Source organism: Pseudophryne corroboree, chromosome 4 (assembly GCF_028390025.1).
Source record: "Pseudophryne corroboree isolate aPseCor3 chromosome 4, aPseCor3.hap2, whole genome shotgun sequence".
Taxonomy (NCBI): Eukaryota; Metazoa; Chordata; class Amphibia; order Anura; family Myobatrachidae; genus Pseudophryne; species Pseudophryne corroboree.
This window is the reverse complement of record NC_086447.1, coordinates 316236898-316525255: the sequence shown is the minus strand read 5'-3', so window position 1 is coordinate 316525255 and position 288358 is coordinate 316236898. Positions and strand designations below refer to the sequence as shown.

Here is a 288358-nt window from a genome sequence, read left to right as displayed (position 1 = left end):
GGTCTCAGTATAATACCTGTGTGTGTATAAACAGACTTCAGGATAGCCTCCTGCTTTCTATCAGCAGGCTCCTTTAGGGCGGCCGTATCCGGAGACGGTAGTGCCACCTTCTTTGACAAGCGTGTGAGCGCTTTATCCACCCTAGGGGATGTTTCCCAACGTGACCTATCCTCTGGCGGGAAAGGGTACGTCATTAGTAACCTTTTAGAAATTACCAGTTTCTTATCGGGGGAAGCCCACGCTTCTTTACACACTTCATTTAATTCCTCAGATGGAGGAAAAACTACTGGTAGTTTTTTCTCTCCAAACATAATACCCTTTTTTGTGGTACCTGGGGTAACATCAGAAATGTGCAACACATTTTTCATAGCCTCAATCATGTAATGTGTGGCCCTATTGGAAGTTACATTAGTCTCATCGTCGTCGACACTGGAGTCAGTATCCGTGTCGACATCTGTGTCTGCCATCTGAGGTAGCGGGCGTTTTAGAGCCCCTGATGGCTTTTGAGACGCCTGGGCAGGCACAGGCTGAGAAGCCTGGGCAGGCACAGGCTGAGAAGCCGGCTGTCCCATATTTGGTATGTCGTCAAACCTTTTATGTAAGGAGTCGACACTGTCACGTAATTCCTTCCACATAACCATCCACTCAGGTGTCGGCCCCGCAGGGGGTGACATCACATTTATCGGCATCTGCTCCGCCTCCACATAAGCCTCCTCATCAAACATGTCGACACAGCCGTACCGACACACCGCACACACACAGGGAATGCTCTGACAGAGGACAGGACCCCACAAAGCCCTTTGGGGAGACAGAGAGAGAGTATGCCAGCACACACCAGAGCGCTATATAACACAGGGATGAACACTATAACTGAGTGATTTTCCCTTATAGCTGCTTATATATATATATACTGCTGCGCCTAAATTTAGTGCCCCCCCTCTCTTTTTACCCTTTGTAGCTTGAAACTGCAGGGGAGAGCCAGGGAGCGATCCTTCCAGCGGAGCTGTGAGGTTAAAATGGCGCCAGTGTGCTGAGGGAGATAGCCCCGCCCCTTTTTCGGCGGACTTTCTCCCATTTTTTTATGGATTCTGGCAGGGGTATTTTTCACATATATAGCCTCTGGGACTATATATTGTGATTTTTTGCCAGCCAAGGTATTAATATTGCTGCTCAGGGCGCCCCCCCCCAGCGCCCTGCACCCATCAGTGACCGGAGTGTGAGGTGTGCATGAGGAGCAATGGCGCACAGCTGCAGTGCTGTGCGCTACCTTGTTGAAGACCGAAGTCTTCTGCCGCCGATTTTCCGGACCATCTTCATGCTTCTGACTCTGTAAGGGAGGTGGCGGCGCGGCTCCGGGACCGGACGATCGAGGTCGGGCCCTGTGTTCGATCCCTCTGGAGCTAATGGTGTCCAGTAGCCTAAGAAGCCCAAGCTAGCTGCAAGCAGGTAGGTTCGCTTCTTCTCCCCTTAGTCCCTCGTAGCAGTGAGTCTGTTGCCAGCAGATCTCACTGAAAATAAAAAACCTAAAATATACTTTCTTTTCTAGGAGCTCAGGAGAGCCCCTAGTGTGCATCCAGCTCAGCCGGGCACAAGATTCTAACTGAGGTCTGGAGGAGGGTCATAGAGGGAGGAGCCAGTGCACACCAGTTAGACCAAAAGCTTTCTTTTAGTTGTGCCCAGTCTCCTGCGGAGCCGCTATTCCCCATGGTCCTTACGGAGTCCCAGCATCCACTTAGGACGTCAGAGAAAAAGGAACAGGATAAAAATATATAAACAAAAAAATAAAACACCAGCCGACAAGCAACCCTCACACCACAACTGTAACTCAGCTACGATGGTAGAGTTGGGTCTGCTTGCTTCCTTTTATTTTCAGCAGGATCTTTAGAATAGAAGTCCCTTGAAAATATAAACAATAAGGCAGAATTATTTTGTTCAGGAGATCCTCACATTTCTAACTATATAATTTTACCAGCAGAGGGAGCTATTTCCCTAAACATCCCTCTCTGTTTTATAGGAGGGGGAGGGTTTATCCCTTCCCCTTAGATGGCGCCAGTTAGGGATTAATAAAATGTCCGACATGGACACATTTTTACTATGTTTTCCCACTTATCCATTACAGATTCTACCGCCTTCTCTATAACAGCCAGCGTTTGTGCTATTCAATCTGCCCTCACTATGAATTAAAAACACTATGAGGGGGCGCGCTGATCTTACTCGCACGCGGCTGAAGGATTCCCTCAGCCGTGCGGAAACAACAGGTGTGGCTGGCTCGCGCGCTCCAGGACCGCTTCTCACTATGTCCCGCAGCGGCGCTATGAATGTCTCCCCGCACGCGGCTGAAGGATCTCCTCAGCCACGCGGAAACAGCAGTGTGGCTGGCTGGCGCGCTCCCGGACCGCTTCCCGCAGCGGTGCCATTATTTCCTCACGAGGTTTGATGTTGGCGGACTGCTCCCTTTTCCCCCCGGCGCGCTGTACACCCTGGTGACCGCTTTTCTAGCTGACAGGGGATATCTGACGGGATAAAGAATAAAAAGAAAAAACCTAGCATGGCCCCTATTGTAGAAATCAGTACTCACTGTGAGGCTGCTGAGTAGCGGATTTCCTGTGGAAAGATGCAGGTCCCTTCAAAAGGGATCTTTGTCTCTCCAATATAAGTATGCCTTGTCTCCCTTTTGTTAGGTAGACGCAGCACACACTCTCTTTTTACTTGTAAATTTAGTCAGGAGCTTAGTGCTCCACGTGCTGTACCTCCAGCACAATTTTTCAAACTGAGGGAGGAGGGATGTGAAGGGGGAGGAGCCGGTTGTGCAGACAATGCTAATTTTAGATTGTGCCACACCTCCGGTTGCAAGCTTCACACCCCTACTTTATAGGACTCCAGTGTCCCCTAGTGGATGAAAGAAAATCTGCTTCCCAGTTTAGGACTCCCGGAACAAACACTGCGGACAAGGCTGCTCGATGAAGTTCTGCCCACTTTAGTATGCTACTTACCTCCTTCATCTTTTCGGCTGCAAATTCCTCCCTGATGGTTGAGGTACGCTACTGCCGTCACTTTGTCCGAGCGGATCTGGACTGGTTTTCCCTGAAGAATGTCCTTTGCCTGAATCAGTGCCATGTATATGGCCCAAAGTTCCAATAAATTTATTGGCGGGCAACTTTCTTCCTTGGTCTATTGCCCCTGGAAACACAACCTTCCCGACACTACTCCCCAGCCCTGGAGACTGACATCTGTCTAGATGGGATGTCTATAGCCAGCAGGCTAATGAACTTCTTACTTCTATCGTAAAAACCATAGTCTGTTTTTATCATCTAATGCAACCCATTCCATTTGGCAAGAATCAGATGCTGCAGAGGCCTCGAGTGGAATTGTGTATACTCTACCATGTCGAATGTTGACACCATCAAACCCATCACACGCATCGCTGCGTGAATGGATACCTTTTGACTGTGTAGCAAGTCCTGAATCCTTGACTGAACCTTGGATATCTTGTTCAGAGGTAACATTACGCTCTGAAGACTTGAATCCAGTACAGCCCCCAAGTGAGTCATCATCTGTGATGGAAACAGACGATTTTGCCCAATTTATGAGCCACCCGTGCTTTTGCAGACACGTTATTGTCTGTTGCAGATGACATAGGAGCAACTCCTGCGACTGTGCCAGGATTAAAAGATCGTCGAGGTATGGAAAAATTCTTATCCCCTGCTGGCGGAGATAAGCTGCCACAACCACCATAATCTTGATAAATACTCTGGGTGCTGTGGCTAACCCAAAAGGAAGGGCCTGGAACTGAAAATGCTGTTGGAGGATAGCGAACCTGAGATAGCACTGAAGGGACAGTGCTATAGGAACATGTAGGTAAGCATCCTGAATATCCAGGGATACCATATAATTCCCTGGCTCCATGGCCAAAATGATGGAACGTAAAAAGTCTCAATGTATTTGTTCAGCACTTTCGAGATTGAGAATGGGCTGAAATGACCCATTTGGCTTCTGAACTAAAAACAGGCTGGAGGAACTGGAATGACTACTCCTGACTGAAGCAATTTCTGAACTGCCTCTTGCAAAGCCCTGGCCTTCATCTCTACCCGAGACGGGCTGGTACAAAAAAACCTTTGAGGAGGGTGCTTCTTGAAGGCAAAAGCATAACCTAGAGATACCGCTTCCTGCACTCAGGCATCTGTTGTAGACTGCTGCCAGATCTGTGCAAACTGAAGAAGTCGGCCCCCCACCCTGGGATCCCCCAAGTGGAGGCCCGCATCATCAGGCTGATGGCTTATCTGTTTTACCAAACGGTCCTCTGGTAGCCCAATGTTTTTTAGTCTTACCAGACTTGTTGTATTGGGACTGCCTTACCTTTAGCATTTTCTTGAGACTTTTGAAATTGTATGTTGAAGGAAACTTTACTTTTTTGGAGTCTGCTTCGGACTCCAAAATATTTGTAAATTCTTTACCAAAAAGAATACCTCCAGAAAAGGGCAAAGATTGCAAAACCTTCTTAGATTCTGAATCAGCTTTCCACGTACGTAGCCAAACTGCTCTACGAGCAGCTATTGTTGAAGCTGATGCCCTGGAGGCAATAGTACCCATATCCAATGCTGCTTCTTCCAAGAACATTGCAGCCTGTTTTATATGTGCTATATGGGATTTTTGCTCTCTAGATGCTATTAAAAAATCCCCCTCCAATGCATCAGCCCAGGCAGCAACTGCCTTTGCCATCCAAGCTGAAGCCATGGCTGCCCTTATGACTGCCCCAGACAGGGGGGAAAAAAAATGTTTTTTAGAAAACCATCCACTCTCTTATCCGTGACATCATTTAAAGAATGTTGAAGGCAAAGGTAATGTAGATTTTCGCACTAATCGAATCACATGCGTATCTACTTTAGGAGCCACCTCCCTTTTTAAACAATCCCCAAGCTGGAAGAGGATAATTGGAATTCCATTTCTTAGGAATTCTAAACTTATTAGGCGTAGTTCAACCTCTTCCATGATTTCCGTCAGCTGATCTGACCCGTGAAACTCAGTCTTAACTGTTTTGGGACGTTTAAATACGAGTGCCTTGGTTTTTAACACAGGCTCTGCTAAATCCTCTAAGAATAGAATGGCCTTCATTGCTTTAATTAACACAGCTATATCCACTAAGCTGATACATTCCTCCTCCTCCTCTTCGTATGCCGAAGTAGAATTAATTGAGCTTTTATCCTCCGATGAATCCTCATCTGAACCATGTGTAGCCTGTGAGGGTGAAAATTTACTTACCACCGGCTTATCAGCCTGTTTCTTTTGAGAGGCAGCTGCTGGAAGTGATACACCACAGGTGGAAAGCTGCATGTAAGGGTTAATCATGTAACCTATCCTCGGTACAGGAGTTGGAGGAATTATCCTTTCAGCTATACTGGATAAAGTCTGTGCAAACATAGCCCAAGGTGGATCAACCTTCCCCTGAATCTGCCTTGTATTTTTCAAGAACCCCTGGTGAAAGCTAAAACAATTTGCACACAAACCACCCTTAACCAGGATCCTGAGAAGATAACACAGCTTTGCAAGACAAACATGATATATGAGTGTTGGTGTTGCTGTGAGTGTATCGTCCTCACCTTTGCTGCTCTTAGACATGATAAATAATCAACACTTCCACAGTGTACTACACAATTTGTGACTGTAAATCACTTTAAGATTTTTAAAGTGACATACAATCCGACCCTACCCATGCACCAGCATTGAGGATCGGAATAGAACAAAACTGACAGAATATAGTAAAGTCAGCAATCACACTAGCAGTCAGTCACATGTAATACATTAGTATAATAAGCAATATGAGCACATCATCAACTACATTTCAAGTATGTAGGAGAGCATATGACCAAATCATGTTTAAACAGATCTACCGTATTCAGACGCATTGCGAAAGAAACAGTAAAATGTATACAGACTCATATGTAATAGGCACTTATCTAACTATTCATACTCAAAGAGGTAGAGACATAGTGCTGTATTACCCGTACTCAGTAGAGTGGGATACAGGGAGACTCACCTTGCTTCCAGGACCAATCAATAAGTTAGCGAATGCTGAGTGGATACAGATGCTACTAGTGTACACTGCCGCTCCATGAACCTATAGTGAACACAGATGCTCAGTGAACACAGACGGACCCATCACACATCTGCCTGTGCTCGACTGGGTCCCCTTCGTGTACATTGTCGGAAGCGGGAAACCGTTCATGGCAGCAGACTCTGAGGAAACCGGTCATGAACCGGGGGGAGGAGCGACCAGGAGAGCGTCTGACTCCCCACTGCCGACATCAACCCTAGGGATCGCAGCCTCATACTATTCCTGGAGCCTCTGATCCCTAAGGCCTAGCGCTAGTGCATCCGAGGTGGCAGCCATGTCAGCGACTGTTTGGTAGTCTCCTCCCAAAACAGTGCGGCTGTGTCCGTATTCCCCTTCTAAGTGGAACCAATGCCTTACCTTCTGCCTGTGCTCCAGCCACAGCCTGGTAAAGTCTGCTTGACCTGCTAGTATATCAGACACAGACGCCCGCCGAAACAGCACTGTACTCATGGGTAAGCGTTGTCACGACCCGACAGAGTTGTTGGATCGACTCTAAGACGCTGTTTAGAAAGATTGCTCAGAAAAATAGTAAGACTATAAAAATAAAATAAAGAAAGCTTAGGGCTGCTAAAATCCAGCAGCCCTCTGACCATGGTCCGGCTGCTGCCGCACCAAGCACAATACTGATTTGCCTGAGCCAGGGATATATGGACGGGCCCGCTGCATGCTGAGAGGCCGGAAAGCTTTGACTGATTGGTGCAAATCCGCTGTTGCTTCATCATATCCCATTGTTATCCTGTGGATAAGCAAGAAAAAAAGGCCATTTGTTTCCCCCAGCACCCTGAATCATAACCGTAACCAGATATAAATTCCACATGATAACAGAATTCAGAGATCTTCGTTACACATATTTGCGCAAATGTGTGAATAAGCCCCAAAGCCGCATCAAGGCATCTCTGTATATTTGGGGTCCCTAGCGCTATATCTAGGTGCATGGTGTGGCACCCCAAAACACCAGCATAAGCCAGAAAGCCCAGCGTGGCATACCAGTGAAAAAACTATAGTGTTAATAAATTAGTATTTAGGAAGCCGAAGCTATAGAGAAAGTGATACAAAATGAAATGCAATTAAAATAGAGAAATAGTGTTAAGAAATTAATAAGTGAAAAGTGTTAATAGAATGTAAAGGTATGCCACACTAAGGCCATCCAGCTCAGCCAGTCCAGAGGCACCACACCTCACACCTCCATTACCCCAATCTGGGTTTAAGATTAACCAGCAAGGAGCCACATGATAATGGCTCCTTACTACAATATGTCTAAGCTAAGAGCTACCTACCGTGGAGCAACCCCATAATGCTCCCTGTGGCATGTCAGGGCCTGCACCTCCTCCTAATGCAGGAACCTCTCTGCCTCTCACAACAAACACATATATTGGTAGATGCTCAATTAGCTTAGTGATATCATTCAGGTGCTCGAAAGGGAGGGGTATTTCTAAGCAAGAAAAAAAGCCATTTGTTTCCCCCAGCACCCTGAATCATAACCGTAACCAGATATAAATTCCACATGATAACAGAATTCAGAGATCTTCGTTACACATATTTGGTTAATCTTAAACCCAGATTGGAATAATGGAGGTGTGAGGTGTGGTGCCTCTGGACTGGCTGAGCTGGATGGCCTTAGTGTGGCATACCTTTACATTCTATTAACACTTTTCACTTATTAATTTCTTAACACTATTTCTCTATTTTAATTGCATTTCATTTTGTATCACTTTCTCTATAGCTTCGGCTTCCTAAATACTAATTTATTAACACTATAGTTTTTTCACTGGTATGCCACGCTGGGCTTTCTGGCTTATGCTGGTGTTTTGGGGTGCCACACCATGCACCTAGATATAGCGCTAGGGACCCCAAATATACAGAGATGCCTTGATGCGGCTTTGGGGCTTATTCACACATTTGCGCAAATATGTGTAACGAAGATCTCTGAATTCTGTTATCATGTGGAATTTATATCTGGTTACGGTTATGATTCAGGGTGCTGGGGGAAACAAATGGCTTTTTTTCTTGCTTAGAAATACCCCTCCCTTTCGAGCACCTGAATGATATCACTAAGCTAATTGAGCATCTACCAATATATGTGTTTGTTGTGAGAGGCAGAGAGGTTCCTGCATTAGGAGGAGGTGCAGGCCCTGACATGCCACAGGGAGCATTATGGGGTTGCTCCACGGTAGGTAGCTCTTAGCTTAGACATATTGTAGTAAGGAGCCATTATCATGTGGCTCCTTGCTGGTTAATCTTAAACCCAGATTGGGGTAATGGAGGTGTGAGGTGTGGTGCCTCTGGACTGGCTGAGCTGGATGGCCTTAGTGTGGCATACCTTTACATTCTATTAACACTTTTCACTTATTAATTTCTTAACACTATTTCTCTATTTTAATTGCATTTCATTTTGTATCACTTTCTCTATAGCTTCGGCTTCCTAAATACTAATTTATTAACACTATAGTTTTTTCACTGGTATGCCACGCTGGGCTTTCTGGCTTATGCTGGTGTTTTGGGGTGCCACACCATGCACCTAGATATAGCGCTAGGGACCCCAAATATACAGAGACGCCTTGATGCGACTTTGGGGCTTATTCACACATTTGCGCAAATATGTGTAACGAAGATCTCTGAATTCTGTTATCATGTGGAATTTATATCTGGTTACGGTTATGATTCAGGGTGCTGGGGGAAACAAATGGCTTTTTTTCTTGCTTAGAAATACCCCTCCCTTTCGAGCACCTGAATGATATCACTAAGCTAATTGAGCATCTACCAATATATGTGTTTGTTGTGAGAGGCAGAGAGGTTCCTGCATTAGGAGGAGGTGCAGGCCCTGACATGCCACAGGGAGCATTATGGGGTTGCTCCACGGTAGGTAGCTCTTAGCTTAGACATATTGTAGTAAGGAGCCATTATCATGTGGCTCCTTGCTGGTTAATCTTAAACCCAGATTGGGGTAATGGAGGTGTGGTGCCTCTGGACTGGCTGAGCTGGATGGCCTTAGTGTGGCATACCTTTACATTCTATTAACACTTTTCACTTATTAATTTCTTAACACTATTTCTCTATTTTAATTGCATTTCATTTTGTATCACTTTCTCCATAGCTTCGGCTTCCTAAATACTAATTTATTAACACTATAGTTTTTTCACTGGTATGCCACGCTGGGCTTTCTGGCTTATGCTGGTGTTTTGGGGTGCCACACCATGCACCTAGATATAGCGCTAGGGACCCCAAATATACAGAGATGCCTTGATGCGGCTTTGGGGCTTATTCACACATTTGCGCAAATATGTGTAACGAAGATCTCTGAATTCTGTTATCATGTGGAATTTATATCTGGTTACGGTTATGATTCAGGGTGCTGGGGGAAACAAATGGCTTTTTTTCTTGCTTAGAAATACCCCTCCCTTTCGAGCACCTGAATGATATCACTAAGCTAATTGAGCATCTACCAATATATGCGTTATCCTGTGGATAACCTGTGGACCCTTCCGGAGAAACTAAATGTTTGTCACATGTATTCCCCTTTTTTCACTTATTATAAATCCCGGGTAATTATCAAGAATACCCGGGTCAGTTTTTGGTATAAAAGGGCTCTTGTACATGCAGTGTAAACTGGTTCTGGCCCGGTCCAATTCAGGATTGACCAGTGTTCAGTGAACAAGGAGAAAACTCCTAGGGCTTGAGCCTTTTAGGTGCAAAAGGGGAGCAAGTTGCACTGCAGTGGCATCTGGGAGAGGTGCCCATGTGATCAAGGAAATACCATACTCACAATAGCACTTAGAAGCATCTGTTATTCAAATCAAACCACTGATCCCGTAACAGAAGCAGACTGTTCAGGATCCGGTTGTAGAGAGGTCAATACCCATCATGCTGACAAGTTAGGCTTTGTGGAAGATGGGCTAGTTGGCCATGCCGGTCTTTCTCTTGACCCCTTTTTCTCCATCTGTAACCTAAAATCTAAGACTCTTCGGTCATTAACTAGAAACAAAAAAAATAAGAATTTACTTACCGATAATTCTATTTCTCGTAGTCCGTAGTGGATGCTGGGGACTCCGTCAGGACCATGGGGAATAGCGGCTCCACAGGAGACAGGGCACAAAAAGTAAGCTTTTAGGATCACATGGTGTGTACTGGCTCCTCCCCCTATGACCCTCCTCCAAGCCTCAGTTAGGTACTGTGCCCGGACGAGCGTACACAATAAGGAAGGATATTGAACCCCGGGTAAGACTCATACCAGCCACACCAATCACACCGTATAACTTGTGATCTGAACCCAGTTAACAGTATGACAAACGTAGGAGCCTCTGAACAGACGGCTCACAACAAATAACAACCCGATTTTTTTGTAACAATAACTATGTACAAGTATTGCAGACAATCCGCACTTGGGATGGGCGCCCAGCATCCACTACGGACTACGAGAAATAGAATTATCGGTAAGTAAATTCTTATTTTCTCTAACGTCCTAAGTGGATGCTGGGGACTCCGTTAGGACCATGGGGATTATACCAAAGCTCCCAAACGGGCGGGAGAGTGCGGATGACTCTGCAGCACCGAATGAGAGAACTCAAGGTCCTCCTCAGCCAGGGTATCAAATTTGTAGAATTTTGCAAACGTGTTTGCCCCTGACCAAGTAGCAGCTCGGCAGAGTTGTAATGCCGAGACTCCCCGGGCAGCCGCCCAGGATGAGCCCACTTTCCTTGTGGAATGGGCCTTGACAGATTTAGGTTGTGGCAAGCCTGCCACAGAATGTGCAAGTTGAATTGTGCTACAAATCCAACGAGCAATCGTCTGCTTAGAAGCAGGAGCACCCATCTTGTTGGGTGCATACAATATAAGCAGTGAGTCAGACTTTCTGACTCCAGCCGTTCTTGAAATATATATTTTCAATGCCCGGACCACGTCCAACAACTTGGAATCCTCCAACTCGTTAGTAGCCGCAGGCACCACAATAGGCTGGTTCAGGTGAAACGCTGACACCACCTTAGGCAGAAAATGAGGACGCGTCCGCAGTTCTGCCCTGTCCGTATGGAAAATCAGATATGGGCTCTTATATGATAAAGCCGCCAATTCTGATACTCTCCTGGCTGAAGCCAGGGCCAGTAGCATGGTTACTTTCCATGTAAGATACCTCATCTCCACCGATTTGAGCGGCTCAAACCAATGGGATTTTAGAAAATCCAAGACTACATTAAGATCCCACGGTGCCACTGGGGGCACAACCGGGGGCTGTATATGTAGTACTCCTTTTACAAAAGTCTGGACTTCAGGAACTGAAGCCAATTCTTTCTGGAAGAAAATCGACAGGGCCGAAATTTGAACCTTAATGGACCCCAATTTGAGGCCCATAGACAATCCTGTTTGCAGGAAATGTAGGAATCGACCCAGTTGAAATTCCTCCGTGGGGGCCTTCCTGGCCTCACACCACGCAACATATTTCCTCCAAATGCGGTGATAATGTTGTGCAGTCACCTCCTTCCTGGCCTTTACCAGTGTAGGAATGACCTCTTCCGGAATGCCTTTTTCCTTTAGAATTCGGCGTTCAACCGCCATGCCGTCAAACGCATCCGCGGTAAGTCTTGGAATAGACACGGTCCCTGCTGAAGCAGGTCCCGTCTTAGAGGTAGAGGCCACGGATCCTCCGTGAGCATCTCTTGAAGTTCCGGGTACCAAGTTCTTCTTGGCCAATCCGGAGCCACTAGTATCGTTCTTACTCCCTTTTGCCGTATAATTCTCAGTACTTTTGGTATGAGAGGCAGAGGAGGGAACACATACACTGACTGGAACACCCACGGTGTTACCAGAGCGTCCACAGCTATTGCCTGAGGATCTCTTGACCTGGCGCAATACCTGTCCAGTTTTTTGTTGAGGCGGGACGCCATCATATCCACCATTGGTTTTTCCCAACGGTTCACAATCATGTGGAAGACTTCTGGATGAAGTCCCCACTCTCCCGGGTGTAGATCGTGTCTGCTGAGGAAGTCTGCTTCCCAGTTGTCCACTCCCGGAATGAATACTGCTGACAGTGCTATCACATGATCTTCGCCCAGCGAAGAATCCTTGCAGCTTCTGCCATTGCTGTCCTGCTTCTTGTGCCGCCCTGTCTGTTTACGTGGGCGACTGCCGTGATGTTGTCCGACTGGATCAACACCGGCTGACCCTGAAGCAGGGGTTTTGCCAGACTTAGAGCATTGTAAATCGCTCTTACCTCCAGTATATTTATGTGAAGAGACATCTCCAGGCTTGACCATACTCCCTGGAAGTTTCTTCCTTGTGTGACCGCTCCCCAGCCTCTCAGACTGGCATCCGTGGTCACCAGGACCCAGTCCTGTATGCCGAATCTGCGGCCCTCTAACAGATGAGCACTCTGCAACCACCACAGAAGAGACACCCTTGTCCGTGGCGATAAGGTTATCCGCTGATGCATCTGCAGATGCGATCCGGACCATTTGTCCAGCAGATCCCACTGAAAAGTTCGTGCGTGGAATCTGCCGAATGGAATCGCTTCGTAAGAAGCCACCATCTTTCCCAGGACTCTTGTGCATTGATGCACAGACACTGTCCCTGGTTTTAGGAGGTTCCTGACAAGTTCGGATAACTCCCTGGCTTTCTCCTCCGGAAGAAACACCTTTTTCTGAACCGTGTCCAGAATCATTCCCAGGAACAGCAGACGTGTCGTCGGGGTCAACTGTGATTTTGGAAAATTCAGAATCCACCCGTGTTGTTGCAGCACTAGTTGGGTTAGTGCTACTCCGTCTTCCAGCTGTTCTCTGGATCTTGCCCTTATCAGGAGATCGTCCAAGTAAGGGATAATTAATACGCCTCTTCTTCGTAGAAGGATCATCATTTCGGCCATTACCTTGGTAAAGACCCGAGGTGCCGTGGACAATCCAAACGGCAGCGTCTGAAACTGATAATGACAGTTTTGCACCACGAACCTGAGGTACCCTTGATGTGAAGGGCAAATTGGGACATGCAGGTAAGCGTCCTTTATGTCCAGGGACACCATAAAGTCCCCTTCTTCCAGATTCGCTATCACTGCTCTGAGTGACTCCATCTTGAACTTGAATTTTTGTATGTACAGGTTCAAAGATTTGAGATTTAGAATAGGTCTTACCGAGCCGTCCGGCTTCGGTATCACAAATAGCGTGGAGTAATACCCCTTTCCCTGTTGTAGGAGGGGTACCTTGACTATCACCTGCTGAGCAAACAGCTTGTGAATGGCTTCCAATACCGTCGCCCTGTCCGAGGGAGACGTTGGCAAAGCAGACTTTAGGAACCGGCGAGGGGGAGACTTCTCGAATTCCAACCTGTAACCCTGAGATACTACCTGTAGAATCCAGGGGTCCATTTGTGAGCAAGCCCACTGTGCGCTGAAATTCTTGAGTCGACCCCCCACCGTTCCTGAGTCCGCTTGTAAGGCCCCAGCGTCATGCTGAGGGCTTTGCAGAACCCTGGGAGGGCTTTTGTTCCTGGGCAGGGGCTGCTTGCTGCCCTCTCTTACCCCTTCCTCTGCCCCGAGGCAGATATGACTGTCCTTTTGTCCGCTTGTTCTTATAGGAACGAAAGGACTGCGGCTGAAAAGACGGTGTCTTTTTCTGTTGGGAGGGGGTCTGAGGTAAAAAAGTGGATTTTCCGGCAGTTGCCGTAGCCACCAGATCCGATAGACCGACGCCAAATAATTCCTCCCCTTTATACGGCAATACTTCCATATGTCGTTTGGAATCCGCATCACCTGACCACTGTCGCGTCCATAAACTCCTTCTGGCAGATATGGACATCGCATTTACTCTCGATGCCAGAGTGCAAATATCTCTCTGCGCATCTCGCATATAAAGGAAGCATCCTTTAATTGCTCTATAGTCAATAAAATACTGTCCCTATCCAGGGTATCAATATTTTCAGTCAGGGAATCCAACCAGACGACCCCAGCACTGCACATCCAGGCTGAGGCGATGGCTGGTCGCAGTATAACACCAGTATGAGTGTATATACTTTTCAGGGTAGTTTCCAGCCTCCTATCAGCTGGATCCTTGAGGGCGGCCGTATCAGGAGACTGTAACGCCACTTGTTTCGATAAGCGTGTGAGCGCCTTATCCACCCTAGGGGGTGTTTCCCAGCGCGCCCTAACCTCTGGCGGGAAAGGGTATAATGCTAATAACTTTTTTGAAATTAGCATTTTTCTATCTGGGTTAACCCACGCTTCATCACATACATCATTTAATTCCTCTGATTCAGGAAAAACTACAGGTAGTTTTTTCACCCCCCACATAATACCCCTTTTTGTGGTACTTGTAGTATCAGAGATATGCAAAGCCTCCTTCATTGCCGTGATCATATAACGTGTGGCCCTACTTGAAAATACGTTTGTTTCATCACCGTCGACACTAGATTCAGTGTCTGTGTCTGGGTCTGTGTCGACCGACTGAGGTAAAGGGCGCTTTACAGCCCCTGACGGTGTCTGAGACGCCTGGGCAGGTACTAACTGGTTTGCCGGCCGTCTCATGTCGTCAACTGATTTTTGTAATGTGCTGACATTATCACGTAATTCCATAAACAAAGCCATCCATTCCGGTGTCGACTCCCTGGGGGGTGACATCACCATTATCGGCAATTGCTCTGCCTCCACGCCAACATCGTCCTCATACATGTCGACACACACGTACCGACACACAGCAGACACACAGGGAATGCTCTTATCGAAGACAGGACCCCACTAGCCCTTTGGGGAGACAGAGGGAGAGTTTGCCAGCACACACCCAAGCGCTATAATATATATGGGAACAACCCTATATAAGTGTTGTTCCTTATAGCCGCTTAAATATATAAAAATATCGCCAAAATATGCCCCCCCTCTCTGTTTTACCCTGTTTCTGTAGTGCAGTGCAGGGGAGAGTCCTGGGAGCCTTCCTCACAGCGGAGCTGAGCAGGAAAATGGCGCTGTGTGCTGAGGAGAATAAGCCCCGCCCCCTATTCCGGCGGGCTTTTCTCCCGGAGTTTTAGACATTTGGCATGGGTTAAATACATACATATAGCCTTAATGGCTATATGTGATGTATTCTTTTGCCATAAAAGGTATTATATATTGCTGCCCAGGGCGCCCCCAGCAGCGCCCTGCACCCTCCGTGACCGTCTGGTGTGAAGTGTGTGACAACAATGGCGCACAGCTGCAGTGCTGTGCGCTACCTTCATGAAGACTGAAGAGCCTTCTGCCGCCTGTTTCCGGACCTTCAATCTTCAGCATCTGTAAGGGGGGTCGGCGGCGCGGCTCCGGGACGAACCCCAGGGTGAGACCTGTGTTCCGACTCCCTCTGGAGCTAATGGTGTCCAGTAGCCTAAGAATCCAATCCATCCTGCACGCAGGTGAGTTGAAATTCTCTCCCCTAAGTCCCTCGATGCAGTGAGCCTGTTGCCAGCAGGACTCACTGAAAATAAGAAACCTAAAAACTTTTTCTAAGCAGCTCCTTAAGAGAGCCACCTAGATTGCACCCTGCTCGGACGGGCACAAAAACCTAACTGAGGCTTGGAGGAGGGTCATAGGGGGAGGAGCCAGTACACACCATGTGATCCTAAAAGCTTACTTTTTGTGCCCTGTCTCCTGCGGAGCCGCTATTCCCCATGGTCCTGACGGAGTCCCCAGCATCCACTTAGGACGTTAGAGAAAATAAAAATAAGAAAGAACTCTTACACCTTACGGTCTGCACAATGATCTTACCTTGCTCGAGACTAACCCACACCTTAAGAAGCGATACTAGATTGTTATTCAACTCCACAACTGTGCCTCAGAATTATCCACAGGGTTTGGCATGTAGAAAAGTTCAACACTGAAATGTTCTCCAACACCTGACTAGCACCTAAACCAACATACCCTTGGTTCTCCAAGTCAAAATAAACTTTGCTCTACATTTATTGGACTGAAAGCACTCCAAGGGCTCAATCAAAAAGGTTCCCCTAATATATTTATAAAACTGTACCATACATTTATCCACACATGACCTTTTCAGAAGCCACATGAGGCACCAGTGGTGTCAAATCTACTTCATAAAAGGACCTTCATTTGTGATTCTGTACTATAAAAATAATAGAACTAAGACACTAGAATAAAGCTAATACAAAATAAAAAGAGGAGGTGATAAAAACAATCATTACAGAATGAATCAAACTGCTAGTCACAGTTGCAAGGCAAAAACTAGAAGAAAAAAAACACAAGACAGACCTGCATTAATTTAGCCAACTGAAAAACTTTATGCCGTAGAAGAGCTTAAAAATAGGATTTTAAATTACCTACCGGCAAATCCATAAGGGATATTGGGGGAATCTAGTACGATGGGGTATAGACAGGGTTCAAAAGAGCCCTTTAAATAAGTGCACTTTAAATTTCTTCAACTGGGTGTGCTGGCTCCTCCCCTCTATGCACCCTCCCACAGGCAGTTATAAGTAAAATAGTGCCCGAAGGAGAAAGGAAATACTTGAGAGAAGGAACATACAACAATAAGTGGTGAGATTTACACACCAGCACATCAATAACAAACTACCAGCAATGGCTGGTAACAAAACAGCAACAGCTGAACAGGGAACCATAGAAGACATAACCTGCACAAAAGTCAATGCACTGAGGCGGGCACCCAATATTCCTTATGGACTACAAGAAAAGGGATTTACCGGTAGGTAATTAAAATCCTATTTTCTCTAGCATCCATAAGGGATATTGGGGGAATCTAGTATGATGGGAATGTCCCAAAGCTTCCAGAATGAGCGGGAATGTGCAGAAACTTCTGCAGCACCGCCTGCCCAAACTGGGTATCCTCTTTGGCCAGTGTATTAAACCTGTAGAACTTCACAAAGGTGTTCTTCCCTGACCAGGTGGCAGCTTGGCACAGTTGCAAGGCTGCGACTCCACGGGCAGCCGCCCAGGAAGACCCAACCAATCTCAGAGTGGACTTTCAGAGACTGTGGAACAGGTAAGGCTGCCGACACATAGGCCTGCCTGATAGTAAGCCTAAGCCTTTTTGAAGCAGGGCAACCTTTTTTCTGCGCATCATATAGCACGAACAAGGAATCAGTCTTACTGATCCGAGCCGTTCTCTTGACATAGATGTTCAAGGCTCACACAGCATCCAATGCCTCTGGAGGAGCAGAAGTGCTGGAACTGGACGGAACCACAATAGGTTGATTCAAGTGGAATGCAGACACGACCTTCAGCAGGAACTGCTGCCTGGTCCTGAGCTCCGTTCTGTCCTCATAAAAGACCAAGTAGGGACTTTTACACGATAAGGCCCCCAATTCTGAGACATGCCTAGCAGAAGCCAGGGCCAATAACATCACCGTCTTCCACGTGAGGTACTTGTTTTTTACCATCAGCAGAGGTTCAAACCAGGAGGACTGTAGAAATTCCAACACTACATTCAAATCCCAGGGTGCCACGGGTGGCACAAAAGGAGGTTGAATGTGAAGTACCCCTTGCAAGAAGGTCTGAACTTCTGGCAATACTGCCAATTTCTACTGGAACAAAATTGAGAGAGCTGAAATCTGGACCTTATTGGATCCAAGACGTAAGCCCTTATCCACACCAGCCTGCAGGAAATGGAGGAAACGTCCCAAGTGGAACTCCGCAGGCAGATACGTGCGGTCCTCGCACCAAGAGACATATCTCCTCCAGATATGATAGTGTTTTGACGTCACAGGTTTCCTGGCCTGAACCATGGTAGCAATAACCTTTTTGGAAAAGCTATTGTGAGCTAGGATGTTCAGCTCAACCTCCATGACGTCAAACAAAGCCGCCGTAAGTCCAGATAGACGAGCGGTTCTTGTTGAAGATCTTTTCTAAGTGGCAGAGGCCAAGTGTCTTTGACGGACATATATAAAACACAAAGGTAAGTGATCCTCAAGCGCTGCTAAAACTTCACAGGAGAATCCTATTATCGATGTCCTGCTGGCTTCAAAATAAAGAACAGGAAGGAGATAATTATCCCATAGCTGCTGTCGAATTATATTACCGCTATCAAAGCAATCTTTGGACTCGCCCCTATAAAGTGAGATGCATTCACGTAAAGGTTTCGGTTTTTCCTGCTGCTCACAATTCTTACATGACCCAGTAGTAGTCTCTTAAAATTAGAACTCACCTAGGGTGCATTTCCCAATATGCATAAAAAGGTTTCTTTTGGTCCACAAGATCATCACCATGTGGTTAACATCATAGGTTCACTTCCATACTTTTCATCCAAACCAGGAAACTGGGAATACTTCATAAAAAGCTTATTTTCACATTTAAAAAAAAGGCCATAAAAAAGATCTTACATCCAATAAAAAGATTTTTTAGCGCTCTCTAAGGTTCATATGGTCTGTTCCACTCTATACCTTAAGGTTAAGTCAGGAAAGGAGGAGTATGAGACCACTCTTTCACCTTCCTGCTCCCGGGAATATAAACAGTCTGGGATAGTGGGTTCCTCCAGAAGTGGCATAAAAAACCTTAAGGGTCCTCAACATCAACACGTTTCGGAATGACTTCCTTCCTCAGGGTGCGCTGAATTTTGTTACATCTTTGACAGACATGTCCAGAAGATCCGCGTACCACGCCCTCAGAGGCCAATTCGGGGCAATCAGAATTGCCTGAACTCAGATTTCTGATTCGCTTGAGCACCCTTGGAAGCAATGGAATCGGAAGAAACAGGTAGATAGCCGGTAAGGCCAAGGCGACATCAGTGCACCTACTGCCCTCGTCTGAGGGTCCCTGGTTCGTGAGCAATAGCAACTAAGCTTCTTGTTGAGTCGAGAAGCCATCATGTCTATTTGTGGGCAGCCCCACCGGTCGATGATCTGCTGAAACACCTGATGGTGAAGCCCCCACTCTTCCATGTGGAGATCGTGACAACTCAGGAAGACCGCTTCCCAGTTGTCTACTCCCAGAATGAAGATTGCGGACAGTGCTCTTGCATTTCTTTCTGCCCAGAGGAATATCTTTGACACCTCTCACATGCAGGCCCTGCTTTTTGTCCCCCCTTGTCGATTTATGTACGCCACTGCCGTGGCGTTGTCCGACAGTGCTTGGATCGCGTGATCCCTGAGCAGAGGGGAAGCCCGAATTAGAGCATTGTAGATCGCCCAAAGTTCTAGAATGTTGATCGGACGTAGGGCTTTGTGGGCAGACCACCTGCCCTGGAACTGAGCCCATGCAGACCATCTCCTGAAGTGTTCTCACTTTGTCCTCTGGGAGGAACACTTTCTGGGCCACAGTATCCAGCAACATTCCCAGGAACAGGAGCTGCCGAGTTGGCTCCAGGTGGGACTTCTGTAAATTGAGTATCCACCTATGGTGTGCCAGAAGTTGGATAGTGCGGTCTATATGGAGTAATAACAGCTCCCTGGATCTTGCTTTTATCAGGAGATCATCCAGGTAAGGGACAATATTGACAACCCTAGACCCAGAGTTGGAACATTATCTCAGCCATCACCTTCGTGAACACCCTCTGAGCTGAGGACAGGCCGAAGGGGAGCGCCTGGAACTGGTAGTAATCGTTCCAACCTCAGGTAAGCCTGGTGAGGTGGCCAAATTGGGATATGGAGATAAGCGTCCTTTATATTCCATCTTGAACTAGAAAACCTTTAGGTAAGGGTTCAAAAATTTTCGATTCAAAATGGGTTTTAACGAACCGTCCGGTTTCGGAACCACAAACAGGTTGGAGTAGTAACCCTTTCCCTGTTGTTGCGTTGGCACTGGAACAAGGACTTGGGATTGGACCAATTGTAGGATGGCCTGTTGCAGTGTAACACGCGTTTCCTCCAAAGCTGGTAAGCTTGATTTAAAAAACGTTGGGGAGGAGCGCTGTCGAACTCCAGCTTGTAGCCCTGAGAAATGAGGTCCTTTATCCAGGGAGACCATGAATTCCTGTTCCTCCAGGCCTGCAATCACTGCTCGCAAGGATTCCATTTTGAACTTGAAAACCTTCAGGTAAGGATTCAAGGACTTTAGATTCAAAATGGGCCTTAGCAAACTGTCCGGTTGCTGTACCACAAACAGGTTGGAGTAATAACCCTTGCCTCGTTATGGTATTGGCACTGGAACAATACTTGGGACTGGTCCAATTTTAGGATGGCCTGTTGCAGTGTAACACGCGTATCCTCCAAAGCTAGTAAGCTTGATTTGAAAAATCGTTGGGGAGGAGCGCCGTCAAACTCCAGCTTGTAGCCCTGAGAGATGAGGTCCTTTACCCAGGTATCCTGGCAGAAGCTTTCCCAGATGCGGCTGAACTGATGTAGCCGAGCTCCCACCTAGAGAACCCCTCGGGGTGGGTGGGCAACGTCATGCTGTGGCCTTAGTGGAATCTGAACTGGTGCTCTCCTGAGAACCTGCAATTGCTGGTTTTCTTGTCTTACTTCTGGTACCTCTAGCCGCATTGGAGGCACCTCTGGCTCTAGAACTAAATCTGTTAGACCGAAAGGACTGGGTAGACGGTACCAGGTAGGAAAGTCTAGCCGGTGGGGCCCCAAAGGGGGGAAATGTGGATTTCCCCCGCAGTTACCCTAGAAATCCATGTATACAACTCCACCCCAAAGAGCCAATCCCCTGAAATAGGGAGACTCTACACTGCGCTTAGACTCTGCGTCTTAGCATTTATATTGCCTATCTCCTTGAGAGTCACACAGGACTCGTGCAGTGTCCTGAATGTGTTTTATGAGAGTCACAGTAGTAACAAGGGGCATATCCCCTGAGAGGCCCGCCTGAATTTGAGTAGCCCACGTATGAATGGCATGAGTCATCCAGCAACTTGCAATGAGCGGTCTTTGTGATATACCTGCTGCAGTGTAGATAGACTTTAGGGTAATGTCTATTTCTCTGACGTCCTAAGTGGATGCTGGGGACTCCGTCAGGACCATGGGGAATAGCGGCTCCGCAGGAGACAGGGCACAAAAGTAAAAGCTTTAGGATCAGGTGGTGTGCACTGGCTCCTCCCCCTATGACCCTCCTCCAAGCCTCAGTTAGATCTTTGTGCCCGGCCGAGAAGGGTGCAATCTAGGTGGCTCTCCTAAAGAGCTGCTTAGAGTAAAAGTTTTGTTAGGTTTTTTATTTTCAGTGAGTCCTGCTGGCAACAGGCTCACTGCATCGAGGGACTTAGGGGAGAAGAAGTGAACTCACCTGCGTGCAGGATGGATTGGCTTCTTAGGCTACTGGACACTAGCTCCAGAGGGACGATCACAGGTACAGCCTGGATGGGTCACCGGAGCCGCGCCGCCGACCCCCTTGCAGATGCTGAAGAGAGAAGAGGTCCAGAAATCGGCGGCTGAAGACTTCCCAGTCTTCTTAAGGTAGCGCACAGCACTGCAGCTGTGCGCCATTGCTCTCAGCACACTTCACACCAACGGTCACTGAGGGTGCAGGGCGCTGGGGGGGGCGCCCTGAGCAGCAATGAAAGTACCTATGCTGGCTAAAAATACATCACATATAGCCCCTGGGGCTATATGGATGTATTTAACCCCTGCCAGGTTGTCAGAAAAACGGGAGAAGAAGCCCGCCGAAAAGGGGGCGGGGCCTATTCTCCTCAGCACACAGCGCCATTTTCCCTCACAGAACTGCTGGTGGGAAGGCTCCCAGGCTCTCCCCTGCACTGCACTACAGAAACAGGGTTAAAACAGAGAGGGGGGGCATTTTTGTGGCGATATTATTACATATTAAGATGCTATAAGGGAAAACACTTACATAAGGTTGTCCCTGTAAAATTATAGCGTTTTGGTGTGTGCTGGCAAACTCTCCCTCTGTCTCCCCAAAGGGCTAGTGGGGTCCTGTCCTCTATCAGAGCATTCCCTGTGTGTGTGCTGTGTGTCGGTACGTGTGTGTCGACATGTATGAGGACGATGTTGGTGAGGAGGCGGAGAAATTGCCTGTAATGGTGATGTCACTCTCTAGGGAGTCGACACCGGAATGGATGGCTTATTTAGGGAATTACGTGATAATGTCAACAAGCTGCAAGGTCGGTTGACGACATGAGACGGCCGGCAAACCAATTAGTACCTGTCCAGGCGTCTCAAACACCGTCAGGGGCTTTAAAACGCCCATTACCTCAGTCGGTCGACACAGACACAGACACGGACACTGACTCCAGTGTCGACGGTGAAGAAACAAACGTATTTTCCATTAGGGCCACACGTTACATGTTAAGGGCAATGAAGGAGGTGTTACATATTTCTGATACTACAAGTACCACAAAAAAGGGTATTATGTGGGGTGTGAAAAAACTACCTGTAGTTTTTCCTGAATCAGATAAATTAAATGAAGTGTGTGATGATGCGTGGGTCTCCCCCGATAGAAAATTAAAGGCGCTCACACGCTTATCAAAACAAGTGGCGTTACCGTCTCCAGATACGGCCGCCCTCAAGGAGCCAGCTAATAGGAGGCTGGAAAATATCCTAAAAAGTATATACACACATACTGGTGTTATACTGCGACCAGCGATCGCCTCAGCCTGGATGTGCAGCGCTGGGGTGGCTTGGTCGGATTCCCTGACTGAAAATATTGATACCCTTGACAGGGACAGTATTTTATTGACTATAGAGCATTTAAAGGATGCATTTCTATATATGCGAGATGCACAGAGGGATATTTGCACTCTGGCATCAAGAGTAAGTGCGATGTCCATGTCTGCCAGAAGATGTTTATGGACACGACAGTGGTCAGGTGATGCAGATTCCAAACGGCAGTATTGCCGTATAAAGGGGAGGAGTTATTTGGGGTCGGTCCATCGGACCTGGTGGCCACGGCAACAGCTGGAAAATCCACCTTTTTTACCCCAAGTCACATCTCAGCAGAAAAAGACACCGTCTTTTCAGCCTCAGTCCTTTCGTCCCCATAAGTGCAAGCGGGCAAAAGGCCAGTCATATCTGCCCAGGGGTAGAGGAACAGAAGAAGACTGCAGCAGGCAGCCCCTTCCCAGGAACAGAAGCCCTCCACGGCTTCTGCCAAGTCCTCAGCATGACGCTGGGGCCGTACAAGCGGACTCAGGTGCGGTGGGGGGGGTCGTCTCAAGAGTTTCAGCGCGCAGTGGGCTCACTCGCAAGTGGACCCCTGGATCCTACAAGCAGTATCCCAGGGGTACAGATTGGAAATTCGAGACGTCTCCCCCTCGCAGGTTCCTGAAATCTGCTTTACCAACGTCTCCCTCCGACAGGGAGGCAGTATTGGAAACAATTCACAAGCTGTATTCCCAGCAGGTGATAATCAAAGTACCCCTCCTACAACAAGGAAAGGGGTATTATTCCACACTATTTGTGGTACTGAAGCCAGACGGCTCGGTGAGATTTATTCTAAATCTGAAATCTTTGAACACTTACATACAAAGGTTCAAATCAAGATGGAGTCACTCAGAGCAGTGATAGCGAACCAGGAAGAAGGGGACTATATGGTGTCCCTGGACATCAAGGATGCTTACCTCCATGTCCCAAATTGCCCTTCTCACCAAGGGTACCTCAGGTTCGTGGTACAGAACTGTCACTATCAGTTTCAGACGCTGCCGTTTGGATTGTCCACGGCACCCCGGGTCTTTACCAAGGTAATGGCCGAAATGATGATTCTTCTTCAAAGAAAAGGCGTCTTAATTATCCCTTACTTGGACGATCTCCTGATAAGGGCAAGGTCCAGAGAACAGTTGGAGGTCGGAGTAGCACTATCTCAAGTAGTTCTACGACAGCACGGGTGGATTCTAAATATTCCAAAATCGCAGCTGATTCCGACGACACGTCTGCTGTTACTAGGGATGATTCTGGACACAGTCCAGAAAAAGGTGTTTCTCCCGGAGGAGAAAGCCTGGGAGTTATCCGAGCTAGTTAGGAACCTCCTAGAACCAGGCAAGTGTCAGTGCATCAATGCACAAGAGTCCTGGGAAAAATGGTGGCTTCTTACAAAGCGATTCCATTCGGCAGATTTCACGAAAGAATTTTTCAGTGGGATCTGCTGGACGAATGGTCCGGATCGCATCTTCAGATGCATCAGCGGATAATCCTGTCTCCAAGGACAAGGGTGTCTCTTCTGTGGTGGCTGCAGAGTGCTCATCTACTAGAGGGCAGCAGATTCGGCATTCAGGACTGGGTCCTGGTGACCACGGATGCCAGCCTGAGAGGCTGGGGAGCAGTCACACAGGGAAGAAATTTCCAAGGAGTGTGGTCAAGTCTGGAGACTCCACATAAATATACTGGAGCTAAGGGCAATTTACAATGCTCTGAGCCTAGGAAGACCTCTGCTTCAAAGTCAACCGGTGCTGATCCAGTCGGACAACATCACGGCAGTCGCCCACGTAAACAGACAGGGCGACACAAGAAGCAGGAGGGCAATGGCAGAAGCTGCAAGGATTCTTCGCTGGGCGGAAAATCATGTGATAGCACTGTCAGCAGTGTTCATTCCGGGAGTGGACAACTGGGAAGCAGACTTCCTCAGCAGGCACGACCTCCACCCGGGAGAGTGGGGACTTCACACGGAAGTCTTCCACATTATTGTGAACCATTGGGAAAAACCAAAGGTGGACATGATGGCGTCCCGCCTGAACAAAAAACTGGACAGGTATTGCGCCAGGTCAAGAAACCCTCAGGCAATAGCTGTGGATGTTCTGGTAACACCGTGGGTGTACCAGTCGGTGTATGTGTTCCCTCCTCTGCTTCTCATACCTAAGGTACTGAGAATTATAAGACGTAGAGGAGTAAGAACTATACTCGTGGCTCCGGATTGGCCAAGAAGGACTTGGTACCCGGAACTTCAAGAGATGCTCACAGAGGACTCATGGCCTCTGCCGCTAAGAAGGGACTTGCTTCAGCAAGTACCATGTCTGTTCCAAGACTTACCGCGGCTGCGTTTGACGGCATGGCGGTTGAACGCCGGATCCTAAGGGAAAAAGGCATTCCGGAAGAGGTCATTCCTACCCTGGTCAAAGCCAGGAAGGAGGTGACCGCACAACATTATCACCACATGTGGCGAAAATATGTTGCGTGGTGTGGGGCCAGGAAGGCCCCACGAAGAAATTTCAACTCGGTCGATTCCTGCATTTCCTGCAAACAGGAGTGTCTATGGGCCTCAAATTGGGATCCATTAAGGTTCAAATTTCGGCCCTGTCGATTTTCTTCCAGAAAGAATTGGCTTCAGTTCCTGAAGTCCAGAAGTTTGTCAAGGGAGTACTGCATATACAACCCCCTTTTGTGCCTCCAGTGGCACTGTGGGATCTCAACGTAGTTCTGGGATTCCTCAAATCACATTGGTTTAAACCGCTCAAATCTGTGGATTTGAAATATCTCACATGGAAAGTGACCATGATGTTGGCCCTGGCCTCGGCCAGGCGAGTGTCAGAATTGGCGGCTTTGTCTCACAAAAGCCCATATCTGATTGTCCATTCGGACAGGGCAGAGCTGCGGACTCGTCCCCAGTTTCTCCCTAAGGTGGTGTCAGCGTTTCACCTGAACCAGCTTATTGTGGTACCTGCGGCTACTAGGGACTTGGAGGACTCCAAGTTGCTAGATGTTGTCAGGGCCCTGAAAATATAGGTTTCCAGGACGGCTGGAGTCAGGAAAACTGACTTGCTGTTATCCTGTATGCACCCAACAAACTGGGTGCTCTTGCTTCTAAGCAGACGATTGCTAGTTGGATGTGTAGTACAATTCAGCTTGCACATTCTGTGGCAGGCCTGCCACAGCCAAAATCTGTAAATGCCCATTCCACAAGGAAGGTGGGCTCATCTTGGGCGGCTGCCCGAGGGGTCTCGGCTTTACAACTTTGCCGAGCTGCTACTTGGTCAGGGGCACACCCTGGCTGAGGAGGACCTGGAGTTCTCTCACTCGGTGCTGCAGAGTCATCCGCACTCTCCCGCCCGTTTGGGAGCTTTGGTATAATCCCCATGGTCCTGACGGAGTCCCCAGCATCCACTTAGGACGTCAGCGAAAATAAGAATTTACTTACCGATAATTCTATTTCTCGTAGTCCGTAGTGGATGCTGGGCGCCCATCCCAAGTGCGGATTGTCTGCAATACTTGTACATAGTTATTGTTACAAAAATCGGGTTATTATTGTTGTGAGCCATCTTTTCAGAGGCTCCGCTGTTATCATGCTGTTAACTGGGTTCAGATCACAGGTTGTACAGTGTGATTGGTGTGGCTGGTATGAGTCTTACCCGGGATTCAAAATCCTTCCTTATTGTGTACGCTCGTCCGGGCACAGTATCCTAACTGAGGCTTGGAGGAGGGTCATAGGGGGAGGAGCCAGTGCACACCACCTGATCCTAAAGCTTTTACTTTTGTGCCCTGTCTCCTGCGGAGCCGCTATTCCCCATGGTCCTGACGGAGTCCCCAGCATCCACTATGGACTACGAGAAATAGAATTATCGGTAAGTAAATTCTTATTTTTTATCCCATTGGTTTTTTATGGTAAAGTAGCCTGGAGCTGGCAGTATGCCTTCTTAGATAGGCGAGAGATGGATAAGTCAACAGCCGGGGGTTCTTCCCAGACTTACGCAAATGGCAAAGTGTGCAAAAACCATCTTGACACTTGGTATTTTTTATCTGGATTTTTCCAGGCTAACTTAAATAGGTCATCTAACTCTGCAGAACCAGGGAAAGGGACACTGAGCTTACGGTGTGAAGAAAAACGACTGCTGTGACGCAGCATCCTCTAGAGGGAGTTTTAACACACCCCGTATAGCCAAAATGTGGGTTCAATACCCTGTGCAGAAGGGGAATCTCCAGTAACGGGTTCCAATTCCTCCCCCTCTTCCTGTATCTCATCAGAGTCTGAGAGTAAGGCAGGTAACCCACGTTTGAGTGTTCCTGAGTTAGAGAGGGGGCCTGTGGAACATCTGCTCTTGCAGCCAGGTCTGCAACAGCCTAATGCAGTTGTGTCTATTGAGTATTAGCAGTGAGCTGAGATGACATGTCTGACATCATGGTTTTTATGGCACCTAGCCAGGAAGGCTCTTGACCCTCCCACCCAGTCCCCTCACTTTGCTGTGAGGATTGACTACATTGTGCACCTGATATTGAACCAGATGTATAGAGAGAATCTGGTGTGACACACTGCACAATTGGGGTTTTTCCATGTTTACAGTAAACACTCATATACACATACATACAGACAAGTAATACAGTATCAAGCCTGCCCTTACTGTATGTGAGAGGGAGACAGAGAGAAGGGACCAGCACACCCAAGCTAAACAGCCCCAGTGAGGCTGCAAGCTGATATCACGGTGAAACACAGGTGTTTTTGTCCTTTTCAGGACATAGATTGTGTACAATAGCGGCTCTCCCCCTTTGCTACACCCTTGTATCTGTTTTCCAGCGTATCCTGAGTGTCTGGAGGAGCTGTGTGTACCTGCTGCAGCTATAAGCAGAGGAAGGTGCCAAAATGCTGCTGGTCCTGCTCTGAGGAAGCTCCGCCCCCTGTAATGGCGCCAGAGCTTCAGTAATCTTTATACTGGCAAAAGTCCCCTTATGAGTATAAATTACACAAGTGCTAGTTTTACCCACCGCTGCCAGTGTACACAGGGGGGGCTATAGCAGGTCCACCCAGGAGGGTCCTGTATGCCTCCCCCGCATTTTTGTCGCAGCACGGACCGGAGGACCCCCCTAGGGGTGTGCGGCGTGCTGCGTTTGTAACCGCCAAGGTGCAGTGCCCCGCTGTACAACAACCTTTCAGAACGGTGGTCCTGCAGCAGGTTAGTGGCTCGAACACCTTGCAAGCCGGTGACACTTTCCCTTTGGACTCAGTTCTAAGATGGCAGCCATCCCTAAAGATAACTTCACTATTCTAGTCTCTAAGGGGTCGACAATTATTGTGTTCCCCAGGGCAATAACATAGTTTAGAAAAAATCTAAAGTACAGGCTGCCAGAAGCATCCACAACTGGGGCACTTACAGCTGATTATCTCCCCACAGACATGTGGTAAAGTTTAGATTTAACTTTACAGCACTCCTCCAGTCCAACATGTTCCCATCAGTGATGTGCAGTGGGGTGAGGCAGAGCCTTCCTGTCATACTAACGTCTGTGCCAGAGTTTTGATTGTATAAAGCATATGAAAAATACAAATGTTAGAAAATAGGATTTTAATTACATACCGGTAAATCTTTTTCTTGTAGTCCGTAGAGGATACTGGGGTCCATTTAGTACCATGGGGTATAGACGGGTCCACTAGGAGCCATGGGCACTTTAAGAATTTGATAGTGTGGGCTGGCTCCTCCCTCCGTGCCCCTCCCACCAGAATCAGTCTAGGAAACTGTGGTGATCATTCCGAGTTGATCGCAGCCAGCAACTTTTTGCTGCTGCTGCGATCAACTTGTACACGCCTATGGGGGAATGTATTTTAGCGTAGTAGGGCTGCAATCACTTGTGCAGCCCTGCTAAGCTAAATAAAAATTCAAGCAAAAGTAGACTAGGCCTGGACATACTTACCCTGTGCGACGATCTCTGCTGGGGCCGGCTTTGACGTCAGACATCCGCTCTCCGTTCTGCTGGACACGCCTGCGTTTTCTTCTCCACTCCCTGAAAACGGTCTCCAACGGTCCGGATCTGCCTTCTTTCTGTCAATTCTCTTTGCGTTCGGCTCTGCGACCGCTTCCTTCGTAGGACGCGACGTAACCCGGCGACCCCTGTTGCCGGACGTCGCGGCCGCAGCGCATGCACATTCCGGACCCGTTTGCACCACAGCGACAAACCGCTGTGTGCGAACGGGTCGGAATGACCCCCTGTGCCCGAGGAGACGGACATACTTTGAGAGAAGGACAGATAAGGATAGTGGTGAGATTCTGAACCAGCACACACAAGAGGAAAGCCAAGCTAACCAAACTTGAAACAGGAACAGCAACGGCTGTACCAACATTACTTAACCAAGTAACAGTGCAGGAAGAACGAAACTCCAGGCGAGCGCCCAGTATCCTCTACGGACTACAAGAAAAGGATTTATCGGTAGGTAATTAAAATCCTATTTTCTCTTACGTCCTAGTGGATACTAGGGTCTATTTAGTACGTTGGGAATGTACCAAAGCTCCCAAACCGGGTGGGAGAGTGCTGAGGTAGCAAACCTGACAAAGTAGCCGCTCGGCAGAGCTGTAAAGCCGAGACACCCCGGGCAGCCGCCCAGGAAGAACCCACCGACCTAGTAGAGTAGGCCTGTACAGATTTTGGACACAGCAAACCTGCCATGGAATAAGCATGCTGAATAGTAAGCCTGATCCAGCGTGCAATGGCCTGCTTTGAAGCAGGACACCCAATTTTAAAAGGATCATAAAGAATAAACAGCGAGTCAGATTTTCTGTGACGAGCTGTTTGCTTTACATACACCTTCAAAGCCCTTACAACATCCAAAGACTTTGAAGTAGCAGAGGTGTCGATGACAACTGGAACCACAATAGGTTGGTTGATGTGAAATGCGGACACCACTTTAGGAAGATATTGCTGACGAGTTCTGAGTTCAGCCCTGTCCTCATGGAAAATTAAATAGGGACTTTTGTGAGACAAAGCCCCCAGCTCCGACACACGTCTTGCTGAAGCCAAGGTCAACAGTGTGATGGTCTTCCACGCAAGATATTTTATGTCCACCTCCTGTAACGGTTCAAACCAGTCCGATTGGAGGAACTACAGCACCACATTGAGATCCCAAGGTGCCGTGGGAGGCACAAAGGGAGGTTGGATGTGCAGAACACCTTTCAAGAATGTCTGGACCTCAGGGAGAGAAGGCAATTGTTTCTGAAAGGCCGAGATCTGGACTTTTATGGAGCCCAGACGCAGGCCCACATCCACGCCTGCCTGCAGAAAACGTCCCAGATGAAATTCCACCGCAGAATAATTTCTGCTCTCACACCAAGAGACATATTTCTTCCAAATACTATGGTAATGCTTAGACGTTACCCCCTTCCTGGCTTGGATCATAGTCGGGATAACCTTGTAAGGGATCCCTCTCCTGGCTAGAATGAGGCGTTCAACTTCCATGCTGTCAAACGTAGCCGTGGTAAGTCCTGAAAGACAAACGGGTCCTGTTGCAGAAGATCCTCGCGAAGAAGTAGAGGCCACAGATCTTTGAGGAGCATTTCCAGAAGGTCGCGTACCAGGCCCGAACAGGTCGCGTACCAGTCCGGAGCAATGAATATTGCTTGAATCCTTTCCCTTTTTATTCTCTTTAGAATTCTTGGGATCAGAGGAAGTGGAGGAAACACGTACACCATCTGATAGACCCATGGAGTCGTCAAGGCGTCCACCGCCACTGCCCGTGGGTCTCTCGACCTGGAACAATACCGCTTGAGCTTCTTGTTGAGACAAGAGGCCATCATGTCGATCTGTGGATATCACCATTGACTTGTCAAGCACCTGAACACTTCTGGGTGAAGGCCCCACTCCCCCGTGTGCAGGTCGTATTTGCTGAGGAAGTCTGCTTCCCAGTTGTCTACTCCTGGAATGAAGACCGCTGACAATGTCACAGCGTTTCTTTCTGCCCAGAGGAGAAGTCTTGACACCTCTTACATTGCTGCTTTGCTTTTCGTTCCGCCCTGTTGGTTTATGTACGTCACTGCTGTCACCATGTCCGACTGGACCTGAATTGCCCAATCTTGAAGATGTGAGGCCTGCAGAAGGGCGATATATATGGCCCTGAGTTCCAGAATGTTGATTGAAAGGACGACTTCCTGACTTGACTATCTTCCTTGAAACTGCACCCCCTGAGTGACTGCTCCCCAACCTCTGAGGCTTGCATCTGTGGTTAACAGATTCCAGTACTGAATTCCAAACCTCCGACCCTCGACGAGGTGGGAAGTCTGTAGCCACCACAGAAGGAAGATCCTGGCTTTTGGCTACAGACGGATCATCTGCTGCATATGAAGATTGCATCCGGACTATTTGTCCAACATATCGAGCTGGAAGGGTCGTGCGTGAAACCTTCCGTATTGAAGAGCCTCGTACGAGGCCACTATTTTCCCCAGAAGGCGAATGCATAGATGCACCGACATCCGGGTTGGCTTCATGACATCCCAAAACATCGACAGGATTACCAATGCCTTCTCCAACGGAAGGAACACTTTCTGCGACTCCGTGTCCAGTATCATTCCCAGGAATGTGAGCCTCCTTGTTGGCTCTAGGCGAGACTTTGGAAGGTTCAGAATCCACCTCTGATCCTGGAGGTTTGGTTAAGAGACCAATGCTGTCCAACAACCTTTCCCTGGACTGTGCTTTTATCAGTAGATTGTCCATTTACGGAATTATGTTCACTCCCTGTTTGCGGAGCAAAAACATCTCTGCCATCACCTTGGTGAACACCCTCGGTGCCGTTGAGAGACCAAATGGCAGGGCCTGGAACAGGTAGTGACAGTCCTGCAATGCAAACCGTAGATAAGCCTGATGAGGTGGCCAGATCGGAATGTGAAGGTACGCATTCTTGATATCCAGAGACACTAGGAATTCCCCCTCCTCCAGACCTGAGATTACCGCTCTCAGAGACTCCATCTTGAATTTGAACACTCGTAAGTACAGGTTCAAAGACTTGATTCAGAATCGGTCTTAACGAACCATCCGGTTTTGGTACTACAAACAAGTTGGCGTACCACCCCTTGTCGAGCAGATGAGGTGGAACTGGAACAATAACCTGAGTCTGTACCAGTTTTTGGATGGCATGCTGTAAAGTTATACTTGCCTCTTGTGAAACTGGCAAACCTGATTTGAAGAATCTGTGAGGTGGGAGCTTTTGGAACTCCAGTCTGTATCCCTGGGAAATAAGATCTATGACCCAGGGATTATGGCACGAATGTGACCAGATCTTACTGAAGAATTGTTGGCGGGCTTCCACCTGACAGCTTTCCAGGCATTGCGGTCCACCATCATGCTGAAGTCCTTGAGGAAGCAGAGCCTGAGCTCTGTTCCTGAGCATCTGCAGTTGCTGGTATGTGTGGTTTACCTCTTGCGCCGCTGGAGGATGTAGAAGCACCTCTGTATTTCCCCTTAAACTTGGCCGTCCGAAAGGACTGTAACTTAGAAGCTGAATAAGTCTTCTTGGTTGGGGGGCTGCGGAAGGAAGATACGTAGACGTACCCACAGTGGAGATCCATTTGTCTAGTTCATCTCCAAACAAGGCCTCTCCTGTGAATGGTAGGCCTTGCACGCCTTTCCTGGAGTCCGCAACAGCAGTCCACTAGCGTAGCTACAAGCTCCTGCATGCCGACATTGCCACAGCGGTGGTGCATGCGTTAAGCAAGCCTCTCTCTTTTTTGGCCTCCACCATAAAGTTTGCAGAGTACTGTATATGCTGCAGGAGTAAAACAACATCCCCCTTAGACATGGAATCTAACCAACCCCTCAATTAGGTTACCTGACCATTTTGCAATGGCTTTTGTGGTCCACGCACATACAATAGTGGGTCTTTGGGCCACCCCAGCAGCTGTGTACAATGATTTCAGTGTAGTCTCAATTTTACGATCAGCAGTGTCTTTTAGGAAGGCTGCACCAGGAACAGGCCAAACAGTTTTTTTGTGACAGCCTAGAGACTGATGCGTCCATTATCGGTGGATTTTCCCATTTTTTCCTATCCTCCAGAGGAAAGGGAAAAGATGAGAGTAACCTTTTAGGGATCTGAAATTTCTTATCAGGATTAACCCACGGTTCTTCAAACAGGGTATTCAATTCCTTTGACACAGGAAGTGTGACTGAGGACTTCTTTTTTACATTAAAATAAGATTCCTCACACTTCTGACACCTTATCAGGAATATGCAGAACATCTGATAGCTTCCACAAGAATTCCCTGTGACAGAGCCGCATCCCCCCTCCCTCCAAGTCTACCTCACCCTCCTCCAAGTCTGACCCGTCAGAGTCAGATTGCAGGATATGGGCCAGAGATAGCTTTTGCGGACAAATGGGAGGGAATTGAGACGCTGTTTTGGGGACTGAGTCTCTGTTCATAAACTCATCCACAGTCTGTTTCAAGTATTGCGTCTCTTTCTCATTGCGGGACAATTTTGTAGAAAGAGTGGAGATCATTCCTTTAAGAGAATTAACCCACTCCGGTTCAGCCCCGCTATTCTGTGAACCCCGAGTACCCAGTAGTGATCCCCCTGGTGAAGAGGAACACTACACTGTACAAGAAACACTCTTTGTCTGACAATGTAAATGTGACAGCACACACACACACACACATGGGAAAAGTTTAAGCACAAGTAACCCACAAAGCCCTTCAGGGAGACACATGGAGCCAGCCCCCACCGCCTCCTTCCCGCTAATGCCAAGCTTAGCCAGGACGCAGACTAAGTACCCTGATAGAGGGCTTAGTACTCCAATAGTTGCTCCGCCCCTGCTATTGTCAAAGTCGAAAAATATTGTTATACATATCCATTGTACTAACCCCTCATGCACATGCATGCTGCTCGTGCACCCGGTCCCCCGTGCGTAAACATACCCACAAGATGCGTAAGAGACGCTCCGGCGACTCGTGCGCATGATATGTGTATTTACGGCGGAGTTTGTGAGCGTGTAGCGTGCGACTCGAACGTAGCATATTTAACCCAAATAGTGCATTTTGTAGATATAGTTCCCTTAGATAATGTCAGAGAGTAATGTTAGTTTAAACAGTTCCTGGACAGAGGGATTCGTCTTTGCATGATAGGAAGGGTCAGACAAAGGTTGGTAGGTGATGTCTGGTATCCAGCTGTAGGGTATTTTTAGGGTAACATTTCGGTGTTAGTTAGGAAAAGATCGCTTGCTCCTGCGTATAGTTATGTGCAGAAGTAGAATATAGATATAAAATTGTATTTAAAATATATTACGAATGGGGAGGGGACGAGAATGGAACCCAGTCACACATAAATTTCCCATAGACTGAGATACAATGGCCTTGTTTACACTAAGCTTTGAGATTCTATGAAGAGGGCATACACCTTTGTTTATGAATAGGGCCAGGTTTCTCTCCAGAATAATGAGTGCTGAGTTGCCATTGTCTCAACTGAAAGAAAGGGACAAACAAGGGTGAACAATGCCCAGGAGCAGAGTGTGTTTGGAAGATCAGAAACAATAGCTAACCACAACAAAACCAGACAGACAGGAATTTAGAATACTAACATTCCTAGTCCAAAATCCATGGAGATAGAGGTATTCATTTTTATATATATAATAAAATTTTACTCACCGGTAAATCTATTTCTCGTAGTCCGTAGTGGATGCTGGGAACTCCCAAAGGACCATGGGGAATAGCGGCTCCGCAGGAGACTGGGCACAACTAAAGAAAGCTTTTAGGTCACCTGGTGTGCACTGGCTCCTCCTCCAAGCCTCAGTTAGGACACTGTGCCCGGACGAGCTGACATAATAAGGAAGGATTTTGAATCCCGGGTAAGACTCCTACCAGCCACACCAATCACACCGTATAACTCGTGATACTATACCCAGTTTAACAGTATGAAAACAACTGAGCCTCTCAACAGATGGCTCAACAATAACCCTTTAGTTAACAATAACTATGTACAAGTATTGCAGACAATCCGCACTTGGGATGGGCGCCCAGCATCCACTACGGACTACGAGAAATAGATTTACCGGTGAGTAAAATCTTATTTTCTCTGACGTCCTAGTGGATGCTGGGAACTCCGAAAGGACCATGGGGATTATACCAAAGCTCCCAAATGGGCGGGAGAGTGCGGATGACTCTGCAGCACCGAATGAGAGAACTCAAGGTCCTCCTCAGCCAGGGTATCAAATTTGTAGAATTTTGCAAACGTGTTTGCCCCTGACCAAGTAGCAGCTCGGCAAAGTTGTAAAGCCGAGACCCCTCGGGCAGCCGCCCAAGATGAGCCCACCTTCCTTGTGGAATGGGCTTTTACTGATTTAGGATGCGGCAGTCCAGCCGCAGAATGCGCCAGCTGAATTGTGCTACAAATCCAGCGAGCAATAGTCTGCTTAGAAGCAGGAGCACCCAGTTTGTTGGGTGCATACAGGATAAATAGCGAGTCAGTTTTCCTGACTCTAGCCGTCCTGGAAACATAAATTTTCAAGGCCCTGACTACGTCCAGTAACTTGGAATCCTCCAAGTCCCTAGTAGCCGCAGGCACCACAATAGGTTGGTTCAAGTGAAAAGCTGATACCACCTTAGGGAGAAACTGAGGACGAGTCCTCAATTCCGCCCTATCCATATGGAAAATCAGATAAGGGCTTTTACATGACAAAGCTGCCAATTCTGACACACGCCTGGCTGAAGCCAAGGCCAATAACATGACCACTTTCCACGTGAGATATTTTAGATCCACGGTTTTAAGTGGCTCAAACCAATGTGATTTTAAGAAACTCAACACCACGTTGAGATCCCAAGGTGCCACTGGAGGCACAAACGGGGGCTGAATATGCAGCACTCCTTTCACAAACGTCTGAACTTCAGGTAGTGAAGCTAGTTCTTTCTGGAAGAATATCGACAGAGCCGAGATCTGTACCTTAATGGAGCCTAATTTCAGGCCCATAGTCACTCCTGCTTATAGGAAATGCAGAAATCGACCTAGTTGAAATTCCTCTGTTGGGGCCTTTTTGGCCTCACACCAAGCAACATATTTCCGCCATATGCGGTGATAATGCTTTGCAGTTACATCTTTCCTGGCTTTAATCAGCGTAGGAATGACTTCCTCCGGAATGCCCTTTTCCTTCAGGATCCGGCGTTCAACCGCCATGCCGTCAAACGCAGCCGCGGTAAGTCTTGGAACAGACAGGGCCCCTGCTGCAGCAGGTCCTGTCTGAGCGGCAGAGGCCATGGGTCCTCTGAGATCATCTCTTGAAGTTCCGGGTACCACGCTCGTCTTGGCCAATCCGGAACCACGAGTATTGTTCTTACTCCTCGTTTTCTTATTATTCTCAGTACCCTTGGTATGAGAGGCAGAGGAGGGAACACAAACTGACTGGTACACCCACGGTGTCACTAGAGCGTCCACAGCTATCGCCTGAGGGTCCCTTGACCTGGCGCAATATCTCTCTAGTTTTTTGTTTAGGCGGGACGCCATCATGTCCACCTGTGGCCGTTCCCATCAATTTACAATCAGCGTGAAGACTTCTGGATGAAGTCCCCACTCTCCCGGGTGGAGGTCGTGCCTGCTGAGAAAGTCTGCTTCCCAGTTGTCCACTCCCGGAATGAACACTGCTGACAGTGCTAGTACGTGATTTTCCGCCCATCGGAGAATCCTTGTGGCTTCTGCCATTGCCATCCTGCTTCTTGTGTCGCCCTGTCTATTTACATGGGCGACTGCCGTGATGTTGTCTGACTGGATCAGTACCGGCTGGTGTAGAAGCAGGGATTTTGCCTGACTTAGGGCATTGTAAATGGCCCTTAGTTCCAGAATATTTATGTGTAGGGAAGTCTCCTGACTCGACCATAGTCCTTGGAAGTTTCTTCCCTGTGTGACTGCCCCCCAGCCTCGAAGGCTGGCATCCGTGGTCACCAGGACCCAGTCCTGTATGCCGAATCTGCGGCCCTCTAGAAGATGAGCACTCTGCAGCCACCACAGCAGAGACACCCTGGTTCTTGGAGACAGGGTTATTAGGCGATGCATCTGAAGATGCGATCCGGACCATTGGTCCAACAGGTCCCACTGAAAGATTCTGGCATGGAACCTGCCGAAAGGAATTGCTTCGTAAGAAGCCACCATCTTTCCCAGGACCCGCGTGCAGTGATGCACCGATACCTGTTTTGGTTTCAGGAGGTCTCTGACTAGAGATGACAGCTCCTTGGCTTTCTCCTCCGGGAGAACACTTTTTTCTGGACTGTATCCAGAATCATACCCAGGAACAGTAGACGTGTCGTCGGAACCAGCTGTGATTTTGGAATATTCAGAATCCAACCGTGCTGGTGTAGCACCTCCTGAGATAGTGCTACTCCCACCAACAACTGCTCCTTGGACCTCGCCTTTATTAGGAGATCGTCCAAGTACGGGTTAATTAAAACTCCCTTTCTTCGAAGGAGTATCATCATTTCCGCCATTAACTTGGTAAACACCCTCGGTGCCGTGGAGAGTCCAAACGGCAGCGTCTGGAATTGGTAATGGCAATCCTGTACCACAAATCTGAGTTACTCCTGGTGAGGATAGTAAATGGGGACATGCAGGTAAGCATCCTTGATGTCCAGGGATACCATGTAATCCCCCTCGTCCAGGCTTGCAATAACCGCCCTGAGCGATTCCATCTTGAACTTGAATTTTTTTATGTATGTGTTCAAGGATTTCAAATTTAAAATGGGTCTCACCGAACCGTCCGGTTTCGGTACCACAAACAGTGTGGAATAGTAACCCCGTCCTTGTTGAAGTAGGGGCACCTTGATTATCACCTGCTGGGAATACAGCTTGTGAATTGCCGCTAGCACAGCCTCCCTGTCTGAAGGAGTAATCGGCAAGGCAGATTTTAGGAACCGGTGGGGTGGAGACGCCTCGAATTCCAGTTTGTACCCTTGAGATACTATTTGCAGGATCCAGGGATCCACCTGTGAGCGAGCCCACTGATCGCTGACATTTTTGAGGCGGCCCCCCACCGTACCTGGCTCCGCCTGTGGAGCCCCACCGTCATGCGGCGGACTTGGAAGAAGCGGGGGAGGACTTTTGCTCCTGGGAACCTGCTGTTTGTTGCAGCCTTTTTCCCCTACCTCTGCCTCTGGACAGAAAGGACCCGCCTTTTCCACGCCTGTTTTTCTGAGTCCGAAAGGACTGTACCTGATAAAACGGCGCCTTTTTAGGCTGTGAGGGAACATGGGGTAAAAATGCTGACTTCCCAGCAGTTGCTGTGGAAACTAGGTCCGAGAGACCATCCCCAAATAACTCCTCACCCTTATAAGGCAAAACTTCCATGTGCCTTTTTGAATCTGCATCCCCTGGCGAGTCCATAAGCCTCTCCTAGCAGAAATGGACAATGCACTTATTTTAGATGCCAGCCGGCAGATCTCCCTCTGTGCATCTCTCATGTATAAGACTGAGTCTTTTATATGCTCTATGGTTAGCAGAATAGTGTCCCTGTCTAGGGTGTCAATATTTTCTGACAGGGAATCTGACCACGCAGCGGCAGCACTGCACATCCATGCTGACGCAATAGCTGGTCTAAGTAAAATGCCTGAGTGTGTATATACAGACTTCAGGATCGCCTCCTGCTTTCTATCAGCAGGTTCCTTGAGGGCGGCCGTATCCGGAGACGGTAGTGCCACCTTTTTAGACAAACGTGTGAGCGCTTTATCCACCCTAGGGGGTGTCTCCCAACGTGACCTATCCTCTGGCGGGAAAGGGAACGCCATTAGTAACTTCTTAGAGATTACCAATCTTTTATCAGGGAAAGCCCACGCTTCTTCACACACTTCATTTAATTCTTCTGATGGGGGAAAAACTACGGGTAGTTTTTTCTCCCCAAACATAATACCCTTTTTAGTGGTACCTGGGTTTATATCAGAAATTTGTAACACCTCTTTCATTGCTTCAATCATGCAACGAATGGCCTTAGTGGACATTAGACTAGACTCATCGTCGTCGACACTGGTGTCAGTATCCGTGTCGACATCCGCGTCTGCCATCTGAGGTAGCGGGCGTTTTAGAGCCCCCGATGGCCTTTGAGACGCCTGGACAGGCACGAGCTGAGAAGCCGGCTGTCCCGCATTTGGCATGTCGTCAAATTTTTTGTGTAAGGAGTCGACACGTGCACGCAATTCCTTCCATAAGTCCATCCACTCAGGTGTCTGCCACCCAGGGGGTGACATCCCTTCTATAGGCATCTGCTCCGCCTCCACATCATTATCCTCATCAAACATGTCGACACAGCCGTACCGACACACCACACACACACAGGGAAATGCTCTAACAGAGGACAGGACCCACAAAAGCCCTTTGGGGAGACAGAGTGAGAGTATGCCAGCACACACCAGAGCGCTATATAATGCAGGGACTAACTGAATTATGTCCCCTATAGCTGCTGTTATATATATACTGCGCCTAAATTTAGTGCCCCCCCCCTCTCTTTTTTACCCTTTTCTGTAGTGTAGACTGCAGGGGAGAGCCAGGGAGCTTCCTTCCAGGGGAGCTGTGAGGGAGAAATGGCGCCAGTGTGCTGAAGGAGATAGCCCCGCCCCTTTTTTGCTGAATATTCTCCCGCTTTTTTATGGATTCTGGCAGGGGTAATTATCACATATATAGCCTCTGGGGCTATATATTGTGGTATTTTTGCCAGCCAAGGTGTTTTTATTGCTGCTCAGGGCGCCCCCCCCTAGCGCCCTGCACCCTCAGTGACCGGAGTGTGAAGTGTGTATGAGGAGCAATGGCGCACAGCTGCAGTGCTGTGCGCTACCTTGGTGAAGACTGATGTCTTCTGCCGCCGATTTTCCGGACCTCTTCTTGCTTCTGGCTCTGTAAGGGGGACGGCGGCGCGGCTCCGGGACCGAACACCAAGGCCAGTTCCATGCGGTCGATCCCTCTGGAGCTAATGGTGTCCAGTAGCCTAAGAAGCCCAAGCTAGCTGCAAGCAGGTAGGTTCGCTTCTTCTCCCCTTAGTCCCTCGCTGCAGTGAGCCTGTTGCCAGCAGGTCTCACTGTAAAATAAAAAACCTAATTATATACTTTCTTTTTAGAAGCTCAGGAGAGCCCCTAGTGTGCATCCAACCTCGGCCGGGCACAAAATCTGAGGCTTGGAGGAGGGTCATAGTGGGAGGAGCCAGTGCACACCAGGTGACCTAAAAGCTTTCTTTAGTTGTGCCCAGTCTCCTGCGGAGCCGCTATTCCCCATGGTCCTTTCGGAGTTCCCAGCATCCACTAGGACGTCAGAGAAATCTCTCTCTATATATATATATATATATATATATATATATATATATATAATTCCTAACAAATTGTAATAGCAGTAGTGTGTGTGTATGTATATATATATATATATATATGTGAATATCTTGAAGATTGAGATAGATAGTAATATCATGTGTGGGTTCATATTGTTCAGAGTCACGTGAACATTAATCTGGTGGGAATAAGAACATTGTTAAAACTTACCTCATTAAGATATTAATAATACCGGATTTATGTTTAATGTGATGGGTTTAAACTGATTAGGGGGCGGGAACTACACATCCCAAGTCCTATCCATCGCCCACTTCTAACCAATGGTCCCCGGTGCATGACATGTCCCACCCCCTAACCAATGGAAGAGCACACAGTGTCTATTGTATTATGTCTTGAGCTACTGAATAAAGAGCGAGCAGCAGGCCAGGTCACTATAAAAGACTCTGAAGGCTTTCTACCTGATAGCTGAGGACTGGTCCAGGACGCGCTTGCGAACGATTCCCCACGTATGTATATTCTCTGTAGCCATTATTCTCTGTTATTCTGTTTAGATTTCCTTGTTAGCCTGTAGTGTATAACTTGTATCTGTTTACCCCTTTTCTCTGAATAATCCACTGCGGTGTTAGAGCCCAGTGGTTTACCACAAACCGGTGTTGTGTTTTCACTTTCCTGCAAAGGGCTTTCTTAGCGTCTCAATCGCTACAAGGTGTGTAAGCATTGTTAAGGTTTTAGGGTATTACATTGTTGCAGTACTAGGCTGCTAAGGTTTAAAGTATAAGCACATCCTTACACTGTTTCATTACTTAAGGTTTACTGTATATCACTCTGTGTGCGTCCGCGCCGCGTGTACGTTGTACCCACGGCATGGCGTCTGATACGCTAAGTGCGTATCCATACGGTATTCAGTACGCAAATAGCATACTTAGTCCGTAGCGTGTGTAATAAGTCTAGCGGCTCCACGGTAATAGTGTATAGCTTTATGTTTTAAGGTAATATTTGACATTATCACTATGAACCCCTGGTACCACTGAATTAATTTGGAGTCACACCGGAAGAGCTGCGCGTCCCTGTCAGTCAGCGTCTGTGTACACTGCAGAGGGAAAATGGCGCTGGTGAGCTGCTGGATCCACTCATAGTGAAGCCCCACCCCTTCAATGGCGCACAGTCTTCCCGCTTTTTTTTTTTTTTTTTTTTTTAATACTGGCTGAGGTAATTTGTGTGCTTAAAATGGAGCAGAATCATTTTAAGGCTGTGTTTGCCAGTTTGGGTACTGTGTACTGAGACACAGTTGTGTACTGTGTCTGGAGACTCATTCCGCACCATTTAGAAGCCAAGCGCCTCCATACCCTCGTGCCATAAAGGCCAGAGCCCCGCTAACCGGGATGCCGGCTCAGTACTCACCACTTCATTCTTCTGGCTCTGTTAGGGGTGGCGGCGTACTGCAGGAATGTACACTCGCCGTGGTGGGGCTTGCAAATAGTTCCCTCAGTAGCTCAGTGTCCAGTCAGCAGGGAACGGGGCCATTAACCCTTCAAGAGGTTGGGCCGTCCCCCCAAGTCCCACAAAGCAAGCAGGCTGGTGCCAACCAGCCCTGCCTGTAACCAACATAGAAAATTAATGCAGAAAACTCTTCAGGAGCTTCCTTCAGCGTAACCGGCTCCTCCGGGCACATTTTTTAAACTTATTCTGGTGGGAGGAGCATGGAGGGAGGAGCCAGCCCACTCTATCAAATGCTTAAAGTGCCCATGGCTCCTAGTGGACCCATCTATACCCCATGGTACTAAATGGACCCCAGTATCCTCTAGGACGCAAGAGAAACATCTTTTGTATTATTCTAATCATTTTTATAGCCAAAACTCTGGAATAAATAGTCTAAGAGAGGTGAGGCACTTAATCTTTTCCGCACATCTCTGATCAAAACTCACCAAATTTCCAGGAGTTTATACTGCTGCACCTGTGTATAAGGCCCAGATGTAGCCTTTGGTTCATATATTGCATGTAAATATGGCTCTGGTGCTAGCCAGTGACTCCTGAGCCATTTAACTCAACACACATCCCTGGTTCCCATGTACCTAAACTGGAAGACAAAAGCACACAAAAATATTATCGAAAAAGTTGCCTCCTTTATCATCTGACCTACTTTGGCAGGTCAACGTTTGGACTCCCATTGGTAATTCAGTAGAATCCTTTTTTCCTGCGGCAGTTCATCAACTAGCAGGGCTTTTCTGCTGTCTAACAACAAAAGCAGATCTTTTTTTCTTCTCCACTTATTTGTGAACCCTCAGACTCCAGTGACGCGATAATTGAACCTACTATACCACACTGTATGTGCCCAATCTTGTCCGATCTTGGAAGCTATAAAGTGTGGAATACCCGGTGTAGTACGTTTCGGTCAAACGGGATCTCTATAGTCTAACGTTGAAAGTAGAATCACACTATCTTCTCTAGCCATCTATTTCTCAGTATCTTGTGATTTATAGCTTTTGCAACAAAAGGGAAACTCAGACACATGTTGAGCCCTGTGGAAAGAACTTTGTGATGTGTTTTATCAGCACAATCACACCAGATGCTTAAACTTGATTGGAACTTTGGACTCTAAGCTGGTACATATTAAGAATTTTCTATCAGGGTACACTACTGTATAAATCCAATCTAGGATTAATAATTATTGGATTTTCTGCTGACTAGTACCCAGTGTGGAAGCAAAAAATGTGTGTGTGTTATGTTTTACATTGACGTGAGGCCGTAATACACTTTTTTAATTAATCAGTGACTTATTCTCAGGGGAATTTTATTTTAATGATATCAATAAACGTTAAGATTTAAACTAACCATATTCTATACATCCCTTCCCTAAAGAGTGCGCCAAAAAAAGTTTTTTTTCTCTTGTATATGCATACCCACTTTGGCAGGTGTAACATTCAAGTGTAACAATTTTAATAAAAATGACCACCTGGTCTAAAAGAAAAAAAACCTAAAAAGGTCCCACCTCTAAATAGCTCTCTTTTACTATCAAACACCCAGTTTTGCCGTCAAGATTAAGGTTCAAGAGCAGACACTCTTAGCAAATCTTCGACTCAGATTTACCTTAAACTGCAACAACCCAATTTAAGCCGTTTCATAAGCAATCACCTGTCAAAAATGTAGCTTTATAAAAAGCCAAGCCAATCTTTCACAAATTCTTTAAGAACACTGGGGACCAAACATTAGTTGAAAAATATAGCGACCTATGATGCCTTGTACTAACCCCATGCGCTTGCCCGCTGCACGTGCACATTCTCTCCCGTGTGTGCGCATATTCGCAGTTGCGTGACGGCGCCTCCACGGTCGTGCGCTCAGGCGCGTGGTATGCGCATTTACGGTAGAGTTTGTGTGCGTCTGGCGGGCGACTCGATCGTTACATAGTTAATCTAAATAGTGTATTTTATAGGTTATGGTCCCCTTAATAATATCAGTAAGTTTGTTTAGTGTAACTGGTTCATAGACAGAGAGATCCCTCTTTACATGATACGAAGGGTCAGACAGGTTTTGAGCAGTGGTGTTTAGTATGCAACGGAAGAGTATATTATTAGTAACATTCCGGTGTTGGTTTAAAAGAGATTAATCGCTCCTGCGTATAGTTATGTTCATAAGAAGTTTATGGACATTTACTGTATTTGCAGTTCATTATCCATGCGACGGGAAACCTGAGATTCCCTCCCACCTGAGCAGTTTGAAATAGTCACAGCCCACCTGTTCGAATCAACCTATGACCTTTTGTTATAATGTGAAGACAGATTCCTGTGTCCAATGAACAATGAGATTGTAGGGCCCTTTGTAGTGTACTGTATGTAGTGTATATAAGAACAGCCAGCCTGGCCCAGCTCAGTCTACTCTCCACAACGGTTTTCATCATTGACTAACTAGAGAGCTGGTTCCAGGACTGCGCTAGCGATCATTCCCCACGTGTGTAAGTTCTCTGTGACCAACTTATTCTCTGTTTGTATTTGCCATACTCTCTCTCTCACTGTTATTGTTTAGGATTAAGACGCTGTTGTATATTTTCAGTTATTCTGTTTAGGTGTTTTAAGTTAGTGCTGTAGTGTATAAGCTGTTAACTGTTTTCCCCTTTTTACATAGCTTAATCTCGTTAGTAAAGGTGTTGGAACCTCAGCAAGGTGTCTGTTTCACTAGCTAGTATAGAGGGTTTCTGAGCGTCTCAATCGCTCAAGCAGCTTTTATGTAATAGAGGTTAATCAGCGTTACATTGTGTTAACATTACAAGACCAAAGTTTACAGTATAAGCTTAGCCTTTCAGTGTGTTGCATACAAGGTTTACTGTGTGTCATCCTGTGAGCGTCTGCGCCGCTCGTGTTCCTCTCGTGGGCACAGCGTCCGCTACGCTAGTAGCGTAGCATTACGGTGCTCGGGCCGCCTATAGCGTGCTCGATACCCAGCGTAAGCCGTGAGCGAACGTGCCGCTCGTGCGTCTCTACCACAGCCTAGCGTCTGCTACGCTAAGTGCGTACCATTACGGTACCCCGTACGCCCATTGCATACTGAGTCTCTTACCTATAGTGAATGTTATAAGATAAATAATTAGCTTTATCAGTGCTTAATCAGGCAGCATTATCTGCAGCAGCATTGATAATTCAATGTTTCTCTAATAAAAATGGTAACAAAATGACATACAGAAAATCAAGTGCAAAATAGTTTAACATGAACAGTGATGGCAAACTTTACCTACTCTTTCCAGAATGTTGCTGCTTGCAGAAGGCTAGGTGGGAGGACAATTCATTCATGGAACACTGAGTCCAAGAACAATCACTTTCGAAAATCAGTTCCTTTCTTTAAAAACAACATTTTTACCCCAAAACCCTTCCTGGTGTGCTGAATTCTACTTTCATTAATACTATAATATTAAACACTTCTAGTAATATCTAAAAGTTTCTTAACTCTTTTCAAACATCTCAGTAATGAGTCCATTCAACAGTAATTTTCAATACATATGCATGGGAAACATGATTATGCTTTATGTATTCCTTACAGAGGCATATTGGGGCATATTGCTGGGTTAGAAGTAAAATGGGTGTAGAATACATAAAAAAGTGCAAAGAAAAAATAAGATTTTACTTACCGGTAAATCTATTTCTCGTAGTCCGTAGTGGATGCTGGGGACTCCGTAAGGACCATGGGGAATAGACTGGCTCCGCAGGAGACATGGGCACCTTAAGAAAGAATTTAGATTCTGGTGTGCTCTGGCTCCTCCCTCTACGTCCCTCCTCCAGACCTCAGTTAGAGAAACTGTGAAGAGCTGACAGTACAAGGAAAGGATTTTGGAAATCCAGGGCAAGACTCATACCAGCCACACTGTATAACTTGTGATAAACTTACCCAGTCAACAGTATGAACAACAACAGAGCATCAGTTCAACCCTGATGCAACAATAACATAGCCCTTATTGCAGCAATAACTATATATAAGTATTGCAGAAGAAGTCCGCACTTGGGACGGGCGCCCAGCATCCACTACGGACTACGAGAAATAAATTTACCGGTAAGTAAAATCTTATTTTCTCTAACGTCCTAGTGGATGCTGGGGACTCCGTAAGGACCATGGGGATTATACCAAAGCTCCCAAACGGGCGGGAGAGTGCGGATGACTCTGCAGCACCGATTGAGCAAACAATAGGTCCTCATCAGCCAGGGTATCATACTTGTAGAACTTTGCAAAAGTGTTTGAACCTGACCAAGTAGCAGCTCGGCATAGTTGTAATGCCGAGACCCCTCGGGCAGCCGCCCAAGAAGAGCCCACCTTCCTAGTGGAATGGGCTTTAACTGATTTTGGCAGCGGCAATCCAGCCACAGAATGAGCCTGCTGAATTGTGTTACAGATCCAGCGAGCAATAGTTTGCTTTGAAGCAGAAGCACCCAGCTTGTTGGATGCATACAGGATAAACAGCGACTCCGTTTTCCTGACTCTAGCCGTTCTGGCTACATAAACCTTCAAAGCCCTGACCACATCCAGTAACTCGGAATCCTCCAAGTCACGAGTAGCCACAGGCACCACAATAGGTTGGTTCATATGAAAAGATGACACCACTTTTGGCAAAAATTGTGGACGGGTCCACAATTATGCTCTATCCATATGGAAAACCAGATAGGGGCTTTTATGTGACAAAGCCGCTAATTCTGACACACGCCTAGCCGAAGCCAAGGTTAATAGCATGACCACCTTCCACGTGAGATATTTTAACTCCACCGTTTTAAGTGGTTCAAACCAGTGTGATTTCAGGAAACTTAACACCATGTTAAGATCCCAAGGTGCCACTGGAGGCACAAAAGGAGGCTGAATATGCAGCACTCCCTTTACAAACGTCTGAACTTCTGGTAGAGAAGCCAACTCTTTTTGCAAGAAAATGGATAGGGCCGAAATCTGGACCTTAATGGAGCCCAATTTTAGGCCCAAATTCACTCCTGACTGTAGGAAGTGAAGGAAACGGCCCAGCTGGAATTTCTCTGTAGGAGCATTCCTGGCCTCACACCAAGAAACATATTTTCGCCATCTACGGTGATAATGTTTAGCTGTCACGTCCTTCCTAGCCTTTATCAGCGTAGGAATGACCTCGTCCGGAATGCCCTTTTCTGCTAGGATCCGGCGTTCAACCGCCATGCCATCAAACGCAGCCGCGGTAAGACTTGGAACAGACAGGGCCCCTGTTGCAACAGGTCCTGTCTTAGAGGAAGAGGCCACGGGTCCTCTGTGAGCATTTCTTGCAGATCTGGATACCAGGTCCTTCGTGGCCAATCTGGAACAATGAGGATTGTTCTCACTCCTCCTTTTCTTATTATCCTCAGCACCTTGGGAATGAGAGGAAGAGGAGGAAATACATAGACAGACTGGAACACCCACGGTGTCACCAGGGTGTCTACCGCTATTGCTTGAGGGTCTCTTGACCTGGCGCAATACCGCTGTAGTTTTTTGTTGAGGCAGGATGCCATCATGTCCACCTGTGGCAGTTCCCACCGATATGTGATCTGTGTAAAGACTTCCTGATGAAGTCCCCACTCTCCCGGGTGGAGGTCGTGTCTGCTGAGGAAGTCTGCTTCCCAGTTGTCCACTCCCGGGATGAACACTGCTGACAGAGCGCTTACGTGATTCTCCGCCCAGCGAAGAATTCTGGTGGCTTCTGCCATCGCCACTCTGCTCCTTGTGCCGCCTTGGCGGTTCACCTGAGCCACTGCGGTGATGTTGTCTGACTGAATCAGAACCGGTTGGTCGCGAAGCAAGTGCTCCGCTTGACGTAGAGCGTTGTATACGGCCCTTAGTTCCAGGATGTTGATATGAAGGCAAGTCTCTTGGCTTGACCACAGACCTTGGAAATTTCTTCCCTGTGTGACTGCTCCCCACCCTCGGAGGCTAGCGTCCGTGGTCACCAGGACCCAGTCCTGAATTCCGAATCTGCGTCCCTCTAGAAGGTGAGAACTCTGCAGCCACCACAGGAGTGACACCCTGGCCCTGGGGGACAGGGTGATTAACCGATACATCTGAAGATGTGATCCGGACCACTTGTCCAGTAAGACCCATTGGAAGGTCCTCGCATGGAACCTGCCGAAGGGAATGGCCTCGTATGATGTCACCATCCTTCCCAGGACTCGAGTGCAGTGATGCACTGACACCTGTTTTGGTTTTAATAGATTCCTGACCAGTGTCATGAGCTCCTGAGCTCTCTCTATCGGGAGATAAACCCTTTTTTTCTGGTCTGTGTCTAGGATCATGCCTAGGGAAAAGCAGATGAGCCGTAGGAACCAACTGCGACTTTGGAATATCTAGAATCCAGCCGTGTTGCCGTTACACTTCCAGAGAAAGTGATACGCTGTTCAGCAACTGCTCTCTTGATCTCGCTTTTATGAGGAGATCGTCCAAGTATGAGATAATTGTGACACCTTGCTTCCGCAGGAGCACCAGCATTTCCGCCATTACCTTGGGGAATATTCTCGCGGCCGTGGAGAGACCAAACGGCAACGTCTGAAATTGGTAATGACAATCCTGTACTGCAAATCTGAGGTACGCCTGATGAGGTGGATAAATGGGGACATGAAGGTATGCATACTTTATGTCCAGAGACAACATAAAATCTCCCCTTTTCAGGCTTGCAATGACCACTCTTAGCGATTCCATCTTGAACTTGAACCTTTTCAGGTATATGTTCAGGGATTTTAAATTCAAAATGGGTCTGACCGAACCGTCCGGTTTCGGGACTACAACATGGTCGAATAATAACCCCCTCCTTGTTGAAGGAGGGGAACCTTGACCACCACCTGTTGAAGATACAATTTGTGAATTGCAGCTATCACTATTTCCCTCTCTAAGGGGGAAGCTGGCAGGGCCGATTTGAGGTATCGGTGAAGGGGCATCTCTTCGAATTCCAGCTTGTATCCCTGAGACACAATATCTATTGCCCAGGGATCCACCTGGGAGTGAACCCACTTGTGGCTGAAATTTCGGAGACGCGCCCCCACCGGGCCTAGCTCCGCCTGTGGAGCCCCAGCGTCATGCGGTGGATTTAGTGGAAGCCGTGGAGGACTTCTGTTCCTGGGAACTAGCTGTGTTGTGCAGCTTCCTTCCTCTGCCCCTGCCTCTGGCAAGAAAGGACGCACCTCGGACTTTCTTGCCTTTTTGTGATCGAAAGGACTGCATTTGGTAATACGGTGCTTTCTTAGGTTGTGAGGAAACATATGGCAAAAAATTTGACTTTCCAGCAGTAGCTGTGGAGACCAGGTCCGAGAGACCCTCCCCCCCAAACAATTCCTCACCCTTGTAAGGTAAAACCTCCATGTGCCTTTTTGAGTCGGCATCACCTGTCCATTGCCGAGTCCATAGGACCCTTCTGGCAGAAATCGACATTGCATTTATTCTAGAGCCCAGTAGGCTAATGTCTCTTTGAGCATCTCTTATATATAGGACAGCGTCTTTTATATGCCCCAGGGTCATTAAGATAGTATCCTTGTCTAAGGTATCAAGTTCCTCAGATAAGGAATCCGTCCATGCTGCTACAGCACTACACACCCAGGCCGACGTAATTGCCGGCCTTAGTAAGGTACCTGAATGTGTATAAATGGACTTTAGGGTACCCTCTTGCTTTCTATCCGCAGCATCTTTTAGGGTGGCCGTATCCTGTGACGGCAGGGCTACACTCTTGGATAAGCGTGTTAGAGCTTTGTCCACCCTAGGGGAGGATTCCCAGCGTAACCTGTCCATTGGCGGGAAAAGATACGCCATAAACATCCGTTTGGAAATCTGCAGTTTTTTATCTGGAGATTCCCAAGCCTTTTCACATAACTCATTTAGCTCGTGTGAAGGGGGAAAGGTCACCACCTGCCTTTTTTCCCCATACATATGAACCCTCTTGTCAGGGACTGGGGTTTCCTCTGTGATGTGCAACACATCCTTAATTAGAATACAATCGGATGTGTCTGTGCGCTTCAGTGACTCCAAATACAGCGATAAAAATGAGTGTTTGCCTTTACTAGAAAACCAAGAGACTTGTTATATTATATTCTTTTACTAGAAACAAATAGTGTTACACTTAAATAAATACACTTGTTAAAACACACAATAAACTATATCAGCTCAATTGCTATTATATTTCAACCAGAATGCATTCCTTATTTAGTGAAGTATTATGATAAAAAAACACTTTAACTTAATGGATTAAACCCGTATTTCTTACAAAGGTATCCAATTAGTAAGCAACATTAATCAATTATTTCATTTGCCGTTATTGCCACATAATTCTCATCACTATATGCCAGTTTATAAATATATAATTGATTAAATAAAAGTCTCCACTTATCCTGTCACTGGCGTCCCAGTGCAGGATTAATCCTTCGTTATGTGTTTTGCCCGATCAAACGGGGTTAATATTTACCCTTTCCTGGAAATGTCCTCCGCTACTGCACTATAGCACAAGTGCAAGGATTGATTTTTAGGTAAATACCTTAGGGAGTTCCAGGCTGATGGGCAGCGTTTGTAAGCACACAATCAGCGGTAGTGGAGGCTTTAACAAGCCGTCGGTGCTGCACCAAGCAGCGTCCAGGGAGCCACAGTAGCAGTGAGCCGTAGGTGTAAATGTCCTCGGTGTATAGCACACACCGCAAGCGGCAGCCGAATGGCACGGATGGATGCGGCAGAGGTGGGCAGCAAAAGACCAGCACAGCTGAGAACGGCAGGAGCGGCCAAAGACACAGTCACACATGCAGCGGTTGAAAACGGGTGATGACGTCAACGCGTTTCGTCCCGTTAATTCTCGGGACTTCCTCAAGACATCCTTAATTGCTATAATCCTATAACGGATGGATTTAGCCAATTTAGGCTGTAACTTTGCATCATCATAATCGACACTGGAGTCAGAATCCATGTCGGTATCTGTGTGAACAATTTGGGATAGTGGGCACTTCTGAGACCCTGACGGCCTCTGCGACATAGGATCAGGCACGGGCTGAGACCCTGACTGTCCTAAGGTTTCAGCTTTATCCAACCTTTTATGCAAGGAATTAACATTATCATTTAAAACCTTCCACATATCCATCCAATCAGGTGTCGGCGCAGTCGGCGGAGACACCACATTCATTTGCTCCCGCTCTGCTTCCACATAGCCTTCCTCGTCAAACATGTCGACACAAGCGTACCAACACACCACACACACAGGGGATGCTCTTTTTGAAGACAGTTCCCCCACCAGGCCCTTTGGAGAGACAGAGAGAGTATGCCAGCACACACCCCAGCGCTATATAACCCAGGAATCACACAGTAACTTAGTGTTAACCCAGTAGCCGCTGTAATAATGATTTTTGCGCCTAATTATGTGCCCCCCCTCTCTTTTTTACCCTCTTCTACCGTGTATCTGCAGGGGAGAGCCTGGGGAGCTTCCTCTCAGCGGAGCTGTGGAGAAAAAAATGGCGCTGGTGAGTGGAGGAAGAAGCCCCGCCCCCTCAGCGGCGGGCTTCTGTCCCGCATTTATGTACAATATTATGGCGGGCGCTCATACATATATACAGTGCCCAACTGTAAATATGTCCAACTTTTGCCAAGAGGTCCTAATTGCTGCCCAGGGCGCCCGCGTCCTGCACCGTTACAGTGACGGGAGTATGTGGGTGTAGTGTGGGAGCAATGGCGCACAGCTGCAGTGCTGTGCGCTACCTCAGTGAAGACTGGAGTCTTCTGCCACCGATTTCGAAGTCTTCTTGCTTCTTTCACCCGGCTTCTGTCTTCCGGCTCTGCGAGGGGGACGGCGGCGCGGCTCCGGGATCGGACGACAAAGGGTGAGATCCTGTGTACGATCCCTCTGGAGCTAATGGTGTCCAGTAGCCTAAGAAGCAGGACCTATCTGCAGAGAGTAGGGCTGCTTCTCTCCCCTCAGTCCCACGATGCAGGGAGCCTGTTGCCAACAGAGTTTCCTGAAAATAAAAAAACCTAACAAAATACTTTTATAGTAAGCTCAGGAGAGCTCACTAAATAGCACCCAGCTCGTCCGGGCACAGATTCAAACTGAGGTCTGGAGGAGGGACATAGAGGGAGGAGCCAGAGCACACCAGAATCTAAATTCTTTCTTAAAGTGCCCATGTCTCCTACGGAGCCCGTCTATTCCCCATGGTCCTTATGGAGTCCCCAGCATCCACTAGGACGTTAGAGAAATAGCAGATTCGAACATATCTAGCGCTGTAGACATGTCAAAATGTATATGCCTCTGCATTGGTAGCACGTGTATGGTTTGATAATTATCATTAGCACATACTTGCACGTGCCTTATACAGTACTACAGTAGGTACAAATGTTACATCTTCCAAGTGAGATATATGCTTGCATGCTGATCTGTAAGGGAAAACTCTGCCTACAAAGATACATCTCTTCACACTCCAATTCTCCCTGTGAAGTCAATATTAAAATGTCGTAAAATATTTAAGACTGCATATTGATAAAATAGGATTTTAATTACCAGACGGTAAATCCTTGTCTCGTAGTCCATAAGGGATATTGGGGAATTAGTACGATGGGGTATAGACGGGGTCCAATGTAGCCGGTGCACTTAAAATTTCTTCAACTGGGTGTGCTGGCTCCTCCCAGAGGCAGTTATAGGTAAAATAGTGCCCGAAGGAGAAAGGACATACTTGAGAGAAGAAACATAACGAGTGGCGAGATTCACACACCAGCACACCAGTAACAAAAACGACCAGCAACGGCTGGTAACAAAACAGCAACAGGTAACCATATAAGAGACAACCTGCAGAAAAGTCAATGCACCGAGGTGGGCGCCCAATATCCCTTATGGACTACGAGAAAAGGATTTACCGGAAGGTAATTAAAAACCTATTTTCTCTAGCATCCATAAGGAATATTGGGAAATTAGTACGATGGAGACGTACCAAAGCTTCCAGAATGGGCAGGAATGTGCGGAGGTGTCTGCAGCATCGCATGCCCAAACTGGGTATACACTTTGGCCAGGGTATCAAACCTGTAGAACTTCACAAAGGTGTTCTTCCCCGACCAGGTAGCAGCTCGGCACAGTTGCAAAGCAGAGACTCCACGAGCGGCCGCCCAGGAAGACCCCACCGATCTTGTAGAGTGGGCCTTCAGAGACTGTGGAACAGGTAAGGCTGCCAATACATAGGCCTGATGGATAGTAAGCCTAAGCCAATGAGCAATGGACTGCTTAGAAGCAGGGCAACCCTTTTTCTTTGCATCATAGAGCACAAACAAGGAATCCATTTTTCTGATCCAAGCAGTTATCTTGACATAGATCTTCAAGGCTTGCACAGCATCCAATGCCTCCAGAGGAGCAGAAGTGCCAGTACCTGACGGAACCACAATAGGTTGATTTAAGTGGAACGCAGAGACGACTTTCGGCAGGAACTGCTACCTAGTACTGAGCACCGCTCTGACCTCGCAAAAGACCAAGTAGGGACTTTTACACGATAAAGGCCCACCAATTCTGAGACACACCTAGCAGAAGCCAGTGCCAGTAACATCACAGTCTTCCACGTGAGGTACTTGTCTTCTGCCATCAGAGGTTCAAACCAGGAGGACTGTAGAAATTCCAACACTACATTCAAGTCCCAAGATCCCGTGGGTGGCACAAAAGGAGTTTGAATGCGAAGTACCCCTTGCAAGGAGGTCTGAACTTCTGCCAACACTGCCAATTTCTTCTGGAAGAAAATTGAGAGAGCTGAAATCTGGACCTTAATGGAACCCAGATGTAAGCCCTTATCCACCACAGGCTGCAGGAAACGGAGGAAATGTCCACCCGAGTGGAACTCCGCAGGCAGATTCGTGCGTTCCTCGCACCAAGAAACATCTTCTCCAGATACGATAGTGTTTTGACGTCACAGGTTTCCTGGCCTGAACCATGGTAGCAATAACCTTTTTGGAAAGGCCTTTGTGAGCAAGGATGTTCCGCTCAACCTCCATGCCGTGAAACGAAGTCGCCGTAAGTCCGGGTCGACGAGCGGTCCTTGTTGAAGATCATCTCTTCTCAGTGGCAGAGGCCAAGGGTCTTCGACGGACATGTCCAGAAGATCCGCATGCCACACCCTCCGGGGCAATCAGAATTGCCTGGACACCTTGATTCCCGATTCACTTTAGCACCCTTGGGAGCAATGGAATCGGAGGAAACAGGTAGACCAGCCGGTGCTGCCACGTCAGTGCATCTACTGCCCTCACTAGACACTACTTCTAACAAGATAATGAATACATATGTTGAAATAGCAGTAGTCGTGGTTACTAATGTAGACAAATGTGTTACAGTTCAAGTTCAATATAGGACTTTGTATCTCACCTGTTGAAATACGGTCTCAGACTCAGAATAGTCATGTGGTGATTGAAAAGTAACTATTGAAATCACTATATATTGAGGTATATACAGGCCACTGTTCTTCGAGAACAATACCTCTCTGAATTAGATTTAAAATTAGTACACGTTGTTCAAACAAACTGAGTCCCATTGCGGAGCTGCTTACTCACTATCCCTGCTATCCAGGATCCGTTTGCGGTATGAGATGATATACCCGAGCGTCCTTGGGTTTTGGATGATACGTGCGGCAGCTGGCTCTGTAGTTGTCAAGCAAGATATACAACAGAGGTTTCCACAGGCTGCTGTTAGCGGTAATCGTGTCCAGTGACGGCATCTCAATCCAGCCTACTGCCATGCCGCTCTGACTTCCCTTGTGGCCACGATCAGCCGGAATCAGTTGCTTTACATCACGTCTGAAGTAACCCGTGCCTGGGTAGTTCCAGATTGCTTGAAAACTACAGAGCCAGCTGCCACACATCATCCAAAACCATAGGACGCTCGGGTACATCATCTCCTCATACCACAAACGGATCCCGGACAGCAGGGATAGAGTGAGTAAGCGGCTCCGCAATGGGACTTGCCATTTGTTTGAACCACATGTGCACTAATTTTAAATCTAATTTGGAGAGGTATTGCACTCTATGAACAGTGGCCTGTATATACACCTCAATATATAGTGATTTAAAGTTACTTTTCAATCACCACATGACTATTCTGAGTCTGACCGTATTCTAACAGGTGTGATACAAAGTCCTATATTGAACTTGAATTGTAATACATTTGGCTACATTAGTAACCACGACTGCTGCTATTTCAACATATGTATTAATCATCTTGTTAGAAGTACTGTCTAGTGAGATTAATGTTATTTCATATGTATTTTTTAAGTGGAAAATAAATCTGTTTTATTAGAACTACCAGCAATTCTGATCCTTTTCATTTATTGTTTTTTTAGCGTGGCCCTTTCTCCATAAATCTATAGTTCCTATATTGAGACTGGTGCAGATAAGTCTCTGGTAGTCAGTCGCAATTTAACCAATAATATTTATTTTATATTTAATATATTTTATTAATCCAAAAGTAAAAACTGTTTACACGCGCTAAAAAGGGAGTTTGTATTGTTTTCATCTACTGCCCTCGCCTGAGGGTCCCTGGTTCATGAGCAATACCAACGAAGCTTCTTGTTGAGTTGAGAAGCCATCATGTCTTTTTGTGGGCAGCCCAACTGGTTGATCTGCGGAAACACCTGATGGTAAAGCCCCCACTCTCCCGGGTAGAGATTGTAATGATTTAGGAAGTCCGCTTCCCAGTTGTCTACTCCCGGAATGAAGATTGCGGACATTGCTCTTGCATTTCTTTCTGCCCAGAGGAGTATCTTTGACACCTCTTGCATGCAAGATCCTGCTTTTTGTCCCGCCTTGCCAATTGATGTACGCCACTGCCGTGGTGTTGTCTGACTGAACTTGGATCGCGTGATCCCCGAGTAGAGGAGAGGCCTGAATCAGAACTTTGTAGATCTCTCAAAGTTCCAGAATGTTCATCGGAAGTAGGGTTTCGTGGGTTGACTATATGCCCTGGAACTGAGCCCCCTGGGTGACCGCTCCCCATCCTCTCAGACTCGCATCCATCCTGAGGAGGATCCAATCCTGAATCCCACAACTTCGACCTTCCAGCAGGTTGGAGGACTGCACCATAGGAGGGAAATCCTGGCCTGAAGTGACCGCCGGTGTTATCCGGTGCATCTGAAGATGTAATCCGAACCACTAGCTCAGGAGATCCAGTTGAAATGTTCTGGCATGGAACCTTCCATACTGGATCGCCTCGCATGAGGCTACCATCTTCTCTAACAAAGTGGTCCTAAAGGTGTGTACACACGGTGAGATTTTTTTCTTGAGATTTTGACTAGTCAAAATCGCAAGAAAAGTTAGTGCAAATCGCAAGGTGAAAGTCACCTTGCGATCCCGATGCGCGGCCCCGCCAGGTCGGCATCGCAAGAAGAGATAGACTGTGCAGGCAAGTCAATCCTTGCTAGATCGGTGTACTATCTAGTTCATCTCACATAAGCCAAAATCTCACATAAGCCAAAATCGTAAGCACACATAGTCCATATCTCAAGAAAAGTTAGTCAAAATCTGTCCTATCTGGGCTCCGGGGAGTTCAAGGGAAATCGCAAGTAAAAATCGAACATAGCAAGGATCTCACCGTGTGTACACACCCTAACATTAATATTGCTTATCTCCTTGAGAGTCACACAGGATGTGTGCAGTGTCCTGAATGTGTTTTAGGAGAGTCACTATAGTGACCAGGGACATATCCCCCTGAGAGGCCCTCCTGAATTCGAGTAGCCCACGTATGAATAGCATGAGTCATCCAGCAACCTGCTCCTTTATGGTAAAGGAGCCTGGAGCTGACAGTACCGCCTTTTTAGATCGGCGAGAGACTGATACGTCAACAGCCGGGGGTTCTTCCCAGATTTTCCTGCCTTCAGGAGCAAATGGGAAAGTGTGCAAAAACTTGACACTTGGTATTTTTTATCTGGATTTTTCCAGGCTAACAAACAGGTCATCCAACTCTGCAGAATCAGGGAAAGTGACACGGAGTTTGTTCTGTGTTAAGAAAAACGACTGCTGTGATGCTGCGTCCTCCAGAGGTAGTCCTGTATAGCTAGAATGAGGGGTTCAATACCCTGTGTAGCAGGGGAATCCCCAATAACAGGATCCAATTCCTCCCCCTCCTCCTGTGTGTCCTCAGAGTCCGAGTGTAAAGCAGGTAACCCACGCTTTTGTGGTCCTGATCTAGAGAGAGGGGGACTGTGAAACAACTGCCCTTGCAGCTAGGTCTGCAACAGCCTGCTGCAGTTTTTGAGTTTTTTTGAGTATTTTATGGCATCTAGCCAGGAAGGCTGTTCTCTCCCCCCCCCCCCCCCCCACCCTCACTGTGTTGTGAGGACTGGCTGCATTGTTCACATGATATGGAACCAGATGTAGAGAATCTGGTGTGACATATACTGCATAATTGGTGTTTTACCATGTTTACAGTAAACAATACTTATATACACATACACACAGACAAGTAATACAATAGCAAGCCTGCCCTTACTGTATACGAGAGGGAGACAGAAAGGGAACAGCACACACAAGCTAAACAGCCCCAGTGAGGCTGCAAGCTGTTATATCACGGTGTAACACTGGAGTATTAGTCCTTTTCAGGACACAGATTGTGTACAATAGTGGCTTTCCCCCTTTGCTACACACCTGTACCAGTTTTCCAGCGTTATCCCGAGTGTCTGGAGGAGCCATGTGTGCCTGCTGCTGCAGCGGGAGGTGCCAAAACGCTGAAGGTCCTGCTCTGAGGAAGGTCCACCCCCTGTAGTGGCGCCAGAGCTTCAGTGATATTAATACTGGCAAAGTCTCCATATAAGTGTAAAGCACACAGCAAGTGTTAGTTTTCACTACCGCTGCCAGTGTACACAGTGGGGCTATAGCGGGTCCCCCCCAGGAGGGTCCCGTATGCTGCCCCTGCGCCTTTGCCGCACCAAGAACCAGGGGACTCACCTAGCGGGGACCCCGGTTTGTACACACCAGTCGTCACCTTCAGGCCATGTTAGGGGTGTGCGGGGTGCTGCGATTGTGACCATTCAGACAGTGCCCCGCTGTACAACAACCTCTCAGGAAGGTGGTCCTGCAGCGGGGAAGCGGCTCTGACACCTTACAGAGGCCAGTGACCTTCTCCCCCCTAACTCCCATGGTGCAGGTATTCGGTTGCCCAAAAAGCGTACCGAAAATAATAACGTTTAAAAAAAAACTGAAGAAAACTCCCTGGCGCTCCAGAGTGTGCATCCTCTCCTGAGGGCACTTTTTTCTAAACCATCTGTGGGAGGGGGCATAGAGGGGAGGAGCCAGCACACCCAGTTAAAGTGGACCTAGTCTATACCCCATCGTACTAATTCCCCAATATCCCTTATGGATGTTAGAGAAATATTTAGTAAAAATAAGATTTTAAACCTACCGGTAAATCTTTTTCTCGTAGTCCGTAGAGGATGCTGGGGACTCCGTAAGGACCATGAGGATAGACGGGCTCCGCAGGAGACATGGGCACTTTAAGAAAGAACTTTAGGTATGGGTGTGCACTGGCTCCTCCCTCTATGCCCCTCCTCCAGACCTCAGTTAGATAAACTGTGCCCAGAGGAGACGGACAGTACGAGGAAAGGATTTTTGTTAATCCAAGGGCAAGATTCATACCAGCCCACACCATTCACACCGTATAACTTGTGATATACTAACCTGTTAACAGTATGAAAACAACACAGCATCAGTCTGATACCGATGAAAACTATAACATAACCCTTATGTAAGCAAAACTATATACAAGTCTTGCAGAAGTAGTCCGCACTTGGGACGGGCGCCCAGCATCCTCTACGGCAGGGCTGGCCAAACCAGTCCTCAAGATCTACCAACAGTTCACATTTTCCAGACCACCTAGCTGGAGCACAGGTGTTGTCATTACTAATTAAGATGTGCTGCATTCATTCCTAACTGACAATTCTAAAGATCTCCAGGAGGCATGGAAAACATGAACTGTTGGTAGATCTCGAGGATTGGTTTGGCCAGCCCTGCTCTACGGACTACGAGAAAGAGATTTACCGGTAGGTTTAAAATCTTAATTTCTCTTACGTCCTAGAGGATGCTGGGGACTCCGTAAGGACCATGGGGATTATACCAAAGCTCCCAAACGGGCGTGAGAATGCAGATGACTCTGCAGCACCGATTGAGCAAACAGGAGGTCCTCCTCAGCCAGGGTATCTAACTTATAGAACTTTGTAAAGGTGTTTGACCCCGACCAAGTAGCAGCTTGACACAGTTGTAATGCCGAGACACCTCGGGCAGCTGCCCAGGAAGAGCCCACCTTCCTAGTGGAATGGGCCTCAACCGATTTTGGTAACGGCAATCCAGCCGTAAAATAAGCCTGCTGAATCGTGTTATAGATCCAGCGAGCAATAGTCTGTTTTGAAGCAGGAGCACCAACCTTGTTGGCTGCATACAGGACAAACAGTGCTTCTGTTTTATTGACCCTAGCCGTTCTGGCCACGTAAATTTTCAAAGCCCTGACCACATCAAGGGACTCGGAATCCTCCAAGGTCTCGCGTAGCCACAGGCACCACAATAGGTTGGTTCATATGAAAAGATGACACCACCTTAGGCAAAAATTGAGGACGGGTCCGCAATTCCGCTCTATCCATATGGAAAACCAGATAGGGGCTTTTATGAGACAAAGCCGCCAATTCAGACATTTGCCTAGCCAAAGCCAAGGCTAACATGACCACCTTCCAAGTGAGATATTTTAACTCCACTGTTTTAAGTGGTTCAAACCAGTGCGACTTAAGGAAACTCAACACCACGTTAAGGTCCCAAGGCGCCACCGGAGGTACAAAAGGAGGCTGAATATGCAGCACTCCCTTCACAAAAGTCTGTACTTCTGGGAGAGAAGCCGATTCCTTCTGAAAGAAAATGGATAAGGCCGAAATCTGAACCTTAATGGAGCCTAATTTTAGGCCCAAATTCACTCCAGTTTGTAGGAAGTGAAGGAAACGGCCCAGATGGAATTCTTCCGTAGGAGCATTCCTGGCCTCACACCAAGAAACATACTTTCGCCATATACGGTGATAATGTTTTGCTGTCACGTCCTTCCTAGCCTTTATCAGAGTAGGAATGACCTCATCCGGAATGCCCTTTTCCGCTAGTATCCGGCGTTCAACCGCCATGCCGTCAAACGCAGTCGCGGTAAGTCTTGGAACAGACAGGGTCACTGTTGCAAAAGGTCCTGTCTTAGAGGAAGAGGCCACGGATCTTCTGTGAGCATCTCCTGCAGATCCGGATACCAGGCCCTTCGCGGCCAATCCGGAACAATGAGAATTGTCTGCACTCCTCTTTCTTATTATTCTCAACACCTTTGGGACGAGAGGAAGAGGAGGAAACACATAGACCGACTGGAAAACCCACGGTGTCACTAGGGTGTCCACAGCCACTGCCTGAGGGTCTCTTGACCTGGCGCAATACCTCTGTAGCTTTTTGTTGAGGCGGGACGCCATCATGTCTATCTGTGGCAGTCCCCACTGACTTGCAATCTGTGCGAAGCTTCCTGATGAAGTCTCCACTCTCCTGGATGCAGGTCGTGTCTGCTGAGGAAGTCTGCTTCCCAGTTGTCCACTCCCGGAATGAACACTGCTGACAGTGCGCTTACATGATTTTCCGCCCAGCGAAGAATCCTGGTGGCTACCGCCATTGCCACTCTGCTCCTTGTGCCGCCTTGGCGGTTTACATGAGCCACTGCGGTGATGTTGTCTGACTGGATCAGAACCGGTAGGTCGCGAAGCAAGGTCTCCACTTGATGAAGGGTGTTGTATATGGCCCTCAGCCCCAGGACGTTGATGTGAAGACAAGTCTCTTGACTTGACCAAAGACCTTGGAAGTTTCTTCCCTGTGTGACTGCTCCCCAACCTCGGAGGCTCGCGTCCGTGGTTACCAGAATCCAGTCCTGAATGCCGAACCTGCGACCCTCTAGAAGGTGAGCACTCTGTAGCCACCACAGGAGAGATACCCTGGCCCTGGGGGACAGGGTGATCAACTGATGAATCTGTAGATGTGACCCGGACCACTTGTCCAGTATGTCCCATTGGAAAGTCCTCGCATGGAACCTGCCGAAGGAAATGGCCCCGTAAGATGCCACCATCTTCCCCAGGACCCGAGTGCAGTGATGCAATGACACTTGTTTTGGCTTCAATAGGTTCCTGACCAGAGTCATGAGTTCCTGGGCCTTTTCTATCAGAAGATAAACCCTTTTCTGGTCCGTATCCAGAATCATGCTTAAGAAGGTCAGACGAGTCGTAGGAACCAACTGCGACTTCAGGATATTGAGAATCCAGCCGTGTTGCTGTAACACCTTCAGTGAAAGGGACACGCTGTTCAGCAACTGCTCTCGTGATCTCGCTTTTATGAGGAGATCGTCCAAGTACGGGATAATAAGATTTTACTTACCGATAAATCTATTTCTCGTAGTCCGTAGTGGATGCTGGGACTCCGTAAGGACCATGGGGAATAGCGGCTCCGCAGGAGACAGGGCACAAGAATAAAAGCTTTAGGATCAGGTGGTGTGCACTGGCTCCTCCCCCTATGACCCTCCTCCAAGCCTCAGTTAGGAAACTGTGCCCGGACGAGCGTACATAATAAGGAAGGATATTGAATCCCGGGTAAGACTCATACCAGCCACACCAATCACACCGTACAACTCGTGATCTGAACCCAGTTAACAGTATGATAACAACGAAGGAGCCTCTGAAAAGATGGCTCACAACAACAATAACCCGATTTAGTTAACAATAACTATGTACAAGTATTGCAGACAATCCGCACTTGGGATGGGCGCCCAGCATCCACCACGGACTACGAGAAATAGATTTATCGGTAAGTAAAATCTTATTTTCTCTGACGTCCTAGTGGATGCTGGGACTCCGTAAGGACCATGGGGATTATACCAAAGCTCCCAAACGGGCGGGAGAGTGCGGATGACTCTGCAGCACCGAATGAGAGAACTCCAGGTCCTCCTCAGCCAGGGTATCAAATTTGTAGAATTTAGCAAACGTGTTTGCCCCTGACCAAGTAGCTGCTCGGCAAAGTTGTAAAGCCGAGACCCCTCGGGCAGCCGCCCAAGATGAGCCCACTTTCCTTGTGGAATGGGCTTTTACAGATTTTGGCTGTGGCAGGCCTGCCACAGAATGTGCAAGCTGAATTGTACTACAAATCCAGCGAGCAATAGTCTGCTTAGAAGCAGGAGCACCCAGCTTGTTGGGTGCATACAGGATAAACAGCGAGTCAGACTTTCTGACTCCAGCCGTCCTGGAAACATATATTTTCAGGGCCCTGACAACGTCAAGTAACTTGGAGTCCTCCAAGTCCCTAGTAGCCGCAGGCACCACAATAGGTTGGTTCATGTGAAAAGCAGAAACCACCTTAGGGAGAAATTGAGGACGAGTCCTCAATTCTGCCCTGTCAGAATGAAAAATTAAGTAAGGGCTTTTATATGATAAAGCCGCCAATTCTGACACACGCCTGGCTGAAGCCAGGGCTAACAGCATCGTCACCTTCCATGTGAGATATTTTAAGTCCACAGTGGTGAGTGGTTCAAACCAATGTGACTTAAGGAACCTCAAAACAACATTGAGATCCCAAGGTGCCACTGGAGGCACAAAAGGAGGTTGTATATGCAGTACCCCTTTTACAAATGTCTGAACTTCAGGTACTGAAGCCAGTTCTTTCTGGAAGAAAATAGACAGGGCCAAAATTTGAACCTTAATGGACCCTAATTTTAGGCCCATAGACAGTCCTGTTTGCAGGAAATGGAGGAAACGACCCAGTTGAAATTGGGTCTGTAGGGGCCTTCTTGGCCTCACACCACGCAACATATTTTCGCCAAATGCGGTGATAATGTTTTGCGGTTACATCCTTCCTGGCTTTGACCAGGGTAGGGATGACTTCATCTGGAATGCCTTTTTCCTTCAGGATCCGGCGTTCAACCGCCATGCCGTCAAACGCAGCCGCGGTAAGTCTTGGAACAGACAAGGCCCCTGCTGGAGCAGGTCCTTTCTTAGAGGTAGAGGCCACGGGTCTTCCGTGAGCATCTCCTGAAGTTCCGGGTACCAAGTCCTTCTTGGCCAATCCGGAACCACGAGTATCGTTCTTACTCCTCTCCTTCTTATGATTCTCAGTACTTTTGGTATGAGAGGCAGAGGAGGGAACACATACACTGACTGGTACACCCACGGTGTCACCAGAGCGTCCACCGCTATTGCCTGAGGGTCCCTTGACCTGGCGCAATATCTGTCTAATTTTTTGTTTAGACGTGACGCCATCATGTCCACCTTTGGTTTTTCCCAACGGTTTACAATCAGGTGGAAGACTTCTGGGTGAAGTCCCCACTCTCCCGGGTGAAGGTCGTGTCTGCTGAGGAAGTCTGCTTCCCAGTTGTCCACTCCCGGAATGAACACTGCTGACAGAGCTATCACATGATTTTCCGCCCAGCGAAGAATCCTTGCAGCCTCTGCCATTGCCCTCCTGCTTCTCGTGCCGCCCTGTCTGTTTACGTGGGCGACTGACGTGATGTTGTCCGATTGGATCAATACCGCCTGACCCTGAAGCAGGGGTTTCGCTTGACTTAGGGCATTGTAAATGGCCCGTAGTTCCAGAATGTTTATATGAAGAGATGTTTCCATGCTTGACCACAAGCCCTGGAAGTTTTTTCCCTGTGTGACTGCTCCCCAGCCTCTCAGGCTTGCATCCGTGGTCACCAGGATCCAATCCTGAATGCCGAATCTGCGGCCCTCTAGAAGATGAGCACTCTGCAACCACCACAGGAGAGACACCCTTGTCTTTGGTGACAGGGTTATCCGCTGCTGCATCTGAAGATGCGAACCAGACCATTTGTCCAGTAGATCCCACTGAAACGTTCTTGCATGGAATCTTCCGAATTGAATTGCTTCGTAAGAAGCCACCATTTTTCCCAGGACCCTCGTGCACTGATGCACTGACACCTGGGCTGGTTTTAGGAGGTTCCTGACTAGCTCGGATAACTCCTTGGCCTTCTCCTCCGGGAGAAAAACCTTCTTCTGGACTGTGTCCAGAATCATTCCTAGGAACAGAAGACGTGTTGTTGGAATCAGCTGCGATTTTGGAATATTTAGGATCCACCCGTGCTGACGTAACACTATCTGAGATAGTGCTACTCCGACTTCTAACTGTTCCCTGGACCTTGCCCTTATCAGGAGATCGTCCAAGTAAGGGATAATTAATACGCCTTTTCTTCGAAGAAGAATCATCATTTCGGCCATTACCTTGGTAAAGACCCGAGGTGCCGTGGACAACCCAAACGGCAGCGTCTGAAACGGATGATGACAGTCTTGTACTACAAACCTGAGATACCCTTGGTGAGAAGGGTAGATTGGGACGTGGAGATAAGCATCTTTGATGTCCAGAGACACCATATAGTCCCCTTCTTCCAGGTTCGCTATCACCGCTCTGAGTGATTCCATCTTGAATTTGAACCTTTTTATGTAAGTGTTCAAGGATTTCAGATTTAAAATTGGTCTCACCGAGCCGTCCGGCTTCGGTACCACAAACAGCGTGGAATAATACCCCTTTCCTTGTTGTAGGAGGGGTACCTTGATTATCACCTGCTGGGAATACAGCTTGTGAATGGCTTCCAGAACTGCCTCCCTGTCGGAGGGAGACTTTGGCAGAGCAGACTTCAGGAACCGGCGAGGGGGAAACGCCTCGAATTCCAGTTTGTACCCCTGCGATACTACCTGTAGAATCCAGGGATCCACTTGCGAGTGAGCCCACTGCGCGTTGAAATTCTTGAGACGGGCCCCCACCAAGTCTGAGTCTACTTGTAAAGCCCCAGCGTCATGCTGAAGACTTGGCAGAAGCAGGGGAAGGCTTCTGATCCTGGGAAGCGGCTGCATGGTGCAGTCTTTTTCCCCTTCCTCTGCCCCGGGGCAGAAAGGAATGGCCTTTTGCTCGCTTGTATTTATGGGAACGAAAGGACTGAGTTTGAAAAGACGGTGTCTTTTTCTGTTGATGTGAAGTGACCTGGGGTAAGAAGGTGGACTTTCCAGCCGTTGCCGTGGCCACCAGGTCCGAAAGACCAGCCCCAAATAACTCCTCCCCTTTATACGGCAATACTTCCATATGTCGTTTGGAATCCGCATCCCCTGACCACTGACGCGTCCATAACGTTCTTCTGGCAGAGATGGACATAGCACTTACTCTTGATGCCAGGGTGCAAATATCCCTCTGTGCATCACGCATATATAGTAATGCATCCTTCAAATGCTCTATAGTTAACAATATATTGTCCCTATCCAGGGTATCAATATTTTCAGTCAGGGAATCCGACCACGCGACTCCAGCACTGCACATCCAGGCTGAAGCGATTGCTGGTCGCAGTATAACACCAGTATGTGTGTATATACTTTTTAGGATATTTTCCAGCCTTCTATCAGCTGGTTCTTTGAGGGTGGCCGTATCAGGAGACGGTAACGCTACTTGTTTAGATAAACGTGTGAGCGCCTTATCTACCCTAGGGGGTGTTTCCCAACGTGTCCTAACCTCTGATGGGAAAGGATATAGTGCCAATAATTTATTAGAAATTAGCAGTTTTTTGTCGGGAGAAACCCACGCTTTATCACATACCTCATTCAATTCATCTGACTCAGGAAAAACTATTGGTAGTTTTTTCACCCCCCACATAATACCCTTCTTAGTGGTATTTGTAGTGTCAGAAATGTGCAATGCTTCCTTCATTGCCGTGATCATGTAACGTGTGGCCCTACTGGACATTACGTTCGACTCATCACCGTCGACACTAGACTCCGTATCTGTGTCTGTGTCGACCCACTGAGGTAACGGGCGTTTTAGGGCCCCTGACGGTGTCTGAGACGCCTGGACAGGCACTAATTGATTTGCCGGCTGTCTCATGTCGTCAACAGTTTTTTGCAAAGTGTTGACATTATCACTTAATTGTTTGAACACGATCATCCAGTCAGGTGTCGACTCCCTAGGGGGTGACATCACTAACGCAGGCAATTGCTCCGCCTCCACATCATTTTCCTCCTCATACATGTCGACACACACGTACCGACACACAGCACACACACCGGGAATGCTCTGATAGAGGACAGGACCCCACGAGCCCTTTGGACAGACAGAGGGAGAGTCTGCCAGCACACACCCTGCGCTATATATATATATACAGGGATAACCTTATATAAGTGTTATTCCCTTATAGCTGCTGTTTATATTGTCATTTGCTGCCAATAGTGCCCCCCCTTCTCTTTTTTACCCTGATTCTGAAGCAGGACTGCAGGGGAGAGTCAGGGAGCCGTCCTTCCAGCGGAACTGTGAGGGAAAATGGCGCTTGTGTGCTGAGGAGATAGGCTCCGCCCCTTCACGACGTCCTTATCTCCCGCTTTTTTGTGTAAAAATGGCAGGGGTTAAAATACATCCATATAGCCCAGGAGCTATATGTGATGTATTCTTTTGCCACCTAAGGTATTATCATTTATATTGCGTCTCAGGGCGCTCCCCCCCAAGCGCCCTGAACCCTCAGTGACCGGAGTGTGAAGTGTGCTGAGAGCAATGGCGCACAGCTGCGGTGCTGTGCGCTACCTTAGTCTGAAGACAGGATTGTCTTCTGCCGCAGATTTCACCGGACCTCTTCGTCTCTTCTGGCTCTGTAAGGGGGACGGCGGCGCGGCTCCGGTGACCCATCCAGGCTGTACCTGTGATCGTCCCTCTGGAGCTAATGTCCAGTAGCCTAAGAAGCCCAATCCACTCTGCACGCAGGTGAGTTCGCTTCTTCTCCCCTTAGTCCCACGATGCAGTGAGCCTGTTGCCAGCAGGACTCACTGAAAATAAAAAACCTAAATTAAACTTTTATTCTAAGCAGCTCAGGAGAGCCACCTAGCCTGCACCCTTCTCGTTCGGGCACAAAAATCTAACTGAGGCTTGGAGGAGGGTCATAGGGGGAGGAGCCAGTGCACACCACCTGATCCTAAAGCTTTTATTCTTGTGCCCTGTCTCCTGCGGAGCCGCTATTCCCCATGGTCCTTACGGAGTCCCAGCATCCACTAGGACGTCAGAGAAAATTGCGACACCTTGCTTGCGCAGGAGCACCATCAATTCCGCCACTAACTTGGTGAAAATCCTCGGGGCCGTGGAAAGCCCAAACTGCAACGTCTGAAATTGGTAATGACAATCCTGTTCCGCAAATCTCAGGTACGCCTGATGAGGTGGATATATGGGAACATGAAGGTATGCATCCTTTATGTCCAGGGATATCATAAAATCCCCCCCTTCCAGGCTGGTGATGACCGCTCTGAGCGATTCCATCTTGAACTTGAACCTTTTCAAGTATAGGTTCAGGGATTTTAAATTTAAAATGGGTCCGACCGAACCGTCCGGTTTCGGGACTACAAACAGGGTTGAGAAATATCCCCTCCCTTGTTGAAGTAGAGGAACTTTTACCACCACCTGTTGAAGATACAATTTGTGAATTGCATTTAACACTATCTCCCTTTCTGGGGGAGAAGCCGGTAAGGCCGATTTGAAAAACTGGCGAGGAGGCACCTCTTCGAATTCCAGCTTGTAACCCTGAGAAACAATTTCTATTGCCCAGGGATCCACCTGTGAGTGAACCCAGATGTGGCTGAAAAGTCGAAGACGTGCCCCCACTGGGGCGGACTCCCCCAGCGTCATGATGTGGATTTAGTAGAGGCCGGGGAGGACTTCTGTTCCTGGGAACTAGCTGTGTTTTGCAGCTTTTTCCCTCTGCCCTTACCTCTGGCAAGAAAGGACGCACCTCGTACTCTCTTGTTTCTCTGTGAACGAAAGGACTGCATTTGATAATGTGGCGCTTTCTTAGGCTGTGAGGGAATATAAGGCAAAAAATTTGATTTACCTGCCGTAGCTGTGGAGACCAGGTCCGAGAGACCGTCCCCAAACAGTTCCTCACCCCTGTAAGGTAAAACCTCCATATGCCTCTTTGAGTCGGCATCACCTGTCCATTGCCTGTCCATAGGACTCGTCTAGCAGAAATAGACATCGCATTGACTCTAGAACCCATTAGACCAATGTTTCTTTGAGCATCTCTCATGTATAAGACAGCATCTTTAATATGTCCTAGGGTCAATAAAATGGTATCCTTATCAAGGGTATCAATTTCCGTCGATAAGGTATCTGTCCACACTGCTACAGCGCTACAAACCCAAGCCGACGCTATCGCCGGTCTGAGTAAGGTACCAGAATGTGTGTAAATGGACTTCAAGGTACCCTCCTTGCTTGCGATCAGCAGGATCCCTAAGGGTAGCCGTATCTTGAGATGGCAGCGCTACCTTTTTGGATAAGCGTGTCAACGCTTTGTCCACCCTAGGGGAGGATTCCCACCGTATCCTGTCATTTGCCGGGAAAGGATACGCCATAAGAATCCTTTTGGGAATCTGCAGTTTCTTGTCTGGAGATTCCCACGCTTTTTCACACAACTCGTTTAGCTCATGAGAGGGGGGAAAGATTACCTCCGCTTTCTTTCCCTTAAACATGTGTACCCTTGAGTCAGGGACAGAGGGGTCATCAGTGATATGCAGTACATCCTTTATTGCAATAATCATATATCGAATACTTTTAGCCAATTTTGGCTGTAATTTTGCATCATCGTAGTCGACACTGGAGTCAGAATCCGTGTCGGTATCAGTGTCTACTATTTGGGATAGTGGGCGCTTTTGAGACCCCGAAGGTCCCTGCGACATAGGGACAGGCAGGGGTTGACTCCCTTCCTGTTTCCAGTCTTTTGTGCAATAAATTCACATTAGCACTTAAAACATTCCACATATCCATCCAGTCAGGTGTCGGCGGAGACACCACACTCATTTGCTCCACCTCCTCCCTAGGAGAGCCTTCTACCTCAGACATGCCGACACACGCGTACCGACACCACACACACAGGGAATCCTCTTATCTGAAGACAGTTCCCCCACAAGGCCCTTTGGAGAGACAGAGAGAGAGTATGCCAGCACACACCCAGCACCAATGACCCAGGAAAAACCACATAAATATGTTTACCCAGAAAGCGCTGTAATCTGTATTTTGCGCCAAATTATGTGCTCCCCCCCCCCCTTCTTTAAAACCCTCTTTCACCGTGGATAAGCAGGGGAGAGTCCGGGGAGCTTCCTCTCAGCGCTGTGCTGTGGAGAAAATGGCGCTGGTGAGTGCTGAGGAACAAGCTCCGCCCCCTCAGCGGCGGGCTTCGGTCCAGCTTAAAATATTGAAAAAACTGGTGGGGGCTCTTTTATATACAGTGCCTAGCTGTATATATGTACTTTTGCCAGAAAATGAGGTTTATATTGCTGCCCAGGGCGCCCCCCCCCTGCGCCCTGCACCCTTACAGTGACTGCCGTGTGTGAGCTGTGTGGGAGCAATGGCGCACAGCATTACCGCTGTGCGTTACCTCTATGAAGATCTGAAGTCTTCTGCCGCCTCTGAAGTCTTCTTCCTTCTCATACTCACCCGGCTTCTATCTTCCGGCTCTGCGAGGAGGACGGCGGCGCGGCTCTGGGACGGACGGTGAGGGTGAGACCTGCGTACCGATCCCTCTGGAGCTAATGGTGTCCAGTAGCCTAAGAAACAGAGCCTAACATTAAAGTAGGTCCGTTTCTCTCTCCTCAGTCCCTCGATGCAGGGAGTCTGTTGCCAGCAGGCTCCCTGAAAATAAAAAACCTAACAAATATACTTTATTTTCAGGAAACTCAGGAGAGCTCCCTGTAATGCACCCAGTCTCCTCTGGGCACAGTAATAAACTGAGGTCTGGAGGAGGGGCATAGAGGGAGGAGCCAGTGCACACCCATACCTAAAGTTCTTTCTTAAAGTGCCCATGTCTCCTGCGGAGCCCGTCTATCCCCATAGTCCTTACGGAGTCCCCAGCATCCTCTAGGACGTAAGAGAAACACTATTTTACCATTAATAAAAAATAAATAAACCAACAGCGGCAGTGTGGAAGCAAAGTTTGTGCTGCATTTATTTGATTACCAAAATGTGTTAACATACATCTTCATGCAAATCTGCCAATAATATTGTATAAAACTTAATGAAACTGAAAAGCCATAGCAAGTTAGCATACAATGTAATGCATCAATGTACATCTGTCTCCTACACACAATAGAAAGTACCTATTTTATGGAGTGAACCATTACTCATGATAATGCAGCCTGTGAATTCACTCTGAAATAGTGACTAAGCTGGTTCTTAGTTAAAATCTGTATTCTCATGAATCTTGGCAGAAAGCATAAAATGGCTGCCTCAACTATGTGTAGGTGACTGATGCACGTGGGAGGCATTATGGTATGCCAAAGACATCACTACAGTCACAGCACTTTGAATGTCTTTGTAGGAGAAATACATTTTAGGACTTCCAGAAAGAAAAGCAAATGTATGTAAAATAAGTAGTCAGCAGTAATTCAAGGACTTCAAATGTATTTTGTTGTAAACACAAAATATATTTTTATTTTAGCATAAAGGACCATTTTAAGACGCAAGAAAGTTATTTACATTTTTGCTTGACACCTTTTTCCTTCTCAAATTCAGCAATCTGGTTTAGAAGGCTTAGTAAATTCCCAGGCAAATCCTTGTTGGCTGTGGAATTACCATTCTGCGCTGTCTCTCTCTCTTTGCCATCTCTATGAGATTTACTTGCACTACCTTGGGAAGCCTGTTCATGTGTTCTACTACTACTACCACCCCCAGTAGACTTCCTCTCAGTAGTTCCACAATCAGAAATGCGATCCTTAGATGTATAAGAATCTGATCTTCTGCTCAATGCTTTCGGTTTGTCACGTTCAGCATAATTATCATTCCGTTTATCGTCTGCTTTTCTGTAGTAGGAGTCTGTAGAATCACTTTTACTAGACCTGTACTTGCTGGTCACAGCTGTACTGTGGGATAGACTACTATTGGTCTGAGTCTTTGCACTACAGTAGGAATCTCTTGAATCTTCCGACCTACCTCCAACATTATCGATAAATTCTATGGATGATGATGAGGACAGGGAACGATTCTTTATTTTATCCTCAATAGATCTCCTGTGATGACCCTGTCTGTCCTGGACTTCATATGCTTTGCGAGTGTCTACTTTCAAAAAGGAGGCAGAAGTGTCTGCAGGAGGGGTACACTGTTCGTCTTCATTATAAGAGTGCTTCCTAGAATGGCTTGAAGACATGGAATGCTTTCTACGCAACTTTTGTTTTTTGTGTTTTTTATGACTGGCAGAAGATGAAGAGGATGCAGAATCAGAGGAGTCTGAGGAAGAACTACTTGAAGAGGAAGATCTTCGTTTGCGTTTTTTCTTTCTAGCATAAACAAAATAATTAAATGCAATTTGGTAATCAACATTTGACATGTCAACATAAAGCAATCCTTTTATGCCAATTTTTATATATATGTGCTATGATTCCTTTTTTATTGTTTATGTGGCAGCTATGAGATCTTTACTATTCTGCACCATGCCGCAAAGCCCAACACATTTAATAAATCTGCATTAACTCTACACAACACCATACACCAGTAGCTATAAGCCAGCTGGCAATACGCAAAGGTAAAAATAAAAGCACTCCCCCTAACATGCAAATCATGTAGCAATTGGACAAAGCCTACTCCCTGGAACATCCATTGTTCTAGTAATGTAACAGTTCTCCAAATTACTGAAAAATTTGAGAAATAGGAAAACCTGTAACTGCACTGGATCTGTATTGGTAGGACATGATTGCACAGATGCACTGCCAAACAAATCTCCTTCAAAAGCTTGAATTCTTCTCTGTAGATTTTATCAGTTTCAATGAAAGTTAACCCACATGATGGACCATCATCAAACTGCTGCACAGGGAAGGTAGCCAGCAGTTAAAAACATTCCCTCAAGCATATAAAACTGCAATAACATACTATGATAACGTGCTCATCCAAACGGGGGATAAATGTATTAACAGGGGCTAGTATTTGTTTCACAGGGTTGGGGGATGGAATCCCAGAGGTCATTATACCGACACCGGGATCCGGCCGTCAGAATGCTGGCAGCGGGGCAAGCACTAGAAATCCCCTTGCGGGATCTGTGGCTCGCTGCACTCACCACAGGTTCTATTTCCACTCTATGGGTGTCATGGACACCCACTAGTGGGAATAGACCTGGAGCAGCTGTCTGCATTCTCTGCTTTCGGGATCCCGACCGCCGGGATAGTAACTACATCACGTTTCACAAGTATGGCAACAAATCAGACTGTCTACTCTGTAACCTGCTTTACGCCATTTTTCAGTTTCTGAAAAATTTCCAAGTCAGAACTGACTTCAAGGTGATGCAATTTCTGACCTTTTTAAAGAATTGTTTTCAAAGATATTTATTTACAATATAACATAGCGGTAATCATAATGGAAAAGTTTTTGAATGAGCCATCTTTACCACAAATCTCACCCAAACACATGGCTTCCTTATTGGGCGCTGTGACTACAGAAAATGTATAGAGGATGATTAAAAGAGGCGAATCCTCTCCAAAGCTCCAGGCCCTGAAGGCTCGACCAATGAATTCTAGAAGGTATAACTTCCTAAAACTTCTGCTCCACTTACACATGTCTATAACACCCTGGTTAATTCAGATGCTTTACCCTTTAACCACTTAACTGACAAATATTTTTTCCAAAAACCGCTCAGAAATTGTCAGGATTTTTTTTATGATTGAATTAGCTTAAGAATATATAAATAAAGGATCGTCCAAAACGATTTTCTTTAAAGAAAAAAAAAAAACCAAATGGTGCAAATATCGATGGTCGGAACATTGCGACTTCCAGTATCAGGCATCTGACCTTCTCAGCAGCCCCCAAAGCTCCTCGGGAAGGTGAGGGACTTTTTTTTAATTTACATTTTCCTAGCGGCCGCAGTCGCTGGGTGGGGGTGGGGGGTTGCTGCTGGGCTGACCGATTGGCACCACAGCAGCAGAGGGTCTGACTGATTACATCATAAGTGACCATCTATATATTGGTAGATGCTCAATTAGCTTAGTGATATTCAGGTGCTCGAAAAGGAGGGGTATTTCTAAGCAAGAAAAAAAGGCATTTGTTTCCCCCAGCACCCTGAATGATAACCGTAACCAGATATAAATTCCACATGATAATAGAATTCAGAGATCTTCGTTACACATATTTGCGCAAATGTGTGAATAAGCCCCAAAGCCGCATCAAGGCGTCTCTGTATATTTGGGGTCCCTAGCGCTATATCCAGGTGCAGGGTGTGGCACCCCAAAACACCAGCATAAGCCAGAAAGCCCAGCGTAGCATACCAGTGAAAAAACTATAGTGTTAATAAATTAGTATTTAGGTCATATGTGACCATGTCAGGGAAAGCCCAACCTGGTGTGGTCGCATCTGATCATGACCTTGTTTTGACTTCCTCATACAGACAAATATCCCTGCTTAACACTAATTTTTACTAAGAAATTGGCTGAGCACCTGAAATGTCTCCTCCTTAGTGCTGTGCACACAGACCAATAAGGCTTTAGATGATGAAGGCACTTAGACCCCAGAACCTTATGGATATTTAAGACCGTCTCTCATGCTGTGGAGTCTGGTGGGGGTGGTCCTAGTTTATAGCTATCACTTGCAGGGCCGTCTTTTCATATGGGCTCAATGGGCTCTTGCCCAAGGGCCCCAGGAGTCTAAGGGTGCTAGGCTGATAGCTGAGGGTCCCCTCTTTCTAGGGGTACCAGATTTTTGAAAATCGGCCCTGGGGAACCAGAGATATCTGACTTCGAAGCAGTGGTCCCCATCCAAGACCGTTAATTGCTCTTCCCATCCAGATATCTTGGGTTCAGTCTGACTTACAGCTTTTCTGAGGGGACTCTCCAAAATATGGGACCTCTTTCCCATCAGTGGACACTGGCAGCTTGACTCTACTGTGCCCAGAACCGGAGATATAAGCCTTCAAGCAGCTGGTCCCTGCTCCAGCTCCACACATCTGGTTTGCAGTTTTATATTTTCACCGATGAATTGCTCTGGATCCTGAACTCTGATCCCCAAGTCCTTTGTATCTCCTGAAAGGTGGGACTCTACTTTTTTTATCACATTCAATGCTAAAAAATCTTTTTCCAGGAACTGGAGATATCTGCAGTCAGGCAAGCTGCCCTCCCACCGGAAAATGATGAATATTAAGCCCACTCCACTATCCACCCCTCCCCTACGTATTACACCCTGGAAGTAATGTACCGGTGCCCATTCATTCAGCCCAATGCCTCTTCTACAGTTTAGTGTTCTCCCTCCCACCGCATCTTGGCTCTGTGGACTTGTCTGGCTCTGTGGACTTGTCTCTTCCAAATGCTGCTTGGACTTCTAAGTGTGAGTTTTAAACAGCAAAAAGGTGAACTCTGATTAATCTCTGTCTATCCATATAGGGATAGTAATATTGTGAGAGAAAGTAATCTGATTCTGATTGTTTGTATCTATACTGTTTCTTTTTGTTTTATTATATCTGTACTGGGGGGTTTTTTTTTGGAGGGGGAAAAAAAAAAAAGTGTGAGGTGAAAAGCCAGAGGGGTTAACTCAGGTGTGAGTAATCAGGAGGAGGAGGGGCTGATTAAAGCAGCTGGCTGAGCCTATATAAGCAGTGACTAGACTCTTGGAGCTTGCTCTGTGGACTTGTCTCTTCCAAGTGCGAGTTTTAAACAGCAAAAAGGTGAGCTAGAATACAGAAAAAGGTGAGTTTTATAATACACAATCAGGAACACACATTTGCAGTACCATTAAACTTCTGGTGGGGCTGACCTTGAGAGTGAGTGAGAGGGTCTCTTACTTGGAGTAGCAGAGGGGCTGTGATTGTGCGTGTGAGGGGCTTTTTTTTTTTTCTCCTTTCTTTTTTTCTCTTTTTTTATTAGCAGGAGCTGGAAGCCGAGTGAACAGGAGGTGCAGTGAGCTGGAACAACTGCAACTGCTAAGTGGAGTATAGGTGCCACAGGAGAGAGTACTACGGCTGCATAAAAGTGAAGGACCAAGAACCGCACAAAGATAGATAAGTATAAGCCAGCTTAATTTATTGTATAAGTGAGATTGCTCGTCTTCTACTTTTTATTTTTGCTGCTTTTTCTGTGAGAGTAACAGGGAGTTGGACCTTACAAACAATATGGGAGGGGCTGTGATTGAGGACCTCACTCAGTGCATGTCGTGCAAGATGTATGCACACCTGGAGCTACCGGCCCAGTGTGATTACATCTGCACGAGGTGTGTGCGAACTGTTGCCCTGGAAGCCCAGGTAACTGATCTAGAGCAAACCGTTACGCGACTGAGGGAGATTCACAATCTCGAGCGTAGTTTAGACAGAACGGTGGAGGAGTTGCGGGAGGGGTCACTGGTAGAAGAGGATGATGATCAGGTAGCCAGTTGGGTCACAGTTAGAAGGAAGAAAAAGAGGGGGAGGCACGACATCTACGAACTATCAAACTCGAACAAATTTGCCCGATTGGACGAGGAATCGGAGGATGATAGTGAAGAAATGACGGTGCCGGAGGAGACTGCTCCCTCTAGCATCCAGAGGTGCTGTCCCTCTGGCGCGGTTGGGATAAAAGATAGAGAGGTACCTAGTCAGATGGTGGTGGTAGGGGATTCTATCATCAGGAAGGCAGATAGGGCAATCTGCTACCGGGACCGTGATCGCCGTACAGTCTGTTGTCTCCCGGGTGCTCGGGTACGGCACATCGCGGACCGGGTAGATAGATTGTTGGGAGGGGCTGGCAAAGACCCGGCGGTCTTGGTGCACGTTGGCACCAATGACAAAGTTAGCGGAAGGTGGGATGTCCTTAAGAAAGACTATAGGGACTTAGGAAAGAAACTGAAGGCAAGGACATCTAAGGTAATATTCTCGGAATTATTACCCGTGCCACGCGCTAGTCCAGGGAGGCAGAGGGAGATTAGGGAGGTAAATGTGTGGTTTAGGGATTGGTGCAGGAAAGAGGGGTTTGTGTTCCTGGAACACTGGGCGGACTTCTCAGTCAGGCGCCATCTCTTTTGTCGTGACGGATTGCACCAAGGTTGGAGGAGATTTTAAACTAGGAGCCTGGGGGGAGGGTTTAGCTAGAAACTACGGGTCATGCAGTGAGAATAGTGGGGATGGCGGTAGTAAACGAAAATAAGAATTTACTCACCGGTAATTCTATTTCTCGTAGTCCGTAGTGGATGCTGGGTACTCCGTAAGGACCATGGGGAATAGACACGCTCCGCAGGAGACTGGGCACTCTAAAAGAAAGATTAGGTACTATCTGGTGTGCACTGGCTCCTCCCTCTATGCCCCTCCTCCAGACCTCAGTTAGGGAAACTGTGCCCGGAAGAGCTGACACTACAAGGAAAGGATTTGGAATCCCGGGTAAGACTCATACCAGCCACACCAATCACACCGTACAACTTGTGATAACTATACCCAGTTAACAGTATGAACAACAAATGAGCCTCATTAACAGATGGCTCATAACAAAACCATTTAGTTAAGCAATAACTATATACACGTATTGCAGAGAGTCCGCACTTGGGACGGGCTCCCAGCATCCACTACGGACTACGAGAAATAGAATTACCGGTGAGTAAATTCTTATTTTCTCTGACGTCCTAGTGGATGCCGAGTACTCCGTAAGGACCATGGGGATTATAGCAAAGCTCCCAAACGGGCGGGAGAGTGCGGATGACTCTGCAGCACCGCAAGAGCAAACTCAAGGTCCTCCTCAGCCAGGGTATCAAACTTGTAGAATTTTGCAAACGTGTTTGACCCCGACCAGGTAGCAGCTCGGCAAAGTGGTAATGCCGAGACCCCTTGGGCAGGCGCCCAAGAAGAGCCCCCTTCCTCGTGGAATGGGCTTTTACTGATTTAGGATGCGGAAGTCCAGCCGCAGAATGTGCAAGTTGAATCGCGCCACAGATCCAGCGAGCAATAGTCTGCTTAGAAGCAGGAGCACCCAGCTTGTTGGGTGCATGCAGGATAACAGCGAGTCAGTATTTTTGACTCTAGCCGTCCTGGAAACAAAAATTTTCAGGGCCCGGACTACATCCAGCAACTTGGAGGCCTCCAAGTCCCGAGTAGCCGCAGGCACCACAATAGGTTGGTTCAAATGAAACGCTGATACCACCTTAGGGAGAAATTGGGGACGAATCCTCAATTCTGCCCTGTCCCTATGGAAGATCAGATAAGGGCTTTCACATGACAAAGCCGCCAATTCTGACACACGCCTAGCCGAAGCAAAGGCCAAATATATATGACCACTTTCCACGTGAGATACTTCAACTCCACGTTCTGAAGTGGCTCAAAACAATGTGATTTTAGGAAAACCAACACTACGTTGAGATCCCAAGGTGCCACTGGAGGCACAAAAGGGGGCTGAATATTCAGCACTCCCTTAACAACGTCTGAACTTCAGGCAACGTCTTTCCTAGCCTTTAACAGCGTAGGAATCACTTCATCTGGAACGCCCTTTTCCGTTAGGATCCTGCGTTCAACCGCCAAGCCTTCAAACGCAGCCGCGGTAAGTTTTGGAACAGACAGGGCCCCTGCAGTAACAGGTCCGTCTGAGACACAGAGGCCATGGGTCCTCCGAGATCATTTCTTGTAGTTCTGAGTACCAAGTTCTTCTTGGCCAATCCGGAACTACGAGTATAGTTCTTACTCCTCTCTTACTTACTATCCTCAGTACCTTGGGTATGAGAGGAAGAGGAGGGAACACATAAACCTACTGGTACACCCACAGTGTCACTAGTGCGTCCACAGCTATCGCCTGTGGGTCTCTTGACCTGGCGCAATACTTTTTTAGCTTTTTGTTGAGGCGGGACGCCATCATGTCCAACTGTGGCCGTTCCCAACGGTTCAAAATCTGCTTGAAGACTTCTGGATGAAGTCCCCACTCTCCCGGGTGGAGGTCGTGCCTGCTGAGGAAGTCTGCTTCCTAGTTTTCCACACCCGGAATGAACACTGCTGACAGTGTTAGCACGTGATACTCCGCCCATCGGAGAATCCTTGTGGCTTCTGCCAACGCCATCCTGCTTCTTGTGCCGCCTTGTCGGTTTACATGGGCGACAGCCGTGGTGTTGTCTGACTGAATCAGCACCGGCTGGTTTTGAAGCAGGGGTTCTGCTTGCCTTAGAGCATTGTAAATGGCCCTTAGGTCCAGAATATTTATGTGTAGGGAAGTCTCCTGACTCGACCATTGTCCTTGGAAATTTCTTCCCTGAGTGACTGCTCCCCAACCTCGGAGGCTTGCATCCGCGGTCACCAGGACCCAGTCCTGAATGCCGAATCTGCGGCCCTCGAGAAGATGAGCACTCTGCAGCCACCACAGCAAAGACACCCTGGCCCCGGGGACAGGGTGATCAGCTGATGCTGAAAGTTCCTTGCATGGAACCTGCCGAAGGGAATTGCTTCGTAAGAAGCTACCACCTTTTCCAGGACTCGCGTGCAATGATGCACCGACACCTGTTTTGGTTTTAGGAGGTCTCTGACCCGAGATGACAACTCCTTGGCCTTCTCCTCCGGGAGAAACACCTTCTTCTGTTCTGTGTCCAGAAACATGCCCAATATCAGCAGACGCGTCGTAGGAACCAGCTGCGACTTTGGGATATTCAGAATCCAGCCGTGCTGTTGTAGCACTTCCTGAGATAGTGCTACTCCGATCAACGACTGGTCCTTGGACCTCACCTTTATAAGGAGATCGTCCAAGTACGGGTTAATAATAACTCCCTTCTTTCGAAGGAATATCATCATTTTGGCCATTACCTTGGAACACACCCTCGGTGCCGTGGACAGACCAAACGGCAACGTCTGGAATTGGTAATGGCAGTTCTGTACCACAACCTTGAGGTACTCCTGGTGAGGTGGGTAAATGGGGACATGTAGGTAAGCATCCATGATGTCCAGTGATACCATGTAATCCCCCTCTTCCAGGCTTGCAATAACCGCCCTGAGCGATTCCATTTTGAACTCGAACTTCCTTATATAAGTGTTCAAGGATTTCAAATTTAGAATGGGTCTCACCGAACAGTCTGGTTTCGGTACCACAAACATTGTGGAATAGTAACCCCGTCCCTGTTGAAGGAGGGGAACTTTTATTATCACCTGCTGGAGGTACAGCTTGTGCATTGCCGCCAGTACTACCTCCCTGTCCTGGGGAGTAGTTGGCAAGGCTGATTTGAGGTAACGGCGAGGGGGAGACGCCTCGAATTCCAGCTTGTATCCCTGCGATACCACTTGTAGAACCCAGAGATCCACCTGTGAGCGAACCCACTGGTCGCTGAAGTTCCGGAGACGCGCCCCCACCGCACCTGGCTCCGTCTGTGGAGCCCCAGCGTCATGCGGTGGACTCAGTGGAAGCAGGGGAGGATTTTTGTTCCTGGGAACTGGCTGTCTGGTGCAGCTTTTTCCCTCTCCCCCTGCCTCTGGGCACAAAGGAAACACCTTTGATCCGCTTGCCTTTCTGAGGCCGAAAGGACTGTACCTGATAGTACGGTGCTTTCTTAGGTAGTGAGGGAGCCTGAGGTAAAAATGTCGATTTCCCAGCTGTTGCTGTGGATACGAGGTCCGAGAGACCATCCCCAAACAATTCCTCACCCTTATAAGGCAAAACCTCCATGTGCCTTTTAGAATCAGCATCACCTGTCCACTGCCGGGTCCATAATACCCTCCTAGCAGAAATGGACATTGCATTAATTCTAGATGCCAGCCGGCAAATATCCCTCTGTGCATCCCTCATAAATAAGACAACGTCTTTAATATGCTCTATGGTTAGCAAAATAGTATCCCTGTCGAGGGTATCAATATTATCTGACACGGTATCAGACCACGCTGCAGCAGCACTACACATCCATGCTGAAGCAATTGCAGGTCTCAGTATAGTACCTGAGTGTGTATATACAGACTTCAGGATAGCCTCCTGCTTTCTATCAGCAGGCTCCTTCAAGGCGGCCGTATCCTGAGACGGCAGTGCCACCTTTTTTGACAAGCGTGTGAGCGCCTTATCCACCCTAGCAGATATCTCCCAACGTGACCTATCCTCTGGCGGGAAAGGGTACGCCATCAGTAATTTTTTTAGAAATTACCAGTTTCTTCACACACTTCATTCAACTCATCTGATGGGGGAAAAAACACTGGCTGCTTTTTCTCCCCAAACATAATACCCTTTTTAGTGGTACCTGGGTTAACGTCAGAAATGTGTAACACATTTTTCATTGCCGTTATCATGCAACGGATGCCCCTTGTGGATTGTGTATATGTCTCATCCTCGTCGACACTGGAGTCAGACTCCGTGTCAACATCTGTGTCTGCCATCTGAGGTAGCGGGCGTTTGTGAGCCCCTGATGGTCTTTGAGATGCCTGGGCAGGCACGGGCTGAGAAGCCGGTTGTCCCACGGCTGTTACGTCATCCAGCCTTTTATGTAAGGAGTTGACACTGTCGGTTAATACCTTCCACATATCCATCCACTCTGGTGTCGACCCCGCAGGGGGTGACATCACATTTAATCGGCACCTGCTCCGCCTCCACATAAGCCTCCTCATCAAACATGTCGACACAGCCGTACCGACACACCGCACACACACAGGGAATGCTCTGACTGAGGACAGGACCCCACAAAGTCCTTTGGGGAGACAGAGAGAGAGTATGCCAGCACACACCACAGCGCTATATAAACAGGGATTTACACTATTACAGAAAGTGATTTTCCCTATAGCAGCTATACAATACAGTTTTGCGCCTAAATTTAGTGCCCCCCCTCTCTTTTTTACCCTTTGAGCCTGGAAACTGCAGGGAAGAGCCTGGGGAGCTGTCTTCCAGCGGAGCTGTGAAGAGGAAATGGCGCCAGTGTGCTGAGGGAGATAGCCCCGCCCCCTTCTCGGCGGGCTTATCCCGCGCTTTTATTAATATTATGGCAGGGGATTTTTGCACATATATAGTTTATTAGACTATATTATGTGCTTTTTGCCAATTTAAGGTACTCTAATTGCAGACCAGGGCGCCCCCCCCAGCGCCCTGCACCCAGTGACCGGAGTATGTGGTGTGCATAGGGAGCAATGGCGCACAGCTGCAGTGCTGTGCGCTACCTTAATGAAGACCGGAGTCTTCAGCCGCCGATTTCCAGGACGTTCTTCTTGCTTCTGGCTCTGCAAGGGGGACGGCGGCGCGGCTCCGGGACCGGACGACCGAGGCTGGGCCTGTGTTCGATCCCTCTGGAGCTAATGGTGTCCAGTAGCCTAGAAGCTTAAGCTAGCTGCAAGCAGGTAGGTTCGCTTCTCTCCCCTAAGTCCCTCGTAGCAGTGAGTCTGTTGCCAGCAGATCTCACTGAAAATAAAAAACCTAACAAATACTTTCTTTACTAGAAGCTCAGGAGAGCCCCTAGTGTGCAACCAGCTCGAGCCGGGCACAGATTCTAACTGAGGTCTGGAGGAGGGGCATAGAGGGAGGAGCCAGTGCACACCAGATAGTACCTAATCTTTCTTTTAGAGTGCCCAGTCTCCTGCGGAGCCCGTCTATTCCCCATGGTCCTTACGGAGTACCCAGCATCCACTAGGACGTCAGAGAAATGGGGAAGAAGTTGGGGGGAGGGTAAGAGCAGGCGGTAAGGTTACTAACATGGGTACTAAAAGGGATTTTACCAAAGCACTAACCAATGACGATTACAGGTCATCCTTGCTACATAAGGTGAAAGATGTCCCTAACGCAAGGGAAAATACTTATCTTAGTTGTATGTATGTAAACGCCAGAAGCATTACTGGTAAAAAGGGTGAACTAGAAATACTTGCAGCAAGCAAACAGTATGATATTATAGGCATTACTGAAACTTTGTGGGATGAATCTCATGATTGGACAGTCAATCTAGAGGGCTATACACTGTTTAGGAGAGACCGACTAAATAAAAAGGGTGGAGGGGTGTGTCTTTACGTAAAGCCGTTTTTAAAACCTAATATACGGGAAGATATTCAGGAGGGGACTGTAGACACTGTCGAGACATTATGGGTAGAAATTGCATGCGGGGAAAAAAGAATAAAAAAGTTAGTATTGGGTGTATGCTATAGGCCGCCTGGTATCAACGCATCTGATGATGAATTGTTACTAAAGCAAATTGAAAGAGCAGCAGGAGTAGGAGACATAGTAGTGATGGGAGATTTTAACTATCCAGAGATAAACTGGAAAAACAATTCATGTGATACTGCTAGGGGCAATATGTTTTTAAACACACTTAATGATAACTACTTAGTCCAACTAATTGAGGAACCAACTAGGTACAATGCAATCTTAGACCTGGTATTAACAAACAATGGGGATTTGGTATCAGGTATTATAGTAGGGGAACCCATAGGAAACAGCAACCACAATATGGTCACATTCAATATCAGTTTCTATAAACAGCCCTATACTGGCTCAACTAGGACTTTAAACTTTAGCAAAGCAAATTTTGAAAAGATGAGGTTATTTTTCAGGGATACTGAATGGGAAGGTTTGTTTTTAGGAAAAAATACTACGGAGAAATGGGAGGTACTAAAATTCCTGCTAGCTAAAAATACACTCAAATGTATTCCTATGAGTAGCAAAAAAAGGAATAAAAATCATAAACCGATGTGGCTTAACAAAAAGATTAAGGAACTTATGGGCAAGAAAAGGTGAGCATTTAAAAAATACAAATCTGACGGGGAAGCAGAGTCATTTCAGCACTATAAGGAATGTAACAAAATTTGCAAAAAGGAAATAAGAGCGGCTAAAGTAGAAACTGAAAAACTAGTAGCGAAGGAAAGCAAAGCGAATCCCAAAAAATTATTTAAATACATTAATAGCAAGAGATTAAAGAAGGAGAGTATAGGCCCTTTAAAAGACAAGTTGGGAGTCTTAAGCAAAAATGATAATGACATAGCGGACACACTAAATGAGTTTTTTTCAACAGTATTCACTCGTGAGGACCCAATTCAGGGACGAACGCACAATCTCAATAATGAGAATATCACACTGATAGGTACTTATTTAAGCGAGGAAGTAGTCTGTGACCGATTAAAACATTTAAAGATTAATAAATCACCAGGGCCCGATGGTATTCATCCAAGGGTTCTAATGGAGCTTCACTCTGAACTGGCAAAACCGCTATCTTTGAGGATTCATTTATATCAGGTATGGTTCCCAAAGACTGGCGTATAGCGGAAGTAATGCCTATATTCAAAAAGGGAAGTAAAGCTGAATCAGGTAATTATAGACCAGTTAGTCTTACATCTATAGTGGGGAAAGTATTGGAAGGTATTCTAAGAGATAGTATTCAGAAGTTCCTTGAAACCAATAAGGTCATTAAAAGGAATCAACATGGGTTTATGAAGGACAGATCCAGTCAAACCAACTTACTTGGCTTTTATGAAACAGTAAGCGCAAACCTAGATCAGGGTAAAGACGTGGATGTAATCTTTTTAGACTTTGCCAAAGCGTTCGATACTGTACCACACATGAGACTTATCTACAAGCTACAAGAATCAGGGCTAGGAAGCACAATATGCACTTGGGTCAAAAACTGGTTAGATAATAGGAAGCAGCGCGTTGTGGTTAATGGATCTTTTTCAACTTGAACTGAAGTGCTAAGTGGCGTGCCGCAAGGCTCAGTATTAGGACCGCTATTGTTCAATATTTTCATTAACGACCTAACAGAAGGTCTAGAGAGCATGGTGTAAATTTTTGCAGATGATACCAAATTGTGTAAGGCTATAAATACAGAGGAGGATGCCGAGTCTCTTCAGAACGACTTAGTTAAATTAGAAGCATGGGCAGCAAAATGGAGAATGCGCTTCAACACAGACAAGTGTAAGGTAATGCACTGTGGTAACAAGAACATAAATTACACCTACCTACTAAATGGGGTAAAATTAGGGGATTCTGTACTGGAAAAGGACTTAGGTGTCCTCATAGATAGCAAGCTAAGCAGTAGTACCCAAAGTAGGACTGCAGCAAAGAAGGCTAATAAGATTTTACTCACCGGTAAATCTATTTCTCGTAGTCCGTAGTGGATGCTGGGAACTCCGTAAGGACCATGGGGAATAGACGGGCTCCGCAGGAGACTGGGCACTCTAAAAGAAAGATTAGGTACTATCTGGTGTGCACTGGCTCCTCCCACTATGACCCTCCTCCAGACCTCAGTTAGGATACTGTGCCCGGAAGAGCTGACACAATAAGGAAGGATTTTGAATCCCGGGTAAGACTCATACCAGCCACACCAATCACACCGTATAACTCGTGATACTATACCCAGTTAACAGTATGAAATATAACTGAGCCTCTCAACAGATGGCTCAACAATAACCCTTAGTTAGGCAATAACTACATACAAGTATTGCAGACAATCCGCACTTGGGATGGGCGCCCAGCATCCACTACGGACTACGAGAAATAGATTTACCGGTGAGTAAAATCTTATTTTCTCTGACGTCCTAGTGGATGCTGGGAACTCCGTAAGGACCATGGGGATTATACCAAAGCTCCCAAACGGGCGGGAGAGTGCGGATGACTCTGCAGCACCGAATGAGAGAACTCAAGGTCCTCCTCAGCCAGGGTATCAAATTTGTAGAATTTAGCAAACGTGTTTGCCCCTGACCAAGTTACAGCTCGGCAAAGTTGTAAAGCAGAGACCCCTCGGGCAGCCGCCCAAGATGAGCCCACTTTCCTCGTGGAATGGGCTTTTACTGATTTAGGATGCGGCAATCCAGCCGCAGAACGCTCCAGCTGAATTGTGCTACAAATTCAGCGAGCAATAGTCTGCTTAGAAGCAGGAACACCTATTTTGTTGGGTGCCTACAGGATAAAAAGCGAGTCAGTTTTCCTGACTCCAGCCGTTCTGGAAATATAAATTTTTAAGGCCCTGACTACGTCCAGTAACTTGGAATCTTCCAAGTCTCTAGTAGCCGCAGGCACTACAATAGGTTGGTTCAAGTGAAAAGCTGATACCACCTTAGGGAGAAACTGGGGACGAGTCCTCAATTCTGCCCTATCCATATGGAAAATCAGATAAGGGCTTTTACATGACAAAGCCGCCAATTCTGACACACGCCTGGCCGAAGCCAAGGCCAATAACATGACCACTTTCCACGTGAGATTTAAAATCCAGTTTTAAGTGGCTCAAACCAATGTGATTTTAAGAAACTCAACACCACGTTGAGATCCCAAGGTGCCACAGGAGGCACAAAAGGGGGCTGAATATGTAGCACTCCCTTTACAAATGTCTGAACTCCAGGCAGTGAAGCCAGTTCTTTCTGGAAGAAAATCGACAGAGCCGAAATCTGGACCTTAATGGAACCCAAGTTTAGGTACATAGTCACTCCTGACTGTAGTAAGTGCAGAAAACGACCCAGCTGAAATTCCTCTGTTGGGGCCTTCCTGGCCTCACACGACGCAACATATTTTCGCCAAATACGGTGATAATGGTTTGCGGTTACTTCTTTCCTGGCTTTTATCAGCGTAGGAATGACTTCCTCCGGAATGCCCTTTTCCTTTAGGATCCGGAATTCAACCGCCATGCCATCAAACGCAGCCGCGGTAAGTCTTGGAACAGACAGGGCCCCTGCTGTAGCAGATCCTGTCTGAGCGGTAGAGGCCATGGGTCCTCTGATATCATTTCTTGAAGTTCTGGGTACCAAGCTCTTCTTGGCCCATCCGGAACCACGAGTATCGTTCTTACTCCTCGTTTTCTTATTATTCTCAGTACCTTTGGTATGAGAGACAGAGGAGGGAATACATAAACCGACTGGTACACCCACGGTGTCACTAGAGCGTCCACAGCTATTGCCTGAGGGTCCCTTGACCTGGCGCAATATCTAGTTTTTTGTTTAGGCGGGACGCCATCATGTCCACCTGTGGCCTTTCCCAACGGTTTACCAACAGTTGGAAGACTTTTGGATGAAGTCCCCACTCTCCCGGGTGTAGGTCGTGTCTGCTGAGGAAGTCTGCTTCCCAGTTGTCCACTCCCGGAATTGACACTGCTGACCGTGCTAAGACGTGATTTTCCGCCCATCGGAGAATCCTTGTGGCTTCTGCCATCGCCATCCTGCTTCTTGTGCCGCCCTGTCGGTTTACATGGGCGACTGCCGTGATGTTGTCTGATTGGATCAGTACTGGCTGGTTTTGAAGCAGAGGCCTTGCCAGACTTAGGGCATTGTAAATGGCCCTCAGTTCCAGAATATTTATGTGTAGGGACGACTCCTGACTTGACCAAAGTCCTTGGAAATTTCTTCCCTGTGTGACTGCCCCCCAGCCTCGAAGGCTGGCATCCGTGGTTATCAGGACCCAGTCCTGTATGCCGAATCTGCGACCCTCTTGAAGATGAGCACTCTGCAGCCACCACAGTAGAGATACCCTGGTCCTTGGAGACAGGGTTATCAGCCGATGCATCTGAAGATGCGATCCCGACCACTCGTCCAAGAGGTCCCACTGAAAAGGTTCTTGCATGGAATTTTGCTTCGTAAGAAGCTACCATTTTTCCCAGGACTCGTGTGCAGTGATGCACCGATACCTGTTTTGGTTTCAGGAGGTCTCTGACTAGAGATGACAGCTCCTTGGCTTTCTCCTGCAGGAGAAACACTTTTTTCTGTTCTGTGTCCAGAACCATCCCCAGGAACAGTAGGCTTGTGGTAGGAACCAGCTGTGACTTTGGAATGTATAGAATCCATCCGTGCTGTTGTAGCACTTCCCGAGATAGTGCTACTCCAACCAACAACTGCTCCTTGGACCTCGCCTTTATAAGGAGATCGTCCAAGTACGGGATAATTAAAACTCCCTTTTTTCGAAGGAGTATCATCATTGCTGCCATTACCTTGGTAAAGACCCTCGGTGCCGTGGACAGTCCAAACGGCAGTGTTTGGAATTGGTAATGGCAATCCTGTACCACAAATCTGAGGTACTCCTGGTGAGGATGGTAAATGGGGACATGTAGGTAAGCATCCTTGTAATCCCCCTCCTCCAGGCTTGCAATAACCGCCCTGAGCGATTCCATCTTGAACTTGAATTTTTTTTATGTATGTGTTCAAGGATTTCAAATTTAAAATGGGTCTCACCGAACCGTCCGGTTTCGGTACCACAAACAGTGTGGAATAGTAACCCCGTCCTTGTTGAAGTAGGGGCACCTTGACTATCACCTGCTGGGAACACAGCTTGTGAATTGCCTCTAGCACAGCCTCCCTGCCTGAGGGAGTTGTCGGCAAGGCAGATTTGAGGAAACGGCAGGGGGGGAGACGCCTCGAATTCCAGCTTGTACCCCTGAGATACTACTTGAAGGATCCAGGGATCCACCTGTGAGCGAGCCCACTGATCGCTGAAATTTTTGAGGCGGCCCCCCACCGTACCTGGCTACGCCGGTGGAGCCCCCGCGTCATGCGGTGGACTCAGAGGAAGAATTTTGATTCTGGGAACTGGCTGACTGGTGCAGCTTTTTCCCTCTTCCCTCGTCTCTGTGCAGAAAGGAAGCGCCTTTGACCTGCTTGCTTTTCTGAAGCCGAAAGGACTGTACCTGATAATACAGTGCTTTCTTAGGCTGTGAGGAAACCTGAGGTAAAAATTTTTCTTCCCAGCTGTTGCTGTGGATACGAGGTCCCAGAGACCATCCCCAAACAATTCCTCACCCTTATAAGGCTCTATGTGCCTTTTAAAGTCAGAATCACCTGTCCAGTGTCGGGTCTCTAATACCCTCCTGACAGAATGGACATTGCATTAATTCTGGATGCCAGCCGGCAAAATATCCCTCTGTGCATCCCTCATATATAAGACGACGTCTTTAATATGCTCTTATGTTCGCAAAATAGTATCCCTGTTTGACAGGGTCACAGACCACGCTGCAGCAGCACTATCTGCAGGTCTCAGTCTAGTACCTGAGTGTGTAAATACAGACTTCAGGATAGCCTCCTGCTTTTTATCAGCAGGTACCTTCAAAGTGGCCGTATCCTAAGACGGCAGTGCCACCTTTTTTGACAAACGTGTGAGCGCCTTATCCACCCTAGGGGATATCTCCCAGCGTAACTTATCCTCTGGCGGGAAAGGGTACGCCATCAGTAACTTTTTAGAAATTACCAGTTTCTTATCGGGGGAACCCACGCTTTTTCACACTTCATTCACTCATTTGATGGGGGAACAAAACACTGCCTGCTTTTTCTCCCCAAACATAAAACCCTTTTTTAGTGGTACTTGGGTTAATGTCAGAAATGTGTAACACATTTTTTATTGGCGGGATCATGTAACGGATGTTCCTAGTGGATTGTGTATATGTCTCAACCTCGTCGACACTGGAGTCAGACTCCGTGTCGACATCTGTGTCTGCCATCTGAGGGAGCGGGCGTTTTTGAGCCCCTGATGGCCTTTGAGACGCCTGGGCAGGCGCGGGCTGAGAAGCCGGCTGTCCCACAGCTGTTACGTCATCCAGCCTTTTTGTAAGGAGTTGACACTGTCTGTTTATACCTTCCACCTATCCATCCACTCTGGTGTCGGCCCCACAGGGGGCGACATCACATTTATCGGCATCTGCTCTGCCACCACATAAGCCTCCTCATCAAACGTGTCGACACAGCCGTACCGACACACCGCACACACACAGGGAATGCTCTGACTGAGGACAGGACCCCACACAGCCCTTTGGGGAGACAGAGAGAGAGTATGCCAGCACACACCAGAGCGTAGGGATTAACACTATATTGAGTGAATTTTTCCCAATAGCTGCTTATACAATATTGCGCCTAAATTTAGTGCCCCCCCCTCTCTTTTTAACCCTTTGAGCCTGCAAACTACAGGGGAGAGCCTGGGGAGCTGTCTTCCAGCTGCACTGTGAAGAGAAAATGGAGCCAGTGTGCTGAGGGAGATAGCTCCGCCCCCTTTTCGCTGACTTTTCTCCCGCTTTTTTATGGATTCTGGCAGGGGTATTTATCACATAGCCTCTGGGGCTATATATTGTGATATATTTGCCAGCCAAGGTGTTTTTATTGCTGCTCAGGGCGCCCCTCCCTAGCGCCCTGCACCCTCAGTGACCGGAGTGTGAAGTGTGTATGAGGAGCAATGGCGCACAGCTGCAGTGCTGTGCGCTACCTTGGTGAAGACTGATGTCTTCTGCTGCCGATTTTCCGGACCTCTTCTTGCTTCTGGCTCTGTAAGGGGGACGGCGGCGCGGCTCCGGGAACGAACACCAAGGCCAGTTCCATGCGGTTGATCCCTCTGGAGCTAATGGTGTCCAGTAGCCTAAGAAGCCCAAGCTAGCTGCAAGCAGGTAGGTTCGCTTCTTCTCCCCTTAGTCCCTCGATGCAGTGAGCCTGTTGCCAGCAGGTCTCACTGTAAAATAAAATACCTAAAATAAACTTTCTTTCTAGGAGCTCAGGAGAGCCCCTAGTGTGCATCCAGCTCGGCCGGGCACAGAAATCTAACTGAGGTCTGGAGGAGGGTCATAGTGGGAGGAGCCAGTGCACACCAGATAGTACCTAATCTTTCTTTTAGAGTGCCCAGTCTCCTGCGGAACCCGTCTATTTCCCATGGTCCTTACGGAGTTCCCAGCATCCACTAGGACGTCAGAGAAAAGATATTAGCATGCATAAAACGGGGTATTGATGCTAGGGACGAGAGTATTATACTCCCGTTATATAAATCACTAGTGAGGCCACACCTTGAATACTGTGTACAATTCTGGGTACCGTACTACAAAAAGGATATCCTGGAGCTTGAAAAGGTACAGAGGAGGGCGACCAAACTAATTAAGGGCATGGAGACGATGGAATACAAGGAAAGGCTTGAAAGACTAGGCATGTTTACATTGGAAAAGCGGAGACTAAGAGGGGAAACGATCAACATCTACAAATATATAAGGGGACAGTACACAGAGCTTGCGCGGGACCTGTTTTTGGTTAGATCAACACAGAGGACTCGTGGACACTCGCTCAGGTTAGAGGAGAGGAGATTCCACACAATACGGCGTAAAGGCTTTTTCACGGTAAGGACAATACATGTTTGGAATTCCCTGCCTGAGGGAGTTGTAATGGCGGAATCTGTCAACACCTTTAAGAATGGGTTAGATAAATTCCTAATGGATAAGGATATCCAGGGGTATGGTGCATAGTCATGCATTATAGTTACTATAAATAGGGATAAAATTTAACGGCTGACAGCAGCATCAGTCAGAAATTTTAGTCAAATCATCATGCATAGGAGACCACAAATAGGTTGAACTCGATGGACAATTGTCTTTTTTCAACCTCAGATACTATGTTACTATGTTTTATCTTCCACCATCTGTGCATTAAAGGAGTAATTAGCAGAAATGAATGCTCCAGGTCCTACATGCCTACCGCCCGATGATCGCACCCCCCACACCTACCGCTGGAGGATGGGTGAGGGGCCAAGTGCATTGCTGTGCCCAGGGGCCTACACTGCTGTTAAGACGGCCCTGATCACTTGATGTAAAAACAAACATTTGACTTGGTGCCACCTCTATGAGACACTTCAGAGATTTGGGTTCCCTCCATATTATTTTCAACTAATACAAACTTTGTATACGTCCCCCTCTTTATGTTTTGGCAAATGGTTTCTTCCCCCTTCTTCATACAAGCAGGGAACAAACAAGGATGTCTCCTTTCCCCTCTTATTTGCCCTGGCATTGTAACCCTTGCCATAACCTTGCAGTCTTCCCTTGTATTCGAGGATGGGAGGTTAGACCTCTAGATCTAAAGGTAGCTCTATCTGCAGAAGAAATTATGTTACATTGTCTCCGACCCAGCTACATCTATACCTGCTATACTGGAAACAATTGCCATATCCAGTTCTTTCACAGGATCTCACATTACAGGTTGAGTATCCCATATCCTAATATTCCGAAATACGGAATTTTTTGAGTGAGCGTGAGATAGTGAAACCTATGTTTTCTGATGGCTCAATGTACACAAACTTTGTTTAATACACAAAGTTATTAAAAATATTGTATTAAATGACCTTCAGGCTGTGTGTATAAGGTGTATATGAAACATATATGAATTGTGTGAATGTACACACTTTGTTTAATGCACAAAGTTATTAAAAATATTGCCTAAAATTACCTTCAGACTGTGTGTATAAGGTGTATATGAAACATAAATGCCTTCTGTGCTTAGGTTTAGGTCCCATCGCCATGATCTCTCATTATGGTATGCAATTATTCCAAAATACAGAAAAATCCGATATCCAAAATACCTCCGGTCCCAAGCATTTTGGATAACGGATACTCAACCTGTAATATCCAAAAATCTGAGATCCATCCATTATACCTGCTTGTCATTGTTGCCTTTCACTACCCAATTGTCGCACTTTCATGTCACTCACCATAAAAAATACCTTTGCATTAATATTCCTGCTAATCAAAATTTGTCACCTATTTGCAAAATTCTGACCCGGTTAGAGAACTGGATGCACCTGCCCCTCTCTTTACTTGGAATAGCATTACGTTAGAGTCAAAACTGTCTAACTGTAGTCAAATGTTTCCACTAGCTATATGATTATCTGATGTCATAGCATGTTCCACTGCATTTACTAAACTTGCCAGTCAGAAAAACCAGATACATTGCTCCAGTCTAATGTAGACAAACATTTGGTGGCACAGTCCTCCCAGATATTCAAGCTTTTTCTCATGCAGACTTCATCTACATTGCGGATTAGTTTTAAACTACAATCACTTAACTAATATCCCTCTAGATGAGTATATCTTTGCCCCATATGCCCCAGCAGCACTGCTCCATCTCTGCATAGCACTTGTCCCCCCTCATATACAGAATCCTCTTTTCTTTAAGGATATACAGATGTGTCCTTATACATCCTTGCTGCAGTCACGTTGAACAGCCTTTCTAGTCACAACATGCAGTGACACAGTATCTCAGATTGTCTTTATATGCGACTTTTTACGTTTAAATGCGTTTGGAGTTGCATTACTATGCGAATAGAAAAGCATAAGCAGCTTCTGCTGATTAATAGAGGATTCTAATTACCTACCGGTAAATCCTTTTCTCTTAGTCCGTAGAGGATGCTGGGGTCCACATTAGTACCATGGGGTATAGACAGGTCCACTAGCACTTTAAGAGTTTGAGAGTGTGGTCTGGCTCCTCCCTCTATGCACCTCCTACCAGTCTCAGTCTAGAAACTGTGCCCGAGAAGACTGACGACTTCGAGAGAAGGATTATACACAGATAGTGGCAAGATTCACACCAGCTCACACATACAAGGCAAACCACTGCAGGATCACGAAGCGCTGGGCGGGCGCCAAGCATCCTCTACGGACTACGAGAAAAGGATTTACCGGTAGGTAGTTAAAATCCTATTTTCTCTTACGTCCTAGAAGATGCTGGGGTCCACATGGGGATGTACCAAAGCTTCCAGAAAGGGAGGGAGAGCGCGGAGGCTCATGCAGATCTGATTGACCAAACTTTAGGTCCTCAGAGGCCAAATTATTGAACTTGTAGAACTTAGCAAACGTTTTTGACCCAGACCAAGTAGCCGCTCAGCCAAGTTGTAAAGCAGAGACACCCCGGGCAGCCGCCCAGGTAGAACCCTCCTTACGAGTAGAGTGGGCTTTAACAGACGTAAGACACGGCAATCCTGCCGTAGAACACGCATCCTGGATAGTGAACCTGATCCAGCAGCGAGAGATCGTCTGCTTAGAAGCAGGACACCCAAGTTTCTTGGGATCATACAGGACAAACAGAGTTTGATTTTTTTGTGACGAGCAGTCCTTCACATAGATTTTCAGAGCCCTTACAACATCCAAGGACTTTGATAAAAATGAGGAGTCAGTAGCAACTGGCACCACAATAGGTTGGTTGATATGAAATGCCGACACAACCTTCGGAAGGAACTGCTGACGTGTCCGGAGCTCAGCTCTATCTTCATGGAAGATCAAGTAGGGGCTCTTACAAGACAAAGCCCCCAACACAGACACACGTCTAGCAGAAGCCAAGGCCAACAAAGTGACCGCCTTCCACTTGAGAAACTTGTAGAGGTTCGAACCAATCCGATTGGAGGAACTGTAACACCACGTTAAGAACCCAGGGTGCTGTAGGCGGCACAAAGGGAAGCTGGATGTGCAGAACCCCTTTCAGAAAAGTCTGAACCACAGGGAGGGAAGCCAACTGTTTCTGGAAAAAAATGGATAGGGACAAAATCTGGACCTTTACAGATCCCAACATCAGGCCCATATCCACACCTGCTTGCAGGAAGAGGAGAAACCGTCCCAGTTGAAACTCCACAGTAGGAAACTTCTTGGACTCACACCAAGATACATTTTTTCCAAATACGATGGTAATGTTTAGACGTTACTCCTTTCCTAGCCTGTATCAGGGTAGGAATAACCTTGTTCGGAATGCCCTTCAGAGCCAATATCTGGCGTTCAACCTCCATGCCGTCAAACGATGCCACGGTAAGTCTTGATAAGCGAACGGCCCTTGCTGCAGCAGGCCTCGGCTCTTCTAGTAGTAGATCCAGAAGATCCACGTACTAAGCCCTTCTTGGCCAGTCTGGAGCAATGAAGATTGCCTGAACTCTTGTTCTCTTTATGAGTTTTAGAACTCTTGGAATGAGTGGAAGTGGAGGAAACCCGTACACCGACTGGAACACCCACGGAGTCACTAGGGCGTCCACCGCCACAGCTTGCGGGTCCCTCGACCTGGAACAATACCTCCGAAGCTTCTTGTTGAGACAAGAGGCCATCATGTCTATTTGAGGTACACCCCAAAGATCTGTTACCTCCGTTAACACATCCGAACGGAGTCCCCACTCTCCTGGATGGAGATAGTGTCTGCTGAGGAAGTCCGCTTCCCAGTTGTCTACTTCCGGAACGAAGATTGCTGACAGCGCCAACGCGTGTTTTTCTGCCCAGAGGATGATTCTTGTTACCTCTGACATTGCAGCTCTGCCCTTCTTTCCGCCCTGTCGGTTTATGTAAGCCACCATCATTACATTGTCCGACTGCACTTGAATGGCTCGATCTCGCAGAAGATGGGCCGCTTGGAGAAGACCGTTGTAGACGGCTCTTAGTTCCAGAATGTTTATTGGAAGACTGGACTCCAGGCTTGACCACCGTCCTTGAAAGGTTTCCCCCCTGAGTGACTGCGCCCCAGTCCTGGAGACTTGCATCCATGGTTAGAATCCCGAACCTGCGGCCCTCCAGAAGGTGAGGTAGTTGCAGCCACCAGAGGAGTGAAATCCTTGCTTTCGCAAATACAGAAAAAAAAACAAGGACCTGTGGCGCTACTTGATATCTAAGAATTCAGTAATACATAAAAAAAAAATTCAAAAATCTGTTTATTGTGAACATAGTACTAAGACAAAACTAAAATCAGTGTTAAAATAAGAATTTACTCACCGGTAATTCTATTTCTCGTAGTCCGTAGTGGATGCTGGGAACTCCGTAAGGACCATGGGGAATAGCGGCTCCGCAGGAGTCTGGGCACAACTAAAAGAAAGCTTTTAGACTACCTGGTGTGCACTGGCTCCTCCCACTATGACCCTCCTCCAAGCCTCAGTTAGGATACTGTGCCCGGAAGAGCTGACACAATAAGGAAGGATTTTGAATCCCGGGTAAGACTCATACCAGCCACACCAATCACACCGTATAACTCGTGATACCATATCCAGTTAACAGTATGAAATTTAACTGAGCCTCTCAACAGATGGCTCATAACAATAACCCTTTTGTGAATAACAACTATGTACAAGTATTGCAGACAATCCGCACTTGGGACGGGCGCCCAGCATCCACTACGGACTACGAGAAATAGAATTACCGGTGAGTAAATTCTTATTTTCTCTGACGTCCTAGTGGATGCTGGGAACTCCGTAAGGACCATGGGGATTATACCAAAGCTCCCAAACGGGCGGGAGAGTGCGGATGACTCTGCAGCACCGAATGAGAGAACTCCAGGTCCTCCTCAGCCAGGGTATCAAATTTGTAGAATTTTGCAAACGTGTTTGCCCCTGACCAAGTAGCAGCTCGGCAAAGTTGTAAAGCCGGGACCCCTCGGGCAGCCGCCCAAGATGAGCCCACCTCCCTTGTAGAATGGGCTTTTACTGATTTAGGATGCGGCAGTCCAGCCGCAGAATGCGCCAGCTGAATTGTGCTACAAATCCAGCGAGCAATAGTCTGCTTAAAAGCAGGAGCACCCAGTTTGTTGGGTGCATACAGGATAAATAGCGAGTCAGTTTTCCTGACTCCAGCTGTCCTGGAAACATAAATTTTCAAGGCCCTGACTACGTCCAGTAACTTGGAATCCTCCAAGTCGCTAGTAGCCGCAGGCACTACAATAGGTTGGTTCAAGTGAAAAGCAGATAACACCTTAGGGAGAAACTGGGGACGAGTCCTCAATTCTGCCCTATCCATATGGAAAATCAGATAAGGACTTTTAAATGACAAAGCCGCCAATTCTGATACACGCCTGGCCGAAGCCAAGGCCAATAACATGACCACTTTCCACGTGAGATATTTAAGATCCACGGTCTTAAGTGGCTCAAACCAATGTGATTTTAGGAAATTCAACACCACGTTGAGATCCCAGGGTGCCACTGGAGGCACAAAGGGGGGCTGAATATGCAGCACTCCTTTTACAAATGTCTGAACTTCAGGTAGTGAAGCTAGTTCTTTTTGGAAGAAAATCGACAGAGCCGATATCTGTACCTTAATGGAGCCTAATTTTAGGCCCATAGTCACTCCTGCCTGTAGGAAGTGCAGAAATCGACCCAGCTGAAATTCCTCTGTTGGGGCCTTATTGGCCTCACACCAAGCAACATATTTCCGCCATATGCGCTGATAATGTTTTACCGTTACATCTTTCCTGGCTTTAATCAGCGTAGGAATGACATCCTCCGGAATGCCCTTTTCCTTTAGGATCCGGCGTTCAACCGCCATGCCGTCAAACGCAGCCGCGGTAAGTCTTGGAACAGACAGGGCCACTGCTGCAGCAGGTCCTGTCTGAGCGGCAGAGGCCATGGGTCCTCTGAGATCATCTCTTGAAGTTCCGGGTACCAAGCTCTTCTTGGCCAATCCGGAACCACGAGTATTGTCCTTACTCCTCGTTTTCTTATTATTCTCAATACATTTGGTATGAGAGGCAGAGGAGGGAACACATAAACTGACTAGTACACCCACGGTGTCACTAGAGCGTCCACCGCTATCGCCTGAGGGTCCCTTGACCTGGCGCAATATCTCTCCAGTTTTTTGTTTAGGCGGGACGCCATCATGTCCACCTGTGGCCGTTCCCAACGATTTACAATCAGTGTGAAGACTTCTGGATGAAGTCCCCACTCTCCCGGGTGGAGGTCGTGCCTGCTGAGGAAGTCTGCTTCCCAGTTGTCCACTCCCGGAATGAACACTGCTGACAGTGCTAGCACGTGATTTTCCGCCCATCGGAGAATCCTTGTGGCTTCTGCCATTGCCGTCCTGCTTCTTGTGCCGCCCTGTCGGTTTACATGGGCGACCGCCGTGATGTTGTCTGACTGGATCAGTACCGGCTGGTGTAGAAGCAGGGGTTTTGCCTGACTTAGGGCATTGTAAATGGCCCTTAGTTCTAGAATATTTATGTGTAAGGAAGTCTCCTGACTCGACCATAGACCTTGGAAGTTTCTTCCCTGTGTGACTGCCCCCCAGCCTCGAAGGCTGGCATCCGTGGTCACCAGGACCCAGTCCTGTATGCCGAATCTGCGGCCCTCTAGGAGATGAGCACTCTGCAGCCACCACAGCAGAGACACCCTGGTTCTTGGAGACAGTGTTATTAGCCGATGCATCTGAAGATGCGATCCGGACCATTGGTCCAACAGGTCCCACTGAAAGATTCTGGCATTGAACCTGCCGAAAGGAATTGCTTCGTAAGAAGCCACCATCTTTCCCAGGACTCGCGTGCAGTGATGCACAGACACCTGTTTTGGTTTCAGGAGGTCTCTGACTAGAGATGACAGCTCCTTGGCTTTCTCCTCCGGGAGAAACACTTTTCTGGACTGTGTCCAAAATCATTCCCAGGAACAGTAGACGTGTCGTCGGAACCAGCTGTGACTTTGGAATATTCAGAATCCAACCGTGCTGGTGTAGCACCTCCTGAGAGTGCTACTCCTACCAACAACTGCTCCCTGGATCTCGCCTTTATTAGGAGATCGTCCAAGTACGGGATAATTAAAACTCCCTTTTTTCGAAGGAGTATCATCATTTCCGCCATTACCTTGGTAAACACCCTGGGTGCCGTGGACAGTCCAAACGGCAGCGTCTGGAATTGGTAATGGCAATTTTGTACCGCAAATCTGAGGTACTCCTGGTGAGGATGATAAATGGGGACATGCAGGTAAGCATCCTTGATGTCCAGGGATACCATGTAATCCCCCTCGTCAAGGCTTGCAATAACCGCCCTGAGCGATTCCATCTTGAACTTGAACTTTTTTATGTACGTGTTCAAGGATTTCAAATTTAAAATGGGTCTCACCGAACCGTCCGGTTTCGGTACCACAAACAGTGTGGAATAGTAACCCCGTCCTTGTTGAAGTAGGGGCACCTTGACTATCACCTGCTGGGAATACAGCTTGTGAATTGCCTCTAGCACAGCCTCCCTGCCTGAGGGAGTTGTTGGCAAGGCAGATTTGAGGAAACGGCGGGGGGGACACGCCTCGAATTCCAGTCTGTACCCCTGAGATACTACTTGCAAGATCCAGGGATCCACCTGTGAGCGAGCCCACTGATCGCTGAAATTTTTGAGGCGGCCCCCCACCGTACCTGGCTCCGCCTGTGGAGCCCCACCGTCATGCGGCGGACTTGGAAGAAGCGGGGGAGGACTTTTGCTCCTGGGAACCTGCTGTTTGTTGCAGCCTTTTTCCCCTACCATTGCCTCTGGACAGAAAGGACCCGCCTTTTCCTCGCCTGTTTCTCTGGGTCCGAAAGGACTGTACTTGATAAAACGGCGCTTTTTTAGGCTGTGAGGGAACCTGGGGTAAAAATGCTGACTTCCCAGCTGTTGCTGTGGAAACTAGGTCCGAGAGACCATCCCCGAATAACTCCTCACCCTTATAAGGCAAAACTTCCATGTGCCTTTTGGAATCTGCATCCCCTGTCCACTGCCGAGTCCATAAGCCTCTCCTAGCAGAAATGGACAATGCACTTATTTTAGATGCCAGCCGGCAGATCTCCCTCTGTGCATCTCTCATGTATAAGACTGAGTCTTTTATATGCTCTATGGTTAGCAGAATAGTGTCCGTCTAGGGTGTCAATATTTTCTGACAGGGAATCTGACCATGCAGCGGCAGCACTGCACATCCATGCTGACGCAATAGCTGGTCTAAGTATAATGCCCGAGTGTGTATATACAGACTTCAGGATCGCCTCCTGCTTTCTATCCGCAGGCTCCTTTAGGGCGGCCGTATCCGGAGACGGAAGTGCCACCTTTTTAGACAAACGTGTGAGTGCTTTATCCACCCTAGGAGGTGTTTCCCAACGTGCCCTATCCTCTGGCGGGAAAGGGAACGCCATTAGTAATTTTTTAGGGATTACCAATCTTTTATCGGGGAAAGCCCACGCTTCCTCACACACTTCATTTAATTCTTCAGATGGGGGAAAAACTACGGGTAGTTTTTTCTCCCCAAACATAATACCCTTTTTAGTGGTACCTGGGTTTATATCCGAAATGTGTAATACCTCCTTCATTGCCTCAATCATGCAACGAATGGCCCTAGTGGACATTAGATTTGACTCATCGTCGTCGACACTGGTATCAGTATCCGTGTCGACATCAGCGTCTGCCATCTGAGGTAGCGGGCGTTTTAGAGCCCCTGATGGCCTTTGAGACACCTGGGCAGGCACGAGCTGAGAAGCCGGCTGTCCCGCATTTGGCATGTCGTCAAATTTTTTGTGTAAGGAGTCGACACTTGCACGTAATTCCTTCCATAAAACCATCCACTCAGGTGTCTGCCCCGCAGGGGGTGACATCACTTCTATAGGCATCTGCTCCGCCTCCACATAATTTTCCTCATCAAACATGTCGACAGCCCGTACCGACACACCGCACACACACCGGGAATGCTCTAACCGAGGACAGGACCCCACAGAAGCCCTTTGGGGAGACAGAGAGAGAGTATGCCAGCACACACCAGAGCGCTATATAATGCAGGGACTAACTGAATTATGTCCCCTATAGCTGCTATAATATTTACTGCGCCTAAATTTTGTGCCCCCACTCTCTTTTTTACCCTTTTCTGTAGTGTAGACTGCAGGGGAGAGCCAGGGAGCTTCCTTCCAGCGGAACTGTGAGGGAGAAATGGCGCCAAGTGTGTTGAGGGAGATAGCTCCGCCCCTTTTTTGCGGACTTTTCTCCCGCTTTTTTAAGGATTCTGGCAGGGGTAATTATCACATATATAGCCTCTGGGGCTATATATTGTGATTGTTTTGCCAGCCAAGGTGTTTTTATTGCTGCTCAGGACGCCCCACCCCCAGCGCCCTGCACCCTCAGTGACCGGAGTGTGAAGTGTGTATGAGGAGCAATGGCGCACAGCTGCAGTGCTGTGCGCTACCTTGGTGAAGACAGAAGTCTTCATGCCGCCGATTTTCCGGACTTCTTCTTGCTTCTGGCTCTGTAAGGGGGACGGCGGCGCGGCTCCGGGACCGAACACCAAGGCCAGTTCCATGCGGTCGATCCCTCTGGAGCTAATGGTGTCCAGTAGCCTAAGAAGCCCAAGCTAGCTGCAAGCAGGTAGGTTCGCTTCTTCTCCCCTTAGTCCCTCGTTGCAGTGAGCCTGTTGCCAGCAGGTCTCACTGTAAAATAAAAAACCTAAATTATACTTTCTTTCTAAGAGCTCAGGAGAGCCCCTAGTGTGCATCCAGCTCGGCCGGGCACAAAAATCTAACTGAGGCTTGGAGGAGGGTCATAGTGGGAGGAGCCAGTGCACACCAGGTAGTCTAAAAGCTTTCTTTTAGTTGTGCCCAGACTCCTGCGGAGCCGCTATTCCCCATGGTCCTTACGGAGTTCCCAGCATCCACTAGGACGTCAGAGAAATAAGCATTTAAAATGAGAGACAGCAATACTTTTATACTAGGGTTGTGGCTTAATAAGCACCCCACAGCACCGGTCTGTAATTATTAAAATTCACTGCTCACACATTTTCTTGTTCCACGTTAATTAATAAAGCATCCGAGTCTCAGTGAGTTCCAGATCCCCTGGCAAGCGCTGGCCGCAAGCACAGAGAGGACCAAGGAAGAAGCACTGCAGGCGCCTGCAGCAACATCGCGACCGCGGGGAGAGACTGACACACCGCCCAAGGTGAAAACATCAGGAGTCCCGAGCGGGACGAAGACACGTAAGTGAGAGACTTTTTTTTACAAACATCGGACCCAAAGAAACTCACTTTGACAATACCCGGACCCACATAAAGAAATCCTTCTCTTTTTTTTGCCGCAGAAAGGAGAGAGAGCGCGCTCTCTCATTTGGACTCAGCATACAGGGCCCTCTTCCTTAATGGGAAAATTTATTAAGTGTTTTTACTAAGTGTTTTTTAACTGCATTATATCAAGTTATTTATACACCCTATCATTTGTTTTATCAGAATACTGTCACATTTATTTACTATGGCTTTATGAACTTGAGACATACATTAATTATAATAACCACCACCCCTTTACACTAACAGCATCACTGAGATGCTTTATTAATTAACGTGGAACAAGAAAATGTGTGAGCAGTGAATTTTAATAATTACAGACAGGTGCTGTGGGGTGCTTATTAAACCACAACCCTAGTATAAAAGTATTGCTGTCTCTCATTTTAAATGCTTATTTAACACTGATTTTCGTTTTGTCTTAGTACTATGTTCACAATAAACAGATTTTTTAAATTTTTTTTTATGTATTACTGAATTCTTAGATATCAAGTAGCGCCACAGGTCCTTGTTTTTTTTCTGTATTTGCTATTGCTATAACGAGGAACCCTTGAAAAGAATTCCTCTTAGGCACCTGGGCTGCACTGGTATAACTTATCCCACAAAGACATATTCCAATTGGAGGGAGCGCAGACCACACCCCCATCTGTATAAATCCTTGCTTTCGGCGACCCCGTTTTCCCTGAGCAGATGAGTCGTGAGAACAATGGACTGCAACAACATCTGCATGGACGATGCCTTTATCAGCAGATCGTCCAGATATGGGATTATGTTCACCCCCTGCCTGCGGAGAACCATCATCTCTGCCATCACCTTGGTGAACACCCTCGGTGCTGTGGAGAGGCTGAATGGCAGTGCCTGAAATTGATAGCGACTGTCTAACAGTGCAAATCTGAGATAAGCCTGGTGCGGCAGCCAAATCAGAATGTGGACGTACGCATCGTTGAAATCCAGGGATACCAGAAACTCTCCCTCCTCCGGACCTGAAATCACTGCTCTAAGAGTCTCCATTTTGAATTTGTACACCCTCGGGTAAAGGTTCAACGATTTCAAGTTCAAAATTGGTCTGACCGAACCATCCGGTTTCAGTACCATGAAAAGGTTTGAATAACCACCCTTGTTTTGCATATGAGGTGGAACTGGGACAATGACCTGTGACTTTTCTAATTTTAGGATGGCTTCCTGTAGGATAGCCCTTTCTGTCAGCAAAGCTGGCAAGCCTGATTTGAAGAATCTGTGAGGCAGGAGTTCTTGAAACTCCAGTCTGTACCCCTGGGACACAATATCCTGTACCCAGGGATACAGGCCACAGGACACCCAGACGTGTCTAAAACGTCTGAGTCTCGCACCCACCAGCCCGTCCTCCAGGCTTTGTGGTTCACTGTCATGCTGAGGATTTAGAGGAACCAGAAGCAGGTCTCTGGTCCTGGGAGCCTGCCGGTGCAGGCTTTTTGGATTTTGCACGATCACCTCTAAAGAAAGTGGTAGGAGGCTTGGACTTTATTGCCTTAGCGGTCCGAAAGGACTGCAGCACAGCTGAAGAAAATGGTTTCTTCGTAGAAGGTGTAGCAGAGGGAAGGAAAGGTGACTTACCCGCGGTTGCAGTGGAAATCAACGCATCCCAAAATAGAGCCTGACCTGTGTAGGGTAGGTTCTCCACACTTCCGCGTCTGCAGACCATTGGCGTAGCCAGAATCCCCTGCTGGCTGAGACCGACATGGAAGATATCAGTGCAGTCAGCGTACCCAGGTCCTTCATGGATTCCCCCATGAACCCCGCAGAATCCTGTATGTGACGTAAAAACAATTCAATGTCACTTCTATCCAAATCCTCTAGTAATGAGCCTGACCACTTTACTATGGCTTTAGAAATCCATGCACAGGCAATAGTGGGCCTGAAGCAGTGTAAATGGATTTGAGCGTACTGTCAATCTTACGATCAACAGGTTCTTTTAACACGGTAGATCCAGGAACAGGTAAAACCACCTTTTTAGAGAGTCTGGAGACAGATGCGTCAACAATGGGTGGGTTTTCCCATTTTCTCCTATCTTCCTAAGGGAAGGGAAAAGCAAACAGAACCCTTTTTGGGATCTGGAATTTTTTCTCTGGGTTTTCCCAGGATTTCTCAAATATAGCGTTTAATTCTTTACATGTAGGGAAGGTTAGCGAGGCTTTCTTATTGTCAGTGAAGTAAATCTCCTCAACCTGCTCAGGTGTTGTGTTATTAACGTTTAACACATCTCTAATGGCCTCAATCATGAGCTGCACCCCCTTAGCAAGGGATGCCGCCCCCCTCAGCACATCTCCATCACCGTCTGCAGTATCAGAATCGGTATCTGTGTCATCTTGCATAATTTGGGCTAGTGCACGTTTCTGTGGGAACATGCTAGGGGATTTTGCAGGAATAGGGACAGAGCCTGACCAAACTGCCATAAACTTCAACACCTGAGTTTCAGTCTCAGTATTAACTACCCTACTAGAGATCTGAGAGATCATTCCTTTGATAGAAGTTAACCACTCAGACTCAACAATATGGATCTGAGACAAAGCATTACAATCCGGTGTACATGGCCCAAGTATGCCAAAGAGACAGAGATTTGTGCCAACCCACACAGCGCTTTTTGAGGTAGAACTAATGAAACTACCAGCGCTGTCTGTGTACCTCAATAGACTACACAGACTTTACACAGCCCCCCCCCCCTTTATACAAACCCCTGGCACCGCACAGGATAGCTGGAGTTGCTTGGATGCTTGGAGGGACAGCTCTCCCTGTCATCGACTGTGTACAGAAACTGCAGGCAGGAAAATGGCGCTGAACGCTGCTGGGTCCGCTCTGAAAAGCTCCGCCCCCCCGAACATGGCGCTGCTTCCTGCTCTTCATTATATTATACTGGCCTGAGGATTTCTGCTGGCAGCGATCCGGGGACCCTCACAGGCTTGCTGACCAGTGTAGGGTATAGGCGCTGGCTCAGGGCGCTCCTCACAGTGCCGCACTATGTACCGCTGAGCCCCGGAGTGCAGTTAGTACTGCGCTCCCTACCCTGTTGCTGCCATCTTCACACCAGCTCCCCGCTTGCCAGGGGGGCTGGTGACTCACTCGCCACCAAAGTCTTCTGGCTCTGTAAGGGGGTGGCGGCATGCTGCGGGAGTGAGCGGTCGCCTGGAGCGGCTAATGATCAGCACCCTCAGGAGCGCATTGTCCTGTCAGCGGAGATAGTGGCTCAGACCCCACAGGGCAGACACTACTCCGCCCCGCCTTAGTCCCACGAAGCAGGAAAAAAAAAACTAAAGCAGCTCTAGGAGTTCCCCTAGCTGTGGTCGGCTCCTCCTGGCACAATTTCTAAACTGAGTCTGGTAGGAGGGGCATAGAGGGAGGAGCCAGCCCACACTCAAACTCTTAAAGTGCCAGTGACTCCTAGTGGACCCGTCTATACCCCATGGTACTAATGTGGACCCCAGCATCGTCTAGGATGTAAGAGAAAATTATATGCGGCATGCCTATATACTGTAAGTGACTGCGGCTGTATCTGCATACGAAATGGTAATTACCGTGTTTTCCTGGAAATCATTTTGTATGCAGATACAGCCACAGTTGCACACAGAAATTAGGCATGCTGCACATAATTCTAATCAACATAAGCTGCTTGTGCATTTTAGGCATATAAGACATTTCAGTGCTATCTGTGAGCTGCTGGCTGACTCACGCCAGGCATCTCCTGCTGCATGACGGATTAAGGCAAGATGTAGGACACATCTGTATATGCAGCATGGCTAGCAGTCAATCGAAAGTTCCATGGGGACCACACTAGCTCCAGATGCATAACCATGTGCTGATTTTCTGCCATCCTTGAATAACGGCCTAGTTACTAGAGTGAAAAATTGCAAGGGAATCAGAGCTATCTTGAATGTCTTTGACCCAGATCATATGCTCTAGTACCCCAATTGATGGAAGGAGTTTAATATTCCCAATTCTCACTGTTATGTACCTGCAATTAAGGTATTTTGTGAGGTTCCACAGACCCATGACCATAATACACCTCCCACTGATACGCTTAACTCTTTATTGCATCTTCTAACCTCAAACCCATTTCATATTAGGTACCTTTACCCAGATTTGGCAACAAAAGACCCAGACGTGTGGTACAAAGATTTACCTAAGGTAACTTATTTTTATTATATTCTTCTTCTTGCTACTGATAAGATACACAGTACAAGAGGTACACTTAAAAACCCTACATAGTGTATATGATTTGCAAGAACAACGTCAAGATGTTTCCAAGAGAAACTGGTCTTTGCCCTAAATGCAATGCCACGTGCAGACTATATTCATGGCATGTGGTTGTGTCCAAAGATCGGACATTACTGGAACAAGGATCTGAACTTTACTGACCAATTGTTCCACCTCCCCTTACCCTTCCATCCTATACTATTTGCCTATTTGCTCATTTTATCATTTGGAAGGCAAACACCAATAATACCCTTCGTAATTCCACTCTCCTGCTCATTAAATAGAGCAAGAAAACAGCACATTTAATACATGAGATCCAAGATGTTCTTTCTAGACCAGGCCTGGCAAACCTGTGGCTCTCCAGCTGTTGTAAAACTACAAGTCCCATCATGCTTTGCTACAGTTTTGCTATTAGGGAAGGCTAAAACTGTGACAGGGCATGCTGGGATGTGTAGTTTCACAACATCTGGAGAGCCACAGGTTGGCCAGGCCTGTTCTAGACCTTATCTATTTTGACTGGAGATTTGATTTGGACCTTCTCAGATATAGAATGAGGTGTGCAGCGTTTCTGCAAGAAATGTGTACTATATACAGTATAACCACACTCCCAGCAAATGTCCAGTCTTTGATACAACCACATGGTACCTACTGTGCAAACATGCCTGATCTGATATGGTCAGTCCACTTCTTATATACATTAGTACCCTTGGCACAATATAGTTTTACTTTCAATTTAGAGCACTAGGAGTATTACTGTTCTGTTGCTTTGTAAATTCTAGATGCATATTTTGTTTGTGCCCCGCTCTGCCACACCTTCTGCTAACCCGTTTCATAATATTCCACTCCTTTGACCCATTCACACTGACATATCAGATTTTTTTTTTTTAAATAACCGTTTATAATTATGCCATATTTATATTTTTACATGTCATTTACTACGTTTTGTTCTTTCATCTCTATCATTTTCTACTATTATGGCTTTGTTGCTATTTAAAAATGACCGAATAAAAATGAATTTAAATAAAGCACCTAAAAAAATCATTCCCGTTTAGTTAGTTGCTCAGGTCCCATCAAACAGGGTAAATACCTTATCTCTTCCTTTAGTAGTTTACGCAATTTCTCTGCACTTGTTTCTATTTTCTTTTCTTTGGCTTTTTCTTCCTTTTCATCATGTTTCTCTCTTTTTTCCGAAGATTTCTTTTTTTAAACCCAGCCATCAAAAAAAATATTGTTATTACATGAAAATGTTGGGGGTAATATTAAGTAATTTCACCGCCCACACAATACATGTGCAACAAGTAAACAGTTTTAGAAGATTGAAGATATTTAAAAACAAGCAAAAGTTTATATTTATATAAAAAGTGGAGGAAGAAAACAAGAAAAACAAAAACACGACAACGATTTGCCAGTGAACATTTAGGATAGTGACCCATTAATGCACCATTACCATAACATGAAATATGCATGAATACACCAAGGATAAGAGAAAGATCAAGGCAAAGACATTGTAACCGTGAGATCCAAGGTGGCATGACGGTCAATAAACATGGGGAAATATTGAGAACATATTTCATACAAACCAGTTTACATTGACCCAGGTCCATTACAGATGGTAGTTTAGGAATCATGGTCCATTTTCAATAAGGGGAGATCAATAATGGATGTTCACAGCCAGAGCACCAACAGTCCAAAGCAGGAGGAAACACATACATAAAGAGACATCATCAGTATTACAGGAAAGAGTATATGAATGTATTTTTCAAACACACAATTGTAATACCAGCTATAAGATTTGATTTAGAGGACCTGGAGCTACAATGCTGCAACTTCTAATTGAAGCTGTAAGTTACCTAAGCCTGTGTGTCTTTCAGTAACTGCTTCTTAAGTCTGGACAGTAACCTAACCATGTAAAAATAATACAAGATACAAAATGTTCAAACTTTGCTGTAGATAATACCAGATTGAGAGAAAATAAAGGATCACCTGTATACACTGGCGCACTTTGTTTAATGCCTCCTCAGCTTCTGAAAATAATTTGTCTATAGCCAACGCTTTAGTGTAATAACTCTCGGCATTCAGTAGCTTATCCTCCTCTTCAAGCCTACAATTAGAACACACCCACATGTTTTATTTAAATAAAAATGGATTAAGCAGGCAAAATAGCATTGGTTATTGAATAACTGCATTCAGATATTACAACTAAGAGGAAGACAGCCAATTTAAAGTGTCACTCAACTCAAGTATATATTGTCCCCTTCTCTTTATAATATTCTAGGGTCTGGGGGGGGAGGGTGGAGATTATTAGGAATTATAATGTAAACCAGTAGTTCCCAAACTTTTTTGAATCATGCCACCCTAGAGTATTAGAATATTTTTTTCACAGTACACCTAGGCCAAAAGTTTTTGAGAAATTTAGAAAGAAAAATAAAGCAAATTGTGTTTATAAGTCATCCTTAGGTTCAATTGTGTGGCGAGGGACAAGATTTGCTTTTGCTTGTCCACATATTTTATGATTGACGGCCACCAGTGCTGGTTTTGCCTATTATATTGACCATAAATAATTTTAACTGGTCCTCGACCACTAACCCAGGGAACCCCTGCAAGTGTCCTGAGGCACACCAGGGTGCCACGGCACACGGTTTGAGAACCACTGCTTTAAGGGCTAAATGGTCTAAGGCTGGAACTCCATCTGATTTACCTGGTAATGGGCAGGTCTTTGGAAAGGTAGGGAAGAGTAAAAGTGGGGTTATTACATACTTAAAAGTCCTTTAAAGATTTATAATTTGGGAGTAGGAGTTGGGGGTCATATCGAATAGAAGCTAGGCTAAGAAAACTTTACTAAAGACATATGGCGGTGTATACTCACTGTCCTCCTCTCTCCACAAGTGTCTGACAAAGGTATTTCTTTGCATTCTTATGTGTCGGGCAATTTTCTAAGGCAACTTCAAAATCATTGATTGCTTTATTCAAGCTTCCTTTAGTAGCATATCTATAAAAGACAAAAATAGATAGCCTCACATTACCATTTTTGAGCGTCATATAATCATTATCAAATCCTAACGTAAATACGAAATCCATTAGTGTTTACAACAGGGAAGAGAGAATAGCCCATTAAGAGGATTTGCTGGTAAAAAAAAAAAAAAAAGAATATGTGAAACGCTATCTCCAGCTGTGCAAAGTTCTTACCGATAAGGCTTAAGCAGGCAAAAATAAGATTTTACTCACCGGTAAATCTATTTCTCGTAGTCCGTAGTGGATGCTGGGGACTCCGTAAGGACAATGGGGAATAGACGGCTCCTCAGGAGACTGGGCACATCTAAAGAAAGCTTTAGGACTATCTGGTGTGCACTGGCTCCTCCCCCTATGACCCTCCTCCAAGCCTCAGTTAGGACACTGTGCCCGGAAGAGCTGGCACAATAAGGAAGGATTTTGAATCCCGGGTAAGACTCATACCAGCCACACCAATCACACCGTACAACTCGTGATAGGAACCCCGGTTAACAGTATGATAACAATGGAACCTCTGAATAGATGGTTCGCAATAACAACCCGATTTGTGTAACAATAACTATTTACAAGTATTGCAGACAATCCGCACTAGGGATGGGCGCCCAGCATCCACTACGGACTACGAGAAATAGATTTACCGGTGAGTAAAATCTTATTTTCTCTGACGTCCTAGTGGATGCTGGGGACTCCGTAAGGACCATGAGTATTATACCAAAGCTCCCAAACGGGCGGGAGAGTGCGGATGACTCTGCAGCACCGAATGAGAGAACTCAAGGTCCTTCTCAGCCAGGGTATCAAATTTGTAGAATTTTGCAACGTGTTTGCCCCTGACCAAGTAGCAGCTCGGCCAAGTTGTAAAGCAGAGACCCCTCGGGCAGCCGCCCAAGATGAGCCCCCTTCCATCTGGAATGGGCTTTTACAGATTTAGGCTGCGGTAGTCCCACCGCAGAATGCGCAAGGTGAATAGTGCTACAAATCCAGCGCACTATAGTCTGCTTAGAAGCAGGAGCACCCAGCATGTTGGGTGCATCTAGGATAAACAGCGAGTCAGTTTTCCGGACTCCAGCCATCCTGGAAATATAATTTTTCAGGGCCCTGACTACGTCCAGTAACTTGGAATCCTCCAGGTCCCTAGTAGCCGCAGGCACCCCAATAGGTTGGTACAAGTGAAAACCTGATACCACCTTCGGGAGAAAGTCAGGACGAGTCCTCAACTCTGCCCTATCCATATGGAAAGTCAGGTAAGGGCTTTTTTTATGACAAAGCCGCCAATTCTGACACATGCCTGGCCGAAGCCAGAGCCAACACATGACCACTTTTCATGGGAGATATTTCAAATCCACGGTTTTAAGTGGCTCAAACCAATGTGATTCCAGGAACTTCAAAACCACATTGAGATCCCAAGGTGCCACTGGGGCACAAAAAAGGGGCTGAATATGCAGCACTCCCTTACAACGTCTGCACTTCAGGCTGACATCCTTCCTGGCTTTGATCAGGATAAGAATGACTTCCTCCGGAATGCCTTTTTCACTCAGGATCCGGTGTTCAACCGCCATGCCGTCAATGCAGCCGCTGTAAGTCTTTGAACAGACAGGGCCCCTGCTGCAGCAGATCCTGTCTGAGTGGCAGAGGCCATGGGTCCTCTGAGATCAACTCCTGAAGTTCCAGGTACCAAGCCCTTCTTGGCCAATCCGGAACCATGAGTATAGTTCTTACTCCTCTTTTCCTTATTATCCTCAGTACCTTGGGTATGAGAGGGAGAGGAGGGAACACATAAACCGACTGGTACACCCGCGGTGTCACTAGAGCGTCCACAGCGATCGCCTGAGGTTCCCTTGACCTGGTGCAATATCTTTTTTATTGAGGCGGGACGCCATCATGTCCACCTGTGGTCTTTCCCAACGGTTTACCAGCATTTGTAAGACTTCTGGATGAAGTCCCTATTCTCCCGGGTGGAGTCTGCTGCGGAAGTCTGCTTCCCAGTTGTCCACTCCCGGAATGAACACTGCTGCCAGTGCTACCACATGATTTTCCGCCCAACGGGGAATCCTTGTGACTTCTGCCATCGCCCTCCTGCTTCTTGTGCTGCCCTGCCTGTTTACATGGGCGAGCGCCGTGATGTTGTCTGATTGGATCAGTATGGCTGGTGAAGCAGGGGCCTTGTTTTGCTTAGGGCCTTGTAAATGGCTCTTTTCTCCAGAAAATCTATGTTAAGTGAAAACTCCTGTTTTGGACCATAGTCCTTGGGATTTTATTCCCTGTGTGACCGCACCCCAGCCCCGAAGGCTGGCATCCGTGGTCACCCGGACCCAGTCCTGTATTCCGAATCTGCGGCCCTCTAGTAGATGAACCCTCTGCAGCCACCACCGCAGCGACACCCTGGTTCTTGCCGACCGGGTTATCCGCTGCTGTATCTGGAGATGGGACCCGGACCATTTGTCCAACAGGTCCCACTGGAAAATCCTTGCGTGGAACTTTCCGAATGGAATTGCTTCGTACGAAGCTACCATTTTCCCCAGGACTCGTGTGCATTGATGTACCGACACCTGTCCCGGTCTTAGGAGGTTTCTGACTAGAGATGACAACTCCTCTGCTTTTTCCATTGGAAGAAACACTTTTTTCTGGTCTGTTTCCAGAATCATTCCCAGGAACAGAAGACGTGTCGTCGGGACCAGCTGTGACTTTGGAATTGAGAATCCAGTCCTGCTGCTGCAGCACTTCCCGAGAAAGTGCTACCCCCTTACCAACTGTTCCTTGGACCTCGCCTTTATCAGGAGATCGTCCAAGTACGGGATAATTAAAACTCCCTTCTTGCGAAGGAGTATCATCATTTCGGTCATTACCCATGGTAAAGACCCTCGGTGCCGTGGATAATCCAAACGGCAGCGTCTGGAACTGATAGTGACAGTCCGGTACCACAATCTTGAGGTACTCCTGGTGAGGAGGCTAAATGGGGACATGCAGGTAAGTATCCTTGATGTCCAGAGAGACCCTGTAATCCCCCTCGTCCAGGATCGCAATAATCGCCCTGAGCGATTCCATCTTGAACTTGAATCTTTTGTTATATGTGTTCAAGGATTTTAAATTTAAGATGGGTCTCACCGAACCGTCCGGTTTCGGTACCACAAACATTGTGGAAAAGTAACCCTTTTCCTGTTGAAGGAGGGGTACCTTGATAATCACTTGCTGTGAATACAGTTTTTTGGATAGCCACCAACACTGCCTCCCTGGCAGAGGGAGTTGCCGGTAAGGCAGATTTTAGGAAACGGCGGGGGGGGGGGGGGGGGGGGGGGGGGGAGACGTCTCGAATTCCAGCCTGTACCTCTGAGATACTGTTTGAAGAACCCAGGGATCCACCTGTGAGAGAGCCCACTGTGCGCTGAAATTTCTGAGACGGGCCCCCACCGTACCCGGGTCCGCCTGAGCAGCCCCAGCGTCATGCTGTGGACTTACCGGATGCAGGGGAGGACTTCTGCTCCCGGGAACTAGCTGTGTGCTGCAGCTTTTTCCCTCTACCTTTTCCTCTTGGCAGAAAAGATGAGCCTCTAGCCCTCTACTTTTCTGGGGCCGAAGGGACTGTACCTGACAATACAGTGCTTACTTTTGCTGTGGGGTATTTGTGGCAAAAGTTTTGATTTCCCAGCCGTAGCTGTGGAAACAAGGTCTGAAAGACCATCACCAAACAGTTCCACCCCCTTCTAGGGCAAACTTCCATGTGCCGTTTTGAATCGGCATCGCCCGACCATTGCAGAGTCCATAACCCCCGTCTGGCGGCAATGGTTTTACATAGCGCTTATTAGTGATGCCAGTCGGCAAATATCCCTCTGTGCATCACGCATGTATAAGACAGCGTCTTTTATATGCTCTATTTTCAGCAAAATATTGTCCCTATCTATAGTATAAATATTATCCGACAGGGAATCTGACCACGCAGCTGCCGCACTGCACATCCATGCCGAGGCAATAGCAGGTCTCAATATAATGCCCGTGTGTGTGTATATAGCTTTAAGGGTAGTTTTCTGCTTTCTATCAGCAGGTCCTTCAGGGCGGCCGTATCCGTGACGGTAGTGCCACCTTTTTTTAATAAGCGTGTAACCGCTTTATCTACCCTAGGGGTTATTTCCCAACGTGACCTATCCTCTGGCGGAAAAGGGTACGCTGCTTAGAAATTATCAATTTCTTATCGGGGGAAGTCCACGCTTCCTCACACACCTCATATCAATTCCTCAGATGCAGGAAAACTACTGGTAGTTTTCTGTCACCAAACATAATACCCTTTTTTGTGGTATCTGGGGTATTATCAGAAATGTGTAATACATTTTTAATTGCCTCAATCATGTAACGGGTGGCCCTATTGGAAGGTACACTAGTCTCATCGTCGTCGACACTGGAGTCGGTATCCGTGTCAACATCTGTGTCTGCCATCTGAGGTAGCGGGCGTTTTAGAACCCCTGATGACATGTGAGACGCTTGGACAGGCACAAGCTGAGCAGCCGGCTGTCCTATGTCGTCAAACCTTTTATGTAAGGAGTTGACACTGTCACGTAATTCCTTCCATAAGTCCATCCACCCCGGTGTCGACCCCGCAGGGGGTGACATCCCATTCACAGGAATTTGCTCCGCCTCCACATCATTATCTTCATCATACATGTCGACACAGCAGTACCGACACACAGCACACACACAGGGAATGCTCTGACAGAGGACAGGACCCCACAAAGCCCTTTGGGGAGACAGAGGGAGAGTATGCCAGCACACACCAGAGCGCTATATATCACAGGGATATCACCTATAGAGAGTGTTTTCCCTTATAGCTGCATAATATATATATATATATATATATATATATATATATATATACTGCGCCTAATTTGTGCCCCCCCTCTCTTTTTAACCCTTTTCTGTAGTGCAGGACTGCAGGGGAGAGCCAGGGAGCGATCCCTCCAGCAGAGCTGTGAGGGAAAATGGTGCCAGTGTGCTGAGGGAGATGGCTCCGCCCCTTTTTCGGCTGGCTTTCTCCCGCTATTGTAAAAGTTCTGGCAGGGGTTAATAAACACCTATATAGCCCCTGGGGCTATATATGGTGTCAGTTCGCCAGCCAAGGTGTTAATATTGCTGCTCAGGGCGCCCCCCCCCCAGCGCCCTGCACCCATCAGTGACCGCAGTGTGTGGTGTGCATGAGGAGCAATGGCGCACAGCTGCAGTGCTGTGTGCTACCTTGGAGAAGACAGAAGTCTTCAGCGGCCGATTTTCCGGACCACCTTCTTGCTTCTGGCTCTGTAAGGGGAACGGCGGCGCGGCTCCGGGAACGGACGACGAGGTCGGGTCCTGTGTTCGATCCCTCTGGAGCTAATGGTGTCCAGTAGCCTAAGAAGCCCAAGCTACCACCACTTAGGTAGGTCCGCTTCTTCTCCCCTTAGTCCCTCGGTGCAGTGAGCCTGTTGCCAGCAGGTCTCACTGAAAATAAAAAACCTAACATATACTTTCTTCCTAGGAGCTCAGGAGAGCCCCTAGTGTGCATCCAGCTCAGCCGGGCACAGAAATCTAACTGAGGCTTGGAGGAGGGTCATAGGGGGAGGAGCCAGTGCACACCAGATAGTCCTAAAGCTTTCTTTAGATGTGCCCAGTCTCCTGCGGAGCCGTCTATTCCCCATGGTCCTTACGGAGTCCCCAGCATCCACTAGGACGTCAGAGAAATAAGGAGGAGATTTATGGTAGACTTACCATAGTTAAATATTTCTGCGAGGTACACTGGGTTCCACAGGGAATACATCGGGGGTGTAGATTTGGATCTTGATCCAGAGGCACCAACAGGCTAAAGCTTTGTCTGTTCCCAAGATGCATTGCATGGCCTCCTCTATAACCCCGCCTCCAGACACTGGAGCTCAGTTTCGTTAACCAGTCCAACTCAGTAGCAGGTAAAGGGAAGGCAGATGTTAGTCACATAGAACCACATTCTCCTGACAGGAGGAGAAGGGACTAGCGGCTAATGCCATACAAACCCAAAGAGGCTAAGTGCGTCAGGGTGGGCGCCCTGTGGAATCCAGTGTACCTCGCAGAAAGATTTAACAATGGTAAATCTACCATAAATCTCCTTTTCTGCAGCGGGGTCCACTGGTATTCCACAAAGAACAACATAGGGGATGTCCTAAACCAGTTCCTCATGGGTGGGGATGCACTGTAGCAGGCACAAGAACCCGGCGTCCAAAGAAAGCATCCTGGGAGGCGGAAGTATCAAAGGTATAGAACCTGATGAACGTGTTCACTGAGGACCACGTAGCCGCCTTGCACAATTGTTCTGCGGACGCGCCACGGCGGGCCGCCCAAGAAGGTCCAACCGACTGAGTAGAATAGGCCTTGATAGCAGCAGGAGCTGGGAGCCCAGACTGCGCATAAGCTTGTGCAATCATTCTAATCCAGCTGGACAAGGTTTGCTTATTCACAGGCCAGCCACGTTTGTGAAAACCAAAAAGTACAAAAAGAGGATTTTGGTACTTACCGATAAATCCATTTCTCTGAATCCTCTAGGGGACACTGGAGTCCTATACAGTAGGGGGTGTGAAGCCTTGAACCGGAGGTGTGGCACAATCTTAAATTAGCATTGTCTGCTCCTCCCTCTTCACATCCCTCATCCCTCAGTTTGAAAAATTTGACTGAGAGAATAAGACATGACACTATAGTCCATGGCGAGGAACCGAACCGTACAACATATCAAACAGCGGCCAAGAACTCTTAACCGAATAACTAACGCCGTTTGCACGAACTGTTTACAACAAGAACTTTGAACACAGCAGGTCGACAGCACCGAGGCGGGCGTCCAGTGTCCCCTAGAGGATTCAGAGAAATGGATTTATCGGTAAGTACCAAAATCCTCTTTTCTCTTTCATCCACTAGGGGACACTGGAGTCCTATACAGTAGGGGACGTCCCAAAGTTTTCCCCCAGGGAGGGAGTGCTGTCGGTGGCCTGCAAAACTAAACGTCCGAACTTAGATTCTCCGGACGCAAAAGTATCAAACTTGTAAAATTTCGCGAACGTGTGGGCTGAAGACCACGCTGTCGCTCTGCAAAGTTGAGTAGTGGAAGCACCCCTGGCAGCCGCCCACGAGGCACCCACTGATCGGGTAGTATGAGCACCCGTCTGAACCGGCACCTCTTTGCCACAGGAAATATAAGCCTGCCGAATGGCAAGTCTAATCCATCTGGACAAAGTCTGCTTAGAGGCCGGCCAACCCTTCTTTGGCCCATCATAAAGAACAAACAAATGGTCCGACTTTCTGAAAGATGACGTAACCTGTACGTATACCCGTAAAGCTCGGACAACATCCAATGACATGTCCTCATCTGTGAGACCCTGGAAAGATGGAACCACTATTGGCTGGTTTACATGAAACCCCGACACCACCTTCGGAAGGAAGTCTGCTCTTGTACGGAGTTCCGCCCTATCCTCATGAAAAACTAAGAAAGGGCTCTTACAGGATAAGGCTCCCAATTCGGAAACCCGCCTAGCCGAAGCCAAGGCAAGTAATAACGTGACCTTCCAAGAAATATATTTCAGGTCTGTACTTGTCAATGGCTCAAAAGTCGGTGACTTCAAATATTCTAACACCAAACCCAAGTCCCATGGTGCCGTGGGAGGACGAAAAGGGTGTTGAATCCTCAGAACCCCTTGTAAAAAGGTTTGAATCTCTGGCAAGGATGCTAACCGCTGTTGGAAAAGGATGGAGAGCCGAAATCTGAACCTTCAAAGAGCCCAGTCTGAGTCCTCCCTCTAGACCGGCCTGAAGGAACAATAGAAGTCGCGATAAATGGAAATTTGATGAGTTCCATCCCCGTTCCTGACACCAAGCCATGTACCGTCTCCTAATCCTGTAGTAGTGCCTGGCTGTGACCGGCTTCCTAGCGGCAATCATTGTAGGAATGGCCGTTCGTGGGATCCCTCTGTCTCTTAAGATCCGGGTTTCAATAGCCACGCCGTCAAACGCAGCCTGTTTAGGTCGGGGTGCAGGAACGGTCCCTGAGATAGCAGGTCCTCTCTCTGAGGTAACCTCCAAGGATCCTCCGCCAGTAACCCTCGCAGGTCGGTGTACCAACTCCTGCGGGGCCAATCTGGAGCGATTAGAATAACCCACACTCGTTCCCGCTTTACTCTTTTCAGAACCCTGGGTATGAGTGGGAATGGTGGAAATATGTAAACTTTTCTGTAACACCACGGAAGAGTCAATGCGTCCACTCCTTCTGCTGCTGGATCTCGAGTTCTTGACACATATCTGGGCAGCTGATGGTTTTGTCGAGACGCCATTAGGTCCACCTGAGGTAGGCCCCATCTTCTCACAATCATGTTGAAAATCCGTGGATGAAGGCACCACTCCCCCGGATGCATGTCCTGGCGACTGAGGTAATCTGCTTCCCAGTTCTCCACACCTGGAATGAACACTGCGGAGAGAATGATGTCTCGTCTTTCTGCCCACAACCAGATCTTTGTGGCCTCCTTCAACGCCATCCTGCTCTTTGTTCCTCCTTGACGGTTTATGTAAGCCGTCGTCGTGACATTGTCTGACTGAATCCTGATGTTTTGATTCATGACTAGGTCTTCTGCTAAGAGAAGGGCATTGTAGACTGCTCTTAGTTCGAGGATATTTATGGGTAATTTGCTTTCCTGTAGCGTCCATCGTCCCTGAAACTGATGGTCGTCTAGGACGGCTCCCCAACCTCTGAGACTGGCGTCCGTCGTCAAGATCTTCCAATCCCAAATGCCGCATTTCTTGCCGGCTGTAAGGTTCTTGTGTGAAGACCACCATATCAAGGAGACCCTTACTTGTGGTTGAAGTCTAATTCTCCGATGGAGAAGCCAGTGTGAGCCTGCTCCCTGAGCAATGAGGTTCATTTGGAATGGTCGTGAATGAAGTCTGCCGTACTGGAGAGCTTTGAACGACGCCACCATCTTCCCGAGAAGTTGCACACAGAGGTGCAGAGAAACGGTCTGCGTCCTCAGTACCTGAGCCACTAATCTCTGTAGGTCCTGTACCTTGCCCTCTGGGAGGAACACACGTAAGAGGACCGTGTCCAAGATGAGACCGAGGAATTGGATCCGTTTAGTCGGTATGAGGTTGGACTTTTTGAAATTGACAATCCATCCATGTTGAATTAGAAATTGATGGGATGTCTAAACATCCTTGAGCAGTCGATTCTGAGATGGAGCTTTGATCAGTAAATCGTCCAGATAAGGTATAATCGTGACCCCCAACAGTCTTAGTCCTGCCACCATTATCGCCATGATCTTTGTGAAAATTCTTGGGGCTGACGCTAGACCGAACGGCAAGGCCCGGAATTGGTAGTGCTCCGCCACCAGTGCGAACCGTAAGTAAGCCTGGTGAGGAGTCCAGATTGGGATATGCATCCTTTATGTCCATGGATACCATGAACTCGCTTGGTTCTAAGCCTGCAATAACTGATTAGATAGATTCCATCTTGAATCTGTAGACTTTTAAAAACTGGTTGAAAACTTTTAAATTGAGAATTGGTCTGACCGTCCCGTCTGGTTTTGGCACGACAAAAAGATTGGAATAGAACCCCGTTCCTCTCTGAGAAGCGGGAACCGGAATAATGACCTCTGCTTGTAGTAATTTTTGAATTGCTGCCCGTAGTGCCCTTGCTTTTTGAGGGCACTGAGGCAATCCTGTTGTAAAAAACTGACTGTGAGGCCTCTGTTGAAATTCCAGTTTGTATCCCTGAGATATTAGGTTGTTCACCCAAAGCTCCGGTGAGGTTTTGGCCCAGATGTCCTGAAAACCTTCCAGTCGGCCGCCCACCAAGGGGGACCCCAGGTGAGCTGGGAGGCCGTCATGCCACGGTCTTGTCAGCAGGTTTATCCTGCTTTCTTGTTGCTGCCTGCGAGCGGCCTCTACCTCTGCCCCCGCGTGCTTGTGTACCGAAACCCCTACCTCGGGCTCGAAAGGACTGATCTAAATGAAGTAAACGATGGTCCCGAATAACCTCTCCTAGTTTGTGGAGCGGTTCTCGTATAAGGCGTAGGCAGAAAAGTGGACTTCCCCGCTGTAGCCTGCGAAATCCACTTGTCCAGCTCTGGTCCGAACAGCATTTCACCCCCAAAGGGAATGGATTCTACCGCCTTCTTGGTGTCAGAGTCTCCTTGCCATTCTCTGAGCCATAAAATCCTCCTAGCCGATATGGCCGATGCAGATATGCGTGATGCTATTCTGCTAATATCCTTAGAAGCTTGACACAAGTATGTAGCAGATTCCCGAATGTGTTCCGCCAACTGTGTAATCTCTTCTAAGCTATTTTCCTCCTCAATAGCTTGCACTATACGGCCGGACCATGCACCCATGGCCTTGTTGACCCAAGCACAGACGATCGCAGGTCTCTGCGCTGCACCTGCTGCTACAAATATTGATTTTAACGCAGTCTCAACTTTACGTTCGGACGCATCCTTTAAAGTAGTTACGTTAGGAATTGGCAAGATTGTCTTCTTTGACAACCTTCCTAGGGAAGCATCCACTACCGGCGGAGATTCCCACTTGTCCATTACACCCCTAGGTAAGGGGTAAGTTACCTGAAACCGTTTCGGAAATTGAAAACGTTTGTCAGGTTGTTTCCAAGCCTCTTCCATCTGAGATTGGAGGGATTTAGGAATGGGAAACTCTGCTGAACGCGGCTTCTGGGATTCGAACAAATCGAATTCTTCCGGCTCCCGGATTTCCGCTTCCTTAAAGCTTAGGATGTCCTTTACTGCGTCAATTAAGGAATCCAGACCCGAGATCGCCGAGTCTTCTTCAGGAAAATCGGCGTCTAGGATGGGTTCAATTAACTCACCTTCTTCCGTATCCGGAAGAAAACCCTCTTCCTCCTCCGATTCTGGTATAATAGTTCTTTTAACAGCCTTGCGCAGTCGTCTCAGCGTGTGCGGGCGGCGTTAACTTGATGAGAAATTCCTCCATTGTCTTTGAGAATCCCGCAGCCCATTCCGATTGCTGTTTGCGGGATTCTGCCATTTCCTTGGAGATTCTATTAGCAAGGTTGTCCTCCCATGCCTTAGCCAGAGCACTGCTCCCAGGTAGAGCGTCCTTGTCTAAGCAGGCGTCGCACACCCCGGAGCTGCCGACCCGCGTGCTCTTCTTGTTACATTTCGTACAAACATAGCAGGTCTTTGAGGTCTTGGTAGCCTTAGACATGCTGTTTTTGTTATTTTAAAACCCCTTATCAGGGTATTACGCAGCGCTTTCACCCTTTAAACTAGGAAGAGAAAGACTGGGAGATGACGGAAGAGAAGGTATTGGATCCGGCTGGAATTACCTGTCCCCCTTTATAAAAGGAACAGTTCAAAAAATTTTAAAAAATAAAATAAAACACCAGCCGACTCGCAACCCTCACACCCCAACTGTAATCAGCTACGATGTTAGAGTTGGCTTGCTTCCGTGTATTTTCTCCGGGATCTTTAAAAGAGACGTCCCTTGAAAATATAAATTTGTAAAGTCTGATTACTTTTCAGGAGATCATCATATTATATAATATACATTTCACCAGCAGAGGGAGCTGTTGCCTAACTCTCTCTACTATTAATGCCTGTTCTATCCAGGCCGTGCAGCAGGGGGAGTTTTTCTACTTCCTATGTACACTACTGGTGGGGGAGGGGGAGGACCCATCCCTCACCTCAGCCTGGCGCCAAAACGTAAAATGTCCTTCCTATAATAAAAATAAAAATATATGTGTGCCGCACTGATTTTAATCTAGTGCCTTTGCATTTACTGGTCCCCTGTGGCCGCTACACAGCGCGCTCCGGACCCGCCGGCTGGCGCGCGCGCGACGGGTCCGTCTCCCGTCGCGGCGCCTGTGATCTCTCTCTGTACTGAGTCTTCCCCCATGTGCAGCGCACCCTGGAGCCGCCGGCTGGCGCGCGCGACGGGTCCGTCTCCCGTAGCGGCGCCTGTGTTCCTCTCCGGCGATGGGCTTAAATACTTGCTGCTATTGCTGACAGGGAAAGACAGGGTGAGTCACTGAGAGAGCTCCTGCGCCGCACTAAGGCTCCCACGCGCCGGCCATACTCTGTCTGCTCTGCCCTTTCCTAATCAGTTTCTCTAAAGGGGAGTTAACAGCAAGCTATAAGAGGAAAGAAAAAAAAAAAAAAAAAAAAACTTTTACTACTGAAAGACCCTAGTCTAATTTATACGACCAGTACTCACTATTTTGGAGGATCTCCTGTGGAGAGATGCAGGTCCCTTCAATAGGGATCTTTGTCTCTCTGACCTGAAGTAGCTTTGTCCCCCCTTTATTAGGGTTACGCAGCCCCCCTGTTCGTTTTTGTCAGGAGCTCAAGTGCTCCACGTATTGTGCCTCCAGCACAATTTTTCAAACTGAGGGATGTGAAGGGGGAGGAGCCGGCTGTGCAGACAATGCTAATTTAAGATTGTGCCACACCTCCGGTTCAAGGCTTCACACCCCCTACTGTATAGGACTCCAGTGTCCCCTAGTGGATGAAAGAGAAAAGGGAATATGACCTCCTGACAGAAGCAATCCTTTCCACATAAATACGGAGAGCCCGTACCACGTCCAAAGATACTTTCTTTGGAAGACAAACCAGAAGAGATGAAAGCCAGAACCACAATCTCCTGGTTAAGGTGAAAAGAGGATGCCACCTTAGGTAAATAACCAGGGCGAGTTCGAAGAACTGCCCGATCATGATGAAAAATCAGAAAGGATGGGCGACAGGACAAATCGCCTAAGTCTGACACCCTCCTAGCAGAGGCAATAGCCAACAGAAACACAACCTTATGCGTAAGGCAGTTAAGGTCCACAGACTCAAGAGGTTCAAATGGAGACTCTTGCAGGGCATTTAAGACTACAGACAGATCCCATGGAGCCACAGGAGGGACATAGGTAGGCCGAATCCGTAGAACACTCTGAGTGCAAGTGTGAACGTCAGGAAGATACGCAATCTTTTTCTGAAACCACACCGACAAGGCTGAGATATGAACACTGAGGGAGGCCAGACGAAGGCCCAAATCTAGGCCTTGTTGTAGAAAAGCCAAAAGTCTGGATGTTTTGAAAGTATATGCATCATAATTCTTAGCAGCACACCATGTGAAGTAAGAATTCCAGACCCTGTAATAAATCTGAGCTGAAGCTGGTTTACGGGCTTTCAACACAGTTTGAATGACCGCCTCAGTGAATCCTTTTGCCCTCAGAAGTGAAGCTTCAAGAGCCACGCCGTCAAAGCCAGTCTGGCCAGATCCGGGTAGACACAAGGGCCCTGAACGAGGTGGTTTGGGCGTTGAGGAAGTAAAAGAGGACACACTATTGAAAGACCATGCAGGTCTGAGAACCAATGCTGTCTGGGCCACGCTGGAGCGACTAGAAATAGTATTCCTCCTTCTTGCTTGAACTTCCATATTACCCGGGGCAAGAGTGACACTGGAGGTAACACGCATGGCAGCCAAAAGTTCCATGGAATTGCCAGTGCGTCCACGAACGCTGCTTGAGGATCCCCTTGTCCTGAAGACCGGAAACCTTGTGATTGTGTCAAGACGCCATCAGGTCATCTGGTAGTGAATTATTTTGGACCGAGCGCTGTGTGTGCTAGTAGGTAGTGTTCTGTGCCAAAAATTAAAAATACTGATACTAATAGTAAAAATAAAAAATAAATAAAAATTTAAAAATTAAATAGATAATTTAAATGAGAATAAAAGTATAGGGAAAGGAAAGAAGGGAAAAGGTTAGGAATAAATGCAATGTTTACAGCTCCTCTATGGATATGTGGAGCTAGGAGACGCTTGCTCAGCAGGGAAGAAAATGCAGTCTTTTAAATTGAAACTATCCCTATCTTACCCTGGAAATTACTTCCGGTGGTTCCAATGTTCTTTGTTGGAAGTTTAGACAGGTGAGGTGGCCTCTTCTACATGTATAGTTGTGGCTGTGACTGTTTCCCTGTTCTCTCCCCCGCTGGCCGCACTTTAGCCGCTATTCTGTCCGAATCATCGCGACCGGAAGTTCGGGTCTTCACTTCCGGTTGTTCGTGAGCTGGCGGCAGTAGCGGTTCTAGCGTCTTTTGTATCTGCTCCTTTTATGTTCCCAACGCGTTTCAAATCTAATTCGGATTCTTTCTCAAGGAAGTGACTTCCATAGAGGAGCTGTAAACATTGCATTTATTCCTAACCTTTTCCCTTCTTTCCTTTCCCTATACTTTTATTCTCATTTAAATTATCTATTTCATTTTTTTCATTTTATTTTTTATTTTAAATTTTATTTTTTATTTATTTTTTATTTTTTTAATTTTTATTTATTTCTATTTTTATTCTATTTTTATTTTTTATTTTTACTATTAGTATCAGTATTTTTAATTTTTGGCACAGAACACTACCTACTAGCACACACAGCGCTCGGTCCAAAATTCAATTCCGTACCCCCAATAACCTGAGCAGCTCTCACAGCGCAGCAACCTATACAATTCAGGTCATCTGGTAGGCCCCACTTGTCCACTAGGAGTTGAAAGACTTCGGGATGAAGACTCCACTCTTTGGCGTGCATGTCCTGACGACTGAGGAAGTTCGCTTCCCAGTTGAGGACTCCCGGAATGAACACTGCCGATATGGCTGGCAGATGGCGTTCCGACCATTGGAAGATTTTTGACATTTCCATCATTGCCATGTGGCTTCGAGTGCCGCCTTGATGATTTATGTACACCACCATGGTGGCGTTGTCTGATTGTACTTGAAGAGGCCTGTTCTGTACCAGAGGCAGGGCCAGTGTCAACGCATTTAACACTGCCTGCAATTCCAGAATGTTGCTCGGGAGGAGATATTCCTCCTTGGTTGACCGAGCCTGAAGAGAGTTTTGCTCCAACACCGCGCCCCAAACCCGCAGACTGGCATCCGTTGTCAGGAGGACCCAGTTGGAGATCCAGAAGGGACGGCCCCTGCTCAACTGTTGGTCATGTAGCCACCAGCTCAGTGACAGACAAACCTCCAGAGTTAAAGAGATCATTTGAGACCTGATCCAATGAGGCAGGCCGTCCCATTTGGAAAGGATTAACCTCTGCAGAGGGCGGGAGTGAAATTGGATGTACTCTACCATGTCGAAAGCTGACACCATGAGGCCTAGTACTTGCATCGCCAAGTGTATCGACACACTCTGGCGAGAGAGGAAGCATCTGATCTTGTCCTGAAGTTTCAGTACCTTCTTCGGAGACAGAAACAGTCTTTGGCTCTGTGTGTCCAGCAGCGCCCCCAGGTGCACCATGCTCCGAACAGGGACCAGAGAGGACTTCTTCCAATTGATGAGCGACCCGTGCGCTTGTAGGAATTGGACCGACATCTCCAGTTGACTAGGAGGACATCTTGGGAGTTCGCCAGAATCAGCAAGCCGTCCAGATATGGCAGGATCCAGATTCCCTGACGACGGAGGAAAGCAATCATCACGGCCATGACCTTGGTGAAAATCCGAGGTGCCTGGAATTGAAAATGAAGGTTGCCAATAGCAAACCGCAGATATTGCTGATGCTGAAATGGCAATAGGTATGTGCAGGTAAGCATCCTGTATGTCCAGGGATACCATGTAGTCCTCGGGTTCCATGGCCAGCACAATAGAGCGCAGGGATTCCATACGAAATCTGGACACTCACAAATTTGTTCAATGATTTGAGGTTGAGGATAGGCTGGAAAGACCCATTTGGTTTTGGAACTAGAAACAGGGTCGAATAGTATCCCCTGCCTCTCTAGGACAGAGGAACCGGCACTACCACTCCTGTTTCCAGGAGGGATTGTACAACCAAGTGTAGAGCTTGCACTTTCAGCAAATCCGAGGGGATAACTGTTGAATAGAACTGGCGAGGGGGACGTCTCTTGAAAGAGATTGTGTACCGTGAGAGACAACTTCCCGCACCCAGGCATCTGAAGTGGTCTTTAACCAGGCCTGGATGAACTGCAGAAGTCTGCCTCCCACCCTGGGGTCCCCCAGGGGGAGGCCCGCCCTATCATGCAGCAGGCTTGTCTTGTTTGGAAGCAGACTAATGGGCGGCCCAGGATTGTTTGGATTTGAGCTTAGTGGTTTTGGAAGTACGAGCCTGTCTCGGGTATGCCTGATCTTTTGTTTTACTTGGAGGTCGAAAGGAACGAAAAGTTGTACTACATAGTAACATAGTATCTGAGGTTGAAAAAAGACAATTGTCCATCGAGTTCAACCTATTTGTGGTCTCCTATGCATGATGATTTGACTAAAATTTCTGACTGATGCTGCTGTCAGCCATTGCATTTTATCCCTATTTATTGTAACTAGAATGCATGACTATGCACCATACCCCTGGATATCCTTATCCATTAGGAATTTATCTAACCCATTCTTAAAGGTGTTGACAGATTCCGCCATTACAACTCCCTCGGGCAGGGAATTCCAAACACGTATTGTCCTTACCGTGAAAAAGCCTGAGCAGAAGGATTAGTACTTGGGAGAAACGCAGTCTTGGACGTCACCAAGTCAGTCACAATCTTGTTCAGATCCTCCCCAAATAGTATGTCTCCCTTGAAAGGAAGCACCTCCAAGGTCTTTTTAGAGTCCAGGTCCACTTTCCAGGACCTCAACCACAGAATCCGGCGAGCCAGTATTGACGTAGTAGATGCCTTGGCCGCCATGACCCCTGCATCAGAGGCCACCTCCTGAATATAGTGAGAGGCTGTGGTAATATACGACAGATATTGTCTGGCAGTGTCAAAAATCCTGAGGTAGCTCATCCTCAATTGCCTGAACCCATGCTTCAATTCCTTTTTGCTGCCCAAGAGGCCGTCATAGTGGGTCTATGTACAGCACCGGTAAGAGTGTAAATAGACTTCAGGCATCCCTCCACACGCTTATCTGTCCGTACCTTCAGTGAGGTGACAGTGGTGACAGGCAGAGTAGATGACACCACAAGACGAGCGACATGAGAGTCCACCAGCGGTGGAGTTTCCCACTTGTTACTCAACTCCGCAAGGATAGGATAACGAGCTAGCATCTTTTTAGACCGGGAAAATTTCTTTCCTGGAGATGCCCAGGATTCCTGACGTATGTCAATTAATAGGTTCAAATGTGGTAAAACTACTTTAATAACCTTCTGATGCTTAAACATCCGGTTTCTTAGAGGCTCAATGTCATCATCAATCTGGAGAATCAGCTTCATGGCCTCCACGAGGTCAGGATCATCAACCTGGGTTGTAGATTCCTCATCAGAAGCAACTGTATCAGTGTCTGATGGATCAGTATATTCCCCATCTTCATCGGAAGAATTATCCGAAATATTAGTGGATTGTGAGGAAGAAATGTCCCATTTAGATGAGTAGGACAAAAAGGTATGAGGAAACAGGAAGGGATAGGACATCTAGGTTTGTGACTAAATACAACACCAGTGCATATGAAAATAAGAATTTACTTACCGATAATTCTATTTCTCGTAGTCCGTAGTGGATGCTGGGGACTCCGTCGGGACCATGGGGTTTAGCGGCTCCGCAGGAGACAGGGCACAATAATAAAAGCTTTAGGATCAGGTGGTGTGCACTGGCTCCTCCCCCTATGACCCTCCTCCAAGCCTCAGTTCGGATACTGTGCCCGGACGAGCGTGCATAATAAGGAAGGATATTGAATCCCGGGTAAGACTCATACCAGCCACACCAATCACACCGTACAACCTGTGATCTGAACCCAATTAACAGTATGATAACAACGAAGGAGCCTCTGAAAAGATGGCTCACAACAAGAATAACCCGATTTTTGTAACAATAACTATGTACAAGTATTGCAGACAATCCGCACTTGGGATGGGCGCCCAGCATCCACTACGGACTACGAGAAATAGAATTATCGGTAAGTAAATTCTTATTTTCTCTAACGTCCTAAGTGGATGCTGGGGACTCCGTCAGGACCATGGGGATTATACCAAAGCTCCCAAACGGGCGGGAGAGTGCGGATGACTCTGCAGCACCGAATGAGAGAACTCCAGGTCCTCCTCAGTCAGGGTGTGCCCCTGACCAAGTAGCAGCTCGGCAAAGTTGTAAAGCCGAGACCCCTCGGGCAGCCGCCCAAGATGAGCCCACTTCCTTGTGGAATGGGCTTTTACTGATTTTGGCTGTGGCAAGCCTGCCACAGAATGTGCAAGCTGAATTGTACTACAAATCCAGCGAGCAATCGTCTGCTTAGAAGCAGGAACACCCATCTTGTTGGGTGCATACAGGCTAAACAGCGAGTCAGATTTTCTGACTCCAGTCGTCCTGGAAACATATATTTTCAGGGCCCTGACAACGTCAAGTAACTTGGAGTCCTCCAAGTCCCTAGTAGCCGCAGGTACCACAATAGGTTGGTTCATGTGAAAAACAGAAAACACCTTAAGGAGAAATTGAGGACGAGTCCTCAATTCTGCCCTGTCAGAATGAAAATTAAGTAAGGGCTTTTATATGATAAAGCCGCCCATTCTGACACACGCCTGGCTGAAGCCAGGGCTAATAGAATCTTCACCTTCCATGTGAAATATTTTAATTCCACAGTGGTGAGTGGATCAAACCAATGTGACTTTAGGAAACTCAAAACAACATTGAGATCCCAAGGTGCCACTGGGGGCACAAAAGGAGGCTGTATATGCAGTACCCCTTTTACAAACGTCTGAACTTCAGGCACTGAAGCCAGTTCTTTCTGGAAGAAATTCGACAGGGTCGAAATTTGAACCTTAATGGACCCTAATTTTAGGCCCATAGACAGTCCTGTTTTCAGGAAATGTAGGAAACGACCCAGTTGGAATTCCTCTGTAGGGACCTTCTTGGCCTCACACCACGCAACATATTTTCGCCAAATGCGATGAAAATGTTTTGCGGTTACATCCTTCCTGGCTTCGACCAGGGTAGGGATGACTTCATCTGGAATGCCCTTTCAGGATCCGGCGTTCAACTGCCATGCCGTCAAACGCAGCCGCGGTAAGTCTTGGAACAGACAAGGCCCCTGCTGGAGCAGGTCCTTTCTTAAAGGTAGAGGCCACGGTTCTTCCGTGAGCATCTCTTGAAGTCCCGGGTACCAAGTCCTTCTTGACCCATCCGGAACCACGAGTATCGTTCTTACTCATCTCCTTCTTATGATTCTCAGTACTTTTGGTATGAGATGCATAGGAGGGAACACATACCCTGACTGGTACACCCACAGTGTTACCAGAGCGTCCACCGCTATTGCCTGAGGGTCCCTTGACCTGGCGCAATATTTGTCTAGTTTTTTGTTCAGGCGGGACGCCATCATGTCCACCTTTGGTTTTTCCCAACGGTTTACAATCATGTGGAAGACTTCCCGCTGAAGTCCCCACTCTCCCGGGTGGAGGTTATGCCTGCTGAGGAAGTCCGCTTCCCAGTTTTCCACTCCCGGAATTAACACTGCTGAGAGTGTTATCACATGATTTTTCGCCCAGCGAAGAATCCTTGCAGTTTCTGCCATTTCCCTCCTGCTTCATGTGCCGCCCTGTCTGTTTACGTGGGCGACTGCCGTGATGTTGTCCCACTGGATCAATACCGGCTGACCTTGAAGCAGAGGTCTTTCTAAGCTTAGAGCCTTGTAAATTGCCCTTAGCTCCAGTATATTTATGTGGAGAGAAGTCTCCAGACTTGATCACACTCCCTGGAAATTTTTTCCTTGTGTGACTGCTCCCCAGCCACTCAGGCTGGCATCCGTGGTCACCAGGACCCAGTCCTGAATGTCGAATCTGCGGCCCTTTCATAGATGAGCACTCTGCAGCCACCGCAGAAGAAAACACCCTTGTCCTTGGAGACAGGGTTATCCGCTGATGCATCTGAAGATGCGATCCGGACCATTTTCCCAGCAGATTCCACTGAAAGGTTCTTGCGTGAAATCTACCGAATGGGATCGCTTTGTAAGAAACCACCATTTTTCACAGGACCCTTGTGCAATGATGCACTGATACTTTTCCTGGTTTTAGGAGGTTCCTGACTAGCTCGGATAACTCCCTGGCCTTCTTCTCCGGGAGAAAACATCCTTTTCTGGACTGTGTCCAGAATCATTCCTAGGAACATTAGACGTGTCGTCGGAAAAAGCTGCGATTTTGGAATATTTAGAATCCACTCGTGCTGTCGTAGAACTACTTGAGATAGTGCTACTCCGACCGCCAACTGTTCTCTGGACCTTGCCCTTATCAGGAAAGCGTCCATATTTCTTTTAGGAAGAATCATCATTTCGGCCATTACCATGGTAAAGACCCGGGGTGCCGTGGACAATCCAAACGGCAGCGTCTGAACTGATAGTGACAGTTCTGTACCACGAACCTGAGATACCCTTGGTGAGAAGGGCAAAATTTGGACATGTAGGTAAGCGTCCCTGATATCCAGTGACACCATATCGTCCTGGTTCGCTATCACTGCTCTGAGTGACTCCATCTTGATTTGAACCCTTGTATGTAATTGTTCAAATCTTTTAGATCTCACCGAGCCGTTTGGCTTCAGTACCACAATATAGTGGGGAATAATACCCCTTCCCTTGTTGTAGGAGGGGTACTTTGATTATCACCTGCTGGGAATACAGCCTGTGAATTTTTTTCCCAATACTGCCTCCCTGTCGGAGGGAGACGTTGGTAAAGCAGACTTCAGGAACTTGTGAGGGGAAGACGTCTCGAATTTCCAATGTACACCTGGGATACTACGTGTAGGATCCAGGAGTCCACTTGCGAGTGAGCCCACTGCGTGCTGAAACTCTTGAGATGACCCCCCACCGCACCTGAGTCCGCTTGTATGGCCCCAGCGTCATGCTGCGGACTTGGCAGAAGCTGTGGAGGACTTCTGTTCCTGGGAATGGGCTGCTTGCTGCAGTCTTCTTCCCTTTCCTCTAACCCTGGGCAGATATGACTGGCCTTTTGCCCGCCTGCCTTTATGGGTACGAAAGGACTGAGACTGAAAAGACTGTGTCCTTTTCTGCTGAGATGTGACTTGGGGTAACAAAAGTGGATTTTCCAGCTGTTGCCATGGCCACCAGGTCCGATGGACCGCCCCTTTATACGGCAATACTTCCATGTGCCGTCTGGAATCTGCATCACCTGACCACTGTCGTGTCTATAAACATCGTCTGGCAGATATGGACATCACATCTACTCTTGATGCCAGAATGCAAATATCCCTCTGCGCATCTCGCATATATAGAAATGCATCCTTAAAATGCTCTATAGTCAATAAAATATTGTTCCTGTCAAGGGTATCAATATTTTCAGTCAGGAAATCCGACTAAGCCCCCCCAGCGCTGCACATCCAGGCTGAGGCGATTGCTGGTCGTAGTATAACACCAGTATGTGTGTATATACTTTTTAGGATATTTTTCAGCTTCCTATCAGCTGGCTCTTTGAGGGCGGCCGTATCTGGAGACGGTAACGCCACTTGTTTTTATAAGCGTGTGAGCGCCTTATCCACCCTAAGGTGTGTTTCCCAACTCGCCCTCACTTCTGGCGGGAAAGGGTATACCTCCAATAATTTTCTATCGGAGGAAACCCACGTATCATCACACACTTTAATTTATCTGATTCAGGAAAAACTACAAGTAGATTATTCCCACCCTACATAATACCCTTATTTGTGGTACTTGTAGTATCAGAAATATGTAACACCTCCTTCATTGCCCTTAACATGTAACGTGTGGCCCTAAAGGAAAATACGTTTGTTTCTTCACCGTCGACACTGAAGTCAGTGTCTGTGTGTGTCGACCAACTGAGGTAAATGGGCGTTTTTACAAGCCCCTGACGGTGTCTGAGACGCCTGGACAGGTACTAATTTGTTTGCCGGCCGTCTCATGTCGTCAACCGACCTTGCATCGTGTTGACATTATCACGTAATTCCTAAATAAGCCATCCATTCCGGTGTCGACTCCCTAGAGAGTGACATCACCAATACAGGCAATTTGCTCCGCCTCCTCACCAACATCGTCCTCCTACATGTCGACACACACGTACCGACACACAGCACACACACAGGGAATGCTCTGATAGAGGACAGGACCCCACTAGCCCTTTGGGGAGACAGAGGGAGAGTTTGCCAGCACACACCAAAAACGCTATAATTATACAGGGACAACCCCTTATACAAGTGTTTTCCCTTATAGCATTTTCACATATGTAATCATATCGCCAAATAAGTGCCCCCCCTCTCTGTTTTAACCCTGTTTCTGTAGTGCAGTGCAGGGGAGAGCCTGGGAGCCTTCCTCACAGCAGAGCTGAGCAGGAAAATGGCGCCGTGTGCTGAGGAGAATAGGCCCCGCCCCCTAAAACGGCGGGCTCTTCTCCCGGAGTTTGTGAGATCTGGCAGGGGTTAAATACATCCATATAGCCTCAAGGGCTATATGTGATGTATTTTAGCCATAAAAAAGGTATAATACATTGCTGCCCAGGGCGCCCCCCCCCAGCGCCCTGCACCCTCAGTGACCGCTGGTATGAAGTGTGCTGACAATGGCGCACAGCTGCAGTGCTGTGCGCTACCTTATGAAGACTGAAAGTCTTCTGCCGCCTGTTTCTGGACCTCTGGACCTCTTCAACTTCGGCATCTGCAAGGGGGGTCGGCGGCACGGCTCCGGGACGAACCCCAGGGTGAGACCTGTGTTCAGACTCCCTCTGGAGCTAATGGTGTCCAGTAGCCTAAGAAGCAAATCCATCCTGCACGCAGGTGAGTTTACTTCTCTCCCCTAAGTCCCTCGTAGCAGTGAGCCTGTTGCCAGCAGGACTCACTGAAAATAAAAAACCTAACTTAAACTTTTATTCTAAGCAGCTCAGGAGAGCCACCTAGATTGCACCCTTCTCGGCCGGGCACAAAAATCTAACTGAGGCTTGGAGGAGGGTCATAGGGGGAGGAGCCAGTGCACACCACCTGATCCTAAAGCTTTTATTATTGTGCCCTGTCTCCTGCGGAGCCGCTAAACCCCATGGTCCTGACGGAGTCCCCAGCATCCACTTAGGACGTTAGAGAAATAAAGAAAATTATTAAACGAAATTTTGCCATTCTTAGGTTAGATGAAACACTGAACTCCAATGTAAAACTGAATGAACAAGTTATCTTTAGAAAATCTGATACAGGTTGAGTATCCCCTATCCAAAATGCTTGGGACCAGAAGTATTTTGGATATCGGATTTTTCCGTATTTTGGAATAATTGCATACCATAATGAGATATCATGGTGATGGGACCCAAGTCTAAGCACAGAATGCATTTATGTTTCATATACACCTTATACACACAGCCTGAAGGTCATTTTAGCCAATATTTTTTATAACTTTGTGCATTAAACGAAGTGTGTATACATCCACACAATTCATGTATGTTTCATATACACCGTATACACACAGCCTGAAGGTCATTTAATACACAAAGTTATTAAAAATATTATATTAAACAAAGTTTGTGTACATTGAGCCATCAAAAAACAAAGGTTTCACTATCTCACTCTCACTCAAAAACTTCCGTATTTCGGAATATTCCGTATTTCGGAATATTTGGATATGGGATACTCAACCTGTAATTTGAAAACATTGGCCCCTAGTTTTTTTGATCGGACACGAAATAGAAATAAAAGTAAAAATAAAAATAAAGATTTGGTGCAAGAGGGTGGGAAAAATGGCGCCCATGTGGTTACCACCAATACCTCTAGGCTTTCATAGATGTGGGCGGACATGATGTGTTACGTGTGCTCATACCACTAAAAAGACCACACACATTATCTCTGCGGTATCTGGAGAGGTGTGTAGGATAAAAAGTTTCCTTAATTGCAAATCCACATTTATAATCTGTGCGCTGGAGTGCGGATGCGGACTGCAATATGTGGGGCGAACTATTAGAACGCTCCACATAAGATTTATGGAACATAAAAGGAGTATAGAAAAGGAGGCAGGAAATACTCACCTATCTAGACATATTTCAAATTGTGAAAAAGGTAAATGTAGAAATTTTAATATCACTGCTATAGAACAAGTAGCGGAAACAAATAGGGGAGGGGACAGATATAGACGTCTATGTAAAAGAGAGGCGTTCTGGATATTTAGATTAAAGACCCTGGTGCCGTATGGATTGAATGATTCAGTGGAATTGAATAATATATAGGGAGGGGGGGGGGGGGGGAATGGATTAAAAAATAATAATTCTGATCTGCAATAATGGAGAGAATAGCCCCTGTGATATGATAAGTGGAGATATGGATTACCACCATTATTATTACTATCATCATGATTTTTTAGTGAGAGTTGGAGGATGTATAGAATGTTTTGTTATAGTATGAATTGAGAGATTTTTTTTATAGGTATTGTGATTTTACTACGGCGCAGTATGTTTCAGAGGTGCACAAGGGAGAATAATAAGAATTTACTTACCGATAATTCTATTTCTCGGAGTCCGTAGTGGATGCTGGGGTTCCTGAAAGGACCATGGGGAATAGCGGCTCCGCAGGAGACAGGGCACAAAAAGTAAAGCTTTTCCAGATCAGGTGGTGTGCACTGGCTCCTCCCCCTATGACCCTCCTCCAGACTCCAGTTAGGTACTGTGCCCGGACGAGCGTACACAATAAGGGAGGATTTTGAATCCCGGGTAAGACTCATACCAGCCACACCAATCACACCGTACAACTTGTGATCTAAACCCAGTTAACAGTATGATAACAGAAGAGCCTCTGAAAGATGGCTCCCTAAACAATAACCCGAATTAGTTAACAATAACTATGTACAAGTATTGCAGATAATCCGCACTTGGGATGGGCGCCCAGCATCCACTACGGACTCCGAGAAATAGAATTATCGGTAAGTAAATTCTTATTTTCTCTATCGTCCTAGTGGATGCTGGGGTTCCTGAAAGGACCATGGGGATTATACCAAAGCTCCCAAACGGGCGGGAGAGTGCGGATGACTCTGCAGCACCGAATGAGAGAACTCCAGGTCCTCCTTTGCCAGGGTATCAAATTTGTAGAATTTTACAAACGTGTTCTCCCCTGACCACGTAGCTGCTCGGCAGAGTTGTAATGCCGAGACCCCTCGGGCAGCCGCCCAAGATGAGCCCACCTTCCTTGTGGAATGGGCCTTAACAGATTTAGGCTGTGGCAGGCCTGCCACAGAATGTGCAAGTTGAATTGTGTTACAAATCCAACGAGCAATCGACTGCTTAGAAGCAGGCGCACCCAACTTGTTGGGTGCATACAGTATAAACAGCGAGTCAGATTTTCTGACTCCAGCCGTCCTTGAAATGTATATTTTTAAAGCTCTGACAACGTCCAACAACTTGGAGTCCTCCAAGTCGCTTGTAGCCGCAGGCACTACAATAGGCTGGTTCAGGTGAAACGCTGATACCACCTTAGGGAGAAAATGCGGACGCGTCCGCAGCTCTGCCCTATCCGAATGGAAAATTAAATAAGGGCTTTTATAAGATAAAGCCGCCAGTTCAGATACTCTCCTGGCGGACGCCAGGGCCAGTAACATAGTCACTTTCCATGTGAGATATTTCAAATCCACATTTTTTAGTGGTTCAAACCAATGGGATTTGAGGAAATCTAAAACTACATTTAGATCCCACGGTGCCACCGGAGGCACCACAGGAGGCTGTATATGCAGTACTCCTTTGACAAAAGTCTGGACCTCAGGAACTGAGGCCAATTCTTTTTGGAAGAATATTGACAGGGCCGAAATTTGAACCTTAATAGATCCCAATTTGAGACCCATAGACAATCCTGATTGCAGGAAATGTAGGAAACGACCCAGTTGAAATTCCTCCGTCGGAGCACTCCGATCCTCGCACCACGCAACATATTTCCGCCAAATGCGGTGATAATGCTTCGCGGTGACTTCCTTTCTTGCCTTAATCAAGGTAGGAATGACTTCTTCTGGAATGCCTTTTCCTTTTAGGATCTGGCGTTCAACCGCCATGCCGTCAAACGCAGCCGCGGTAAGTCTTGGAATAGACACGGTCCCTGCTGAAGCAGGTCCTGTCTTAGAGGTAGAGGCCACGGATCGTCCGTGACCATCTCTTGAAGTTCCGGGTACCAAGACCTTCTTGGCCAATCCGGAGCCACTAGTATCGTTCTTACTCCGCTTTGCCGTATGATTCTCAATACCTTTGGTATGAGAGGCAGAGGAAGAAACACATACACCGACTGGTACACCCAAGGTGTTACCAGCGCGTCCACAGCTATTGCCTGCGGATCTCTTGACCTGGCGCAATACCTGTCCAGTTTTTTGTTGAGGCGAGACGCCATCATGTCCACCATTGGTCTTTCCCAACGGTTTATTAGCATGTGGAAAACTTCTGGATGAAGTCCCCACTCTCCCGGGTGAAGATCGTGTCTGCTGAGGAAGTCTGCTTCCCAGTTGTCCACTCCCGGGATGAACACTGCTGACAGTGCTATCACGTGATTCTCCGCCCAGCGAAGGATCCTGGCAGCTTCTGCCATTGCACTCCTGCTTCTTGTGCCGCCCTGTCTGTTTACATGGGCGACTGCCGTGATGTTGTCCGACTGGATCAACACCGGTCTTCCTTGAAGCAGAGGTTCCGCCTGGCTTAGAGCATTGTAGATTGCTCTTAGTTCCAGAATGTTTATGTGAAGAGACTTTTCCAGGCTCGACCACACTCCCTGGAAGTTTCTTCCTTGTGTGACTGCTCCCCAGCCTCTCAGGCTGGCGTCCGTGGTCACCAGGATCCAATCCTGTATGCCGAATCTGCGGCCCTCCAATAGATGAGCCCTCTGCAACCACCACAGAAGAGATACCCTTGTCCTTGGAGACAGGGTTATCCGCAGGTGCATCTGAAGATGCGTGCATTGATGTACAGACACCTTTCCTGGTTTTAGGAGATTCCTGACCAGGTCGGATAACTCCTTGGCTTTTTCCTCGGGAAGAAAAACCTTTTTCTGAACCGTGTCCAGAATCATCCCTAGGAACAGCAGACGAGTTGTCGGCATTAATTTGGATTTTGGAATATTCAGAATCCATCCGTGCTGCTTTAGCACCTCTTGAGATATTGCTAATCCCATCTCTAGCTGTTCTCTGGACCTTGCCCTTATTAGGAGATCGTCCAAGTATGGGATAATTAAAACGCCTTTTCTTCGAAGAAGAATCATCATCTCGGCCATTACCTTTGTAAAGACCCGAGGTGCCGTGGACAAACCAAACGGCAGCGTCTGAAACTGATAGTGACAGTTTTGTACAACGAACCTGAGGTACCCCTGGTGTGAGGGGTAAATTGGAACGTGGAGATACGCATCCTTGATGTCCAAGGATACCATAAAGTCCCCCTCTTCCAGGTTCGCTATCACTGCTCTGAGTGACTCCATCTTGAACTTTAACTTCTTTATGTACAGGTTCAAGGACTTCAGATTTAGAATAGGCCTTACCGAGCCATCCGGCTTCGGTACCACAAATAGAGTGGAATAAAACCCCTTCCCTTGTTGTAGAAGAGGTACCTTGACTATCACCTGCTGAGAGTACAGCTTGTGAATGGCTTCCAAAACCGTCTCCCTTTCGGAAGGGGACGTTGGTAAAGCAGACTTCAGGAAACGGCGAGGTGGATCTGTCTCTAATTCCAACCTGTACCCCTGAGATATTATCTGCAGGATCCAGGGATCTACCTGCGAGTGAGCCCACTGCGCGCTGTAATTTTTGAGACGACCTCCCACCGTCCCCGAGTCCGCTTGAGAAGCCCCAGCGTCATGCTGAGGCTTTTGTAGAAGCCGGGGAGGGCTTCTGTTCCTGGGAAGGAGCTGCCTGTTGCTGTTTCTTCCCTCGACCTCTGCCTCGTGGCAGATATGAATAGCCCTTTGCTCTCTTATTTTTAAAGGAACGAAAGGGCTGCGGTTGAAAAGTCGGTGCCTTTTTCTGTTGGGGAGTGACTTGAGGTAGAAAGGTGGATTTCCCGGCTGTAGCCGTGGCCACCAAATCTGATAGACCGACTCCAAATAACTCCTCCCCTTTATACGGCAAAACTTCCATATGCCGTTTTGAATCCGCATCGCCTGTCCACTGTCGCGTCCATAAAGCTCTTCTGGCCGAAATGGACATAGCACTTACCCGTGATGCCAGTGTGCAGATATCCCTCTGTGCATCACGCATATAAAGAAATGCATCCTTTATTTGTTCTAACGACAGTAAAATATTGTCCCTGTCCAGGGTATCAATATTTTCAATCAGGGACTCTGACCAAACTACCCCAGCACTGCACATCCAGGCAGTCGCTATAGCTGGTCGTAGTATAACACCTGCATGTGTGTATATACTTTTTTGGATATTTTCCATCCTCCTATCTGATGGATCTTTAAGTGCGGCCGTCTCAGGAGAAGGTAACGCCACTTGTTTTGATAAGCGTGTTAGCGCCTTGTCCACCCTAGGAGGTGTTTCCCAGCGCTCCCTAACCTCTGGCGGGAAAGGGTATAATGCCAATAATTTCTTTGAAATTATCAGCTTTTTATCAGGGGCAACCCACGCTTCATCACACACGTCATTTAATTCTTCTGATTCAGGAAAAACTATAGGTAGTTTTTTCACACCCCACATAATACCCTGTTTAGTGGTACCTGTAGTATCAGCTAAATGTAACGCCTCCTTCATTGCCAAAATCATATAACGTGTGGCCCTACTGGAAAATACGGTTGATTCTTCACCACTGGAATCAGTGCCTGTGTCTGGGTCTGTGTCGACCGACTGAGGCAAAGGGCGTTTTACAGCCCCTGACGGTGTTTGAGGCGCCTGGACAGGCACTAATTGATTGTCCGGCCGCCTCATGTCGTCAAACGACTGCTTTAGCGTGTTGACACTATCCCGTAATTCCATAAATAAAGGCATCCATTCTGGTGTCGACCCCCTAGGAGGTGACATCCCCATATTTGGCAATTGCTCCGCCTCCACACCAATATCGTCCTCATACATGTCGACACACACGTACCGACACACAGCAGACACACAGGGAATGCTCTAAACGAAGACAGGACCCACTAGCCCTTTGGGGAGACAGAGGGAGAGTCTGCCAGCACACACCAAAAAGCGCTATATATGACAGGGATAGCCTTATAATAAGTGCTCCCTTATAGCTGCTTTATATATATCAAGATATTGCCATTAAATTTGCCCCCCCTCTCTGTTTTACCCTGTTTCTGTAGTGCAGTGCAGGGGAGAGACCTGGGAGCCGTCCTGACCAGCGGAGCTGTGAGAGGAAATGGCGCCGTGTGCTGAGGAGATAGGCCCCGCCCCTTTTCCGGCGGGCTCGTCTCCCGCTATTTTGTGAATACAGGCAGGGGTTAAATATCTCCATATAGCCTCTGGGGGCTATATGTGAGGTATTTTTAGCCTTTATATAGGTTTACATTTGCCTCCCAGGGCGCCCCCCCCCAGCGCCCTGCACCCTCAGTGACTGCGTGTGAAGTGTGCTGAGAGGAAAATGGCGCACAGCTGCAGTGCTGTGCGCTACCTTTAGAAGACTGCAGGAGTCTTCAGCCGCCGATTCTGGACCTCTTCTTACTTCAGCATCTGCAAGGGGGCCGGCGGCGCGGCTCCGGTGACCATCCAGGCTGTACCTGTGATCGTCCCTCTGGAGCTGATGTCCAGTAGCCAAGAAGCCAATCCATCCTGCACGCAGGTGAGTTCACTTCTTCTCCCCTCTGTCCCTCGTTGCAGTGATCCTGTTGCCAGCAGGAATCACTGTAAAATAAAAAACCTAAGCTAAACTTTCTCTAAGCAGCTCTTTATGAGAGCCACCTAGAATTGCACCCTTCTCGGCCGGGCACAAAAATCTAACTGGAGTCTGGAGGAGGGTCATAGGGGGAGGAGCCAGTGCACACCACCTGATCTGGAAAAGCTTTACTTTTTGTGCCCTGTCTCCTGCGGAGCCGCTATTCCCCATGGTCCTTTCAGGAACCCCAGCATCCACTAGGACGATAGAGAAAATTAATTATTTATATATGATAATGAGGTGCACATCTATATATATGCTGCGCTGTGTATTGGTCTAAGATATTTATATATATGAAATGAAAATGAGGCTTGAATATATATAGCAAGATGGCCACGGGTATCCGGAAGGAGGCTTGAATATATGAGAAATGGAAATGAGGCTGGAATATAAACGGCAAAATGGTTGCTGGATGAGGCTTGTACATATATGTATTGGAAACGAGGCTTGATTGTAAGCGGCAAGATGGCCGCCGGAGGAGATAAAAGGACGTGATCCAAACTGAGGCTTGGAACGCACGATAAAGTGCGCATGGCGGCGCGGGAGATCGGAATCACAACGGTATATAAGGAGATTTAGTAAAGCAGGGTCATTTGAGCTGAGGAAGCCACTGAAGGAGTATCAAGGCGGATAAACGCGTATTCAAGTGACTGTGTCAAGGGACTTTTACCTCCAGAACGCTGTATTACGGGGTCAATACTACTGGTACACAGTGTAAACTGCAAAATGAGCAATCACCAGCGGAGGGAGCCTGAGCACTGTGAGTAGAAGCACTGGACCATTGATGCCTCATTTGCTTAAGAAGGACCGTAACAGCAAAGAATCCAACTTCTGGAGGTGACAATATAAAGAGTCTGTATGGTAACACCTGTGAAGGTAATCTAATGTGTGCACACATAAATTAAAAGGGATCCAAGTAAATTTGGGACAATCTGAAGATTATCTTATTCATAAATTGAATCAGCTTTGGATCACAGAAATTATGTCCAATATGAGAGAGAATATAAAGTAAAAATACCTTGCACTTTACTTGGACATATTGATGTAATGTGGACATTACCCAGCTGAATCGTTTTTAATATAAGCCTGAGATCCGGATACTAGCAAGCCTTTTAGGATTTTAGATCCAATATTAATGTGGAAGTAAATTGTATTGTTTTTATTTTGGATGCTGCAGCATTCACTGTGTATGATTAAATTCTTTTTATTTGTGTATGTATAGAGGAAGACTCCCATTTGAATAAAAAGATTGAATATAAAATCAGTTGTGAAAGTGAATAATATAGAAATTGGGGTGGAAGCAGCGCTATTGGTATACTTCTGGGATTATATCCCGGTGGGTGTGTATATATCTTTGGTACCATTTAGATGACCCCTTGGACCTAGGGGGAGTAGGGAGGACTTGTCTAATCAAAGTCTGATTTCATTGCTGTAACTGGGTAGACAAATATCCGCCCATGGCGAATTGACTACAGGAACAATATGTGGCCGTAATGGCATAGGAGGTCCCACAGGAGGCGTTCGACGCGTTACAAGCGTAGTCAGCATATTTGAGAAAGCTGCCCAAGCGGGTCCTGATTGGTCACTGGTGCCTCAGGTGGACGGGGAGATCTAGGACACCCAGTGTCTGAACCAGCAGCTAACGCTTCCCCCACTGCTGAATACGTGACGACAGCACTGCATGATGCAGGAGCATCCGCGGATGTCCCGCCCTGTGTAGCAGACATCATATGGGATGTAGCCTTACAGCGTAACAGTACAATATAGCCAGACAAACACAAAACCAGCAATAATCCCCTGTGTTTTGTGACAGTAAATACAGAGCACAAAGAGGATTTAAGTGGTGTGGGGTGACTGAAAAACACAGTGAGAAATACAAACAGTATACCCTGTGTAGCACTATATATTATATGAGACCCTGATGCACCTAGTTTCCCAGGGTAGAGAATAAAGTGATAGCAAAAGAATGGAAACCACACAGCAGCTATAGGCACACTCAGTCACAGGTACAATGCAGGAATTATTACATATAAACAATAAAACTGCACTGGACTAGTAAATTACATATAAGTATGTATGTATACAGATATAACAATACACAAACACTGGATGTATATCACAGAATACTTGTACTAAATATTCAGATAGCAGCACACTTGTTCTTAACAAACACTGTCTAAAATTACATGTAGAATACTTAAGTGTCTGTAAATGCACAGCGCTGATGATACAGGCGGATTTACAGAGGAGACAGTGCCCAGCAGTCCCGGAGATCAGCCCAGCTATGTAATGGCGCCAAAATCTCTGTCAGGGAGTGAGGGAAAGTGAAATGCAGCTCCAGGGCGTGAACACCAGCAGTAGATGGCGCCCGGAGCTGGGGGAGGGGCTACAGGTCAGCGCCTTATCCCCTTTGCTGGACTTCACCACCGGGTACTGTGGAGCCTTTTATAAACAGATTTAGTAAGTCCTACCTGTGCTCCTTGCCCTAGTGGATATAGTGGGGTCCCTGTGCGACAGTGTCCACGCCAGCGGCGCAGTCCGTCTCCTGGGACTGCGATCGGATCGCGATTTACTTGCGGGTCCCACCTGGGGGACCCTCTTACCTCCTCCCTTGAGTGTAGCCACGCAATTGTGGAGAGTGACAGCGGTGGTGTGCCTGAAAACCGGTGTGTCTCCGCTGCAAGTACCTGGCCGCGGGAGTATGCAACGCCACTGAGAGAGGTGATGGGGCCGCAGCACAGCATGTCAAAGACATAGAAATTGCTGCGGCCCTTCAAGTCTTCTAAAAAGCTCTTTTCCCCACCTGTTAGTGACCTGCACTGTGCAGGCACCAACTTACAAACTGAGCTCCAGTGCCTGGAGGCAGGGCTATAGAGGAGGCGATGAAGTGCATCCTGGGAACAGTCAAGGCTTTAGCCTGTTGGTGCCTCGGATCAAGATTCAACTCTACACGCCGATGTTATTCCCTGTGGAATACCAGTGTACCCCGCTGCAGAAACAACAGTAAATGTATACTGACTCATATACGGCCCTTCAAGTCTTCGAAGACTCGCTCCCACTCACGACTGCAGGACTTTCATCGGGCTGCACCCACTCTGTGGAATGCCCTACCACGCACAATAATACTCTCCAAACCTTCAAGCGTTCCCTGAAAACTCACCTCTTTAGGCAAGAGTATCAAATTCCAGAACCGCCCACATAATTTTTATAAACCTTCCAATCAAATTGCATCCACTCTGTACAGTCCACACATATCCTCACATGTCTTCTCATTCTATGCAATAGATAAGCATATGTACACAAGGAAAGGTGCTATTTCCCTATAGATTGTAAGCTTGCGAGCAGGGCCTTCCTACCTCTATGACTGTAATCACCCAGTTTGTTATTATTTCAAATTGTAAAGCGCAACGGAATTTGCTGCGCTATATAAGAAACTGTTAATAAATAAAATAAATATGCAATAGGCATTTATCTAACTATTTGTACTCAAAAAAGTAGACACTTAGTGCTGTATTACCCGCTTCCAGGACCAATCAATACATTAGCGAATGCAGAGTGGATACAGACGCTACTAGTGTACACTGCCGCTCCATGAACCTATAGTGAACACAGACACTCAGTGACCACAGACGCACCAGTCACACAGCCGCCTATGCTGCGACTGGGTCCCCTTCGTGTACAGCGTCTGAGATGGAAGCGGGAAACAGTTCATGGCAGGAGACTCGGAGGAAACTGGTCATGAACTGGGGGGAGGGGCAACCAGGAGAGCGTCTGACTCCTCACTGCTGACATCAACCCTATGGATCGCGGCCTACTATTCCTGGAGCCTCTGGATCCCTAAGGCCTAGCGCTGGTGCATCCAAGGTGGAAGCCGCGTCAGCGACTGGTTGGTAGTCTCCTCTCAAAACAGTGCAGCTGTGTCCGTATTCACCTTCTAAGCTGAACCTTACCTTCTCCCCGTGCTCCGGCCACAGCCTGGTAACGTCTGCTGGACCTGATAGTATATCAGACACAGATGCCTGCCAAAACAGTACTGTACTCGTGGGTAAGCGTTGTCACGACCCGGCAGAGTTGTTGGAGCGACTATTTTTAAGGTACGTATAAGACACTTTTTAGAAAGATCACCCAAGAAAAAAAAAAAAAAAAAAAGACTATAAAAATAAAATAAGAAAGCTTAGGGCTGCTAAAAACCAGCAGCCTTCTGACCATGGTCAGGCTCCTACTGAACCAAACAAAAAAATGATTTGCCTGAGCCAGGAGGCGGGGATATATGGACAGGTCCGTTGCATGCTGGGAGGTCGAAAAGCTTTGACCGATTGGTGCATATCCGCCGTCACTTCATCATATCCCAATGTTATCCTGTGGATAACATGTGGACCCTGCCAGAGAAACTAATACATTTAATACCAAGATAGTTTACGGTGGGCTGGTCCCTTAAAGTTGAGTCAGCGTAAATTTACAGTTTATCATTAGTAGACTGCAGCCAACCAGAAATCATTTTCTTTTTTATCATCATATATAAATGAAAAAGGAAAAAATTAAAAAATAAATAAAAAACAGGTTCAGCCGTATTCCATTAGTGTAAACATGTAAATATAATTAATACCCATTTCAAACTTAGGGGCATATTCATTATGAAAAAATTGTGCAATGAGAATTTTTAGTTTTAAATTCTCATTGCATTCCCTCACAATTTTTCCATTATTCACTATGGCCCATCTCAAAATGATCACTGCTGAAAAACTGGACTTTTTGCAAAGTCAGTTTTTCAGGATGTGATAATTTTCCCCTCTGGCTGCACAGCTGCAGAAAGGGGGACGGACCCCCCCCACCACCTTATGTCCGGGTCTGTCCGGCAACAGAGGTCCTCTACCCCCTCCCACTGTCAGCCATCTCGGGATAGTGAAACAGTTTCACTTTCAGACTCCAAAATAAAGCATTTTCTGAGTTTGATGAATGTCCCAATTTCTACATCCCCATTCTACAGTATGGGGAGTGTAGAAATTGTGACAAATTAAGGATAATGAATATGCCCTTTAAACCTCTGCTTTAACCCGTCTCAGACACAGTACACCGAGCACGGGTTGAAGCCAGGGCTTTCTGTACTTACCCCCTTCACACATGCGATGACCCAGGTTATTCCTGGGTCGTCACCCTTCACACTAGACCGGGGTCTCCCATCAGTCAGTGAACACTTGGAGAGGATATCATCTCCAAACGCTACTGTGTACGCCAATCAGCATCTTTTCGGTGTGACCCAGGTTATGCCATTCACACTACAGGTGGCCTCGGGTTTGACCTGGGTCGTTTCTGTTCACACATAGCCAAGTCCTGTGTCAGTGCGCATTTACCAGAAAAAAACCTGGGTATTTAGGCTGTGTGCGAAAGGAGTATAAGAGGAAGGAAAGAGAGCAGCGAATCACTTACACCCTACTTGTATTCATGTACTGATATATCACACACTGAGTTAGGCAAAGGTAATAGATATTATTTTAAGATTGAAAATGAATAAATACTCACAGGGCACCTCTTGCTACCAAAGCTTCAACATTTTTATGATCGATTTCCAAAGCTTTGTTGTATTCATTCATGGCATCTACATGACGACCTAGCTTGAAGTAATCAACACCTGTTTTGACACTGAGAGTGAAGGAAAAGGACGGTTAAAGTGTTCATACTTAGCAGATCAGTTTACAAAAAAAAATATAAGAAATGTACCATTTTAAAGCCCATGATGAGGACTGTTTTTTTCTTAAGGTGGGAGCATAATCTTGATCAGAAAATTTTTCCCTGCAAATAGAAAAAATTTTCAATTTATTTGAAGAACTGCAAAATGTTAATAATATTACAATCGCCTGTTAGGATACATTATACATTATATTAATACAGTTGCTAAACAATTTTGGCGCAAGAGTCTTAGGGATATATTCAATTGAAGTCTGATCCATTCAGACATTCAGTTGTCGGAATGGATCCGACCTGGGCTATTCAATGCATTCTCAATTCGACTTTAAAATAAAATTAAATTGAGATGCGGGAGCTGAGATGGGGGAGAGCCGTGGGCAGACGGGGGAGAACAGTGCTACATATAGCCGCTGCTGTAGAGCTGTTCTCCCCCGTCTCTTCTTCTCCCCGTCCCCGCATCACAGCAGCGTCCACTCTGCTCCAGCAAGCGAGGTCTCGCTTGCTGGAGCCGGGTGGACGCTGCTGTGATAAACCCTCCGGCGATGCTCTCCCAGTCTGCCCCCACATCTCACTTCGACTTTTTTTTAAACTCGAAATGAGATGGTCGAAAAGGGGGCCAAAACCTGTCTGTTTTGGCCCTGTTTTCGACACAAGCACGCTGATAAGCAGCTATTCCGCTGATCCACATGCTTTTCGACAAGTTGAATTCCTAAAAAAGTCGGAAACTGACGTCTTTTCGACAGACGGCAGCTTTCGACTTCAACTGAATATACCCCTTAATGACGTCACTGTTTACATCCAATCTTTTCAGTGATCTTCATTTACCACTCATTCAGGAAATATACGTTATGGTAAGAACTTACCGTTGATAACGGTATTTCTCCTAGGTCCACAGGATAACAATGGGATATGATGGAGACAGCGGATTTGCACCAATCGGTCAAAGCTTTTCCGGCCTCCCAGCATGCAACGGGCCTGTCCATATATCCCCACTTCGTTGCTCAGGCAAATCAGTTGTATTCCAAAGCTCAAGGCAGGAGCATAATAGATAGCCCTAATCAGGTGATAAGAACACACATGCACACCCTTCCGTACAAGAAGGAAGAGGTTAGTGAGTAAAAGGATCCTCAAATCAGGTGTGTCAGGGTGGGATCCCTGTGGACTTAGGAGAAATACCGTTATCAACGGTAAGTTCTTACCATAACGTATATTTCTCCGGCAGGGTCCACAGGTTATTTAACAATGGGATTTCCCAAAGCAATTTAGTGGTGGGGACTGACTGGACAGGAGAATCCTTCGCCCGAATTCAGCGTCATGAGAGAAAAAGGTATCCAAGGCATAATGTTTAATGATTGTGTTAATGGAAGACCCTGTGGCTGCCTTACATAACTGTTCTGCTGAAGCACCACTTTGTGCTGCCCATGATGGACCTACCTTACAAGTAGAGTGAGCAGAGACATTAGCCGGAACAGGGAGATCAGCCTGAGAATATGCTCATCAGAATATGCTTATCAGCAGGCCATCCTCTCTTGTGAAATCCATAGAGAATGAAGAGAGAATCTGTCTTCCTGATGGCAATGGTACGATCCACGTAGATCCTTAATGCACGGACTACGTCCAGCGATGCATCTCCCGCAGAAAGGCCCGGTAGCTGGAAAGCCGGTACTACAATTTCTTCATTAAGGTGGAATTTAGATACCACCTTCGGAAGATACCCAGATCTAGTTCTGAGAACTGCTTTATCTGCATGAGGAATCAGAAATGGGGAATGACATGATAATGCCCCTAAATCTGATACTCTTCTAGCTGACGCCATAGCCAGTAGAAAGAGAACTTTAGCTGTCAACCATTTAAGATCCACTTTATTAAGTGGTTCAAACAGGGCAACCTGAAGGGCTTTCAGGACTAGACTTAAGTCCCAAGGCACTGTAGGAGGAACAAAAGGAGGTTGAATGCACAGCATTCCCTGGAAAAAAGTACACATCCTGTAAATTGGCAATTTTCTTTCAGAACTATGCAGTCAATGCAGACACTTGCACTCTCAAGGAAGCCACCTTCAAACCTTTATCCATTCCTGCCTGAAGGAATGCTAAGACCCTGGAAACTCTGAAAGACTTAGAGTCCATTTTCCGTTCACTGCACCAATGAATATAGGTTTGTCATATTCGGTGATAAATGCGAGCTGAGGAAGGTTTCCTTGCTCTGAGCATAGTTTGAATTACCTGTTGAGAATCCTCTTAACTTCAGGATAAAGGTTTCAAGAGCCACGCCGTCAAAGACAATCGATCCAGATGTCTGTGATAATAAGGACCCTGCATCAGTAGATCTGGACGTTGAGGGAGCAGAAGTGGACCATCAATCGACATCCTCTGCAGATCTGTGTACCAATGCCTTCTGGGCCAAGCCGGAGCTACTAGTATCACAGCATCCTTTCCTTGCTTTATCTTTCTCACCACCCTGGGAAATAGGGTGATTGGAGAAAACACATAAGCCAGATGAAAGTTCCATCTCACCAACAGGGCATCCACAAAGATCGCTCTGGGATCCTTTGTTCTTGACCCGTATGTGAGCACTTTGTTGTTCAGCCGTGATGCCATGAGATCTCTCTCTGGCAACCCCCACTTGTCTACTAGAGTCTGGAAGACCTCTGGGTGTAGAGCCCATTCGCTTGCCTGAATGGCGTGTCGACTGAGAAAGTCCGCATCCCAGTTTCGGACTCCCGAAACGAACACTGCAGACAAGGGTGGATGATGAAGTTCTGTCCACTTTAGTATGTGACTTACCTCCATCGCTTTTCGGCTGCGTCGCATTGTCCGAGCGGATCTGGACTGGTTTTCCCCGAAAAATGTCCTTTGCCTGAATCAGTGCCATGAATATGGCCCGAAGTAGCAATATATTTATTGGCAGGCAACCTTCTTCCTTGGTCCATTGCCCCTGAAAACACAACCTTCCTGACACTGCTCCCCAGCCCTGGAGACTGGCATCTGTCATCAGAATTAACCAATGCGATATCCTAAAGGGTCTCCCCTTGGTCCAGATGGGATGTTTGTAGCCACCAGGCTAATGACCTTCTTACTTCTATCGTACAAACCATAGTATGTGTATTTATCGTCTGATGCAACCCATTCCATTTGGCAAAAATCAGACACTGCAGAGGCCTTGAGTGGAATTGTGCATACTCCACCATGTTGAATGTTCACACCATCAAACCCATCACGCGCATTGCTGCGTGAATGGATACCTTTTGACTATGTAACAAGTTCTGAATCCTTGACTGAAACTTGGATATCTTGTTCAGAGGTTAAATTACTCTCTGAAGACTTGAATCCAGTACAGCCCCCAAGTGAGTCATCCGTTGTGACGGAACCAGAGACGATTCTGCCCACTTTAAGAGCCACCCCTGGTTCTGCAGACACGTTATTGTCTGTTGCAGATGACATAAGAACAATTCCTGCGTCTGTGCCAGGATTAAAAGATCGTAGCGGTATGGAAATATTCTTATCACCTGCTCGCGTAGATAAGCTGCCATTACCACCATAATCTTGGTAAATACTCTGGGAGCTGTGGCTAACCCAAAAGGTAGGGCCTGGAACTGAAAATGCTGTTGGAGGATAGCGAACCTGAGATAGAACGGATGGGACAGTGCTACAGGAACCTGTATGTAAGCATCCTATATATCCAGGGATACCATATAATCCCCTGGCTCCATGGCCAAAATGATGGAATCTCTCATCTCCATGTGTATTTGTTCAATACTTTGAGATTGAGAACGGGCCGTAATGACCCATTCGCTTCTGAAATAAAAACAGGTTGGAGTAAAAACCCTGTCCTCGTTGTGCAGGAGGAACTGGAATGACTACTCCTGAGTGAAGCAATTTCTGCACTGCCTCTAACAAAGCCCTGGCCATCATCTCTACCAGGGACGGGCTGGTATAAAAAAACAAAACACACCTTTGGGGAGGGTGCTTCTTGAAGGCAAAAGCATAACCTAGAGATACCGCTTCCTGCACCCAGGAATCTGTTGCAGACTGCTGCCAGATCTGTGCAAACTGAAGTCGGTCCCCCAGGTGGAGGCCTGCACTATCAGGCTGATGGCTTATCAGTTTTTCCAAACGGTTCTCTGGTAGCCCAATGCTTTTTAGTCTTACCAGACTTCTTGTATTGGTGTTGCTTGCCATCACTTTTTCCTTTAGCTTTTCCTGGAGACCAAAAAGCCAGAACTTTAGGTTTGAAATTGTATGTGGAAGGAAACTTGACCTTCTTGGAGTCTGCTTTTGACTCCAGAATATCTGTCAATTCTCTACCGGAAAGAATATCTCCAGAAAAGGGCAAAGATTCCAAAACCTTCTTAGATTCTGAATCAGCTTTCCACGTACGTAGCCAAACTGCTCTGCGAGCAGCTATTGTTGAAGCCGATGCCATGGAGGCAATAGTACCCATATCCAATGCTGCTTCTTCAAAGAACATTGCAGCCTGTTTTATATGAGCTATATGGGATTTTTGCTCTCTAGAAGCTACTGAAAAATGCCCCTCCAATGCATCAGCCCAGGCAGTCACTGCCTTTGCCATCCAAGCTGAAGCCATGGCTGGCCTTATGACTGCCCCAGAAAGGAAAAAAAAAATAAGATTTTACTCACCGGTAAATCTATTTCTCGTAGTCCGTAGTGGATGCTGGGAACTCCGTAAGGACCATGGGGAATAGCGGCTCCGCAGGAGACTGGGCACAACTAAAGAAAGCTTTAGGTCACCTGGTGTGCACTGGCTCCTCCCACTATGACCCTCCTCCAAGCCTCAGTTAGGACACTGTGTCCGGACGAGCTGACATAATAAGGAAGGATTTTGAATCCCGGGTAAGACTCATACCAGCCACACCAATCACACCGTATAACTCGTGATACTATACCCAGTTAACAGTATGAATATAACAGCCTCTCAACAGATGGCTCAATAACCCTTTAGTTAGGCAATAACTATATACAAGTATTGCAGACAATCCGCACTTGGGATGGGCGCCCAGCATCCACTACGGACTACGAGAAATAGATTTACCGGTGAGTAAAATCTTATTTTCTCTGACGTCCTAGTGGATGCTGGGAACTCCGTAAGGACCATGGGGATTATACCAAAGCTCCCAAACGGGCGGGAGAGTGCGGATGACTCTGCAGCACCGAATGAGAGAACTCCAGGTCCTCCTCAGCCAGGGTATCAATTTTGTAGAATTTTGCAAACGTGTTTGCCCCTGACCAAGTTGCAGCTCGGCAAAGTTGGAAAGCCGAGACCCCTCGGGCAGCTGCCCAAGATGAGCCCACCTTCCTTGTGGAATGGGCTTTTACAGATTTTGGCTGCGGTAGTCCAGCCGCAGAATGCGCCAGCTGAATTGTGCTACAAATCCAGCTTAGAAGCAGGAGCACCCAGTTTGTTGGGTGCATACAGGATAAACAGCGAGTCAGTTCTCCTGACTCTAGCCGTCCTGGAAACATAATTTTTCAAGGCCCTGACTACGTCCAGTAACTTGGAATCCTCCAAGTCCCTAGTAGCCGCAGGCACTACAATAGGTTGGTTCAAGTGAAAAGCTGATACCACTTTAGGGAGAAACTGGGGACGAGTCCTCAATTCTGCCCTATCCATATGGAAAATCAGATAAGGACTTTTATATGACAAAGCCGCCAATTCTGATACACGCCTGGCCGAAGCCAAGGCCAATAACATGACCACTTTCCGCGTGAGATATTTTAGATCCACGGTATTTAGTGGCTCACACCAATGTGATTTTAAGAAACTCAACACCACGTTGAGAACCCAAGGTGCCACTAGAGGCACAACCGGGGGCTGAATATGCAGCACTCCTTTTACAATGTCTGAACTTCAGGTACTGAAGCTAGTTCTTTCTGGAAGAAAATCGACAGAGCCGAGATCTGTATCTTAATGGAGCCTAATTTTAGGCCCATAGACACTCCTGCTTGTAGGAAATGCAGAAATCGACCTAGTTGAAATTCCTGTTGGGGCCTTTTTTGGCCTCACACCAAGCAACATATTTCCGCCATATGCGGTGATAATGTTTTGCAGTTACATCTTTCCTGGCTTGAATCAGCGTAGGAATGACTTCCTCCGGAATGCCCTTTTCCTTTAGGATCCGGCGTTCAACCGCCATGCCGTCAAAACGTAGCCGCGGTAAGTCTTGGAACAGACAGGGCCCCTGCTGCCGCAGGTCCTGTCTGAGCGGCAGAGGCCATGGGTCCTCTGATATAATTTCTTGAAGTTCTGGGTACCAAGCTCTTCTTGGCCAATCCGGAACCACGAGTATCGTTCTTACTCCTCGCCTTCCTATTATTCTCAGTACCTTTTGTATGAGAGGCAGAGGGGGGAACACATAACCGACCGGTACACCCACGGTGTTAGCAGAGCGTCCACAGCTATCGCCTGAGGGTCCCTTGACCTGGCGCAATATCTTTTATAGCTTTTTGTTGAGGCGGGACGCCATCATGTCCACCTGTGGCCTTTCCCAATGGTGTACAATCCTTTGGAAGACTTCTGGATGAAATCCCCACTCTCCCGGGTGGAGGTCGTGTCTGCTGAGAAGATCTGCTTCCCAGTCGTCCACTCCGGGAATGAACACTGCCGACAGTGCTAACACATGATTTTCCGCCCATCGGAGAATCCTTGTGGCTTCTCCATCCTGCTTCTTGTGCCGCCCCGTTGGTTTACATGGGCGACTGCCGTGATGTTGTCTGATTGGATCAGTACCGGCTGGTTTTGAAGCAGAGGCCTTGCCTGACTCAGGGCATTGTAAATGGCCCTCAGTTCCAGAATATTTATGTGTAGGGAAGTCACCTGACTTGACCAAAGTCACTGGAAGTTTCTTCCCTGTGTGACTGCCCCCCAGTCTCAAAGGCTGGCATCCATGGTCACTAGGACCTAGTCCTGTATGCCGAACCTGCGGCCCTCTTGAAGATGGGCACTCTGCAGCCACCACAGTAGAGATACCCTGGTCCTTGAAGACAGGGTTATCAGCCGATGCATCTGAAGATGTGATCCGGACCACTTGTCCAACAGGTCCCACTGAAAAGTTCTTGCATGGAACCTGCCGAATGGGATTGCTTCGTAGGAAGCTACCATATTTCCCAGGACTCGCGTGCAATGATGCACCGATACCTGTTTTGGCTTCAGGAGGTCTCTGACTAGAGATGACAGCTCCTTGGCTTTCTCCTCCGGGAGAAATACTTATTTCTGTTCTGTGTCCAGAACCATCCCCAGGAACAGTAGACGTGTCGTAGGAACCAGCTGTGACTTTGGACTGTTTAGAATCCAACCGTGCTGTTGTAGCACTTTCCAAAATAGTGCTACCCCGACTAGCAACTGCTCCTTGGACCTTGCCCTTATAAGGAGATTGTCCAAGTACGGGATAATTAAAACTCCCTTTTTTCGAAGGAGTATCATCATTTCGGCCATTACCTTGGTAAACACCCTCGGTGCCATGTACAGTCCAAACGGCAGTGTCTGGACTTGGTAATGGTAATCCTGTACCACAAATCTGAGGTACTCCTGGCGAGGATGGTAAATGGGGACATGCAGGTAAGCATCCTTGATGTCCCGGGATCCCATGTAATCCCCCTCGTCCAGGCTTGCAATAACCGCCCTGAGCGATTCCATCTTGAACTTGAATTTTTTTATGTATGTGTTCAAGGATTTTAAATATAAAATGGGTCACACCGAACCATGCGGTTTCGGTACCCCAAACCGTGTGGAATAGTAACCCCGTCCTTGTTGAAGTAGGGGCACCCTGAGTATTACCTGCTGGGAATACAGCTTATTAATTGCCTCTAGCGCAGCCTCCCTGCCTGAGGGAGTTGTCGGCAAGGCATATTTGAGGAAACGGCGGGGGGGAGACATCTCGAATTCCAGCTTGTACCCCTGAAATACTACTTGAATGAAACAGGGATCCACCTGTGAGCGAGCCCACTGATCGCTGAAATTTTTGAGACGGCCCCCCACCGTACCTGGCTACACCTGTGGAGCCCCCGCCTCATGCTGTGGACTCAGAGGAAGCGAGAGAAGAATTGTGATTCTGGGAACAGGCTGACTGGTGCAGCTTTTTCACTTTTCCCATGTCTCTGTACAGAAAGGAAGCGCCTTTGACCTGCTTGCTTTTCTGAAGCCGAAAAGACTGTACCTGATAATACAGTGCTTTCTTAGTCTGTGAGGAAACCTGAGGTAAAAATATTTCTTCCCAGCTGTTGCTGTGGATACGAGGTCCCAGAGACCATCCCCAAATAATTCCTCACCCTTATAAGGCAGAATCTCTATGCGCCTTTTAAAGTCAGCATCACCTGTCCAGTGACAGGTCTCTAATACCCTCCTGACAGAATGGACATTGCATTCATTTTGGATGCCAGCCGGCAAAATATCCCTCTGTGCATCCCTCATATATAAGACGACGTCTTTAATATGTTCTCATGTTTGACAGGGTCACCGACCACGCTGCAGCAGCACGATCTGCAGGTCTCAGTCTAGTACCCGAGTGTGTAAATACAGACTTCAGGATAGCCTCCTGCTTTTTATCAACAGGTACCTTCAAAGTGGCCGTTCCTAAAACGGCAGTGCCACCTTTTTTGACAACCGTGTGAGCGCCTTATCCACCCTAGGGGATATCTCCCAGCGTAACTTATCCTCTGGCGGGAAAGGGTACGCCATCAGTAACTTTTTAGAAATTACCAGTTTCTTATCGGGGGGAACCCACGCTTTTCACACACTTCATTCATTCATCTGATGGGGGAACAAAACACTGCCTGCTTTTTCTCCCCAACATAAAAAAACCATTTTTAGAGGGTTAATGTCAGAAATGAGTAACACTTTTTTTTTTTTTTTTTTTATTGCCGGGATCAAGCCACGGATGTTCCTAGTGGATTGTGTATATGTCTCAACCTTGTCGACACTGGAGTCAGACTCCGTGTCGACATCTGTGTCTGCCATCTGAGTGAGCGGGCGTTTTTGAGCCCCTGATGGCCTTTGAGACGCCTGGGCAGGCGCGGACTGAGAAGCCGGCTGTCCCACAGTTGTTACGTCATCCACCCTTTTATGTAAGGAGTTGACACTGTCGGTTAATACCTTTCACCTAACCATCCACTCTGGTGTCGGCCCCACAGGGGGCGACATCACATTTATCGGCATCTGCTCCGTCACCATAAGAGCCTCCTCATTAAACATGTCGACACAGCCGTACCGACATACCGCACACACACAGGGAATGCTCTGACTGAGGACAGGACCCCACAAAGCCCTTTGGGGAGACAGAGAGAGAGTATGCCAGCACACACCAGAGCGCTATATAATGTGGGGATTAACACTATAACTGAGTGAAATTTCTCCAATAGCTGCTTGTATATATAATATTGCGCCTAAATTTAGTGCCCCCCCTCTCTTTTTAACCCTTTGAGCCTGAAAACTACAGGGGAGAGCCTGGGGAGCTTTCTTCCAGCTGCACTGTGAAGAGAAAATGGCGCCAGTGTGTCTGAGGGAGATAGCTCCGCCCCTTTTTCGCGGACTTTTCTCCCGCTTTTTTCTGGATTCTGGCAGGGGTATTTACCACATATATAGCCTCTGGGGCTATATATTGTGGTATTTTTATTGCTGCTCAGGGCGCCCCCCCCCAAGCGCCCTGCACCCTCAGTGACCGGAGTGTGAAGTGTGTATGAGGAGCAATGGCGCACAGCTGCAGTGCTGTGCGCTACCTTGGTGAAGACTGATGTCTTCTGCCGCCGATTTTCCGGACCTCTTCTTGCTTCTGGCTCTGTAAGGGGGACGGCGGCGCGGCTCCGGGACCGAACACCAAGGCTGGGCCTGCGGTCGATCCCTCTGGAGCTAATGGTGTCCAGTAGCCTAAGAAGCCCAAGCTGGCTGCAAGCAGGCAGGTTCGCTTCTTCTCCCCTTAGTCCCTCGCTGCAGTGAGCCTGTTGCCAGCAGGTCTCACTGAAAATAAAAAACCTAATTCTATACTTTCTTTCTAGAAGCTCAGGAGAGCCCCTAGTGTGCATCCAACCTCGGCCGGGCACAAAATCTAACTGAGGCTTGGAGGAGGGTCATAGTGGGAGGAGCCAGTGCACACCAGGTGACCTAAAGCTTTCTTTAGTTGTGCCCAGTCTCCTGCGGAGCCGCTATTCCCCATGGTCCTTACGGAGTTTCCAGCATCCACTAGGACGTCAGAGAAAAGTTTTTTTTTAGAAAATAGTCCACTCTCCTATCCGTGTAATCATTTAATGATGTTGAAGGCAAAGGTAATGTAGATTTTCGCACAAATCGAATTACATGTGTATCTACTTTAGTAGCCACCTCCCTTTTCAAACAATCCCCAGAAGGAAGAGGATAATTGGAATTCCATTTCATAGGAATTTGAACCTTCATATTGGGCGTAGCCCAAGCCTCTTCCATAATTTCGGTCAGCTTTTCTGACCCTGGAAACTCAGTCTTAACTGTTTTGGGACGTTTAAATACGGGTGCCTTGGTTTTTAACACAGGCTCTGCTGAATGCTCTAAGGATAGAATGGCTTTAATAGTTTTAATTAACTATATCCACTGAGCTGAGACATTCCTCCTCTTCGTATGCCGAAGTAAAATTTATTGAGCTTTAATCTTCCGATGAATCCTCATCTGAATCATGTGTAGCCTGTGAGGGGGAAGATTTACATACCACCATCTTATCAGCTTGTTTCTTTTGAGAAGCTGCTGCTGGAAGTGATGCACCATAGGTGGGGAGCTGCATGTAAGGGTTAATAGTGTAACCTATCCCTGGTACAGGAGTTGGAGAAATTATCAGTTCAGCTATACTGGATAAAAAGTCTGTGCAAACATAGGCCAAGGTGGATCCATCTACACCTGAATCTGCCTTGTATTTTTCAATAATCCCTGATGAAAGCTAAAACAATTTGCACACAAACCATCCTGAACCAGATCCTGAGAGGATAACACAGCTTTGCAAGACAAACATGATATGAGTGTTGGTGTTGCTATGAGTGTACCTTCCCCACCTTTGCCGCTCTTAGACATGATAAATAATCAACACTTCCACAGTGTACTACACAATTTGTGACTGTAATCACTTTAAACTTCTTAAAGTGACATACAATCCAACCCTGCCCATGCACCAGCATTGAGGATCGGAATAAATGTACAGAAAGAAAGATAGTAAAGTCAGCAATCACACTAGCAGTCAGTCACGGTATACATTAGTATAATAAGCAATCTGAGCTTATCAACTACAATATAAGTATGTAGGAGAACATATTACTGCCTCATGTTTAAACAGATCTAACGTATTCAGACGCAATTGCGAAAGAAACAGTAAATTTATACAGACTCATATGCAATAGGCACTTATCTAACTATTCGTACTCAAAAGGGTAGAGACTTAGTGCTGTATTACCCGTACTCAGTATAGTGGGATACAGGAAAACTCACCTCGTTTCCAGGACCGATCAATACATTAGCGAACGCTGAGTGGATCCAGACGCTACTAGCGTACACTGCTGCTCCATGAACCTATAGTGAACACAGACGCTCAGTGAACACAGACGCACCAGTCACACAGCCGCCTATGCTGCGACTGGGTCCCCTTCGTGTACAGCGTCTGAGATGGAAGCGGGAAACAATTCATGGCGGGAAACTCGGAGGAAACTGGTCATGAACTGCGGGGAGGGGCGACCAGGAGAGCGTCCGACTCCCCACTGCTGACATCAACCCTAGGGATCGCGGCCTCATACTATTCCTGGAGCCTCTGATACCTAAGGCCTAGCACTGGTGCACCCAAGGTGGCAGCCGCGTCAGCGACTGTTTGGTAGTCTCCTCCCAAGACAGTGCGGCTGTGTTTGTATTCCCCTACTAAACGGAACCAATGCCTTACCTTCTCCCCGTGGTCCGGTCACAGCCTGCTAACGTCTGATGGACCTGCTAGTATATCCGACGCTCGCCGAAACAGCACTGTACTCGTGGGTAAGCGTTGTCGCGACCCGGCGGAGAGTTGTTAGAGCGACTCTTTCTAAGGTACGTATAAGACGCTGTTTAGAAAGATCACTCAAAAAAAAAAAATAGTAAGACTATAAAAATAAAATAAGAAAGCTTGGGGCAGCTAAAAACCAGTAGCCCTCTGACCATGGTACGGCTCCTGCCACACCAAACAAAAATGGATTTGTCTGAGCAAGGAGGCGGGGATATATGGATGGGCCCGTTGCATGCTGGGAGGCCAGGAAAGCTTTGACCGATTGGTGCAAATCCGCTGTCGCTTCATCATATCCCATTTTTATCCCTTTTTCTCTTTATAGGCTATTACTTTTCTTTTTGTAGTTTAGGTCACTCTAAGTAACGTTACAGTTGTTAGACTAGAAACTAATTTAAGTAATCAATAAAATGATGGGGTATGATGGAAAAAATAAGAATTTACTCACCGGTAATTCTATTTCTCGTAGTCCGTAGTGGATGCTGGGAACTCCGTAAGGACCATGGGAATAGACTGGCTCCGCAGGAGACTGGGCACTCTAAAAGAAAGATTAGGTACTATCTGGTGTGCACTGGCTCCTCCCTCTATGCCCCTCCTCCAGACCTCAGTTAGGGAAACTGTGCCCGGAAGAGCTGACACAACAAGGAAAGGATTTGGAATCCAGGGTAAGACTCGTACCAGCCACACCAATCACACCGTACAACTTGTGATAACCATACCCAGTTAACAGTATGAACAACAACTGAGCCTCCTTCAACGGATGGCTCATAACAATAACCCTTTAGTTAAGCAATAACTATATACATGTATTGCAGAGAGTCCGCACTTGGGACGGGCGCCCAGCATCCACTAAGGACTACGAGAAATAGAATTACCGGTGAGTAAATTCTTATTTTCTCGGACGTCCTAGTGGATGCTGGGAACTCCGTAAGGACCATGGGGATTATACCAAAGCCTCCAAACGGGCGGGAAAGTGCGGATGACTCTGCAGCACCGAATGGGCAAACACAAGGTCCTCCTCAGCCAGGGTATCAAACTTGTAGAATTTTGCAAACGTGTTTGAACCCGACCAAGTAGCAGCTCGGCAAAGCTGTAATGCTGAGACCCCTCGGGCAGCCGCCCAAGAAGAACCCACCTTCCTCGTGGAGTGGGCTTTTACTGATTTTGGATGCGGCAATCCTGCCGCAGAATGAGCCTGCTGAATCGTGTTACAAATCCAGCGTGCAATAGTTTGCTTTGAAGCAGGAGCACCCAGCTTGTTGGGTGCATGCAGGATAAACAACAAGTCAGTTTTCCGGACTCCAGCCGTCCTGGCTACATAGATTTTCAAAGCCCTGACTACATCAAGTAACTTGGAGTCCTCCAAGTCCCGAGTAGCCGCAGGCACCACAATAGGTTGGTTCAAATGAAACGCTGATACCACCTTTAGGAGAAATTGGGGACGAGTCCTCAATTCTGCCCTGTCCATATGGAAGATCAGATATGGGCTTTTACATGACAAAGCCGCCAATTCTGACACCCGTCTAGCCGAAGCTAAGGCCAACAGCATGACCACCTTCCACGTGAGATACTTTAGCTCCACGGTCCTAAGTGGCTCAAACCAGTGGGATTTCAGGAAATCCAACACAACGTTAAGATCCCAAGGTGCCACTGGAGGCACAAAAGGGGGCTAAATATGCAGCACTCCCTTAACAAACGTCTGAACCTCAGGCAGTGAAGCCAGTTCTTTTTGAAAGAAAATAGGGCCGAAATCTGGACCTTTATGGACCCCAATTTTAGGCCCATAGTCACCCCTGACTGTAGGAAGTGCAGAAATCGACCCAGCTGGAATTCCTCTGTTGGGGCCTTCCTGGCCTCACACCAAGCAACATATTTCCGCCATATGCGGTGATAATGCTTTGCTGTCACATCCTTCCTAGCTTTTATCAGCGTAGGAATCACTTCATCTGGAATGCCCTTTTCCGTTAGGATAAGGCGTTCAACCGCCATGCCGTCAAACGCAGCCGCGGTAAGTCTTGGAACAGACAGGGCCCCTGCTGCAACAGGTCCTGTCTGAGAGGCAGAGGCCATGGGTCCTCTGAGATCATTTCTTGTAGTTCTGGGTACCCAGTTCTTCTTGGCCAATCCGGAACGATGAGTATTGTTCTTACTCCGCTCTTTCTTACTATCCTCAGTACCTTGGGTATGAGAGGAAGAGGAGGAAACACAAACCGACTGGTACACCCACGGTGTCACTAGTGCGTCCACAGCTATCGCCTGAGGGTCCCTTGACCTGGCGCAATATCTTTTTAGCTTTTTGTTGAGGCGGGATGCCATCATGTCCACCTGTGGCAGTTCCCAACGATTTGCAATCTGTGTGAAGACTTCTTGATGAAGTCCCCACTCTCCCGGGTGAAGGCCGTGTCTGCTGAGGAAGTCTGCTTCCCAGTTGTCCACTCCCGGAATGAACACTGCTGAGAGTGCTAGCACGTGATTCTCCGCCCATCGAAGAATCCTTGTGGCTTCTGCCATTGCCATCCTGCTTCTTGTGCCGCCCTGGCGGTTTACATGGGCGACCGCCGTGATGTTGTCTGACTGAATCAGCACTGGTTGGTTTCGTAGCAGGGGCTCTGCTTGACTCAGGGCGTTGTAAATGGCCCTTAGTTCCAGTATGTTTATGTGTAGTGAAGTCTCCAGACTTGACCACTGTCCTTGGAAGTTTCTTCCCTGAGTGACTGCCCACCATCCTCGGAGGCTTGCATCCGTGGTCACCAGGACCCAGTCCTGTATGCCGAACCTGCGTCCCTCGAGAAGATGAGCACTCTGCAGCCACCACAGCAGAGACACCCTGGCCCTCGGGGACAGGGTGATCAGCCGATGCTTCGGAAGATGCGATCCGGACCACTTATCCAACAGATCCCACTGAAAGATCCTTGCATGGAACCTGCAGAAGGGAATTGCTTCGTATGAAGCCACCATCTTTCCCAGGACTCACGTGCAGTGATGCACCGACACCCGTTTTGGTTTCAGGAGGTCTCTGACCAGAGTCACGAGCTCCTGAGCCTTCTCCTCCGGGAGAAAAACCTTCTTCTGGCCTGTATCCAGAATCATGCCCAGGAAGAGCAGACGCGTCGTAGGAATCAGCTGCGACTTTGGGATATTCAGAATCCAGCTGTGCTGTTGCAACACTTCCTGAGAGAGTGCTACGCTGACCAACTGCTCTCTGGACCTCTCCTTTATAAGGAGATCGTCCAAGTACGGGATAATTATAACTAGAGATGAGCGGGTTCGGTTTCTCTGAATCCGAACCCGCACGAACTTCATGTTTTTTTTCACGGGTCCGAGCGACTCGGATCTTCCCGCCTTGCTCGGTTAACCCGAGCGCGCCCGAACGTCATCATGACGCTGTCGGATTCTATATAAGGAGCCGCGCGTCGCCGCCATTTTCACACGTGCATTGAGATTGATAGGGAGAGGACGTGGCTGGCGTCCTCTCCGTTATAGTAGAAAAGAGTAAAGACTGAGTGACTTAGTTATAATTGTGGGGAGGATTGGGGACGGGGAGCAGCTGTTAGGGAGTACAGTGATTTAGATTAGGAGAGAGAGAGAGAGAGAGAGAGAGATTGACCTGATTTACTGGAGCTTAGGAGTACTGTAGAAGAGAGTGCAGAGTTTACTAGTGACTGACCACAGTGACCACCAGACAGTGCAGTTTTATTTAATATATCCGTTCTCTGCCTGAAAAAAACGATACACACAGTGACTCAGTCACATACCATATCTGTGTGCACTGCTCAGCCCAGTGTGCTGCATCATCTATGTATATATTATATATCTGACTGTGCTCAGCTCACACAGCTTATAATTGTGGGGGAGACTGGGGAGCACTGCAGTGCCAGTTATAGGTTATAGCAGGAGCCAGGAGTACAAGACAGTCACATACCATATCTGTGTGCACTGCTCAGCCCAGTGTGCTGCATCATCTATGTATATATTATATATCTGACTGTGCTCAGCTCACACAGCTTATTATTGTGGGGGAGACTGGGGAGCACTGCAGTGCCAGTTATAGGTTATAGCAGGAGCCAGGAGTACAAGACAGTCACATACCATATCTGTGTGCACTGCTCAGCCCAGTGTGCTGCATCATCTATGTATATATTATATATCTGACTGTGCTCAGCTCACACAGCTTATTATTGTGGGGGAGACTGGGGAGCACTGCAGTGCCAGTTATAGGTTATAGCAGGAGCCAGGAGTACATATTATATTAAAATTAAACAGTGCACACTTTTGCTGCAGGAGTGCCACTGCCAGTGTGACTGACCAGTGACCTGACCACACTGACCACCAGTATAGTTAGTAGTATACTATATTGTGATTGCCTGAAAAAGTTAAACACTCGTCGTGTGACTTCACTTGTGTGGTGTTTTTTTTTTTATTCTATAAAAAACTCATTCTGCTGACAGACAGTGTCCAGCAGGTCCGTCATTATATAATATATATACCTGTCCGGCTGCAGTAGTGATATATATATATTTTTTATATCATTATTTATCATCCAGTCGCAGCAGACACAGTACGGTAGTTCACGGCTGTAGCTACCTCTGTGTCGGCACTCGGCAGTCCGTCCATAATTGTATACCACCTAACCGTGGTTTTTTTTTCTTTCTTCTTTATACATACATACTACGACATCTCTTTATCAACCAGTCTATATTAGCAGCAGACACAGTACAGTACGGTAGTTCACGGCTGTGGCTACCTCTGTGTCGGCACTCGGCAGTCCGTCCATAATTGTATACCACCTAACCGTGGTTTTTTTTTTCTTTCTTCTTTATACATACATACTACAACATCTCTTTATCAACCAGTCTATATTAGCAGCAGACACAGTACAGTACGGTAGTTCACGGCTGTGGCTACCTCTGTGTCGGCACTCGGCAGTCCGTAATTGTATACCACCTAACCGTGGTTTTTTTTTCTTTCTTCTTTATACGTACATACTACGACATCTCTTTATCAACCAGTCTATATTAGCAGCAGACACAGTACAGTACGGTAGTTCACGGCTGTGGCTACCTCTGTGTCGGCACTCGGCAGTCCGTCCATAATTGTATACTAGTATCCATCCATCTCCATTGTTTACCTGAGGTGCCTTTTAGTTGTGCCTATTAAAATATGGAGAACAAAAATGTTGAGGTTCCAAAATTAGGGAAAGATCAAGATCCACTTCCACCTCGTGCTGAAGCTGCTGCCACTAGTCATGGCCGAGACGATGAAATGCCAGCAACGTCGTCTGCCAAGGCCGATGCTCAATGTCATAGTACAGAGCATGTCAAATCCAAAACACCAAATATCAGTAAAAAAAGGACTCCAAAACCTAAAATAAAATTGTCGGAGGAGAAGCGTAAACTTGCCAATATGCCATTTACCACACGGAGTGGCAAGGAACGGCTGAGGCCCTGGCCTATGTTCATGGCTAGTGGTTCAGCTTCACATGAGGATGGAAGCACTCAGCCTCTCGCTAGAAAACTGAAAAGACTCAAGCTGGCAAAAGCACCGCAAAGAACTGTGCGTTCTTCGAAATCCCAAATCCACAAGGAGAGTCCAATTGTGTCGGTTGCGATGCCTGACCTTCCCAACACTGGACGTGAAGAGCATGCGCCTTCCACCATTTGCACGCCCCCTGCAAGTGCTGGAAGGAGCACCCGCAGTCCAGTTCCTGATAGTCAGATTGAAGATGTCAGTGTTGAAGTACACCAGGATGAGGAGGATATGGGTGTTGCTGGCGCTGGGGAGGAAATTGACCAGGAGGATTCTGATGGTGAAATGGTTTGTTTAAGTCAGGCACCCGGGGAGACACCTGTTGTCCGTGGGAGGAATATGGCCGTTGACATGCCTGGTGAAAATACCAAAAAAATCAGCTCTTCGGTGTGGAACTATTTCAACAGAAATGCGGACAACAGGTGTCAAGCCGTGTGTTCCCTTTGTCAAGCTGTAATAAGTAGGGGTAAGGACGTTAACCACCTCGGAACATCCTCCCTTATACGTCACCTGCAGCGCATTCATAATAAGTCAGTGACAAGTTCAAAAACTTTGGGTGACAGCGGAAGCAGTCCACTGACCAGTAAATCCCTTCCTCTTGTAACCAAGCTCACGCAAACCACCCCACCAACTCCCTCAGTGTCAATTTCCTCCTTCCCCAGGAATGCCAATAGTCCTGCAGGCCATGTCACTGGCAATTCTGACGAGTCCTCTCCTGCCTGGGATTCCTCCGATGCATCCTTGCGTGTAACGCCTACTGCTGCTGGCGCTGCTGTTGTTGCTGCTGGGAGTCGATGGTCATCCCAGAGGGGAAGTCGTAAGCCCACTTGTACTACTTCCAGTAAGCAATTGACTGTTCAACAGTCCTTTGCGAGGAAGATGAAATATCACAGCAGTCATCCTGCTGCAAAGCGGATAACTGAGGCCTTGACAACTATGTTGGTGTTAGACGTGCGTCCGGTATCCGCCGTTAGTTCACAGGGAACTAGACAATTTATTGAGGCAGTGTGCCCCCGTTACCAAATACCATCTAGGTTCCACTTCTCTAGGCAGGCGATACCGAAAATGTACACGGACCTCAGAAAAAGACTCACCAGTGTCCTAAAAAATGCAGCTGGACCCAATGTCCACTTAACCACGGACATGTGGACAAGTGGAGCAGGGCAGGGTCAGGACTATATGACTGTGACAGCCCACTGGGTAGATGTATGGACTCCCGCCGCAAGAACAGCAGCGGCGGCACCAGTAGCAGCATCTCGCAAACGCCAACTCTTTCCTAGGCAGGCTACGCTTTGTATCACCGCTTTCCAGAATACGCACACAGCTGAAAACCTCTTACGGCAACTGAGGAAGATCATCGCGGAATGGCTTACCCCAATTGGACTCTCCTGTGGATTTGTGGCATCGGACAACGCCAGCAATATTGTGTGTGCATTAAATATGGGCAAATTCCAGCACGTCCCATGTTTTGCACATACCTTGAATTTGGTGGTGCAGAATTATTTAAAAAACGACAGGGGCGTGCAAGAGATGCTGTCGGTGGCCAGAAGAATTGCGGGACACTTTCGGCGTACAGGCACCACGTACAGAAGACTGGAGCACCACCAAAAACTACTGAACCTGCCCTGCCATCATCTGAAGCAAGAAGTGGTAACGAGGTGGAATTCAACCCTCTATATGCTTCAGAGGTTGGAGGAGCAGCAAAAGGCCATTCAAGCCTATACAATTGAGCACGATATAGGAGGTGGAATGCACCTGTCTCAAGCGCAGTGGAGAATGATTTCAACGTTGTGCAAGGTTCTGATGCCCTTTGAACTTGCCACACGTGAAGTCAGTTCAGACACTGCCAGCCTGAGTCAGGTCATTCCCCTCATCAGGCTTTTGCAGAAGAAGCTGGAGACATTGAAGGAGGAGCTAACACGGAGCGATTCCGCTAGGCATGTGGGACTTGTGGATGGAGCCCTTAATTCGCTTAACAAGGATTCACGGGTGGTCAATCTGTTGAAATCAGAGCACTACATTTTGGCCACCGTGCTCGATCCTAGATTTAAAGCCTACCTTGGATCTCTCTTTCCGGCAGACACAAGTCTGCTGGGGTTCAAAGAACTGCTTGTGAGAAAATTGTCAAGTCAAGCGGAACGCGACCTGTCAACATCTCCTCCTTCACATTCTCCCGCAACTGGGGGTGCGAGGAAAAGGCTCAGAATTCCGAGCCCACCCGCTGGCGGTGATGCAGGGCAGTCTGGAGCGACTGCTGATGCTGACATCTGGTCCGGACTGAAGGACCTGACAACGATTACGGATACGGACATGTCGTCTACTGGCACTGCATATGATTCTCTCCCCATTGAAAGAATGGTGGAGGATTATATGAGTGACCGCATCCAAGTAGGCACGTCACACAGTCCGTACTTATACTGGCAGGAAAAAGAGGCAATTTGGAGGCCCTTGCACAAACTGGCTTTATTCTACCTAAGTTGCCCTCCCACAAGTGTGTACTCCGAAAGAGTGTTTAGTGCCGCCGCTCACCTTGTCAGCAATCGGCGTACGAGGTTACATCCAGAAAATGTGGAGAAGATGATGTTCATTAAAATGAATTATAATCAATTCCTCCGCGGAGACATTGACCAGCAGCAATTGCCTCCACAAAGTACACAGGGAGCTGAGATGGTGGATTCCAGTGGGGACGAATTGATAATCTGTGAGGAGGGGGATGTACACGGTGATATATCGGAGGATGATGATGAGGTGGACATCTTGCCTCTGTAGAGCCAGTTTGTGCAAGGAGAGATTAATTGCTTCTTTTTTGGTGGGGGTCCAAACCATCCCGTCATTTCAGTCACAGTCGTGTGGCAGACCCTGTCACTGAAATGATGGGTTGGTTAAAGTGTGCATGTCCTGTTTATACAACATAAGGGTGGGTGGGAGGGCCCAAGGACAATTCCATCTTGCACCTCTTTTTTCTTTTATTTTTCTTTGCGTCATGTGCTGTTTGGGGAGGGTTTTTTGGAAGGGACATCCTGCGTGACACTGCAGTGCCACTCCTAAATGGGCCCGGTGTTTGTGTCGGCCACTAGGGTCGCTAATCTTACTCACACAGCTACCTCATTGCGCCTCTTTTTTTCTTTGCGTCATGTGCTGATTGGGGAGGGTTTTTTGGAAGGGACATCCTGCGTGACACTGCAGTGCCACTCCTAAATGGGCCCGGTGTTTGTGTCGGCCACTAGGGTCGCTAATCTTACTCACACAGCTACCTCATTGCGCCTCTTTTTTTCTTTGCGTCATGTGCTGATTGGGGAGGGTTTTTTGGAAGGGACATCCTGCGTGACACTGCAGTGCCACTCCTAAATGGGCCCGGTGTTTGTGTCGGCCACTAGGGTCGCTAATCTTACTCACACAGCTACCTCATTGCGCCTCTTTTTTTCTTTGCGTCATGTGCTGATTGGGGAGGGTTTTTTGGAAGGGACATCCTGCGTGACACTGCAGTGCCACTCCTAAATGGGCCCGGTGTTTGTGTCGGCCACTAGGGTCGCTTATCTTACTCACACAGTCAGCTACCTCATTGCGCCTCTTTTTTTCTTTGCGTCATGTGCTGTTTGGGGAGGGTTTTTTGGAAGGGACATCCTGCTTGACACTGCAGTGCCACTCCTAGATGGGCCAGGTGTTTGTGTCGGCCACTAGGGTCGCTTAGCTTAGTCATCCAGCGACCTCGGTGCAAATTTTAGGACTAAAAATAATATTGTGAGGTGTGAGGTATTCAGAATAGACTGAAAATGAGTGGAAATTATGGTTTTTGAGGTTAATAATAATATGGGATCAAAATGACCCCCAAATTCTATGATTTAAGCTGTTTTTTAGGGTTTTTTGAAAAAAACACCCGAATCCAAAACACACCCGAATCCGACAAAAAAAATTCGGTGAGGTTTTGCCAAAACGCGGTCGAACCCAAAACACGGCCGCGGAACCGAACCCAAAACCAAAACCCGAAAAATTTCAGGCGCTCATCTCTAATTATAACTCCCTTCTTCCGAAGGAGTATCATCATTTCGGCCATTACCTTGGTAAATATCCTTGGTGCCGTGGACAGGCCAAACGGCAACGTCTGGAATTGGTAATGACAGTCCTGTACCACAAACCTGAGGTACTCCTGGTGAGATGGGTAAATGGGGACATGCTAGTAAGCATCCTTGATGTCCAGCGACACCATAAAATCCCCCTCTTCCAGGCTTGCAATAACCGCTCTGAGCGATTCCATTTTGAACTTGAATTTCTTTATATAAGTGTTCAAGGATTTTAAATTCAGAATGGGTCTCACCGAACCGTCCGGTTTCGGTACCACAAACATTGTGGAATAGTAACCCCTTCCCTGTTGAAGGAGGGGGACCCTGATTATCACCTGCTGGAGGTACAGCTTGTGAATTGCCTCCAGTACTACCTCCCTTTCCCTGGGGGAAGCTGGCAAGGCTGATTTGAGGTAACGGCGGGGGGGAGTCGCCTCAAACTCCAGCTTGTATCCCTGAGATACAATTTGTACAGCCCAGAGATCCACCTGTGAGCGAACCCACTGGTTGCTGAAGTTTCGGAGACGCGCCCCCACCGCACCTGGCTCCGCCTGTGGAGCCCCAACGTCATGCGGTGGACTTAGTGGAAGCAGGGGAGGATTTTTGTTCCTGGGAACTGGCTGCCTGGTGCAGCTTCTTTCCTCTACCCCTGCATCTGGCCAGAAAGGATGCGCCTCTGACCCGCTTGCCTTTCTGAGGCCGAAAGGACTGCATTTGATAATACGGTGCTTTCTTAGGCTGTGAGGAAACCTGAGGTAAAAAAGTCGACTTTCCAGCTGTTGCTGTGGATACTAGGTCCGAGAGACCGTCCCCAAACAATTCCTCACCCTTATAAGGCAAAACCTCCATGTGTTTTTTAGAATCAGCATCACCTGTCCACTGCCGAGTCCATAATACTCTCCTGGCAGAAATGGACATTGCATTAATTCTAGATGCCAGCAGGCAAATGTCCCTCTGGGCATCCCGCATATATAAGACGACGTCTTTTATATGTTCTAGAGTTAGCAAAATATTATCCCTGTCGAGGGAATCAATGTTGTCTGACAGAGTATCAGTCCATGCTGCTGCAGCACTACACATCCAGGCTGAAGCAATAGCAGGTCTCAGTAGAGTACCAGAGTGTGTATACACAGACTTCAGGATAGCTTCCTGCTTTCTATCCGCAGGCTCCTTTAGGGCGGCCGTATCCTGAGACGGCAGAGCCACCCTTTTAGATAAGCGTGTGAGCGCCTTGTCCACCCTAGGGGATGTTTCCCAACGTAACCTGTCCGTTGGCGGGAAAGGGTACGCCATCCGTAACCTCTTAGAAATCACTAGTTTCTTATCAGGGGAACTCCACGCTTCTTCACACAAATCATTTAATTCATCAGATGGGGGAAAAGTCACTGGCTGCTTTTTCTCCCCAAACATATAAACCCTCTTGGTAGTAACCGGGTTAACATCAGAAATGTGCAATACATCTTTCATTGCAGTAATCATGCATCGGATGGCCTTTTTAGACTGTACATTTGTATCATCATCGTCTACACTGGAGTCAGACTCCGTGTCGACATCTGTGTCCACCATCTGAGCCAGAGGGCGTTTATGAGCCCCTGACGGCTTCTGAGTCGCCTGGGCAGGCGCGGGCTGAGACCCCGGCTGTCCCAAGGCTGCTGCGTCATCGAACCTTTTATGTAAGGAGTTGACACTGTCGGTTAAGACCTTCCACATATCCATCCAATCAGGTGTCGGCCCCGACACCACACTTATCTGCCCTTGCTCCGCCTCCACGTAACCCTCCTCATCAAACATGTCGACACAGCCGTACCGACACACCGCACACACACAGGGAATGCTCAGACTGAGGACAGGACCCCACAAAGTTCTTTGGGGAGACAGAGAGAGAGTATGCCAGCACACACCACAGCACTATATAACAGGGATTTACACTTATAATAAGTGATTTACCCAATAGCTGCTAATTTATCTTATTTGCGCCTAAATTTATGTGCCCCCCCCCCCTCTTTTTTACCCTTCTTGTACCTGGATACTGCAGGGGAGAGCCTGGGGAGCTGCTTCCAGCTGAGCTGTGATGGGGAAATGGCGCTGGTGTGCTGAGGAAGAAGGCCCCGCCCCCCTCAGCGGCGGGCTTCTGTCCTGCGTTTTGTGTAACTTAATGGCGGGGGTTTTTACACATATACAGTGCCAGACTGTATATGTGTCTTTTTAGTGCCAAAAGGTATTATAATTGCTGCCCAGGGCGCCCCCCCCCCCCCCCCAGCGCCCTGCACCCTACAGTGACCGGAGTGTGTAAGTGTGCTGGGAGCAATGGCGCACAGCTGCGGTGCGCTACCTTAATGAAGACAGGAGTCTTCAGCCGCCGATTTCATCGTTCATCTTCTGTCTTCTGGCTCTGCAAGGGGGACGGCGGCGCAGCTCCGGGAACGGACGAACGAGGTCAGGCCCTGTGTTCGAACCCTCTGGAGCTAATGGTGTCCAGTAGCCTAAGAAGCACAAGCTAGCTGCAAGCAGGTAGGTTTGCTTCTCTCCCCTCAGTCCCACGTAGCAGTGAGTCTGTTGCCAGCAGAAGCTCACTGAAAATAAAAAACCTAACAAATACTTTCTTTTCTAGCAAGCTCAGGAGAGCCCACTAGGAGCACCCAGCTCTGGCCGGGCACAGATTCTAACTGGAGGAGGGGCATAAAGGGAGGAGCCAGTGCACACCAGATAGTACCTAATCTTTCTTTTAGAGTGCCCAGTCTCCTGCGGAGCCCGTCTATTCCCATGGTCCTTACGGAGTTCCCAGCATCCACTAGGACGTCAGAGAAAACACTATGCTGAAAACCCAAGTTTCAGAACAAATAATGACTCGTAATATTTTGTAAACAAACATTTAGGCATTTATCGATACTTGAATGAGGAGTTTGAGCACAAAAGAACTTTATTCCACTGTATAGGCCTATATAAACATATTGAACGTAAAATTTTGAGATGAAAACTACTAATAACGGAGCAGAATAACCGTATGAGGTGAACAAACACCTGAGATTCTGACATATCAGCACTTTAACAAAATTATTTCCTATGAAACGTATTTTAGGCTTAGCAGCTCTTTAAAGTAATAGACAAATCCTTGTTGTACCGTTATTGGGGAAAAGCATCCGAGAAAACAAATTACATCAGAAAATCACAGAATTATTCCATAAAGCATACATCAGTGAATGAAAATACTTCACAATAAAAGGTTGCCAGGATCATCAACATTTAAATGTACAAAATGTTATTATTATTACTTTAATCTATACTATCACCTGTGGTTTACATCACAGGTCTAAAACATAAGCATTACCTTTGAAGGCCTCGTATTAAAGATGGCGGCTTAGTCTCATCAAATCCAAGTGTATTCAAGAGAAATTCAACAGTAGATGGATTGGAGAACGCCAAGGATTGCCTCAAGACCTTTTCATAAGTGTCACTGTGGCACAAGAGAGCAACACTTTGCCTTGGAGGAAGTGAACATTTATGTATTTATTATTTGTTACAGTTATCGCAATTCTCTACAAATTATTTTGAGGACTTGCTTGCATTAGGATTTATTTACACATTTGTCAATTTACTGTCCATGAATCTTCAGATGTTGCCGTTAGGGTTAATTGATCTTTATGGGCTCTACTCCTATTAGATGATATCATATCATAATATTTACAATACAAAATTAAATTCGTGTACTCCAGTGTACAGGCAGGTACAATGATCACACTGATAAATGATCACATGTTAAACACCTGGCATGTTGTAGATCCACCACCGTAGTACCAGTAAAACCTTACTGCTGTTCTAGAACACAAATTAAGTGCTGTATTTTCATACAGATGGAGCCTCGCTCATCTATGCTGTCTATGGCGTTAGTCTCAATCACGGAGTCATAGCATGCCTGGACGCAAGGCGGCGTGCCTAGTCATAGGGACGATCATAGAGCTTGTCATGGCGTTAGGCGTTACCAGTGAGTGTAATACCTGCGATCATCCACCAGATGTCACTTTTTAAAATCACCATTGTGCATCCATTGAAATACAGTACACTATAGCGCAAGAACTACTTTACTGTACGCTGTATTGGCAATGCTGTACGAACATATCATTATGCTATTTAAAATGCGCTGCGGCAATGAGGTCCCGTAGACAAACCAATAAATAAAAATAGTGTATACAGTAGTGTCTGGTTACCTCCAATTGTCCAACCAGCTAGACAGAAAATACTGTACAGAGACGTTAAGCAGAGTGTTTTGGCATCCAGGAACTTAGGGAGGAGCTTTTATCTCTCCCAATTATACAAAGATAACACTTGCCGCTGTAGCCTTTAGAGCAGAGTACATTACAAGCTGTTCGTGCTACTTAGTACTCAAATAGAAAATACTGTATGAAGACAAACTAATTCAGACCCACCATGGGTTCTGACGCTTGCCGTTATCCCTGTGGGGGTCACAGAAACTTGGGGTCGGTATCCTCTGGTAGCTATTCGTATCCCCTTCCATACCAACCCGGTTCTGAGCAGATTGGACACCCAGAACCGGAGATATTAAGCTTTAAACCCATTTTTATTTAATAGCTCACATAATCCTAACGTCAATGGATCATTGCTTTAACACGTTCGTTTGCGTCTGTATACACTTTTTATTGGTTTCTTTTTTTTGGGTCCCGACGGAGAATTAATATTTTCAACAGCATCTCTGAACTCCTATGGTTAACCCCCACCTCCCCCCTCACCTGAGAGACTGATCTTTTCAAACAAAGAGGCCAGCATACAGTCAATAAATTGCCAACACAGTATGTAAATGAACGGCTGATACTACAGTCGCTTTGGTTGGGGGAAAGGACTAGAGGGGGCCAGAGCGAATGTACATTAAACAGTACAGAGGGTTCGTTATGGAAACAGGTCTTTTCCGGTGTGCATAATTCAATTGGGATGCAAGATTCTTAAATATATAAATGTTATACAAAAAAAAAAAAAAAAAAAAAAAGGGAGGATTTTAAATTACCTACCAGTAAATCCTTTTCTTGTAGTCCATAAGGGATACTGGGAACACTGATTACGATGGGGTATATAGAAGGGGGTCGAAAGGAGGCGGTGGACTTTAAATTTCTTCAACAGGGTGTGCCGGCTCCTCCTTTCAGCTCAGTCTAGGAAAACTGTGCCTGAAGGAGAAGGACATACTTGAGAGGAGGAAACATGACAAGACACGAGTGGTGAGTGTAACAAACCAGCACACAGCAATAACAAAACTAGCAACCGCTTGTGAGACCAGAAAACAGCAACAGCTGAAATTAACAACTTCACACAACAATAACTTGCAGGAAAGGTGAAGCAGAGGCAGGCGCCAAGTATCCCTTATGGACTACGAGAAAAGGATTTACCGGTAGTTAATTAAAAACCTCTTTTCTCTATCATCCATAAGGGATACAGTGAACACCGATTATGATGGGGACGTCCCAAAGCTCCCAGAACGGGTGTGAACCGTATGTCTAAACTGGACATCCTCCAAGGCCAGGGTATCAAACATGTATAACTTGACAAACGTGTTTGTTCCCGACCAGGTAGCGGCCCGGCATAGTTGCAAAGCCGAAACACCACAGGCAGCCGCCCAGGAAGAACCCACAGACCTGGTAGAGTGGTCTTTGACAGACCTAGGAATAGGCAAGGTCGACGAAGCACAGGCCTGTTGAATAGTAAACCTAATCCAACGTGCGATTGATTGCTTGATACCAGGAAGACCTTTCTTGCGAGCGTCAGAGGACAAACAAGGAATCCGATTTTCGGACAGTCTCAGTCCTCTTGACTTAAATCCTCAAGGCTCGCATCACATCCACGGACTCGGGAAGAGAGGCAGTGGCTGAAGCCGCCGAAACCACAATAGGCCGATTCAGGTGGAACGCAGAGACCACCTTCGGTAGAAACTGCTGACAAGTCCTGAGCTCTGTTCTGTCCGCATGAAAGACCAGGTAAGGACTCCTAAAGTACAAAGCCCCCAGTTCTGAAACTCGCCTAGCCGAAGCCAAGTCCAAGAGCCTCACAGTCTTCCACGTGAGGAATTTGTCTTCCACCGACAGAGGCTCAAACCAAGAAGACTGTAGGAATTTCAGGACCATGTTGAGATCCCAAGGAGCCGTGGGCGGCACAAAGAGAGGTTGAATATGCAGGACACCCTGCAGGAACGTCTGTACCTCAGGCAGAGCAGCCAATTTCTTCTGGAAGAAGATGGACAAGGCAGAGATCTGAACCTTTACAGAGCCCCACCGTAGGTTCATATCCATGCCATCTTGTAGGAAGCGCAAAAAGCGTCCAAGATTGAATTTCGCAGCTGGACACAATCGGCCTTCACACCAGGAGACGTATCGTTTCCAGATATGGGTGCTATGCTTCGACGTGACAAGCTTCCTGGCCTGGACCATGGTGGTTATGACCTTATTCGGAATACCCATCCTAGCTAGAATGTTCCGCTCAACCGCCATGCCGTTCAACGAAACTGCCGTTAGTCCAGGTAGATGAACGGCCATTGTTGAAGAAGAAGTTCCTCCTGTAGTGGGAGAGTCCAGGGTTCTTCTACTGCCATGGCCAGAAGATGTGGGTATTAGACTCTTCAAGGTCAGTCTGGGACAATGAGAATTGCCTGTAACCCCTCTCTTCGGATTCTTTTTAGGATCCGGGAGAGTAAGAGAATCGGAGAGAACAGGTACACTAGCTGGTAATCCCACTGTGCAGTCAGTGCGTCCACCGCCGCTGTTAGAGGGTCCCTCGTCCTGGAACAATAGCATGGAACCTTCTTGTTGAGCCCAGAGGCCATCAGATCGATCAGTGGACGTCCCCACAGACCTGATCATCTGGAACACCTGTGGATGCAGACCCCATTCTCCTGGGTGGAGGTCAGGGCGGCTTAGGAAGTCCGCCTCCCAATAGTCCACTCCTGGAATGAAAATGGCTGACACTGCCCTTGCATTCCGTTCGACCCAAAGGAGAATCTTGGATACAGATATATAATTTTAATATCAAAGCCTGGACTTAGCCTGGATGAAATACAGTAGGCAAAGGACTGCGATCTCCTCCTAACATCTTATTCTCTCACCTACAGGTATTCAAAACAATTATTACAACTCTCAGCAGCTGCACAGTGATCTAGGATACTATACTCTGCAGTGTCTGTTTGCATAGGTATTCAAAACAATTATTACAACTCAGCAGCTGCACAGTGATCTAGGATACTATACTCTGCAGTGTCTGTTTGCATAGGTATTCAAAACAATTATTACAACTCTCAGCAGCTGCACAGTGATCTAGGATACTATACTCTGCAGTGTCTGTTTGCATAGGTAATCTGGAGTTATTGTTTTGTGCAGAATTTAGCCTGTTTAATTGTTAGATATTTGGGGAATTTGGGATGTCCTCCTCCCATATCATTATTTGTTTGTTTTAGCTTTATTGCCCACCAGTGGGTGTTGGGCAATGGGTGGGGTTTTAATCATAGAAACATAGAATTTGTCGGCAGATAATAACCACTTGGCCCATCTAGTCTGCCCCTTTTTTTTTTTTTTGTTTTAATCTCTAACCTTAATTGATCCTTATTTCTTTGTAAGGATATCCTTATGTCTATCCCATGCATGTTTAAAGTTCTCTACTGTCTTAGCCTCTACCACCTCCGATGGGAGGCTATTCCACTTGTGAACCTATACCTTACACATGTTAATGTTAGTTCATATTAAAGTATACTTGTCTGATTAAGCCTGGCTGATTGATCCAGGGTGTAGGACTCTAAGGGAGGAGGCTCAAAGGGAGCAGATATATAATTTTAATATCAAAGCCTGGACTTCAACTGGACGAAAAACTGAAAGAAAACCTCAAACAACAACAGATGAACCTCTTATCAATATCAACTGCATATGCAAATTTATCACCCTCCAACTTTCACTCTGTGAACACTATGCAACCCATTTGCAGAAAAGAACATTAGTAAGATCTGGTTTCCATCCATAATCAGGATTACAAAGATCTTCTTTGGGACAATTGTGAGTTCATCTTCTCATCTACAAACACTTGAAAAATCTAACAGAATTACCATTGCTTCTTAACCCTCTCACAATCCTTTCATTTCTTACAGCCCAAATACATTTCTGCACCCACTTTATCTACGCTTTTGACTCATTCCATACTAACTCTACACCCATTGAGACTACACTGCTTTTCTCACCTGCATTTCTGCAATTCTTCTGCTCTGATTCCCTTACAGTCTCCACTCTTACTTCCACTCAACCTATTTACCTACTTAACACTATGTCAAAGCTTTCTTATACTCCCCACATCACTCAGTGTCTACCTAATAATGTATCTTTATCCTTCCCCCCTAGTCTCCTACACCTCCTCCTCTGTCTCCCCTCCATCCCTCTGTTTCCTTCCCCCTCCTTTCCTGTTACCCCACATTCATTTACCACTGCCCCATGGTCCTGCTACCCCACAACTCAGCCCTGCTCCCTCTCTCCCTTCCCTGTCACCTCCCCATATCCCCATCCACATCACACTGAGCTCCCTCCCTGCCCACCTCCTGCAGTTTCCCCTCCTAGCTCAGGCACCCGTACCATCACTACTCTCTCATCATCCCTGCCCTCAAAGTTAATCTCACCTCATCGCTACAGCAACCCTGATAATCTCATTCACATCTCTCCCACAAACTCATACCCCCTATCCTGTGCCCTCTGGAATGCCAGATCTGTTTGTAACAAACTGGTCCCCACTCATGACCTTTTCATTTCCAACTCCCTACACCTACTAGCCATTACTGAAACTTGGATTACGCCCTCCGACACTACTTCTCCTGCTGCTCTCTCTGCTGGGGGCCTCACATTCTCTCACACACCCCGACCTGGCGGTCGCCATGGGGGGGTGTTGTGGTCCTTTTACCTTCTAGTTACTCCTACCAACTCATACCACCAGAACCATCCCTTACATTCTCAACATTTGAGGTGCATGCCATACGCCTCTTCCAACCAGTCCATCTTAGAGTAGCTGTCATTTACCACCCCCCTGGCACTGCTCCAAATTCATTGACAACTTTGCTTCCTCACTTCCTCTCTTCTGACATTCCCTCCATTATCCTAGGCGATTTCAACATCCCTATTGACATCCCCACACAATCCCCTGCCTCTAAACTCCTTAACCTCACCTCTTCACTTGGTCTCTCCCAGTGGACCTCCTCACCCTCCCATGTGAATGGGAGCTCACTGGATCTGGTCTTCACTCACCGCTGTGATATTTCTGATTTTTCCAACTCCCCATTTCCCCTCTCTGACCACCACCTGCTCTCCTTTAACCTATCTCTCTCGACTTCCCCATCTCTACCTCCTAAGGCTACCATCACTAAGCGTAACATTGAAGCTATTGACACCACATTCCTTTCCTCCCTGTTTGACTCACTTCTCTCTCCTATTCTCTCTCTCTCATGCCCTGAACAAGCCACTTCCACATACAATGCATCCCTTACTTCTGCTCTTGACTCTGTTGCTCCACCAACCACTATTCACCCTCGCAAATTAACACCTCAACCCTGGCACACCAAATGCACCAGATATCTGCAAAAATACTCACGTACTGCTGAGCGACACTGGAGGAAATCACGCTCTAAGGCAGACTTCCTCCATTTCAAACTTATGCTCTCATCCTTCAGTGCTGCCCTCTCTCTTGCTAAACAGTCATACTTCAAGAACCTCATCTCCTCCCAGTCTTCCAACCCCTGGCGCCTCTTTGCCACTCTCAACTCACTCCTCTGTCCACCTCCACCTCGTCTCCCTTCCTCACTCTCTGCTCTTGACTTTGCCACTTACTTCACATCCAAAATTGACTCCATACGTCAGGACATCACATCACACCAGTCCATCAGTAACCAGCTTTCTCCCATCCCTTACCAACCCTCCCCATCCCTCGCACCTACTCTGACATCTTTCTCCCATGCATCTGGAGAGGAAGTCATGGCCCTCATTCGTTCCTGTCCCCTCACCACCTCCCGACTTGACCCTATCCCCTCCCGCCTCCTCCGCTACCTCTCTCCTTCTGCTTGTTCCCAATCTTTCCCACCTTCTCAATCTATCCCTCTCATCAGGCACGGTCCCCTCTGCATTCAAGCATGCACTCATCTCTCCTAGTCTTAAAAAACCTACACTTGATCCAAACACTCTCTCCAACTACCGACCCATCTCTCTCCTCCCTTTTGCCTCCAAACTCCTTGAGCGTATAGTCTACAACCGCCTTACTTCCTTTCTTTCCTCACACTCACTGCTTGACACATTCCAGTCTGGCTTCCGTCCTCTCCACTCCACTGAAACTGCCCTTACAAAAGTATGCAATGACCTCCATGCTGCTAAATCTAAGGGACACTACTCTATACTTATTCTATTTGATCTCTCTGCTGCTTTTGACACTGTGGACCATCCTCTCCTACTGCAAATTCTTCACTCCATTGGTCTACGTGACACTGCCCTCTCTTGGCTGTCCTCCTACCTTTCTGACCGTTCTTTCTCTGTCTCCTCTCATGACTCCACCTCCCCCTCACTTCCACTAACTGTAGGGGTACCCCAAGGTTCTGTCCTTGGTCCTCTAATCTTCTCTCTCTATACGTCCTCACTAGGTAAGCTCATTAGTTCTTTTGGTTTCCAATATCATCTCTACGCTGATGACACCCAAATCTATCTTTCCTCTCCAGACCTCTCCCCTGCTCGCCTCACTCGTATCTTCAAACCGTCTCTCTGCTACCTCTTCCTGGATGTCCCAGCGCTTTCTTAAACTTAACATGTGTAAGACCGAGCTGATCATCTTCCCTCCCTCCCGCATTACCTCACCTCCTACAATCTCATTATCTATTGATGGCACTACTATCTCCTCTAGCCCCCAAGTGCGCTGTCTTGGAGTAATCCTTGACTCCTCCCTCTCCTTCAAACCACACATTCAGCACCTCTCACAAACCTGCAATTTTCATCTAAAAAATATTTCCAGGATCAGACCCTTTCTGACCCAGGATGCTACTAAGACTCTTATCCACTCACTGGTCATCTCCAGACTGGACTACTGTAATCTGCTCCTGACTGGCATTCCTGACAAATACCTCTCTCCACTCCAATCTATCCTCAATGCTGCTGCCCGGCTCATCTTCCTCACCAAACGCACTACATCCACCTCTCCTCTCCTACTAGACCTTCACTGGCTCCCCTTCCCTTTCAGAATCCATTTCAAGCTTCTCACACTCGCTTACAAAGCCCTCACCCACTCCTCTCCCATCTACATCTCTGACCTTATCTCCCTTTACACTCCCACCCGTCCTCTTCGCTCTGCTAATGCACGCCGACTCTCCTGCCTACGGATTACTTCCTCCCACTCCTACCTCCAAGATTTTTCACGTGCTGCACCACTTCTTTGGAATTCCCTACCTCTCCCCCTCAGACTCTCCACCTCTCTACAAAACTTCAAACGGGCTCTCAAGACCCACTTCTTCACCAAACCCAGCCAAATCTCATCCTAACCCTCTGTTCTACGCTCTTTATGTACCCCAACTGTGTCACCCCTGTCTGTCTACCCCTCCCCTTTAGAATGTAAGCTCTCACGAGCAGGGCCCTCTTCCCTCATGTGCTTATCCTTTCTTACTTTAATAATCTTCAACTGCACCAATTCCATCAGTCTTCTGCCACCTGATACTTATTCCAGTGTCATCTGCTGATGTAACTATGTTTATTTACCCTGTACTTGTCCTATACTGTCATCAACTGTAAGTTGTTGTTTTCCTGTTTGATTATTTGTTTATGTACTCTGTAATTGGGCGCTGCGGAACCCTTGTGGCGCCATATAAATAAAGGATAATAATAATAATAATAATAATAATAATAATAATAATACTTCCCGCATGAAAGCCCTGCTCTTTGTTCCTCCCTGTCGACTGACATGCCACCGCATTGTCTAACTGAACTTGAATGGCTTGACCTCGGAGCAGATGAGCTCCCTGCAGCAGAGCATTGTATAACGCTCTGAGTTCCAGTATGTTCATCAGAAGGCAGGGCTCGAGTTCCAACCACCTGCCCTGAAACTGTGCCCCTTGGGTAACAGCGCCCCAGCACCGAAGGCTGGCGTCCGTGGTCACGAGAATCCAATCCTGGATGCCGAAGCTTCTCCCCGCCAAGAGGTTGGAGGGCTGTAACCACCACAGAAGAGATATCCTGGCCTGTGGTGACAGACGAATGACTTGGTGCATCTGCAGATGCGAACCAGACCACTTCTTCAGGAGGTCCAGCTGGAAGGTCCTTGCATGAAACCTGCCAAACGGAATGGCCTAGAAAGAGGCCACCATCTTCCCCAACAGACGGGTGCAAAGATGTATCGAGACCTTGCACGGTTGTAGAACCACTCAAACCAACTCCTAAAGATCCTCCGCATCGTCAGCAGGAAGAAAAACTTTTTGAGCCACCGTGTCCAGGATCATTCTGCGGAACTGGAGGCGTTTGGTTGGCTCCAGGTGGGATTTCTAAAAGTTCAGAATCCAACCGTGGCGTGACCACAGGGATGTCGTGCGGCAGATGCTGTCCAGCAGGATTTCTTTTGACCTTGCTTTTATAAGCAGATCGTCCAGGTATGGTACAATGTACAACCCCTGAATCCTGAGTTGTAACATCATCTCCACCATTACCTTGGTGAAAACCCTTGGGGCTGTGGATAAGCCGAAGGGTAGCGTCTGGAACGGGTAGTGTTCCTCCATCAGAGCAAACCTGAGGTACACCTTATAAGGCGGCCATATTGAAGGGAAGGAGTCTTTTGTCCAGAGAGACCAAGAAATCCTCCCTTCTCCAGACCCAAGACTACATTTTGAACCGGAAAACCTTCAGATATGGGTTTAACGATTTGAGGTCTCACTGAACCATCTGGCTTTGGTACCATAAAAAGGCAGGAATAGTATACTTTGCCCCATTGCTGAAGTAGTACAGGAACAATGACCTGGGTCTGGACTAACTTTTGAATGGCTTTCCGCACATGGTTTCTGAAGCCAGTAAATCAGATTTGAAAAACCTTTGCGGTGGCAAACTATCGAACTCCTGTTTGTAGCCCTGGGAGATCAGGTCTTTTACCCAGGCATCCTGGCAGGAGCTATTTAAAATGGCGCTGAAGAATCTCAGATGAGCTCCCACTCTGAGATCCCCCTGGAGCAGAGGGACACAGTCCTGCTAAGGGTTTTGAGGAGCCAGAGCCGACGCTCTGGTCACGAGATCCTGTGGTAGCTGGATTGCGAGACTTACCACTGGATTCTTGTGCTGCATTTGAGGCACCACTGGCTTTACCCTTAAAAGCGCACTGTCCAAAAGGACTGCAGAGAAGGTCCAGTGTAAGAGCACCTAGCTGGCGGAGCAGCAGAGGGGAGTAATGTGAACTTTCCAGCGGTTAGACTCCGCCACCCACTGGCGTAACCACAACGCTCTGCGTGCAGATACCGCCATGGTAGAGATACGTGCATTAATAGGCAGACTCCAGAATATGCTGAACCAGCAGTACTAAGTCGGCCAGGGACTTATCCCCTACGAGGCCCTCCTGAATGTTACCAGCCCAAGTGTTGCCAGCCGCTGGTCCCGCTCTGATGAAGCTCCGCCCCCTGTAATGGCGCCGAACCTAAACATTTATACTGGCATAGTGTAAAAATGAAAGTACTGGTACCCCATTCCACTATTGCTGGCCAGTCTGCGCAGGGGGGTTATGGGATCACCCCAAGGGCAGTCAGTATGCCAGCCCCGCAATCGCACCGCACAATGAACCAGGCGGGGCCCCGGTTATCACTCACCACTCTGATGACCAGTCCTGTCAGCGGGATCCGACTCAGCACCTCTAGGAGGCCGGTGTCTGTTCCCTCCCAGTGTCCCTCGGTGCAGGTAAGCTGTTGGCCAACAGCTTATCTGAAAATAGCAAACAGAAAATAAACTGAAGAAAATCTCTCTGGAGCTCCCGAGTGTGCATCCTCTCCTGAGGGCACATTTTTCTAAACTGAGCTGTGAGAGGGCATATAGGGGACGAACCAGCACACCCTGGAAGAAATTTAAAGTGCACTGGCTCCTTTGGACCCCATGTATACCCCATCGTACTAGATTCCCCAATATCCCTTATGGATGCTAGAGAATTATCATTCCACCTCTTAAGAGGTGGCAATTCAAAAGATTTGAATCCGTATTTATTTTATTGGTTACTATATAGGACTTGAATATATAGATCTGTTTTATTTCATATTAAATAGTTGTTACAATTAGTGAAGTGACATATGGACTTTCCAGTGTTAGTATTCACGGAATACAACCAGCTCAAAAGTTTATGATGCTCTTACCTTTGGTATTCTGGCATATCCTCAGAGTTTATAACTCCCAGCTTAACATAAGACAAGTGTGTTGGAAGTGAAGATTTATGCAATGACAGAGTGATCTTTTCATGGTAACGGTCAATGTCCTTTACGGCAGCTAGAATTTCATATAAAATTAATCACCAACAGCTACTATATCTTTTTACAACAAACAGCCTAAACATGAGACTGGCAATTGTTATATACAGTATTTAAGAATAAGAAAAAAAATAAGATTTTACTCACCGGTAAATCTATTTCTCGTAGTCCGTAGTGGATGCTGGGAACTCCGTAAGGACCATGGGGAATAGCGGCTCCGCAGGAGACTGGGCACAGCTAAGAAAGATTTAGGACTACCTGGTGTGCACTGGCTCCTCCCACTATGACCCTCCTCCAGACTTCAGTAAGGATACTGTGCCCGGAAGAGCTGACACAATAAGGAAGGATTTTGAATCCCGGGTAAGACTCATACCAGCCACACCGTATAACTCGTGATAATATACCCAGTTAACAGTATGAACACAACAGAGCCTCTCAAAAGATGGCTCAACAATAACCCTTGTAGTTAACAATAACTATATACAAGTATTGCAGACAGTCCGCACTTGGGACGGGCGCCCAGCATCCACTACGGACTACGAGAAATAGATTTACCGGTGAGTAAAATCTTATTTTCTCTGACGTCCTAGTGGATGCTGGGGACTCCGTAAGGACCATGGGGATTATACCAAAGCTCCCAAACGGGCGGGAGAGTGCGGATGACTCTGCAGCACCGAATGAGAGAACTCAAGGTCCTCCTCAGCCAGGGTATCAAATTTGTAGAATTTTGCAAACGTGTTTGCCCCTGACCAAGTAGCAGCTCGGCAAAGTTGTAAAGCCGAGACCCCTCGGGCAGCCGCCCAAGAAGAGCCCACTTTCCTCGTGGAATGGGCTTTTACAGATTTAGGCTGCGGCAGGCCAGCCACAGAATGCGCAAGCTGAATTGTGCTACAAATCCAGCGAGCAATAGTCTGCTTTGAAGCAGGAGCACCCATCTTGTTTGGTGCATACAGAATAAATAGCGAGTCAGTCTTCCTGACTCCAGCCGTCCTGGAAACATAAATTTTCAAGGCCCTGACTACGTCCAGTAACTTGGAGTCCTCCAAGTCCCTAGTAGCCGCAGGCACCACGATAGGTTGGTTCAAGTGAAAAGCTGATACCACCTTAGGAAGAAACTGGGGACGAGTCCTCAATTCTGCCCTATCCATATAGAAAATCAAATAGGGGCTTACATGACAAAGCCGCCAATTCTGACACACGCCTTGCCGAAGCCAAGGCCAAAAGCATGACCACTTTCCACGTGAGATATTTTAAATCCACAGTTTTGAGTGGCTCAAACCAATGTGACTTTAGGAAACCCAACACCACGTTGAGGTCCCACGGTGCCACTGGAGGCACAAAAGGAGGCTGTATATGCAGCACTGCCTTGACAAATGTCTGAACTTCAGGCAGTGAAGCCAGTTCTTTTTGGAAGAAAATCGACAGAGCCGAAATCTGGACCTTAATGGAACCCAGTTTTAGGCCCATAGTCACCCCTGACTGTAGGAAGTGCAGAAATCGACCTAGCTGGAATTCCTCCGTTGGGGCCTTCCTGGCCTCACACCACACAACATTTTCGCCATATGCGGTGATAATGTTGTACGGTTGCATCTTTTCTAGCTTTAATAAGCGTAGGAATGACTTCCTCCGGAATACCCTTTTCTTTTAGGATCCGGTGTTCAACCGCCATGCCGTTAAACGCAGCCGCGGTAAGTCTTGGAACAGACAGGGCCCCTGCAGCAGCAGGTCCTTTCTGAGCGGCAGAGGCCATGGGTCCTCTGAGATTAATTCTTGAAGTTCCGGGTACCAAGACCTTCTTGGCCAATCTGGAACAATGAGAATAGTTCTTACTCCTCTTTTCTTTATTATCCTCAGTACCTTGGGTATGAGAGGAAGAGGAGGGAACACATAAACCGACCGGTACACACACGGTGTCACTAGAGCGTCCCCAGCTATCGCCTGAGGGTCTCTTGACCTGGCGCAATATTTTTCTAGCTTTTTGTTTAAGCGGGACGCCATTATGTCCACCTGTGGCTTTTCCCAACGGTTTACAATCAGTTGGAAGACTTCTGGATGAAGTCCCCACTCTCCCGGGTGGAGGTCGTGCCTGCTGAGGAAGTCTGCTTCCCAGTTGTCCACTCCCGGAATGAACACTGCTGACAGTGCTAACACGTGATTTTCCGCCCATCGGAGAATCCTTGTGGCTTCTGCCATCGCTGACCTGCTTCTTGTGCCGCCCTGTCGATTTACCTGGGCAACTGCTGTGATGTTGTCTGACTGGATCAGAACCGGCTGGTTTTGAAGCAGGGGCTTTGCTTGACTTAGGGCATGGTAAATGGCCCTCAGTTCCAGAACATTTATGTGTAGGGAAGTCTCCTGACTTGACCAAAGTCCTTGGAAGTTTCTTACCCGTGTGACTGCACCCCAGCCCCGAAGGCTGGCATCCGTGGTCACCAGGACCCAGTCCTGTATGCCGAATCTGCGGCCCTCTCTGAGATGAGCACTCTGCAGCCACCACAGCAGAGACACCCTGGTCTTTGGAGACAGGGTTATCAACCGATGCATTTGAAGATGCGATCCGGACCATTGGTCCAACAGGTCCCACTGAAAGGTTCTGGCATGGAACCTGCCGAATGGAATCGCTTCGTAGGAAGCTACCATCTTTCCCAGGACTCGCGTGCAATTCTGAAGGAGTATCATCATTTCGGCCATTACCTTGGTAAATACCCTCGGTGCCGTGGACAGGCCGAACGGCAACGTCTGGAATTGGTAATGACAATCCTGTACCACAAATCTGAGGTACTCCTGGTGAGGATGGTAAATGGGGACATGCAGGTAAGCATCCTTGATGTCCAGAGATACCATGTAATCTCCCTCTTCCAGGCTTGCAATAACCGCCCTGAGCGATTCCATCTTGAACTTGAATTTTCTTAAATATGTGTTCAAGGATTTCAAATTTAAAATGGGTCTCACCGAACCGTCCGGTTTCGGTACCACAAACATTGTGGAATAGTAACCCCGTCCTTGTTGAAGTAGGGGCACCTTGACTATCACCTGCTGGGAATACAGCTTGTGAATTGCCTCTAACACAGCCTCCCTTTCTGAAGGAGTCGTTGGTAAGGCAGATTTGAGGAAACGGCAGGGGGGGGGGGGGGGATGTCTCGAATTCCAGCCTGTACCCCTGAGATACCACTTGAAGGATCCAGGGATCTACCTGTGAGCGAGCCCACTGATTGCTGAAGTTTTTGAGACGGCCCCCCACCGTACCTGGTTCCGCCTGCTGAGCCCCAGCGTCATGCGGCGGACTTAGCAGAAGAAGCGGGGGAGGACTTTTGTTCCTGGGAAGTGGCTGTATGCTGCAGCTTTTTTCCCCTACCTCTGCCTCTGGGCAGAAAGGACGCACCTGATAATACGGTGCTCTCTTTGGTTGTGAGGGGACATGTGGCAAAAATGCTGACTTCCCAGCTGTTGCTGTGGACACTAAGTCTGAAAGACCATCCCCGAACAACTCCTCACCCTTATAAGGCAAAACTTCCATGTGCCTTTTAGAATCTGCATCACCTGTCCACTGCCGGGTCCATAACCCTCTCCTGGCACAAATGGACAGTGCACTTATTTTTGATGCCAGCCGGCAAATATCCCTCTGTGCATCTCTTATGTAAAAGACAGCGTCTTTAATATGCTCTACGTTTAGCAATATAGTGTCCCTGTCTAGGGTGTCAATGTTTTCTGACAGGGAGTCTGACCATGCAGCTGCAGCACTGCACATCCATGCTGAGGCAGTAACTGTCCAAGACCGATGTCAACTGTAACATAACCCTTATGTAAGCAACAACTATATACAAGTCTTGCAGAGTTTCCGCACTGGGACGGGCGCCCAGCATCCTCTACGGACTAGGAGAAATAGATTTACCGGTAGGTTTAAAATCTTATTTTCTCTTACGTCCTAGAGGATGCTGGGGACTCCGTAAGGACCATGGGGTTTATACCAAAGCATCCAATCGGGCGAGAGAGTGCGGACGACTCTGCAGCACCGATTTAGCAAACGCTAGGTCCTCATCAGCCATGGTATCAAACTTGTAGAATTTAGCAAAAGTGTTTGACCCCGACCAAGTCGCCGCTTGGCAAAGTTGTAAAGCCGAGACGCCTCGGGCAGCCGCCCCCAAGAAGAGTCCACCTTCCTAGTGGAATGGGCCTTAACCGAATTTGGTACCGGCAATCCAGCCGTAGAGTGAGCCTGCTGAATCGTATTACAGATCCAGCAAGCAATAGTCTGCTTTGAAGCAGGAGCGCCAATCTTATTGGCCGCATACAGGACAAACAGAGCCTCTGTTTTCCTAATTCTAGCCGTCCTGGCTACATAAATTTTTAAGGCTCTGACTACGTCCAGGGATCTGGAATGCTCCAGGTCACCGGTAGCCACAGGCACCACAATAGGTTGATTAAGGAACGACGAAACCACTTTAGGCAAAAATTGCGGACGTGTCCTCAATTCAGCTCGATCCACATGAAAAATCAAGTAGGGGCTCTTGTGTGATAGAGCTGCCAATTCTGACACTCGCCTTGCTGATGCTAAGGCCAACAACATGACCACCTTCCAGGTAAGAAATTTCAACTCAACCTTGTTAAGCGGTTCAAACCAGTGATTTTAGGAACTGCAACACCACGTTCAGGTCCCATGGTGCCACTGGAGGCACAAAAGGGGGCTGGATGTGCAGCACTCCCTTTACAAACGTCTGGACTTCTGGAAGAGAAGCCAATTCCTTCTGAAAGAAAATCGAGAGGGCCGAAATCTGTACCTTAACCGAGCCTAATTTCAGGCCCATATCCACTCCTGTCTGTAGGAAGTGGAGAAGACGACCCAAATGAAAATCTTCCGTAGGTGCATTCTTGGTCTCACACCAACACATACTTTCGCCAGATACGGTGATAATGTTTTATCGCCACCTCCTTCCTAGCCTTTATTAAAGTAGGGATGACCTCTTCCGGAATCCCCTTTTTTGCTAGGATTCGGCGTTCAACCGCCATGCCGTCAAACGTAACCGCAGTAAGTCTCTCAGAGAGAGCGCCACACTGCTCAGCAATTTCTCTCTTGATCTCGCTTTTATCAGGAGATCGTCCAAGTATGGGATAATTGTGACTCCATGCTTGCGCAGGACCACCATCATTTCCGCCATTATCTTGGTGAAAATCCTCGGGGCCGTGGAAAGTCCAAACGGCAACGTCTGAAATTGGTAATGACAATCCTGTACAGCGAATCTCAGGTATTCCTGATGGGGGGCATATATGGGGACATGAAGGTACGCATCCTTTATGTCCAAAGACACCATAAACTCCCCCTCCTCCGTGTTGGCCATTATCGCTCTGAGAGATTCCATTTTGAACTTGAATCTTTTTATGTACAGGTTTAGGGATTTCAGATTCAAAATCGGTCTGACCATACCGTCCGGTTTCGGGAACCACAAATAGGGTTGAATAGTAACCTCTTCCCTGCTGGTGCAGGGGAACCTTGATTATCACTTGCTGTATACACAGCGTTTGAATTGCAGCTAACACTACATCCCTTTCCGATGTGGAAGCTGGTAGGGCCGATTTGAAAAATCGGCTCGGGGGCACATCCTCGAATTCCAATTTGTAACCCTGGGAAACTATTTCCAACATCCAAGAATTCAGGTCCGAACTGACCCAGGCCTGACTGAAAAGTTGAAGACGTGCCCCCACCGGTGCGGACTCCCTCAGAGGAGTCCCAGCGTCATGCTGTGGTTTTTGGAGCAGCCGGGGAGGACTTTTGTTCCTGGGCACCTGCCGAAGCAGGTGCTCTCTTGCCTCTGCCCTTACCTCTGGCAAGGAAAGAAGATCCCCGACCTCTTTTGGACTTGTGCGACCGAAAGGACTGCATCTGATAGGGTGTTGTTTTCTTTTGCTGTTGGGGAATATATGGTAAAAAATTTGATTTACCTGCTGTAGCTGTGGAAACCAGGTCCGTCAGCCCATCCCCAAACAATACATCACCCTTATAGGGTAGTACTTCCATATGTTTTTTGGAATCCGCATCACCCGTCCATTGGCGAGTCCATAAGGATCTTCTCGCTGAGATAGACATGGCATTGGCCCTAGAAGCTAGCAATCCAATGTCCCTTTGAGCATCCCTCATAAATAAGACTGCGTCTTTTATATAGGCTAGTTAGGAATATAGTATCCTTATCCATAGTATCAAATTGATCTGTCAGCTCATCTGTCCAAGCTGCAATTGCGCTACACACCCATGCCGACGCAATCGTCGGTCTTAACACAGCACCCGTATGAGAATAAATACCCTTTAAGGTAGTTTCTTGCCTGCGATCTGCAGGGTCCTTAAGGGCCGCTGTGTCAGGAGACGGTAGCGCCACTTTCTTGGACAAGCGCGTCAGGGCCTTGTCCACAGTGGGGGGTGATTCCCAAATCTCCCTGTCCTGCTTAGGGAACGGGTATGCCATAAAAATTATTTTGGGGATCTGCGGTCTCTTATCCGGAGTCTCCCAAGCTTTTCCAAAGAACTCATTTAATTCATGAGATGTGGGAAAATTAATAATCTGTTTCTTTTCCTTAAACATGTGTACCCTTGTGTCGGGGACCGAGGGTTCATCCACAATATGCAACACATCCCTTATTGCCACAATCATACACTGAATGGTTTTAGTCACCCTAGGGTGCAATTTTACTTCGTCATAGTCGACACTGGAATCAGAATCCGTGTCGGTAGTAGTGTCTTGTGTTAAGGGACGCTTTTGAGACCCCGACGGCCCCTGTGAATCGGTCCAATCTGAGGATTGACCGCCTGATGTCCCCCCTAAACCAGCCTTATCAAGCCTTTTATGTAAAGATGCCACACTTGCATGCAACGTATGCCACATGTCCATCCAATCTGGAGTCGGCACAACTGACAGGGACACACCCACTCATTTGCTCCACCTCCTCCTTGGAGAAGCCTTCCGCCTCAGACATGTCGACACACACGTACCGACACCCCACACACACACACAGGGATTAACCTATAAGGGGACAAAACCCCAACCAGGTCCTAAGGAGAGACAGAAAAAGAGTATGCCAGCACACACCAGCGCTGAACAACACTGGAAATTATATATATATATATATATATATATATATATATATATATATATATATATATATATATATATATATATATATAAGAATTTACTTACCGATAATTCTATTTCTCGGAGTCCGTAGTGGATGCTGGGGTTCCTGAAAGGACCATGGGGAATAGCGGCTCCGCAGGAGACAGGGCACAAAAGTAAAGCTTTCCGATCAGGTGGTGTGCACTGGCTCCTCCCCCTATGACCCTCCTCCAAGCCAGTTAGGTACTGTGCCCGGACGAGCGTACACAATAAGGGAGGAATTTTGAATCCCGGGTAAGACTCATACCAGCCACACCAATCACACCGTACAACTTGTGATCTAAACCCAGTTAACAGTATGATAACAGCGGAGCCTCTGAAAAGATGGCTCACAACAATAATAACCCGATTTTTGTAACTATGTACAAGTATTGCAGATAATCCGCACTTGGGATGGGCGCCCAGCATCCACTACGGACTCCGAGAAATAGAATTATCGGTAAGTAAATTCTTATTTTCTCTATCGTCCTAGTGGATGCTGGGGTTCCTGAAAGGACCATGGGGATTATACCAAAGCTCCCAAACGGGCGGGAGAGTGCGGATGACTCTGCAGCACCGAATGAGAGAACTCCAGGTCCTCCTTAGCCAGAGTATCAAATTTGTAGAATTTAGCAAACGTGTTTGCCCCTGACCAAGTAGCTGCTCGGCAAAGTTGTAAAGCCGAGACCCCTCGGGCAGCCGCCCAAGATGAGCCCACCTTCCTTGTGGAATGGGCATTTACATATTTTGGCTGTGGCAGGCCTGCCACAGAATGTGCAAGCTGAATTGTATTACACATCCAACTAGCAATAGTCTGCTTAGAAGCAAGAGCACCCAGTTTGTTGGGTGCATACAGGATAACAGCAAGTCAGTTTTCCTGACTCCAGCCGTCCTGGAACATATTTTCAGGGCCCTGACAACATCTAGCAACTTGGAGTCCTCCAAGTCCCTAGTAGGTGCAAGGCACCACAATAAGCTGGTTCAGGTGAAACACTGACACCACCTTAGGGAGAGAACTGGGGACGAGTCCGCAGCTCTGCCCTGTCCGAATGGACAAACAGATATGGGCTTTTTTGAGAAAAAAACACCAATTTGACACTCGCCTGGTCCAGGCCAGGGCCAAGAGCATGGTCACTTTTCATGTGAGATGCTTCAAATCCACAGATTTGACTGGTTTTAAACCAATGTGATTTGAGGAATCCCAGAACTACGTTGAGATCCCACAGTGCCACTGGAGGCACAAAAGGGGGTTGTATATGCAATACTCCCTTGACAAACTTCTGGACTTCAGGAACTGAAGCCAATTCTTTCTGGAAGAAAATCGACAGGGCCGAAATTTGAACCTTAATGGACCCCAATTTGAGGCCCATAGACACTCCTGTTTGCAGGAAATGCAGGAAACGACCGAGTTGAAATTTCTTTGTGGGGCCTTCCTGGCCTCACACCACGCAACATATTTTCGCCACATGTGGTGATAATGTTGTGCGGTCACCTCCTTTCTGGCTTTGACCAGGGTAGGAATGACCTCTTCCGGAATGCCTTTTTCCTTTAGGATCCGGCTTTCCACCGCCATGCCGACAAACGCAGCTGCGGTAAGTCTTGGAACAGACATGGTACTTGCTGAAGCAAGTCCCTTCTTAGCGGCAGAGGCCATAAGACCTCTGTAAGCATCTCTTGAAGTTCCGGGTACCAAGTCCTTCTTGGCCAATCCGGAGCCATGAGTATAGTTCTTACTCCTCTACGTCTTATAATTCTCAGCACCTTAGGTATGAGAAGCAGAGGAGGGAACACATACACCGACTGGTACACCCACGGTGTTACCAGAACGTCCACAGCTATTGCCTGAGGGTCTCTTGACCTGGCGCAATACCTGTCCCGTTTTTTGTTCAGACGGGACGCCATCATGTCCACCTTTGGTATTTCCCAACGGTTTACAATCATGTGGAAAAAACTTCCCGATGAAGTTTCCACTCTCCCGGGTGGAGGTCGTGCCTGCTGAGGAAGTCTGCTTCCCAGTTTCCATTCCCGGGATGAAACACTGCTGACAGTGCTATCACATGATTTTCCGCCCAGCGAAAAGTCCTTGCAGTTTTTGCCATTGCCCTCCTGCTTCTTGTGTCGCCCTGTCTGTTTACGTGGGCGACTGCCGTGATGTTTTTCCCACTGGATCAATACCGGCTGACCTTGAAGCAGAGGTCTTGCTAAGCTTAGAGCATTATAAATTTACCCTTAGCTCCAGTATATTTATGTGGAGAAAAGTCTCCAGACTTGATCACACTCCCTGGAAATTTTTTCCTTGTGTGACTGCTCCCCAGCCTCTCGGGCTGGGCTCCGTGGTCACCAGCATCCAATCCTGAATGCCGAATCTGCGGCCCTCTAGAAGATGAGCACTCTATAACCACCACAGGAGAGACACCCTTGTCCTTGGATATAGGGTTATCCGCTGATGCATCAGAAGATGCGATCCGGACCATTTGTCCAGCAGATCCCACTGAAAAGTTCTTGCGTGAAATCTGCCGAATGGAATTGCTTCGTAGGAAGCCACCATTTTTACCAGGACCCTTGTGCAATGATGCACTGTTTTTAGGAGGTTCCTGACTAGCTCGGATAACTCCCTGGCTTTCTCTTCCGGGAGAAACACCTTTTTCTGGACTGTGTCCAGAATCATCCCTAGGCACAGCAGACGTGTCGTCGGGATCAGCTGCGATTTTGGAATATTTAGAATCCACCCGTGCTGTTGTAGCAGTATCCGAGATAGTGCTACTCCGACCTCCAACTGTTCCCTGGACTATGCCCTTATCAGGAGATCGTCCAAGTAAGGGATAATGAAGACGCCTTTTCTTCGAAGAAGAATCATCATTTCGGCCATTACCTTGGTAAAGACCCGGGGTGCCGTGGACAATCCAAACGGCAGCGTCTGAAACTGATAGTGACAGTTCTGCACCACGAACCTGAGGTACCCTTAGTGAGAAGGGCAAATTTGGGACATAGAGGTAAGCATCCCTGATGTCCCGGGACACTATATAGTCCCCTTCTTCCTGGTTCGTTATCACTGCTCTGAGTGACTCCATCTTGATTTGAACCTTTGTAAGTGTTCAAAAAAAAATTTTTAGAATAAGTCTCACCTAGCCTTCTGGCTTCAGTACCACAATATAGTGTGGAATAATACCCCTTTTCTTGTAGTAGGAGGGGTAATTTAATTATCACCTGCTGGGAATACAGCTTGTGAATTTTTTCCCATACTGCCTCCTTGTCGGAGGGAGACCTTGGTAAAGCAGACTTCAGGAGCCTGCGAAGGGGAAACGTCTCGACATTCCAATCTGTACCCCTGGGATACTACTTGTAGGATCCAGGGGTCCTGTACGGTCTCAGCGCCATGCTGAGAACTTGTCAGAAGCGGTGGACCGCTTCTGTTCCTGGGAATGGGCTGCCTGCTGCAGTCTTCTTCCCTTTCCTCTATCCCTGGGCAGATATGATCTTATAGGGACGAAAGGACTGAGGCTGAAAAGACGGTGTCTTTTTCTGCAGAGATGTGACTTAGGGTAAAAAACGGTGGATTTTCCAGCAGTTGCCGTGGCCACCAGGTCCGATGGACCGACCCCAAATAACTCCTCTTCCTTTATACGGCAATACACCTTTGTGCCGTTTGGAATCTGCATCACCTGACCACTGTCGTGTCCATAACATCTTCTGGCAGTTATGGACATCGCATTTACTCATGATGCCAGAGTGCAAATATCCCTCTGTGCATCTCGCATATATAGAAATGCATCCTTTAAATGCTCTATAGTCAATAAAATACTGTCCCTGTCAAGGGTATCAATATTTTTAGTCAGGGAATCCGACCAAGCCACCCCAGCTCTGCACATCCAGGCTGAGGCGATCGCTGGTCGCAGTATAACACCAGTATGTGTGTATATACTTTTTATGATATTTTCCAGCCTCCTGTCAGCTGGTCCTTGAGGACGGCCCTATCTATAGACGGTACCGCCACTTGTTTTGATAAGCGTGTGAGCGCCTTATCCACCCTAAGGGGTGTTTCCCAACGCGCCCTAACTTCTGGCGGGAAAGGGTATACCGCCCATAATTTTCTATCGGGGGGAACCCACGCATCATCACACACTTTATTTAATTTATCTGATTCAGGAAAAACTATGGTAGTTTTTTCACATCCCACATAATACCCTCTTTTGTGGTACTTGTATCAGAAATATGTAACACCTCCTTCATTGCCTTTAACGTGTGGCCCTAATAAGGAATACGTTTGTTTATTCACCGTCGACACTGGATTCAGTGTCCCTGTCTGTGTCTGTGTCGACCGACTAAAGTAAACGGGCGTTTTAAAACCCCTGACGGTGTTTTTGAGACGTCTGGACCGGTACTAATTGTTTGTCGGACGTCTCATGTCGTCAACCGACCTTGCAGCGTGTTGACATTATCACGTAATTCCCTAAATAAGCCATCCATTCCGGTGTCGACTCCCTAGAGAGTGACATCACCATTACAGGCAATTGCTCCGCCTCCTCACCAACATCGTCCTCCTACATGTCGACACACACGTACCGACACACAGCACACACACAGGGAATGCTCTGATAGAGGACAGGACCCACTAGCCCTTTGGAGAGACAGAGGGAGAGTTTGCCAGCACACACCAAAAACGCTATAATTATATAGGGACAACCTTATATAAGTGTTTTCCCTTATAGCATCTTTTTTATATATTTCTAGCGCCAAATTAGTGCCCCCCCTCTCTGTTTTAACCCTGTTTCTGTAGTGCAGTGCAGGGGAGAGCCTGGGAGCCTTCCCTCCAGCCTTTCTGTGAGGGAAAATGGCGCTGTGTGCTGAGGAGATAGGCCCCGCCCCTTTTTCGGCGGCCTCGTCTCCCGCTCTTAACGGATTCTGGCAGGGGTTAAATATCTCCATATAGCCTCCGGAGGCTATATGTGAGGTATTTTTAGCCAAAATAGGTATTCATTTGCCTCCCAGGGCGCCCCCCTCCCAGCGCCCTGCACCCTCAGTGACTGCCGTGTGAAGTGTGCTGAGAGGAAAATGGCGCACAGCTGCAGTGCTGTGCGCTACCTTTAGAAGACTGAGGAGTCTTCTGCCGCCGATTCTGGACCTCTTCTTACTTCAGCATCTGCAAGGGGGCCGGCGGCAAGGCTCCGGTGACCATCCAGGCTGTACCTGTGATCGTCCCTCTGGAGCTGATGTCCAGTAGCCAAGAAGCCAATCCATCCTGCACGCAGGTGAGTTCACTTCTTCTCCCCTAAGTCCCTCGTTGCAGTGATCCTGTTGCCAGCAGGACTCACTGTAAAATAAAAAACCTAAGCTAAACTTTTCTAAGCAGCTCTTTAGGAGAGCCACCTAGATTGCACCCTTCTCGGCCGGGCACAAAAATCTAACTGGCTTGGAGGAGGGTCATAGGGGGAGGAGCCAGTGCACACCACCTGATCGGAAAGCTTTACTTTTGTGCCCTGTCTCCTGCGGAGCCGCTATTCCCCATGGTCCTTTCAGGAACCCCAGCATCCACTAGGACGATAGAGAAATATATATATATATATATATATATATATATATATATATATATATATATATATATATATATATATATATATATATATATATATATCCAGATAGCGCTTTTTTATATATATTATGTCAATTCCCACTCACTGCGTCGCCAAAGTGCCCCCCTCCTCTTTTTTCCAGTCTGTGTTCAGCAGGGGAGAGACCAGGGAGCCAGCGTTTTCTTTCTCATGCAGCTTCTGTGGAGAAAATGGTGCTGGTTAGTGCTGAGGATCAAGCCCCGCCCACCCGACGGCGGGCTTCGGTCCCAGTGATTTTTCAATAAAATGGCGGGGGAACAGCGATTTACTGCCTCCGCAGTCTAATCCCACTGTATTTCTGCCAAAATGTGAGGTTTATTGCTGCCCAGGGCGCCCCCCCCCTGCGCCCTTCAGTGCTGCTCTGTGTGTGTGAATGGGAGCAATGGCCTTACCTCATGAAGATCTGATGTCTTCTGCCGCCTAAGATGTCTTCTGTCTTCTCTATCCGCTTCTACCTTCGGCATCTGTGAGGAGGACGGTGGCGCGGCTCCGGGACGAACCCCAGGTGAGACCTGTGTTCCGACTCCCTCTGGAGCTAATGGTGTCCAGTAGCCTTAGAAGCAGTGCCCAACTTAACAAGCCAGCTCTGCTTCTCTCTCCTCGTTCCCACAATGCAGGGAGCCTGTTGCCAACAGGACTCCCTGAAAATAAAAAACCTAACAAAATTATTTTTCCACAGAAAACTCTGGAGAGCTCTCTGCAGTGCACCCATTCTCCCCTGGGCACAAGATCTAACTGAGGTCTGGAGGAGGGGCATAGAGGGAGGAGCCAGTGCACACCCATAGTCAAAGTTCTTTTTAGGTGCCCTATCTCCTGCGGAGCCCGTCTATACCCTATGGTCCTTACGGAGTCCCCAGCATCCTCTAGGACGTAAGAGAAATAAAAATGTTTGCATAAAGGATATATTACTATACACACATAAAACACACCCGTTTTCAGGCTATAACACATGGGGTCTAGGATAAGTTCACAGACCCATGTGTTATCATGGAAAAATGGGTCTCTAAAGGCTGGATATCAGGAATTTTACAGTGCTGGCTTGTTGGGGATAACTGGATAGCTCCCAGGGGAACCATTTTCCAAAGTAATTTCCAGCACCTAATTGGATACTTCCAAAAGTTTAACTGGAATGCAGAAAGTATTGGGGGAAACCAGATCTTTACCACTGCAGAGCTAATGTGAAAAGCAAGGATGGCCCAAAGTTTTCTCAACTCCACTAATTTTAATAATCCTGTTCTGCAAATTAAATCCTTTTTTTTGAACGGCAATCAAAAAGTAGGCTCATCAGTGCCCATTCACAAACAGTCTTGCTCTATAAACCTATGCATTTTGATGCCCTTGAACACAGCAATACAAGATCATTTCATTTCAAAAACGATCTTCAATATCTGTGTTGGTCAACCAGGTTTACATTACGTCAACAAATTCGCAAATTCAAGAATTACACTGAGTAAAAGCTGAAGCATACAGCACATTCTCTCAACATCACAGTCTTATGGTCCATACACACTATGCAATATCGTTCACAATCTGAATGATATTCATGATCCGATGTAAGATGCGCACTCCTGCGGGTCGCATGTGATGTTGTACGTCGGACTGCATGCAGTCTTGATGAGGCGATATTGTGTGCTTTAGAACTCCAGTGATGACTTTGTTTCTAAACATCGTTTGACATCATTTGTAGTGTGTACACATGATCCGATCTGATAAGATATCTTATACAATATCATACGATATTGTATCGTATTGGTTCGCATGTGTACATAGCATTACAGACAAAAAAGTATCCCAGTGTCTTATCTTCTAAATTAAGCAGGACAATTTCTCCCCCTAAATTGACTCCTTTCTGTCTACAAGCAATTCACAACAAAACATTCCTTTTGCAGTTCAGTTCAGACTGCAGTCTGTTCCACAGTTCTGTAGCTGGGAGAGAAATCTCCACGGTCATACAAGACGTAGTCTGATAGGGAGAAAGTTTTAGCCCTGGAAACTGGAAGCAGTTGATTTACTGACGGTCATAATCCAGACAGCCATTGACCGACAGTCAAAATACCAACATTCATTATGCAGACATGTTCAAATGCTGACAGTCAGAATACAGACATTTGAAACGCCGACATGTCAAAATGCCAACATGCGTTTTAAGGAATTTTTGCCCAAAAACAGACTTGTTCATTCTTTCCCATCCCAGTGGATCTGGAGGGGGAATACAATAGTGTGCACGAAGCATGGCGAGCGCAGTGAACCATGCAAGGGAACACGGTACACAGACGGTGTCCGTGTCGACACTGACACCAAAACACCCCAGAAAAACTGCTGTTGGTATTTTGACATGTTGGCATAATGAATGTCGGTATTTTGACTGTAGGTCAATGGCTGTCGGGATAATGACCGTCAGTAAATCATACTGAACACCTGGAAACAAGGTACTCACACAGTGCATTTTCCAGGACATGGAAGGATTAGCCATAAGCAGGCAAAGTTCAGAGCATATTGCAAAGCAAAACCCTACTGTACTGCAGGTGGGGCAGAAGTAAAATGTGCAGAGAGATTTAGATTTGGGAAGGGCATCTCCCAATAAAAATCTAGATTGCAGTGTAGAAATGCAGCTGTCCAGCAACTGTGACTACATGCACTGCATCATGGTTTATCGAGATGTAAAGTTGCTTGCTGTTTTTTGTACCTTGCTCTCAGCTCAGAAACAGCCCCACAGTGTTTATGTGCCACTAATCTTGAAGTAGTACAGCGATTGTGATGTATCCAAACATCCCGTGTGAATCACAGGCAAAGTCTTAAGGGGGGTACACACGGAGAGATCCGTTCTTAAAATCTAATCAATCTGACTAGATTGCTTAGATTTTAAGCATGGATCTCTCGTGTTTATGCCCCTCAGCGTTAGCGATGCGCAGGCCGCAAGTCACTATTGGCGGTGCTAGATTGTGCCTGCATGCAGGCCAATCTAGCACATTGCGCACTTAAGCGCCGCTCCCCCAGCTCTGCACACATCGCGCAGTGTTGAGTGGGAGGAGAGATGCGTGCTGAGCGGTCTGTGACAGATCGCTCAGCACACCTCTCTAGTGTGTACTGGCCTTTATCAAAACATGCAGCAGGAGACCGCTGATCACTACTTGTAACTAGATTTCAATTTCCAGACCAAACACTAACATTATCTGTAGTAAGTCACTTATGACATATCATAGCTTCTGCAAACAGAAATTTGGAGACTAAAGATGCTGCTTGTTATTGTAGATTTCAGACCACAATCTATGCGTTATGTATAACTATTGAGCTTCTCCTTAGTACTATTCTTTATTAAATGTTTAAGATTATTTACACAGCTGGCATTACCTTGGATTAGATCTCCAAGTTGATAATACGATAAAGGATCACCATGGCTACTTTGAGAAGGCATATCTCTTAAAGGACACAATGCCTAAAGGGGAAAAAAAATGCAATATATTTTAACAGCTTAAAATTATGAGAAAAACAGTTTCCTCAAATTAGTATAACATTAATTTAAATGCTTACACTTATTTCTAATGGTGCAACATCTCTTAAAATGCCGCTGCCCATTGAGATTAAAACCATGAAAAATCCAAATTCCCGAATGGAAGCGATTCTTCCAATTACAACATCACCACGTTCAACATCTCGAAAAAAGAGTTCCCTCTTCTGTCCATTAGGGACCTCCATGAACTGCTCCAAAGGGGGCATAACTGCATAGCAACCTATAGTATGAAAATACAGATTGAAGTATGTGGTAACTGCAAAGTCACAAATACCACTACCAATGCATTACCCCACAGCTTTATTCACTTTATTAAGTCCTAGTGCAAAAAGGCTAAAGGTGGGAATTCAATCAGCTGCACTAATTTTTTTTCCCAGTGTTTTTTTCTTCGGGTAATGCACCTTTTGTTTGGCGGAAACAGTTACCAGGTTTTGTGCAAAAACACACAGGATCCGGGAAAAGTTCCCAGATACACGTGTTTTCATGATCGCGGCAGTGAAAAAACGTCACTTATCGGTTATTGTTTCTCCTCTAGGCAGGCGAAACAAAATCCCTCATAATGCTGGCTATCGGCTTCAACTGAAATATCCTCTGAAGATTAATAAACCATTTGTATTTACCATGGCTAACTGCTAACTACCCCCATGCATGTCTGCAGTTAAAACCCAATGACTTTGGGGGAACTGCATACTAGTGGACAGTAGGGAGGCCAATCCCGGAATGTTTTTTCAATCCCGGGATTCGGGATTGAAAAATGCTCAATCCTGGGATTCCCGGGATTGAACTGTACTATAATCTACAGCCCCATTTCAAAATCAGAAAAATACTCACTACAGTAAATAAAAGGGTCCCCAAGGTTGAGAGGCAGGCAGCAGCGGCACAGTGACACACTGCAGCAGAGCCGTTCACCAGCTTTGTATTGAAGGCGGGTGGACTCACTGACGGGCAGGCGCGCTGAAGGCAGACGCGGCGGGCACGGCTGGGGCTGCGCAGCGTTACCTTGCTGACGTCACGCTGCGCACAGCAAGGCAGCCGGGGTCGGGCAGCGTCTGAGGCTGAGCCAAGCGCTAGAGCTCAGCGGCGCTGCCCGGCCAAAAAACAGTAATGTGCATGCGCACCTTAATCCTGTGAATCCCGGGATTGAAGCATCCAATCTCGGGATTCAAATCCCGGCATTTTTGGCCTCAAATCCCGGGATCCCGCCGATCCCGGGATTGGCCTCCCTAGTGGACAGTATAATGTTTTCACCAGCCTCCAATACATGAAACACTTTTTTCCTGGCACTCAGAATACATAGGGGTATATTCAATGGAAAGCTGCAGTCTGTCGAAAAGATGGCAGTCTTCGACTTTTTAAGGTCGAATCGCGATTCGACCTATTCAATCCCAGCAGTTTTTATTCGACAACTCGGGGAATTCGACTTGTCGAATAGTACGTGAATCGGCGGTATAGCTGCCGATTCACATACTTTTGAGGGAAACTGGGCCAAATTCGTCAGGATTTGGCCCAGTTTCCGACCATCTCAGTCCGACATAAAAAAATGTCGGACTGAGATTAGGGTCCTTAGTGGAGGAGGGGGGGGGGGGTAGAGTGGAGGAGGGGGGGGGGGGGGAGTGGCGGGAAGCCAGACCCCCGGCAGGCAGTGCTGGAGACGGGGGGAGAGCAGCGCCGGAGATGGCGAGCTGCAGGCAGACGGGGTGAACAGCGCTGTAGAATGTCACAGCCACCGCTCACAGCAGCATCCACCCAGCTCCAGCAAGCGAGACCTCGCTTGCTGGAGCCAGGTGGACGCTGCCGTGAGCGGCGGCTGTGATGCGAGGACGGGGAGCTGAAGGACGCGAGGCAGAGAAACGGGGTGGGGGGAGACGAGGGAAAGCCACGGGCAGACTGGGGAGAGCAGCGCTACAGCAGCGGCTATATTGTCGCTGCTGTAGCGCTGCTCTCCCCAGTCTAGCTCCCTGCATCTCAATTCGGCTTTTTTAAAAGTCGAATCCGATCCGACAATTGAATATACCCCTTAATGTCCAATGATGCAGCTATTGGACTCCTCTAACGAAACAGGGAAGAGGGACAAAACTCCCCACAATACTAAACTTATTTGGGAATTCAATTAGGGGTGATGTTCTCTCCCCCCGCAACTAAAGGCAGCTAGCTACATGCTGCACTTACAATAGTGCTGTAATTGCTGATATTTGCTTGCGGTCCCATAGGGCTGCAACCAAAAATGTGCAAGTTCTGTGCAAATCCAAGCTGCGGGGTCATGAGATTCTGGAGAAACAACATTTCACGACCCCTCAAACATCCTCTCCCACAAAAAAAAATAGATATGTTAATAAAAAATAGTCACTACACAATCAAGAATTTTCTTTACTCTGAGAGACATCTATATATATTTATTTATATATTACAGGATGAACCACGAAAGTGGAACAGATATCACTCACCAGATTTAAAAAAGAATTCAGCAAAAGAATATTTAATGTAAATGGTAATCTCACAATGGATATGGACATTACCTCTGAATTGTGAGATTACCATTTACATTAAATATTCTTTTGCTGAATTCTTTTTGAAATCTCGTGAGTGATATCTGTTCCACTTTCGTGGTTCATCCTGTATTGTACTACGGGTCCCACCTTTGAGTGGGTCGGACTCTGACTGGCACCCCAGTGGTTGGCAGAGCTGTGTGAGAGTGCAGGGATCATTTGGAGAGATATTTTAAATATATATATATATATATATATATATATATGTATATATATATATATATCAGCAGAGAACAGACAAATTTCAGAATACCTTCTGTTGATTCGTGCGATTCAGCATTTTTTTCTACATTTGATTTCCATGAAACGGCAAACAGCAGATCTGCTTTCCTTGCAATAAACTGTTGAATTTCAATGTTATCAAGGTTCCGTTCTTTTCTGATTAAAGAAACAGTAAAATAATTAGCAGTGCACACACACAAATATACATTTACAGAAGGTGTTAAAATAGTCTTTAAATGCTCTCAAATGAGACCATCAACAGAAAATTGGACTCATAAATGAGGTACATATACACACACAGATCACAAATCTGTCTCATCATGCAGCAATTACCATTTGAGACTTGAAGACACATTTTTATGGAATCCTCTAACTACCAAGATCAAATGAACATTTATCTTATGAGGGAATACAATTGACTGTGGTTAAAAAAATAAAAATAAATATATGGGTGTAATCGCAATTTTTTTTTTTTTTTTTTAAATCAGGCAATTCAATTAGTGCCCATCTTTTTGCGGTAAAATTTACACCATATCGTGCAAAAAACACAGGGACCTAGATAAGTCTCCAGATCCATGGATAGCGAAAAAACTGCATTGACTGCACCTCTGGACAGGTGAAACAAATGATACATTTATGTATATGCAGCACAAATGTCACACTTTTATTCTATGAAGATAAGGTTTTCAATTAAAAAGATGTGAATAGCGCAGGAAGGAGGTCCCGGAGCTGTTCAATTGAACACATCACTAATTGGGAGATGTCAGGTCTCACGCCTTAATCCGGGTGTTTAGTTACGAAAAACAGGCATTCTCCGACAAGTGTCTGCCGCAAAACTGATTGCGCCGCGCTATGGGCAGAAAACAGCATCACTGCACTAGTTTAGTCGGATTTCTGCTCAAACGGTTCCTATAATCAGGCTTAACTGCGCAGCCAATTCAATAGCTCCGGGACCTCCTTTCTGGCGCCCATTAACATCGCTTTGAATGTAATCGAGCCCAATGTCTGCTCTCCCCAGTGTCAAGGTAGCCAGGTTTACGGCAAAAATAAGATTTTACTTACCGGTAAATCTATTTCTCGTAGTCCGTAGTGGATGCTGGGGACTCCGTAAGGACCATGGGGAATAGACGGGCTCCGCAGGAGACAGGGCACTTTAAGAAAGAATTAGGAATACTGGTGTGCACTGGCTCCTCCCTCTATGTCCCTCCTCCAGACCTCAGTTAAGGAAACTGTGCCCGGAAGAGCTGACAGTACAAGGAAAGGATTTTGGAATCCAGGGTAAGACTCATACCAGCCACACCGTATAACTCGTGATAAACTTACCCAGTTAACAGTATGAACAACAACAGAGCATCAGTCAAACCTGATGCAACCATAACATAACCCTTATTTAAGCAATCACTATATACAAGTATTGCAGAAGAAGTCCGCACTTGGGACGGGCGCCCAGCATCCACTACAGACTACGAGAAATAGATTTACCGGTAAGTAAAATCTTATTTTATCCAACGTCCTAGTGGATGCTGGGGACTCCGTAAGGACCATGGGGATTATACCAAAGCTCCCAAACGGGCGGGAGAGTGCGGATGACTCTGCAGCACCGAATGAGCAAACACAAGGTCCTCCTCAGCCAGGGTATCAAACTTGTAGAACTTTGCAAAGGTGTTTGAACCTGACCAAGTAGCCGCTCGGCAAAGCTGTAATACCGAGACCCCTCGGGCAGCCGCCCAAGAAGAGCCCACCTTCCTTGTGGAGTGGGCTTTTACTGATTTTGGAAGCGGCAATCCAGCCGCAGAATGAGCCTGCTGGATTGTGTTACAGATCCAGCGAGCAATAGTTTGCTTTGAAGCAGGAGCACCCAGCTTGTTGGATGCATACAGGATAAACAAAGACTCTGTTTTCCTGACCCTAGCCGTTCTGGCTACATAAACCTTCAAAGCCCTGACTACATCCAGTAACTCGGAATCCTTCAAGTCACGAGTAGCCACAGGCACCACAATAGGTTGGTTCATATGAAAAGATGACACCACATTTGGCAGAAATTGCGGACGAGTCCGCAATTCTGCCCTGTCCATATGGAAAACCAAATAGGGGCTTTTATGTGACAAAGCCGCCAATTCTGACACACGCCTAACCGAAGCCAAGGCTAATAGCATGACCACCTTCCACGTGAGATATTTTAACGCCACGGTTTTAAGCGGCTCAAACTAGTGTGATTTCAGGAAACTCAACACCACGTAAAGATCCCAAGGTGCCACTGGAGGCACAAACGGGGGCTGAATATGCAGCACTCCCTTTACAAACGTCTGAACTTCAGGTAGAGAAGCTAGTTCTTTTTGAAAGAAAATGGATAGGGCCGAAATCTGGACCTTAATGGACCCCAATTTTAGGCCCAAAGTCACTCCCGACTGTAGGAAGTGAAAGAAACGGCCCAGCTGGAATTCCTCTGTAGTGGCATTCCTGGCCTCACACCAAGCAACATATTTTCGCCGTATACGGTGATAATGTTTAGCCGTCACGTCCTTCCTAGCCTTTATTAGCGTAGGAATAACCTCATCCAGAATCCCTTTTACTACTAGGATCCGGCGTTCAACCGCCATGCCGTCAAACGCAGCCGCGGTAAGTCTTGGAACAGACAAGGTCCCTGCTGCAACAGATACTGCCTTAGAGGCAGAGGCCATGGGTCCTCTGTGAGCATTCCTTGCAGCTCTGGATACCAAGTCCTTCTTGGCCAATCCGGAACAATGAGTATTGTTCTCACTCCTCTTTTTCTTATGATTCTCAGCACCTTGGGTATGAGAGGAAGAGGAGGAAACACATAAACCGACTGGAACATCCACGGTGTCACCAGTGCGTCTACAGCTATCGCCTGAGGGTCTCTTGACCTGGCGCAATACCTCTGTAGCTTTTTGTTGAGGCGGGATGCCATCATGTCCACCTGTGGCAGTTCCCACCGACCTACAATCTGCGCGAAGACTTCTTGATGAAGTCCCCACTCTCCCGGGTGAAGGTCGTGCCTGCTGAGGAAGTCTGCTTCCCAGTTGTCCACTCCCGGAATGAACACTGCTGACAGTGCTCGTACGCGATTCTCCGCCCATCGAAGAACTCTGGTGGCTTCTGCCATCGCCACCCTGCTCCTTGTGCCGCCTTGGCGGTTTACATGAGCCACTGCGGTGATGTTGTCTGATTGAATCAGCACCGATTGGTTGCGAAGCAGGGTCTCCGCTTGACTTAGGGCGTTGTATATGGCCCTTAGTTCCAGGATATTGATGTGAAGGCAAATCTCCTGACTTGACCACAGCCCTTGGAAACTTCTTCCCTGAGTGACTGCCCCCCACCCTCGGAGGCATGCATCCGTGGTCACCAGGACCCAGTCCTGAATGCCGAACCTGCGGCCCTCGAGAAGATGAGTACTCTGCAGCCACCACAGAAGAGACACCCTGGCCCTGGGGGATAGGGTGATCAGCCGATGCATCTGTAGATGCGATCCGGACCACTTGTCCAACAGATCCCATTGAAAAGGTCCTCGCATGGAACCTGCCGAAGGGAATGGCCTCGTATGACGCCACCATCTTTCCCAGGACTCTCGTGCAGTGATGCACCGACACCTGTTTTGGTTTTAAGAGGTCTCTGACCAGTGTCATGAGTTCCTGAGCCTTCTCCGTCGGGAGAAAAAATAAGATTTTACTTACCGATAAATCTATTTCTCGTAGTCCGTAGTGGATGCTGGGGACTCCGTCAGGACCATGGGGAATAGCGGGCTCCGCAGGAGACAGGGCACATCTAAAAAGCCTTTTAGGTCACATGGTGTGTACTGGCTCCTCCCCCTATGACCCTCCTCCAAGCCTCAGTTAGGTACTGTGCCCGGACGAGCGTACACAATAAGGAAGGATCTTGAATCCCGGGTAAGACTCATACCAGCCACACCAATCACACCGTACAACTTGTGATCTGAACCCAGTTAACAGTATGATAACAAAACGAAGTAGCCTCTAAAAAGATGGCTCACAACAATAGTAATAACCCGATTTTTGTAACAATAACTATGTACAAACATTGCAGACAATCCGCACTTGGGATGGGCGCCCAGCATCCACTACGGACTACGAGAAATAGATTTATCGGTAAGTAAAATCTTATTTTCTCTAACGTCCTAGTGGATGCTGGGGACTCCGTCAGGACCATGGGGATTATACCAAAGCTCCCAAACGGGCGGGAGAGTGCGGATGACTCTGCAGCACCGAATGAGAGAACTCCAGGTCCTCCTTAGCCAGAGTATCAAATTTGTAAAATTTTACAAACGTGTTCTCCCCTGACCACGTAGCTGCTCGGCAAAGTTGTAATGCCGAGACCCCTCGGCAGCCGCCCAGGATGAGCCCACTTTCCTTGTGGAGTGGGCCTTTACAGATTTAGGCTGTGGCAGGCCTGCCACAGAATGTGCAAGTTGGATTGTGCTACATATCCAACGTGCAATCGTCTGTTTAGACGCAGGAGCACCCATCTTGTTGGGTGCATACAATATAAACAACGAGTCAGATTTTCTGACTCCAGCTGTCCTTGAAATATATATTTTCAATGCTCTGACAACGTCCAGTAACTTGGAGTCCTCCAAGTCGCTAGTCGCCGCAGGCACCACAATAGGCTGATTCAAGTGAAAAGCCGAAACCACCTTAGGGAGAAATTGAGGACGTGTCCGCAATTCTGCCCTGTCCGAATGGAAAATCAGATATGGGCTTTTGTACGACAAAGCCGCCAATTCTGAAACTCTCCTGGCTGAAGCCAGGGCCAATAGCATGGTTACCTTCCATGTAAGGTATTTTAAATCTACCGATTTTAAAGGCTCAAACCAATGAGATTTGAGAAAATTTAGAACCACGTTCAAATCCCACGGTGCCACTGGAGGCACTATTGGGGGTTGTATATGTAGTACACCTTTTACAAAAGTCTGTACTTCAGGCACTGACGCCAATTCTTTCTGGAAGAAAATTGATAAGGCCGAAATTTGAACTTTAATGGACCCCAATTTTAGGCCCATAGACAATCCTGCTTGCAGGAAATGTAAGAATCGACCCAATTGAAATTCTTCCGTTGGAGCCTTCTTGGCCTCACACCACGCAACATATTTTCTCCAAATACGGTGATAATGTTGTGCGGTCACATCTTTCCTGGCTTTAATTAAAGTCGGAATAACTTCCTCAGGAATGCCCTTTTCTTTTAGAATCCGGCGTTCAACCGCCATGCCGTCAAACGCAGTCGCGGTAAGTCTTGGAACATACAAGGTCCCTGTTGAAGCAGGTCCCTTCTTAGAGGTAGAGGCCACGGATCCTCCGTGAGCATCTCTTGAAGTTCTGGATACCAAGTTCTTCTTGGCCAGTCCGGAGCTACCAGTATTGTTCTTACTCCTCTTTTCCGTATAATTCTCAGTACCTTTGGTATGAGAGGCAGAGGAGGGAACACATATACTGACTGGTACACCCATGGTGTTACCAGAGCGTCCACAGCTATTGCCTGTGGGTCTCTTGACCTGGCGCAATACCTGTCCAACTTTTTGTTGAGGCGAGACGCCATCATGTCCACCTTTGGTTTTTCCCAACGGTTCACCATCATGTTGAAAACTTCTGGATGAAGTCCCCACTCTCCCGGGTGAAGGTCGTGTCTGCTGAGGAAGTCTGCTTCCCAGTTGTCCACTCCCGGGATGAACACTGCTGACAGTGCTACGACATGATTCTCCGCCCAGCGCAGAATCCGTGCAGTTTCCGTCATTGCACTTCTGCTTCTCGTGCCGCCTTGTCGGTTGACGTGGGCGACTGCCGTGATGTTGTCGGACTGGATCAGCACCGGCTGATCCTGAAGCAGAGGTCTTGCATGGCTTAGGGCATTGTATATCGCTCTTAGCTCCAGTATATTTATGTGAAGAGACTTTTCCAGGTTTGACCACACACCCTGGAAGTTTCTTCCCTTTGTGACTGCTCCCCAACCTCGTAGGCTGGCATCCGTAGTCACCAGGACCCAGTCCTGTATGCCGAATCTGCGGCCCACTAACAGATGGGCCGTCTGTAACCACCACAGGAGAGACAATCTTGTTCTTGGTGACAATGTTATCCTCTGATGCATGTGCAGATGCGATCCGGACCATTTGTCCAGTAGATCCCACTGGAATGTCCGTGCATGGAATCTGCCGAAAGGAATCGCTTCGTACGAAGCCACCATTTTTCCCAGGACTCTCGTGCATTGATGTACTGACACAGTTCCTGGTTTTAGGAGGTTCCTGACAAGTTCGGATAGCTCCTTTGCCTTCTCCTCTGGGAGAAATACCTTTTTCTGAACCGTGTCCAGAATCATGCCCAAAAACAACAGATGTGTTGTCGGAGTCAATTGAGATTTTGGAAGATTTAGAATCCACCCATGTTGCCGAAGCACTACTTGTGATAGTGCCACACTGGCTTCCAGCTGTTCTCTGGACTTTGCCCTTATTAGGAGATCGTCCAAGTAGGGATAATTAATACGCCTTTTCTTCGTAGAAGAACCATCATTTCGGTCATTACCTTGGTAAAGACCCGAGGAGCCGTGGACAAACCAAACGGCAGCGTTTGAAACTGATAATGACAGTCTTGTATCACGAACCTGAGATACCCTTGGTGTGAAGGGTAAATTGGGACATGTAGATAAGCATCTTTTATGTCCAAGGACACCATGAAGTCCCCCTCTTCCAGGTTTGCTATCACTGCTCTGAGTGACTCCATCTTGAACTTGAATTTCTGTATATACAGGTTCAAGGATTTCAGATTTAGAATAGGTCTTACCGAACCGTCCGGTTTCGGTACCACAAATAGTGTGGAATAATACCCCTTTCCCTGTTGTAGGAGGGGTACCTTGACTATCACCTGCTGAGAATACAGCTTGTGAATGGCTTCCAAAACCAACGTCCTTTCTGAGGGAGACGTTGGTAAAGCAGACTTTAGGAACCGGCGAGGAGGAGACCTTTCGAACTCCAGCATGTACCCCTGAGATATTATCTGCAGGACCCACGGGTCTACTTGTGAGTGATCCCATTGATTGCTGAAATTTTTGAGCCGACCCCCCACCGTTCCTAAGTCCACTTGTACAGCCCCAGCGTCATGCTGATGGCTTTGTAGAAACCGGGGCGGGCTTCTGTTCCTGGGTAGGGGCTGCTTGCTGCCCTTTCTTACCCTTTCCTCTGCCTCGCGGCAGATAAGACTGTCCTTTTGGTCGCTTTTTATAGGAGCGAAAGGACTGCGGCTGAAAAGACGGTGTCTTTTTCTGTTGGGAAGGAGTCTGAGGTAAAAAAGTGGATTTGCCGGCAGTTGCCGTGGCCACCAAGTCCGAAAGACCGACCCCAAACAATTCCTCTCCCTTGTATGGCAATACTTCCATATGCCTCTTGGAATCCGCATCACCTGACCACTGTCGCGTCCATAAACTTCTTCTGGCAGATATGGACATTGCGCTTACTCTTGATGCTAGAGTACAAACATCTCTCTGAGCATCTCGCATATAAAGAAAAGCATCCTTTAATTGCTCTAGAGTCAATAAAATACTGTCCCTATCCAGGGTATCAATATTTTCAGTCAGAGAATCCAACCACACTACCCCAGCACTGCACATCCAGGCTGAGGCTATTGCCGGTCGCAGTATAACACCAGTATGCGTGTATATACTCTTCAGTGTAGTTTCCAGCCTCCTATCTGCTGGATCCTTGAGGGCGGCCGTATCAGGAGACGGCAACGCCACTTGCTTTGATAAACGTGTGAGCGCCTTATCCACCCTAGGGGGTGTTTCCCAGCGCGCCCTAACCTCTGGTGGGAAAGGGTAGAATGCCAATAACTTCTTTGAAATTGGCAATTTTCTATCGGGGGTAACCCACGCTTCATCACACACATCATTCAATTCCTCTGATTCTGGGAAAAATACAGGCAGTTTTTTAACCCCCCACATAATACCCCTTTTTGAGGTACCAGTAGTATCAGAGAGCTGCAAAGCCTCCTTCATTGCCGTGATCATATAACGTGTGGCCCTATTGGAAATACCCGTGTCGACTGACAGAGGTAAGGGACGTTTTACAGCCCCTGACGGTGTCTGAGATGCCTGAACCGGTACTAACTGGTTTGCCGGGCGTCTCATTTCGTCAACTGACTTTTGTAATGTGCTGACATTATCACGTAATTCCATAACCAAAGCCATCCATTCCGGTGTCGACTCCCTAGGGGGTGACATTACCATCATCGGCAATTGCTCTGCCTCCACACCAACTTCGTCCTCATACATGTCGACACACACGTACCGACACACACAGCAGCCACACAGTGAATGCTCTATTGAAGACAGGACCCTCCTAGCCCTTTGGGGAGACAGAGGGAGAGTTTGCCAGCACACACCAAAAGCGCTATACTGTATATAACAACCCTAGAAGGTGTTGTTTCTATATATGCGCTCTCAATATATAATTATATCGCCAATTTATGCCCCCCCTCTCTTTGTTACCCTGTTTCTGTAGTGCAGTGCAGGGGAGAGTCGTGGGAGCCTTCCTCACCAGCGGAGCCGTGCAGGAAAATGGCGCCGAGTGCTGAGGAGAATAAGCTCCGCCCCTTTTTCGGCGGGCTTTTCTCCCGGTTTTTCTAATAAACTGGCCTGGGTTAAATACATACATATAGCCTTAATGGCTATATGTGATGTATTTATTTGCCTCTAAGGTACTCTGTATTGCTGCCCAGGGCGCCCCCAGCAGCGCCCTGCACCCTCCGTGACCGAGATCCGTGTAGCAACAATGGCGCACAGCTGCAGTGCTGTGCGCTACCTCTATGAAGACTGAAGTCTTCTGCCGCCTGTTTCCGGACCTCCGTTCTGCCGTTCTTCAGCGTCTGTAAGGGGGATCGGCGGCGCGGCTCCGGGACGAACCCCAGGCTGACCTGTGTTCCGACTCCCTCTGGAGCTCAGTGTCCAGTAGCCTAAGACTTCAATCCTCCTGCAGGCAGGTGAGTTGCAAGTCTCTCCCCTAAGTCCCTCGTTGCAGTGCTCCTGTCGCCAGCAGGAGACACTGATTAGAAACCTAAAAAAAAACTTTTCTAACTAGCTCTTTAAGAGAGCCACCTAGATTGCACCCTCTCGGACGGGCACAAAAACCTAACTGAGGCTTGGAGGAGGGTCATAGGGGGAGGAGCCAGTACACACCATGTGACCTAAAAGGCTTTTTAGATGTGCCCTGTCTCCTGCGGAGCCCGCTATTCCCCATGGTCCTGACGGAGTCCCCAGCATCCACTAGGACGTTAGAGAAACCTTCTTCTGGTCTGTGTCCAGAATCATGCCCAGGAAGGGCAGACGCGTCGTAGGAATCAGCTGCGACTTTGGAATATTCAGAATCTAGCCGTGCTGTTGTAACACTTCCCGAGAGCGTGCTACACTAATCAGCAACTGCTCTCTGGACCTCGCCTTTATGCGGAGATCGTCCAAGTATGGGATAATTGTGACTCCTTGCTTTCGCAGGAGCACATCATTACTGCCATTACCTTGGTAAATATTCTCGGTGCCGTGGACAGACCAAACGGCAACGTCTGGAATTGGTAATGACAATCCTGTACCACAAATCTGAGGTACTCCTGATGAGGTGGATAAACGAGGACATGAAGGTAAGCATCCTTTATGTCCAGAGACACCATAAAATCCCCCTCCCTTGCGATGACCGCTCTGAGCGATTCCATCTTGAACTTTAACTTTTCAAGTATATGTTCAGGGATTTTAAATTCAATATGGGTCTGACCGAACCATCTGGTTTTGGGACTACAACATGGTCGAATAATAACCCCCTCCTTGTTGGAGGGGAACCTTGACCACCACCTGTTGAAGATACAATTTGTGAATTGCAGTTAACCCTGTTTCCCTCTCGGGGGGGGGGGGGGGGGGGGGAAGCCGGCAGGGCCGTCAGTGAGGAGGCATCTTCTCAAAGTCCAGCTTGTATCCCTGAGACACAATATCTATTGCCCAGGGATCTAACAGGGAGTGAACCCACTTGTGGCTGAACTTACGAAAGCGTGCCCCCACCGGGCCTAGCTCCGCCTGTGGAGCCCCAGCGACATGCGGTGGATTTTCGTAGAGGCCGGGGAGGACTTCTGTTCCTGGGAACTAGCTGTGTTGTGCAGCTGGTTTCCTCTGCCCCCGCTTCTGGCAAGAAAGGACGCACCTCGGACCTTTGTTCGAAAGGCTGCATTTGATAATGACGTGCTTTCCTAGGCTGTGCAGGAATATAAGGCAAAATATCAGAATTACCAGCTATAGCTGTGGAGACCAGGTCCGAGAACCCTTCTCCACCCAATCCTCAGCCTTCCATATGCCACTTAAGTTGGCATCATCTGTCCATTGCATATTCTACAGGATACGTCAAGCAGAAATCGACATAGCTTTGCCTCTAGGACCCAGGATACTCATGTCTCTTTGGGCATGTTTTATGATATATATCTCTTAAGACAGCATCATATATATATATATATATATATATATATATATATATATATATATATATATATATATATACACACACACACACACACACACAGTAGGGTCTCAATTTCTGCTGATAAGGTACCTGTCCACGCCGCCACAGTGCTATAAACCCATGCCGACACAATCGCCGGTCTGAGTAGGGTACCAAAATGTGCACGCTATCTGCAGGATCCCTGAGAATAGCTAGGGCTACCTTTTGGGCAAACGTGACACCCTAGGGGAAGATTCTCATCACATCCTGGCCCTAGAGTGGAAAGGATACTGCCTGAGAATTCTTTGTGGGAAGCTGCAGTCTCTTGTCTGGAGATTCCCGCTCTTTTTCCTCACAAGAGGAGGGAAATTTACCTCAGCTTTCTTCCACTTAAAATGTGTACCCTTGTGTCAGGGACAGATGAGTCATCAGTGATATGCAAATCATCTTTATTACAATAATCATATTGAATACTTTTCTGCCCTTTTGGCTGTAACTTTGCATTATCGTAGTCGACACAGGAGTCAAACTCCGTGTCGATATCAGTGTCTATTATTTTGGATAGTGAGCATTGTGAGACTCTGAAGGTCTCTGCGCCATAGGGACAGACATGGGTAGATTTCCTGTCTGTTCTCTAATCTTTTGTGCAATAAATTCACCTTAGCACTTACACATATCCAAACAGGTGTCGGCGTTGTCGACGGAGACACCCTCTCACACACATTAGCTCCATCTCCTCCTTAGGGGAGCCTTTTACCTCAGACATGTCGACACACACGTACCGACACACCACACACACAGGGGATGCTCTATTTGAAGACAGTTCCCCCACAAGTCCCTTTGGAGAGACAGAGAGAGAGTATGCCAGCACACACCCCAGCACTATATGACCCAGGAATCACACAGTAACGTAGTGTTTACCCAGTAGCTGCTGTATACATTGTTTTCACGCCAAATTTATGTGCCCCCCCCTCTCTTTTTCACCCTCTTCTATCGTGCTTCTGCAGGGGAGAGCCTGGGGAGCTTCCTCTCAGCGGAGCTGTGGAGAGAAAATGGCGCTGGTGAGTGCTGAGGAAGAAGCCCCGCCCCCTCAGCGGCAGGCTTCTGTCCTGCAATTTTGTGTAAAATAATGGCGGGGGCTCATGCATATATACAGTGCCCAACTGTATATATGCCCACTTTGCCAAGAGGTCTCTAATTGCTGCCCAGGGCGCCCCCTCCTGCGCCCTGCACCCTACAGTGACCGGAGTGTGTGGGTGTAATGTGGGAGCAATGGCGCACAGCTGCAGTGCTGTGCGCTACCTCATATTAAGACAGGAGTCTTCTTGCTTCTCCCGCCGGCTTCTGTCTTCTGGCTCTGCGAGGGGGACGGCGGCGCGGCTCCGGGATCGGAAGACCAAGGGTGTTCGATCCCTCTGGAGCTAATGGTGTCCAGTAGTCTAAGAAGCATGACCTATCCGCAGTTAGTAGGTCTGCTTCTCTCCCCTCAGTCCCACGTAGCAGAGAGTCTGTTGCCAGCAGATCTCTCTGAAAATAAAAAATCCTAATAAAATACTTTCTTATTAGCAAGCACAGGAGAGCTCACTAAAGTGCACCCAGCTCTGTTCGGGCACAGATTCTAACTGAGGTCTGGAGGAGGGACATAGAGGGAGGAGCCAGTGCACACCAGTATTCCTAATTCTTTCTTAAAGTGCCCTGTCTCCTGCAGAGCCCGTCTATTCCCCATGGTCCTTACGGAGTCCCCAGCATCCACTAGGACGTTAGAGAAAGGGGGTTAGAGAAACTTAAAAGTAGCCCATTAATTTGGTTTGATGCTGAGAAATACAGATCGCTGTGAACCATTATCCGCACACTACTAAACCAGCTTAAAAAATGCCTCAACATGCAAACGAAAGAGTTTATTTTATAGAAAGTAATGGATCTAAAGAAGCAGGTGGCTGGACTTCGATTTACTCATTAGTACAGTGCACCTGCAAACATTGCGTGGAGATTCTGACTGTCACACTGTAGCGCAGGTGACCCACCATGGAACAAAAGGGAAAGACCAGTGAGTATATGCATGCCTCTACATGCACTGTGAGAACTATTTGTGTGCATAGGTGCAAAAGCAAAGCATCTGTGCTGTATATTGCCTGTGCTTCGTAAAAACTAGCCTAGAAGGTGCAGCAGATTCGACTTTCCCAGCACTTTCTGTGCCAGTATATCTGTCTCAGGGGGGAACCCAGCAACAAACTGCCCATATGTCAGGTCCCCATGCCTGTGTGGTTCCCCAGTCCGGCCACTCTCCCCTGTGTGTCACCTGTACTGTGGCCACTTGGACAAGTCTCCCAGCAGCTGCTTGAACCCGGCGTGTTCGTGCTGTTCGCACTTTAGCAGGGACAGCAGAGAGGGTCCGTGGTAACTCAGGGTCTGCCGGACCAGGTCCTTATCCATTGCACATGCAGCCACCGCCAGGTATCACCGCACTCACGCCTACGGAGCCTGTTCACCACCGCGCATCCGCCATGGCAGGAGGGACGGTCACGTAGTATGACGTCATGATCATGTGACCGGAGCCAGCTAGGCGGGGAGTAACCGAACCACGTGACTGGCTACTGCATGTTGGGCGTCTGCGCTGTTCGCTGCCTGTGGTTGGTGGCTGCTTACATCGCGGAAGGTGCGAGGGGCTGCTGCACTGAACTTGGTGGTGCCCGGATGGCAGCGGTGTTAGTGGTTACATGTAATGCTAGTATAGGACGATACAGTAACCGTATACTTCATGTTCTCTTAATTAGAGCATTGTAATCAGTGTTATCATTATGGGTATACGCTATCGTTTTGTTGCAACAGTTTCAGGGGTTAATGTATGAAGCAGTGAAAAGAGTGGAGAAGTGAGCCAGTGGAGAAGTTGCCCATGGCAACCAATCAGCTGCTCTGTATAATTTTATAGTATGCAAATTATAAATGTCACTTCAATGCTGATTGGTTGCCATGGGCAACTTCTCCACTGGCTCACTTCTCCACTTTTATCACTGTTTCATACATTCACCCCCCAGTGTTGTATGCAAAATTACATAGCTCCCAACATGACCCTTATCAAGAGGGACAGAATGCTCTGGACTTCCCTATTCATTTATGATTGCCACCAGTGCCGTAAGTAGACATTTTAGTGCTGTGTGCAAGAAATGGCATCAGCGCCCCCCCCCATGCAAAATAGGGGCAGTGCGCACCGTTGGCGTGTGCAAAAAATATAGGAGCCTGGCTTCATGGGGCAGGGGTGTAGCCACAAAATAATACTAATTCATATTACGGTGACCAGTAGTCTCCATTATTCAAATTATGCCGCACAGTAGCGCCACTACACCAGGTAGAGCCCTTTTTACACATAACGGCAGACAGCGTCCCCTTTTTACACATTACGACAGACAGAATAGATAGATAGAAAGAATAGATTATACTTACTGTCTCCGCTGGCAGTCAGGCTCCTCGGTGCAGCTTCTGGCAGATCCCGGGGGAGGGGGACTTGGGAGCTGCAGCAGTGCAATGTAATTGGTGGTAGCGCTGCTGCAGCTGTCCCTCTTCTTCCACATAGGCTGTCCTCCGCCTCTGTGATGACGGAAGCGCATCCCAGCATTCGCAGCTGCCAGCCTATGTTGAATGAGAGGGACAGCTGCAGCATTGCCTCCACCAGTTGCAATGTGCTGCTGAGGCTCCCTCCTCCTTCTCCCCTCCCCCGTGGCCGCTGCGTCCCTGTGCTCTTCTCGGCGGCGGCGGTGGTGGCCAGCGGCATGCAGCATGTAATGAGTCCGTTTGACTCATTACATGCCGCGCTGGATTTGGGCCCCTTGACAGTGGCGGGCCCCAGTGCAAGGCGCCGCTTGCACTGGTGGTAGTTCCGCTACTGCAGGGGTCAGTGTGTGGGTGCTCTGTTTACAGTGCATTTTGTGTGAGTGTGGGGTTGGAGAAAGCTTTTCTTACATGTGGGCTGGAGCCAGGGAATAGAGCAGATTACAGAGAATGCCTCCCAGCAGCAAAGCCGTCCAGCCCCCCTCCCGCTTACCTAAGCCTACTGACTGGCGCTTGTGTCCGGGATCAGCATCTGAGGAGCAGTGAGATTTATACACCAGCACACCACTAACATACAACAACCAGCAACGGCTGGTAACAGCAACAGCTGAACAGGTACCCATATAAAGAGAACCTGCAGAAAAGTCAACGAACTGCGGCGGGCACCCAATATCCCTTATGGACTATGAGAAAAATCCTATTTCTCTTACGTCCTAGAGGATGCTGGGGACTCCGATAGACCATGGGGTATAGACGGGCTCCGCAGGAGACATGGGCACCACAAAGAACTCTAGATGGGTGTGCACTGGCTCCTCCCTCTATGCCCCTCCTCCAGACCCCAGTTAGATCCTGTGCCCAGAGGAGACTGGGTGCACTACAGGGGAGCTCTCTGAGTTTCTCTGAAAAAGAATTTTGTTAGGTTTTTTATTTTCAGGGAGCACTGCTGGCAACAGGCTCCCTGCATCGTGGGATTGAGGGGAGAGAAGCAGGGCCGTCTTAACAATAGTGTGGGCCCCTGGGCACAGCAACGCACTGGGGCCCCTACCCATCCTCCAGAAGTAGGGGTGAGGGGTGCTATCAGTGGCAGCGGGCGGTAGGGGGTGATCTATCTTCCGCTAAGCATGTAAAACCTGGAGCAGTAATTTCTGCTAATTACTCCTTTACTGCACAGATGGGGCGGGAGGGAGAACACTAAACTGTAGAATGGGGCATTGTGCTGGATGAAGTGGCCCTGGTACATGACTTTCAGGGTGGTAGGGGGTGTTTAATACGTAGGGGAGGAGTGGATGGTGTGCGGCTTAATAATTATCATTTTCTGGTGGGAGGGCAGCTTGCTTGACTGCAGATATCTCAAGTTCCTGGTAATAGATTTTTTAGCTTTTAATAGGATAAAAAACTATAGAGACCCACCTGTCAGGAGGTTCTGGGGACTTGTAGATCAGAGTTCAGGAACTAGAGCAATCCTCCAATGAAAATATAAAACTGCATACCAGGCGTGTGGAGCTGGAGCAGGAATCAGCTGCTTGAAGGCGGATATCTCTGGTTCTGGGCATAGTAGGGCCAAGTTGCCATTGTCCACTGAAAGGGGAGAGTCCCAGCTTTTGGAGTATACCCTCGGAAAAACTCTATGTCAGACAGAACCTAAGATATTTGGCTTGGAAGAGCAACTAACAGGCTTGGATGGGGACAACTGCTTTGAAGTCGGATATCTCTGGTTTCCTAGGGCCGATTTTCAAAAATCTGCTACCCCTGGAAAGAGGGGACCCTCAGCTATTAGCCTAGGGCCCTTATACTCATGGGGCCCTTGGGCAAGAGCCCATTGAGCCCATACGAAAAGACGGCCCTGGAGAGAAGCAGACCTACTTAAATGATAGGCTCTGCTTCTTAGGCTACTGGACACCATTAGCTCCAGAGGGTCGGAACGCATGTCTCACCCTCGCCGTTCGTCCCGGAGCCGCGCCGCCGTCCTCACAGAGCCGGAAGATAGAAGCCGGGTGAGTATAAGAAGAAAGAAGACTTCAAAGGCGGCAGAAGACTTCAGCTCTTCTCTGAGGTAACGCGCAGCGCCATTGCTCCCACACACAACACACACAGCGGGCACTGAAGGGTGCAGGGCGCAGGGGGGGCGCCCTGGGCAGCAATAATAAACCTCTAGGGACTGGCTAACATATATATAGGCGGCGGAGGCAGTATATTATATAATCCCCCGCCAGTATTGGAAATTTGAGCGGGACCGAAGCCCGCCGCTGAGGGGGCGGAGCTTGATCCTCCAGCACTAACCAGCGCCTTTTTCTCCACAGCACACTGCAGAGAAGCTGGCTCCCCGGATGAACACGGTGATAGAGGGCAAAAAAGAGGGGGGGGGGCACTTTTAATTGGCGCAGTTAGTGTATATGTATATATATTTATATAAAAGCGCTGTTTTATCTGGGAATTTTGTTTCCAGTGTCAGTTGGTGCTGGGTGTGTGCTGGCATACTCTCTCTCTCTGTCTCTCCAAAGGGCCTTATTGGGAACTGTCTCCATATAGATATATCCCTGAGTGTGTGGGGGTGTCGGTACGTGTGTGTCGGCATGTCTGAAGCGGAAGGCTCATCTAAGGAGGAGGTGGAGCAGATGATTCTGGTGTCTCCGTCGGCAACGCCGACACCTGATTGGTTGGATATGTTGAATGTTTTAAATGCAAATGTGTCTTTATTACATCAGAGATTGGACAAAGCAGAGTCCAGGGATAGAACAGGGAGTCAATCCATGGCTTTGACTGTGTCACAGGGCCCTTCAGGGTCTCAGAAACGTCCCCTGTCCCAAGTAGCAGACACTGATACCGACACGGATTCTGACTCCAGTGTCGACTACGATGATGCGAGGTTACACCCAAGGGTAGCCAAAAGTATTCATTATATGATTATTGCAATAAAGGCTGTTTTACATATCACAGATGACCCCTCTGTCCCTGACAAGAGGGTACACATGTTTAAGGAAAAGAAACCTGAGGTAACCTTTCCCCCATCTCATGAGCTGAACGCGTTATTTGAAAAGGCTTGGGAAACTCCAGACAAGAAACTGCAGATTCCCAAAATAATTCTTATGGCGTATCCTTTTCCTACGCAGGACAGGTTACGGTGGGAATCCTCACCCAGGGTGGACAAGGCGTTAACGTGCTTGTCCAAAAAGGTGGCGCTACCGTCTCCAGACACGGTAGCCCTCAAGGATCCTGCTGATCGCAGACAGGAAACTACCTTAAAATCAATTTATACACATACGGGTGCCTTGCTCAGACCGGCAATAGCGTCGGCTTGGGTTTGTAGCGCTGTTGCGGCTTGGACGGATACTTTGTCAGCTGACATTGATACCCTGGATAGGGATACCATTTTATTGACCTTAGGTCACATTAAATACGCAGTCTTATATATGAGAGACGCTCAGAGAGACGTTGGTCTGCTAGGTTCGAGAGCCAACGCCATGGCGATTTCTGCTAGGCGAGCCCTGTGGACCCGCCAATGGACGGGTGATGCCGACTCAAAGAAGCATATGGAATTTTTACCTTACAAAGGTGACGATTTATTTGGGGAAGGTCTCGCGGACCTGGTTTCCACAGCTACCGCGGGTAAATCTACTTTTTGACCTTATGTTTCCCCATAGCAAAAGAAAACGCCGCAATATCAGACGCAGTCCTTTCGGTCACATAAGTCCAGAAGAGGTCGGGGCTCTTCCTTCCTCGCCAGAGGTAAGGGAAGAAGGAAAAAACTGCCTGCTACGGCTAGTTCCCAGGAGCAGAAGTCCTCCCCGGCTTCTACTAAATCCACCACTGAGGGAGTCTGCGCCGGTGGGGGCACGTCTTCGACTCTTCAGCCACGTCTGGGTTCAGTCAGACGTGGATCCTTGGGCAGTGAAAATTGTATCCCAGGTTTACAAGCTGGAATTCGAAGACGTGCCTCCTCGCCATCTTTTCAAATCGGCTTTACCAGCTTCTTCCCCAGAAAGGGAGATAGTTTTAGCTGCAATTCAAAAACTGTGTCAACAACAAGTGGTTGTCGAGGTTCCCCTAGTTCAACAGGGGAAAGGATACTATTCAACCCTATTTGTGGTCCCGAAACCGGATGGCTCGGTCAGACCCATTCTAAATTTAAAATCCCTAAACCTGTACTTGAAAAAGTTAAAATTGAAGATGGAATCTCTCCGGGCAGTTATCTCCAGCCTGGAAGGGGGGGGAATTTATGGTTTCACTGGACATAAAGGACGCATACCTTCATGTCCCCATATATCCCCCTCATCAGGCGCACCTGAGATTCGCTGTGCAGGACTGTCATTACCAGTTTCAGACGTTGCCGTTTGGGCTTTCCACGGCCCCGAGGATTTTTACCAAGGTAATGGCAGAAATGATGGTGCTCCTGCGCCGGCAGGGAGTCACAATTATCCCGTACTTGGACGATCTCCTGATAAAAGCGAGATCGAGAGATCAGTTGCAGAAAAGCGTGGCGCTCTCCCTGAGAGTGCTGCAGCAACATGGCTGGATTCTGAATCTACCAAAGTCACAGTTGGTTCCAACAACTCGGCTATCTTTTTTAGGCATGATTCTGGACACGGAACAAAAGAGGGTCTCTCTGACGTCCTAAGTGGATGCTGGGACTCCGTAAGGACCATGGGGAATAGCGGCTCCGCAGGAGACTGGGCACAACTAAAAGAAAGCTTTTGGTTTAACTGGTGTGCACTGGCTCCTCCCTCTATGACCCTCCTCCAGACTTCAGTTAGAATCTTGTGCCCGGCTGAGCTGGATGCACACTAGGGGCTCTCCTGAGCTCCTAGAAAAGAAAGTATATTTTAGGTTTTTTATTTTCAGTGAGATCTGCTGGCAACAGACTCACTGCTACGAGGGACTAAGGGGAGAAGAAGCGAACCTACCTGCTTGCAGCTAGCTTGGGCTTCTTAGGCTACTGGACACCATTAGCTCCAGAGGGATCGAACACAGGGCCCGACCTTGATCGTCCGGTCCCGGAGCCGCGCCGCCGTCCCCCTTACAGAGCCAGAAGCATGAAGATGGTCCTGAAAATCGGCGGCAGAAGACTTCGGTCTTCAACAAGGTAGCGCACAGCACTGCAGCTGTGCGCCATTGCTCCTCATGCACACCTCACACTCCGGTCACTGATGGGTGCAGGGCGCTGGGGGGGGGGCGCCCTGAGCAGCAATATTCATACCTTGGCTGGCAAATAATCACAATATATAGTCCCAGAGGCTATATATGTGAAAAATACCCCTGCCAGAATCCATAAAAAAGCGGGAGAAAGTCCGCCGAAAAAGGGGCGGGGCTATCTCCCTCAGCACACTGGCGCCATTTTTCTCTCACAGCTCCACTGGAAGGATCGCTCCCAGGCTCTCCCCTGCAGTTTCAAGCTACAAAGGGTAAAAAAGAGAGGGGGGGGCACTAAATTTAGGCGCAGCAATATATATTTAAGCAGCTATAAGGGAAAATCACTCAGTTATAGTGTTCATCCCTGTGTTATATAGCGCTCTGGTGTGTGCTGGCATACTCTCACTCTGTCTCCCCAAAGGGCTTTGTGGGGTCCTGTCCTCTATCAGAGCATTCCCTGTGTGTGTGCGGTGTGTCGGTACGGCTGTGTCGACATGTTTGATGAGGAGGCTTATGTGGAGGCGGAACAGATGCCGATAAATGTGATGTCACCCCCTGCGGGGCCGACACCTGAGTGGATGGTTATGTGGAAGGAATTACGTGACAGTGTCGACTCCTTACATAAAAGGTTTGACGACATACCAAATATGGGACAGCCGGCTTCTCAGCCTGTGCCTGCCCAGGCGTCTCAAAAGCCATCAGGGGCTCTAAAACGCCCGCTACCTCAGATGGCAGACACAGATGTCGACACGGATACTGACTCCAGTGTCGACGACGATGAGACTAATGTAATTTCCAATAGGGCCACACGTTACATGATTGAGGCTATGAAAAATGTGTTGCACATTTCTGATGTTACCCCAGGTACCACAAAAAAGGGTATTATGTTTGGAGAGAAAAACTACCAGTAGTTTTTCCTCCATCTGAGGAATTAAATGAAGTGTGTGAAGAAGCGTGGGCTTCCCCCGATAAGAAACTGGTAATTTCTAAAAGGTTACTAATGACGTACCCTTTCCCGCCAGAGGATAGGTCACGTTGGGAAACATCCCCTAGGGTGGATAAAGCGCTCACACGCTTGTCAAAGAAGGTGGCACTACCGTCTCCGGATACGGCCGCCCTAAATTAACCTGCTGATAGAAAGCAGGAGGCTATCCTGAAGTCTGTATATACACACACAGGTATTATACTGAGACCAGCTATTGCTTCAGCATGGATGTGCAGTGCTGCAGCTGCGTGGTCAGATTCTCTGTCGGAAAATATTGATACCCTAGACAGGGACACTATATTGCTAACCGTAGAGCATATTAAAGACGCAGTCTTATACATGAGAGATGCACAGAGGGATATTTGCCGGCTGGCATCTAAAATAAGTGCAATGTCCATTTCTGCCAGGAGAGGGTTATGGACTCTGCAGTGGACAGGTGATGCAGATTCTAAAAGGCACATGGACGTTTTGCCTTATAAGGGGGAGGAGTTGTTCGGGGATGGTCTCTCGGACCTTGTTTCCACAGCAACAGCTGGGAAGTCAGCATTTTTACCCCATGTTCCCTCACAGCCAAAGAAAGCACCGTATTATCAGGTACAGTCCTTTCGGTCCCATAAGGGCAAGCGGGTTAAAGGCGCATCCTTTCTGCCCAGAGGTAGAGGGAAAAAGCTGCAGCATACAGCCAGTTCCCAGGAGCAAAAGTCCTCCCCCGCTTCCTCCAAGTCCACCGCATGACGCTGGTGCTCCACAGGCGGTGCCAGGTACGGTGGGGGCCCATCTCAAAAACTTCAGCAATCAGTGGGCTCGCTCACGGCTGGATCCCTGGATCCTTCAAGTAGTATCTCAGGGGTACAAGCTGGAATTCGAGACGTCTCCCCCCCGCCGTTTCCTCAAATCTGCCTTGCCAACAACTCCCTCAGGCAGGGAGGCAGTGCTAGAGGCAATTCACAAGCTGTATTCCCAGCAGGTGATAGTCAAGCTGTCATCTCTAGTCAGAGGCCTCCTAAAACCAAAACAGGTGTCGGTGCATCACTGCACGCGGATCCTGGGAAAAATGGTAGCTTCCTACGAAGCAATTCCATTCGGCAGGTTCCATGCAAGAACCTTTCAGTGGGACCTGTTGGACAAGTGGTCCGGATCGCATCTTCAGATGCATCGGCTGATAACCCTGTCTCCAAGGACCAGGGTGTCTCTGCTGTGGTGGCTGCAAAGTGCTCATCTTCAAGAGGGCCGCAGATTCGGCATACAGGACTGGGTCCTGGTGACCACGGATGCCAGCCTTCGAGGCTGGGGGGCAGTCACACAGGGAAGAAACTTCCAAGAACTATGGTCAAGTCAGGAGACTTCCCTACACATAAATATTCTGGAACTGAGGGCCATTTTCAATGCCCTAAGTCAGGCAAAACCCCTGCTTCAAAACCAGCCGGTACTGATCCAGTCAGACAACGTCACGGCAGTCGCCCATGTAAACCGACAGGGCGGCACAAGAAGCAGGACGGCGATGGCAGAAGCCACAAGGATTCTCCGATGGGCGGAAAATCACGTGTTAGCACTGTCAGCAGTGTTCATTCCGGGAGTGGACAACTGGGAAGCAGACTTCCTCAGCAGGCACGACCTCCACCCGGGAGAGTGGAGACTTCATCCAGAAGTCTTCCAACTGATTGTAAACCGTTGGGAAAGGCCACAGGTGGACATGATGGCGTCCCGCCTAAACAAAAAGCTAGAAAGATATTGCGCCAGGTCAAGAGACCCTCAGGCGATAGCTGTGGACGCTCTAGTGACACCGTGGGTGTACCGGTCGGTTTATGTGTTCCCTCCTCTTCCTCTCATACCAAAGGTACTGAGGATAATAAGGAGAAGAGGAGTAAGAACTATACTCATTGTTCCGGATTGGCCAAGAAGAGCTTGGTACCCGGAACTTCAAGAAATGATCTCAGAGGACCCATGGCCTCTGCCGCTCAGACAGGACCTGCTGCAGCAGGGGCCCTGTCTGTTCCAAGACTTACCGCGGCTGCGTTTGACGGCATGGCGGTTGAACACCGGATCCTGAAGGAAAAGGGCATTCCGGAGGAAGTCATTCCTACGCTGATTAAAGCTAGGAAAGAAGTGACCGCAAACCATTATCACCGCATTTGGCGAAAATATGTTGCGTGGTGTGAGGCCAGGAAGGCCCCAACGGAGGAATTTCAGCTGGGCCGTTTTCTGCACTTCCTACAGTCAGGGGTGACCATGGGCCTAAAATTGGGTTCCATTAAGGTCCAGATTTCGGCTCTATCGATTTTCTTCCAGAGAGAACTGGCTTCACTACCTGAAGTTCAGACTTTTGTTAAGGGAGTGCTGCATATTCAGCCCCCTTTTGTGCCTCCAGTGGCACCTTGGGATCTCAACGTGGTGTTGGATTTCCTAAAGTCACATTGGTTTGAGCCACTTAAAACCGTGGAATTTAAATATCTCACGTGGAAAGTGGTCATGTTGTTGGCCTTGGCTTCGGCCAGGCGTGTATCAGAATTGGCGGCTTTGTCATGTAAAAGCCCTTATCTGATTTTCCATATGGATAGGGCAGAATTGAGGACTCGTCCCCAGTTTCTCCCTAAGGTGGTATCAGCCTTTCATCTGGACCAACCTATCGTGGTGCCTGCGGCTACTAAAGACTTGGAGGCTTCCAAGTTGTTGGACGTAGTCAGGGCCCTGAAAATTTATGTTTCCAGGACAGCTGGAGTCAGAAAGACTGACTCGCTATTTATCCTGCATGCGCCCAACAAGTTGGGTGCACCTGCTTCAAAGCAGACTATTGCTCGCTGGATCTGTAGTACAATTCAGCTTGCACATTCTGCGGCTGGACTGCCGCATCCTAAATCAGTGAAAGCCCATTCTACGAGGAAGGTGGGCTCTTCTTGGGCGGCTGCCCGAGGGGTCTCGGCTCTACAACTTTGCCGAGCAGCTACTTGGTCGGGGTCAAACACATTTGCTAAATTCTACAAGTTTGACACCCTGGCTGAGGAGGACCTAGAGTTTGCCCATTCGGTGCTGCAGAGTCATCCGCACTCTCCCGCCCGTTTGGGAGCTTTGGTATAATCCCCATGGTCCTTACGGAGTCCCAGCATCCACTTAGGACGTCAGAGAAAATAAGATTTTACTCACCGGTAAATCTATTTCTCGTAGTCCGTAGTGGATGCTGGGCGCCCATCCCAAATGCGGATTGTCTGCAATACTTGTATATAGTTATTGTTTAACTAAAGGGTTATTGTTGAGCCATCTGTTGAGAGGCTCAGTTATTGTCATACTGTTAACTGGGTATTGTATCACGAGTTATACGGTGTGATTGGTGTGGCTGGTATGAGTCTTACCCGGGATTCAAAATCCTTCCTTATTGTGTCAGCTCTTCCGGGCACAGTATCCTAACTGAAGTCTGGAGGAGGGTCATAGAGGGAGGAGCCAGTGCACACCAGTTAGACCAAAAGCTTTCTTTTAGTTGTGCCCAGTCTCCTGCGGAGCCGCTATTCCCCATGGTCCTTACGGAGTCCCAGCATCCACTACGGACTACGAGAAATAGATTTACCGGTGAGTAAAACCTTATTTTTTCTCCCAATGGAAAAAGCCCAGGAACTCCAGAACATGGTCAGAGACCTGTTAAAACCGAAAAGAGTGTCAGTCCATCAATGCACTCGAGTACTGGGGGAAAAGGTGGCGACCTACGAGGCCATCCCCTTCGGCAGGTTTCATGCAAGGACGTTTCAGTGGGACCATCTGGACAAGTGGTCCGGGCCCAATCTTCAAATTCATCAGAAAATAAGCCTGTCCCCTAGGGCCAGGGTGTCTCTCCTGTGGTGGCTGCAGAGTGCTCACCTTCTAGAGGGTCGCAGGTTCGGCATTCAAGACTGGTTTCTGGTGACCACGGACGCGTGCCTCCGAGGATGGGGAGCAGTCACACAAGGAAGAAACTTTCAGGGGATATGGTCAAGCCAGGAGGCTTGTCTACACATCAACGTACTGGAATTGAGGGCCATATACAACGGCCTACGTCAAGCGGAGAATCTTCTTCGCGACCTACCAGTTCTGATTCAATCAGACAACGTCACAGCCGTGGCTCATGTAAACCGCCAAGGCGGAACAAGGAGCAGAGTGGCAATGGCGGAAGCCACCAGGATTCTGCGCTGGGCGGAAAATCACGTAAGCGCTTTGGCAGCAGTCTTCATTCCGGGAGTGGACAACTGGGAAGCAGACTTCCTCAGCAGACACGGTCTCCATCCAGGAGAGTGGGGAATTCATCAAGAAGTTTTTGCAGAGATAACAAGTCATTGGGGACTTCCTCAAATAGACATGATGGCGTCACACCTCAACAAGAAGCTTCAGAGGTATTGTGCCAGGTCAAGGGACCCTCAGGCAGTAGCAGTGGACGCCCTGGTGACACCGTGGGTGTTTCAGCCGGTCTATGTGTTCCCTCCTCTTCCACTCATCTCAAAGATATTGAGAATCATAAGACGAAAAAGAGTGCAGACAATACTCATTGTTCCAGATTGGCCTCGAAGGGCCTGGTATTCCGATATTCAGGAAATGCTCACAGAAGATCCGTGGCCTCTTCCTCTCAGAGCGGACCTGTTGCAACAGGGGCCCTGCATGTTCCAAGACTTACCGCGGTTACGTTTGACGGCATGGCAGTTGAACACCGAATCCTAGCTGGGAAAGGCATTCCGGAAGAAGTCATCCCTACTCTGATAAAGGCTAGGAAGGAGGTGACTGCGAAACATTATCACCGTATCTGGAGAAAGTATGTATCTTGGGGTGAATCCAAGAATGCTCCTACGGAAGTTTTCCATCTGGGCCGTTTTCTCCACTTTCTACAGACAGGAGTGGATATGGGCCTAAAATTAGGCTCCATTAAGGTACAGATTTCGGCCCTATCAATTTTCTTTCAGAAGGAATTGGCTTCTCTCCCAGAAGTCCAGACTTTTGTAAAGGGAGTGCTGCACATACAGCCTCCTTTTGTGCCTCCAGTGGCACCATGGGACCTTAACGTGGTGTTACAGTTCCTAAATTCTCACTGGTTTGAACCTCTTCAAACGGTTGAATTAAAATTTCTCACTTGGAAGGTGGTCATGTTGTTGGCCTTGCCATCTGCAAGGCAGGTGTCCGAATTGGCGGCTTTGTCTCACAGATTTTCCATGTGGATAGAGCAGAATTAAGGACTCGTCCTCAATTTTTGCCTAAGGTGGTTTCATCGTTTCATATGAACCAACCGATTGTGGTACCTGTGGCTACGAATGACTTGGTGGATTCCAAGTCCCTTGATGTAGTCAGGGCCTTAAAAATTTATGTAGCCAGGACGGCTCGGGTTAGAAAAACAGAGGCTCTGTTTGTCCTGTATGCAGCCAACAAGGTTGGCGCTCCTGCTTCTAAGCAGACTATTGCTCGCTGGATCTGTAACACGATTCAGCAGGCTCATTCTACGGCTGGATTGCCGTTACCAAATTCGGTAAAGCCCCATTCCACTAGGAAGGTGGGCTCTTCTTTGGCGGCTCCCCGAGGCGTCTCGGCATTACAGCTTTGCCGAGCAGCGACCCGGTCGGGTTCAAACACTTTTGCAAAGTTCTACAAGTTTGATACCCTGGCTGGTGAGGACCTCATGTTTGCTCAATCGGTGCTGCAGAGTCATCCGCACTCTCCCGCCTGGTCTGGAGCTTTGGTATAATCCCCATGGTCCTTACGGAGTCCCCGGCATCCTCTTGGACGTAAGAGAAAATAAGATTTTAAACCTACCGGTAAATCTTTTTCTCCTAGTCCGTAGAGGATGCTGGGCGCCCGTCCCAGTGCGGACATATTTCTGCAAGGCTTGTATATAGTTATTGCTTAAATAAGGGTTATGTTACAGTTGAGATCAGTCTTTGGCTGATGCTGTTTTGTTCATACTGTTAACTGGTTGCGTATATTCCAGGTTATACGGTGTGGATGGTGTGGGCTGGTATGAATCTTGCCCTTAGATTAACAAAAATCCTTTCCTCGTACTGTCCGTCTCCTCTGGGCACAGTTCTCTGGCTGGGGTCTGGAGGAGGAGCATAGAGGGATGAGCCAGTGCACACCCATCTAGAGTTCTTTGTGGTGCCCATGTCTCCTGCGGAGCCCATCTATACCCCATGGTCCTTACGGAGTCCCCAGCATCCTCTACGGGGTACACTGGGCTCCACAAGGAATGGACAATAGGGTGTAGAGTAGGATCTTGATCCAAGGCACCAACAGGCTCAAAGCTTTGACTGTTCCCAGATTGCATAGTGCCGCCTCCTATATCACCCCGCCTCCCTGCACAGGATCTCAGTTTTGTAGTTGGTGCTGCAGTATCAGGCACTTAGCAGAGGGGCTGCTACAGGCAGCCCTAAGTAGAGCTCTTTTTCTGAGGAAAAAAGTGTAGACTTCAAGGGCAGCAGCAGTGTTACATGTCAGTGGACATTCATGGCTGCAGCTCCGGCTCTCCCCAGCGGTGCTGTACACTCCTGAGCCCTGGTTGCTGGGTAACTACAGCTGGAGGCTCCGGTTTTCTTCTTGTCTGGCACACACGACGGGGGCTCTCCGGGATCGCGTGGCCGCGCTTCGGGAGGTGGTAAGTGGGTCCCGCTTGCGGGACACGGTCTTTATCGCGATCCAGCGCGGTCAGTGGAAGGCGGGCCGCGCGCGCTGGCGGTGGACACTGTGGCAGTACAGGTATCCCACTAGATCACCAGGGCATGGGACAGTTCAGGTTTTCTCTATAAACCGTTTTATTAGAGCCCGCAGTACCCGGTGGTTTTGCCAGCAGGGGGATAGAGCTTGGACCTGAAGCCCCTCCCCCAGCCCCAGCGAGCGCTTGTCTCCTCACAATCCACTGCTGTCACTGACACCTCGTCGGATGAAGACGGCCCTTACACTGACCCCACAGGTTCTGACTCAGATACGGCTGATGGGGAGTGTGGTTCACATGTGGATGTGCCTGATCTCTTGGAGGCTATTAAGTTAATTTTACAGATTACGGATGATCCCGAGCCATCCGTTCCTCCTAAGAAACCAGATAGGTTCAAGCGTCAGAAGGTGATTAAACAAGTTTTACCTCACTGACCACCTAATTGATATACGTCAGGAACCCTGGGAAAACCCGGGTACGAAGTTTGTGCCTCAAAAGAAGATGCTGGCTCGCTATCCCCTCGCGCCGGAGCTGTCTAAGAATTGGGAAACGCCTCCTCCAGTGGACTCAAATGTGGCTAGGATGGTGGTTTCCTCAGCTCTACTGGTCACCAACGTCACGTCTCTAAAAGAGCCTACGGATAAACTTGTGGAGGGTTGTCTGAAAGCGATTTACACCCTCACGGGTGCTGCACAAAGGCCCACTATTGCAGCTACTTGGGCTGCAGAGGCCATTGAAGCATGGGCCTTGGAGTTAGATGCTGAAATCTCCTCTGACCATGCTAGACAATGCTTGTCTTATATTGTCACAGCTTCTCGTTATATTAAAGAGGCGGCTTCTGATGCTGGTATCCTGGCAGCCAAGGTCTCTGCTCCATCAGTCCTGGCTCGCCGGATATTGTGGCTGAGATCCTGGTCTGTGGATCTGGACTCTAGAAAAACCCTGGAGGTACTCCCTTTTAAGGGAGATATTCTGTTTGGGGAGGATTTAAATAAGATTGTGACTGACTTGGCTACTGCCAAAACTGCCTGTCTGCCAAGTACTGCTCCTTCTGTGTCGAAGGCTAAAGGTACTTCCTTTCACCCCTTTCGTCCTTCAGGTAAAGCAAAAGGTCAGGCGTACAGCAAGCAGGCCCGCACTTCCAAACCTGGTAAGCCTAAGCCCAAAAGAGCCTGGGCGGCCCGTCAGCCAGCTTCCAAGACAGATAAGCCTGCCGCATGACGGGGCGGGCCTCCCGCTGGGGGATCCCAGGGTGGAGGGCCGGCTGCTAAGGTATTCCCAGGAATGGTTGAAGACCACTTCAGATGCCTGGGCACGGGAAGTCGTCACACGAGGTTACACCATAGCCTTCAAAAACCGACCCCCTCATTGATTTTGCCAGACAGATGTCCCGTTGGACAAGACAATGGCAAACACTCTACAGACCCTCCTGGATACAGGAGTCGTAGTACAGGTGCCTCTTGCGCAGAGTTGCCGGGGGTACTATTCTCCGCTGTTTCTAGTCCCGAAACCTCAAGGCATTGAACAGGTTTGTGAAGGTTTCCATGTTCCGGATGGAAACCCTTTGCTCTATAGTTCCTGCCTTGGAACCTGGGGACTTCATGGTCTCCCTGGATATACAGGATGCTTACCTGCATGTTCCTATAGCACTGTCTCATCAGCAATACCTGAGATTTGCGATTGGCAACTGCCATTACCAGTTTCGGGCGTTACCTTTTGGTTTAACAACGGCTCCGCGATTCTTTACAAAAGTCATGGCGGCGATGACGGTGGTACTCCGCCGTCAAGGGGTCAGGATACTGCCGTATTTGGACGACTTGTTAATCCTGGCAAATTCCCCAGAACTTCTCCTGCGTCATCTAGATGTGACGGTCCGGTTTCTGCAAGCCCACGGGTGGCTCATCAACTGGAAGAAGTCATCCCTGATCCCTGCTCAGTGCATGGTTCATCTGGGAGCACTATTGGACACTCACAACCAGCGGTTGTTCCTGTCTCAGGAGAAAGTCCTGAAACTTCAGGACAGGATTCGTTGCTTCCTATCTTGTCCGCAAGTGTCGATACATTCGGCGATGCAGGTGCTGGGCCTCATGGTGTCAGCATTCGACATGGTGGAGTACGCTCAATTTCATTCTCGCCCTCTCCAGAGGCTGATTCTAGCCAAATGGGACGGCCTGCCTCACCGGATCAGGTCTCAAATGATCTCATTGACTCCGGAGGTCCGTCTGTCGCTGCTCTGGTGGCTCCGGGACCAACAACTGTGCAGGGGCCGTCCGTTCTGGATATCCGACTGGGTCCTGTTGACGACAGATGCCAGTCTAAGAGGTTGGGGCGCGGTGCTGGAGCAACACTCCCTTCAGGGGCGGTGGACCAAGGAGGAGTCCCTCCTCTTGATCAATATTCTGGAGTTGCGGGCGGTCTTCAATGCCTTGAACCTAGCCCACCATTTAATGTAGAACCGACCTGTTCAAGTACAGTCGGACAACGCCACCACAGTGGCCTACATAAATCATCAAGGCGGCACTCGAAGCCGCCTAGCAATGAAGGAAGTCTCACGGATTCTACAGTGGGCAGAACGCCATCTACCGGCCATATCGGCAATATTCATTCCGGGAGTCCTGAATTGGGAAGCGGACTTTCTCAGTCGTCAGGACGTGCATGCCGGCGAGTGGGGCCTCCATCCAGAAGTGTTTCAACTCCTAGTGGAAAGGTGGGGCCTTCCAGACGTAGATTTGATGGCGTCTCGACACAATCACAAGGTTCCGGTCTTCGGAGCAAGGACAAGGGATCCTCAAGCAGCATTCGAGGATGCGCTGGCGGTACCGTGGAGGTTTCGGCTGCCGTACGTGTTCCCTCCGGTGTCACTCCTGCCCAGGGTAATTCGGAAGTTCAAGCAAGAAAAAGGAATTCTGCTTCTCATAGCTCCAGCGTGGCCCAGACGGCACTGGTTCTCAGACCTGCAAGGCCTATCGTCAGAGCGTCTATTTCTACTTCCACAACGCCCAGACCTCCTCGTTCAGGGCCCCTGTGTCTACCAGGACATAGCCCGGCTGTCTTTGACGGCGTGGCTCTTGAAGCTTCCGTCTTAAGGGCTAAAGGGTTTTCTGAGGCGCTCATTCAAACTATGTTGCGGGGCCGGAAACCGGCTTCGGCTCGGATTTACTATAGGGTCTGGCATTCTTACTTTGTTTGGTGCGCATCTAAAGATTATGACGCTTCCAAGTTTAGTATAGCCAAGTTGTTAACTTTTCTTCAGCAGGGCCTGGACTTAGGCCTGTGTCTGGCCTCCCTCAAGGTTCAAATATCTGCCTTGTCGGTGTGGTTTCAGAGAAAAATTGCGACCTTACCTGATGTGCATACCTTTACTCAGGGCGTGTTGCGTATCCAACCTCCCTATGTCCCGCCTGTAGCTCCTTGGGACTTGTCGTGGTTTTGGGGGCGTTACAAGAGTCTCCGTTTGAACCTCTTAGTTCAGCTGACCTCAAGTGGCTTTCCCTTAAGGTGGTGTTTCTGCTGGCTATTGCTTCAGCTAGAAGAGTGTCAGATTTGGGTGCCTTGTCCTGTAGTTCCCCATATCTGATATTTCACCGTGACCGGGCGGTTCTTATGACTCGTCCCGGCTATCTAACTAAGGTGGTTTCTTCGTTCCACCTTAATCCGGAGATTGTAGTTCCGGCACTTGTTTCTCCTGATCTGTCTCCCAAAGAGCGGTCTTTGGATATGGTACGGGCTCTCCGTATCTATGTGAAGAGAACTGCTCCTATTAGGAAATCGGATTCTCTCTTTGTTGTGTTTGGGTTTCACAAACGTGGCTGGCCTGCTCACAAGCAAACTCTGGCCAGATGGATTAGAATGGTGATTGCACATGCTTATGTGAAGGCTGGTCTCTCTGCTCCTGATCACATTAAGGCCCATTCTACTCGGTCTGTTGGACCTTCTTGGGCGGCCCAATGTGGTGCGACCCTTGAACAATTGTGCAAGGCGGCTACGTGGTCCTCTGTGAACACGTTCATAAGGTTCTATGCCTTCGATACTGCCGCTTCCCAGGATGCTTCCTTTGGAAGCCGGGTTCTTGTGCCCGCTACAGTGCGTCCCCTCCAATAAGGAACTGCTTTAGGACATCCCCATTGTCCATTCCTTGTGGAGCCCAGTGTACCCTGCAGCAGAAAATGAGTTTTATGGTAAGAACTTACCTTTGTTAAAACTCTTTCTGCGAGGTACACTGGGCTCCACAAGGCGCCCACCCTGACGCACTTAGCTTCTTGGGTTGGTATGGCATTAGCCGCTGACACCTCTCCTGTCGCGAGAATGCGGTGTTGTGGCTACTAACCGTTGTCGTCTCTTTTCCTGCTACTGCATTGGACTGGTAAACTAAAAACTGAGATCCTGTGCAGGGAGGCGGGGTGATATAGGATGCGGCGCTATGCATTCTGGGAACAGTAAAAGCTTTGAGCCTGTTGGTGCATCGGATCAAGATCCTACTCTACACCCCTTTGTCCATTCCTTGTGGAGCCCAGTGTATCTCGCAGAAAGAGTTTTAACAAAGGTAAATTCTTACCATAAAACTCGTTTTTCTGCTGCGGGGTACACTGGGCTCCACAGGGAATAACATTGGGGGGGGGAGTAGGATTTTGATCTGAGGCACCAACGGGCTAAAAGGTTTGACTGTTCCCAGAATGCATAGCGCCGCCTCCTCTATAACCCCGCCTCTGCGCACAAGAGCTCAGTTTTGTAGTTGGTGCCATACAGTGCAGGCATACAACAGGTGGGCTGCTCCAGCAGCCCTCAGAAGATGCACAGGGATTTCTTGTTAAGGTATTAGACTGCTGTTCTTGTACTGGGTTGCCCATAGACTGAGCTTTCAGTTATGTCAGCTACAAGGGGCGACGGAGCTGGGGCTGATCCCACATTGCGTGGTGGTGATGCTGCAGACACGTTAAAGGAAAATATAGCAGCAGAGGGTTCAGGTTCTGGGGGTTCCTTACCCCCTAGTGGGACTGTAGCAACGGGGGTTCAAAATGACCCGCCTTGGGCTACTTTCTCCACGTTATTAAGTGCGCTGGTAACTAAACTTACGCCCCCCTATGGGACCTCATATGCCGGTACAACCGCTTATCCAGGAAAGAAATTTACACCTCATAAGAAGACGCTGGCTTGTTTTCCCCTCGCGGTGGAGCTAAGTAAAAATTGGGAAACACCACGGCCAGTGGATTTGCAAGTGGTGCGGCTGGTGGTATCCTCAGCTCTACCTGTAACTACCGTCACTTCTCTGAATGAACCAATGGATAAGCGTGTGGAGGGTTGTTTAAAGGCAGTTTACACCCTAGCGGGAGCTGTGCTTCGGCCTACTATTGCAGCCACATGGGCTGCAGAAGCTATTGAAGCGTGGGCTTAGGAGTTGGAAGCAGAGCTGCCTTCCAACTGACAAGCCTGCTGCATGACGGGGCAGGTTTCCCTCTGGGGGATCCCAGAGTGGGAGGCCGACTTCTAGGGTTTACCCAGGAATGGTTGAAGACCACTTCCGACGCCTGGGTACGGGAAGTCGTCACTCGCGGATACGCCATATCCTTCAAGAATCGTCCCCCTCATCGATTTTGCCTGACAGATGTCCCTTCGGATCAGTTGAAGGCAAAAACTCTTCATTCGGTGGTACAGTCCCTCCTGGACACAGGAGTGGTAGTACAGGTGCCTCTGGCTCAGAGAGGCAAGGGGTACTATTCACCGCTGTTCCTAGTCCCGAAACCGAATGGGTCCTCTCGGCCCATTCTCAACCTCAAGTCCTTGAACAAATTTGTGAGAGTCTCCCAAGTTTCGTATGGAAACTCTTCGCTCTATTGTTCTGGCCTTGAAGCCTGAGGATTATATGGCCTCCCTCGGCATACAGGATGCTTACCTGCATATTCCTATTGCAGTGTCGCTTCAGCAGTAGCTGAGGTTTGCTGTGGGCATCCATTATCAATTTTGGGCTTTACCTTTTGGTTTGACCACGACCCTGTGTGTCTTCACAAAGGTCATGGCAGTTATGATGGCTGTACTTCGCCGTCAAGGGGTCAGGATCCACCCGTAACGACTTGGGCCTTCGTCTGGCCTATATCAAGGTTCATATTTCTGTCTTGTCGGTTTGGTTTCAGAGAAAAATTGCCACTCTGCCTGATGTTCATACGTTCACTCAGGGTGTGTTACGGATTTAACCTCCTTACGTTCCGCTTGTGGCTCCTTGGGATTTGTCGGTGGTTCTGGAGGCTTTACAAGATTCTCCGTTTGAGCCCCTTGAATCTGCAGACCTTAAGTGGCTTTCCCTTAAGGTATTGTTTCTGCTGGCTATTGCCTCTGCTAAACGGGTGTCGGGTTTGGGTGCCTTGTCTTGTAGGTCCCACTATCTGATTTTTCACCGTGACCGAGCGGTTCTTAGAACACGTCCCAGGTACCTACCTAAGGTGGTGTCTTCGTTGCACCTTAATCAGGAGATTGTGGTTCCGGCCTTTGTCTCTCCTGAATTGTCTTCCAAAGAGCGGTCTTTGGATGTGGTACGGGCTCTCCGTATCTATGTGAAGAGGACAGCTCTTATCAGGAAGTCTTATTCTCTCTTTGTACTGTTTGGTTTTTACAAACGTGGCTGGCCTGCTCACAAGCAAACCCTGGCAAGATGGATTAGAATGGTGATTGCACATGCTTATGTACAGGCTGGCTTTCCAGCTCCTGCTACCATCAAGGCCCATTCTACTCTGTCAGTTGGACCTTCTTGGGCGGCCCGCCGTGGTGCGACCCTTGAACAATTGTGCAAGGCGGCTACGTCGCCCTCAGTGAACACGTTCATAAGGTTATATGCCTTTGATACATCCGCCTCCCAGGATGCTTCCTTTGGAAGCCGGGTTCTTGTGCCCGCTACAGTGCGTCCCCTCCCATGAGGAACTGCTTTAGGACATCCCCGATGTTATTCCATGTGGAGCCCAGTGTACCCTGCAGCAGAAAACAAGATTAATAGTAAGAACTTACTGTTGTTAAATCTTTCTGGAGGTACACTGGGCTCCACAGGGCGCCCACCCGGACGCACTTAGCTTCTTTGGGTTTGTATGGCATTGGCCGCTGACACCTTCTACTGTCGTGAGAATGTGGTGTATGTTAGAGATGAGCGCCTGAAATTTTTCGGGTTTTGTGTTTTGGTTTTGGGTTCGGTTCCGCGGCCGTGTTTTGGGTTCGAACGCGTTTTGGCAAAACCTCACCGAATTTTTTTTGTCGGATTCGGGTGTGTTTTGGATTCGGGTGTTTTTTTCAAAAAACACTAAAAAACAGCTTAAATCATAGAATTTGGGGGTCATTTTGATCCCAAAGTATTATTAACCTCAAAAACCATAATTTACACTCATTTTCAGTCTATTCTGAATACCTCACACCTCACAATATTATTTTTAGTCCTAAAATTTGCACCGAGGTCGCTGTGTGAGTAAGATAAGCGACCCTAGTGGCCGACACAAACACCGGGCCCATCTAGGAGTGGCACTGCAGTGTCACGCAGGATGTCCCTTCCAAAAAACCCTCCCCAAACAGCACATGACGCAAAGAAAAAAAGAGGCGCAATGAGGTAGCTGTGTGAGTAAGATTAGCGACCCTAGTGGCCGACACAAACACCGGGCCCATCTAGGAGTGGCACTGCAGTGTCACGCAGGATGGCCCTTCCAAAAAACCCTCCCCAAACAGCACATGACGCAAAGAAAAAAAGAGGCGCAATGAGGTAGCTGTGTGAGTAAGATTAGCGACCCTAGTGGCCGACACAAACACCGGGCCCATCTAGGAGTGGCACTGCAGTGTCACGCAGGATGTCCCTTCCAAAAAACCCTCCCCAAACAGCACATGACGCAAAGAAAAAAAGAGGCGCAATGAGGTAGCTGTGTGAGTAAGATTAGCGACCCTAGTGGCCGACACAAACACCGGGCCCATCTAGGAGTGGCACTGCAGTGTCACGCAGGATGTCCCTTCCAAAAAACCCTCCCCAAACAGCACATGACGCAAAGAAAAAAAGAGGCGCAATGAGGTAGCTGACTGTGTGAGTAAGATTAGCGACCCTAGTGGCCGACACAAACACCGGGCCCATTTAGGAGTGGCACTGCAGTGTCACGCAGGATGTCCCTTCCAAAAAACCCTCCCCAATCAGCACATGATGCAAAGAAAAAGAAAAGAAAAAAGAGGTGCAAGATGGAACTGTCCTTGGGCCCTCCCACCCACCCTTATGTTGTATAAACAAAACAGGACATGCACACTTTAACCAACCCATCATTTCAGTGACAGGGTCTGCCACACGACTGTGACTGATATGACGGGTTGGTTTGGACCCCCCCCAAAAAAGAAGCAATTAATCTCTCCTTGCACAAACTGGCTCTACAGAGGCAAGATGTCCACCTCATCATCACCCTCCGATATATCACCGTGTACATCCCCCTCCTCACAGATTATCAATTCGTCCCCACTGGAATCCACCATCTCAGCTCCCTGTGTACTTTGTGGAGGCAATTGCTGCTGGTCAATGTCTCCGCGGAGGAATTGATTATAATTCATTTTAATGAACATCATCTTCTCCACATTTTCTGGATGTAACCTCGTACGCCGATTGCTGACAAGGTGAGCGGCGGCACTAAACACTCTTTCGGAGTACACACTTGTGGGAGGGCAACTTAGGTAGAATAAAGCCAGTTTGTGCAAGGGCCTCCAAATTGCCTCTTTTTCCTGCCAGTATAAGTACGGACTGTGTGACGTGCCTACTTGGATGCGGTCACTCATATAATCCTCCACCATTCTATCAATGTTGAGAGAATCATATGCAGTGACAGTAGACGACATGTCCGTAATCGTTGTCAGGTCCTTCAGTCCGGACCAGATGTCAGCATCAGCAGTCGCTCCAGACTGCCCTGCATCACCGCCAGCGGGTGGGCTCGGAATTCTGAGCCTTTTCCTCGCACCCCCAGTTGCGGGAGAATGTGAAGGAGGAGATGTTGACAGGTCGCGTTCCGCTTGACTTGACAATTTTGTCACCAGCAGGTCTTTCAACCCCAGCAGACTTGTGTCTGCCGGAAAGAGAGATCCAAGGTAGGCTTTAAATCTAGGATCGAGCACGGTGGCCAAAATGTAGTGCTCTGATTTCAACAGATTGACCACCCGTGAATCCTTGTTAAGCGAATTAAGGGCTCCATCCACAAGTCCCACATGCCTAGCGGAATCGCTCCGTGTTAGCTCCTCCTTCAATGTCTCCAGCTTCTTCTGCAAAAGCCTGATGAGGGGAATGACCTGACTCAGGCTGGCAGTGTCTGAACTGACTTCACGTGTGGCAAGTTCAAAGGGCATCAGAACCTTGCACAACGTTGAAATCATTCTCCACTGCGCTTGAGACAGGTGCATTCCACCTACTATATCGTGCTCAATTGTATAGGCTTGAATGGCCTTTTGCTGCTCCTCCAACCTCTGAAGCATATAGAGGGTTGAATTCCACCTCGTTACCACTTCTTGCTTCAGATGATGGCAGGGCAGGTTCAGTAGTTTTTGGTGGTGCTCCAGTCTTCTGTACGTGGTGCCTGTACGCCGAAAGTGTCCCGCAATTCTTCTGGCCACCGACAGCATCTCTTGCACGCCCCTGTCGTTTTTTAAAAAATTCTGCACCACCAAATTCAAGGTATGTGCAAAACATGGGACGTGCTGGAATTTGCCCATATTTAATGCACACACAATATTGCTGGCGTTGTCCGATGCCACAAATCCACAGGAGAGTCCAATTGGGGTAAGCCATTCCGCGATGATCTTCCTCAGTTGCCGTAAGAGGTTTTCAGCTGTGTGCGTATTCTGGAAAGCGGTGATACAAAGCGTAGCCTGCCTAGGAAAGAGTTGGCGTTTGCGAGATGCTGCTACTGGTGCCGCCGCTGCTGTTCTTGCGGCGGGAGTCCATACATCTACCCAGTGGGCTGTCACAGTCATATAGTCCTGACCCTGCCCTGCTCCACTTGTCCACATGTCCGTGGTTAAGTGGACATTGGGTACAACTGCATTTTTTAGGACACTGGTGAGTCTTTTTCTGACGTCCGTGTACATTCTCGGTATCGCCTGCCTAGAGAAGTGGAACCTAGATGGTATTTGGTAACGGGGGCACACTGCCTCAATAAATTGTCTAGTTCCCTGTGAACTAACGGCGGATACCGGACGCACGTCTAACACCAACATAGTTGTCAAGGCCTCGGTTATCCGCTTTGCAGCAGGATGACTGCTGTGATATTTCATCTTCCTCGCAAAGGACTGTTGAACAGTCAATTGCTTACTGGAAGTAGTACAAGTGGGCTTACGACTTCCCCTCTGGGATGACCATCGACTCCCAGCAGCAACAACAGCAGCGCCAGCAGCAGTAGGCGTTACACGCAAGGATGCATCGGAGGAATCCCAGGCAGGAGAGGACTCGTCAGAATTGCCAGTGACATGGCCTGCAGGACTATTGGCATTCCTGGGGAAGGAGGAAATTGACACTGAGGGAGTTGGTGGGGTGGTTTGCGTGAGCTTGGTTACAAGAGGAAGGGATTTACTGGTCAGTGGACTGCTTCCGCTGTCACCCAAAGTTTTTGAACTTGTCACTGACTTATTATGAATGCGCTGCAGGTGACGTATAAGGGAGGATGTTCCGAGGTGGTTAACGTCCTTACCCCTACTTATTACAGCTTGACAAAGGGAACACACGGCTTGACACCTGTTGTCCGCATTTCTGGTGAAATACCTCCACACCGAAGAGCTGATTTTTTTGGTATTTTCACCTGGCATGTCAACGGCCATATTCCTCCCACGGACAACAGGTGTCTCCCCGGGTGCCTGACTTAAACAAACCACCTCACCATCAGAATCCTCCTGGTCAATTTCCTCCCCAGCGCCAGCAACACCCATATCCTCCTCATCCTGGTGTACTTCAACACTGACATCTTCAATCTGACTATCAGGAACTGGACTGCGGGTGCTCCTTCCAGCACTTGCAGGGGGCGTGCAAATGGTGGAAGGCGCATGCTCTTCACGTCCAGTGTTGGGAAGGTCAGGCATCGCAACCGACACAATTGGACTCTCCTTGTGGATTTGGGATTTCGAAGAATGCACAGTTCTTTGCTGTGCTGCTTTTGCCAGCTTGAGTCTTTTCATTTTTCTAGCGAGAGGCTGAGTGCTTCCATCCTCATGTGAAGCTGAACCACTAGCCATGAACATAGGCCAGGGCCTCAGCCGTTCCTTGCCACTCCGTGTCGTAAATGGCATATTGGCAAGTTTACGCTTCTCCTCCGACAATTTTATTTTAGGTTTTGGAGTCCTTTTTTTTCTGATATTTGGTGTTTTGGATTTGACATGCTCTGTACTATGACATTGGGCATCGGCCTTGGCAGACGACGTTGCTGGCATTTCATCGTCTCGGCCATGACTAGTGGCAGCAGCTTCAGCACGAGGTGGAAGTGGATCTTGATCTTTCCCTAATTTTGGAACCTCAACATTTTTGTTCTCCATATTTTAATAGGCACAACTAAAAGGCACCTCAGGTAAACAATGGAGATGGATACTAGTATACAATTATGGACTGCCTGCCGAGTGCAGACACAGAGGTAGCCACAGCCGTGAACTACCGTACTGTACTGTGTCTGCTGCTAATATAGACTGGTTGATAAAGAGATGTCTATGTAACTATGTATGTATAAAGAAGGAAAAAAAAAAACCACGGTTAGGTGGTATACAATTATGGACGGACTGCCTGCCGAGTGCAGACACAGAGGTAGCCACAGCCGTGAACTACCGTACTGTACTGTGTCTGCTGCTAATAATATAGACTGGTTGATAAAGAGATGTCGTAGTAGTATGTATGTATAAAGAAGAAAGAAAAAAAAACCACGGTTAGGTGGTATACAATTATGGACGGACTGCCTGCCGAGTGCAGACACAGAGGTAGCCACAGCCGTGAACTACCGTACTGTACTGTGTCTGCTGCTAATATAGACTGGTTGATAAAGAGATGTCTATGTAACTATGTATGTATAAAGAAGAAAGAAAAAAAAACCACGGTTAGGTGGTATACAATTATGGACGGACTGCCTGCCGAGTGCAGACACAGAGGTAGCCACAGCCGTGAACTACCGTACTGTACTGTGTCTGCTGCTAATATAGACTGGTTGATAAAGAGATGTCTATGTAACTATGTATGTATAAAGAAGAAAGAAAAAAAAACCACGGTTAGGTGGTATACAATTATGGACGGACTGCCTGCCGAGTGCAGACACAGAGGTAGCCACAGCCGTGAACTACCGTACTGTACTGTGTCTGCTGCTAATATAGACTGGTTGATAAAGAGATGTCGTAGTAGTATGTATGTATAAAGAAGAAAAAAAAACCACGGTTAGGTGGTATACAATTATGGACGGACTGCCTGCCGAGTGCAGACACAGAGGTAGCCCCAGCCGTGAACTACCGTACTGTGTCTGCTGCGACTGGATGATAAATGATATAAAAAATATATATATATCACTACTGCAGCCGGACAGGTATATATTATATATTATATAATGACGGACCTGCTGGACACTGTCTGTCAGCAGAATGAGTTTTATTTTTATAGAATAAAAAAAAAAACAACACACAAGTGAAGTCACACGACGAGTGTTTAACTTTTTCAGGCAATCACAATATAAGTATACTACTAACTATACTGGTGGTCAGTGTGGTCAGGTCACTGGTCAGTCACACTGGCAGTGGCACTCCTGCAGCAAAAGTGTGCACTGTTTAATTTTAATATAATATTATGTACTCCTGGCTCCTGCTATAACCTATAACTGGCACTGCAGTGCTCCCCAGTCTCCCCCACAATTATAAGCTGTGTGAGCTGAGCAGTCAGACAGATATATAATATATATAGATGATGCAGCACACTGGGCTGAGCCTGAGCAGTGCACACAGATATGGTATGTGACTGAGTCACTGTGTGTATCGCTTTTTTCAGGCAGAGAACGGATATATTAAATAAACTGCACTGTCTGGTGGTCACTCACTATATAATATTATGTACTCCTGGCTCCTGCTATAACCTATAACTGGCACTGCAGTGCTCCCCAGTCTCCCCCACAATTATAAGCTGTGTGAGCTGAGCAGTCAGACAGATATATAATATATATAGATGATGCAGCACACTGGGCTGAGCCTGAGCAGTGCACACAGATATGGTATGTGACTGAGTCACTGTGTGTATCGCTTTTTTCAGGCAGAGAACGGATATATTAAATAAACTGCACTGTCTGGTGGTCACTCACTATATAATATTATGTACTCCTGGCTCCTGCTATAACCTATAACTGGCACTGCAGTGCTCCCCAGTCTCCCCCACAATTATAAGCTGTGTGAGCTGAGCAGTCAGACAGATATATAATATATATAGATGATGCAGCACACTGGGCTGAGCCTGAGCAGTGCACACAGATATGGTATGTGACTGAGTCACTGTGTGTATCGCTTTTTTCAGGCAGAGAACGGATATATTAAATAAACTGCACTGTCTGGTGGTCACTCACTAGTAAACTCTCTGCACTCTCTACACTTCTACAGTACTCCTCCTAGTCCTAAGCTCCAGTAAATCTCTCTCTCTTATAATCTAAATGGAGAGGACGCCAGCCACGTCCTCTCCCTATCAATCTCAATGCACGTGTGAAAATGGCGGCGACGCGCGGCTCCTTATATAGAATCCGAGTCTCGCGATAGAATCCGAGCCTCGCGAGAATCCGACAGCGTCATGATGACGTTCGGGCGCGCTCGGGTTAACCGAGCAAGGCGGGAAGATCCGAGTCGCTCGGATCCGTGTAAAAAAAGCTGAAGTTCGGGCGGGTTCGGATTCCGAGGAACCGAACCCGCTCATCTCTAGTGTATGTGGCTACTAATGGTTGTCGTCTCTTTTACCTGCTACTGCATTGGACTGGTTAACAAAACTGAGCTCCTGTGCACGGAGGCGCGGTTATAGAGGAGGCAGCGCTATGCTCTGGGAACAGTCCAAGCTTTTAGCCTGTTGGTGCCTCGGATCAAGATCCTACTTTATCTCCCCCCCCCCCCCCCCCCCCCGATGTTATTCCCTGTGGAGCCAAGTGTACCTCGCAGAAAGAGATTTAATAATGGTAAGTTCTCACCATAAATCTCGTTTTCTCTGGGTATCCTCTTTGGCCAGGGTATCAAACTTGTAGAACTTAACAAACGTGTTCTTCCCCGACCAGGTAGCAGCTCGGCATAGTTGCAAGGGAAGAACCCACCGATCTTGTAGAGTGGGCCATCAGAGACCTAGGAACAGGTAAGGCTGCCGACGCATAGGTTGTTGGATAGTAAGTCTAAGACAATGAGCAATGGACTGCTTTGAAGTAGGGCAACCCTTTTTCTGCGCATCATAGAGCACGAACAAGGAATCCGTCTTTCTGATCCGAGCCATTTGCTTGACATAGATCTTCAAGGCTCCCACAGCATCCACTGCCTCCGAAGGAGCAGACGTGTCAGAACTGGACGGAACCACAATAGGCTGATTCAAATGGAACGCAGAGACAATCTTCGGCAGGAACTGCTGCCTAGTCCTGAGCTCCGCTCTGTCCTCATAAAAGATCAAGTAGGGACTTTTACACGATAAGTCCCCCAACTCTGAGACACGCCTAGCAGAAGCCAGGGCCAGTAACATCACCGTCTTCCACGTGAGGTACTTGTCTTCTACCATCATCAGAGGTTCAAACCAGGAGGACTGTAGAAATTCCAACACTACATTCAAATCCCAGGGTGCCGTAGGCGTCACAAAAGGAGGTTGTATGTGGAGCACCCCTTGCAAAATGGTCTGAACTTCTGGCAACACTGCCAATTTCTTCTGAAAGAAAATTGAGAGAGCTGAAATCTGGACCTTAACTGAACCCAGATGTAAGCCCTTATCCATACCAGCCTGCAGGAAATGTAAGAAACATCCCAAGTGGAACTCTGCAGGCGGATACCTACATTCCTTGCGCCAAGAGACATATCTTCTCCAGATATGATGATAGTGTTTTGACGTCACAGGTTTCCCGGACTGAACCATGGTAGCAGTAACCTTTTTGGAAAGGCCCTTGTGAGCTAGGATTTTCCGCTCAACCTCCATGCCGTCAAACGAAGTCGCCGTAAGGCCGGGTAGATGAACGGCCCTTGTTGAAGAAGATCTTTTCTTTTTCATCCACTAGGGGTCACTGGAGTATTCTTGGGATATGAACGGTGCGTTAGCAGGGAAGGCACATTTAAATATTTTAAATGTGTAACCCTCCACTTCCCTCCTCCATACTTCCAGGATCCTCAGTGTTTTTCATGTGTCTCAGGGAAGCACATCATGGGCTCACGAGCTCCATTTTGATTTTAACTTTTTACACTTTTTAATTGTTATTTTTCTTTTACAGACAATCCCTTCCCCACTTACTAAGAAGTGTGGGTCCGGGATTGTACTCCAGCCGCTGCTGACACGTGGGCGCTTGTAGGAGAAGCACGGCCGTGTCAGCCAGGCAGCATACGATCCCTTCCCCACTTACAGAGAAGTGAGGGTCCGGAATTAAGCGGCCATCTCCTCCAGCCAGGCGTGCTATGGCCGCTGTTGTGGAGGAGTTTTCAGAGGAGGTATTTTTTTCTAACAGGCGCTGCTGCCGCCAGGAGAACCAAAGATGACTGCATACGGTAGCTTATACAGCTACCGCAAGGTCAGTGCGCTCCCCCAGTACCGCACGCTCCCAGACTCAGACCGCTCCCAGCACACAGGAGGTGCAGGGAGCGTGGTCTATGGGTAATTACGCCGCTGGCCGCCGCACGGTACTCACCCCGCTGGCGCGCGATGCACTCCCTGACCGCTGGCGCACGATGCACTCCTTGACCGCAGGCGCCCGACGCCCCGCTGGCCGCCGATGATCCCCCGCTGGCTGCAGATGATGCCCGGCTGGCCGCCCACGCATGCAGGCAGGACACCGGGATACATACAGCGGTCACCCACTGATCACAGGGCGCTCCTGCTGCCCGCTTCTCAACCCAGCCGCGGACAGACAGGCTGTCGCCGCTGGGCTTCTGTTCAGTTCCCCACTGCTCTCCAGCTCCCTGCTAGTTATGATCAGCGGGAGAGGAGGGAGCACTGCAGAGTGGGAGATTGCGGGAGACAGAGGGGGGGGGGGGTGTTTATACTCAGCACAACGAGAGTATCTCGTTATTCTATAGAGAAAATGTATTACATGTATAGGTTGTAATATGTAATATATGCAGGGTGATTTATTACATATGGATATAGGCATGGGGATTTATTACATGTAATGTTGTAATATGGCATATATACATAAGAGGTATATATTACATATGTGTATATGGCGCATATATGTTGTAATATGTAATGTATACATACTTATACAAGATCTGTTGTGACTAACGTTACTGTAATTTAATAAGATTTTTCTGCTGAAGATATGGTGAAAGCACATGGCACTAAGCACATGGCTTGACACCATTTTCACTTAACTTCCTGCTTCTTTGTCCAGGAAGTTTGCTACAGTCCTACAACACTTCCCCACTAGAGGAGCAGGGGTGGTGTTAGGAATTCTGTCACAGAATTAGTGTGTGTCAGCTGAAATACTCTTCTAGTTATGCACATTTTACAAAAAGTCGGTACCAGTGTTATCTAAGAGAATCCACGTACACAGTGGGAATAACAGTCCGCATACGGACATCTACCCTGATCCTATTGGGGCGGCAACATCTAACTGTATATAACAAAGTCCAAGTCTGGCACTAACAGTAGCCATCAGGGGTCACATGCTAACAGTTTCAGCTGTGTTGCAGTCTGACGATTCAATGCCAGACCTTATACCTATTACACACAAGTCACACTAAGGAACCTTTTTCCAATGCTGGCATTTTGATTGGATAGAACACAGCGAGAACCTGTGCGGGTCTGTGTGTTTCATTGTTCTAATTCTATTATTAAGTATTCTCTATACCAGAGTCTATGCCAGTTTTTCTGGGTGTCAAAACTTTTCACGTCCTACCTGCAACTACCCTTAATCACCCGTCAGAGTGGACATTCAAGCTATGCTAAAATGTATATGCTGTAGTTGGGGTTTGGGTTAACGACGTTATAGTGGCATAGGCAACGTACTTGGTAGACACATCTGGCCTCACATTGGTAGATCGCCTAAGGATTTACGCATGACCGCTATAGATGTCACCCAGATTAGTTCTCTGAGTTCAGCGTCAATCTGTGTAGGTGACAGACACTTTGCCTACATAGGGGCAGATTTAATAGAAACATTACCTTACGCGGCAATATGTTATTTACTCCTAAATTACGAAGATTACGTTCTCACGCTCCGGCGTGAAAGTCTGTTTACGGCCATTGCCACACCTGGTCTTACACACTACACCAAGGTTCAAATCTTTTAAACCTCAGTCTTTTCGAGGCTGTACTACAGCTGCCCTACAACTCACTACAACGTGGTCGAGGACGTGGGTTTAATAAACCACTAACTGTTGTTCGGACACAAAGGCCAATGGCATGGCAAGCGTTTAATTTTCTCGTTTCTTCTTTTATGTGAGCAAATCTTCTGATGTTACATTTGAGGTTATTACGGAAATCCACAGATCTGTGGATACCCAATTTAGTGTTCAAAACATAGAGTTCCATTACCTACACCTTTGCAGTGGTTTGTCAAGGCAGCATCCAAATTAAGCCTGGCTGTGTCAGAGGACACAAAGGCAGTTCTGTAGACCGCTATTCAGTCTCTCGTAGATTAAAGATTACAATCTTTTGGTAGTACCACAGCCGGACGGCTCGGTCATAATCCATATTGAACCTAAAAGAGGCTCAATCAGTACGTAACTTACTACTTATTTAAGATGGAATTCATGCGGTCAGTGATTGCTGGTTTACAACCACAGAATTCGTATTCTCACGGAAGCTCAAGGATGTGTACTTACGCTTTCACATTTTAGCCACCACATCAGGCATACTTATTTATTTATTAACAGTTTCTTATATAGCGCAGCATATTCCGTTGCGCTTTACAATTAGACTTAAACGTTTGCAGTGCAACAAAACCATTATTACTTTCAAGCACTACTGTTTGGCCTCTCACAGGGCCTCGGGTAGTCACAAGGGTGATGTCTGTGATAATAGTTATTCTCAGATCCCGGATAGTGATAATGGTTCTGTACTTAGATGACCTGCTCATCAAAGCTCCAGCTCAACAACTGCTCCTTCAAAATACATTACTAATGTACAATGTGCTAGTTCAGCATGATTGCATTGACAACTTCTACAAATCAAGCCGGATTTCGTGTCACGGAATGAAATCCCTAAGAAGCAAAAAGCACAAGTATTAGTTCTCTAGTACAGTTTGTGCTCGATCCACAGGTAGTCTTGGTGCACTTGTGCATGTGACTGTTAGAAACCATAGGGGCGTCTTTTGAGGCACTCTACTTCGAAAGTGGCATTCACGATCTCTTCAAATTAATCTCGCACAGTGGTCAGACCTTTGTCTACTGATTCGTTAGGTAGTGCGCTTATATCTAAGGGCCAGAGTATCACTATTCTAGTGGCACCACATAAGCAATCTCACCGCGGGGAGATGGGTCCGAGTCTGGATTTACCTAATTCAGTTGACGGACGCAAGGCTCAGAGGTTGGGGGGGTAATAGTCCTACATAGTCTTTCACACCTGGAAAGATTACTGACAATAAATGTCTTAGAACTCAAGTCAATGTACAATACATGGTGACATGAAGTTCACATGCTCCAGTCTCAGGTGATTCACGTCCAGTTAGCACCGCGACGGCAGTCGCATAAATCACCAAACAAGAAGGGACTTCACGTCGCATGGCTCTGCGAAAAGTGTGGCATCCTAATTTGCGCTGCGCTTCATCATGTGATATTGTCGGCAGGTTTCATTCCAGAAGTCAACTCCTTAATTACAGTTTCTCAACCTTCAGGATTTTTAATCCACTGGGATGGGTGTAAATTCAGAGGTGTGCTAGATGTTAGTCCAGAGGTGCAGTTACCCACAACTGGATCTAATGGCTTCTTGCCAACATCGTCAAACACCCGATAGGTGTGGCACTGGCAGTGGATTATCTCACAATAGCGTAGCGATACACCCTTTCACGCCGATTCTTTCTCGGAGGAGGAGGATCAAACGACAGTCCACACCAGTCATTCTAGTGGTACCTAATGGGCCTTCGGATTGCCGCGGTTTACTTTCGGGCCATCTTTGGTCGCTGCCGCTACGGCCAGACCTAATACAACAGGGTCCGTTTCCTTTAACCTGATTTCGCACGGTAGATTTTGCCAGGGTGGCGGTTGAAACCGTCTTTTTCAAGACGAGAGGGCATTCCAAAATCGGTGATATACCCATGTTACGCCCAGCAAAGCCAGTTACAGCAGCTCATTGTCAGTATTTGGCAAACTTATATAGGCTGGTGTGAAGTTCAGAAGTGGCTGACTTCCTTCAGGTTTCTCGTGTTGTGCGGTTGTTTCAGACTAGGTTAGCTGAAGGACTACATTTACCTACTCTAAGGGGCAGGTCTCTGCCTTGGCAATTTACTTTCAAAGGCGTTTAGTCCTTTTGCCAACAGTTTACTCTTTTCTGCAAGGTATCGTCCCTCCATTTGTACCGCCTACAGCGCCTTGAAACTTCAATCTGTTGTTCAATTTCGTACAGTTCTAAATTTGAACCCTTATACCACGGGGAAATTGAATTTCTACATTAAGAAACAGTGTTTTCTCCTAACCGTAGCGTCGGCAAGGCGTGTTTCACAATTGGGTGCCTTGTTTTGTAAGCCACCGTATTTAAGATTTCATGATCCTAGAGCGGATTTTCGACAAATTCCGTTTTTCCTACCTGAGTTAGTATCTTCTATTCACATCAGTTAACCAATCGTAGTTCAGGTATTATCTGAACGTACAGGAATTCCAACTACTTTGGATGTGGTAAGCGCACTACGCGTTTATGTAAGCCAAACAACAACAGTTCGTAAAATGGAGGCATTGTTGTTTCTCTATGAGGAAGGCAAGATGCGTTGGACAGCTTCCAAGCAGACCTTGGCCAGATGGAATAAGCTGACCATAAGTCAGGCTTATCTTTATGCTAGGCTACAACAGCCTACATCAGTTCAGTTCATTCCACAGGTTCTGTGGGAACGTCATCGGTAGCAGGTCGTACAATGCCGTACGGCTACATGGTCATCAGTGCACACGTTGTGCGCAATTACAAGTTTGATACATTGGCGGCATCAGCTTCTAGCTTTGGCTGTCTAGTGTTACAGGTGCCAAACAGCTCTCCCGCCCAAGGGGGAAACTTTGGTACGTCCCAAGAGTACTCCAGTGACCCCTAGTGGATGAAAAAGAAAATAGGATTTTGGTACTTACCAGGTAAATCCTTTTCTTTGAATCCATAGGGGGCACTGGACACCCACCCAGAGCAGTTTTTCACTAGCTTGTGGTAAGTTCAGGAAACCTTATGGTAACACGTTATAACCATCTAATTCTGATGTTATAGAGATTGTTATCTATTATCGTGTCAGCTTTCTAGTTGTCCGTTATGTTAGGTCTCAACTTTATTGTTGTCCGTTATTTTATAATGTTATATGTAATTCTCCATTGTTCACCTCTCTGTCGCTTCTATTTGGCTCAGTAAAAAACACTGAGGATCCTGGGAGTATGGAGGAGGGAAGAGGAGGGTTACACATTTAAATATTGAAATGTGCCTTCCCTGCTAACGTACCATCCATATCCCAAGAGTACTCCAGTGCCCCCTATGGATTCAAAGAAAAGGATTTACCTGGTAAGTACCAAAATTCTATTTTCTGAGTGGTAGTGGCCAAGAGTCTTCGACGGACATGTCCAGAGGCTCTGCGTACCACGCCCTCCGAGGCCAATCCGGGGAAATCAGAATTGCCTGGACTCCCTGATTTCTATGACGTTTGAGCACCCTTGAGAGCAACGGAATCGGAGGAAACAGGTAGACCAGCCAGTAAGGCCAAGGCAACATCAGTGCATCTGCTGCCCTCGCCCGAGAGTCCCTGGTTCATGAGCAGTACCAGTGAAACTTCTTGTTGAGTCGAGAAGCCATCATGTCTATTTGTGGGCAGCCCCACAGGTTGATGATCTGATAAAACATCTGATGGTGGAGCCCCCACTCCCCCGGGTGGAGATCGTGACGACTCAGGAATTCCGCTTCCCAGTTGTCCACTCCCGGAATGAAGATTGGTGACATTGATCTTGCATTTCTTTTCGCACAGAGGAGTATCTTTGACACCTCTCGCATGAAGGCTCTGCTTTTTGTTCCTCCTTGCCGATTGATGTACGCCACTGCTGTTGCGTTGTCCGAATGTACTTGGACCGCGTGATCCTTGAGCAGAGGAGAGGCCTGAAGCAGAGCATTGTAGATTGCCCAAAGTTCCAGAATGTTGGAAGGAGGGCTTCGTTTGCTGACCACGTGCCCTGGAACTGCGCCACTTGGGTGACAGCTCCCCATCCTCTCAGACTCGCATTCGTCGTGAGGAGGATCCAATTCTGGATCCCAAAACTCCAGCCTTCCAGAAGATTGGAAGACTGCAGCAACCACAGTAGGGAAATCCTGGCCTGAGGTGACAGCCGTATCATCCGGTGCATCTGTAGATGTGATCCGGACCACTTGCTCAGGAGATCCAAATGAAATGTTCTGGCATGGAACCTCCCGTATTGGATCGCCTCGTATGAGGCAACCATCTTCCCCAACAATCGTATGCAAAGATGGATGCATACTCGAGCAGGTCGGAGTACCACGCGGACCATATCCTGAAGTGTTCTCATTTTGTCTTCCGAGACAAACACCTTCTGGGCCACAGTATCCAGTAACATCCCCAGGAACAGGAACCGCTGATTTGGCTCCAGGTGGGACTTCTGTAAATTGAGAACCCTCCCATGGTGTGACATAAGTTGGATAATGCGGTCGATATGGAACAATAAAAGCTCCTTGGATCTTGCTTGTATCAGAAGATCGTCCAGGTAAGAGACAACATTGACCCCCTGGACCCGGATTTGGAACAGCATCTCCGCCATCACCTTTGTGAATACCCTCGGAGCTGTGGACAAGCCGAAAGGGCAGTGCCTGGAACTGGTAGTGATTGTCCAGTAGGGCAAACATCAGAGAAGCCTGATGAGGTAGCCAAATTGGAATATGAAGGTAGGTGTCCTTGATGTCCAAGGAAACCATGAATTCCTGTTCTTCCAGGCCTGCAGTCACTTCTCTCAAGGATTCCATTTTGAACTTGAAAACCTTCAGGTAAGGGTTCAAGGACTTTAGATTCAAAATGGGTCTTACCGAACCGTCCGGTTTTGGTACTACAAACAGGTTGAAGTAATAACCCTTTTCTCGTTGTGGTATTGGTACTGGAACAATGACGTGGGACTGGACCAGCTTCTGGACCAACATAACCTACGTATCCTCCAAAGCTGGTAAGCTTGATTTGAAAATGCGTTGAGAAATGAGATACTTGACCCAGGTATCCTGGCAGGAAACCTCCCAGACGCGGCTGAAGTGACGCAGTCGAGCTCCCACCTCGAGATCCCCTCGGGGTGGGTGGGCACCGTCATGCTGAGGACTTAGGGGAAGCAGAACTGGTCTCTGTTCCTGAGAACCGGTGTTTGCAGGTCTTCTTGTATTACCTCTGGTGCCTCTAGCCACATTGGAGGCACCTCTGGCCCTAGATCGAAATCTATTAGACCGAAAGGACTGAACATACGGCCCCGGGTAGGAACGCCAAGCCGGTGGGGCCTCAGAGGGGAGAAACGTGGATTTCCCTGCAGTGATTTGGAAATCCACATATCCAACTCAACCCCAAAGAGCCATTCCTTAGAAAAGTGGAGATATTTCACACTGCGCTTGGATTCTGCGTCCACTATCCACTGGCGCAACCACAAGGCCCTCACTACCATGGCAGAAGTCTTAGCTTTAATATTGCCCATCTCCTTGAACGAATCACAGAGGATGTGTGCAATGTCCTGAATGTGATTGAGGAGAGTCACCGTAGTGACCAGAGGCATATCCTTGGAGAGGCCCTCCTGAATTTGAGAAGCCCACGTGTGAATGGCATGGGTCATCCAGCAACCCGCTATGACCAGCCTTTGCGAAACACCTGCTGCTGTGTAGATAGACTTTAGTGTAGTCTCTATTTTTCTGTCCCCAGGGTCCTTTATGATAAAGGAGCCCAGGGAAGGCAGCACTGCCTTTTTTTATAGTTGAGAGACTGATACGTCAACTCCCGGGGGTTCTTCCCAGAATTTCCTACCTTCAGGAGCAAATGGGAAAGAATTTTTCCAGGCTAACTTAAATAGGTCATCTAACTCTGCAGAATCAGGTAACGTGACATTAGGCTTGTTTTGTGTAAAGAAAAATGACTGCTGTGATGCAGCGTCCTCTAGATGGAGCCTTAGCACGTCCCGTATAGCCAGAATGAGGGGTTCAATACCCTGAGCAGAAGTGGTATCCCCGCTAACGGGATCTAAGTCATCCCCATCCTCCTGTATATCCTCATCTGAATCAGAAATTAAGGCAGGTAAACCACGCTTTTGTGGTCTTGATGTAGAGAGGGAGGGGGGGGGGGCTGTGTAATATCTGCCCTAGCAGCTAAGTCTGCAACAGCCTGTTGTAGTAGCTGAGTTTTATGAATATTACCAGGGAGTTGTGATGACATATCAGACATCTTGGGGGTGATTCAGACCTGATCGCACGGTAGCTTTTTTCGCTGCACTGCGATCAGGTCAGAACTGCATATGCACCACAATGCGCAGGCACGTTGCTCGTGTACAAAGCGGATCATTGCTGCGCGGTGGGTTTTACGAAGAATCTATTCGCACAGCTGATCGCAAGGAGATTGACAGGTAGAGGGCACTTGTGGGTGGCAACTGACCATTTTCTGGGAGTGGTTGGAAAAACGCAGGCGTGTCCAAGCATTTGCAGGACGGGTGTCTGACGTCATTTCCCGTCCCGGACAGGCTGAAGTGATCGCAACAGCTGAGTAAGTCCTGGGCCACTCAGAAACTGCAAAAGATCTTTTTGTACCGCTCGGCTGCACATGCGTTTGCACACTTACACAGCTAAAATACAGTCTCCTCTAGGCGGCGACTATCTGATTGCAGCGCTGCAGAAAACTGCTAGCAAACGATCAGGTCTGAATCAGCTTCCTTATTCTTAAGGGCCCCTAGTCAGGAGGGCTCTTGACCCTCGCCCCCAGCCCCCTCACTGAGTTGTGAAAATTGGCTGCATTGTTCACATGAAACAGAATTAGATGATAAGGGAGAGAATCTGGTGTGGCACACAATGCACAGTTTGTGTTTATCCATGTTCACAGTAAATCACAATGATAAACACATACACACAGACAGTAAAACTTATCAAACCTGCCCTTACTGTATGTGAGAGGGAGACATACAGAGAGAGAAGACCAGCACACCCCAGCTACACAGCCCCAGTGAGACTGTCAGCTTATTTATCACCGTGAAACACTAATGATTTCTGTTCTATATAGGACACAGATTGTGTACAATAGCGGCTCTCCCCCTTTGCTACACCCTGTACCAGTTTTCTGTAATGTCAGGAGGAGCTGTGTGTGCCTCCTGCTGCTGCAGTAAGCAGAGGAAGGGGCCAAAATTCCGCTGGTCCCACTCTGAGGTAGCTCCGCCTCCCAATGGCGCTGTGTAACGTTCGGCGTAAGTTGGGGTTCCGACAACCGAGTTTTGGCTGAAGGGACAGCTACCTGTGAGGAGAGTAAACGAGGTGGCTGAATGTAATTCCTCCTCATGAGGTGGAAGCCAAACTAAGGGGTATATTTACTAAGCTCCCGATTTTGACCAAGATGGTGTTTTTTCTTCAAAGTGTCATCTCGGGAATTTACTAAACTCAAATCTCGGCAGTGATGAGGGCATTCGTATTTTTCTCTGACGTCCTAGTGGATGCTGGGACTTCCGTAAGGACCATGGGGAATAGCGGCTCCGCAGGAGACTGGGCACAAAAAGTAAAAGCTTTAGACTAGCTGGTGTGCACTGGCTCCTCCCCCTATGACCCTCCTCCAAGCCCCAGTTAGATTTTTGTGCCCGAACGAGAGGGTGCATGCTAGGTGGCTCTCCTGAGCTGCTTAGAAGTAAAAGTTTAAATAGGTTTTTTATTTTCAGTAAGTCCTGCTGGCAACAGGCTCACTGCATCGTGGGACTAAGGGGAGAAGAAGCGAACTCACCTGCGTGCAGAGTGGATTGGGCTTCTTGGCTACTGGACATTAGCTCCAGAGGGACGATCACAGGTTCAGCCTGGATGGGTCCCGGAGCCGCGCCGCCGGCCCCCTTACAGAGCCAGAAGAGCGAAGAGGTCCGGAGAAATCGGCGGCAGAAGACGTTCCTGTCTTCAGATAAGGTAGTGCACAGCACTGCAGCTGTGCGCCATTGCTCTCAGCACACTTCACACTCCGGTCACTGAGGGTGCAGGGCGCTGGGGGGGAGCGCCCTGAGACGCAATAAAACATGTTTAAACCTTATATGGCTAAAGAAATACATCACATATAGCTCCTGGGCTATATGGATGCATTTCACCCCTGCCAGTTTTCCTAAAAAAAGCGGGAGAAAAGGCCGCCGTGAAGGGGGCGGAGCCTATCTCCTCAGCACACAAGCGCCATTTTCCCTCACAGTTCCGCTGGAAGGAAGGCTCCCAGACTCTCCCCTGCAGTCCTGCTACAGAATCAGGGTAAAACAAGAGAGGGGGGGCACTATTGGCAGCTAATATAAAACAGCAGCTATAAAGGGAGTAACACTTACATAAGGTTATCCCTGTATATATATATATAGCGCTCTGGTGTGTGCTGGCAAACTCTCCCTCTGTCTCCCCAAAGGGCTCGTGGGGTCCTGTCCTCTTTCAGAGCATTCCCTGTGTGTGTGCTGGGTGTCGGTACGATTGTGTCGACATGTATGAGGAGGAAAATGATGTGGAAGCAGAGCAATTGCCTGTGTTAGTGATGTCACCCCCTAGGGAGTCGACACCTGACTGGATGGTCGTGTTTAAAGAATTACGTGACAGTGTCAGCACTTTGCAAAAAAACTGTCGACGACATGAGACAGCCGGCAAATCAATTAGTGCCTGTTCAGGCGTCTCAGACACCGTCGGGGGCGCTAAAACGCCCGTTACCTCAGATGGTCGACACAGACCCAGACACGGATACTGAATCCAGTGTCGACGGTGAGGAGACAAACGTAATGTCCAGTAGGGCCACACGTTACATGATCACGGCAATGAAGGAGGCATTGAATATTTCTGACACTACAAGTACCACAAAAAAGGGTATTATGTGGGGTGTGAAAAAACTACCAGTAGTTTTTCCTGAATCAGATGAATTAAATGAGGTGTGTGATAAAGCGTGGTTTTCCCCCGATAAAAAACTGCTGATTTCTAATAAATTATTGGCACTATACCCTTTCCCGCCAGAGGTTAGGGCACGTTGGGAAACACCCCCTAGGGTAGATAAGGCGCTCACACGCTTATCAAAACAAGTGGCGTTACCGTCTCCCGATACGGCCGCCCTTAAGGAACCAGCTGATAGAAGGCTGGAAAATATCCTAAAATGTATATACACACATACTGGTGTTATACTGCGACCAGCAATCGCCTCAGCCTGGATGTGCAGTGCTGGAGTGGCTTGGTCGGATTCCCTGACTGAAAATATTGATACCCTGGATAGGGACAGTATTTTATTAACTATAGAGCATTTAAAGGATGCATTACTATATATGCGAGATGCACAGAGGGATATTTGCACCCTGGCATCTAGAGTGAGTGCGATGTCCATTTCTGCCAGAAGAGCGTTATGGACGCGACAGTGGTCAGGTGATGCGGATTCCAAACGACATATGGAAGTATTGCCGTATAAAGGGGAGGAGTTATTTGGGGTCGGTCTATCGGACCTGGTGGCCACAGCAACGGCTGGAAAATCCACCTTTTTACCCCAGGTCACCTCTCAGCAGAAAAAGACACCGTCTTTTCAAACTCAGTCCTTTCGTTCCCATAAGGGCAAGCGGGCAAAAGGCCACTCATTTCTGCCCCGGGGCAGAGGAAGGGGAAAAAGACTGCACCAGGCAGCCTCTTCCCAGGAGCAGAAGCCCTCCCCCGCTTCTGCCAAGTCTTCAGCATGACGCTGGGGCCTTACAAGCAGACTCAGGCACGGTGGGGGGCCGTCTCAAGAATTTCAGCGCGCAGTGGGCTCACTCGCAAGTGGACCCCTGGATCCTGCAGGTAGTATCACAGGGGTACAAATTGGAATTCGAGACGTCTCCCCCTCGCCGGTTCCTGAAGTCTGCTCTACCAACGTCTCCCTCCGACAGGGAGGCGGTAGTGGAAGCTATTCACAAGCTGTATTCCCAGCAGGTGATAATCAAGGTACCCCTCCTACAACAGGGAAAGGGGTATTATTCCACGCTGTTTGTGGTACCGAAGCCGGACGGCTCGGTGAGACCAATTTTAAATCTAAAATCCTTGAACACTTACATAAAAAGGTTCAAATTCAAGATGGAGTCACTCAGAGCAGTGATAGCGAACCTGGAAGAAGGGGACTATATGGTGTCTCTGGACATCAAAGATGCTTATCTCCATGTCCCAATCTACCCTTCTCACCAAGGGTACCTCAGGTTTGTGGTACAAAACTGTCATTATCAGTTTCAGACGCTGCCGTTTGGATTGTCCACGGCACCACGGGTCTTTACCAAGGTAATGGCCGAAATGATGATTCTTCTTCGAAGAAAAGGCGTCTTAATTATCCCTTACTTGGACGATCTCCTGATAAGGGCAAGGTCCAGGGAACAGTTAGAGGTCGGAGTAGCAATATCTCAGGTAGTGCTACGTCAGCACGGGTGGATCCTAAATATCCCAAAATCACAGCTGATTCCAACAACACGTCTACTGTTCCTGGGGATGATTCTGGACACAGTCCAGAAAAAGGTGTTTCTCCCGGAGGAGAAGGCCAGGGAGTTATCCGAGCTAGTCAGGAAACTCCTAAAACCAGGCCAAGTGTCAGTGCATCAATGCACGAGAGTCCTGGGAAAAATGGTGGCTTCTTACGAAGCGATTCCATTCGGAAGATTCCATGCAAGAACTTTTCAGTGGGATCTGCTGGACAAATGGTCCGGATCGCATCTTCAGATGCATCAGCGGATAACCCTATCTCCAAGGACAAGGGTGTCTCTCCTGTGGTGGTTACAGAATGCTCATCTTCTAGAGGGCTGCAGATTCGGCATTCAGGATTGGATGCTGGTGACCACCGATGCCAGCCTGAGAGGCTGGGGAGCAGTCACACAGGGAAGAAATTTCCAGGGCTTGTGGTCAAGCATGGAAACGTCTCTTCACATAAATATCCTGGAACTAAGGGCCATTTACAATGCCCTAAGTCAAGCAAAGCCTCTGCTTCAGGGTCAGTCGGTATTGATTCAATCGGACAACATCACGGCAGTCGCCCACGTCAACAGACAGGGCGGCACAAGAAGCAAGAGGGCAATGGCAGAAGCTGCAAGGATTCTTCGCTGGGCGGAAAATCATGTGGTGGCACTGTCAGCAGTGTTCATTCCGGGAGTGGACAACTGGGAAGCAGACTTCCTCAGCAGACACGACCTCCACCCGGGGGAGTGGGGACTTCACCCAGAAGTCTTTCAAGTGATTGTAAACCGTTGGGAAAAACCAAAGGTGGACATGATGGTGTCCCGTCTCAACAAAAAACTGGACAGATATTGCGCCAGGTCAAGGGACCCTCAGGCAATAGCGGTGGACGCTCTGGTAACACCGTGGGTGTACCAGTCGGTGTATGTGTTCCCTCCTCTGCCTCTCATTCCAAAAGTACTGAGAATCATAAGAAGGAGAGGAGTGAAGACTATACTCGTGGCTCCGGATTGGCCAAGAAGAACTTGGTACCCGGAACTGCAAGAGATGCTCACGGAGGACCCGTGGCCTCTACCTCTAAGAAAGGACCTGCTCCAGCAGGGACCTTGTCTGTTCCAAGACTTACCGCAGCTGCGTTTGACGGCATGGCGGTTGAACGCCGGATCCTGATGGAAAAAGGCATTCCAGATGAAGTCATCCCTACCCTGATCAAAGCCAGGAAGGATGTAACTGCGAAACATTATCACCGCATTTGGCGAAAATATGTTTCCTGGTGTGAGGCTAAGAAGGCCCCCACAGAGGAATTTCAACTGGGTCGTTTCCTGCATTTCCTGCAAGCAGGACTGTCTATGGGCCTAAAATTAGGATCCATTAAGGTTCAAATTTCGGCCCTGTCGATCTTCTTCCAGAAAGAACTGGCTTCATTGCCTGAAGTTCAGACGTTTGTCAAGGGGGTACTGCATATACAACCTCCTTTTGTGCCACCAGTGGCACCTTGGGATCTCAATGTAGTTTTAGGGTTCCTAAAATCACATTGGTTTGAACCACTCACCACTGTGGAATTAAAATATCTCACATGGAAGGTGGTCATGCTGTTAGCTCTGGCGTCAGCCAGGCGTGTCTCAGAAATGGCGGCTTTGTCATATAAAAGCCCTTACCTAATTTTTCATTCAGACAGGGCAGAATTGAGGACTCGTCCTCAATTTCTCCCTAAGGTGGTTTCAGCGTTTCACGTGAACCAACCTATTGTGGTGCCTGCGGCTACTAGGGACTTGGAGGACTCCAAGTTGTTAGACGTAGTCAGGGCCCTGAAAATATATGTTGCTCGTTGGATTTGTAGTACAATTCAGCTTGCACATTCTGTGGCAGGACTGCCACAGCCAAAATCTGTTAAAGCCCATTCCACAAGAAAAGTGGGCTCATCTTGGGCGGCTGCCCGAGGGGTCTCGGCTTTACAACTTTGCCGAGCAGCTACTTGGTCAGGGGCAAACACGTTTGCAAAATTTTACAAATTCGATACCCTGGCTGAGGAGGACCTGGAGTTCTCTCATTCGGTGCTGCAGAGTCATCCGCACTCTCCCGCCCGTTTGGGAGCTTTGGTATAATCCCCATGGTCCTTACGGAAGTCCCAGCATCCACTAGGACGTCAGAGAAAATAAGAATTTACTTACCGATAATTCTATTTCTCATAGTCCGTAGTGGATGCTGGGCGCCCATCCCAAGTGCGGATTGTCTGCAATACTTGTATATAGTTATTGTTACAAAAAAAAAAAAAAAAAATCGGGTTGTTTATTGTTGTGAGCCATCTTTTCAGAGGCTCCTACGTTTATCATACTGTTAACTGGGTTCAGATCACAGGTTGTACAGTGTGATTGGTGTGGCTGGTATGAGTCTTACCCGGGATTCAAAATCCTTCCTTATTATGTACGCTCGTCCGGGCACAGTATCCTAACTGAGGCTTGGAGGAGGGTCATAGGGGGAGGAGCCAGTGCACACCAGCTAGTCTAAAGCTTTTACTTTTTGTGCCCAGTCTCCTGCGGAGCCGCTATTCCCCATGGTCCTTACGGAAGTCCCAGCATCCACTACGGACTATGAGAAATAGAATTATCGGTAAGTAAATTCTTATTTTTTTACGGCTGTGTAGCAAAAATACGAATGAATACACCATCGGTCAAACGCGGCTGTTTAGGTATAGAACTCGGTCATTTACTATGCATTCGTATTTGAAATCTCTACCGTGAAAATGCATGTGCGGCCGTGAAAAAATGCAAATCGTAAAAAAAGCCTAAAAAAAAGTAGACCTGCTTTTGAGAAGCGTGTTTACATGTGTTTCCAATTCTACATTTCTCTATCGTCCTAGTGGATGCTGGGGTTCCTGAAAAGACCATGGGGAATAGCGGCTCCGCAGGAGACAGGGCACAAAAAGTAAAGCTTTAGGATCAGGTGGTGTGCACTGGCTCCTCCCCCTATGACCCTCCTCCAAGCCTCAGTTAGATTTTTGTGCCCGGCCGAGAAGGGTGCAATCTAGGTGGCTCTCCTAAAGAGCTGCTTAGAAAAGTTTAGTTTAGGTTTTTTATTTTACAGTGAGTCCTGCTGGCAACAGGATCACTGCAACGAGGGACTTAGGGGAGAAGAAGTGAACTCACCTGCGTGCAGGATGGATTGGCTTCTTTGGCTACTGGACATTAGCTCCAGAGGGACGATCACAGGTACAGCCTGGATGGTCACCGGAGCCTCGCCGCCGGCCCCCTTGCAGATGCTGAAACGAGAAGAGGTCCAGAATCGGCGGCAGAAGACTCCTCAGTCTTCTTAAGGTAGCGCACAGCACTGCAGCTGTGCGCCATTTCCTCTCAGCACACTTCACACGGCAGTCACTGAGGGTGCAGGGCGCTGGGAGGGGGGCGCCCTGGGAGGCAAATGAAAACCTTTTTTGGCTAAAAATACCTCACATATAGCCTCCGGGGGCTATATGGAGATATTTAACCCCTGCCAGAATCCATTAAAGAGCGGGAGACGAGCCCGCCGAAAAAGGAGCGGGGCCTATCTCCTCAGCACACAGCGCCATTTTCCCTCACAGAAAGGCTGGAGGGAAGGCTCCCAGGCTCTCCCCTGCACTGCACTACAGAAACAGGGTTAAAACAGAGAGGGGGGGCACTAATTTGGCGTTAGAAATATATAAAAGACGCTATAAGGGAAAACACTTATATAAGGTTGTCCCTATATAATTATAGCGTTTTTGGTGTGTGCTGGCAAACTCTCCCTCTGTCTCTCCAAAGGGCTAGTGGGGCCTGTCCTCTATCAGAGCATTCCCTGTGTGTGTGCTGTGTGTCGGTACGTGTGTGTCGACATGTATGAGGACGATGTTGGTGAGGAGGCGGAGCAATTGCCTGTAATGGTGATGTCACTCTCTAGGGAGTCGACACCGGAATGGATGGCTTATTTAGGGAATTACGTGATAATGTCAACACGCTGCAAGGTCGGTTGACGACATGAGACGGCCGACAAACAATTAGTACCGGTCCAGACGTCTCAAAAACACCGTCAGGGGTTTTAAAACGCCCGTTTACTTTAGTCGGTCGACACAGACACAGACATGGACACTGAATCCAGTGTCGACGGTGAATAAACAAACGTATTCCTTATTAGGGCCACACGTTAAGGGCAATGAAGGAGGTGTTACATATTTCTGATACTACAAGTACCACAAAAGAGGGTATTATGTGGGATGTGAAAAAACTACCGTAGTTTTTCCTGAATCAGATAAATTAAATGAAGTGTGTGATGATGCGTGGGTTCCCCCCGATAGAAAATTATGGGCGGTATACCCTTTCCCGCCAGAAGTTAGGGCGCATTGGGAAACACCCCTTAGGGTGGATAAGGCGCTCACACGCTTATCAAAACAAGTGGCGGTACCGTCTATAGATAGGGCCGTCCTCAAGGAGCCAGCTGACAGGAGGCTGGAAAATATCATAAAAAGTATATACACACATACTGGTGTTATACTGCGACCAGCGATCGCCTCAGCCTGGATGTGCAGAGCTGGGGTGGCTTGGTCGGATTCCCTGACTAAAAATATTGATACCCTTGACAGGGACAGTATTTTATTGACTATAGAGCATTTAAAGGATGCATTTTCTATATATGCGAGATGCACAGAGGGATATTTGCACTCTGGCATCAAGAGTAAGTGCGATGTCCATATCTGCCAGAAGATGTTTATGGACACGACAGTGGTCAGGTGATGCAGATTCCAAACGGCACAAAGGTGTATTGCCGTATAAAGGAAGAGGAGTTATTTGGGGTCGGTCCATCGGACCTGGTGGCCACGGCAACTGCTGGAAAATCCACCGTTTTTACCCTAAGTCACACATCTGCAGAAAAAGACACCGTCTTTTCAGCCTCAGTCCTTTCGTCCCTATAAGAGTCATATCTGCCCAGGGATAGAGGAAAGGGAAGAAGACTGCAGCAGGCAGCCCATTCCCAGGAACAGAAGCGTTTCACCGCTTCTGCCAAGCTCTCAGCATGACGCTGGGACCGTACAGGACCCCTGGATCCTACAAGTAGTATCCCAGGGGTACAGATTGGAATGTCGAGACGTTTCCCCTTCGCAGGCTCCTGAAGTCTGGTTTACCAAGGTCTCCCTCCGACAAGGAGGCAGTATGGGAAACAATTCACAAGCTGTATTCCCAGCAGGTGATAATCAAATTACCCCTCCTACAACAAGAAAAGGGGTATTATTCCACACTATATTGTGGTACTGAAGCCAGAAGGCTAGGTGAGACCTATTCTAAATCTAAAAAAAAAAAAAAAAAAAAAAAAAAAAATTTGAACACTTACAAAGGTTCAAATCAAGATGGAGTCACTCAGAGCAGTGATAACGAACCAGGAAGAAGGGGACTATATAGTGTCCCGAGACATCAGGGATGCTTACCTCCATGTCCCAAATTTGCCCTTCTCACTAAGGGTACCTCAGGTTCGTGGTACAGAACTGTCACTATCAGTTTCAGACGCTGCCGTTTGGATTGTCCACGGCACCCCGGGTCTTTACCAAGGTAATGGCCGAAATGATGATTCTTCTTCGAAGAAAAGGCGTCTTAATTATCCCTTACTTGGACGATCCCCTGATAAGGGCAAAGTCCAGGGAACAGTTGGAGGTCGGAGTAGCACTATCTCGGATACTGCTACAACAGCACGGGTGGTTTCTAAATATTCCAAAATCGCAGCTGATACCGACGACAAGTCTGCTGTGCCTAGGGATAATTCTGGACACAGTCCAGAAAAAGGTGTTTCTCCCGGAAGAGAAAGCCAGGGAGTTATCCGAGCTAGTCAGGAACCTCCTAAAATCAGTGCATCATTGCACAAGGGTCCTGGTAAAAATGGTGACTTCCTACGAAGCAATTCCATTCGGCAGATTTCACGCAAGAATTTTTCAGTGGGATCTGCTGGACAAATGGTCCGGATCGCATCTTCAGATGCATCAGCGGATAACCCTATATCCAAGGACAAGGGTGTCTCTCCTGTGGTGGTTACAGAGTGCTCATCTTCTAGAGGGCCGCAGATTCGGCATTCAGGATTGGATGCTGGTGACCACGGAGGCCAGCCCGAGAGGCTGGGGAGCAGTCACACAAGGAAAAAATTTCCAGGGAGTGTGATCAAGTCTGGAGACTTTTCTCCACATAAATATACTGGAGCTAAGGGTAAATTTATAATACTCTAAGCTTAGCAAGACCTCTGCTTCAAGGTCAGCCGGTATTGATCCAGTGGGAAAAACATCACGGCAGTCGCCCACGTAAATAGACAGGGCGGCACAAGAAGCAGGAGGGCAATGGCAAAAACTGCAAGGACTTTTCGCTGGGCGGAAAATCATGTGATAGCACTGTCAGCAGTGTTTCATTCCGGGAATGGAAACTGGGAAGCAGACTTCCTCAGCAGGCACGACCTCCACCCGGCAGAGTGGAAACTTCATCGGGAAGTTTTCCACATGATTGTAAACCGTTGGGAAATACCAAAGGTGGACATGATGGCGTCCCGTCTGAACAAGAAACGGGACAGGTATTGCGCCAGGTTAAGAGACCCTCAGGCAATAGCTGTGGACGTTCTGGTAACACCGTGGATGTACCAGTCGGTGTATGTGTTCCATCCTCTGCTTCTCATACCTAAGGTACTGAGAATTATAAGACGTAGAGGAGTAAGAACTATACTCAGGGCTCCGGATTGGCCTAGAAGGACTTGGTACCCGGAAATTCAAGAGATGCTCACAGAGGACTTATGGCCTCTGCCGCTAAGAAGGGACTTGTTTCAGCAAGTACCATGTCTGTTCCAAGACTTACCGCAGCTGCGTTTTGACGGCATGGCGGTGGAACGCCGGATCCTAAGGGAAAAAGGCATTCCGGAAGAGGTCATTCCTACCCTGGTCAAAGCCAGGAAGGAGGTGACCGCACAACATTATCACCACATGTGGCAAAAATATGTTGCGTGGTGTGAGGCCAGAAAGGCCCCACGAAGAAATTTCAACTCGGTCGATTCCTGCATTTCCTGCAAACAGGAGTGTCTATGGGCCTCAAATTGGGGTCCATTAAGGTTCAAATTTCGGCCCTGTCGATTTTCTTCCAGAAAGAAGTGGCTTCAGTTCCTGAAGTCCAGAAGTTTGTCAAGGGAGTATTGCATATACAACCCCCTTTTGTGCCTCCAGTGGCACTGTGGGATCTCAACGTAGTTCTGGGATTCCTCAAATCACATTGGTTTAAAACCAGTCAAATCTGTGGATTTGAAGCATCTCACATGAAAAGTGACCATGCTCTTGGCCCTGGCCTGGACCAGGCGAGTGTCAAATTGGTGTTTTTTTTCTCAAAAAAGCCCATATCTGTTTGTCCATTTGGACAGGGCAGAGCTGCGGACTCGTCCCCAGTTCTCTCCCTAAGGTGGTGTCAGTGTTTCACCTGAACCAGCTTATTTTGGTGCCTTGCGCCTACTAGGGACTTGGAGGACTCCAGGTTGCTAGATGTTGTCAGGGCCCTGTAAATATAGGTTCCAGGACGGCTGGAGTCAGGAAAACTGACTTGCTGTTATCCTGTATGCACCCAACAAACTGGGTGCTCTTGCTTCTAAGCAAACTATTGCTAGTTGGATGTGTAATACAATTCAGCTTGCACATTCTGTGGCAGGCCTGCCACAGCCAAAATATGTAAATGCCCATTCCTCAAGGAAGGTGGGCTCATCTTGGGCGGCTGCCCGAGGGGTCTCGGCTTTACAACTTTGCCGAGCGGCTATTTAGTCAGGGGCAAACACGTTGGTAAAATCCTACAAATTTGATACCCTGGCTAAGGAGGACCTGGAGTTCTCTCATTCGGTGCTGCAGAGTCATCCGCACTCTCCCGCCCGTTTGGGAGCTTTGGTATTATCCCCATGGTCTTTTCAGGAACCCCAGCATCCACTAGGACGATAGAGAAAATAAGAATTTACTTACCGATAATTCTATTTCTCGGAGTCCGTAGTGGATGCTGGGCGCCCATCCCAAGTGCGGATTATCTGCAATACTTGTACATAGTTACAAAAATCGGGTTATTATTGTTGTGAGCCATCTTTTCAGAGGCTCCGCTGTTATCATACTGTTAACTGGGTTCAGATCACAGGTTGTACAGTGTGATTGGTGTGGCTGGTATGAGTCTTACCCGGGATTCAAAATCCTTCCTTATTGTGTACGCTCGTCCGGGCACAGTATCCTAACTGAGGCTTGGAGGAGGGTCATAGGGGGAGGAGCCAGTGCACACCACCTGATCCTAAAGCTTTACTTTTTGTGCCCTGTCTCCTGCGGAGCCGCTATTCCCCATGGTCTTTTCAGGAACCCCAGCATCCACTACGGACTCCGAGAAATAGAATTATCGGTAAGTAAATTCTTATTTACTCACACCTGAATTTTTGAACCTTTAAAAGGGACCCAAGTACATTTTTCTAATCTCTCACTCTGAAATGGCTGCTACCGTGTGTAGTACTGATTTCTTGTTTGCGGGGGGATACCTGAGACTGCTCCATGAGGCAACAATAAACCAAGGCCAGGAAACTGAACATGGTCAGCAGGTTGTACAGGTTCCGCGTAGGCTGGGCAGGCCTGGTTTTTTTAGGGGGCGTTTAAACTTGAACAAATTGTCCGATGTCCAGGTTATACAGATGGTCCGGCTAAATAGATAAAACATTTTCCGTCTGTATGACCTTGTCAAACTGAACCTAGACCCTGAGACAGCACGCTCTCGCTCTGTCTCAGGCCTGCACAAACTCCTGGCTGTGTTGCACTTTATGGCTACTGGCAGCTTCCAGCCTGTGACTGGCGATGTAATTAGTATCTCACAGGCCACCTTTTCTAAATATTTAATTTAGGTGAGTTAAAACATACACACACGTCTATGTCTAAGTGGTGCACAGTATTGTATTGATTACAGGTCATGACACTCACCTTAAATTTTGTAATGTCCACTCAGGTTTTGGATGCCCACATAGATGCCTCTCTCTGCTTCCCTACCCAGGAGTCGCAGTGGCATGCAGTCAGGGTAGCTTTCTCTGAGCTTGCTGGCATGCCCAATGTGTTGGGTGCCATAGATTGCACACACGTTGAGCTGAGCCCACCCAGGGGCAGGCAATATATTTATACCAATAGACATCTGGGCCAATCCACTAATGTGCAGGTGGTTTGTGTAGCAAATTAAACAATACACATATTCCGTGTGAATAATATATTACCTTGAACACAGGCATTTTTTGTGTAACAATTCAAAAAAAAACATTACTTGTAACAAACTATTTGCTGCAGCCGTCATTATTATTTTTTTTTTTTTGTGTGCTGGGTGCAGAGGATTGCCCTGGTTCGTTGGTCCGGGTTCTGCTGGAGTGTCTAACTGGGGAGTTTAGTGGGGTCTGGCTTGGTGTAGTTGTTCCCGAGCTAGAGCTTAGTTGATGTGATGCCAACACATTAAGGCTTTGGCTCAGGTTATTTAGGCTTGCAGTGAGTTGGCTATTAGCGGCAGTGTGGTTTGCAATAATTCTGGACAGGTTTTCGTTAATCATTTGGTTGTGTTGAATCAGTTGAATGAGGGCTTGTTGCTGCCGCTGTTGCTCATCCATGATGCGTTGCAGATTAGCTTGCATTTGGCTGTTGTCTGCCCTCATCTGCTCCATTGAATTGGCAATTCTGCCAACCTGAACTATCAGTCTGCCTGAGTTTCGACTGAGTCTAGGCAGATGATGGAGCAGACTGTCAAGGTATTGGGTGTGGGTGTTCAGGCACGCATAGTGTTGCGCCTGTTGTGTGGCCCAACTGCTCCAAAACTCTGGGGCCATTTGTTGCTGGGGTGGTGTTGGGCTCAATTGGGGGCTGTGGGATGTTTCGGGTGGTTGGGGTATGTCTTGCGGCGTGGTTGGCTGGGTTGGATCTATCGCTTGCAGGTGTAGTGTGTACGTTTCCTGCTGGTCACTTTCCTGCTGGGCATCCTCGGCCATGATGGGTGGTTCTGTATGGGGTTGAAGACAGGCACTATTTAGTCAATATTTTGCATTGGTCTTATAGCTTTACGTCAACATGCATTACTTCTTAATATTCATGTTGGAATTGATAAGTAGATTGTGGCCTAAACTTAACTATGTTGCTCACCTTTTTGTATAAATATGTGGCTTCTAACGCTCACTACTCAGATGAAAAATGTTTGAGGGAATTGTTGGACTCTGAGCCATAATTAATGTGCGAACACGAAGAACTCTAACAAATACAAATTACTACATTTACATATTGTGTATGAAGCTTCCTTTTGTACAACACACACAATACAATAAATGTGTTGAGCAATACACTCATACATTGTTCAAGGCAGTCAGTGGTCTGGGCAAAACTTAAACAAATATAGTGGTAAAAAATGAATACATTAACAATGGGGGGAAAAAGTCTTAAGGTGGCCTATGTTTAGAACTGGTGATTTTGGACATGCAAAACAATTGGATGAGACTTAAAATTTATGTAGCTGTTTCTAGCAAAGATTAAAAATAAAAATTTTTGTTGCTATGCCCAACATCACATCTGAAAATTAACCCCAAAAAATACCTTACCCCCATGTGCTTGCTGTTGGTGATTATTACAAGGATGACTGTTTATTTGTGACACATTTTTTTTGCTGTGCACAAACAGTGGGGCAGATGAATTAACCTGGAGAAGACATAAGGAAGTGATAAACCAGTGATATGTGCAAGGTGATAAAGGCACAAGCCAAACAGCTCCAATATGTAAATTAACAGTTAGGATCTGTTTGGCTGCTGCCTTTATCACCTTGCACATAGCACTGGTTTATCACTTCCTTATGCCTTCTCCAGGTTAATACATCTACCCCACTGTTTTTTAACTTCTTTACAAGTAATTGTTATGTTTACTCACCAGACAGCTGAGGGGATTGTGGATCCTCGCTTTGTGAGCTGGCCAAAATGGCTTGTGGTGGCAGGGCCGACACTGTGGAGATTCGCCCGTTGGGGTGGTGAGGATGCTGCTGGTGATTCAGCCTCAAGACGGCGTCTCTTGGTTGGCCTCCTATGTTGAGTAGCCGAGCCCTGTGATGTGCGCCTTAGTGGAGGGGGGTTTGCTGAAGAAGAACCTATGTGATAAGATAAACATTAACATTCTGCTTTTCTATGTGTTTTCAGAATATGTGTTTACACTAAAAGCTTACCTGCATTGCCAGCATCTGCATCTCTTGGCAGTGTGGGATGTGGCCTGGCTGTGCTGCTTCTCTTTCGTACTGTAGAAATATGAAGAATGTTCTTATGAACATACTATTATGTTTATATGTTTATGCAAATTCCTTATTGTGATGAAAACATATGTGAAACCAGATGAGAAGTAAACTAAACTATGCTTATGCTTTTCTGCCTGACTTCATTGGGTGTGTATAGTTGAAATCAGAAACAATTTCACCAACCAATCCATACATAAAGGTGCATAATGCACAATATTATACTACTTAAAACCCAAACGTGGTAGCTTGACACAACCAGAATATTGCTCGCTATTTTTCACATTTTTGCTGCTAACAACAAAACATTACCCCCAAATATCTGCACAAAATTGTAAGCATCAAATACAAATCTGCATGAAAAATCACATCAACCACACAAAAGACAACCCAGAACAACACACAATAACCATAAGTCCATTGAAAATCTTAAAAAAAAAAAACTTTTCATAAAACACATGAATCACACTTCTTTAAAATACACCTACAACAATTTACTTTTGAATTAAAACACCAGAGAAAGCCCAAGGCAACCTGCTAAATTGACAATACAAAGAATAAAAACATAACTAATTGTGATTAAAACTACATCACCAACACATTAGAAGAATGAATCAACTTACAATCACAATTAGCTAGAAGACATTTCAGACAACTAAGGACAAAGCACAGATGTTTAAATTATAAAAAATAAAAACTCACCATCCTGCCTTGGGCGATCCGAATCCCGGACATGAGTCGCACCAACCACTTCTGGCGGAATCAGAGTACGCACAGGCTCCTCCCAATCCCGATATGACGCTTGGAAGGGGTGTCCACCCCCTGTTTGGCGGGCTGATTTAGCCTCCTTAGACATCTTAGCCTTGACACGGCACTTGATGTCGTAGAATCGCTTACGACACGTGTCCTCGGTCCGCCCCACCACACCCTCACTATTAACAGCCGCAACGACCTTCCCCCACAGAACAGTCTTCCTGCGTGACGAAACCTTTGCAGCATCATGGCCAAACAGCTGTCGATGATGCCTCGTCAGCTCCCGCACCAATGCCATATTCTCAGCGTAGCTGAATTTTACATTGCGGACCGTCTTTGTAGTGGTGCGTGGCTGCGGAGCCACAGCACCATCACTGTCACTATTACTGGAGGCCGCAGCAGCAACCTCCCCCTCCTCCTCACTAACCTCCTCCACCTCACTCACCTCCTCCCTCTCACTCACCTCCGCCACACTCACCTCCTCCACCTCACTCACCTCCTCCCTCTCACTCACCTCCTCCACCACACTCACCTCTGACTGGGACATAATCAGGACAAACAACAAATAACACTGAGAAAAAAAAACAGTAAACACACTCCTCCACTACACACCAAACACACACACACACACACACTCACTCACTCACTCACAAACAATGACAATAGACGTTAAAAAAAAAAACAAAGACAAAAAACTAGACAGACTTTTAAATAACTACAGAACAAGTATGACAAGACTACTTACACACACAGTACAGCACTCAACAATCGCAAAGAACCTCCTCAAAACCGCCAAAAACTCCTAACAACTCACCAACTCCTAACACACCTTCCTCTCACCTTTCCACTAGCAAACCCACGAGGTGCGGACGGTTTGGGGCGGTTTTATAGTAATGAGCACAGACACTCCTCCATCACGAATCAAACCAATCACGGACGAGTGACAAAAACAAAACTTAGAAAAAAAACGCGGCCGGGAATGGATAAACACTGCCGTAAACGAAAAATGACGCATAACACGCCCGCAAATCCACAAAATCAGCCGCATTCTACCTTTGAAAAACACGAATGACATCGACATCGGAAAACACGAAAATGAAAAATACGACAGCTTAGTAAATGAGTCTTAATAAATTCAAAAAGTTGCAACTTTACACATTCGATGTCATTCGTGTTTGAACTTTAATCTCATTCTGAAAAATACGAATTTTAGTAAATATACCCATAAGTGTTAACTTTGGCGGAAGGAAGATAACTATAGTTTTAATGAATAATCAGGCTGTACACAAATATTGGAGAAGTAGAAGAAACTGGAGGAATTAGAGTCTGTGGTTAAATGACTTGTAGAGTGAAGCTGAAGAACTCCGGTAAAGAAGAACTGAAGACTGTGTTTTATGATTAAAAGACGAGGCTGAAGTACTTGGACTTTGAAGAAATGAAGACTGTGGTTTGTGATTGAAAGACGAAGCTGAAGAACTTGGACTTTGAAGAAATGAAGACATCTGCGGGATCCGCCGTTAGCACCTAGAGCTCATCTATGACCTGGGACCCCGTGAGCACTTCCACGAGTGGCAACGGACTTAGCAGGACTGCAGCAGCATTTAGGTAACCGATGGATGAGAGCAATAAGGACCAGGGAACCAGAAGTAACCTGGGAGCACAGAGCTGGAGAACCTTTCACAAGGAGGTAACTTGAAGCACTGGCACTCTCCCTCTGAGCCAGCCACCTTTTGTAAGGGGAGAACATGCAGGATTGGCTGGACACAGATTGGGAACTTCATTGGTAATGCACTGGTCTCCAACATGGCTGCCCCCAGCACAGGAGACATACTTAGATTTTAGCACACAGCTTTAGCCAGCTTCTGTCTCTGACACACTATACTGTGTCACCACTAGAGAACCTTACCGCAGCAATCCCTGCCGCAGCGCCAGGCTCTCCAGACCCTCGGCCCTAGGCAGCCGCACATCCGTCCAGGATGACCCGCCGCCGCAGCCACGCCAACCAGCGGGACGGTAACCTGCGGTAGCACCCGCCGGAGGTAAGGCTCCAGAGCCTGACACGCCGGAGCTACAGAGTTTTTTATACTAGCAATGTCTCCTAAAATGCTTAAAAACATCACACAAGTGATAGTTTAAGCCACCAGTAGCCAGGGTACATAGGGTGGTACTCATACATCCTATGCACTGAAAATTCAACACGGGTCAAAATTGACCCAAACAACTTATGTGTTACAGTTTTTACTGTACAAAAACTACCATTTGAAATAAAAAGTTACACATAACTGAATATTTACTATGACTATGGAAACAAAGTCACAAAATATTTTTTAAAAATGTAAAAAAATATAATTGATCTAAAAGAAATAAATTTGATAATGGTCAAAAAGGACCCGAACATCCTAGGAAGGTTAATACTTACTCCTCAAGTGTGAAGAAATCAGGCTGAACGGGGCCGGAGCTGACGTCACACACCCGCCCTGAAAACGCTTGGGAACGCATGCGTTTTTCCTCACACTCCTTGAAAACGGGCAGTTACCACCCACAAATGCCTCTTCCTTGCGATCAAAATTTTCGCACTATCCTGTTGCTGTTTGGCGACGCGCGTGTGCATTGCAGTGCATGCGCAGTAGTTCGATAATTGCTCGCTGTGCTAAAACGCGCAGCAGCGATCAGCTCTGAATCGTTCCCCTTGACTCTCCAAATTTCCATTGAAAGTATAATGGCCACTCCACCTTTCCTAATTTTGTACCGGTTTTTACGTGTAAAATGTTGAAGGGTATGCCATCACCTGTGATGAAACGCATTTCTTATCAATTTACCTGTTCAAAGCAGGTGACTGCAATCATAAATTAAGAGGAAAGTCCAGTGGCAGATCTTTTTGCCCCTCCTGGAATGGGTCATGTTGGGTGGTATGAAAATACAGTTTATGGTTAAGACTTTCAAGGGGTCCTTGAAAGTCACTGGCTTGGGACACCTAAACACTACCAGCAAATGTATGATATTTCTAACAAAGGGGTCTATTTATGAAGCAGTGAAAAGTGTGGAGAAGTTGCCCATGGCAACCAATCAGTGTTCTGGTAACAGTTATAAAATTCATTCTATGTAATTATATGTAGCTGCTGATAGGATGCCATGAGCAACTTTTCCACTGGCTCACTTCTCCACACTTTTAACTGCTTAAATATTGTAACTGGGATGTCAATGTTACTGGATAGTTATTCTCAAGCACAGTTTCTAGAGAGAACTGTGGTTTAAGGGGGTCATTCCGAGTTGATCGCACGGTAGCAGTTTTTTGCAGCTGTGCGATCAGATGGGCGCCGCCTATTGGGGAGTGTATTTTAGCATAGCAAGTGTGCGATCGCTTGTACAGGGAAACTGTGCAAAAAGTTTTTGTGCAGTTTCGGATTGGCTCTGAACTTACCCAATGTGATCACTTCAGTCTGTCAGGTCCCGGAATTGCCGTCAGACACCCTCCCTGCAAATGCCTGGACACGCCTGCGTTTTCCACGGCACTCCCAGAAAATGGTCAGTTGCCACCCACAAATGCCTTCTTCCTGTCAATCTCCTTGTGATCGGCTATGCGAATGGATTCTTCGTTAAATCCGTCGCACAGCAATGATCCGCTTTGTACCCGTACGACGTGCCTGCGCATTGCGGTGCATATACGCATGCGCAGTAGTGACCTGATCGCTGCGCTGCGAAAAACGGTCGGAATGACCCCCTAAGAGAGTAGTGGGACCATGTGTTGGCTCTGATCAGGCCCCCCTCCTCTTCGTGGTGCAGTAGACTTTGACACAGTGCAAGCATCTGTTGCACAATCACAGTAGACTCTGAGTGTGGTATGTGGGCCCCCAGCCCCAATGGCCCATGTACATCCCACACCTTGCACCCATTATACACTATTTAGACAGAAGTGATTGGGTACTGACAGCATATAGATCAACAAGATTTTATTCACGGCAGTACTTTGTATGTCCACCACATGCAGTGATTACTGCAGACACCCTTCTTGGCAAACTGTCCACAAATTCCTGGACAACAGGTGGTATGTTGTGCCATTCCGTCATAAGTACAGTGACCAACTGCGACAATGGAGAAGTCTGAGTCGGCCTAGAAGGCACCCGTCGCTCCAATTTGTCCCAGAGGTTCTCAGTATGGTTAAGATCTGGACTGTGAGCTGGCCAGTCAATCCAGATTGGTAAATGTTTTGTATGCCAGTCCAACATTTCTCTTGAAATATGACAGGTGGCCTAACATCCGCAATGCTTCTCACATTCCTATGTCCAATCAAGCATCCTACGATGAACCCCTTTTCAAACTCTGTTAGTTCCTTCCAGTAAGCCATTTCGTTAGCAAATTAGCTAATCAGTGCTCCTATATCTTCATGAACACATGTCTGCTGCAGGAGCACACGATTTTGCTTTTGCTGAGATTTCCAATCACTTTTGTCTAGATAGTGTAGGCACGTCACTGACTAAGATTGTATGCAGCCTCAGATACACTGCCATTTTGATGATTTTTTCAAGAAGAGGGTAAAAGCTGGATCCTTGCTACATGCACACAAAACTAACATGAAGATGTACTATGCTTTGGAGAGCGATAAATACCAGCCAATCAGCTCCTAACTTCCATGTTACAGGCTGTGGGCCTAATTCAGACCTGATCCCTGGTACAACAGCGATCGCAGCCTGAAGCCCTTTCTTGAGTGCTCTCGCGCAGCGGGCACACTCAGTAAGACCCAGTGAGATGTGAAAGCATCTCACTGGTGTGATCGTCTATGCCTGATTGACAGGCAGTGTCAGTCGCGTGGTGGGAATACCGTTGGTGCAGCATGAGCCACGGTGGCTGAGTGACATCACAGGTAGGGAGCTACTTGGCGGGTGCGAAAGCATTGCCGCCGTGCAATGCTTTCGCACCCGTGTTGTGGGGTAGGGCCTGACATGCAGGGCGGGCTAGCCCTGTGCTGGGCTTCCCCCGGCATGTCAGAGAAACTGATCGTAGATGTGCTAAATTTAGAACAACTACGATCAGGTCTGAGTCACCCACTGTGTTTGAAAAAGTGATCTTTGGGTCTCCCAACGTACGAATAAAAAATCGCCATGACCTGAGACTCATTTGTGATTGGTGTGAAAAGAGCATTGAAATTAGCAAAGGTAGGGAAAATCTGAGGATTTTCGATGAAATCAAGTTGTGTCTTGTGCAGCCTTTGGGGGTCATTCCGAGTTGATCACACGCTGGCAATTTTCGCAGCGCAGCAATCAGGTAAAAAAATGGCAAAACTGCGCATTCGTATGCACCGCAATGTGCACGCGCGTCGTACGGGTACAAACAGCATCGTTGCTGTGCAATGCTTCTAGCGACGAATCCATTCGCACAGCCGATCGCAAAGAGATTGACAGGAAGAGGGCGTTTGTGGGTGTCAACTGACCGTTTTCTGGGAGTGGTATGGAAAACGCAGGCGTGACCAGGTGTTTACAGGGCAGGTATCTGACGTCAATTCCGGGACCTCCGACGCTAGAATCATCGCACAGGATAAGTAACTACAGGGCTGGTCTTGTTTTGCACAAAATGTTTTTGTACCGCTCGGCTGCACATGCGATCGCACACTTATAAAGCGAAAATACATTCCCCCCGTGGGCGGCGACTATGCGTTTGTACGGCTGCTAAAGGTAGCTAGCAAGCAATCAACTCGGAATGAGGGCCTTTAGCCCATCTATACTTGGTGACTCAGAACTCACCAGGTAAAGGTATCTACACTTTGAGTTCCATCCTATGCCCAACCCAACCACCTTACTTTGTGGACATATGGACAAAATTGGTTAAAGCCGTAAATCTCTTTTATGACCTACATGCCAAACTTTGAGGTTGGACCGACCAAACTTCAAAAACACGTAATTTTCTAAATTTTTACAAAAATTTTTAAACTTTGAGGTACTTGCCGTAACAGAAGATATTAACTCAGAGGGTTGACATTTTGCACAGTTGATATTGACCCCGGAATGGCAACTTTTGGGCACTAAGGCCAAACTCCACCATCACTCTTGTGTTTTTCGACGCACCCTAGTACACACCTGCACAATGGGGGTAATTCCAAGTTGATCGCAGCAGGAAATTTTTTAGCAGTTGGGCAAAACCATGTGCACTGCAGGGGGTGCAGATATAACATTTGCAGAGAGAGTTAGATTTGGATGGGTTATTTTGTTTCTTTGCAGGGTAAATACTGGCTGCTTTATTTTTACACTGCTTGACTGTGCTCTCTGGCTCATTGTATTGCTGAGTTAACTCAACTTGCTGTCCCCCCCCCTCCCCCGTGGAAGCGCAAAAGCATCGCACAGCGGCAATGCTTTTGCATTTCAGAAGTAGCTCCTGGCCAGCTGGGAGATCTTCTTCGCTGCCCGGGTCACAGCGGCTGCGTGTGACATCATGCAGCTGCCGCGGCCCGCCCCCCCCAACAGTCCGGCCACGCCTGCGTTGGCCGGTCCGTGCCGCCGTCCAGCCCCCTCCCACCCATTGACCGCCTCTGCCTGTCAATCAGGCAGAGGCGATCACTAGGCAACGACTGCCTTCGGCCGTGCGCCGGCGCATGCGCAGTACTGACCCGATCACACCACTGCGATAAACTGTACCGTGCGATCGGGTCAGAATGACCCCCCAAGTCAGAGAGTAGAAATGTTTCTTATTACCCTTGAGTTTCTGCACATGGGACTGATTCAGTCTTTTAGAAGACCACCATCCAGATTTTAACAGATCATGTCTTGACCTTGCAAATGTAGCAACCTTGGGCTAAAATGTTTTAAAGATCTGTTACAGAGTTGGCACTAGAGATTCCTCTCGATGATTTTACAGCTCAGAAATTAACAGAAAAATCCCTACTTTTTGAGTATTTTGTACTTTTGGAACAGAGCATGACAAAATAATCTTTCAGGACAAAGTGGCATTGAGTACAATGAGTTTCTTGCATCAATGGATATAAATATGCATGTATATCCTGATCTGGGCGGGGAATCATAGGCTATTCATGGTTAAGGTACAGGACTTTTATTTCCAATTCAGGACTCTAAAGGTCCATACATACTGGGTGTTTTTGGCCAGAGTGTATGCTGGGCGATGACGTGAACATCGCTGGCAGGAACATAGCTCAGTGTATACACACTAAGGGGGGTACTCACGGAGCGATATTCTAAGCAATCTGACTAGATTACTTCGAATTTGAGCATCATCGCTCTGTGTGGACCCCCTACAGCGATAGCGATGCGCAGCCCTGCGCATCGCTATCGCTGGTGCTAGATTGGCCTGCATGTAGGCCAATCTAGCGGGTCGCTCACTTCACCCGCTGGGTGAAATGAGCGCACCCCCGTCTCCCCCCGCACGCTCAGCACACATCGCGCTGTGCTGAGCGACGGGAGAGATGTGTGCATCGGCCCGTCTATATGGGCCTTAAGTGATTTTCACTGCGCTCAGCGATGTTCACAGGGGGTGAAGCACTTTTCACAGTAGGACACTGTGGAAAGTGGCTCACTCGGCTGGTAAAACAGCCCGACGGATGGCGGCGGCGAGCGGTGATGCAGGAGCGTGCATCAGGACTCATCTCCCGACCATTCACACTGGCCGAGTTTGAGCTCAAAGTAGCTCAGAACGCCAAAAGTGAGCTACTTTGAGCTCAAAATTAGTGAGAGTGTATGGGCCTTTACTTTTAAGTTTGGACACAGCACCTAGAATTTATACTAATGGCGAGGCAGTAATGGTCACCTTGTTAACATCACTGGGAATCCCTGAGGTGCCTTACTTGTACAATCTTCTCAAGAAAAACTCTGCTTATACCACTTTCATACAAACGACCTGGGAATTTCCCTGCTCAGACCCAGGTTTTTCACCTCTGAAAAATCCTGGGTTTTTGCTTGAGAAGTTGAGACCCCCTTTCACACTGAGATCTGAGAAATTCCCTTTAAGACATAAGCCTGGTCTGCCCTGACATTCCACAAGCCAGGGCTGCCAGGCTTATGCCATACACACACATTCATGTAATACACACATGTCACACTCATACACACATCATACTTATACACACGCATACCTGTCATACACACACGTCACCCTCCTGGCTGCATGGAGCGCAGCCCCTCCCCTTGCCGCACAGAGCGAAGCCCATTTCCTGGCAGCACGGAGTGCAGCAACCTCCCGGCAGCCCCGTCCCACCAAGCAGCCCCGGACAGCCTATCGGTGCAACCCAGAAGTAAAATCCCGGGTTGCAAAATTCACACACCCCAAGAGTTGTTTCGTCTTGGTAAAAACCCTGGTCAGTAGCAGGGGCGCTACCTTTCAGACATACTGAAATCCTGGTTTCATGCACGTTCGGGCGTCAAAAAACCCAGGATTTTATAATATGTCTGAAAGGGGTATTACACTCACCTGTGTATCAATGCTCAGTTGTTGGAATCTCACAGATATCATCCAGTGGCGTAACTACTGCCCCCGCAGTCCTCGCGGTGGCTTGGGGGCGAGGGGCTGCGGGGGCGCCACTGACTTTGCACAGATTGACATACGGACGAGCGTCCGCATGTCAATCTGCGGTCTCCTTCCCTCCGCTGCTGTGTTGGAGGGACACGGAGCGCACAGCGCGCGCCTCTCCTGTGTCCCTCCCTGGCTCTCCGGCCGGTCTAATAAAGGAAGTGCTGTTCGTGAGCTCTGATTGGCTCACGAACCGGCACTTCCTTTATTAGAGCGGCCGGAGAGCCAGGAGGGACACTGGAGAGACGCGCGCTGTGCGCTCCGTGTCCCCAAACACAAAGGAGCGGGGGGAGGGGGAGCAGGCACTGGGGGGGAATATCTGGCACTGGGGGCACATACCTGGCACTTTGGGAGAATATCTGGCACTGGGGGCATATACCTGGCACTGTGGGGGAATATCTGGCACTGGGGGCATATACCTGGCACTGTGGGGGAATATCTGGCACTGGGGGCATATACCTGGCACTGTGGGGGAATATCTGGCACGGGGGGCATATACCTGGCACTGTGGGGGAATATTTGGCACTGGGGGGAGCAGGCACTGAGGGGGCATATGTGGCACTGTGGGGGAATATCTGGCACTGGGGGCATATACCTGGCACTGTGGGGAAATATCTGGCACTGGGGGGAGCAGGCACTGAGGGGGCATATGTGGCACTGTGGGGGAATATTTGGCACTGGGGGGAGCAGGCACTGAGGGGGCATATGTGGCACGGGGGTGGGGCTATATTTGGCACTGGGGGCATGTACCTGGCACTGTGGGGGAATATCTGGCACTGGGGGCATATGTGGCACTGGGAGCACGGCGCTAGCAACAAGCATGACACCCAGTGCATGAAACCCCTGGCAACGAGCATGACACCCAGTGCATGAAACCCCTGGCAACGAGCATGACACCCAGTGCATGAAACCCCTGGCAACGAGCATGACACCCTGAGCATGAAAACCCCTGGCACCGTGCATGGAACCAAGAGCATGAAACCGCTGGCAACGAGCATGACACCCAGTGCATGAAACCCCTGGCAACGAGCATGACACCCTGAGCATGAAAACCCCTGGCACCGTGCATGGAACCAAGAGCATGAAACCCCTGGCAACGAGCAGGTAATTTAAAAGTAATTAGAAGCCTTACTGTAGAACTTAATGTGTAATGGGCATTACGGTGTGTAGCATAATGTATCACGGACATTGCGGTGTGTGTCATAATGTGTCAGGCATTACGGTGTGTTGTATACTATATCACGGGCATTGTGGTATGTGGTATAATGTCTCAGGATCATTGTGGTGTGTGTCATAATGTGTCACAGACATTGTATGTGCTATAATGTATCAGGGGCATTGCAGTGTGTAGCATAATGTATAACGGGCATTGCGATTCCTGTCATAATGTGTCACAGGCATTACGGTGTGTGGCATAATGTGTCGGGGGCATTACAGTGTGTGCATATTGTGTCATGTGCATTATTGTGTGTGGCATAATGGCTAAGGCCATTGCATTATGTGGAATAATGTATACTAGGCATTACTATAAGGAGGAAAAATGACAAATAATGTAAGGGGCATGAATCAGGATTATTTTTCTTTCCTGTGGTGGCTAACGTCTGGGCGTGCAGGTTGCAAAACTGGGGTATAAGGTAGTCTTTTCCTGCAATGCCATTCCCCTTTACGCAAAGCCACGCCCATTTCAATGAAGCCACACCCCTTTTTGGCGGCACGCGCATATTTGTCCCTTTACTAGTACCAATTATGGGGGGGTGGGGGGGGCGCCAAAGAATTTTTTGGCTTGGGGGAGAAAAATTTCTAGTTATGCCACTGATCCTAAATGATCAACAATTCAATCTGCTTTCAACCCACTTTCTGGTGTCCCTTAGCTTATTATTTGACAACAGAATGCCAACAAGATCCTTGCTGTTCAGAAATTAGTGTTGATCATCAGTTTTTCTTTGCATGAAGCTGATTGGAAAGATGATTTCCCCACATAATTTTTCTGTGTGCCGCTGCTTTTCAGATTGGACCATAGTGAGTTTGTACTCGTGTCTTAAGGGATAGGGACATGTGGCTCTGCAACTTTGGTTTCAAGGCGTTCCAGAGGGGAAGCAAAACTTTGCATTAATGTCCTGGGAAACACGCTCTGACAAAAACTCAATCTATTCTGAATGGCAAAGCGATCCAAATTGAGTTGGCCAATGCTGTGGTATGTATGAATCATGATGTGTGAGCAAGGAATACCATAGCAATGAAAGTGTTCCAAAATGAAAACTTGTGGAACAGTATGACCTGGCAATATGAGTGGTGTATCCTTTGATGGGAGATTGGGAGCTGGACTACATAAACAGACACTCCACTTTTTAAGGGGAATGGTCTCTCAACCTGGGTGTGTTCAGCCTGTTGGTAAAAAAATAAATAAATATGGATTACTGTACGTGGATGTAGACATTATGACCTCTTGACAAAATCACAAAGTGAACAGGTTTTGCTTCTGCGCCATAGACATATGGGCATCTATAGAGAATGTCATGGCCATGTCATGGAAGTATAGATTAATATATCTGTTTCTGCCAATACCCATGTTTCCTCGCTGTAAACCAAGAGGGAAAGTGTTTCAGTGATTTTGGTGGCTTCAGATTAGCAAAAAAAGGTACATTTATATTCTAAGGTTGGCAGTAGGACCAGGGTTGAAGCTTTTACTACGGGAGATCTTCAATCTCAAGGTCCATTTCTACATTACGGCCTTACTAATCTAGTTTTAATGGCATGCAAACAAACTGAAGGCTAAAGGTCTATCATAGGTACAGAAGATATCCATGTTTAAAGTTAAACACATATCTGTTAGCTAGACACTAGCAGCGTATTGGAAACTCATTTTCTTTGCTTTGAGATTCACTGGGGGAGAGAGGAAAGAAGGGGAATTCAGTTGCCGGCGATGATTTCACCCGGCCATATCCGCACGACACCTACTGCACTTGACAGCGATGGAATGTTGCACAAAAGTGTTCGCTACCCCATAGGGAGCTTTTCAGTACTTTTGAGCGAATCGGGGCATCCAGATGAAGGGTGCAAGACAGGTTGATGCTGCCTCTGTTTAAACGCCGCAGGAATGGTAATTAGCACCCTTATCCGGGAATTTAATTCCCCTTCATCTTTTAGGTATTTATATCTTCATAATGTTATTTATATAGCACTTTTCTCCTGAAAGGCAGGAATACACACTTTACGGCAGCAGGATCTCACTTAAAAGTGCTTGCTGCACCAGACGGTAACCAGCACTTTTGAGTGAATTGGGGTGTGAATCGGCTGGGTGAAGGGTTTGAGTCAGTCTGCCCTTGCCAGCGTTTAAACACCACGGCAATAGCAATTTGTACCCTTTGCCCTCAAATGAATTCCCCGCAAGGTGCTTTACATTTGCATTCACAGCACAAAATACAAAATATGCTTAACAGGAAAGAGAACTAAGCATCTGGGTTGAATATCTTCTTTTTTACAGTTTGTTCTTAAGAGTGGCCTAAAACTTAGTTTTGTATAGGTAATGGTTTCAGCCAGTGGCGGAACAAGCAAGCGGTGGGCCCAGGTGCGACAAAATGCTTTGCCCCCCCCCCCATCCCATCCAAGTCCACCCCATGGGCAGTGAAAATACATAGTGGCGTGGCTTCGTGGGGAAGGGGTGTGTCCACAAAATAATACCAATTCATAAAACGGTGCACAGTAGTCTCCATTCTTCAAATTACGCCGCACAGTAGCACCACTACACCAGGTAGAGACCCTTTTACACCTTACAGCGAACATTTTCCCCTTTTTACACATAACGGCAGACAGCGTGCACTTTTTACACATAACGGCAGACAGCGTGCCCTCGTTACACATAGCGGCAGACAGTGTGCACTTTTTACACATTACGGCAGACAGCGTCCCCATTTTACACATTACGGCAGACAGCATACACTTTTTACACATAATGGCAGACAGCGTGCCCTCGTTACACATAGCGGCAGACAGCATCCCCTTTTTACACATTACGGCAGACAGCATACACTTTTTACACATAATGGCAGACAGCGTGCCCTCATTACACATAGCGGCAGACAGCGTGCCCTCGTTACACATAGCACAGACAGCGTGCACTTTTTACACATTACGGCAGACAGCGTCCCCATTTTACACATTACGGCAGACAGCATACACTTTTTACACATAACGGCAGACAGCGTGCCCTTTTTACACATTACGGCAGGCAGATTCTACCTTTTTACACATAGCGGCAGGCAGATTCCCCATTTTTATACATAGCGGCAGGCAGATTCCCCATTTTTACACATTGCGGCAGGCTGATTCCCCCTTTTTACACATTGCGGCAGGCAGATTCCCCATTTTTACATTGCGGCAGGCAGATTCCCCCTTTTTACACATTGCGGCAGGCAGATTCCCCATTTTTATACATAGCGGCAGGCAGATTCCCCATTTTTATACATAGCGGCAGGCAGTCCCCCCTTTTTACACATTGCGGCAGGCTGATTCCCCCTTTTTACACATTGCGGCAGGCAGTCCCAACAAATAAAAAAAGAAAGAGACAGAAAGAAAGAAAGAAAGAAAGAAAGAAAGAAAAATTATACTTACCCTCTCTGTTGGCTCAGGCTCCTTGTGCAGCTTCCCGGGCAGTAGAGAAGAAGGAGGAGGGAGGTGGAGGAGGGAGCCGCAGCAGCGCTGTGTTATTGGTGGAGGCGCTGCTGCTGCTGCCCCTTTGCTTCACTATAGGCTGTTCTCAGAGACAGCCTATAGTGAAGCAGAGGAGCAGCAGCAGCAGCGCCTCCACCAGTAACAAAGCGCTGCTGCGGCTCCCTCCTTCACCTCCGTCCTCCACCTTACCCCGTACCGCTGCAGTGCGCGCCGCTCCTCTCCTCTCTCTCCGGGCGGCTGTGCGCTGCGGGCAGCGGTTGCCCGCAGCGCACAGCGGCATGTAATGAGTCAGTTTGACTCATTACATGCTTGGGCCCCTGAACAGAGGCGGGCCCCAGTGCAATGCACTGCTTGCACTGCCGGTAGTTCCGCCTCTGGTTTCAGCTATGTCTATATATTTTCAGGAAAGTTTCAGTTACTCCTAAACTTTTTTAGAAGTGTTATATATCCCACCTATGTATGTCCCTCAAACAGCACCATTGCAGCTTCACTCAACACACAATGGGGCATATGTAATAGGGTCTGAGTTTGCCAGAGGTGCGGGATGCTGGGCGATCTCTGATGTTTTTTTAAATCTGCAATCATTTACAAAGCATGGTTTTGTCTTGTAAATGATTGCCGCATTAAAATTTTTTCCAATATTGGCCGTCATCCCGCACCTCTGGCAAACTCGGACCCTGTTACATATGCCCCTTTGTCTATTTTGTACAAAAACTTACCATGCCAGTTTCATACACCACAGTAGGTACAGAAATTCTATAGGGATGAATTAACTATCCCTTATAGGCATATTATGGTAGCAATTCCTCCTCTCTAGCATGTCCTAGTCAGGGTCGTAACTAGGTGTGTGCCAGCGGTGCATTGCACACAGCGCATCTACACTGAGGGCGCATCCGCTGGCGCACATGGCTCTGTGCCGGCACACCGCACAAGTATTGCAGCGCATGGCTACCTGATGAATACTTTCGGCCCTGGCAGCTGTCAGCTCAGTACTTACACAGCTGCCGTGTCGGATGCTGGGTTCAGCATACGCTCGTCTCCTGCTGTGCACAGAGCGCGTGCTGCAGTAGGGGACAGTGCTGTGTTCTGGGCTGTAGCAGCAGCGATCGGGAGCATCGCAGGGAGTCCTCCAGCAGCAGCTCACCAGTCGCGGCCCTTTGGGTTACGGCAGCCACTGCATCTAAAGACTCATGGTGCAGTTCTCTAGCTGACGAGCCCCACATCGCACCCCAGATCACTGTGCGTGGGCAGCTAGAGGCAGCAGGAGCCCAGCAGCACCTAGGAGAACAGGACTGCACTCACTGAGCTGCCAAAGCAGGTGCATAAGAAGAGCCTGAGGAACACTGGTTGTGAAGCAGGAGCTGGGGGAAATGGGCATCGGGGGCAAAACCATGGACCTGAGAGATGCCACACATGATGAGGCAGTGCAGGCAGTAAATAAAGTTGGCTAGGAGGTGACACGGAGGGTGAGTGCAGCATGCTGGGGGTGTTCTATGGGCAAGTCCTGAGGGTTTCCTGTTCTGCAGAGTCACCTGTTATGGGGTCCCTTGTGCTACAAAGTCTCCTATTCTGCAGAGTCTCCTGTACTGCAGGGTCTCCCATACTGCAGTCACCTGTTTAGCAGGGTCTCCTATACTACAGGATCTCCTGTACTTAGGTCATTTAGTATTTGATGTTTGCTTCTTAACATTTCTGCATTCAAAGATGTTCTGCAGCAGCTGCTTCTGTGGGTAGTTAGCTATTTGCAGCTGTCACAAAGTCAGTACATGTTGCTATGTGTGGTCTGGGTTGGAGGGGGGCCCTGCCTGTTTCATCTATACTGAGCCCCACAGTTTCTAATGGCCACCCTGCCGCTACCTTTCTGTTTCTCTCCCAACCATATCTCTCTCTCCCTTCCCTCTCTCTCCCACCCCCCCCCTCGTCACTCTACCTACCGTAATGTGTAAAAGGGGACTCTGCCTGCCGTAATGTGTAAAAGGAGACTCTTCCTGGCGCAGTGTGTGATAGGGGCTCTACCTGGAGTAATGTGTAAAATGGGGCTCTACCTGGCGTAATGTGTGACAGGGGCTCTACCTGGCATAATGTGTGAAAGGGGCTCTATCTGATGCAATGTGTTTTAAGTTTCGCTACTGTGCAACGTAATTTGAATAATGGTGACCAGGGGTGCCACAACGTTATATGGATGGGGGGTGCTCCCCAACAATTACACACACACACATCCCCACCCCATGCGGGCAGCACTTACCGGCGGATCACCGTGGAAACTTCAGTCCTACTTTGGACAGAAGGCTGCCGCTGCGTGTTGCCCATGTCCTGAGTCCTAGCCGGCTGTTCACACAGAGGCATTACTGGGAGGAGGCAGGGATGTCCCTGCAGGCTCAACACGGGCACACCTCCTCCCAGTAATGTTTCTGTGTGAAGAGCCGGCCAGGACATGGGGCAGCACGCAGTGGCGGCAGACTGCCCAAAGTAGGACTGGAGTCTCTGCGGTGATCTGACGGTAAGCTCTCCCCCTTCCCAATGCCTGTGCCTCTGTCAAGTTTTGGGAGGGGCATACTGCCCCCTTGCCCCCCTGTTCAGACACCCCTGATGGAGACTACTGTGCAGCGTAATTTGAATAATGGAGAGTACTGTGCAGCGTAATGTGAATTGGTATTATTTTGTGGCCACGCCGCTTTTCCATGAAACCATGCCTCTATGTTTCTCTTACGTCCTAGAGGATGCTGGGTTTCCATTTAGTACCATGGGGTATAGACAGGTCCTTTGGGAGCCACTGGCACTTTAAGAGTTTAACAGTGTGGGCTGGCTCCTCCCTCTATGCCCCTCCTAGCAGTCTCAGTTTAGAAAATGTGCCCGGAGGAGCCGGTCACAGTTAGAGGAGCTCCTAGGAGTTTTCTTAGTTTTATTGTTTTCTAGAGTTTGTTATTTTACAGGCAGGCTGCTGGCAACAGCCTCCCTGCTTCATGGGACTTAGGGGGGTGGGGAGATAGTGTCCAACCCAGAGAGGTTAATGGCCACTATCTCCACTGACAGTACACTGAGCTCCTGAGCAGTGACGTGCGGTGAGGTCACTGGTTGGGGAGGCACTGGCAGCTAACAAGCCCTCCCCCCCCCCCCCCCCCCTCCCCCCTGGAAAAAAAAAAGTGTGGTCCCCCAACACACCAGTAAAACCAGCACTAGGCAGAACCAGCCAGGGGGAGTAATGCCATAGCAGGGGAGACACTCAGTGTGGGGTCCCCCTGCCATAACATTAATCTGCCCCCCAGCCAGTCAGCCCAGGGTTGGAATTCCTCAGAAAGTGGGAACCCCAAAAAATAAAAATGGGGTCCCCCCTCCCGAGCAATAACCAGCACTGGGCTGATAGCCCAGTGCTATGCCCCGCACCCCTGGTGGCGGTGGGTGCGGGGTTCATTGTGTGTTAATATTGTTCTTTACAGGAGGCCTACAGGTCCCAGCAAGCCTGCCCCAGCATGCTGGCACTTGGAGAACCACAAGTGCCAGCATGCCCGGACACAAAGGCCCTGCTGGCACCTGTAGTCCACCTGCAAAGAATAGTAATATTGTTCTTTACAGGTAGCCTACAGGTCCCAGCAAGCCTGCCCCAGCATGCTGGCACTTGGATAACCACAAGTGCCAGCATGCCTGGACATAAAGTGCCCGCTGGCACCTGTAGTCCACCTGTAAAGAAAATATTAAAATAAAAACACCACACAGTCTTGAAAATAAGCTTAATTAAACTGGATCTTCACCTGGGGCGGCGGCCTTTAAGCTCTTTTGCGTGGCCGCCGCCTTCCCAGGGCTTCCAGCGTCTTCACCTGGGGGGGCACCACCTCCCCAGGGCTTTCAGCGTCTTCACCTGGTGGGCGGCGGCTGCTAAGCTCTTTTGCATAGCCGCCGCCCAGCCAGGACTTCCGGCGTCTTCATTCTTCAGGAGCTCTTCACAGCTCCTCCTCCGCCGTCGGACTGACTCTCCTCCGCCTCGCGCTGACTTATATAAGTCAGCCGGAGGGGGCGGGGCGATGACGCGGCGAGCCGTGATTGGCTCGCGGCGGCCATCTTGAATTTCAAAAATGAGGCGCCATTTTTGAAACTGGAACCGCTCCGCTGCCAAACTCTGCAGGATAAAGGTAATTTCCGCCGCCGCAACCCGCACCGCCGACGCCCGCTCCAACGCCGCATCCCGCCGCCCGCACCATCGCCGCATCCAGCCGCCCGCACCTCCTCAGCCAGCGTCGCCCACACAGTGATTGACAGCGGATCCAGTGACGGATCCGCTGGCCAATCACTGTGGCCTCACTGGCAGGGACGTGCTTTCATAGGTTGAAAGCACGTCCCTGTATGAAAGCGGCACCACTAATGGTGCCGCTTTCCCATATATTTTCAATGGGCTTTTACAGCCCATGGCTAGTCCCCGCCCGTGCCCGCCCCACGCTCCCCATACTTTCCCCAGTGACAACGGAAGGCACCACGATCAGTGCCTCCCAAACACATATACAAAACAGCAACGCTAAGAATAATATTAAGAAGATACATATGGCACAGAGTATGTGTCATATGCATCTTCTTTGTATTATCTTAATCATTATGACAGGGGAGGCACTGCCTCCCCTGACTGCACGTCCCTGCTCCTGAGGGTGATGATCGTTAGCCGCCTGAGGCGACCGCTCACTCCCGCAGCATGCCGCCACCCCCTAACAGAGCCAGAAGAAAGAAGAGTGGTGAATCTGACGCTGGAATCCCAGTAAGCGGGTCCCCGGCGAGAATGGCAGCACAAGGGTGGGAGCGCATCTCTGACAGGCTGCGCTCCGGAAGGCTCCGCGGCACACTGTGTACGGCACTGTGAGGGGCGTCCTGGGCCAGCGCGATACCCTACACTGGTCAAACATAGCTTACAAGGTCTAACCCATTGTTTGCTGCAAAAATTACCTTAGGCCAGTATAATCTCTTAAGTGCGGGAAGACGCACCATTACAGGGGGCGGAGCTTCTCCTCAGAGCAGATCCAGCACTAACCAGTGCCATTTTCTCCCTGCAGACACACGCTGACAGGGAACGCTGTCCTCCACAAAACTACACTGAGGTAAAAGGTGTTATAAACAAGGGGGGAGTGATATTATGTACTAGCTACCCTGTTAAGGTTACGCTAATCTGCAGGGTTTTTATCTTTATAAAAGCCTATAAGGGCATGCTGTGGCTGGCTTCTTGTGCTCTGTGACTCTCTTAAGATATTCTGGGGAGGGAGGGGAAACTTGACATTTTCCTGTGTATGTGTAATCCACTTTACCATGTTTAAGGGACTTTGTCCAGTACTGTAGAATGTTTATCTTCTTTTGGGGAGTCTATACCATGCTCAAAACTGTACACATTTCAGGCTTCTGTGGAAAAGCCCCCTGCGGTGGCCTCCATAAAGTGTACTTTAAATGATATTGGTTCAAATATATCCCATACTGGGTAGAAGCCGCAGTTTTGAGAAGTGTGGGGTTTCAAATCCCACTGGTGTACCTCTCACCCCAACTCCGTACCTTAGAAAGCGTACACTTGTCCATATAATGCATATATATGAGGGGTCCAACATATGTTTGAGGCTATTAGGGATGAGGAATATTATATGTATATAATGAATGCCTTCCCGCTGTGTAGGGCGTTAAACTCCCTATTTGGGAAAACCTGAGTACACCCAGAGTTATTACCCACATCCCTATATAGAGTGTCTAAATTGTCAAATATGGTTGTCTTACCTGTCCCTGGTACAACCTCCGTAAAGGCTGATCACTTATTGAGACTAATCTCTAATACTGTACATTGCTGCAGGTGTGACTCGGAGACCCACTTTTGCGTACATCTCTGGGGCTATTGTAACGTGGTCAGGATCCTTACTTGATGATTTAGATTCTACAGTATGTGTAGAAGTGACTTGTACTTGTTTCTGTGTCACATACAGGATCCTACAACGCTTCACGGCTAGACGCCATGAAGGAGATTGACCTGCATAACGCAGGGACCACTTCTCTGGCAGTTTCAACACGCAGGGGATGGTGGCTACACCAATGGACTGCGGATACAGAATCCGAGTGAGGTATGACAGGTCCGCCCTTCACAGGTAAGGCCCTGTTGGGACACACGGGATATGTGATTATCCATGTCAACTGCGGGTAAGTCGGTATGTCTTCCTGCCGTAGCTGCACAGACCAGGAAATTATATCCTACACCTACACTGCGCCGCCAGGTTCCCAGGGACGGATTTCAAATTTGCCCTTTTTCAAACCCTTCGGTTTGTCATTGGACCTCACTGCCTGGGGATCAGGCAGATGGGAGCGAGACTAAAGAGATTCAGTAACACATCTGGGCGATATCCTGCCTAGACCCCTGGAAACAGTTGGGTTGCCCAGGGGTGCAGACTAGAATGTCTAGTATTCCCGCCTCACAGATTATTCAAATCAGGCTTACTAGCTTCTCAGGCAGAAAGTGCACTACTGCTGGAAGCTATCATAACATTTGTCAAACTAATGTCATTATTCCAGTTCCACCTCATTTACGTAACAGGGGTTACTATTCAAACCTGGGGTCATTGATTCCCTACTGGTGGGTGTTCAATTCGGGATGGAGTCTGGGAGTGGTGATCTCTGATAACAGTAACCAGATATAAATTCCACATAATATTAGAATTGAGATTTTCGTTACACATATTGGGGTGCCACACCCTGCACCTAGATATAGCGCTAGGGACCCCAAATATACAGATGCCTTGATGCGGCTTTGGGGCTTATTCACACATTTGCACAAATATGTGTATCATTCAGGGTGCTGGGGGAAACAATGTTTCCTTTTTTCTTGCTTAGAAATACCCCTCCCTTTCGAGCACCTGAATGATATCATTAAGCTGATTGAGCATCTACCAATATATATGTCTGTTGTGAGAGGCAGAGAGGTTCCTGCATTAGGAGGAGGTGCAGGCCCTGACATGCCACATGGAGCACTATGGGGTTGCTCTTAGCTTAGACATATTGTAGTAAGGAGCCATTATCATTTGGCTCCTTGCTGGTTAATCATAGGCCCAGATTGGGGTAATGAGGGTGTGGGGTGTGGTGCCTCTGGACTGGCTGAGCTGGATGGCTTTAGTGTGGCATACCTTTACATTCTATTAACACTTTTCACTTATTAATTTCTCTGACGTCCTAAGTGGATGCTGGGGACTCCGTCAGGACCATGGGGAATAGCGGCTCCGCAGGAGACAGGGCACAAAAGTAAAAGCTTTAGGATCAGGTGGTGTGCACTGGCTCCTCCCCCTATGACCCTCCTCCAAGCCTCAGTTAGGTTTTTGTGCCCGGCCGAGAAGGATGCAATCTAGGTGGCTCTCCTAAAGAGCTGCTTAGAGTAAAAGTTTTGTTAGGTTTTTTATTTTCAGTGAGTCCTGCTGGCAACAGGCTCACTGCAACGAGGGACTTAGGGGAGAAGAAGTGAACTCACCTGCGTGCAGGATGGATTGGCTTCTTAGGCTACTGGACACTAGCTCCAGAGGGACGATCACAGGTACAGCCTGGATGGGTCACCGGAGCCGCGCCGCCGACCCCCTTGCAGATGCTGAAGAGAGAAGAGGTCCAGAAATCGGCGGCTGAAGACTTCCCAGTCTTCTTAAGGTAGCGCACAGCACGGCAGCTGTGCGCCATTGCTCTCAGCACACTTCACACCAACGGTCACTGAGGGTGCAGGGCGCTGGGGGGGGCGCCCTGGGCAGCAATGAAAGTACCTATGCTGGCTAAAAATACATCACATATAGCATCTGGGGCTATATGGATGTATTTCACCCCTGCCAGGTTGTCAGAAAAACGGGAGAAGAAGCCCGCCGAAAAGGGGGCGGGGCCTATTCTCCTCAGCACACAGCGCCATTTTCCTACACAGCTCCGCTGCTAGGAAGGCTCCCAGGCTCTCCCCTGCACTGCACTACAGAAACAGGGTTAAAACAGAGAGGGGGGGCACTTATTTGGCGATATTATTATATATTAAGATGCTATAAGGGAAAACACTTATATAAGGTTGTCCCTGTATAATTATAGCGTTTTGGTGTGTGCTGGCAAACTCTCCCTCTGTCTCCCCAAAGGGCTAGTGGGGTCCTGTCCTCTATCAGAGCATTCCCTGTGTGTGTGCTGTGTGTCGGTACATGTGTGTCGACATGTATGAGGACGATGTTGGTGAGGAGGCGGAGCAATTGCCTGTAATGGTGATGTCACTCTCTAGGGAGTCGACACCGGAATGGATGGCTTATTTAGGGAATTACGTGATAATGTCAACACGCTGCAAGGTCGGTTGACGACATGAGACGGCCGGCAAACCAATTAGTACCTGTCCAGGCGTCTCAAACACCGTCAGGGGCTTTAAAACGCCCATTTACCTCAGTCGGTCGACACAGACACAGACACGGACACTGACTCCAGTGTCGACGGTGAAGAAACAAACGTATTTTCCATTAGGGCCACACGTTACATGTTAAGGGCAATGAAGGAGGTGTTACATTTTTCTGATACTACAAGTACCACAAAAAAGGGTATTATGTGGGGTGTGAAAAAACTACCTGTAGTTTTTCCTGAATCAGATAAATTAAATGAAGTGTGTGATGATGCGTGGGTTTCCCCCGATAGAAAATTATTGGCGTTATACCCTTTCCCGCCAGAAGTTAGGGCGCGTTGGGAAACACCCCTTAGGGTGGATAAGGCGCTCACACGCTTATCAAAACAAGTGGCGTTACCGTCTCCAGATACGGCCGCCCTCAAGGAGCCAGCTGATAGGAGGCTGGAAAATATCCTAAAAATAAGATTTTACTTACCGATAAATCTATTTCTCGTAGTCCGTAGTGGATGCTGGGACTCCGTCAGGACCATGGGGATTAGCGGCTCCGCAGGAGACAGGGCACAAAAGTAAAAGCTTTAGGATCAGGTGGTGTGCACTGGCTCCTCCCCCTATGACCCTCCTCCAAGCCTCAGTTAGGTTTTTGTGCCCGGCCGAGAAGGGTGCAATCTAGGTGGCTCTCCTAAAGAGCTGCTTAGAGTAAAAGTTTTGTTAGGTTTTTTATTTTCAGTGAGTCCTGCTGGCAACAGGCTCACTGCAACGAGGGACTTAGGGGAGAAGAAGTGAACTCACCTGCGTGCAGGATGGATTGGCTTCTTAGGCTACTGGACACTAGCTCCAGAGGGACGATCACAGGTACAGCCTGGATGGGTCACCGGAGCCGCGCCGCCGACCCCCTTGCAGATGCTGAAGAGAGAAGAGGTCCAGAAATCGGCGGCTGAAGACTTCCCAGTCTTCTTAAGGTAGCGCACAGCACGGCAGCTGTGCGCCATTGCTCTCAGCACACTTCACACCAACGGTCACTGAGGGTGCAGGGCGCTGGGGGGGGCGCCCTGGGCAGCAATGAAAGTACCTATGCTGGCTAAAAATACATCACATATAGCCTCTGGGGCTATATGGATGTATTTAACCCCTGCCAGGTTGTCAGAAAAACGGGAGAAGAAGCCCGCCGAAAAGGGGGCGGGGCCTATTCTCCTCAGCACACAGCGCCATTTTCCTACACAGCTCCGCTGCTAGGAAGGCTCCCAGGCTCTCCCCTGCACTGCACTACAGAAACAGGGTTAAAACAGAGAGGGGGGGCACTTATTTGGCGATATTATTATATATTAAGATGCTATAAGGGAAAACACTTATATAAGGTTGTCCCTGTATAATTATAGCGTTTTGGTGTGTGCTGGCAAACTCTCCCTCTGTCTCCCCAAAGGGCTAGTGGGGTCCTGTCCTCTATCAGAGCATTCCCTGTGTGTGTGCTGTGTGTCGGTACATGTGTGTCGACATGTATGAGGACGATGTTGGTGAGGAGGCGGAGCAATTGCCTGTAATGGTGATGTCACTCTCTAGGGAGTCGACACCGGAATGGATGGCTTATTTAGGGAATTACGTGATAATGTCAACACGCTGCAAGGTCGGTTGACGACATGAGACGGCCGGCAAACCAATTAGTACCTGTCCAGGCGTCTCAAACACCGTCAGGGGCTTTAAAACGCCCATTTACCTCAGTCGGTCGACACAGACACGGACACTGACTCCAGTGTCGACGGTGAAGAAACAAACGTATTTTCCATTAGGGCCACACGTTACATGTTAAGGGCAATGAAGGAGGTGTTACATTTTTCTGATACTACAAGTACCACAAAAAAGGGTATTATGTGGGGTGTGAAAAAACTACCTGTAGTTTTTCCTGAATCAGATAAATTAAATGAAGTGTGTGATGATGCGTGGGTTTCCCCCGATAGAAAATTATTGGCGTTATACCCTTTCCCGCCAGAAGTTAGGGCGCGTTGGGAAACACCCCTTAGGGTGGATAAGGCGCTCACACGCTTATCAAAACAAGTGGCGTTACCGTCTCCAGATACGGCCGCCCTCAAGGAGCCAGCTGATAGGAGGCTGGAAAATATCCTAAAAATAAGATTTTACTTACCGATAAATCTATTTCTCGTAGTCCGTAGTGGATGCTGGGACTCCGTCAGGACCATGGGGATTAGCGGCTCCGCAGGAGACAGGGCACAAAAATAAAAGCTTTAGGACTAGGTGGTGTGCACTGGCTCCTCCCCCTATGACCCTCCTCCAAGCCTCAGTTAGGATACTGTGCCCGGACGAGCGTACACAATAAGGAAGGATTTTGAATCCCGGGTAAGACTCATACCAGCCACACCAATCACACCGTACAACTTGTGATCTGAACCCAGTGAACAGTATGACAAACGTAGGAGCCTCTGAACAGACGGCTCACAACAATAACAACCCGATTTTTTTGTAACAATAACTATGTACAAGTATTGCAGACAATCCGCACTTGGGATGGGCGCCCAGCATCCACTACGGACTGCGAGAAATAGATTTATCGGTAAGTTAAATCTTATTTTCTCTGACGTCCTAGTGGATGCTGGGACTCCGTCAGGACCATGGGGATTATACCAAAGCTCCCAAACGGGCGGGAGAGTGCGGATGACTCTGCAGCACCGAATGAGAGAACTCCAGGTCCTCTTTAGCCAGGGTATCAAATTTGTA

At 47.9% G+C, this 288358-nt stretch overlaps 1 protein-coding gene across 2 annotated transcripts; it reads right to left on the bottom strand.

Annotated features, from left to right (window-relative positions):
- Positions 1–69751: 69751 nt before the first annotated feature.
- On the bottom strand, positions 69752–210429 carry TTC14 (tetratricopeptide repeat domain 14). 2 transcript variants are annotated; one of them, XM_063916324.1, is made up of 12 exons: positions 210150–210424; positions 197396–197520; positions 194617–194816; positions 194437–194521; positions 178227–178356; positions 167193–167345; positions 142325–142396; positions 142127–142246; positions 106777–106899; positions 105894–106011; positions 104998–105107; positions 69752–70631 (listed from the first exon to the last, which is right to left on the bottom strand). In XM_063916324.1, exons 1-12 carry the CDS (start codon positions 210281–210283, stop codon positions 69827–69829), a joined length of 2175 nt encoding a protein of 724 aa, XP_063772394.1. In that variant the 5' UTR covers positions 210284–210424; the 3' UTR covers positions 69752–69826. The 2 variants fall into 2 exon arrangements, with proteins under 2 accessions (XP_063772394.1, XP_063772395.1); XM_063916325.1 differs by lacking the exon at positions 69752–70631 and having other exon boundaries at positions 104998–105090; positions 210150–210429.
- Positions 210430–288358: the final 77929 nt, after the last annotated feature.

What these genes read in the sequence shown, in the direction of transcription:
- TTC14 (XM_063916324.1), bottom strand. Translation starts at nt 210,283, where the DNA reads ATGGATAAGGACCTGGTCCGGCAGACCCTGAGTTACCACGGACCCTCT. An exon ending in TTGGTAGCAAGAGGTGCCCT is followed by an intron (nt 106,900 to 142,126) that starts GTGAGTATTTAT and finishes TGTCTTTTATAG; the next exon opens with ATATGCTACTAAAGGAAGCT. An exon ending in CTACTAAAGGAAGAGATAAG is followed by an intron (nt 70,632 to 104,997) that starts GTATTTACCCTG and finishes TGTTTATGCTAG; the next exon opens with AAAGAAAAAACGCAAACGAA.